The sequence below is a fragment of the Dipodomys merriami genome, unplaced genomic scaffold (assembly GCF_024711535.1).
Source record: "Dipodomys merriami isolate MVZ:Mamm:240054 unplaced genomic scaffold, mDipMer1.0.p SCAF_8, whole genome shotgun sequence".
Classification (NCBI taxonomy): Eukaryota; Metazoa; Chordata; class Mammalia; order Rodentia; family Heteromyidae; genus Dipodomys; species Dipodomys merriami.
In genome coordinates, this window is record NW_027206401.1 from 24,553,818 (window position 1) to 24,842,175 (window position 288,358).

The window sequence follows — 288,358 nt, forward strand, 5'->3', positions numbered from 1 at the left end:
ATACTACAGCAATCCAACTGTGAGGAAGAGAAACATAAACAAAGCAAATGGCCTAGAAGTAAATAAATTGATCATTTTTCTGATAGATTTAAAAAGCTGAGAGACAATATTCAATGCAACTAAGCAGAAGATAATGTGCAGAAAATGACAACTGGCATGATTACTTGAAAGAGGGTGAACTTGGAATCGAACTTTTAAACCTCAGGCATAAACTCTAAGAGTCTCACATGTCAGGGTGGGACACTTGCTTCTAAATGCCAAATAAGATACATGGTTAAAGACAGAAAAAGGAGATTTACTACATAGGAGCCATGAGAAGATATACTCCAATATATTTTTCAGCCATCTTCAGAGAATACAGACATTTCTTTTCCTAAACTTAAATAAGAAGAACTTGGGGCAAGGGGTAAGAAGGTCTCTATAATTAAAACAGTCCCAACTCACAGATATCTGCAGAGGTGGTCAGAGGTGGCCTCAGGTAGTCTGACAGTCTACTAGCCCAGGCTAGCTCAGGTGAAGCCTTGTTAGAACGAGAGTCATTGACAATTGACCTGTGGTCTAGGCTTTCTAGATTCCAATATGGATGCAATGTGACTGCAGGAGAGAATGACTCAGGACATAAGACTTACCTACAAAAATGGAGAAATCTGGGAAGCTCAGCCTTTATCCCGTCTCTGGGTAATGTATGGGCCAAGTGAGGAATCAGTATTTCTCAGGAAAAAACAAATCACAGAAAATCAAATCAATTTTAAGCACAACTTACAACCTAATTGTTTCCAAAGCAGTCCAGAATGAAGAGAACAAAAAAGTGGGAGAATGGAGTATGGGGCAAGTTTCAGGACCAAGTATGTGCTGGGAACTGGACCCTTTCCTCTGATCTTGCAGACATCTTCAGTAGACTCAACACTTACTCATCCATTTTAATGCTTTCATGATAGAAACCAAAGCAAGGGCTGAAAAGCACTACACACAAGAACAGCTGTGCACTGTGGCTGGAAAGGTCTTATGATTGTAAACACCTAAGAATTCTCAGAAATCTTAAGAAGGAGCTGGCTTTCACATACTGTTAGAATTTTAGTCACTTTATCTAGGACTTGAAAGGTTAGGGTAGGACTGGGAAGGTGGATCAGTGGTAGACTGCTTGCCTTGCATGAATGAGGACCTGGGTTCGATTCCTCAGCACCACATAAGCAGAAAAAGCTGGAAGTGGCGTTGTGGCTCAAGTCGTAGAGCACTAGCCTTGAGCTGAAAGAGCTGAGTGACAGTACCCAGGCCCAGAGTTCAGGGCCCATGACAGCCAAAAAAAAAAAAAAAAAAGATGAGGGTAATATTTATTTTATCTCTACGTACTATCATGGAAAGTAGATCAATAAAGAGAAGGGGTAAGGGAGAAAAACTGATAGAATTACATGGGAGGGTGTAAGTTAGAACAAGATAAAGGCATTGATCTCACACAGAGGAGCAAGTTAGAAAGATGGATCTTGATATATATTTGGAAGAGGTCATGGGAGCTACTATCTAAAGATGTCAGTGTTTTGGTTAAAATAAGTGGGGAAGTCATTTGCCAGGAGGATAGAGGGACACTGAGGGAGTACTGTTGGCAATTTGGAAGCTATAGGTGTGTGTGTGGTCATTAAAACTAGAGAGGTATGGATGGGGTCACCCAGAGATGAAAAGTTGTACATAAATATATTTATGTTTATCTGATATATTTATCTTTATCTAATATATTTATTTTATTTGTTTATATGTTTATTTATAGTTTTACATATATATTTTACTAATGGCCTGAACTATTTTATACTTACTACATTTATTCTTTTGGGGGCAAGAATATGAGCTCACCACTTTAAGAATGTTCATAGGCCTGTAATCTTTACACTCAGACAAAAGGAAGAGGATTGCACATTTCAGGTCAAGCTTGGCTATAGATTAACACTTTATCTTTTTAAAAAAAAAAAAAAGGAAGGAAAGAAAATGAGAAAAGAAAAATGTGATTCTTTTCTCTAAAGTTAATGGAAGCATTTATTATGAGATGCATGCTAGCTTGTATTACTACTCAAAAGATGATGTCATATATTACTGGATTTGAGACTGTCTCTATTTTTATACCTTAAAGTACTTAATGCTCTGATCATGTTTTGAGCAAATATGAGGTTGCCAGATTAGCTTAACAGCTTTAATTAGGTTTCTTGAATTTGATTAATGATGGTGATTAGTTTCTCATTTAGTAGTTTGTCTTACAAGATTCCTGACCTCAAGACTTCATTTTCTAGTTATTTTTAATACTATCTATGTGGTATAAACTTTCATTTCACTTTTCAGTAGACCATTCTCCATTTATAATTTGTTATTCTTGATATTCTCTAGTAAGACTTCCTGAATGCTAATGGGAAAGTATTAACAAACTATATCATATTCTGTTTTCTTGGTCATGGTCTATAGAAAACTTACTATTTGTTGATTTTGTTGTCATGCAGAAGAGTAGTAATGGCATTTATATGTAATCTCATTATACATTTAAAATGGTATTATAATTCATCCTTTGGGGAAATATTAACAAATTATATTAATAAGATATTACTACCAGGGTTTGCAGATTTATTATCTTTTCAAAATTTATTTTACCAAATATTTGGCATAAGCATTCTTTGATTTTTATTTGTGTACTGATATTTAAAACAGACATCTCGCTGGGCACCAGTGGCTCACGCCTGTAATCCGAGCTATTCAAGAGGCTGAGCTCTAAGCATCACAGTTCAAAGCCAGCCCAGGCAGGAAAGTCCGTGAGACTCTTATCTCCAATAAACCAATCACAAAACCAGAAGTGGTGCTGTAGCTCAAGTGGTAGAGCACTAGCCTTGAGCCGAAAAGCTGGGGGACAGCACCCAGGCCAAGAGTTCAAGCATCACAACCAACATAAATAAATAAATAAATAAATAAATAAATAAATAAATAAATAAATAAATAAATAAATAAATAAATAAACATCACACAGCTTTCACTGGGCAAACTAATCTCATTAGCATTCCAATTGGAATATAATTAACAATTATACTGTGAGTTGTCCTTTGACTATTGTAATTACTGTTGGCAATGGGGGTTTATGTCTGTAAGCCTAGGTATTCCGGAACCTGAGATTAAAGGTTGGTGGTTCAAAGCTAGTCTAACTAGAAAACTCCAAGGAACTTCATCTCTAAAATAACAGGCAGAAAGTGGGTCTGGAGTCATGGCTCAAGAGTTAGATTCCCAACTGAACAAGCAAGCTAAGTAAAAGTAGAGTTTCAGTTCAATCTCTCATACTAGGAGAAAAAGAAGAAATAAAAGGATAGAAAACAAAAGAAAGTATAAGAAATGGGAAAAAAAGTAGAAAATGTTTAAGAATAGAAGAGAGGATTTGGTGTGGTTTCTCACACATGCTTATATACAAAGGTAGATACAGAAGGATTAGGAATTGAAAAACAGCCTGGACTACAATAGCAAGATCTTGCCTCAAAAATGAAAGAGAAAGAAAGAGTGAAAGAAAGAAAGAAAGAAAGAAAGAAAGAAAGAAAGAAAGAAAGAAAGAAAGAAAGAAAGAAAGAAAGAAAGAAAGAAAGGAAGGAAGGAAGGAAGGAAGAAAGAAAGAAAGAAAGAGAGAGAGAGAAAGAAAGGAAGGAAGGAAAGAGAAAGAAAGAAAGAAAGAAAGAAAGAAAGAAAGAAAGAAAGAAAGGAAGGAAGGAAGGAAGGAAGGAAGGAAGGAAGAAAGAAAGGAAGGAAGGAAGGAGGGAAGGAAGGAAGGAGGGAAGGAGGGAGGGAGGGAGGGAGGGAGGAAGGGAGGGAGGAGAGAAAGAATGAGAGAGAAAGAGGAAGGAAGGGATAAAACGAGTAGTTCGAGAGATGAAATCAGAGAGTTGGAAGTTGACTCTATTCTTGTATAAAGGATTTCCTTAGAGATCGTCATCTGGAGATACTACCATCAGCCTTCTACATAAATGTGATATGTTTTTAATTAAAAAAAATCTTTCATTGAGTATTGATTCAATTATATAATGAAAGTCAAAATAATTACAATTAAACAAACGGCAAAAAATTCCCTTCAAAATTGGTATTAGCTAATGTCCTCAGTTGAAGTAGAGTTTATAAACATAATTTCTAGGTTTAAATAATATAATAATATTTATGTCTTTTTACTTGATATATTAGGTAGTTATTTTAAATAGGTATACATATAGCAGCACTGTATTTAACTATATTTTGTTGTATTAATGTACCATCATTTCTTCAACCAGTTCTCATGTTAATCAAATTTGAATTTTAGTTTTTTTTCAAATAGTCCCAAGTGTATGCCCAGGCTAGCTTCAAATTTATGCCTCCTGACAGTAACATACCACTGTGTCAGCTTTTTTTTTTTTTTTTTTTTTGGGTCCAGTCATGAGGCCTGAACTCTGGGCCTGAGTGCTGTCCCTCAGCTCTTCAGCTCAAGGCTAGCGCTCTACCACTTGAGCCACAGTGCCACTTCCGGCTTTTTTCTTTTTTCTTATGTGATGCTGAGGAATCGAACCCAGGGCCTCATGTATGCAAGGCAAGCGATCTACCACTGAGCCACCTTCCCAGCCCACTGTGTCAGCTTTTTATTGGTTGAAATGGAGTCTCTTTAACTCTTTCCTTTCGCACTCCCTGCTGGCCTGGAACCATGATCCTTCCTATATCCTTTTCCAGAGTAGTGAGGATTATAGGCATGAACCACCATACCCCACACTAAATCTTTATCATTTTAGTTAGGCTCAGCTTTCCAGTAGAATGTAATTATAAATAACCTTGGATATTTTTTCCTTTCTTTTCTATCATTTTTGAAGCACATATGAGAAGTAAATTTATAAAATTTATCCTTTATATTTTGGCTTCTACTTTAGGAACTATAAAATGCATGTGTTTCCAAAAACCTTTGTTACATTCGAATTATAATGAACTTGGAACTCTTTTATTGTTTACAGTCAGACCTTAAACCGTAAACAGTGCTAAAGTTTTTCTATCTGTCAAAAGTTTATCAAGTGCCCAATAAATTTCCAAAAGCTTGCTGGGTCTTATCAAGACATTATTGACCACAGGCACTACTATAGTAGCATAGTTAAGAGCATTACTTTGAAGCCATATTGCTACCTATGATAAGATCTTGAGACAGGGCACCCATAAAATTAGTTTCCTGCCAAATTTACTATGAATTCTCTATAAACGACCTCCAACAACTATTTTCTAGTCTTATAATATCTTCTTACTTTTATGTCTGCCTTGTATGCCCCCTTCATCTCATCTATTCAACTAAGTGGAAATATTCTCTGCTTTGAAACCATACTGTGCTTTACTTTTAACAATTTTTTCCAGGGTGTAAATAACACATTTAACCCACATTTATACATTAAGCCTCCTCTCATCTATGCTCTTATAAAAACAAGTGAAAACAAAAAATTAGGAAATTTCCACATAAATTAAAACATTTTTATAATTTAGCCTTATCAAACAAAAAATGTTTTTATATAATGCATCCAGTAAGGAATCTATAGATCCATTTACTGATAAATGGCATTAAAACTTTAAGAAGATTTTACCCAGAATGGCAGAAAACAGAATAGGATTGAAGACCAAAAGCACAGAGGGCTGGGCATGGTGCCACATTACATAATCCCAGCATTTGGGAGGGTGAGGCAGGAGAATGGAGAGTTAGAAGCCAGCCTAATCTACACAGTGAGTTCCAGGCCATCCTTCCTGGTCTATATAGGACAGCTGGTCTACATTGGGATACACTGGGATAGCTATAGTGGGATAAGAAAGCAAGGAAGAAAAGAAGGAAGGGAGGAAGAAAGAAAGGAAGGAAAGAAAGAACAAAGGAAGGAAGGAAGGAAGGAAGGAAGATAGGAAGGAATGAGAGAAGGAAGGAAGAAAAGAGGGAAAGAAAAAAAACAAATACTGGTGAATATGTGGAGAAATGAGAAAATTCAGAGTAGGCAAATCCACAGAAACAAGTAAGTATGAATACGGTGTTACTGCTAATGGTTATAGGGTTTGGGAATGACAAAAATATTCTAAACTTAAATTGTGACAATAGTTACACAACTACATAAATATACTAAAAAACTGAATTGTATATAAACTGGATGTATGAACTGTATAATATATTAATTCTATTTCAATAAGCTAATAAATAAAAATTATGCAGAATCAAAACAAATAACTTCCTAATTATTTTATACTATTACCTATGCTTGAGAGGTTATTTACTAAGAGATGACACTCAAACCCTCCCAGAATATAGGGTCAAATTCTGTACAATATTAAAGCAACAAAGACTGTTTTTCTCAACCAATATCTTATTTATATCTTTATATCAGACAGCCAGATGGCAGTGAACAATAATACTCTGCTCTAATCCTTTAGGCAGACTAGTTTGCTTGAGGTTTAGGTACAAACATAATGCTTTCCACTGCTTTAAGAAATATGATAACATGTATCAAAATAAATGTGTATAATTTGTATCAATCTTTAAAGAACAAGAAAAAACTAAAAAGGGCTTCATGATAGATAGATTGTAATGTGGTATGCAAAAGATTTAGTCATTCATCCATTCCATCAATAAAAATGTGTTGACTAAAGAAAAATGCAAAAATGAATCAGATCCTGTTCCTGCATGCACTTGTTTCAGTCAAGAAAATGAAAACCAATTTAAGGCTGTACTGAAAGAAATGGTTTCTATTTCTCTTCTACCTTCTAACTCAAGCATATGGCTTGAGCATAGGCAGAATCTTATCTGTATTTAGAACCTTTTCAGTAACTGACTATGGAAAATTCACTTCTTATTCATCCAAGCCCTAACATGAAAAAGAGAATATCAAAGAGAATGGAAATGGCATCGAGTGCCAACAAATCATATATTGAATCATTACCTCAAGAATAATCAGGTAAGATTCTAACATACAGTATGAGTTTGAGATTGTGTCTTGATGGAAAGCTATAGAAATGTAGCTTTCCCCACGTAACATCTTGGCATGTCTTCAGCCACGCAACTCCTGAGCTCTTTACCAAGTTGGCAGGCCCTGAAGTTTATTTATTGAGAGCTTATTTGCCACCCCATGTGTCTTCAGAAACATAGGAATATTTGCACATTGCCCTCACTTGGTCCAAGAGATATCACTATGACATCACCAAGGTTGTGGGCCAGTGTGAAATCCTATGGGAGACAAGACGAACAAAGTCCCTGTGAAGTAGATTAAGACAGAAAGCCAAAGCTGGAGAGTTGGCATAGCCCTGAAAAAGGACTGAGTATATTGTTCATGTTTCTTTAGGAAGTAAGGGCTCCTGGTGGTCTTAATAGTAGAACACGAATCAAAAACTAGAGCTTGCAGGCAGCTGTTTGTTTCTAAATAAAAATTTACTGGAACACAGGCAAGCCCATTCATGTATACATTGTGGCTGTTTTCACTCTAAAATAACATTGAAAATTTGGGCTAGAGACTGTTACAGATGAGCCAAAATACTTCCTTCAAAAGAAAGATAAATAGAAAGTCTTAAATTGACTTCCAAAATTTTTTTTAAATCCCTTTTTATAAAAAAAAAAAAGCACTAAAATATACATATGGTGGGGGAAACAATGACTTATTTTCTAAAATAATCAATACCGTTTTAATGAACTTTTCCCCTTGAATTTCACATTCTGGAGTGCCACAGCTGTTCTCTTAATGTCTGACCAAACATGCATGTGTTGGGATGATAAAATATATCATTACACCTGGATTACTCAGAACACTTTAGACAGCAAATGTGTGAGTTTTTTCCTTTACCAACACATTCTCCAGCTCTCCAGAAATAGAGTGGGTATCCTACCATTCAATTCAATTGCCACACTACCTACCTGGACTTAATGTCTGACCCCCCTGGTTAAAAAGCTCAATCCCACGAGATTGCCCTCACTTCAGATATCAGTCATAACTAGCAGGTTTGTAGATGTTCTTTCTGGCATACTGGCTGTTAATCAGAGGACATAGGAACCTGAATTACATTTAATAATTTGCTAGAATGCCTCACAGGAACTCAGGGAAGCTTTTGCTTACATTCATTGGTTTATTACTATAGAACCTCCAAATAAACAGAAGAACAAATATAGAGAGGGGTCTGTGTGTGCCCTGAGTGCAGGAGCTTCTGTTTCTATGGAGATGGGTTTTGCCAGCCTCCTGGTGCAGAAACACCAGACCTGTTATTTATGGGAATTCCATTGTGTAGGCATGACTAAGTCATTTGTCATTGGTGATCTAACTCCATTTCCAGACCTGTCCCCTTACCCAGATGTGCAGGGGTGGGCTGGAAGTTCTAACACTCTAGTCTTATGGTTGGTTGTCCTGGAAGCTCCATCCTGAAGCCATCTAGAGGTTTACCAAGAGCCACCATATTGCTACTCAGGAAATTCCAAGAGCTTAAAAAACTTTGTGCCAGAAATCGAGACAAAAGCAAAATGTGTATTTCTCTATGTGTTAAAGGTACTCAGATACAAAGTCCCACAAATCCTTTCAAGGACATACCTCAGTGACCCAGGACGGTCCCATTACGCCTTTAACACACAGGCCTCTGGGGGGCAGTCAAGATCCAAACTGTGGCACCTCCATAATGCTGTCTCTAAACACCCCCACTGGGAGGGGCTTAGGGCTTCAAGATATGTGGGACACAAACATTCTGCTCATGGAATATAGTATGATATTCGGCTTTCTCCTGGTCAAGGACTCTCTTCTTTTTATTGGAACGGTTATCCTGACCTCAGACAGGGACTACCAGTTTCCTTAAGTATTCTGATCCAAGTGTGGTGCTGGCAGCCATAATTAGTGAAATGAGCCCTTTAGTGATAACTTTGCAAAGTCTGAGAAATAGCATCATGGCTAGTTGTAGGTTAGCCATGCCAGTATTATTTGTATAACCGGAACTGAGAAAGAAGGTTCCTGTCGAGTTCGCCGAATGCTCTAGTAAGAGCTAATTTAGGCTTGTCTTACCGTTCCACCATGGATAGCAAGTGCCACGGGATTAAAGGTTCCCGATCCCCGCTGCACAATGGCATCAAGCAAGAAGACTTTTTAAACAAACCCATATCTAGTACACACCCAAATTCTGGTTGAGCTTTTCCATTCCCTCCCCCCGCCCCCCGCCCAAAATACTAGGGATCAAATCTAGGGACTTGCATAAGCCAAGCAAGTACTGTACCACTGAGATACATATTCAGATGATGGAGTTGTTCTGTGTAATGACTGAAACCTCCAGATTGATATTTCTATTTGTGGGCCTGTACAAAACTGGCCACTGCCCATTGTGTGTTTTCCTACTTGATTTATAGAGTTGTTATTTTTAATGACTTACCAAGTGCTCTTAAGCAGTGGTTTAATTTGAAGCTGAATTTGTGGAATCCAGGCAACAGTTAAATTTAAAAGCTTTTTGAGTCATTCAGGGAAAATAAAAACATATGTATATATATTATAGACATAGACATAGATGAAGACAATACTATATACTAATAATATTCATTAAAACATTTTCCACAACACCCAAAAAGTAGAAATAATTGCAGTTATCTGTTATTGTATAAAAGGACAGGCTAAATGTGATATATAAAAACGATGATGGCAACAATGCTTGAAAAGAAATGTACTCATTACCTTGCTCATGTAATTTTAACCCCTGTGTATGGAATTTCACAATAAAAACTTATTAATATAAAAATTGTTTAAATGATGATGGAATATTATTTAATCTTAAATTGGAATATTATTTAGTCTTAAATAGGAAGTTCTTCCACCTGTGACAATGAAGTTAAATTTTTGGAAACATTATTCTAATCCAGCCCCAAGGACAAATATTGTATGGTCCACTTACAGACGGTAAAGACAAATTCATCGTAACAGATGACCTTGTGATCCTAGCACTCAGTAGGCTCAGGTCATAGAATCTTAAGTTTGAGCCTAGGTTATTTAGAGAGATCCTATCTCAAAAACAGAAATGAAAACTAGATGACTAGAGCTGTTGGGTAATGGGATGTATAATGGGGAAGAGCTGGTAGGAGATAGGGAGCTGGTACTCATTAAGATGAGTACAGTTTCCAATAGGAGTTATGTGAAAGTTCTTGAGATGAATAGCACAATATTGCTATTGTATTTGATTGACTAAAATGGCAACCTTCATGTTATGTGTTATTTTACCACAGTAAAACAAAGAAGAAAAAATCCACACTCAGCTGGTATGATACTTCTGAATGAAGATTTAAGCTGTTCTGTGATTGAGAGGTTCCCAAACCACTGATAGTTAAAACAACAACAACAAAAAGTTAGCTGGCAACAACAAAAGAGAAAGTTCATTTCACATAGTTTTTTGTTTTGTTTTGTTTTGTTTTGTTTTTGGACATAGCAAACTCACTACAAAGTGGTGTGAATACTTTTAAATATTAGGGTATCAGTATGTTTATGCCTTTTCCCTTTTAGAGAAAAAAACTGTGCATTCTACTGTTTTTCTGCTTGGAATTAATTTTTCTCAATATTTTGAACTCAAAATAGATGTTTGAAAAGTGATGATGGTCTCATCTACTTAATCTGGTTTTCTTTTTTTTATTGTAAGGGTGATGTACAGCAGGGTTACAGTTGATTTAGTAAGGTAATGAGTACATTTCTTATAGAAGGAACATTGCTATGTCATCCTTCGTTTTCCCCACTTTTTTTTTTAATACAGTAAAGACATGTGGCCCTTAGCTTGAAGATGACCAGCCAGTGAGCCCTGAGTACAAATTTGGAGCAGGTGCTGGAAAAATGGAGATTTCCATGCTTTGGGATTGTCCGAAATTTATAGACTGCCATAAAGAGCAGAAGAAAATGAATTTGCTCAGGCCAACAAATTAGGTCTTTTGTGGCAGTAGGAAGAGTCTATTTAAGATAATTCTAGATAATTCAAGCCCTTCCTGTAGATTAACTGTCACTAACTTCCAGTTACCTGCCTGTCAATTTATGCAAAATTTATACTCTTCAAAATTTGGATGAAATCTCTCTTTATTTGCAATTAACCTAATTAATCACTTTCTTGTACCTCCATTTCTCTCTGTACTTCCTAGTTGCTCTTTTCCATAGTAACATATTCTGAGAAAATGTATGAATGGGATTAAAAAAAAAGAGTAGCTCATAATTTCAAAGTTTTCTCTACAAAAAGCCTTTCAGTCCCAGCCCAAATGTTTTGATTATAGAGTGTATGTAAACAGTTCTTATGGATAAGGAAACTGGAAAGGTCTTTTTTCAAATCATTTACTAACTTCTCCCTATAAATAAGATTTTATGCTGTAAAAAAATTTTTAGAGTTGAGGTTGGGCTTGGTGGTCCCTGCCTATAATCTCAGCTACTTGGCAGACACAGTTTTGGTCTCTATTGTTTTAGAAGGTACTGATGTCTCAGTTTGTCAAACTCTAGTAATGTTGGAATTAAAAATTGAGGAAAATAGAAGTTTAGATAAGTTTGGAAATTTGCTTAAAAGTTGCCTACTGTGTAGCAGGAGGAACTGAGGCTTCAACCCATACCTAGCTGGACAGAAACAAAGTTAAGTCATCATTCCTTGATAACATGCTTTTTAAATAAATGTAAAATCAATACTTTAGCTTTGTTAGCTACTTTAAAAAAAGCAGGAGTCATTGTAACCACACAAACAAGATGTAGGTACATGGAAAGATAGGAAGATAAATATATATGGGTATAATAAAATGTTTTCTTAACTGGCACTAGTGGCTCATGTCTGTAATCATAGTTACTCAGGAAGCTGAGAACTGAGGATCACGGTTTGAAGCCAGCCAGGCAGGAAAGTCTGTGACACTCTTATCTCCAATTAAATCACAGAAAAAGCTGGAAATAGTGCTGTAACTCAAGAGGCACTATGGCTACAATGCTAGCATTGAGCAAAAGGAGCTCAAAGACAGCACCTAGGCCCAGAGTTCAAGCCACAGGACTGGGAAAAAAAATGTTTTCTTTTATCTATCATCACTAATGAAACTAATGCCCAGTAGATAAAGTATGAATGACAGGTGCAGGAATAATTTCTTAAATGCAAAGTTGGCTGGGAGGTGACTATGACTAGGAAATATCTCCTTTGACCTATTTTCTCTAGTTTTTTTGTTGGTCTTTAAGGAGCTGTGCCCAATCTGAGTAGTAAACATTGTATTCTAAGGGTTTAAAGCATGAGTCACCTGCCTTTATTCACCCCATATCTTGTTCTCTGATAAATTTTCAACCTCTTTTCAATGTACCCTCCATTTCCAGCTCAGCTTGAGCCAATCCATTTGGCCGTGAGTGTTTGCACATCCTGGTCTTGGGCTTGCTCTGATTCTCAGCTATTGTTTGCTTCTTTTCCCTGCCACCTTACACTGCAGGGAATCAGTGAACCTTTCTCAGCCAAAACTGCTCTTGATCTATTTCTATGCCTGAAACAGGTCCTCCTTTCTCAGTTGTTGTGTTTAACAGCACCCACTCACCTTTGTCTTGGCTTCCTATACCCACTTCTAACTCAGTGACTTCAGACTTCATAGGCACTTTCCCACTAACACCAGACAAAACTGTTAGTAATTCAGGCACATCTATAAATCACAGTGATGGATTTTTTGAGTGACAAGAACATTATGTTTTATAATCAGGCACATGTGAGTAAGGTGAGGATACAAATAAAAGTTTATAAATCTAATGTATTTGCCATAGAAGACTACCTTTGTACAATTAATATACACTTTAAAATGGAGGGATATGAATGACAAGGGAGACTATGATGGGACATGGGACAATGGAGAGATTGAATGAAGGTGAATGTAGCCAAGGTAATTTAGATGCACATATGAAAATAGAATGATGAAATCTGTTGAAGCTGTTTTAAGAAGGGAAGGGGGAGGAGGGAGATCATCAGAGGGGTGAGAGTTTTGGATGGGATGCATTATGTATATTTATGAAAATGTCACAATGTACTCTGGCCTTGTACAACAAATATAGTTTAATAATACTTTTTAAAAACCCAGTGTATTATTATAGAACTTGGAGCAGGACCCAATAGATAAGAATTTTTTCCTTTATCTTTGACCTACTGCCAAACAAAATATATTCGCACAGACTTCCACTCTCATCCTTGAAATAAACACATAATCCTCTTGAGGATTGCTAGTGTTTGAAATGACTAGAAACAATGGGAAAATACCACATGTATAGGAAGATATCACAGAAGTTTATATGACATTCCCTTTAACCCTAAAGTGAGAAGCCTGACGCCTGTGACAAGAAGGCAAAATGGAGGAAGGAAGGAAGGAAGGAAGGAAGGAAGGAAGGAAAAAAAGGAGGAAAGGAGGGAGGGAGGGAAGGAGGAAAGGAAAGGAAAGGAAAGGAAAGGAAAGGAAAGGAAAGGAGAGGGAAGGAAAGGAAAGGAAAGGGAAGGGAAGGAAAGGAAAGGAAAGGAAGAAGGGAAGGAAGGAAGATTATTGAGCATATACTCAGTGCTAGGTACTTCCTAGTCATTACAGAAAATTGAAATTCTGAAATTGAATTGTTGAGTCTGGCACTTTTGGTGAAGCACACTTGTAATCCCAGCTACTTGGGAGACTGAGGCAGGAGGACAGAGAGCTTAAGTCCAGTTTGAGAAACTTAGAAAGATCATGTCTCAAAATCAATTTTAAAAAGGTGAGGGGGCCTCAGTACTTGCTTAGCATGTGAGAAGCCCTAGGTTCAACTCGAAAATCTGAAAACAACAACAAAAACTCATAAATTGCTCCAAAAGCCGAAAGCTTTTTAATGCAAACATGATGTCACAAATGGGAAGTTCCACATCTGACCTGCTGTAGGTGAGTTTCAGGAGCAATAAAAATAGTGTACGTAGTTATCTTTAGGAGATGCGCATACAAAACATAAATAAATTTCCTTTTAGACCTAGACTTCATCCCCCAAGGAATTTCATTATCCACACACAAATATTCCAAAGCTGAAAAGACAAGGGATTCTCAGCCTGTACCTTACCTCTAAATTTTGTATTGTAAGGGTAGCTCTAATACACACACACACACACACACACACACACACACACACACACACACACACACACACATCATGGTTCCAAGTTGAATCTTGCTCATCTAATTAGTTCCTGCAATTATGAAGTGGTGGATCTGAAATTTAAAGCTGACTTCTAAGACCATAATATCCTTTATGGCACTGGAGATCAAATCCAGGGCTTTGTACATGCAAAGCAAGTTGTACTGGAACAGTACTATTCTCCATCTCTACCTCCTGAGCAGCAAAGATTACAGGCATGGGCCACAATGTCCAACACCCATGGTTTTGTTGTTTTTAGTTTAATTTCTTTTAAAATATATATTTTCATTGTAAAGATACTGTACAAAGAGGTTACAGATACATGTGTAAGGTAATGAGTACACTTCCTATTGAGCATTATTACCCCTTCCTTTGTTTTTCCTCTACTATCCCTTCCCTCCCCACCTCCACAACATCTCCCTCCCCGCCCCAAAGCTGTAAAGTGTGTTTTCATCATAGTGTCTTGTACATCTCATTGTTACAAGGATACAACCTGTATCCTTGTTTCAGGATTTTGTTATTTCCCTTCCCCTCCCCAAATTAGAAAAATGTATATACAAGATGCAGGGCACCGGAATCAAATACAGTGAAAACCAGGGGTTATACCATGGGGGAAGAACATACAAAAGAAACAAAAAAAATCACACAGTACACTGTAAGTACATTAAAAATAATAGCAACAAAGACAAAACCTCTTCTGTCCCTATCTTGGGTTTCATTTTGCTTAGCATCAGCTTATCTGGTCATATGTACATAGCTTTTGACTCTTCTGCTTGTCCTAAGCATATACTAGTTAATGTAGATAAGGGAAACCATGGTGTAAGGTCGGCTCCTGGATGGCTAGCAGACTCCACCCTCCTCACAGCAAAGTCTCCACCCAGTACCTTCGTTACCTAGGCAACTGGGACACCTGGAAGAGGTCACATCTGAATTTGATGTGGCCACACCTTTCTCCGCCCATACCCTAGATAAGGCCTAGCCCAGGCCCAGGGGCCCTCTCTCGCAGCTCTTTTCTAGCTTTCTCTCAGCTCTCTGCTCTTTTCTAGCTCTTTTCTCTGTCTTTCCTCTCTGTCTTTCCTCTCTCTTTCCCAGCTCTTTCTCTTTCCCAGGCCTTTCCCAGCCACGTGGAGTGCCAACCTTGCCTGGTCCCAGCAGGTCTACCGAATAAACCTACCCCTTACCTGAATACCACGGGCGTGCTGCTGCTATTCTTACTCGGCTACCTCTTTTTAAAAACCTAACACATGGGACCTATGTGTCTTTGGGCCTGGTTTACTTCACTTAATGTAACTTTTTTTCTAAGACTTTCTATTTCCTAACAAATGGGGTGGTGTAATTCTCTCTGATGGAGGCATAGAATTCATATATATATATATATATATATATATATATATATATATATATATATAATTGTGTTTAGAAACTTCTAAAGTTATTGGAGTTTTTCGCTGATTAAATATATATATATATATATATGTATATATATCACATTTTCTTGATCCATTCATCTACTGAGGGCCATATGGGTTGGTTCCATATCTTAACTATGGTGAATAATGCTGTGATAAACACAGTTGTGTTACACCCTTGGTTTTTTGAGATAGGGTTTTGTTATGTTACTCAGCTGGCCTTGCACTGACAGTCCACCTGCCTCAGCTTTCCAGGGCTGGGATAATAAGCAGGTACCACTACTGCTGACTCATAAGTCCATAATATATTAATATATTTAGTATAAATAAAAATATAGAGTAGTACTTTACATTATTATTACAATTAGCATCTCAAGCTGCAAGTTCAAGGTAAGCCTGGGCTATATGGCAAGACTTTGTCTCAAAATAATTTTTCAAAGCATGCAAATTAGAAAGAACAACAACAAAGTAACCCAATAACAACAACAATATAAAACACCCCAGCACTTATTTGCACAATAGCTCATAATCTTAATTATCCATCTTACTCTCTCAAGAAGGACTAAGTCATTGTTCTCCTCAAGAGTAATTTTATATTCTAATTACAGTATGCCTAATTAGTATAAGGAATTTGATTAAAATAATCATGGAAATTTTGTTTTTCACAGAATTACTTTGTAAGGAATTTATCATAAAAATACCTTTCAGAACATAACTGTGGCATCACTTCCTTAGTTCTTTAATAGTTTCCAGATGTTTAGATAATTGTGTTTAGAAACTTCTAAAGTTATTGGAGTTTTTCGCTGATTAAAGAAGACTTAGAGCAAAGTAAGTCTTCTCTTCCCTGTTAGACCTTATGATGCTGACAACCTTTTGAAGTCAGAACTTCAAAGTAGTTTGCATGGTTATAGTCTCAGAATAAACACAGGATTAGAGACTTTTCTGTAAGATTATAAAGGAAATGAAAAAGAAATAATGACAAAATGATTTCCCATGTTCCTATCTCTTCTTCTCAGTGTTTACCAACTGGCTGGTAAACTTGATAACTGAAAAGTTTTATTGACATCAAAGGATATTTTCTTGAGCATGAAAGGTCAAGTGCAGTATCTTAACTGTCAACTCTCAGGTCTCTGGGAACAGAGTTTAACAGTTGACTTGGCATCTGCACAGTGGGACATAAACAGTCTAGGAATGTTTGTTAAAGGCACAGATAGTTAAGTGCTCTTTTGTAACAGTGAAAAGAGTAAAGGTGAGGAGAAATGTGGTATCAACTTTAAAGAGATGGAGATAACTGGGTGTGTAGCTCCATGGTAAAGAACTTACCACTGAGGAACTAGATTTGATTCCCAGAACCTCAAAAACAACTATGAATGGAGGATGGAAAAATATGAATGAGACACTTGGACAAAATGATTGCAGTCCAAATCCTGAGAACCTAAAGATCAGAGAATGAAAGCTGACTTTGAAAGACAAAACAGAGAAGCTTGTTCCTCAAGTCAACAGAAGACTTCTTAAAAGTTTTGTTTTGTCTAAAAAATGGAGAATGTCAAGGTTGCACAATGTGCCAAACAACAACAAAAATTGAAATCTTAGGCAAAAGTACAGCTTAGCGACAGAGCTCTTGCCTAGCGTGCACGATGAATGCCCTGGGTTCTCACACCAAAAAGGGTGGAAGGATAAACAGCTTGAACTTTCCATAAGTAATAACATGAGAAGTGTCATGCATAGGTAGCTACTGCTGTGTGTGTGTGTTGAGCTTACACTATTGCTACACTTTTGCATAAGGCTTTATTATACAACTTGTATCCTTGTTATTATCAGAACCATCCTTTCTATCTGAATTTGTGAGAGAGAGTATGAGTACAAACGTACTATTTGTGTGTGTGTGTGTGTGTGTGTGTGTGTGTGTGTGTGTGTGTGTGTGAGTTGTGGTTCTTGAACTCTGGGCCTGGGCGCTGTCCCTAAGCTCTTCTACCACTTGAGCCACAGTGCCACTTCGGGTTTTCAGGTTTTTAACTGGAGATAGAGTCTCACAGACGTTCCTGAACGTTCCTCTCTGGGCTGGCTTTGAACGGCCATCCTCAGATCTCAGCCTCCTGAGTAGCTAGGATTCAGGCATGAGCCACTGGCATCTCACTGTGTTGTCTAGGCTCACCCCAAACTCTTGGTTTCAAGCTGTCATCCTGCTTTAGCCTCCTCCTAGCTTGGGTCAGAGGGGTAACACTGACACACTTCTTTTACATGAGTTTTTACATGCACACACTTCTTTTATATAGGTTATAATAAGAACTGTTGACAATGAAAACTTCAGTCTTATCACACACTGGGGTTTAAAGTTTAAAGAAAAAATTTTAAAGTGCAGAAGATTATTGCAGTAGAAACTTCTACCTGCTTGGGATTAATCTCATTGTATTCTGAACACTTGGTTAAATACTTATTTAGAAGTGGTTTCCAGTTGCTTTTATTTCATTGTTTTTCTGGGTCTTATTTTTCATGCTTTTCTCTGGGAATTGTCTTCATTAGAATCCTTTTGTGAGCCAAATAAAGAGATCTCGTCACCAAACTGGAAAAGTAGTATTTACTTTTCTCAGCTTATTATTTTTTTTTGCTTGATCTAGGTATGTTTTCCACAGACCATAGCGTGTTTTTCTTTTCCTTTTTGTTTTGGTGTTTCTGAATATTTTGTCCCTTTAAAATGTATGTGTGATGATGAAGGATATTTTGTTCTACACATGCAAATTAGACAAGGTCTCCTTGTCTTACACTGTTCCTATGTCTCTTTTGCTCTCTTGCTCTGCCACTGATCGAAATGCAGGTATTCAATTGTCGTTTTGGTTCTTAGTAGGGGAGAGGGTAAACACCTCTCTTTAGCCACCTTGGAATTTCCTTTAAAATCTATTCCCCATGCTTTATTTTGTGTGTCTAATCACTTCTGTAATTGTAATCTTTAGTCTGATGTGGTAGCACATGCCTGTAATCACAGCACTTTAAGGTCAACCTTGGTTAGAAAGTGAGACCTTAGCCGGGCGCTGGTGGCTCACGCCTGTAATCCTAGCTACTCAGGAGGCTGAGATCTGAGGATCGCGGTTCAAAGCCAGCCCGGGCAGGAGAGACTGTGAGACTCCTATCTCCAATAAACCACCAGAAAAACCGGAAGTGGCGCTGTAGCTCAAGTGGTAGAGCGCTCGCCTTGAGCTGAAGAGCTGAGGGACAGCACCCAGGCCCAGAGTTCAAGCCCCGCGACCGACAAAAAAAAAAAAAAAAAAAAAAAGAAAGTGAGACCTTGCCTAAAAAATAAATAAATAAATAAATAAACGAGCCATCTTTGAAGTTTTGAATTGCTGAGTTTGCTGGTTCTAGCTTATTATAGCTTGTTTAAGCATTTGTCTGGTGATTTTTGATAATGGATCCATGGTTTTTAGAATTTTAACTGTAATAAATCTTAGTAAATTTGGGTCAAAGTAAATGACAGAAACTGTCGAATCGACAGTTGCTTCTGCCAGGTGCCAGATTTTCGTTTTGAGGTTTCTCAGGCTGCAAAACAACATGTATTCCAATGAAATTAGAGTGACAGACTTTCCATGGTAGGAATTCTCAAGGACTTTTTTTTTCTTTCCTCATTTCCCCCCAGAATTAATACAAAGAAGTAAGGTGAAGTCTTGCCAGAGAGGCTTTGTTTGCTTTTTTTTTTTCCCAATTGACTCATAATGGTATTGCTTTTCAGACTCTGCTACCTTCTGATAAGGTACTTTATGAACAACAAAGCTATAAAGACATCTAAAATATGCAGATTACCCCGGGTAGAAGACAGCTCACTGCTTTTGTTGATTTGCACATACAGTACAAATGGCACCTCCTAAAAGTGATCCATTTCAAAAAGGTATTCCCTCCTCTGAGTTGCTTCAAGCCTTGAGAATTGAATGCTGGCTTAATATTGCCAAACTTTTCACTTTGACTTGGTGTTCTTATGCAGTGTACAGTTCTAACAATGTATGAAGGAGCTCATGTTAGCTATAACATGTCTTATCTTTTGGGATTTGACTTTTCTCTAGATACTGGCCTCTTACAGTTACTTTCCCTTCTGTAGCAGGTTCAATTACATATTTTTAAATATTTTATCTAAAGCAAGGCACCACTGGCTCACATCTATAATCCTAGCTACCCAGGATGTTGAGATTTGAGAATTGTGGTTTGAAGCCAGCCTGGGTGGGAAAGTCCATGAGACTCTTATCTTCAATTAACCACTAAAAAATACAAACAACTGAAAGTGGGCCTGTCGCTCAAGTGTTAGTACTAGCCTTGAGCATATATATATATATATATATATATATATATATATACACATATATATATGTATATATAATTTTAAGTATTATATGCTGGAAATTTTCCTCTAAATACCAGATCCTGAATACTAGATCTATCTTAACTATAAGAAACAGAAATTGCCTCAGTCATTTTCAGTTTGGCCCATCCTTTTAGCCATTTGATTAATAGTTAAAGATGAAGGCTTATTTGAACACTGTATTTGAAACTACCATACAAAACAGACAAGTCCCTGCTTTCTTCTCAGTGATTATTCTTTCCAGAAAGCTTTTCCTTGGAGAGGGTGGAGTCATAGGCCCTAATAGCATAATATAACCTAAAATCTATTCTCGTGTTTTCCAATAAGTAGAACACACTTGTATGCCTTGTGAGGGGTGGGAGTGGGGCACATGAAATCAAACTGAATGATGATACTTTGCTAATTCCAACCTTCCAGCACACATCTGTCTTGAATAAACTGAGGACTGCCCTCTAGACTATGCATTTTCCACTGGAGGAATTTTTTGCTTAAAAACTGCCACATTCCAATTCCAATCCTTCTATCACCACTATTTCCAGGGACTATTTAACTATTTATCAATCAGATCTGGGCTATGCCAGTATCCAAATTTGGTCTATGCCAGTATCCCAGCAAACCTCTCTAAGTCAGGGGATTATGTTTCCAATTTTTCTCCTGATACTTTCATTCAACAGTATCTTCTATGACTACAATTACAACTCTGTGTGTGTGTGTGTGTGTGTGTGTGTGTGTGTGTGTGTGTGTGTTTTACAATCCCTTGCTAAGGCCATTCAAAAATTATCTATCAGCAGAGATCCTCACAATGGGTCCAAAGAATTTGGCCCACCTTATGATGTCATATCAGAGGTGGTCTATGGTATTATGGGAGCAGTTCAGTTTGTCCAGCAGAGCCCCTGTCTCCCCAATTCCCACATCTAATTAAGTACTAGAAGTACACTGTTCTATTTAGTCCACCAAAGCTCTCTTGGTCATTGAAAAAAGCTTAGTAACAGCAAGTCAACAGATGAGTTAACTGTAGGCTAGGGGTAAGGTAGAGTAAGGAGGTACAATGGGGACACCATATACCAGTCTTACTAAAGTTTTGTTTTTGTTCTTTAAAATTTCCCATAGTAGAACATATGTCCATTCCCTGTAAAATGCTCTCCTTGCCTTAGGTCCCATATGTCTGTGAATGAGCCTGGAACCTTTTCTTTTGACCTCACTAACTATTCCATTGTAGATAAGCCATATTTTAAGACTCTATAAACCTTCAGTACTTATGACTGAAATGAAATAAAACGTGATTTTTCTAAGCTTGTGTTGTGGTTATTTTCTGAATTTCATTAGTATGGAATGTGACTTATTGATGTCTATGTATTAAATATGAACAACTTGTTTTATCTTCATAGCTCATATATACTATAAGATGGCAGAGAATAAATTTCGGTTAGTGAAAACTATTTGAGGATAGATAATAGTAACTAGGAGTCCTGACTCCCTTTATTAGATTTATTTTCTACCACAGTGAGCTACAGGACAGGAATCAGCACTCATTTGTACTCATTTTGTACATGACATGAAGTTTAGTATAGAAAAGTACTTAGATTTTTAAAATAAAATAATACATCTATAAATATAGCTTCCCTAGACTTTTAATTTTTATTTACTTATTTTCAGTTTGGCAGTGTTGGAAAGTAAACCTAGAACCTTACCATATGTTAGGCAATTACTTTACTGCTACTTTATAGCCCCAGCCCCAGTTAATTCTAATTCTGTTTTTAGTTCTGGGGATCAATTGACCATAAGATGTATAGACCGCCAGTAACTATGAAGATGTGACTGTTGTTGAAGAGAATCAACCTGTCCATGCCTCTTCTAGCCATGGGCCTCGATGACAAAATTCCAATGACATTGAGAATACCACTGTTTGGTATGCTTAAGGTGCCTATTTCTGTTATTAGCCACAGTGGCTTTTCAAAAGGAGATTACCATCATTTACTTTAATGGAAAAGGGGATTTGTGATACTTTTGATGGAAAAACCTTTGGAGAACATGTACTGCAGATGGAGATGTGAACAATTCCTTAAGGGCAGGCTCCGCCACTAGACTAGAATACAAGCACAGTGTCTGTGGTAAATTGTTTACGAAGATGACATTCCTATCACCAAACACGCTTTTCACTTGTTTCAAGAGGTCAAGTCTATGATAATTTTTTTGTTTATTTTTTAATTGGGCTTGGTCCTTCTATTGGCTTTGACCAACAGAATAAGACATACAAGTTGTATGATGTCTGGGCTTAAGCTTTGCAGGTCCTATAAAATTTTGGGAACCAGGTGCCAAATAAAGAAGTCTGGGTATTCCTATGAGAGAGAGAGAGAAAGACAGAGACACAAAGAGAGAAATATACATATAGAGAGATCTATCTATCTATGTATCTATGTATCTATGTATCTATGTATTTATGTATCTATGTATCTATGTATCTATGTATCTATGTATCTATCTATCTATGTATCTATGTATCTATGTATCTATGTATCTATGTATCTATCTATCTATCTATCTATCTATCTATCTATCTATCGAGGAGAAAGACTCACCCACTACCACAAACACCATGAGGTTGAAGATGAGGTCCACATGGAACAGAAATTAATGGATTAATGAAATGAATAGCCTCAATGAAAAAGCAGCAGCACTGTAAGAGGATGTCAATGCAGTCATTTTAGGTCTTTTATCCACAGGTGAGCCTCCCAGCTGATTCCATAATGCAGAGATAAGTCCTACTAGGATTTCTGCTCCAGAGAAACATGGACAGTAAAATAGTTGTTTTGAAATTTTGTAGCCAAACTAAAACTGCACCAAAGATTGGTCAAATGACAGAGTGTCTTCTACTAAGGTATTTTTGGGTTGTTGTTGCTGGTGATGGTGGAATTGGGACTGCTTCCATTTAAGTAAATCCATGAAAATACCTTAAGCAGCCAAAATAAGAGAATGCACTGTCATTTCTTCCTGCTTAAGGTTCTCAATCCACAGCCACACTAATGTACCCACCTGGTTTAGGCTGGCATTCAAAGGCACAAAGGTAAAATAATAAATCCTAACATAATAGCGTGGAACATTCTCAGGTGCCGCATCTATGAGGACGGATTTGGATTTGTAAGTGAGGGCAGATCATGGGTACGCCTTTAGTCTACAGTGCCACACTGGTTTTGCTTGCAAATGGTGCCCAGGATAGAAGCTGTGATGGTAAACTTGGGATGTGGTGACTCTCAGGCCTAGTATCTAGATTCCTAGTATCAGTGCATCCTTGACATTATAGTGTGTGTGGTGGGAAGACACAACCTTTTTCTTACTCTTTTTTCCTGAGGATTAATGTTATGCCTGATAATCCTGCCAACAATTCAGTCTGCCTACATCTCTGAATATCACCTATTCAGGACTTTGGCTTCCTCTCTGTCCAAGCACCTCTTCTCTACTATACCTCCCTGCACTCTGGGCCACCACCTGTTATTTGCTAACATCACCAATGATACCATGTTTCACTGATTTTCTTTGTGTCTTTATAGTTCCTGGAACTTGAGTTCCTGCTAGGTTCTTACTGAATCTTCTTACTCCACTGAAATGATAAGACTATGTAAGTAAGTTCATGTTCAGAACAGAATCTAGTTCTTCTTTCGCAATAATCCTTTACATATTTGGTAATAACTTGTGGTTTTTACCTTTTCCAGTGCTGATAATTGCTAATAACCTTTTAATTATCTTCTAGAGCTAAATCTTTCTGGGTCCTACATTACCAACTCTACCAGTTTATGGACATAAATTAGCTTATCAATATTCTTTCAAAAGTTGCTTGTAGAAGTGATTCATGCACTTCCATAGAGAATATTTTAGGGATGGTATTTCCTATGATAATGCCATTATAGTTTATGTTTATATTATTAGTTTGCTTTAGTGTTGTAAAGAGTTTTGTCTGGGAAAAATTGAGATTTTACAGGTCCTAAAATTTATATGACTAAGCTGGGAACTGTGGTGCCCAGAGTCCACATACTTGTGAGGTTCAGGAAGGAAGATTATTTGAGTCCAGTAGTTTGCAACCACTCTACCAGCCTTAGCAATACATGAGACCTTGTCTCACAATAACAACAACAACAACAACAACAAAAACCCACAAGGGCTGGGAAGGTGGCTCAGTGGTAGAGTGCTTGCCTCGCATGCATGAGGCCCTGGATTTGATAACTCAGCACCACATAAACAGAAAAAGCCAGAAGTGGCGCTGTGGCTCAAGTGGTAGAGTGCTAGCCTTGAGTTGAAGAGCTGAGGGACAGCGCCCAGGCCCAGAGTTCAAGCTCCATGACTGACAAAAAACAAAACAAAACCAAAAAAACAAACAAAATGCCCCAACATCAAAATGACATGTAAAATTAAGTTATTCTCAAGGCCTAGGAAGATAAGGGATCTTTAATGTTGTTCCATTAATTTCTCTGCAAATCTGTCTCAAGGTTCATTTTGTTATTGTTTATATCTTAAGTGTCACTTAAAAAGTCCTGTGTTATAATTTGGTCCCCAGCTGATGGCGCTATTGGGTCTGGCAACTCCTGTTGAGGAGGTTAGGCCACCGAGGGGTGCCAGACTCAACTCCCCTTTCTTTTTTTTCAGCTTCCATGAGGTGATTAGATTTGTTCCCTGTCATAACATTCTGTGTTACTACTGGCCCTGGGCGGAAACATCTGAAATTTGGGGCAAAATTAAAATGTTCCTCCTTATAAGTTTGTCAGGCATTTTGTTACAGTAATGAACTAGCCCAAATTCCCAGTTCTTCTCAACTATGTGTAGTTAGGATTACACTTGTGTTAGCATACCTTATTAAATTTAACTTCTGTACTTAACCTATGGGACTGTGATTAAGTAATTAGCATATAAAGCACATAATAAATGTTTGTTATTTTTAGCTTTATTGTTCACTAAAAGATCTTAGTACATACAAGTCCTTATGTCGAAAACGAACTTTACAACTTTGGTGGGGGGAGAGGAGGATTGGGTGGGGGAGGGGGGGAGGGTAGGAAGGGATGGGAAGGGGAAACAAAGGAGGAGGCTACAATGCTTGTTAAGAATTGTACTCATTATCTTGGCCATGTAATTGTAACCCCTCTGTACAGTATTTTCACAATAAAAAAATCTTAGTACATAATTTCCCTTACCTTTTAAAAAAATCTAGCAGTATATTAATTGTACAAAGGACTGCTTTGTGACTAATTCTTTTCCTTTTGATGTAATGGAGATAACCCCTGCTCTATCTTTTACATAGGGTTATTGTGAGGGCCAACTGACAATATGTGAGTGTATTTGGTAAATCTTCACATGAAAGGTATTGTTACTGAGGTTTCTTTTCTTTTTTTTCTTTTGTGTGTGTGTGTGTGTGTGTATGTGTGTGTGTGTGTGTGTGTGTGCTACTGGAGTTTGAACTCAGGGCCATGCATTTAGTGGGCTGGGATTCTAAGACTTGAGCAATGCATCCCGTGCTTTTTTGCAGGCTATTCTGGAAATAGAATCTAGTAAACTTTCTACCCAGGTTGGCCTTAAATCCAGACCCAGCAGATCCAGATGTCAGCCTTCTGAGTAACTAGGATTACAGGCTTGAGTCACCAGCAAGGGACTGATACTGTTAATTTATACAAAAGGTTACACTCATGAAAGAAAAAGAGGGGCAGAATCACTGAAGATCTTAGTTGAGGTGTAGGAAAGCAAAGGACTTTGCACATAGGCAGATGCTGGAGCCAGTGAACACGGGTTGGATAAGAACATGTTCAGAAAAGCTGAAATAGCTGTATGCTGAAATCCTAGCTACTCAGGAGGCTGAGATCTGAGAATCATGGTTCAAAGCCGCGTGGGGGCAGGTAGGTCTGGCAGACTCTTATCTCCAATAAACTAGCAAAACGCCAGGGGAGCGATGGCTCAAATTATAGAGTGCCAGCCTTGAGGAAAAAATGCTCAGAGATAGAGTTCAAGCTCCAGTACTGAAACAAAACAACAAAAAGAAAAAGAAAAAAGAAAAGTACCAGGTAAGGTTCCCCATGTGTGTGTGCGTGTGTGTAGGCATGTGGGTGTGCGTGTGTGTGGGGATGTGTGCGTGTATGTGGGCATGTGTGCATGTGTGTGTGTTGGCATGTGTGCGTGTGTCTGTGTGTGCACGCGTGTATATGTGGGCATGTGTGTGGGGGGGCTTGTGTGCGTGTGTATGCGTGTGTGTGTGCATGTGTGTGCGGGCATGTGTGTATGTGTGCGTATGTGTGCGTGTCTCTGTGTGTGCGTGTGTGTGTGCGTGTCTCCTCTGTGTGTGTGCGCGCGTGTGTGGGCATGTATGTGTGCGTCTCTGTGTGTGTGTGTCTCTGTGTGTGTGCGCGTGTGTGTGGGCATGTGTGTGTGTGCGTGTCTGTGTGTGTGTGCGTGTCTCTGTGTGCGCGCGCGTGTGCGTGTGCTTGCGTCCTTCCACAGTCCGGCCTCAATGCCTTCTCTCTCCGTGCACAGGCACGGCGGGTAGGTCACACTCCGCGGTCCGGGGCCCCTCTCCCCTAGGCCCTCCCCCCCCCCGCCCACCCAGGGCCCTTCCGCTAGCTCTTCCCGTGACAGTGAAAATTCCCTTTCACTCGGGCTCCAGGGGCCCCCGTGCTCTGCATCTGCTCCCACAGAATGAGCCCCAGTGACAGCACTTTGAAGAAGGAACTTTCCCAAGTTGGAGGGCGTCTGAGGTCAGGACTCTCAGGGGAGAACGCCTCGCACACACGCTGTAGCTGTCATTACCTCCAGCGGCTGCGAGGGCGAAGCGCGTTCCCGCCGCACCGTACCCGGGACAGAGCCGTGCCAACCCCGCCAACCCCGCGGGAAGGCCTGGCTTCCCGGCCCCCCGCCCCGGACCTTCCCCCGGTGGCGCGGGGGCGTGGCCTGGAAGCCGGGGGCGTGGCCTGCCTGCGGGGGTTTCCGCGCCCGGGGCGCGCCGGGAGGGGGCGCGGGCGGAGCTTCCGCCGCGAGGGGGCGGGGCCGGCGTGCCCGGCGCTCTGACGGCCCCAGCCAGGGAATTTCAATTTGAAACCTAGCGGAGGGCGGAGGCAGGCGCGGCTCGCCGGCGGCGGGGACGGGACGCGGCCCGGGTCCTGGAGAGAGCGGGCGAGCGAGATCCTGAGGGGCGGCGTCGGGGTAAGGCGGAGTGCGGGGGCTACAGACTGGCGGGCGCGGGGTGCGGGTCGTGGCCGGTCCGGTCCAGTCTGGTGTGTGGAGCTGCAAGGGGGCGGCCCGGATCCCCCCCTTCCCGCGGTTGCACCCGGCTGACCCCCGGCAGGAAGCGGCGGCGGGACGGGCTCCGCCGAGGGAGAGGGGGAGGGAGGGGTTCTCCCCAGCTGCCCTCCCCTCCCTCCTCCGGCGCACCCGAGTCTCGCAGCTTGGGGTCGGGCCGGGGTCGGGTGTGTGTGTGTGTGGTGTGTTGCGTGGCTCCGAGCCAAGTCTGTGCTCGGTGGCGGCCGTCCGGCCCGCCCCTCCCCGCTTTCCCTGCAGAGAGCACGGGTGCGGGGTGAGGAGCGCGCCGGGGTCCGCTCCGCGGGGCGGGGGGCTCCGGCTCACGCGTGTGGGCTCCGCGGAGCCGCCGGGGAGGGAAGGAGGCCGGGAGAGGAGGAGGAGCCCGGCCGGGTCCTGGGGGGCGCGGGCCTGGGTGGAGGATGGCTTGCGGAGGGGGAGACGCGGGCCGGCGGCGCGTGGGCGCTGCGGGCGGCCGGGCGGGGGTGGGGGGGGCGGCGCGCCGGCCCCGTGCGTGGCGCAGGTCGGCGAGCGGGGGCCGGGGCGACGCGGCGACCCCGCCACCCGCGCTGTCGCTGTGCGGACCCCGATCGGCTCCTCTGGTCCCGTACCATGCCCCGGCCCGGGCCGCGTCGCCGCCGCGGGCTGCCGCTCTCCTCCGGCGGCGCGGGGCAGGGGCCTCGGGGCAGTTTTAGGTGAGCCGGAGGAGGAGGACGGGGAGGAGGAGGATGTAACGGGGCCCGTGGGTTGGGCATTGGCATCTCAGGGAGGGGGGCGGGGAGCCTCCATCCTCCACCGGAGACGTGGGCCCTGGGCCGCTGGGCCGTCTGCGGTCGGCATTAGGCTTCTCCAGATGTCAACCTCGGGTGAGGCCAAGGGTTTTTGGGTGGTGTTAGGGGGTGATCTCACTCACGAGGTGGTGTTATTTGGGGGAGCCTTTCCTACAGACCCAGGATATGCCTGCCTTAGAAGTTCCTGTCACCGTAACAGCTGCCCCGGAGCCCAAGGTGGGTGAGAGAAGGAATCTAGCGGAAGTGTAGACTATTTTCTCTTTCCTGACTCGTGCCTTTTCCTCAGTTTCCTGAACTCACGTGGGTGCACTTCTGACGTGTGAAATGTCTGGGGTGTCTTGTTCCTCGTGATGCTTTTTTTTCCCCTTTTGGTCTTTTTTTTTTTTTTTTAAAGAAAGACTCAGTGTTCACTTTATTTTCTTCAGTCTTTTTTTAAAATTCATTTATTTTCCTCCTGTTTTTGTTCTTTCAAGGGAATACGTTATTTCTGTATTCTCTATCCATTAATAGTTCTGCCAGTTAGCATTTTAGTCAGTGTCCTGTCACTTTTCTCCTTGAATTTGGTACCTGAAGGAAACCAAGTCTTGGCTGTGGCGGATGGAGTTTGGAATGTTCAATTCCTTGTACAGATTTTGCAGGGGAAGACTGGTGCTTAATGATCCTGGATTTCCATTTGCAGGCTCTTGATGTGAGAAATCACTGTGTTGCTGTTGCTGCCACTTATGGGCTGCATTGCAGTGCTGCCTTGAATTGTGTGATAAAGGCCAACTGAGTCCATCCATCAGGTTGTTAATCTAACACAACTTGTAAAAGAGCTGTGCTGCATCACCTGACAGAGCTGGCACAGTCATTTCTGCAGGTCATTTTGAGAAACTACCATCAAACCTTAGATATCCTATATCTGGTGTATGGAGGTTATTGGAGAGCTGTACAAGTGGTAATGGGAACAATGAGGTGGATTTAGGGCTCATTTAATCCTATCCTGTCCTTCTCACTTCTTGGGCAGAATTCCCACTGAAGTCAGTAGTGGTCTGTGTGCAGTCTGCTGAGAACAAGAGGCTGCTCATTAAGAGTAATAGTGGGGGACAGTTTCTTTCCTTTTAAAGCATCCCTTTTTCTGAAGACTTACGCATACCCATTCTTCAGTCTCATGTCTAATAGAAGTAGTTAGGTGGTATGTGCAGAAACCTTCCAGCCTTCCAGAAAATTCATGGATAAATCGAGTCATTAAACCTCCAACTTTAAATCTAAATTGGATGACAATTATTTGAAAAGGTAAAAAAATCTGATTTTTCAAATTAATTTTTTTTTTTTTTTTTTTTTTTTTTTACAACAGAGTCTTGTCATATAGCACAGGCTGGCCTGGTAACTCACTGTTTGTAGCTCAAGCTGGCCTCAAATTCTTTTTTTTTTTTTTTTTTTTTTGTCGGTTGTGGGGCCTGAACTCTGGGCCTGGGCACTGCCCCCTCAGCTTTTCGCTCAAGGCTAGCACCCTACCACTTGAGCCACAGCACCTCTTCCGGCTTTTTCTGTTTATGTGGTGCTGAGGAATCGAACCCAGGGCCTCATGCACATGAGGGCAAGCACTGGTCTCAAATTCTTGGCCCTCTTCTCTCACCCTCCTGCCTGCTGGGATTATAGGCTAGTGTGTGTACCGCCCTGCCATCTTTAACATCTGAAATTTAAGTCCAAGTGAGAAGAAGGAAATGGGAGATTTAGGAGAAGAATCTGATGGGAGGCACACCAAAAAAATTATTATAAGTAGACTCCAAGGAATCTCAGAAGCTCTGGTTCTATTTTAGTACACTTTGATCATGTATATCACACTTTCCTTAGAAATTAGTGACTAGCAGGACCCATCATTAGATTTGCAAGAACTATAAGCTTTACAGCTTAGCGTAACTGTGGTTACCCTGTCCAAATTACCAGTTCCAAAGAATTGAGTTTAGAAAACCTAACCAGTGACCAGAATGTAAAAATAGATATTTAAAAATCAGAACCATGTCTACGTGTACTACCCAACCACTTGCTTTCAACTAAAAATACTTGTAAAGATGACAAAGCATTCCTCAACCAAAATATTTATTGATAAAATTTCTCTGTAATTAGTAATATTGTATAGTTAGGTTTAACATCAGGTTCTTCTGTCAATCACTACTTTCATTACTGTGGCTTGTGACCTACAAATCTTGTATCTTTGCCATTTTATTTAGGAATGTGGGTTTTATATTTTATATAGCAGCTATCTAGCTGTTGGAGGTTGATTTTTTTCCCCCATTGTTTCTCTTTTTTACAGGAAAACATATTTTTCTTTCTTTTTTATGAACTGAGATAATCTGTTTAAAAGTTGTATGTGGACTTATTGAAAAATAAGAATTTATAGCTCTTTTTTAAAAAAATAAAGCAATAAACGTTTATAAGGTTCAATACCACCAAGTCACACTTTTTCATTTCTGAAATCTGTATTGTATACTTGCAGAAAACAAAGGAAATGTGCCTACCTCCTCCACCCACCTTTATTTAGAAACAGTTTCAGTGGCCTTGTTTGCTTTTTTTTTCAAATTCAGAATTACAGTACCTAACTACTATGTACCCTTAAACAGATTTAAAAGCCTCAAGTAAATGTTTATGCTGGCTTCAGTAGTTAGCAAATACTAGCCAAACCCTAATTTACTGCTCTTTTATAGAATCTTGGAATCTCAGGGCTGAACTGTTTTGCAGGCAGCAAATCTACTCTTAGCCTTGCCCCCTTTCCCTCAACAGAAACATTTTGCAGCCTCTTCAGAAGACCTGCCTTAAGTATGAGATTGTGTGTGATTCCCCCACATACTCGAGGGTCAGCACATCCTTTAGGAATACCATATTTTGGCATGTATCAGTTACTTGATAGTCATAAGATTTCTGTCATTCCTTTGTGCACAGTACCCCAGACTAAAATCTATAGTGGAATCAGTACCTGTTGTCATTAGCTGTGGGTGATGGCTTCTTTGTTAGCTGTTAATAATATGGCTTTTAGAAGTTATTACAAAGTCAGAAAGGAAAAGAAACTGTACTATTATCTAGAATTTTTTTGGTGTTTTTCTGTACATTGTATATTTCATATAAAGGAGGAGGGACTGTTTATTACATATATTTGCTAGTGATTACTTCAACATTGTACTAAATAAATATTTGAAGAATTCATTGAACCTTTTTTTTTTTTTTTTTTTTTGTCGGTCGTGGGGCTTGAACTCTGGGCCTGGGCGCTGTCCTTCAGCTCTTCAGCTCAAGGCGAGCGCTCTACCACTTGAGCTACAGCGCCACTTCTGGTTTTCTGGTGGTTTATTGGAGATAGGAGTCTCATGGTCTCTCCTGCCCGGGCTGGCTTTGAACCGCGATCCTCAGATCTCAGCCTCCTGAGTAGCTAGGATTACAGGCGTGAGCCACCAGCGCCCGGCTCATTGAACCTTTATATATTGATTTTTTAGTAAAGATGATTGGATTTTAATATTTGGCTATAGTTTTTATAGAAATATGGAGAAAATAGGAAGGGTTTTACTTTTGTTTTTAAACCTACTTTTTTTAAAACCTAGTTTTACAAATTCTTCCTTTTGTAGTTGGGTTGGCATCTGTATAGGATCTTTATTTGTTTGTTTGTTTGTTTATTGCCATCCTTTTGGGCCTGGGCATTGTTCCTGAGCTCCTTTTTTTTTTGTTCATTCATGGGCTTGAACTCTGGACCTGGCTCTTCAGCTCAGTCTACCACTTGAGCTATAGTGCCACTTCCAGTTTTCTGGAGATAAAAGTCTCATGGACTTTCCTGCCACAGCACCACTTCTGGCTTTTTCTGAGTAGTTTATTGGAGATAAAAATTTCATGGACTTCCCTTCCTCAGCTGGCTTTGAAGCACAGTCCTCAGATTTCAGTCTCCTGAGTAGCTAGGTGTGAGTCACTGGTGCCCAGTGGTGTGTGTGTGAGATTCTTACACATGTACGTTTTATGTCTCAAAGGGTAAATAATTATACATTATTTCCCTGGTTTGAGAAATAGAATTTATTTTGATTTAAATCTCAGGTTTTTTTTTCTGAATTTTCTTGTTTAAAATCTTTTACTTCCTGATATTATAATAGATGTCATATGGCCTGTCAATGCCTACATACTTCTGATTTTTTTAGGATAGAATTTAAGCTAATTTCATATTCTTAATTACTTTGAAAATGGAAATTCTTTTTCACATTACAGGTTCTCACTTTGATATTTTTATTTTAGCAAAATAGGGTCATAAGAGCTTCAACATGTATGGGTTGTCCCCAAATAATCACTATGCTAATATGGAGTATTATGATATCTAAAGGTGGATATCTAAGTTGATATATTTATTTGGTGCCATACTGATGGTTGATTTCAGGAACTGGGTACTGTCCCTTAGCTTTTTTACTCAAGGCTTGTGGTCTACCACTTGAGCCACAACTCTACTCCCAGCTTTTGCATATATAACGAAATCTAATGTCATCAGGATGCTTTAGTCTTTTCTAAGTGAAGAACTAGAAAGCATGAATGGGATTCTTATGAACATTTTTCCCCTGTTTATCTGTAGGAACTTATTGTGTAGGTCAGGTCAGGTAGGTAAGTTCATGATACACAAACTAAATTTAGATTTTCAGGTTTTCTCTTGAATTGCTTTGATATAGCCTGGCTGTCAACCAGAATGTCCTGAAAGAATTTTCACATACCTTTATCATCTTTCAGTTGCCTTTCTCCAGGATAATCGTGGTTTCAAAAACTTGTCATACAGGTCTGATTATCAGCTATCTAATCACTTTTTCCAAGCCCCGAGCTTAAGTTTACAAAACTTCTGATGAATTTCAGAGCTGAACCTTTCATCATTATGACAATAGGACTGAGTTTTATACCTGTTCTTTAGTTTCTTTTTTTTTTTTTTTTTTTGGGTCCGGTCGTGGGGCCTGAACTCTGGGCCTGGGCGCTGTCCCTCAGCTCTTCAGCTCAAGGCTAGAGCTCTACCACTTGAGCCACAGCGCCACTTCCAGCTTTTTTCTTTTTGCTTATGTGGTGCTGAGGAATCGAACCCAGGGCCTCAGGCATGCAAGGCAAGCGCTCTACCACTGAGCCACCTTCCCAGCCCTTCTTTAGTTTCTTAACATTCTGCTAACATATATAATATTAAGATGTAGTTTATCTGTAATCATTCTTTGGTTCTTTTTCCTCTGATTTAGAGAGTTTTTTTTTTGGTCAGTCGTGGGGCTTGAACTCTGGGCCTGAGCGCCATCCCTCAGCTCTTCAGCTCAAGGCCACTTGAGCTACAGAGCCACTTCTGGTTTTCTGGTGGTTTATTGGAGATAAGAGTTGCAGGACTTTACTGCACGGGCTGGCTTTGAACCGAGATCCATAGATCTCAGCTTCCTGAGTAGCTAGGATTATTGGCGTGAGCCACTAGTGCCCAGTGACTTTTTTTTAATTTTTATTTTATTAAAGTTTGTATTAATTTACCTCGTGGGTCAGAAGAGAGCTTGGAGATGATTTAATTCAGGAGTGAGACTAGTAAGAAAGTATTGCTCTCAGAGTGGGCCCTAGGGATTCCTAAACTGCCTGACACTAAGTCAAGTGGTGTATTTTTAGGCAAACAGTGTGCAAGAGAAAGTATGAGAGCTTGAGATATTTTTGGGCAGAAGGGTAGGAGAGAATGAATATGCGATAAATTTAGGAAATAAAAGTGGTTGTGATTTTTTAAATATATTTTTTATTGTAAACGTACTGTACAGAGGTTATAATTACATAAGCAAGGTAATGAGGCCATTTCCTATCGAGCATTATTACCCCCTCCGTGAATTGTTTTAAGAGGTATTCTTTCATTTTTTTTTCTTTTTCATGTTATTTCAGTGTACTTTCATTTATTTCCCACACCACCTGATTGTGCTTATTTCCATTCAGTTGAAATCTTCTTTGAGCCCCTTTACCCATTTATAGAGGTTAAACTGAAATCAGACATAATCTTGGTCATTTGTGTTCTTACTTATGAATTTAATGAAGTTTTTGTTTTTGTTTTTTGTTTTTAAATTTTGTTATGTGGTACTGAGGTCTGAAGTTAGGGTATTAAACTTGCTAGGCTAGGGGCTGGGAAGGTGGCTCAGTGGTGGAGTGTTTGTCTCACATGCATGAGGAGGCCCTAGGTTCGATTCCTCAGCACCACATAAGCAGAAAAAGCTGGAAGTAGCACTGTGGCTCAAGTGGTAGAGCACTAGCCTTGACCTGAAGAGCTGAGGAACAGTGCCCAGGCACTAGGCTAGGATAGGCTAAATCTATCCCTTGAGCCATACCTCCAGAAAAATTTTGATCTAACAAACTATATCCATCTTTTTTAGTCATATACATATGGTACATGTACACATATGGTATGTTATGTGTGTATATATTTATATGGTATATATGTATATGTGGATATCCACATATCCACAAATATATATTCACATACATATCCACAAATATATATGTGATATACATATATGATATATTTATATATATGGTAAAGATGTTGGGATCTATTAAGTAACAAGGAAAATGTAATTTTTTTATGTTGCTAGAGATGATTGCATGCATGCATATATGTGTGTGTGTATAGATGCCATATTACAAATTTCTTTCTGTATAACTATAGTAAGTTTGCCGAACTAATTCTAATAATGAGTTGAATTTTTATTGATAATATTTAAACTTTTATACTATTGAAAATATTAATGTTTAATTAAAATGTAACCTTTATAAATCCAGTATACCTATTGTATATAAAGTATACCTACAGACCTATTATCTCCAAGGATAGTGTTTTAACTTTACATTTTTTATTTGATTTTATTTTTACCTATTTTTCCAATTCTGGGGAAAATATTTATCTACTTTGCCAGTGCCTCACTCTTGCTTGCTCACAGCCTGTGCTCTACATTTGAGCCATGTCTCCAGCTTAACTTTTTGCTGATTAATTGGAGATGGAGACTCATGACCTTTTTTGCTCAGACTGGCTTTGAACCTCAGTCCGACAGTCTCAGCCTCCAATTTGAGCTGAGGGTGCCAACATTAATAAATCAGGAAGTTTTGCCTAAGTTTTTATTTTATGCTGGAAAATTTGGACAATTGTGACAATCTGTACCTAGACGCTTCAATTGGAAGTACTTCTAGCAAGTGTTTAGTAGTTGACACACCATCTTGGATTCATATTTTTCTTACATTGCTTCAGTTCTTCCTGTGTCCTTTCATTTTACCTCTATATTTTTTCAATCATTTGCATTAGACAGATGACTGTTTAGACTATTGAGTTGAAATCTTCTTTTTTCTTCTTCTTCTTCTCCTTCTTCTTCTTCTTTTTTTTTTTTTTTTTGCTGGTCTTAGGGCTTAAATTCAGGGCCTGGGCTCTATCCTTGAGCTTCTTGTGCTCAAGGCTAGTACTTTACCACTTGAGCTACAGCTACTTTAGGTTTTTTCTGAGTAGTCTCATGGACTTCCCTGTCCAGGCTGACTTTGAACTGTGACTCTAAGATCTCAGTTTCCTGAATAGCTAGGATTATAGGTATGAGCCACAGGCCTCTGGCTTGGTACCTTCTTTAGTAAATATCAGTTGAAAGATGCAAAAAGGCCTAGCTTTGTAGGACCTTAAAGGGGGTTTTGCTGGTAGTAGAGCTTTTCAAACTCTTGAGCCAGCAGGCATTTCCTATTTCTCCCTTTAGTGAAGAATAACTTTTGGGTCATGATTAGATTCAGGGTTTGTGGAACCCATTATTCAATGCCTATAATGTCCTAGTCCCTCAGTAATATCTGGAAGGAAAGTTTTTGTGATTTTCTGCTAAATTTTGTGACCTGCTGCTCTTAAACAAATTGTTCAGTTATCTGAACCCTAGTGTTATATTCCCTCAGCTCATAATTGTGCCCTATTTATATATTTACCTTTTAAAAGATTTTTTTTCATGTTGTTTAATCTTTTATTACACATCAGTCGATCAAAATGAGAAACTAAATAAACTTTATTTGGAGTGTTAGAAGTTGAAATTGGGAAACACAGGTTTAGTTAGCTCTGAATTGGTGAAGATAAGAAAAGAAGGTAAGAAAAGCAGTGCTGATTTAGTGGTAAATGTGAAAAAGAACAGGAGCTATGTGCCTGATAAGAGATAAAGAAAATAATACACACACTTACTACTAATGCACATAAAACAATAGGTAACCTCTTGATATGCATCTTGAGTCTTTGGTGGTTCTGGTCATTTTGGTCATATCAGATGCCTGCTGTCTAGTGATCAGAGTTCTCATTCCTAGACAGTACCTTGAGACGTATAAATCTTGGTTCCTTTAAGTTCTACTTTTTTTTTTTTTTGTGTGCTGGTCCTAGGGCTTGAACTCAGGGTCTCTGCACTGCTCTGAGCCTTTTGTATTCAAGACTAGTGCTCTATCATTTGAGTCAAAGTGCTACTTCCTGCTTTTTCTGAGTAGTTTATTGGAGATAAGAATCTCATGGATTTTCCTGCCTGGGTTTAAACTGTGATCTTCAGATCTCAGCCTAAGTTCTTCTTTTGAAAAGCTCATTCAATATTACTTTTATCATGGTTTTCATTTTCAGTTTCTACAAGATAAAAACTGTTTTGTAAGTATAATTGGAATACCATCATTGCACTTAAATTTCTTTAATATTAGATGTTTAGCTGTCAATGTATAAGTGTTCCTTCCTTCCTTCCTTTCTTCCTTGCTTGCTTGCTTGCTTGCTTGCTTCCTTCCTTCCTTCCTTCCTCCCTCCCTCCCTCCCTCCCTCCCTCCCTCCCTCCCTCCCTCCTTTCTTTTCTTTTTCATTTTTGGTTGGATGGTGTTTTGTTGGGCAGTCATATGTGTAATAAAGGCTGGCTTTGAACTTGATGATCTTCCTGTTTCAGCTTCCTGAGTCCTGGATTACAGGAGTCAGATACCATGCCTACTGGTTTTTGAAAAACTTTCTTTACCTTGTTTTTCATTTAATGTTTCCAGTATGAATTTTCTACATTAAAAAATACATGAGTGCGTAAGATGCATCACAATAAAATATGATTGTTTAGATCCTCCACCACTTTTTTCCATGTGTTTTTATGTTGTTTGCTATTTAATTTATAGTGTAGAGAGCATTTCCTACAGGACCTCTAAATGATTTAGAAAGTCAGGTAACACTTTGTAAATTATAAGGAATAGCAGCAGACTAATACCCTAAACTTTAATGACAGTTTTCTAGTATCCAGAGATAAATGCATTCAGTGACTTACTTATTTTCTAATTTTCTGGTATGTTTGGTTATTAAATTTTGTTCCATGATTTTCAGAGCTATCTAAACCTATATCCCCTGAAACTGTGAAATGACAAAATATTTTAATGCTTTGTTATTGGTTGAAAGCTTACATCTTTTCTAAGAGAGCAGGGAACATACTGGAAACCAAAAGTTTAGTTTCAGAAACATTTACTTATAAACCTAGGGCCTCCTTTGTCCTTAGCCGTGTGAAGGTATTACTGTTTATGGATAATTGTTTAAATGCTGTTCCTATGGGTGAACTAATACTGGAAAAGCATACTCCATCATCTATAAATGTAAGGTTTTCAGGGCTTCTCCAGTGATCAGCTTGTTTCTTGTAGTCTTCTACCAAAAGCACTCAGGGTCCAGCTTCCACTACTCTGCTAAGTCAATTATTTTGTACATCTGTTTTCCATCTCTGAAATTCTAATGGTATATTTTGTCTGGTGCCCTAACCTCCTGTTGTTTTCTTTTTTGTGGATTTACATTTTGTTTTTTAAAATTTCCTTGCTGTCATTTTTATCTGTGTTTTTGAAGTAGAAAGTAACTCATGTTCAATCCACTGGACTTACAGTTTTACTCTGATTATATATAAAACTCAAGCTGGATGCTGGTGGCTCATACCTATAATTCTAGCTACATAGGAAGCCTAGATCTGAGGCTCTTAATTTGAAGCCAGTCCCAGCAAGAATGTCCATGAGACACTTATCTGCAATTCATCATTAAGAAGCCAGAAGTAGAGCTGTGGCTCAAATAGTTGAGTTCAGGTCCTGAGTTCAGGCTCCAGGGATTGGCATGTGTGCGTGCACATACACAAAACCAAACAAAAACACAAAACTCAGCCAGTGCTGATGGCTCATGCCTATAATCCTAGCTACGTAGGAGGTTGAGATCTGGAGATTGAAGTTTGAAATCAGCTGGACAGGAAGGTCTGTGAGACTCCTATCTTTAGCTAAAACTCCAAAACCTGGAGTGGCTCTATGGCTCAAGTTGTAGAATGCCAAGTAAGAGTCTGTGTGCCCCTGTTCAAATTCTAGTACCAGCACCCCTCCCACCCACCACCCTCCCCAAATCATGAGATTACTGTGGTACTTAACACTTGGTAAGGATTATGGCAATAATGAAATTGTACTTCTTTTTTTCCCACACCATTTGCTGTGTTCAGTTATAGTAACAGGCCAGAAAAATAAGGTGATTTATCAGTATTTAGGTAGATAGGAGTGGATAATTGATAAGCCATTGAACACGACGATGTTGTTTCCTTGAAATAATCTGTTGTACAGTTTTTCCTGTCATGTTTCACAGTATAAAAATATTATACACTTGGTACATTTTAAAATATACAGTGAAACCAGATTTGGCAGTCTTATTTTAGAGTTTACAGAATGTCTTATTACTGAGTGTCTTAGCTTGTCAGTCTTTAAAGTGACATAGGGTTTCTATATATAAAACTATTGTTTAAATATGATTTGATTTTGATCAGTCTTTGAATTCATACAGGTTCTGATAAACACTTTGGGAGAAAATTTTCATTACTAGGTATAAATAAGGAGTGGGAATAACACTAATGTGAGGGTACATGTTTGGAATTTTTTGGGGCTTGCTGTCCCTGAGCTCTTCAGCTCAAGACGAGGGCTCTACCACTTCCTATTTTCTGGTGTTTTTTTTTTTTTTATTGGAGATGAGTTTCATAGACTTTCCTGCCTGGGCTGGCTTTGAATTTCGACCTTAGATCTCAGCCTCTTGAGTAGCTAGGATTACAGGAGTGAGCCACCTGCGCCTGGCCCATGTTTGGAATTTTTATGTATAGATTTCAGGGAAGAGAAACAGAATAGGAGATTCTGAATAGATAGTTAGTACTAGCTGTGTGGTCTGAGGAAACGCCAGGAAGATCTCTTGACCATGAATATATATCATTAATGTTAAGTTGCACAGTAGGTTTTAAGAATTTATAAATTAGCCAGGCGCTGGTGGCTCACGCCTGTAATCCTAGCTACTCAGGAGGCTGAGATCTGAAGATCATGGTTCAAAGCCAGCCCGGGCAGATGAGACCGTGAGACTCCTATCTCCAATAAACCACCAGAAAACCGGAAGTGGCGTTGTAGCTCAAGTGGTAGAGCGCTCGCCTTGAGCTGAAGAGCTGAGGGACAGCGCCCAGGCCCAGAGTTCAAGCCTCATGACTGACCAAAAAAAAAAAAAAAAAAAAAAGAATTTATAAATTAAGCTGGGTGCTGGTGGCTCATGCCTATAATCCTAACTACTCAGGAGGCTGAGATCTGAGGATCACAGTTCAAAGCCAGCTGGGGCACGAAAGTCCATGAGACTCTTATCTCCAATAAACCACCAGAAAACTGGAAGTGGTGCTGTGGCTCAAATGGTAGAGTGCTAGCCTTGAGCTGAAGAGCTGAGGGACAGTGCCCAGGCCTAGTGTTTAAGCTCCACATCTGCCAAAAAAAGAGAAAAAAAATGTATAAAAATTAAGATCCTTTATTCATTAATGGAGAATGTATTGTAGGGAATAGATAAAGGCAGTATTTCCCCAAAATGTGGAAGTAGGTTAACGAAGATGTTACATAGATAAATCTTTCACTATATATGTATGTCTGTATGCATGAATATATGTGTATATATATATATATATGTATGCATCTATGCAGTTATTTTGAAACACAGTTTGACTATGTATTCCAGTCTGATTTAGACTCGTCCTCCTGTTTCAGCTTCATGACTGCTGGGATTACAGATGTGTGCCACCATGAGTGCCTGAATCTTTTGATCCTTAAGGGTATATGTCAGTGTGCATCAGAAACAAGTACAAGTACCTCAGAACTCTATGAAGTATCAAAGTGAATACTTTTAAAGTGACAATTTAAAGTCAAGTACTAAATACTTAATATAGGCTTTGGCAAAAATGAAAAATAGGTTTGTGAATAGTTTGAAATATATTGGTTAGTTTCAATGTAGTTTCTGTAATTGTGTTTTTATTTTCTTAACAGTACAGAATGGTATGTTCTGATTGGGATAGACTTGTTTTCTTCCCTTTTAAAATGCTTTTTATTTGTTTATATAAAACAATTTTGTTTTCAACACAGGTTCTCAGAATTTTTTTGCCATTTGATTTTGAAAAGAACTTTGTAACTTAGGTCGGACAACTAAGACACAAACAAGTCAGGTAGAGGTTAAATGTACCTGAAGTCATTCAGCAGTTTAATAAAGGAGCTGCATACATAGCCAAGACCTCCTTGTGTCCACAGTTGCTCCTTCTACACAGTGCTGTTTGGCTGCTAATGGAGTAGCAATTGAAATTTTCTTGGAGAACTCGGGAAGCCTGCCAAATTGTGTAGCTAAAGGGATGTCCTGTATCTTTTATATATTTGCATCTTGAACTCTGAAGGTAGATTGAACTAAATCTTCCAAAAATAGTTCAATAAGTATGTCAACATTTTGAAATACTATTGAAAAAACAAGGAAGTGGTATTCCTGTGGGAGTCTTGGAAAATGATGCCAAATGCTTTCACAAGTATTTGAAAAGCAAATGTGGCAGTGGTTACATGCTAGACAATGAATGGTTCCGTCAGCCTTGTTTTTTGGAGCCCATTTTTAGTATGGTAATCTTTTATTTTTTTCCAGTACTCTTTTCTTCATTACTTCTAGACTAACAAAAAAGATGTGAAGTGAACATCTGTCTTGAAAAATATCCTTTATTCTCTTCAGGAAAAAATTGTTTTTTCTCTAATAAAGTGAAAAAAAGTTGGGTGTCAGAAAGTCAAAGTAATGACTTGTGTATGTCTAATAGGAGAGTTCAATCTCTTGTAATCAGATTGTTTTTGGATCTTGGCTGTTAAAATCAACATCAGTAAATCCTGAATCTTAATTTTCTTTAACTCAAAGATTCTTTTAAATTATGCACATAAAAGACTTTGAAAATACTCATCTTCCCTCCAAATTCCTCCTCCTAAAGACAGGAAGAAAATAAGAGAACACTGAAAATGCCCAGAAATGAAGAACTATAGATTAGGGTTTCATATGTAGTACGGATATAGTCTCTAAAATAAAATTCCCGTTTGTTATAATAATAATAATAATAATAATAATAATAATAATAATAATAATAATAATAATAATTTGCTAGTATTAGGGTTTAAATGCTAGACCTCCAGCTCTTGCTTTACTGTGTTGTTCAAGGATGATGTTCTACCACTTGAGTCACATTCCTCTTAAGGCATTTTGCTCGTTGACTGGAGATAAGAGTCTCTTCTATTTGTCTGCCTGGGCTGGCCTTGAACCTGAGCACTCAGCCTCCAAAATAGGTAAGATTATAGGCAGGAGCCATTGATTTTTTTTTTTTGGTAGTGACAGAAAATAGTTTATTTATTGCACTCAATTATCTTTTTTTTTTTTCTGGATGTGGGGCCTGAACTGTGGGCCAGGGTGCTGTCCCTCAGCTTTTCAGTTCAAGGCTAGCGCTCTACCACTTGAGCCACAGTGCCACTTCCAGCTTTTTCTGCTTATTTGGTGCTGAGGAATGGAACCCAGGGCCTTATGCATGCAAGGCAAGCGCTCTACCACTGAGCCACCTTCCCAGCCCATCATGTTTTTGAAATAAATAGCTAAATATTGTTTTGGTCACTGAAAAGTTTTGCCAAAATACAGTATTGTGGATATAGAGAATACTTTAGCCAGTCCTTAAAATAAAATTAAAAATACAATAATAGTAAGTACAAAAACAACATAACTACTAGCAATTTCTAAACCTGAATGGAGTTATCTTCCAATTTTAGTATGTCTCAAAGTAATATTGACATATATAATTTTTTTTTCTGTTACCTGTCTGTGTTTATACTCTATTTTCATTATTTCAGATTTCTTTTTTCCCAACCTTCCCAACCTTCCTTTTCCCTTGAGCCCTTATTTTGCATAGTGTGGTTCAGTGGCAGGATGTTAGAACCAGACCTGTTGTAACATGTGTACTTTTTCATTGACTGAATTTTAATGTGACTGCAGAGTTATAAAATCAAAGCAGATTTGATTCTGTATGATTCTGTCTGGTTAGTGTAGAGGGAAGGTACATGCCTTAAACACTGCTCATGTACTAGTTTAGAAATTATCTCAGTTTATTGTCACTTCATTGTTAAAAGTCTTTTAATAGGCAGGATTTTTATGTTAGAGATAGTTTAACATTTTAATTTGTGATTTTTAGTTACATGTAGTTATTCAATATAATTTCTTAGCAAAAACATGGTGAATTATAAAATATTGATAATGGATGCTATGTTTTTGATATTTACTATGTCAGACACTATTCTATAAGCACTTTACATGAATTTATTCATTTAAATCTCACAGGAACTCAGCAGGTAGATACTGTTGTTTTAGAAATTCTATAAGAAAACTGAGGTACTGTAAGTTTTAGTAACTTGGTCAGAGTCAACCAACTAATGGCAGAGCTGGGATTTGAGCCTAGTCTCTGGTTCTAGAACCTATAATTACAACTATTGCCCTGTCTTTTCCCTAAGATACATCAGCTTCTTCAAATGCAGTTTGTACTTGCATTCTTTCCTCTGAGGTAACTTGTCTCTGAGGTCACTTGACTCTAGTAACACTATTGAATTGGGGAATAATCTGGTTAAGGTGAGGGGTGTGGGTTGGGGGTAGGGAGGTACAGTAGTCAAGTTTCATTCCGAAACTTGAAAGCAGTTATGAGATTCCTGTTATTTGACTGCCTTAGTTATAAGGACGGAAGGGAAAATAGAAGCATGTAGAGAATAAGTTGGTACCTAGTCACATCTGTTTTTTTCTTCCACTTTTTTTTGTTGGGGTGGGGTGGGGTGTAGTACTTAACACTTGCTAGATAGGCCCTCTGCCCTAGAGCTGCTCTCCCACTCCTTTGGTTTTTGTCATTTTGGGAATAGGATCCTGTTCCCATGGCACAGGCACCATGACTAGTTTATTGATTGAAATGGAGTTTCAAACTTTTTTGCCCAGCTGTACTTGGCTCTTTCATTTTGTTTTTCTTTCTTTCTTTTTTTTGGTTGGTCATAGAGCTTGAACTCTGGGCCTGGGTGTTGTTCCTCAACTGTTCAGTTCAAGGTGAGCACTCTGCCACTTAAGCCACAGAACCACTTCTGGTTTCCTGGTTGTTTATTGGAGATTAGAGTCGCACGGACTTTCATGCTTGGGCTGGCTTTGAACTGTGATCCTCAGAACTCATCCTCCTGAGTAACTAGGATTACAGGCAAGAGTCACTGGTGCCATGCTGGCTCTTTCACTTTCAAAATGGAATGTTGAGTCCTAGAATGTTGATGAGTCATAAAGGAGTCACTGAAGCCAAACTTTGTGTCTCCAGTTGAGTACTTCTCACTGGCAGGTATATTATTGGAGAACTGTCCACCTTTGGTCAGTACTTGTAGACTTTCACAGGAGTAAATGACTGGAATTTTAACAAAACAGGCATATCAGATTCCATTCTTCCTCCTCCTCCTCACTTTTTTCTGAAAGGAGTAAAGAACAGAAAGTAAGTTGCTAGCCTCAAGTTCCAGTCTAGGCTTGCAGATTACTCCATGCTATTGGGTAAGAGATGTTTTTCCTGTCTGTTTTCTCTTTTGTGCTTTACATGCCCCAGAGTAGGGCCTAATTCATAGATGTTGTGCTGGGTCATTCCTTTAAAATGGCCTTCCTTCAGGAAGCATTTGATAACATTTTTAGGTTATCTTTAAAGTGCCTTTGGAAAGATAACAATGGTGGTGGGACTGAGATGATGTTTGTTATTGAAATTTTAACCTTTGTGTTTTATCCGTCACAATTTTACAGGTAACTTTTTAAAAAATTAAAATTTATTTTAATTTATTCTCAGATCCTGGTTAGACTAGAGTTTGAACTGAAGACCTTCAGTTTGCTTCCACATGAGCCCTTTACTCTTAAAATTAAAATTAATTTTTAACTAATACTGAAAACAAAAATTGTATTTGTGGGGTACTGTATTATATTTGATATATATGTACATTGTGTAATACTTGAAACATTTGAAATATTGAATGGAAATATTTAAAACATTTATCATTTCTTTCTGGTCAAAATATTCAGGTTCCTTTCTTCAAGCTTTGAGAAACATTGAGCACATTTTATTCTCAGTGTAGTAGTCACTCTACTGTGTAAAGGACACACTGGAATTTCTTACTGTTGTCTTAGTATATACTGATCAATGTCTTTCTAATCATTCTTTCCTTAGGCTCTAGTAACTATCATTTTACTTTGAACATCTGTGAAATCATTTTTATGTCCCCCTGTGAGTGAAATCATGTTAAACTTTTGGTGATAGCTTATTGCACACTCTTATCTCAGTTTCATCCATGTTATTAAAAATGATAGGGTTGGGGCTGGGGAGTTTAGCTCAGGGGAAGGGCGCCCGCCTGGCGAGCACAAGGCCCTGGGTTCGGTCCTCAGCTCTGGAAAAGAAAAAAAAAAAAGATAGGGTTTTATTCTTTTTTTTTTTTTTTTTTTTTTAAAGATTGAATAGTATTCTGTGGAGGAACTTATATAATCACATTTTCTTTATCACATGGTAGAAATTTAGTTTGTCTCCATTTCTTGGCTGTTACAAGTATTAATCGGAGTGCAGCTGTTTCTGACACATTGATTTTATATACTTCCTGTATGCAGACTTTACAGAGAACTGAAGGAAGACCTAATAAGCTGTAGATTGTCATGTTATTCACAAACTGAGCCAAAATAAGCATGAATTTGTCAAAAATGAGTTGCCAACATGATTAAAACTCTTAAAAAACCTCTGCGAAAAGACCCCAGTATACAGTTAAATTAGCATGAGATGATCTTTTCTTTTCTTTCTTCTTTTTTTCTTTTTTTTTTTTGGTGCCATGCTTTTATTCAAATGGTAGGGGAAAAACTACACTGTACCAGGAAATAGCAAATGTGACAGGATTCTGTAGCACAGCATCTTTTAGAAAACCTGTAAGCAATGCTTTGGGGTAGACAGGTAAGCATACCACACACTGTACACTGCCCAACGGTGGCCATGAGATCCCAACCCCTACTAAACAACAGGTGCTGCCTGCAAGCAGCCAAACCAACCCCAAACTGTAACAGTCATTCGGAAACAAAATTTTAACCAAGAAGAACGAAAAGCTTTCCAAGACTGTCCTTTCCTATGTGTCTGTGTGTGTGCATGTGCGTGTGTGTGCGTGTCCGTCCGTCCGTCCGTCCATCTGTCTTGGGTTTGAACCCAAGATCTCAGATTGACTCACTTTGCTTGCTAGTTGAGCCAATCACTCTACCACTTGAGTCACACCAGCCCTTGCTTTTTACATGTAATTTTGCAGATGGAGTGTAATGAAATTTTCTGCCTGGGTTAGCCTTGAGCTGAAATTGTTCAATTCTCAGCTTCCTCAATAGCTAGGATTACAGGCATGAGCTGCTAGTTCACAGCTACTATGAATGACATCTAAAAAGAGTCTGTATAGACTTTTCCTTCTCAATGTAAATGAAACTTTTAAAAGAAGTACTAGATTGTTTTATTTCTCAGCACAAGATAGGTTCTTGTGGTCTCAGTTTTCCACTACTAGAGTTGACCTTTTCCATGGAAATATTGATCATATTTTTCTTTGTATTACTTTTGACCTTGTTGATTAACCACCAGAGTTTTTGTTATTCTCTGCTGATATATTATTGATTCTTCTGTTTTTCTTTATGTACTTGGCAGACCTCTTCTGTTTTCTCCTTAGGTTTTTGCATTTCCTAGGGTTCTTTTTTCATCTTTGATTCTTAGCGTGGCTGATTTTGTATCATCTTTGACTACCTACTATCACAGGCTGTTAACCCAAATCTGAGTCCAGCAACTCTGACTCCTTCTGTGACTTGGTTTTTGCAGTATCTCAAAGAACAATTTTTTTTTCCTTTTTGTGCTGGTCCTGGGCTTGAACTCGGCCTGGATGTTATCCCGGAGATTCTTCATGCTCAGGGCTTGTGCTCTTCCACTTGAGCTACAGCTCCACTTATGGGTTTTTGGTAGTTTATTGAAGAAAATCTCATGGATTTTCCTGTCTGGGTTGGCTTTGAACCTAGATCCTCAGTTCTGAGGCTCCTGAATAGGTAGGAATATAGCTGTGAGCCATTAAAGAACAATTTTAAATGAACTTATAAAGTATTCTGTGCAGAAGATAATACTGTGTTGTCTTTTCTGAGTTGACCTGGAATATTTAGATTATGCATTTTAAAGGCTATCTAAACGTGTGTGTGTGTGTGTGTATGTGTGTGTGTGTGTGTGTGAGAGAGAGAGAGAGAGAGAGAGAGAGAGAGAGAGAGAGAGAGAGAGAGAGAAGAGAAGAGAGAAGAGAGAGATTCTCCAGGAGGGTAGGTGGAAGGGTACAGAACTCCGGGGCAAAAGGGTGAAAAAGTGCAACTAGAGCTCAGTGGACACTGATGAAAGTGAATTATTCAACTCGTGGGGTAGAGACAGGAAGGAGGGACTGGGAGAGAATGAGGGAAGAGAAGACACTGTATGAAAGGAAATGCACTCATTACCTGACTCATATAATTGTAATACCTCAGTACATCACCTTTAAAATAACAATAAATAAAAAATAAGTAAGTTTCTTAAATTAATTCTTAGTCTTACTGTGTATGCTGTGATTTTTCCTTTCTCATAATAGTGACAGTTGACAGTTCACTATCTTGATTTTGTAACTTACCCACATGGACTATGTATTTGTACCCCCCCCCCCCTTGAATAAAACTTCAATTTAGCTGGGCGTGAGTGTCTTACACTTGTTATCTTAGCTACTCAGGAGGCTGAGATCTGTAGATCAAGACTTGAATCCAGCCTCAGTAGACAAATCCTCAAGACTCATTTTCAGTTAACTGGGAAAAAGCTGGAAAAAAATGTAGCTTAAATGCTAGAGTAACAGCTGTAAGTGAAAAAGCTGAACAAGAACACAAGCTCCCAAGGCCATGCGCTCCCACACAGCCACACCCACACTCACACCCACAAACAACAATAGAACAAAAGCAAACACCTGAAAAATTTGGGCGAGTTTCCATTCTTACAGGAGGAGAGCTTTATTGTAGATGGAACGAAGCAAAGTGGTTGCTGCCTTAAGATAACGCTTTCCACTACTTTCGTAGTTTACAGGACTTGAGCCCTTGTGATCACCAATGTGCTTTCTAAATGCTGCGTAGTACGATTCTCATTTTGAGATTGAGTTCTTGCCTTTTGTCTGAAGCCTGGACATGATACTTTTAGTTTATACTTCATACAGTAGCTGGATGGCAGGTGTGTGCCACCAGGCCCAGATTTTTCTGTTGCAATGGGGATCTTGTGAACTTCATTGCCCTGGCTGTCTCTACCTCTTGAGTAGCTAGGATTACAGTAATTACTGGGGTCCAGCAGTAGTAAATTCTTAAAAAAATCATATATTCACTCAGTTTAAATTGCTCATTTTCATAGTTTTAGAGATAGGCTTACTATGTAGGTCAGGATGGATGGCCTAGATCTCAAGATTCTTCTGCTTATCTGTTGTAGTCCCTTGAGTGATAGGATTATAAGCATTTGCCACCAAACCTTGTTACGTTTTTTTTTTTTTTTTTTTTGTCGGTTGTGGGGCTTGAACTCTAGGTCTGAGCGCTTTCCCTGAGCTCTCCAGCTCAAGGCGAGTGCTCTACTGCTTGAGCCACAGCGCCTATTGCTTGAGCCACAGCACCACTTCCAGTTTTCTAGTGGTATATTGGAGATAAGAGTCTCAAAGAGTTCCCTGCCCTGGCTGGCTTTGAACCGTGATCCTCAGATCTCAGCTTCCTGAGTAGCTAGGATTACAGGCGTGAGCCACTGGCGAGTGGCACCTTATTACTTTTTATAGTATTGACTCAGGATCCAAATTAGGTCCATTATTATTAGTGTTAGGTCTGTTTAACTTCTTGAATCTGTGAGTTCCATCTCCCTTTTCTGTATTAAAATTTTTTTTTCAGTTGCTTCCTCTTGTAATTCTCAGAGTTTTTATTTTGCCAAGTTGATCTTTGTAGTATAATCTGTTCCCATGGTATAAATTGGTAGGTACGTGTAGAGGCTTTTTAAAAAAATCAGATTCAGGTTTATTTTTTCCCATTAGTTCTTTATTGCTTTTGTTATTTTATAAAACCACTCAAGGAATCTACTATATCTAATTGCAAGATATTTTGAACTTTTTCGTTTTCTGAAATGAGCTTAAACCAAATTCTTCATAAAAACATAGGATACCACTTAGAAATATGGGAGATAATAATCCTTTGCAGATACTACATCCAAATGCAGATTATATGAGAATTTCTGGTCCAGTTTAATGTACAAAAAAGGGAGAGCAAGCAACTGCCTTAGTAATTTATGGACCACAAACCAAGGTTTCAGGTAAAGTGAGTTACAGTTAAATAAGTCTCTTTTTCTAGAATGATCATGGAAACATTTTGGTTTTTCTGCTTAAATTTCCCACCCAGTGAGGATCCATAGGGATTACTTTTTCTTCTTTTCCATGCCAGTTGTAATCAAAATGAGAAGATTGCAAGTTAGATACATTGAAAATCACTGTGTTCTGCAGTGATCTTTAAAGGTATTTGTCATGTCCTTTTTGATGAAAATGTAGAAATAATATGGTGAAGGTACAGCCATCACCTGTTTCCTTTTTCTGAGAGACAGGGATCATGTTACAGTGAGATTCACTAGATTTTCTTTCCTTCGTTATCAAGTTTTTAGCTTTTAAACCTTGACTTTCTCTTTTCTTTACTACATCATCTAGTTTTTGTTTTTATTTTGGTTGGTGTTCTTTTTACTAGGAAGTAGGCAAAAAGATTCTGTAATTAATGTTCATTCACGGGCTTTTTGCTAGATTGATCCCTCCCTCCCTCCCTCCCTCCCTCCCTCTCTTCCTTCCTTCCTTCCTTCCTTCCTTCTTTCCTTCCTTCCTTCCTTCCTTCCTTCTTTCCTTCCTTCCTTCCTTCCTTCCTTCCTTCCTTCCTTCCTTCCTTCCTTCCTTCCTTCCTTCCTTCCTTCCTTCCTTCCTTCCTTCCTTCCTTCCTCAAGCCCCATGACCAACAACAATACCAGCATCTTCGTATTTATCTGGCACTTTACCAATTGAGTCATAGCTCCACTTCTGGCATTGATTAATCTGTGATAAGTCTCCTAGATTTGTCTGTTTCAGCTGGCTTCAAACTAAGATCCTCAGATCTCAGCTTCCTGAGTAGCTAGGATTAGAAGTTGAACATCAATACCAGACTACTGTATCTTGAATATCTTGATTACATAGTTTATTACTATTCTTTTTTTTTCCTTTAGTTTATTTGTTGATGAAAGTGTGTTTGTTCCATAGAAATTCTTGGATTCTCTATTTTGTCAGTTGTACTGTGCCTTGTTGGTATTTTAATATGTTTCCGTCTTATGTGTATAAGCAGCTGTGCTGATCTGAGGCTTAGTTATGATTTGGGTGAGTGGTATAGGGTATAGGAGGTTTAGAATTCTTCATAGTTGTTGATGTTTTTTAATTTTGCATCTCATGAAGAGGTTGTATGGTTGGTTCTCTTTTGGAATTGAAGACCGGTCAGGGCTTCAGCCAGATTGATCCTTGTATTATGAAATTTCCCAGCCAAGTTTTAGCTCTAATTTTTTTTTTAAAGCAGCTATTGATAATTGTTGTCTAAACCATTATTTTATTACTTTACCTTTTTTCTTTGTGTTTTTTTCTCCTGAAACACTTTAAATTATGGGACTCCTACCATTGGATTACAACCTTTGATTATATACTTGTAAAACAAAACAAAAATTTTCTATTTAACGGGAACACTTAGTAATCAGTTGTTAATGATAATGGAAAACTAGCCTAAGATAAAATAAACAGTTATTATCCCCACAGTGGCTTTCTAGTTTGTCAGATCAGGATTGCATTAGGTGTCTCTTACAATTCAAAATAGACTTCCCTTCCCATTGCTTTAGGTTTTGTTGACAGTGTCCTTTTGGAGAGATCTGATGTAGTTTAATGTCCTCTAAAATCTTTCTCTTCCTGGGTTGGTTTGATTGCTTCCATGTAGTTGTATTTAGTTCATTCTTCCATATTCTGTATTTCCATAAAATAATACTTAGATTTAAAGAATTGATTAAATTCAGATTGAACGTTTTGGTAACAGTAAAGAGCCAGTTTGCATACTGATATTACATTCCTGTATACAGGAATTACATAATGTTTTTATGTTATTTTTAGTGAAGTTGAGATAGATTAAGGTTGATTCAGAGTGATTTATCCCCTTTGATGATAGCATGTCATCTAAAAGGAGTGAGACTGGTACCATATCATTATCTATCTTTTACTTAATAATAGTATCCATTGCTGGTTTGACTAGAATGATTACCTTATGTGATGGAGAAAAATAGTGTGAGAGTAGAATTTATTTTTATTATTTATTTATTTCTTTTGGGTCCCGTCATGGGGCCTGAACTCTGGGCCTGGGCACTGTTTCTCAGTTCTTCAGCTCAAGGCTAGCACGCTACCACTTGAGCCATAGCACCACTGCCAGCTTTTTTTTTTTTTTTTTTTTTCTGTTTATGTGGTACTGAGGAATCGAACCCAGGGCCTCATGCATGTAAGGCAAGTGCTCTACCACTGAGCCACCTTCCCAGCCCCTGCTTATTTATTTTTTAATGCTGGTCCTGGGGCTTGAGCTTAGGGCCTGGGCACTGTCACTGAGCTTTTTTGCTCAAGCCTAGCACTCTACTACTTGAGCAACAACTTCCATTTCCTGCTTTTTTGGTGGTTAATTGGAGATAAGAGTCTTACAAACTTTTCTACTGTGGTTGATAACCACCATCCTTAGATCTCAGCCTCCTGAATAGGTAGGAATACAGGCATGAGATACAAGTGCCTAGCTGAAAATATGATTCTAAAGAAATGGTGGTAAAAAATACACACGTCAATGTGATTTTGATTACCAAGAAATATAGCTTTTTACTTGAAATGTAGGATTCGTGCTTACCTATAATAGTTACCTCAAACAATTTTTTTATGTGCAAAAAAATATGTCTTAATGCTCCCAAATGTCTATATTAAAGACTTGGTCTCTAGTCTGTTAGTAGCTGGTAAAACCTTTAGGAAGTGAGACCTAGTGAAAGGAAGTTAGTCATGGGCTGAATACTTTAGGGGATATGGAGATTCTGTCTTTTCTGTCTCCTTGCTTTCCTGACTGCCAGTAGTGACCAGTTTCACTCCACCCCTAAAACAGTGTGTCCAACTGACCACTGATGCAAACCTTTAGAACAGCTAAAACAACTAAAACGTTTCCTCATCACCCAGGTGTTCATCACAGCCACATAAATCTAACTAGCAGAGCATGTTTCTCTGTTTTGAGTATCTTTATGATTTTCTCTGTTCAATGTATTTTAATCAGTTACAAGCACAGTCTTTTTTGTTGTTGTTGTTGTTGATGGGGCTTCCTAAAACCCAGGCTGGCCTATCTTTCATAGATAGATAGGTAGATAATGGAAAGAAAAGAAGGAAGAAGGGAAGGAACAAAGGGAGGGAAAGCCGGAGGGGGCAGGGAAAAAGGAAATAGGATAGGTATCTCCCAGGTTAGTCTTAAACTTAGAATCCTCTTGTCTCACCTTCCAAGTACTAAGATTACAAGCATGAGCCATTACTGTATACCTGGCCAGTCATTCTTTTGATGTTCACATTTTCCCAGCTTTGGCCAGTACTCTTCACACAGGTACTTTTTCCTTTTAACCTGATTTATCAAGCCTTGAAAACAAGGAATATGTTTATTAAAGGCAGTAAGATTTCTTTTGGACAATAGCATCAAATCTCAATTAGCCACACCATAATATATATAGCCATACCATATATACTATTTATAGTATGTGTAAACATGAATACATAGAGCAGAGTAAAACTTTGACACTCAGGGTCCTAATTTATCAACAGATAGCAAAAACAGGGTGAAGAATGATTTCTAAAACCTCTTCTCATTTTATGGTTTCTCATTTGTTAGCACTAATAATGTGTTTTTTTTTTTCTATTTAGTTAATACTAGAACAGGATATCTCAGCAGTGTCAGATTTTTGTCTTTACTAACAGCATCTTTATAACTTTTTTCCTATTTAGATTGTCAGCTTCCTAGGCCTCAGATGAAAGAATTGTACATTTTGAAATAGTGGTGTTCCAGCATAGTCCAGAGTTAGAGAATGCATCCCCAAAGGAAATGAAGAGGAGTTTGCATCCTAACCTTTGCCTTTATTCCAGTGTGAAACAGAGCCACACATTCCTCATGGAAGAGGTCAACTTTGCAATGCTGGATTAGTAAGAAGCTGCCATGTTTCCTGCAGAAAGCTTTATTTCCTCTGATTTGAGTAAACAGATAAGCTTGTTTCAAGAGTTGAAATGTATAACTGAATTTATGAAGGAAACTGCACTGTAAAACCTCTGAGAAGTCAGTATCTGGCATTTTCAGACACATGTTGCTTTTGTAAATTGCCTTTTCTTTTCCCAGTAGAGTTTAATGAATGTAGATAACATTCATCCCATAGGCAATTGTTCTTTGCAGTTTTATGTTTTTTTTTTTTTTTCTGAGTAAGTATGACTTCATTTTGTCCTTGTGCTCACAATCTTGCTATCATGACTTTTGTTAAGAATTAAATATGACCTGCCAGTTTTTAAATGCTTGGAACACGTATTGAATTTGGGCAGTAATACAAATAGTACAGCTGCATACCATACGAAGAAAAACAAAATGTGTGCTTTGAAAACTCTTTCTTCTTCAAGAATAGAAAGAAGTAGAATTCAGAATTTATTTTCCAATAAGTTAATTATTAGGATAAATTAAATATTATACTGTATTTCACTTAGAAATAGTCCTTTATATGCAATTTAGGCCTGGTTGGTTTATAAAATCACTGTAAGCTTATTTTTGCAGCTGTATGAAGCTTGTAATTAACTTTTCAAAGAAGCAGCACTTACTATGTGAAACGGCTTGAACTACAGAAACTGTACTGTATTTCTTGTTAATAAAGTTATTTTGTGAATTTTCCAGATGGTGACAGTAATTTGAATAGTTTGATTCATTATTTCATTTGTGATATTAATGAATTGTGAATTAACATCATTTAAATTGTGCTGCATTGTTTCTTATAAGACACCAAAGAGATCTTGTTTTTTTATATGAAAAATGCCTGTGTGTTTTCTGCCTCTCTGTAAAGAAGATTTAAGGCATCTTACAGGTAATATAAATGATAAAATGGCTTATGTAAAAACAAATCAGGGATAAGTAAGATTAAAAATGTAAAGAAAGCATTTAAATGAATACTACACAAGGCGAAGTGGGAAATAGATGTATAGCTGTGGCTGCATAGCAAAACATTTTACTGATGTTGTTTATGTGTACTTTCATGTATATATGTATGTTTTGTCTTCATGTGTTTTTATTCAGGAAGACTTTTGAAGGATATAATACTTGATGAAACCATTGCTCTTCTTAAATATTTGCTGGAAATTGTTGACAATATCCCCTAAATATAATCTTAAAATGTTTTAGCTTTGTAAAATATGGTGAATAACATTTTTGAAAAAAACTGAAATCTTGAGAATTTTAACAGAATTTTCTGTTAAATGAGTTATATGCCCCAGAGCCAGTTCTTTCAAACCCGGATACCTGGGAATGTGACATTTAAGGTACAGCTCACACGTTAGCTTTTCTATGCAGTCTTTTCTAATTCCCACAAACTAGAATTAGTGCCTCAGTGTTCTTTTGTCTTTATAGAAGTTTAATGCCATTTACCAAGGTGGATTAAAAAAATCTTGGTGTCAGTTTCTAGCAACATATATTTTTTCCATGGCAGCAGCCTTATTTTATTGGTGTATTTCCAATACTTGATTCATGGTAAGGCATTCTGTAGATGTTTGTGGGAGGGTTGAAAATTAGTAATACTGAAATTTTAATGAACTAGATAGGACCCAGCTGGAGGAAGTAGGTCACTAATGGGTGTTTTTGAAGATTATACCTGGTCCCCAGGTCCCTTAAAGCTGCCCTGCCATGCCCTCTATCATACTGGACTGAAACCATGTGCCAGACTTTAATTTCCCTTGCTTATATGAGGTGTTTTTGTCACAGTGACAAAGTCTGACTAACAGAAAATCTCAAATACATAAGGAAGGTTTCATATTTTACTTGGATCTTACTCATACAAGGGAAAGGGTACATGATTTGTCAGTAACTTTCTGCTATCTGAGGAAGATACTGCACACCATTTGGTCAAGTCTTAACCATTTAGTCAATTGAGAAATAATTTTAGTAAAACCTGGCAGTACAGTGTTGGCTATTTCTGGATCACCTGCTTCAAGCAGTTCATTTGAAATACTTTAAAACCAACTGTGGGAGAGGCAGTTGTGAAAGCCAGACTTTCAGCAGAAAACAAACAAAAGCCTCTGAGCCCTTCAGGCTGTGAGAAAATGCCCTGCTATGTTTAAGGAATGGGTCAGGCAGGCCCACAGCCTTTGCTTCTTGCTTTTTCTCAGATGGTTGGTGTAAAATTAAAGCACACATTCTCAATAGATAGCAGCTTTTGTTAAAGCAGTTGAAGAACTGTAAAAAGTGATTCTAAATAGCTTCTAGTTTGTGGAACTCTTAAGTATATACATATTTGTGAATGGTTGCAATCCTCTTGTTACCCTCACTGAAGTCTATTTCTTGTGTGGGCTGAGAGTGCTCTATAGGAAAAACAACCAACCAACCAACCAAAAGTGCTTCATTCTTCAAGGACTACATTGTAGGATAAAATGTTCAGAATAATAAAATCTTACTTTAAACTTTTAAGTATTGTGTCACCAACAGCTGTCACCTATTAAAGATCAACTTTTCACTGTTTGGTAGCAGTTAAACATCACTGGAATGTTTAGGCAATTGCTTTGTAATTTGACAGGAATCCCAAGTAAATGCATAAAATCAAAGCCATTCTTTGGCATGTGACTCATATTCAGAATTCCATGGGGGAAAATGAACTTTTAATTAATGGAGTTAATTTTACAGTTTAAAACTAGAGCTGTATGTTTTAAAAACTTATTTCCTTTGATTGAAACTGAAAAATGTAAAGTTAGGCTTTTGGTTTTCTTTTTGTGCTGGTCCAGGGGTTGTCTCTGAACTCTTGCTCAACACTAGCAATCTACCACTTGACTCACAGCTCCACTTTTCTGGCTTCTTCTGGTTAGTTGGAGATGAGAGTCTCATGATTTTTCTGCCCTTGCTGGCTTTGAACTGCAACTCAGATTGCAGCTACCTGAGTAGTTAGGATTATAGGCGTAAGCTACCAGCTTCCTGCTTAAGTTATGATTATTTTTAATAACTAGTTTTTAAGTTTAAGTAGATGAGCAAAGGTGTTTCATTACAACATGTCACTTGGTGAGATAGTGCATCATAGTCACTGTCACATATTCATCATTCTCCCCATTTGTTGCGCCTCACCCTCCTCTCAAGTTACTTGGTTTCACACAAATTTAGTTTTTTGTTTGTTTTTTGTTGGTCATGGGCTTGAACTCAGGGCCTGGGCATTGTCCCTGAGCTTTTTCACTCAGAGCTCGCATTCTACTACAGTACCACTTCTGGTTTTCTGGAGGTTTATTGGAAATAAGGATAGACTTTCCTAGCTGAGCTGGCTTCAAACTGCAATCCTCAGATCTCAGTCTCCTGAGTCAATAGGATTATAGGGGTGAGCCACCAGCACCCTGCTCCTCTATACATTAAATTTAGGTTTTGGAAGGTCAATAATAAATGTACTACTTACCCAAGGATACTCTTTAGAAAAATTTGGTTAGTGGAATTTACTAATCCTTTTCACCAATGCTCAAGTGGAATGACGTGGTACATTATTTTCAGGTTTTTACAATATAAACACTAAATTGTTAATGCTTTTTGGTCCTAAGAAAAACTGAAAAGTCTTATTATACTTGATAGATGTTTGCCTGAATTATAGCCTATTGAAAAATTAAATGGAAGCCTCATACTTACTCACTAGGGTTTTGGAAGTAAAAACAAGCACAATGGGAGGAAAATACTCATGCAAATATGAAATGTTTTAGGGTCCCTCCCCCTATTTAGTATTATGGATGAGTGACATTTTGGAAGACTGGCAGGTTGAAATGTTTGCTATTGATAAATACAACTGATTGCTTAAAGAATTGTGATTGTTTGGAGTACTTCTTTACAGCCATCTCCAGCTGAATTGTGCTATGATTGTGGTGTATTCTCAGTAAAAACTAATCATTCAAATATGCAACAAGGCTTTTAAAGCATATGTGGGGAACTGAGGATGTAGAGAACAAACACAAATCTAGCAAGTTCAGATTATTTTGGAGGAACATTGTTTTGATTAATTGAAGTATTTAAGTCATTTGAATACTTAAATATGATTGGAAGTAAGTAATGAAAAGAAAAATAATATGTATTAATAGCAGGTAATGAGTACTGAAGGACTTCCATGAGCTTGGTTTAGATAATTAGGTTTATGATTTAGATATCATGACTTGTCTTCTTATGATCATGGAGACATAAGAACTTGTGTTTGTGGGCCTCCATTGAAGGATGTAGTGATCAAAGTGCTGAATTGTAGTTACTTCATTATACATTCATAATTATAACTTTCCCCTTTAAAATATTAAGCAAGTTAGAATTGATTAATACATATTTGTGTGCCTTGAGGATCAGACTTTGGTATATTATTATTTATTGCTTTTTCTCTACAGAGCAAATTTATCAAACTGAAGGATGACCCAATCCATTCATGATAAATAGCGTATGAGTAGTTAGTCTCAGAAGGGAGAAATTAGTTCTGGGCACAGAGCAACAAACTGCTTTGTGTCCCTTTAACTTGTTTGGTGTATTTTTTTTTTTTTTTCCTTTTTAGTGGACTTAGCAATTGCTTTGTCCCTTACAGTGACAATATTTGTAGACAGTGTCAGTAATTTTGATGTTAGTCTGTGATTTGCCATTATCTCTTTGGTTATAGAATAAAAGACAAACCTGCTTTGTGAAGCCTTTTATTTACTGTTATCTTTCTTGTTGTTAGATTTTGTGAAATTAAGTAACCTCTAAATAACTGTACTGTATCTTGGTTATGAGAATTTTACATAGGCACATACAAAAGTTAGGATATAGAATTTTTGTTTTCCTTAGAAATATTTTAAATCCTAGCAGCTTTAAATAAATATTTAAAATTGACTGTCAGCAGAAATTTGAAATTGCTTTTGGATATTGTATAGTTCTTGGAGAAGTGAATAATTTTTGCACAGTTTTTTGGGGGGAAGTCACACTCATTCGCTACTAATTAAATCTTGAATCTTTAGGAGCAGTGTACTTTAGATTGTGTGCGTGTGTGTGCACATGTGTTGGTACTAGAGCTTGAATTCAGGGCCTGGGTGCTGAAGCTGTTTTGCTCAATACTAGCATTCTACCACTTGTTTTTATTCTTGTTTTTATTTTTTGTGATAAATTTGTCTCATGGACTTTCCTGCCCAGGCTGGCTTGGAACCCTGATCAGTCTCCTTTTTATATAGCTAGGATTGTAGCAGGTATGAGCCACTGGTACCTAGGTCACAATGCACTTTGTTGAATGATTTCTCAATGAAGCCAAGTTTTACTTAATAAATGCAAATTTTCTCAATTTGGGGGCCAAATTAAGGCATTGTTCATTTTTAGCACATTTTTTAAGGAAATAAACACATACATTCATACATACATGCATACAAGCCCACAAATGCATACAATGCACAGAGTATTTGTAAGACATTATAAAGAAAAATGAAACCAATTGTTTCCTTACATGACACGGAACATTTTGATGCCCTGTAGGGCTTTAAAATAGAATAAGAATTAGGGGTCCTATATATCATCCTTCATTCTACAAAAAATGGTGAACAGGCAGCAGTCCTTGTTTTATGAACCCATTATGAAATAATGGGTTTAAAAACTTACAACCTTAAAAAAAAACTTACAATCATACAGGAATTTTATTTTCTGCTGATGTAATAATGTCCATATAAACGATTCAGTATGATGTCAGTTATATTACTGTGATGGTTTGCCTCATGTGGTCACTATTAATCATTCGCTGCATTCAAGGTTGGCCTTGTATCTTTTTGTCAAACATATGAAGTCTTTGCAGGTTTGTGAGGTATGGTTAATTGTTGGACTTCCTAGGTAACAGCCCACTGGGACCCCGTCTGTTATATTCCAGGTAGAGTTAAGCAGCTAAATTGGGACTCACCCTGAGGAAAGGAAGCTTATTTGCCTTATTGTCAGCTTTTGTTGGAGTAAAATACATGCTTGGATATGTTGATACACAGTTTGGTTCTAAATCATAGTCTTGCTGCTATGGCTAATTGTATTTCATATTTAAAGCAGTCAGTACTAATGGTTCTGTCTTGCACAACAGGAAAAAATAACCAACGAAACACTGCACACCCAATGCTGATATAAATGGAAAATTCAGTGCTTTACTATTTGATCACCATCAAGTAATTTTCTTTCCAATATAGTTTGTCTCCTCAGTTGCATTGTTTGTGTTTGGGATGAGGATACGTAAGTCATATAAATTCTTGGCCCTCAGCTGTTTAGTGAGTTAGACTAATGAGTCTAATAGATTAAAACAATGACAGTAATTTTAAGAGTATGTATTATATGTATTATTATGGTACCTAGAAATTTAAGCAAGTGAACTTGGGAAAACTCAGTGACTTCTTACTGAAAAAGGGAGTAGGCTGGGTACTGTTGGTTCATGCCTGCAATCTTAGCTGCTTAGGGTGCTGAGATTTAAGGATTGAAGCCATCCAGGGCAGAAAAGTTGATGAGACTCTTATCTACAATTAAGCACTAAAAAGCTAGAAGTGACGTTGCGGCTCAAGTGGTAAAGCACTGCTGTTGAGCAAAAAAGCTTAGGAACAGCTCCCAAGACCTGAGTTTAAGGCGCCCCCCCCCAAAAAAAAAACCCACCTAAAACCCCCCACAAAAATAGTAGGTGGGAAGAGAAGATGAAATGAGTGTAGTGTGTGTCAACACTTTTGCATTGTAGCTAGAAGAGTGATTGAGTAGTCAGGGCCCTCACACTAGAAAAATTAAATTTTTGTATCCCAAAGTCAGTAGGGATCCCGTTGTTTCTACTAAGTAGTGACAAAGTGCAAGTAGCATTTTAAGGAAGGAAAAGTAGAGAGTAATATAAGCAGGTCATATCTAGGCTTCCTGAGTAGTTAGGATTACAGGTGTAAGCCACCAGTTCTGGCTTATTTTTAAGATAAATTCTTGCTTCTTGCTAGGGTGTGTGCTAGGGTCTAGATGTGCCTTTTTAGAACTTTGCTATTACTGCTAAGATGACAGGCATATGTACCATTGTTCCCAGTTCTTCCTTGAAAATGGTCTTACCACCTTTTCTGTCTGGCTTTGAACCGAGATCCTCCTGAACTCAACTTCCTAAGTAATCGTTGGATTAGTTGTGAGCCATCAAGGCCAAACTAGGAAAATTCAAGTTAAGACATAGTTTTCCACTTACAATGTGAATGGAAAACACCAATCCTTGGGGAAGATTTATGGTACAATCATGTAGAGTACATGGGCAGCAAAAACATGGGTGCTGAGAGGGAGTTGAGTGGGCAGAGCCAGATTTGCTTTATGTTCAGTTCGTCACCAGCCCATGGAAGCTTAGGTGCATGATAAGGTGTGACCTTGACAGTGATTGGTTCCTCTTCCTCCCCTGCCATGCTACCTGCTCTTTTTTGACTTTAAAAAGGGCTGCTCTCTGTTAATAAACCAGTTTTCTTCCTGCTTGACTTGACTCCCCGCTGTGTCTGATTGTCTCCCTAGCTGAAGGAGGCTGGGGAACGGGCGAGCACCGCACTTACCTTTCCTTTCGTAGGTCTTTCGTGGGACAGACAAGACCCGACACATTGATTTACAAGAGTAAGTTAGTGCAACCATCTTGGAAAATAGTTTAGCAATATCAAGTAAAACTGACCATACCACCCTAGCAAGTACCCCCTACTTAGGAACCTATTCCAGAGATTCCTATACCATACATTGAAGAGTTATAAAAGGTAGTTATTGAGGCATTTATAATAGCAAGATGTTGGCAGGAACCTATTATTCAGGAAAAAATGAATATTTTGAATGGAGTACTATATAGGAATTAAAAAGAATGAATATTGAATTACATAGAGCTGAATATATGAACATAGGGAAAGTCTTTTTTAATTATCTTTAAGTAGTTGTACAAACGAGTTGCCATTTAACAAACCAGTTTATGAATACAGTATATCTGAACAGTGTCACTTGTTTCAACATTCTGACCTATCCCTCCTTTCCTGAAAGACCCAATCTTGAACTAAAACAAGACTGAGTATGGGGGGTCATATTTTCATAAAATATGAAAGCAACATCAAAATCATGTAAAATATGATAACCTGTAGCTGCTGAAAAATGTCTTAACTCTACTGATTGACACATTTTCTAGAATCCTAAAATTTCATTTTTAAGATATTGCCAATGTTAATTCAGTGCCTCTTTATTCCTGACACAGTCTTAATATCCTGGGGATATTAAAGTCATAGAGCCACTCCTAGTCTTGTTAAAATTTCAGTGCACCTTGTATAATACATTCATGTTTGATTTAGTCGTTATATTTACTTTTTAAGATACAGGATTTTTTTGTTATTTAAATTAAACAAGTGGCACTCTTTCTGGTTCTTAGTTTTTTTGGTAACTTTATAGTTTGTTTCACAACTCATAAGCTTTGCTTATGCAGCAGATTTATTTTTCAATAAGTTATAAGAAATTTTTTGAGTAAATGGTATTAGATGTAAATATAATGGCATTCTATTGAAGACATTGAGTCTTCTTATGAATAAATAATAAATGAATAATAGCTTATGGTAGATTGCCATGTTGCATTTTTGGGGTGACTATTGTTCTTCTTAAGCCTTGGTATGCATAAGAACCATGCTGTGAATTAATGTAAAACAGGTTCTCTGGCACTTTTATGTTTTTCTCCATTGAGAAGGAATTTTATTTTATTTTTCTCCTTTCTAAGAGCTGAATAAATACTTGCAAGATGATTTCAGGAGTACTTCACGGAAGAAAAATACCCTAATTAGTTATATATACTCTATATTATCGATAAATAGAGAACACTAGAAAGATTTAATGCTCAAGAGTTGCATATGACTGAAATTTTTTTAAGCATTATTTGTAAGCATGCTTTTAACTAGCAAGATTATTTATAAACATGGTTATAAAATTGCACTGAAGAATTTTACTAGCAAAAGCAAAAAGTACGAGTGAATGAAGAAAAAAGTGATACTATTTTACACAAGTACTACAGCCAAGCCTGGAAGTTATAGTTTTCTTCTCATGGAAGTTATTCTGTAGCCACAGCTACAGTGAATTGTTTACCGATTGGCAGCAATACAGAAAACTGCCCTTCTAACCCTTCCCAGCACACGAATGAAATAGCTAGATCCCATCTTTAAGAAAGCTGGCTTTATTGAAGCCAACTAGCTAGTATTTTTCATTTAAACACATGAAGGCCTGCAGTGCTTTTACTATAAGGTAACCCAGAGATCTTTCACAGAAACATCACAGAAGCATATATAACCCCTTTATCCTACTGTGTATCAGTACAGATGCAAACATAACTCATTTGCTAATAAGTACATCAGTCTTGCTCACTCTTGCTCCTAAGTGTTGTTGTACTTTTTTAATGTAGTAACTGATGATACATTTCAACTAAATGAAGAGTATAGGTGGGGTGTGAACTGACAAGTCAGTGACATGCCGTACATGTTTCACCACCTTTTTGCTGTTTAGGAAAATCGAATTTTGTTTTCAGACGGGTCTTTTTGGTGTGAGAGATTAGAAAGCCTGACAATAGTAGATTCCTCAATTGTACATTTAGCTCAGGCTTAACGTATAGCATTCCCAGGCTGACCATTTCCAACATGGGTCAGAATAACTGTGTATGTATAGTGAATGTGAGTACTTCATCTTATGCTAGACCTTCTGATAACCTTGGATCAGATTTTTTTTTTGTGGTTGTTTACCTACTCCAAAGGAACCTGCACAGAGTTAATTTAAATGTGTTTGTCTTTTTAGGTGATAATCTCACAGGCTTATTTGTGCTGGTCTTGAACAGCACAGAAAACTACTCCAGATCTACCAGAGTAAAGCTCCAGCACAGATTATTTTTTCCTTCTCTTTCCACAGACGCTTTTCTCATGAATATTAACAATTTGTTGATATACTTTGAAGATATTATCAACTGTCAAGTTGGTAAACAATGTTTACTCTCTTTGATATTCTGTTTTGTTTATGAAGATAAAAGATTGTCTTAGTAATATTTAGATAAGACAGTGAGTGGAAGCATGTTTATAATAGCCCTTGTTCCATGTAGTTTATGTGCTTTTAAACTGGAAAAATTACCTGAAATAACAAGGTGCTCCTTTATGTACCTAAATATAGGCATGCCTGGTCTTTTCACCTACTAGATGTATAAGCATTTTCTTTGAAATTTCTTGACTTGCTTTCTAGATTATTTTGTCATCTATAGGACTTACTTTTCTGGAATATTTCAAACTGTACTTTCTAAAAGTTTTGAGTCTAAACACATTTTAAATTAGTGTTTATATTAGACACTGAAAAATATTCTTTTGATTATCTTCTACTAAATCAGTATAACAGGTCTTATGTAATTGAACCAAAGTTCTTTTGCTTATCCTTTTTATGTGGACAGCTCCTGATATTGTACCCATTAGGCAAAGTTACTATCATTATTGGAACTTCTTTGCAGTTACAAGTCATCTTTGGAGACAGAATTGTTGCCTGGAAAATACCGGGCAGATTTGTTTTTTAAGTCTGTGAATTGGAAGCTTGATTCACAGATTGAATTTTGGCATTTGATTCTCAAAAGGACGTGGGAGTACCAGCTTTATTTTGTGAGTGACTGCAGATGCCCTCTTACCATATGAGCTTCTTTGTCCTTTTAATAAATGATCTGTCTGAAATTTTAAGCCACGTAGGATACAAAGGAATTCTTGGTTTCAAAGTTGGCTTTAATTTTGTATTGCAAAGGCAATTTTGTATTGGCTTTATGTTAACAGCTGTTGGGGAGTTTATCATCTCCTACGCTCACCTTCCCGTAAACAATTGAAGGAGAAAAAATGAGGCATTGATTTTTGTGTACCTAAAAATAAAAAGTTGAAGGGACCTCCAACTTCATGCTTGTGACTTACCCAGGTAACTCTATCTGATGGATAAGATGATAGTATGACTGCAGCTTCAATGAATGATGTAGTGTGGGCTGCCTGATTTTAACATTTTTTTCTTAAAGTACACTTATTTTAACTACATGAAAGATGGCAGGTTGAGAATGGTTGGAAGCCAAGGATAATTAAAAGCATCAGGATGGCTTCACATGTTGTCTATTTCATCTTAGACGATGTGGATAAAACAGAAACAGCTGTGATTCCAAATATGATATAAATTTCAAATGTTGGGGTAGTTTATTTTATGAGCTGATTCAATAAGGAACTCTGCACATATGTCTTTGGTGACTTGTTTTCAGTTTTCACAAAAATGCAAACTATTAATGGCTCTTTCATATTGCTAAGATAAAATGGTGTGCTTTTAGCTCCATGAAGCAAATAGCCTTGAGAGATGGGCTTGCCTAGAAATTGACTAAATTTTTTTGTGGGAGAATGGGTGAAAAGGGCAGTTTCCTGTATTGCTGCCAAAAGGTCTGGACAATTTGTAGTAGCTTGTGGCTAGAAAACAACTTCTGTGAGGCACACTTAGCAACTCCAAATTGGATCTGGGTATGCAGGAGAAAGTGCTCATTTTCCCTAGTTATTAGGCTTAATGGAAAATTTAGAAAGTGAATTTTTAATCTCAACCACTTGCAATTATGATTTTTGGATGTCTGGGGAAATGCATTCGAGTTAGCTCAAGTGGAAAATAATGTAGTAATTCAGAAGGTAGTATGTTATTATATAACCTTGCACTTCATGCCTTCAGAGTGAAGGTAAATCTTGCATGTTACGCCTTCCTTTGTTGCTCTCACACTATCCCTTCCCTCCCCCAGCTGTCTGCAATTTTTTCAAAGTTAAATGACTAGAAGTACTCCTCCCCCCAGGTTCATTTACAAAATGTGTTCCCTTTTAGGATTAGATGCATGCTTAAAAAGTATCTGTATACCTACCGTTAGTGGCCACTTATTAGAAATTCCACTTTGCCAGGCACGATGCTAATGTTCTTGCATTGGTATATCATTTACTTCTCTGGATAAGGGAAACAGATTACAAAGGGTGTTATATAATTACAAAGTAGGGAGAGCCAAGATTTGGACTGCATCCATATATTCCTTATTTTAAAGCAGTAACTATCCTGGATGTCCATTTTGTGGAATGAAAGTCTGTTAGAGGTTATTCTTGCAGGATGAACTTAGATATGTGAGTAAAAATATACTTGGTGGGGCTGTAAGTAGAGTGCTTGCCTTGCATGCAAGAGGCCCTGGATTCAATTCCTCAGCACCACATAAACAGAAAAAGCCAGAAGTGGCGCTGTGGCTCAAGTGGTAGAGCACTAGCCTTGAGCTGAAGAGCTCAGGGACAGTTCCCAGGCCCAGAGTTCAGGCCCCACAACTGACCAAAAAAAAAAAATGTATATGTACACACACACACACACACACACACACACACACACACACACACACACACACACACACACACACACACACACACACACACACACACACACACACACACACACACACACACACACACACACACACACACACACACACGGTTTTATTTAATGTTTTTACTAAGCTCTTGGGTACAACATGTATACTGATACACCGTTTATACTGGCAATAAAATATAGTGGCCTGAATTAGTGATTGCCTATAATCGCTTTATTTCTTAAATGCCCCAGATTTTGCTTTACTTAATAGGCCTTATTTTTTATACTTTTTTATTTAAGATTAGCTTTCCATTAAGATGTAGACAGTAGTTGATTAAAATGTGACCTTTTCTTGCTTTTTTCTTCATTGTATTTTTACTAAATAGCGTATGTTCATAATGTAGCACTGTGGTTCTCAACCCTGAGAAGGTGGCTGGATTTTCTAGGAGCAGTGGCTGGGGACTTTTGAATATGGTAATTTGAAGGCATGCCAGTGGTATTTAGTGTGCAGGGCCTAGCTTCCTACAATTCTCTGAACAGCTCATCACAACAAAATGTCAGAATTGTACTGGTAAAATAAAATCAGCTATAACCCCAGGCTACATCAGAGTTAGTCTCAGGCCATGACTATATGAAGTTTCTCATAACAAGAATTTAAAAATGTTCACATTTTTTTCCCCTTCTAGAGTGTTTATTTATACAACTCTAAGCTAAATGATAACATACTGACATTAAAATCTCCCTTTACCTATATCCTACCTTTACTGGCTACTTTTGACTTACAGACAATTACATCTTAAATTACTTACTACTTGTCTTACCTGTGGTTCTTTGACAACTTAAAGAGTGGTGAGTAAACTACTGTGGCATGGGGTGAGGAGAAGCCAAAGAATGAAAGGGATAGTATCTAAAGAGAAGCTTCAGTTAATGACGCTTTGGCTGGGAGGAAAGTCCTGGCATGTCTCGGAACATTGCAGTTGTAATTGATATACATAAGCCTGTAACTATCTGGTAACATGATTACATTATGAGTAAAAAAAAGACTGTATGAATGAGATATTTAGAAACTTCTGGTGTTTTTCTTTTTTTTTTTTGTCGGTCGTGGGGCTTGAACTCTGGGCCTGGGCGCTGTCCCTCAGCTCTTCAGCTCAAGGTGAGCGCTCTACCACTTGAGCTACAGCGCCACTTTAGAAACTTCTGAACCCAATATCTATTGTGTATCTGTCCTGTTTGAGTAGAGACTTTCTTTCATATTTTATTACTTTGTGAGTATTTGGGTCTAACATCTGTGATTTTGCTTAAATGTAAAAAGTTGAAAGGAACAATCTGTAGTGGTCTTTGAGACTTGATGTCTTTGTAAGTACTTGGGGATCTGTACCTTCTTTTCTTGCTCTCTTCCTCCTTCAGTTGTTCCAGTGTTAGCCTCCACCGTCTTCTATTCTTAGGCTTCTTGGTATATATCTTCACATAGTAGGTGGACTGTAATCATGGGCTTATGTTCTGAGTCCCATTCTGGGTTGTCATATCTAAGTTCTGGTACATATTATACTAGCCAGTAATTGAATGGCAGAGCAGAAGCAAATACCTTAATTGTCTTAACACTAAGTACTGGAAAATGATTGAAACTCATTGTGTTGGGGAAAGCCCTAAATAACTGAGGTACAGGAATCGTTAACATTATTAGTGTGACCATATTGGTTTTAGTATGCATATTCTTTTTGATGCTGGAGATCTAGAAGAGTGAGGCCAGCAGGATTATATTTTGGCAAAATCACCAATCCACAAGGTGTTGGTTTTCCACCTGAGCATTTGCCAAGTTAAGGTATCTTTTGAAGGAGCAGCCATTTTCATGTTCTTGAGTATGATCCTGCCTATTTCCTAGTGTATGGATTTAAATCTGTATTTCCCAACTCTCTCTCTCCCTCACTTCCCCACCCGTGTGTGTGTGTGTGTGTGTGTGTGTGTGTGTGTTAGTGTTATCTCTGTGAGGAAGAACTGGCCCCTGTGATTGAATTGCCTACAGTTGAGTTTTTGATGTAATGCCTTGAATTCTGGGTTAGGCTTGTTTCTTTGGGTAGGTATGTTGCCTTAGCCTTCACTTCTACTTACTTTTGAATTCAGATGGAGACAGTACTATTTTACTTCAGAGTTTATTCTCTGGTGTGTGTTATTCTCTTGTGTCATGGGTTAGAATAAATAGCAACTCTGTAATGTGTGTTACAATGTTTTTCTGTTGAATTACATGAAAGCATCTATTAGACACTTGGATTCAGTCTAGATGTAATTGTGAGAAGAATTCTTACAGTGAAAGCCTACTAGCAGGACACTGGTGCTTATCCTTTGTGGCCATGCCTTTGGACTTGACCCTTGCAAATTGAGCATGGCTGAATGCACAGGTGTTTGCATGGTTGAGCAAATTATGCTTAGACAATAAACTATTATGCCTGATTGTGATTAGAGAGGCAGGACATATTTACACATGGACTACTTTAGTCAGAGGGTTAGAATGAATATTGTTAAACATTTTACAAAAGGGGAAAACAAATACTTTTTGAGAGAGACTATTTTGTTTAGTGGTACATGCTCTTAAACTTATTAAAATTAAATTTATTATAATTCAGTCTTAACCTTGGCAGATTTTCTTCTTTTTCTTTTTTCTTCTTTTTCTGAATGACACCATTTTTTTTCTCCCTGCTTTGGGTAACAGAGTTTATTAAACAGAATATTAGATTTTTTTTCTTATTGGAAGACAGCTATACTACAATTATGGCTGAGAAGAAAAGGAACATCAGTTTCCAGTGTCAGATAATAGATCTGATGGGGTCTATAAATTTTTGCTTTATATACATGTGCAGTGTTGATGTCCGGGAGTGGGGAGATGTATGCTGACTAAGAAACATTGTAGGATTTCTGGGGATCATTACCCTCTAGCTATGATCTGAAATTGAGAAAAGTCACTTGAGTTGTTTCGTATGGCTGCTTGAGTGTAAGCTGAAGTAAAGTCAGGAAGATGTAACCATAATGCTGGGTACTGGAGAGGGACAAGTAGTAGAAGTAGTTAAGGTGCAGTGGTGGCTCATGGATCCCAGCTGCTTTAGAGAACAAGGAAGGCTGGGCAGTGGGAGGGTGGGAGGAGCAGTTGGGGCTCAACAGCATTTAACTGCAAGAGAGGAGATATTTAAAGGTTGAGGTATGTGAAATTGAGATAATGGTAAGGTTATAGGTCTAGGGCTGGGTTTTTCAATAAATTCCTTTAAAGGGTCATGGCTAGCATTTAAGAGGGAAACAGAATTAAACATCACGGGAATCAGAGTCAGGGCTTCTTCTAGTCTGTACGGAACTTCTGTGGAGTAAAGAAAGAAGCTTTCTCCTTTGGGAGAGAAGCAAAAAGAATGGCCTTTTCTGGTTGAGGTAGTCTGTTGGCAGTGATTTGTCTGTGGAAGGGGTCAGATTTAGCACCATGACTGCCAAAACTTAGGCTTTAGTCTTGATCAGTGGATCACACATGGTCATTTGGAAACTTTCCATTAAACTAGAGTGTTTACCATGTGATGTAAATATTTTACTCTAGGTCACAGTTAGAAAAATTTGGAAACTTGGAGTGTGACTGTGGGAATGGGAACTGAGATCTTGAGGAAGACAAGATCACTGGAGATTTGTATTTTAAAGTAGAAACACACATAAGTACACACAGTTCTCTAAGCCTTAGAGAAAGGAAGCAAGTTTGTAGGTTGTGAAGAAATGTATTTTGATTTGGAATGTATTACTTATGATGAAAATTTGGAGTTCAGGCTTTAACGGAGGTGGGGAAAGCCTTACTACAGGGTGGTGAAGGAAAATACAGTCCAGATATTGTTTAGGTTTCTGGCACAGAACTGATTGTCTCCAGCTTCACGGACTGAAAGACATCTCAATCCCGTGCATCTGCAGGAGCTCACTGTGAAGGGATACTTGATGTGCTTCAGGTCATAGGGAGAAAACTTGCTCGGACTTAGCTACCAGTTGTACATAAAACACATGATCAGCAATGGAAAGTTGAAAGTGAACTGATGGTTAGAGATTTTTGTGGGTAATTAACCCTGTTGTAAAAGATCAAATAGGCACAGTATTTGGAATTCCTTTGAGCAGATATGTTGCAGCTAGAACTCCTTACTGTGTTTTTCATAGAAGTAGAAGATTTACAGGTAAGTTTTTAGGTACTTTCAGGTACATTCAGATTTTTCCATGGGGGAAAATGAAAATAATAACTAACTAATATTTATTGAGTGTTTTATATGAGAAATCGTCATGGTCTTTGAACTATTCTATCAGTCTGGAGTCCAGGTACTGTATTTTCTTAGTTTCGTCTTACAACAAGGCCTGAGTCTGAAGGCCTGAGCCTCATATCTAGTTTCACTTTGGCTAGCTCCATCCACTCCCCACAGTGCCCCAAGCCTGAACTGCCTGGTGTTGGGAGTATGTATAATGATTTTTTTCCCCCAGGCTTTTGGAATATGACCTATCATGAGGCTCTGGGGGACTTCTTGTAGCTAGGAATGCAGAATTTGTCCTGCTCAGATCTGCCACATAGTAAATAAAGGTTTAGAGCTGTTAATCTCCCAAGGATGGTTCTGACAATATTTAATGCTGAAAAGTTATAAGTATAGGGCTTCCCAAACAGTGCAGCTGAGTGACTGGGAGGTTTGTAGGGTCAAGAGTATTTGTGTACTAAACAGCATTGGGTGGGCTGAAAGATTCAAACTGCAAGCTGCATCCCAGGAACAGTTGAGAGCCATGACCAACAATGACATCACGGTCATAGGTGCCAAATGATTCTCCTCTTTTTCCAATGAAGTCTGTCCATGCTTACAAGAAAGAAAGAAAGAAAAAAGCAATGGTGTTTGAAGCACTGCTATGAATTCTGTTGTGAAAATAAGTGTGAAATCCAATTCTGTGTGTGTGTGTGTGTGTGTGTGTGTGTGTGTGTGTGTGAGAGAGAGAGAGACAGAGAGAGAGAGAGAAAGAGAGAGAGAGAGAGAGAGGTAGGCAGATGATAATACAATGGTTTTTGAAAACCACTTAGTTCCAGAAATTCCAGTTTTAGGTTACTCAAGTTTAATCGCTCCCAAAAGGCTTCTGTGAGGAGGGGTTGGGGCAAGGGTAGGAATTTCAGATTAAATGAGAAAAATAGCTGTGGACAGTTGAAATTTGCCCTTCTCTTTCCTTCTCAACTAAGGTCTGGTTGTTTTTAAGGCAGTTCTTAATTTCTAGGGTAGATCCTAGAGGCTGAAGAATTCTGAATTAACATGTCAACTTTGGATTCAAGACTCTGGTTTAAAATTTACCATTAAATAATAAATTATAATGATAAACTTAATGTTTATTGAATAGAACTTGGAATACAAATAAAAGTTAAAAACAGCCAGATTTTTTTTTTTAAATCAGTCATGGGACTTGAACTCAGGGTCTGGACACTTTCCCTGAGCTTTTTCATACAAGACAAACACTATCACTTTGAGCCCCATTGCCACTTCCAGTTTTCTGGTGGCTAATGGTAGATAAGAGTCTCAGGGACTTTTTTGCCTGGGGTGGCAGTGAACCATAATCCTTAGATCTCAGCCTCCTGAGTAGCTAGGATTGTAGGTATGAGCCACCAGTACCTGACTTAGCTTCATTTGTATCTTCAGCTATATTAATATTACATTTTTATCATGGTACCCTACACTCATAGCTTTTGAATGAATATTAGGTAAGTACATATTTTTGTACACTTCACAGAGTAGGATGTTGACCTGTTTTTTAAAATTCATGTATATTAGCTGTATAAAGGGTTTTCAGTATGACATTTCCATAATGCAGACAGTGTACTTTGGTCACATTTGTCCCTTCTGTTACTCTTTCATATATCTGTTGGTTTTGGTGTCTTTTTTCACTAACATTTTTTTGTACAATTTGCCATGTAAGGGTTTCTTTTAATGGGGGGGGGGAGTTAATGCAAGGTCCAGGGCCTTCTGCTTATTAAGCAGGCTCTCTACCACTTGAGCAACACTCCTATCCTGTTTTGTTTACTTCTTTTTTTAGATAGGTTCTCTTTTGCTGCTTTTGCCTGCTGGCCTCAGACCACTATCCTGATATTTGCTTCCCAAGAATCTAGGATTACAGATGTTGAGCCACTGTGCTTGGCTTTTTTTTTTTTTAATCTATAATTTTAGAGCTAAGAGGAACTTAGTCCAAGTACTTGTTGGTGTTCACATGATTACCATGCTTGTTAAAAATGCCCATGTTTTGTAATTTGCGTTTGGGGCAAATTAAGAGAACATGGTTTCTTGTGAATTTGTAGTCATTCAGACACTGTGTTGTAAGGAGTACCCTGCAGGATCTGCTAGTCTGGTGTGATTTGCTGTTCTTCTGCTCAGCAGGTAGGTAGATATTCTTTGAGAGGCAGTTATCCTATCCAAGGTTCACCTTCACCTGTGTTTGACCTTAGTCTCCATCTAGGAGGAAAGTATTTGTAATGTTGAGGAGACTGTGGTGACATGTGGAAGAATGTCTGACAAATAAGTGGTTTTTTTTTTTCTGGAAAAATTCCTCCACATTGAATCTTTAGAATATTACATTCTGCAGCCTGAAAGGTTTATTACCAATTTTATCCATTTCTTGACTTATGTTATTTTGAGAGAATAATTACAGCAAGAGTGGGAGAAATGGAGAAGTTTGACATTAAAATTTAAGAAGCAGGGAGTATCGTAATTGCTAGGACCTATTTGTTAGTGAGGAAAGTAGGGAAGGAAGAAGGAATGGAAAAAGATTGAAGAACTAGGTGGGCAGTCAGCCAAATATTAGGGTGGAGACTGTATCTGAATGCTGTTTGGCAAAGTTGATTATACTTTTGATTCCTTTCCAGAAAGTTAAAGTGATTGGGTGGGTGGGGAAACTCCACTAGAGATGACAGCTTAAGTGTTGCAGAAATCTAACGGAAATTGGCATGAGTGGCTAGATAAAGTAGGAAGGAACAATTAAAAAGAATTTGTTCTTTCTCTGGCAGCACTCTGTGGTTCTTCTAATGCTAATACTTAAGTTCTCTCATTTTTATTCCATATAATATATGTAAAAAAAAAATCTCCCTTCAAACTGACTGCTGCTCCCTCTTCCTGCACTTCTGTTAGAAGCAAATTGTTCAGCAAGAAGTGTCAAGAGTTAAGATGGGACTGATTCCCGAAAAGCAGCCCAAGCTGCTTGTGTGATGTTTGTGCATTCATATGTGCATAATTATGATATACTTGTGCAAAGAGTTTCTTGTGTTGCTAGAATGTGAGCTCATTTTGAGTAGTCTTTGCCTAGCTTTTGGTATATTTAGGTAATAAAGGGTTTGTATACACTATCTCATTTGGAATCACATTTTTTTCTGGCAGTATAAACTATGAACTCAGGGTTGTATACCTCCTGGGCACTCTGTCACTTAAGCCACATTCCCCTGCTACGCATTTAATTCTGCTCTAGTAGTTTTTCAGATAGAGTCTTTTTTGTGCTTTTGCCCAAGCCAGTCTTGTACTTAAGTCTTTCTGCCTATGCCTCCTAGATAAATGAGATTATAGGTTTGTATCACCATGTATGGCTTTTTCTGTTGAGATGGGGGAAAATATCACTGATTTTTTAATTTTGGCCTGGGCTGGCTTCCAGTTGCAGTTTTTCTGATCTCTACCTTCAGAGTAGCGACCATACCCAGCTATAATTATTTTTCATCTCTTTGCCTTAGGAAAGCGAAGATAATTTGGGAATTAATTTTATTTATTATTTATTTATTTATTTTATTAATTTTATTTCCTAAAGATACTTGTGTTTACCTTTCTGTTCTAGTATCAGTTGAATTATTTCCTGACCCAGAGCTGGGCCACCTCTGACTTAAATACTAGGACTGAATTGTGTCAGCACTGCGACTTAAGGGATTTATCCTAATCCAGGCGTCCTTGGGTTGGGCCACTACCATCTAACAAGGTGGTAGCAGTGATCCCAGACCTGGGCTGAGGGGTGAGTTCTGAGGAGTTCTGTGAATACACAGTGACTCTGTTACTAAGAAATGATATTTTTCTTCGAAAGTTCAGTTTTGGTGGCATGAGGGTAGTGACATTTGTTTTTACAATGCCACTTTGTTGGAACAGATTGAGTATCTCATTCTGTCTCACAGGTGGCATTATTCTGAAAATGTAAAAAGGAGAAGATAGCTCTTTAGGAGCTAGCTATGGTGGTGGTTGATTTACTATGCGAATTTGGCTTGTAGTAGTTAGATTAACTTGTGGCCTAAAAAATACAAGCTGTTTTACTTAACAGTATCTCAAGGTTGTTACTATATTTGCTACTATATATTTCCAGAAGAATAAAATGATAGCAAATGTCTTATGGTTCAGTTGTTAGAGCCACAGGTGCCCTCACTTTTCTTGCTGTTCCTTGTTCCTCTTTTGTGCTCTGATTCAGTACCAACTTCGACAGTAAAAAGGAAGTTCATCCCTCCCCTGCTCTGATAAATATTTCCCATTAGAAATGTATTACCTGTAGTTTAAAAAAGTTCACATTACTGTATTTTTATTCTTTAATTTTTTTTACATTGAATAGTTGTACATGATCATGTTATGAGTATAGTGCCTCTTGATCAGTGTCATCTTTTCCATTGTTCTCCTTCATTGTTCCCTTCCATCTTTACCTTCAAGTTAGGAAGTTCAGTTTTTATATAATGTGTGCTGCATATAATGACTACATTTTCTCACTGTTTCTTCTTCTTTTGTATTTTTTTTTCTTGTTTTCCTGTGTCAGAAATTGGAAGCTGAACAGTGTGAGGGGTACTGGCAAAAAAGGGTACCAGGAAAGATGTGTGTTTGGAAAGAATAAGCTCCATTTGAGAAAACAGTAAGGAAAAATGAATTTAGCACCTAGTTGATTTAAGATGTTAACGCAAATGAAATATGCCTGAAATATGCCTGAAATATGACAGGAGGGGTGTTTCTGCCTTTTCTCGACGCACTTAAAAAAGGCCAATCTCTCAGTTGCTTAGATTCTCTAGTATTATAAAATAAAAGGTTTGCATTGTTACTCCTTTTTCGCCCTCCTAGATCTATAATTGATGATTCAGGATTGTATCCCTCAAAATATACTATTCTAGGACTTACTTTTAGGGCCATTTCTAGTTTCTTCTTACTTTTTTCTTTTTTAGAATTTAATATCTTTTTGAAGATAGGGATGGACTCTTAGGGCCAGTCTTAGCCACGAGAAGCAATCATGCAGGTCCATCCAAGATAGAAAATTGTATGCTTTTATTTTTGTAATGTGAGTCATAAAAGATGACATTTTTCATTACAAATGTGCCCAACATTTTTCCATTAAAGTGCTGTGTAATTTAATATTACGACTTTGTTGAATTGCTAAGGTGATTATCTTAGATAATAAAAAGTAGGATTATGATGCCCAGAGCATTTGAAAACATGAGTGTGTTGAAGTTTCTTTCCTTTTTTTTTTTTTTTTTTAAACTTCATTTCTTTTTATACTCCACCTTTGTTGGTTGCTTCACTGTGAAGGATTCAGACTTGTTTGGTGGGGTAGGTAGGGAGGATGTACAAGGCCTGTCCAGTAGACCGTTGCTGAGATTGGATTAAGATAAAGAGGCTGGTGGGGCTGAGAGGAAGGAAAGACTGGGCAGGATTGCATCCTGGCTACTAGTCTACCTCATGGTGGTAGTGATGAAGAATATTCTCAGCAGGCTGAAGAGAGACTTGTGGAGTAAGCTTGGAGACCAGATGGTTTGCTCTACCTTGAAAGGCAAGAGTCTATGTTGGGCAGGAAAGAAGACAGGAAAGAAGGATCAGGCCACGGCGTTCAGCACTGCCTTTCAGGTGGAAGAATTTTGATTTTTTTCCATCCAAGGGATCAGTGAAGTTTTGCAAACATATCCATGATGTGATCAGAACTAGAGTTTAGGGTTAATTGGGTAATAGTGTTCTAGAAGGATTCAAAGTAGAACCTCACTAATCATTTATGAGAAAGTCACTGAGAGAAAAATTTACCTGTTGGTAACTTACTTATATACTCTTAACTTAGTTGATCAGAGACTACTATTTCTAAATATGACTGAAGTTTTCTACCTCTGTAGTACATAAAGTCATCAGATTGGTTTTTAGGGAATTGCCTATTGAAGATAATTTAGTTCACAAACTTCAGATAAACAAGTAAATAATCAATTTCCTAATCATGATCTTTCTTCATTGAATATAGGTAGATGCTTACTTCATTTCACAATGAACGTCCTCTCTTGGCATTTCTTCTCTTGGTTTTAAGGCATTTTCTGGCTTAATTTTGTTTTTGTTTGATGGTACTGGGGGATGAAACTTGGGGCCTTACTTGCACTTGCTATACCACTGCGCTACTCCACATCACTCAAAGGCATTTCTTAAGCCCTTCTGTTAACAGTGTTTTAAAAATGTTATTTGCTTGATTTAGAGTTGAGTGTATCTTGACTTTTCCTTCACTCCCAATTCATTAAGGTTCTAATTCCAGTTCTGAAAATATACTATTTGATGTCAGTAGTCCTGAAATTCATAGTAAAAATGTCTTGGAAAGAAAAGTCAGTCTCTGGTGGTAAGCTAAAGAGTTGAAATTGAAACTTGGATTTCTCTGATGGTAAGGCAGATTCCTTATCTGTGAAATGAAAGCATTGATAACACATTTTTCATACTGTTTTCTTGGGTATTTCAGTAAAGTAAATGTTGCAGTAGTTTGCCTAGCCTAAGGTTGGCAGGGCTTGTTTACTATCTTTCAGGCAGGGAAAATTATGGAAATAAAGTGTTTATGGATCTTAAAGTTTAGTTCAGTTGAGAGAAATGCTTTAAATTTTTGTGTAAATTTCCTTGCAAATTTAATATTTGTAATTTGATTTTTAAAATAAAATTCAGGTCTTTTCCTTTTTTAAAGTGTCAGTTTCTTTTCCTTTTTTTCTCTACAGTTGCTCTACGGTTTTAGTTATGTTTTGTGTTCATTTTTACTGCTTTTTTTCTCTGAAATGCAATAACGCTGTAGTATTAGTGGAAACATTGTTCTCTTTGTTAGGTCTAAAAGAAGTGCCTTTGTCACTGCTTTGACACATTCTACCAATGCCATTTGCAGTACTGAAAAATATGTCTCTGTTCTTTTTGTACTATGTTAAATTGTGCATATATTGTGCTTGGTATTTTAATGAAGTTGTAGGAAAAACTTGACAGTTATACTTGTCGTATGATAACAAAGTGAAGACAGGCTCTTGATTTTATGTAGATTTATATGTGGTCTGAAAATAGATCCTTCCTGCAATTAGATTTAACCTTATGGTTGATGCTTTTGACTAACTTCATAGGAAAGTTTTAAGAAACAACTTCTGAGCAGGAGCTCTTAAGTGTTTTCTTGATACATACAGCTTTAAAAAAAATCTCATAATTTACATGTTCTTAATAGCATTTATATACTTTAGTAGCAAGTATACACTCTAATTTGCCAAGTGGTTTTAATCCTTATATTAAGAAATGAGGCATAAATCTGTTAGTGCCTTGATAAAATCCAGGAAATGCTTTTCATGCACATTAGCTCATGTTAACAGAATCTAAGGCAGGCAAGAATTTGTGGTCCTCATGTTAAAGGAATAACTAGAGTTACCATTTTGGTTTAGCATTTCTGCTCGTTTATCTGTGGTTAAAAACAGCAGCACAGCCTTTTTTTTTTTTTTAATTTTCCTTTAAAAATTCCATCTCCACTTTGGCAAAATAGGGTAAATGTACCTACACAGATTGTTTAAGAAGTAGAGCATACTTTTGGAAATGCTACTCGGTAGGGCATTTATTCAGTGGATGGTGTCCTTTGAAAATTCAGTCATCCTAAATGTGTACATTTATGGCCTACAGATAGATATAGCCAGATAGCGAAATGGTGGTAATTTTTGATGTTTTCCAGGATCATAAAAGTATAATAAGTGTAACAATAGCTAAGAAGTTTTTTAAATAAAGATTTGGTTATGTAAGCCCTCACTTCACCTGGAGAGCTGGCTCACTGATTTCTAATAAGAACTGATTCTCTTGTGACCCAGTTCTTATCATCTGAGAAGAGGTACGCAGGGGTTACAGTGTTGTTTCTGTCTAGAAATCAGAAGGACTAGTTCGATGATTTCAAGCTCTCTTTCATGGTAATGCCATCTGTTTCTTTTAAAGGTAAATATACAGTTGATTCAGGATAGATCTGGTTGCCATAAACTCGGTGACAAAACTCTTTCTTGATATAGATATTCTTATGTAACTAGGATTCTAAGGAAATACCCCAAGTGGATGAATGGATTCTTTTGCCACTACTCTGGGAGAGAGAAAAAAGTGCCTCAGAATTCCTTGTTTTACCCTGAGCTTCAGTATGAATAATATTTACATTTGATAGTACAAAAATAGAGCAGAAAAAAGTTTCTTATCTAGATTAAAACTATGCAGTGTTTGAAAAATAAATTCATCCAGCATTCATTGAATTGATATGATCTAATATGGTTAAGCTGAGATTTTAAAGGATAATAGAAGGAGAAAGAAAGGAATTACATAGGAGTAATATTAGATGGTTCCAAATTATGACTGAACCCAAACTGCTTGAATAGAGCTACTCAAAATCATTAGGCTAGGGTTGACAGTGGTGGGAAGAAAGGATTAGATAGATTGTTATAAAGGTGAAGCTAGAGCTGGGCGCTGGTGGCTCATGCTTATAATCCTAATTACTCAAGAGGCTGAGATCTAAGGATTCGGTTTAAAGCCAACCCAGGCAGGAAAGTCCATGAGACTCTTATCTCCAGTTAACCACCAAAAAATTGGAAGTAGAACTGTGGATCAGAGGGATAGAGTGCTAGTCTTGCACAAAAACAAGCTCAGAGACAGTGCCCAGGCCATGAGTTCAAAACCCAGGACTGAAAAAATAGGGGGGGGGGTGAAGCTAGAGTAGCATCTAGGTTAATTTGATATTTAGGAGTGCTACATTTCACCCCCTGGTCTAATATATATATATGTATGTACACATAGTTCTTTATGTGTAAGCATAATATGTAAATGTATCCTTGCATTGCATATTGTCATTAGATATCCTTTCCTGTATCTTGTAGTGCAGCGTCCATAGCTAAACCTGCAGACAATCTTTTCCTTACCCAAGGAGACCATGTAACACCTGTTGATCTCCTGCCTTTAATAGGTAGTGTCTTGTCTCATAGGACACAGTCTGCAGGTGAGCACTGTAAAGAAGTACTTTTGGCCGGGCGCTGGTGGCTCACGCCTGTAATCCTAGCTACTCAGGAGGCTGAGATCTGAGGATCGAGGTTCAAAGCCAGCCTGGGCAGGAGAGACCGTGAGACTCCTATCTCCAATAAACCACCAGAAAACCGGAAGTGGCGCTGTAGCTCAAGTGGTAGAGCGCTCGCCTTGAGCTGAAGAGCTGAGGGACAGCGTCCAGGCCCAGAGTTCAAGCCCCACGACCGACAAAAAAAAAAAAAAAAAAAAAAAAAAAGAAGTACTTTTGTTTCCATTTCTATCCAGCCAGAGTTAGTGGTGAACTTCAGGGTTAGGTGTCCCACTAGATTTACTCTGCCCTGTCTTGCCTCATGCTGTTGTATAGTCATATCACAGACCATAGGTCCTGAGTTTTGTGAATGCAGGGGTAGATGATTAGGTAAGGGAGAGTGGTGATTCTCCTGAACTTCAGCATGACTTTTGTCATTCCTGATTAAATCTTCCTTTCATCCATGGTCAGGCCCACTGGATTCTTCACCTATTTGAGTTATCTTAGAAATGGACTACATATCACATAGTTCATGTAATTTTAGTTCACTTTCTTGTCATGTTTATTCTGCTAGTGGATGACTGGGACCCTCTACCAGATTTGTTTTTTCATAGGCTTGTGATTTATTAGTCTGTGTAGCATAAACCCAAACTTGAGTTCCACTTAAGTCAAGCTTCACTCCATGGCTTAAAATTCAGTACCTATTTTTAAGTTTGGTAATATGTGCCTATTCTTAATTTATACCTGAAAGCATGAGTTTGATTTCCTTTCCTGTATAGAAATGGGAAGTGAACAGTCTAGATTTGAAATTGAAAGTTAGCATTAATAGATTTGTGTTGAAGAAACTGAGATGGATGGAATTGAAGGGATTAAAGTGGGAATGAGAAACAGAAGACAGGATAAGCTGGATTGGAGCTGTCCTATAGGAATATGCTAAGGAATTTGGTCCCTGTCCTATAAGCCCTGCAAAAACCATTGGATTAATATTTTGTTTTGTAATGCTGGTGATCAAACACAGGTTCTCACACACGTGGATAGGAATTCTATTGCTAAGCTATACTCCCTAGCCCTATTATTTTTGAAAGAAGAGAGAGAATTAAACTATCTGTATTTTAGAATATATGGTATTTTTAAAGGATTCCTTTGTTTTCTTGGCTCAAGAAAACTTTATCTCATATTTCTTTATGTAGTGGCTAGATGGCATTTCTACCAATCCCCCTACTCTTCTATAGATAACTATTTGTGAATTGCTTCACTTTATCATTGATTACTCTGTTTATTGCCCTCCTCCCTCAACTCTTATCTATTCAGTCACATGTTGTTTTAACTAGCAATATTTCTATAATTGAGCTACTTAATTCCACTGTCATCTTACTTATTCAAAGACTTTATCTTTTGAGCTCTGTAGTGGCCCAGTGTTAAATTCGGTAGCCAGTGAAGCACAAGTCCTGACAAAAACACAGAATTTTAAAATTTACTTTTGATCTCTTGAAAATCAAAAGAAGAGCATTGTAATAGCAACATTAAAAAAAAATCTCTTGAGCACTGCCATTTTTAATTCTTCCTGAGAGATGTATAGAGTGGTTCACATAAACTACTGCCTTTTCCTATAAGTGTTAGCAACTCAGTTTGAATCTCTTCTATGCTCTTTAACAACCCTTCTCTACAAAGACAATTTTATAATCAATTAAGCTTTAAGCTTTCAAAACTGAAATTTAAAAGGTACATTTCTCTTCGGTATATAGAGAGCAGAAGCTGAGCCTACCCATATTTGTAAATCTTTTGCTTTATTTTAAACATGATCCTATAATGGATCAGAGGAAAAAGGCAAGTAGAAAGTTAGTTGGGGAGAGAAGAATCCACACTTGGAATATCTGGCATAGTAAGTTATCACATTGGTGTTCACAATGGTCAGGCATTTAATGGACCTTCAGTAATTATTTGTTGAATGAATAATTGCTGAGTCAGCTGATACTGGTCTTCTCATTCTTCATTCTTAGCATTTATCTTGCCCTGTTGCTAGTTTGTAGTGTTCTTTTAGTGGATTAACCTTGCCCCTGATACCTGTAGGTGATTCTTTATCTGCTTGAGAAGATAGAGTCCATCTACTATGGCTTTTTCTTATAACTCCTGAGCTCTGTTTTTTTGATATGGAAATTTTGTCTAGTTCTAGCTCCTATGGATGCTACTATGCCAATAGTCCCTCTATCCACTTTAAAAGCTTTGGTTTTAATGTAATTTATCCTATTATATGATATTAAAACATTTAGGAATAGCCACTTTTTTGAAATAAGGTATGATAGTAATAGTAACAAAGAAAATATTTGGCCATTTCCACATTTGTGTTAATAGGCTTCTAAAGTATTGTCTCTATCCTTGATTGCCTTGCCAAGAACTTAGATGTTGTTACATCATCACTTCAGACTGAGTGACTAAAAGTTCTAGCATCTTGTAGTCTCTCCTAGTCTCCTAGGATTGAAACCTTGACATTAGTGTTTGAATATTTCTGTTCTGTACTATTTAGATATCAGGTCCTGTGGATTATTTTCTCTGAAATTATTTAAGTTCAGTCCCTGACTTGATGTGATTACAGTTGTGGGAGCCTATTCAGATCACTTTCCATTTGGACTCTTCTTGCACTCCACTGTCTGTTGTCAGTTAAAAGTTCCCAAAATATTTTATAGAGTGTTCAGTGGTCATCCTGCTTGGCCACAGATGCTTAGCCCAAGCATATAGTTGGTAGAAATGTAAAATAGTACAAGTATTTCCTCAAAAATTTAACACAGGCTTGTCATTTGATTTATTGTTTTGTGAGTGTATGTCCAAGGAAATGAAAACATTTTTACATAAAAAGCTGTACATGAATGATAATAGTAGCATCATTCATAATAGTGAAAGGTAAACACAACTCAAACTAATTGATGAGTAGATAAAATATGGTATGACAATATATTATTTGAACATACAAATGAAGGGAATTCTATATAAGTTTTAACATGAATGGACCTTGAAAACAGCCACGGAAAAGAAACCAGTACAGAAGGCCATATTGTCACGATTCCATTTATATAGAAATGTCCAGAATAGGAAAAAAAATCTATTAAGAGAAAGTAGACTTATGTTCAATAGGAATATTATGGGAGTACTAATGAGCATAAGTTTTCTTTTTAATGAGATAATATACATATAACATAAAACTCACTATTTCATCCATTTGTACCTCAGTGCTGTTTATTCAAAATGTTGAGCAGCTGTGATTACCTTTTAATGTGTTACAATATAAAATGTTTCTCAGAAGAAGCATTGTACTCTTAAGCAGTCCCCTGGCTCTGCTTCCCCTCACCCCCGAGCCTGCTGTAGCATTTTATGTGTTCAACAGCAGCGTACTATAATGACTTCTCCATATACTACTGATATTACTACTTTTCCTTTTTTTCTTAAAGTATTTACCCCAAGTGAGTATGAAGAGATATTTTTTTTAAAAATTATTTTTATTGAGATTAAATGATTACATAAATTTCACAAATTTCACCGTATTGTGGGATAGTGATACATAGTTAAAGTCATAAACACAAGGCAAATTGTCATTGTCATTGTCATGGTCTGTAAAGTCTGTGAATTCTATGAGCTTTGACAATACAACTGTTTCTTCCACATCGGGTGATATGTACATTTCTGAAGAGGTATCTTTAATGTAGGTTTTTTAAAAAAATTATTGTTGTTTTCTATTTATTCCAGTCTTGGGGCTTGACCCCCAGGGCCTGGGCACTATCTCTGAACTTTTATAATTTGCTCAAGACTAGAGCTGAACCACTTTGGCACAGCTTTTTGGTGGTTAATTGGAGATAAGAATCTCATAGGCTTTTTACTGCCCAGGCTGGCTTCAAACCGTGACCTTCCAGTCTCAGCTTCTTGAATAGCTAAGACCACAGGCATGAGCCACTAGCAACTCTGACCTTCATTTTCTTTTCTTTAAATTATGTTTAAATAGTTGCCATTCAGCCAAACAGTTTATGAATACCATGTATTTTGACCAATGTCACAGCTTTCATTCTCTTGATTCCCATTTTCTAATGATTGATGTTGAACATTTTTTAATGTCATGACTGGCCATTGGAATATCTTCTTTGAAGGAATGTTTCTTCAGTTCTTTTGCCCAGTTTTTGAGGTTAGTTGCACGATTTTTTAAAAATGTTGTGAATATTAGCCTTTTATCAGAAGATATATAGTTTGCAAGTGTTTTCTGCTATTTTGTTGTCTCTGCACTTTCCCGATAGTGTCCCTTACCTCACAGATACTTGTATACTTCTGCTGAAGTCCACATTGCCTATTATATTTTCTTTTATTATTTGGCTGTTGGTGTCATATTTAAAAATGTGTTGACTAATTTGAAAAAAAATCATGGTGTATTCCTAAATTTCCTTCTAAGAGTTTTATAGGTTATGCACTTGCATTTTGTATGGATTTTGTCTATAATCTAAGAAAGGAGTTCAAATTTATCCTTTTTGCATGTGGATATCTAGTTGTTTTTCAACAAAATTTGTTCCCTGTTGAGTAGATTTAGCATCTTTATTTCTAGACACTCTGTTTGATTCTACTTCTGGTGGGTTTGTTCTTATGATGGTAGTAAGAATGTGTTTTGTTGAAATGAGAATTAGAATTCAGGGCTTCATTGTCACTGGGCTTGCATGCCTCACTGGCTTTCTGCCACTTGAGCTATACCTCCAATCCAGCCTTTTGCTGGTTTAGGTCTCATCTTCTTAAGTAGCCAGAATTATAGGTATGCACTACCAACACCTGACTTTGATCATCTTTCATTATATATGTTTTAAAATTAATTCCGAAGTGTTAGTCTTCAAGCTTTGTTTAAGATTATTTTGGGTTTGGTTGGGGGTGGGCGTCTTTTGCAATTCCATGTGAAATTTAATATTACCTTTGCCATTTCTGCATATAAGCAGCTAGAATTTTGATAGGGATTACATTGAATCTAGGTTAATAAGGTTGGTATTGTCACATAACACTATTGTATCTTTATTTTTTTCTTATTGTGAAAATACTGTACAGAGGGGTTACAATTACATGGGCAAGATAATGAGTACATTTCTTATTAAGCATTGTAGCCTCCTCCTTTGTTTCCCCTTCCCATCCCTTCCGCATCCTCCTCCTGTCCCCCAACTCAATATTCCCCCGCCCAAAGTTGTAAAGTTCGTTTTCTACATAAGGACTTGTACATCTCATTGTTGCAATGGGTCCACCTGTATCCCTATTTAAACGATTTGTTTTTCCCCTTCCCCTCCACAAATTATACCGACATCAAATACAGTGAAAGCTGGGTGTATCTTTGAATCATGAGTATAAGATGTCTTTCTGCTTTCTTAAGTCATCTTTAAGTTTTTCAACAGTTTTTCCTAGTTTTTGTGTATAAACTTTATACTTTTTTTTTTCTCACTTTTTTTTTTTTTTTTTTTTTTTGGTCATGGGGCCTGAACTCAGCCTGGGCACTGTTCCGCTCAAGGCTAGTGCTCTACCACTGGAGCCACAGTGCCACTTCTCGCTTTTTCTGCTTATGTGGTGCTGAGGAATCGAACCCAGGGCCTCATGCATGCAAGGCAAGCACTCTACCACTGAGCTACCTTCCCAGGCCCTATACTTTTTTTTTTTTTTTGGGTCCAGTCGTGGGGCCTGAATTCTGGGCCTGGGCGCTGTCCCTCAGCTCTTCAGCTCAAGGCTTACATTCTACCACTTGAGCCACAGCGCCACTTCTGGCTTTTTTCTTTTTGCTTATGTGGTGCTGAGGAATTGAACCCAGGACCTCTGGCATGCAAGGCAAGCGCTCTACCACTGAGCCACCTCCCAGCCCCAACTTTATACTTTTTTATGTTTCTTTTTTATTGTCAAGGTGATGTACAGAGGGGTTTTAGTTACATAAGTAAGGTAATAAGTACCTTTCTTGTCAAACGTTTATTTTTATGTGTTTTATTCTTTTTGAGGCTATATAGAATTACTTTCAGGTTGTTCATTGTATAGAAATATTACTAGTTTTGCAATTGATCTTGCATCCATCCATTTTGTAAACTTCGTTGAACTAGATACCTTTTAAAAACATGTTAGGGTTTTTTTTTTAAACATAAGGTGATGTTATCTATTAAAAATGTCTTTCCTATTACATTTCTTTTTTTTTTTTTTTTTTTTTTTATCCTTTTTGTAGGTCCTGAGGCTTGAAATCAGGGCCTTTGCTCTGTCCCTTAGCTTTTTTGCTCAATATTAGTGCCTATACCACATGAGCCATAGCTCTACTTCTGGCTTTTTGGTGGTTGAGATAAGAATCTCACAGATTTTTCCTGTCTGGGTTGGCTTTGAACTTCAATCCTTAGATCTGAGTTTCTTGAGTGGCTAGGCTTACAGGGCATGAGCCATTGGCACTCAGCTACCCAACTTTTTGTTGTTGTTGTTTTTTTTTGGGTCGGGTTGTGGGGCCTGGACTCTGGGCCTAGGCGCTGTCCCTCAGCTCTTCAGCTCAAGGCTAGCGCTCTACCACTTGAGCCACAGCGCCACTTCCGACTTTTTTCTTTTTGCTTATGTGGTGCTGAGGAATCGAACCCAGGGCCTCATGCATGCAAGGCAAGTGCTCTACCACTGAGCCACCTTCCCAGCCCCTGCATGCCTTATTTTTTTAGTGTTTTCTTTCTCTAGGGTTGTAGGTAGTATTCCATGTTAGTCATTTGTTGCTAATTAGTTTATCTCCTTCTTTGTTGTTATTCTTAGTAAATTACTGCCAACTAAGTTATAGAATTATATTCCCTGTCATTAACTTCCCTTCTGGAGCAGTATAATATATGACACTTGTCATTACTGCAACTGGTACGTATTAAATTTGTGGAATGAAGTTTTGAAAGGTATATGTGTATGCTGGGACTTGGGCTCAAACTCAGGGTCTTGGCACTGTCCCTTAGTTTATTTTCTCAAGGCTGGGTTTCTACCACTTGAATCACTAGCTCTACTTCTGGCTTTTGGGTGGTAATTGGAGATAAGAACTCTCAGGGACTTACAGGATTAAAGATGTGAGAGCTACCAGCACCCTGGTGAAGATGTATTTTTTTGAGGTAGGGGAGGGAGGCATTTTTGAGAAGTGATAGTTGGTTTTAATCTTGGATTCAGATAAAATATTTGTATGAGTATTTGTGTTGCTATTGAAATGTATTTAAAATTGGAGTCTCAAAAGTATCACAGATAAAGCATTGACTGTTAAAGTTACTTGTAAATAATTTTCAGATGTCTTTGATTGTTTTTTAATGGTTATAAATATTCACATACTATAAGTGTAAATAAAGTTCAAAATGAATCAGCATTGTGATTATGAGTAGTAATCATCACAATTTTCTTTGATCATGACTCCTGACAACTTTGAAAAAATATTCTGCAGCTGTAGAGCAAAATTTCTCACTTTTGATACTGAATTATAACCAAATTTCCTTCTTTCCTTCCTTCCTTCTTTCCTTCCTTCCTTCCTTCCTTCCTTCCTTCCTTCCTTCCTTCCTTCCTTCCTTTCCTCCCTCCCTTCCTTTCCTCCCTCCCTCCCTTCCTCTTTTCCTCCTTTCCTTTCTTCCCTTCTCTCCCTCCCTTCTTTCCTTTCCTCCCCTTCCCCCTCACTATTCTTCTCCTTCTCTCTTCCTCTTCTCATACTGGTCCTGGGTGCTGTCCTCTACTGCTTGAGCTACAGCTCCACTTCCAGCTTTTTGGTGGTTAGTTGGAGAGAAGAGTCTCAAGGACTTTCCTACCAGGGCTGGCTTTGAATTTGATCCACAAATCTCAGCCTCTTGAGTAGTTTGGATTATGGGCATGAGCCTGGTTATATAGTTTATATGAAGTTATGTAGATTATAATTTTTAAAATACATATTTTATAATAGTTTGGGTTTATTTGAGGAAAATTTTCATAATGAGGTTCATGTAGAGGATTTGATTTTTATTATATTTTCAAATTAAAATTTATACACCATTTTAGCTTTTAAATACATTACAGTTTTGTCAGGAGAAAGTGGTTCTACTAAACATTTTGTAGGGGAAAATAACTCTGCCTTTGGCTTTTATAGACTCTCTCTCTAAAAGGAAGAGTTGTTATTGAATCAGTTACAACTTCAGGGGAAGATGTCTTGCAGCTGTGCCTTTTTGGTTTTGTTCCAGAGATAGTATTTGTGTGCACCGTCAGAATGTCTTAAAGGCCAGCTCTGGAAAGGATTCAACTTTATAAAAGGAGTTTTGTTTTATAACCTTTCACATATTCTTATAGGGTGCTGCTGCTGGTGGTGGTGGTCTTCATTGTCTAGTCTTTTAAACTGGTGTTTTATTGAGACATAGGCTTCACAGTTTAAGAATAAGAATTATAGTTGTAGTTTTTGTATCTCATAAAAGAAATTCAGTCAAGCCCTTGGCATGCACTGTGATGAAAACTTAACACCCTTTTTTTCAGTCTTACAGTTTGTGAATTAAGACTGATTTTAATTTCTTTTCTGCTTTTATCCTGACACGTGGATTTGTTCATATTTGATTATATTCTTCTGAGTAAGTAGAAAATGATTTACAAATCAAGTTAATATGTTAGAAGATTGAAGATTATTCAGGGAATCTCAAAGTTGGAAAAATTTAAAACATCAATGACTCCTTATGATGAAAGTTTTGAGCAATGTGTATATATAAATGATAAGAGAACTATTGTTGAATATGTTGTGGGAGATTATATTTTCTCTTAAAAATTTGCCATTTGTAAATGATACTTTTTCCAGCCTTTAAAGACTTCAAGTTATTTAACGTGGGCAACTGCTTCAGATCTACCTGTCTTTCTAGCTTTCTTAAACCCTCCTCTCTTCTAGTCCAAGATTAATTTTCCTTTGTGGTTTTGATCCATCTTCTCCACTTCTGAACTACTTGCCATGCATTTTCCTTTCTTTCGCATTTGTGTTTTGACACTCTTTTCTTTTTGTTTCTTACACCAAAAGCTTGCACTAAACAAAACAACCCAATCTTCTGTACATAAAGGTCTTCTCACCAATCAACTTTTTTTTTTTTTTTTTGTCTGTCTTGGGGGCTGGGTGCTGTCCCTCAGCTCTTCAACTCAAGGCTAGTGCCCTACCATTTGAACCACAGCGCCAACCACAGCATGCGAGGCAAGCGCTGTACCACTGAGCCAACTTCCCAGCCCCCTAATCAATTTTTAAGTAGTATTACTTGCCCTTTTCCTATTGCTTCTTTATTCCTAGACTTTAGTTGTTAAGTATACTTATTATTCTTTACCCTCTTAAATAAGAGCTTCATCTTTAATGTTACCAGCAATCTTTCTGACACTTTTTAAAACTTAACAGTATTGGAAGCAATCTGCCTGTGTCCCTATTGACTATACCTTCTAGCTTGAGTCTTTTCCTTGCCAAATAATTTTTGCTTTTTTTGCTTTTTGTTTTTTAAATGTTGGTTCTGAGGCTTGATCACAGGGCCTAATACTTTTGCTTGGATTCCTTTTTGCTCAAGGCTGTTGTTCTACCACTTGAACTGTGCCTTCTCTTCTGGCTTTTTGCTGGAGGTAATGGTGTCAGATTTGTGTGCCTAGGCTGGCTTCAGATTTTGATCCTTAGATCTTAGTCTCCTGAGAAGGTAGGATTATAGGTATGAGCTGACAGTACCCAGCTTGGGTTTGCTACTTTTATTCTCTCATGCAGATTCTTTTCTATAGCTTCCTTGCTCTATCTGCCTGGGATTTATTATAAGCAGTTTTCTTTGTTTTCCCTTGGGAATTCCATCCACTCCTGACAATATTGATTGACCAATTAATCCCAAATCTTAGTATAGAATTTCTCCCTCTTGTCATTTTGACACACCATCCCCAGGCTGGATGTGGATATCACATAAGTATTTTAGTCCATGTTCATCAAAGTAGAAGTTTCTGTTTCCTTTTTACTAAATTGTACTCCTTTTTAGAAATCCTGCTGTTGGTTAATGGCACTTCTGTATGGACCTTCAGCTTCCAGGAATGTGGGAACTTTGCTCTCCATTACTCCCACAGTTCAGTTCACTATTAAGTCCTGTCTATTTTTCCTATGCATTCTATCTCTTTACCTTATTGTTGCCTTTATTCTCCTAATTATATTGAACATCATCCTATCCAGTTTTCCTTCCTTGTATCTTTTTTTCTCCCCTCACATGGCTGCCGCCAAAGTAATCCTCCAGAAATAAAATAAATTGTTTTCCATTGTCTACAGGATGGCGTAAATACATGTGAGTTTAACCTACTGAATGTGCACTGTTTGGATGTTGCTTCCCTTTTGCCATCTCTTCAGTTTCCATCCTGTGTTCCAGGAAGATGAAATACTTATGTTTCTTCACAACACATTTATCTTTAATGGTTCTATTTGCTCTCCCAAGGTGAAGAGTATACTTCTACTCACTTTTATAATCTGCCCAGTGAGCTCTTATCCTTCAAGGTCAGCCTAAATATCTCCTGTGGAATTACTCTTCCCTCATCTAGTCAGTTACTGTTAAATTGTTTATGCATATATCTCATAATCTCTTTGCAGTTGTAATTTATGCAGATGCTCTTTCTCACACTGCTTGGCTCACATTTTACAGAGGTTATCTTCAGCAGCCATCAGTAGGCAAACAGGAATTACTATGGGGATGAATAGATATTAGTAAAACCTGAAAGTGTAGACTTAAAATCAAGATCTCATAGGTGAAAAGAATGGTGAATATTCTGGCCTGATGTTGGGTGTTGTATTTGTTGTTTTGGTTGGATGGGATTGAGGATTGAGAACATTTTAGCATTAGTGCTTAGGGGTTTTCCCATAATTTAGGTTTGGAGAGTAAAGTATTAGAAGTAAAGTACTACAAAAAGTGAGCAGAACTACAGTTTTAAATTTTGGGAGAACTAATGAAGCTGTGAAAGATGAGAATAGCACACTGGACTCTCAAACTAGGTAGGCCACTTGTGGATTTCATGTACAGATGGAAGGTGATGGTTATATAACTGAAAGGAAGAGGCCCAGGTGGTGGTGTATTTCCCTCCCCTATGGTGCCCTGGATTTGAAGCTGGCTACTGCTTTTTACAGATACCTTAGCATTTCTCCAGTTGCCCTGGTAGAAGAAATGCTCACCTTTATACAGAATGTTTTTTTGTAGTGAATCTTACGTTGATGTTTACATGTTCTTGTTGGAACAGTGATAGCTGTTTTTAAAAGTAAGAGAGAAAAGAATGAAGAAAAATTAGAAGAGGTGTGGGTGAAAGTGAGAAATTTTCTTTACCCCATGTTGAAGAAAAAAATGGACAAACTAATCAATAAGAGATATTTATGTCTTACTTTATATATATATGTCTGACTTATATAATGTCTGACATATGTTAATGTCTGACTTTTAGAAGTTAAATATAGTGATACATTCAGTATTTCAAGAAAAAAACCCTCCATGGAGTTTTTTACTGTTGAAATTCTATGCTTAATTTTGACTTGCATTCATTTAGTGTTTGCAGTTTACCAAGCAACTGTTAGAATAATTATCTGGTCTTTGATTCCTGCTACCATACTATTATTGACAGATTGCTGATATCTTTATTTAAAAGCATAGCTAAATGACAACATGAGAATATTGCTGTGTGAGTATAAATGTAATATTTCTTCACATTAGAAGGAATGAATAATTTTTTTTGACAATGATCCTTTTATTTTTGGAAAGGAGGAAGGTATAGGAGTTTTCTTAGGTTTAGGATGACAGGTTGGAGCAGAATTGGGGGTGTTTTAGTGTGCAGGATTTCCATGTCAGAGCTGTTTGTTTCTTGTCTGTTGGGAAGAAATAAGAGCCTCATTTCATTTTTCTCTTTTCACAGTTGTTTTCCATCTCTTTTCTCATCCAGGCAGGGCATTACTACTCAGAATCTAATCAATCTAGCCTCATCACTGATCACTATATATATAACTTGGCCTCACATTTCCCATCTATCAAAGGCAAAAAATATAAGTACGTCCATTTGGCTCTAACTTTTGATTCTATTAAAAAAAAGCCCAGGGCTGGGAAAGGTGGCTCAGTAGTAGAGCGCTTGCCTTGCATGCCTGAGGCCCTGGGTTTGATTCCTCAGCACCACATAAGCAAAAAGAAAAAACCCGGAAGTGGCGCTGTGGCTCAAGTGGTAGAGCGCTTGCCTTGAGCTGAAGAGCTGAGGGACAGTGCCCAGGCCCAGAGTTCAGGCCCCACGACCAGACCCCCGCCCCCCCCCCCCCAAAAAAAAGCCCATTTTGTTGTCTTCCATGTAAAATATTGTGCAGTTGTTAGCCAGGTCATTGTTTTACTGTGTTTCTAGTAGATTTTGTAATAGGTAGTTAATTTTTATTTCTTTAAATCTTAATACTGGGTGGGTATCATTGCTACCTATCAGAAACAAACTCATGCTCCCTTAGAGTATAAGAAACGGGAGCCTAAACAATGGAAACTTGTAATGCTTTCCTCGGCTTCCCAAGGGAGTTGATCAGTTCTCCATTGCCTTTTCAGTGACTCTCTCTTAGCCCTTATCATGTGTTGGGAGATGATTTGTTTGTGTTGTCTTCCCTGCTGGACTGTGAATTCCCTCCAGGCCATGTAGGGAAGGATTTTCACTAGGTCCTTAACACCTACCAAGAACAGTGTTTAATGCAAAGGAGGAACTCTGAAAATATTTCTTAGACATTTTCATTAGAATTTCTGGGGCACTATTGTCTGGACTACCCTCTTGGAACTAGTTTCCAACAAACCAGACCAAAACCACAAAGAAGCCGTGTAGGTGCCCAGTAATCGAATTGAATTCAGAAGAGGGCCAATTTTCAAAACCAAAACAAACAAAAAAGCCACAGAACCCCACAGTAGCTAATCAGTTTACCTAAACTGGCATACTACAAGAAAGGTGACTTTGAAAGGATCAGTCTATTTTCGTTTTTTTTTTAATTGTGAGAATACTGTACAGAGGTATTTTCGTGTTTTTATTGTTGTTCTGTTTCTACTTCCCTTAGCCCTTGTTTCTTTAAAGCCGACTTATTCTAATTAGCTCATTGGAACATTCATTCTATAGAATGAGGAAAAGCTTGAAATTGAATTTGTGGTAATTTTGTCTTTTGACAACCATAAAATAGAATTAAAATAAGACCCTATTATCTGTGGGATTACTGTATTAGTTTGGTTTTATAATTTAAAAAGTAATGGCTTTTTACTTTTATGGTTAATTTCTTTTAAAATGTCCTAATGACTTTGAGATCTGTTAAAAACTAACTCTGTTTGTATTTTACCCTGTTAGTCTTTTTTTTTTTTTTTTTTCTTTTCCTTAGTTGCTTACACTTTCTCTTGATATTCCTTATAAAATCTATGGTCATACATTATATTTCTTTCCCAGACTCCCATAGATCTGCACTATTTTCTAATACTACATTTACAAAATGTTCTTGTTTTAATGTAGTTGACCATGTCTGGGATAGAAAAAATTTTGGCGATAAATTACTGTGAATTTAGAGCCTGGGAGAAGTTAAACTGTACTGATATGTCGTCAGTAGGGAACTTATATACTGGAACCAAGGCATTAGTGGAAAAAAAAAAAGTTGCCCCCACTCTCTGCTTTCTTCTGACATCAGTTGTATCAATAGCACTGATCCCATGAAATGTAGAAAATTTTACAAGCCTTGTAAAATTCATCTGTTTGAAGATACAAAACATTGTTCAGTGAGTATAGTTTTTGATGATGCCTATAGGTGGGAAGATTGGATTTCCTTTAAATCAGTAGGAAGAAGGAGGAGGAAGAGGAGGAGGAGGAAGAGGAGGGAGGAGGAAGAGGAAAAGGAAGAAGAAGAAGAAGAAGAAAGAAGAGGAGGAAGAGGAAGAAAAAGGAGGAGGAGGAAGAAGAAAGAAGGAAGAAGAAAGAAGGAAGAGGAGGACGAGGAAGAGGAGGAGGAGGAAGGGAAGGAGGAGGAAGACGATGACAACGACGATGACCATGACAACAACATGGTGACAATTACTGAGAATGTTTTACTTGGTCTTAGAATTATGCCAGGAAATTGTGTTGTCTGCTTTCTTTCCTGGCAAGACAAATGATAACTTCTTTGGCAAAAGTTGGTGAGTAGGCATGGGACCACTCAAGGAAACTCTGTGTTATTCATAGTCTCTTCTGCAACACTGATAACTTTATTTTCTGGTCCGTTTGTGTTCCTTATGATTTTGGAGCTATGAGTTGTTGTTTGAAATAACTAGGTCTTCTACATTTTATTCAATTTCACTTTGATCTGTATGACATAGATCTGTATGACATTGATATAAAGCTCTGTATTGGGCCGTAGGTGTAGCTCAAGTGGTGGAACTACTCAAGTGCTGGGCCACTTGCCTACCCGGAGGGAGGCCCTGAGTTCAATCCCACCCCCCCCCCCAATGAAATTATACAAATTGATATACACAAATAAAGGAAAATATTCTGTACAGCTGTTTTTTTTTTATTGTGAAAGTACTGTACACAGAGAGGTTACAATTACATGGGCAAGATATGTACAGCTGATTTTTAAAAAATGATATTTTGAGGATACACTTTCAATTTCCAGTTATAAGATGGTACCAAAACAAAATGTGTGTGTGTGTGTGTGTGTGTGTGTGTGTGTGTGTGTGTGTGTGTGTGTGTGTGTGTCCGTCCATCCGTCCGTCCGTGTGTCCATGTCCCATCCTGGGGCATGAACTCAGGGCTTTGGACAATGTCCCTCAGCTTTTTTTTTTTTTTTTTTTGCTCAGAGCTAGTGCTCTATCACTCAGTCACAGAGCCCCTTGTGGGTTTTGGTAGTTAATTGGAAATATGAGTTTCACAGACTTTCCTAGGTGAGCAGGCTTTGAACTGTGATCCTTAGATCTCAGCCTGCTGAGTAGCTAGGATAACAGGTATGAGCCACTGGTACCAGCAATCAGTTTTCAAATAACACATTTGTATTTCTTCACTTGAATGTGTCTAAAAGGTTCCTAGAAATGTATAATTTAAATGGCAATGGGCCCTAGTTACATGTTTTTCTGCTAATAACTGAGTGAACAAACTTTTTCTAAGTTATTTGATCTCTCTGGGTTCAGTTTACTTATCTGGACAAGAGTGAATTTAAAATAGAGGTAAGTGGGATTTTAAAAAAAGAAAAAAAAGAAACTTCATTGCCTTGAAGCCAAATTGGTCTACCTTTTTGTTCAACTACTTACTAGGTATGTGAATTTAGGAACTCACTTAATTTTTTCAGGTTTGGTTTCTACATCATAGTGCTTTAAAACTCTCTGTATCTTTTCAACTCTGTCTCATGTCATGAGGGCTTTAGTTCCAACATTTGGGTCGATTCTAACAACTGCATGTAAACTTAGTTGCTTCCAAAGCTTGTATCTTGTGTTACATACTGTAAGATTATGTTCATCATAGTTTTAGGGAGGCACATTTCAGTCTTTAGCAGTAGAAGAGTAAGGAAAGAGGTTAGGAGGCAAGGGGTGATAAGAGATGTCTGACATAGAGCTGGGAGATATACTAATGTGCAATTCACTGGAGCTAGTAGTGGCTTTCAGATTTTCAGATTTTCAGACTTTTGGATTCCAGAGTGATGTGCTTCTGAAACATGATCGGAGCCAATAATTTTTTGAGTAAGTATAGTGTAATCAATTTGCAATCAATACTACCAGTGTTTACTAAAAATACATTTTTTTTTGGTTGGTTGTGGGGTTTGAACTCTGGGCTTGGGCACTGTCCCTTAGCTCTTCTGCTCAAGGCTAACACTCTACCACTTGAGCCACAGGTGGTTTATTGGAGATAGTCTCATGGACATTCCTGCTGGGGCTGGACTGCGATCCTCGGAGCTTAGCCTCCTGAGTAGCTAGAATTGTAGGTGTGAGCCACCCACACCCAGCAGAAATACATTTCTAATAAACAAGTGGGAATAACTTATTTTGAATAAATTATATTCCAAATTAAATAAAATTGATGTTACTCAAAAATGGTCCGATTGCCATTTTGTGATCCATTGAACTGTGATGAATGGTCATAGTTACTGTTACTGTATAGAATGACTTTTTAGAAAGTTTTTATTTGTATATTCTAACAGATCCTTTTGGAAGCTGGTACAGGAACTTAATTTCAGTAAGTCATAAGGAAAGATTAACCTTTTCTCTTATCAAGTGACATCTTGTTTACTTAAATATCAAGCTTTTTCATCATGATTGGGAAAGACCCTTCTTCCCTTTTTAAGATTTCTCACTCATTGCCAAGTAGGACCTGCCTAATAAGAGAGGAAATAGTAAAATCAGAGAGGAAAATAGTAAAAGTATACACATTTCAATCTGTCTCAGTTCTGAATTGTTAACATTAAATACTCATACTGGAAAAGAACTTCAGATGTGAATTGTGGAAACTATTGGAAGGTTGAGAAGATGATGTTTTTCTCAGATTGTTTTGTCCCATATTTTAGAATTGGCACATTTTTTTAGTGAGTTATGTATTTCCATGTGTGTGTGTGTGTGTGTGTGTGTGTGTGTGTGGTGTGTGTGTGTGTGTGTGTGTGTGTGTGTGTGTGTGTGTGTGTGTATAATATATTTGTATTCACTTCACCAGTGTAAGACTGTTTTACTTTCAGGCACTTCTCAGTTTAGAATAGACAATTTAGAATGATCAGATATATTATGCATGATATTATGTTAAATCAAGTATCTTTTTATATATGATGTCATTCTCACACAAAGGCATTTTATCACTATAGATTGAATATCTGTCTGCATGGTTTTTCTAGGTCTGAAAATATATTATTGACAGTTGTTAGTAGTTTATTATTAAAGTGAATTGACTGTTGGGTACATACTCTTTTAGCATATATTGTATGTAATCTACTCATAGAATGGATTAGAATGGTAAAAATAATTACAAAGTTTTAGATAGAGAAGCCAAGCCAAGCCAGTACTGTCAAATTTTTAAGTAGTGAAAATTATAAAAATTATAATTACAGTTTAGTCATAAAACTAGTCTTTATGCACAAGGACTCTTCATTTGGCTGTTATAACAGGCAGTAGGAGACTTTCTAGCTGTGGAATGAAGTGACTTGGAACCAAGCTGGGCCTTTCTCTAACAGGGTCTGGCCTGGGTGGGGTCAGTTTTGCTCATTAAGCTTTGGACTGGGTTTCCATGAGCTGTCTGTAGCTTCCAATGACAGGAAGCAGCAGAGGGAAAGCTTGATGTGTTTACAAGCTGTGGATGTATACTCTGGGGGAGACTTCGAACATTTCTGTTCTAGCCTTTGGGATTTGTGGAATATGATTGTTCCTACTCCTGAAGAAAATTTGCTGTTGCATATATGATTAAGTATGTGGGATACTGAAAAGATGTACTAATGTACAGACTAGATGGAATTCGGGTATTTATGTTGGCTAGCAAAGGAAAGAATATGTTTTGTTGTATTTGAACCAAGCCTTGGGAGAAACATTTTTAGGTGCTTAGAGTTTAGTTTTAAACAATTTAATTTGCACTTTTCTAGGCAGAGGTTGAATTTTGGTAGATTATCTTTCATATAATAACCATTTTAGGTTTGATCTTTCAGAATAATGAAGCTAGTTGGCTTATTTTATTTACTTGTCCTACTGTTCACGATTGATTTCTTTTTCATTGTTATGGAGTGATAAACTATATAAAAGGTACCTCCTAAAGCACTATGAATCCTATGTAAAATTAAATGTATAGTTACTTTAACATGGTAAAGGTTGCAAATTTTGCTAATGGTTTTCACTTTAATTTCTTTGATTAAAGGAAGTTGAAATATAGCTATCACATGTTTAAATTTGTAATTCAGTTATCAAGAACGGTACGTTGCTTAGATATTATCATACTCTACATAAATATTGCTAAGGATAAGTATCAACATCTTCTATTGTTGAATACTTAATTTTGTCATATTGAAGAAAATGTGAAAACTCACAATTTAACTAGAGTCTAACATTTACACTTGCAAAAAATTTTCCTTGTACTTTGTCTTTAATCTACCCATCATAGTCTTCCTTTAGGAAAACCCTGTGCCACTGCAAGTGGCAAATGATCTTTTTAATTCCTTCTTTACTGTTGACACTGTAGGGAATGCATTAAAGAACTTCATGGTATTTTGGGAAGAGGGTGGCTTAAATTTTCCATTTGTTGTCGCAACAAACAAGAATTGTCTCCAAATTATTGGCAACCTATATGTAGGACTGAATAAATGATAGCTGTTGATTTCATTCCTGATGATCTGGACAGTCAGTGGTCCCTTTCCTTTATAATATTTCTGTATTGATTATATTATATAGTGATGACCTGTAATTTAGCATGACCACCAAGAAAGTAAAGTTAGGAAAGTAAATTAAATTTTAACATTAGTTTTGTCCGAATTGTAAAGGCCTGGCATACTTTCCAGAAGAATCCTCTGCCAAATCACTTCTGTAGATGTTGAACTTCTAGAATGTTACATTCAAAAATATATTTAACTGAAGTAAAAACATGAAGCCACCACCACCTAACAATAGTTAGTTGAAATTTTTATTAAGGAAAGTAGTTTTGAACTAATCTAGTGTGCTCACAGTAGAAATACTTTTTTATTCTTTTTAAAAAAGGAAGGTTTTAAAGCATTCTAAATGGCATATCTGTCTTTAATTCCATTGTAGTTAACAGTTTTTCCTGCTGGGAGAAAACTGGCTTTGATCACTCCAGGTTTGGAAGGTCCATAATTCTAACATTCTGGTAGTCAGGTTGACCGATGGACTAGTTTTAACATTTGATCTCACTGTAACAAAAAAGATTCAACTTTAATTTAAAAAAATACATACTCTGAATTTATATTAATTACTTTCTGGCCGTGCTATAAATATTTAAAATGGCAAAAGAGCTAATCACCAAAATTTTAATACTTTTTTTTTTTTTTTGGATAAGGTTTAGGTATTTATGTCTGTCTGCTACAGCCTTCCTTTCCAAAGCTTACAGAGAAGAGGATTTAAAAGTATGAGCTCAGAATAGGCTCCAGCTTGGTGGACTTGTCACAATGTGGGGAGTTGATTGACTTTGACAAGCTTTTGTCTTGTGACCTATTAAAATGCAGCGTCTGCAGCCTGTGTGTTTATCCTGTGCAGTTAACCTTGGTGGATTTGTCATTAGCTTATTTGAAAAGAGCTTCCTAAACCTCTGCTATTATTTTGTAACTCACAGATTTAAAGTTTATACAGAAATGGTAGTAAACTGGTTGGAGATTTGATATAAGTAGGTATAATTTTATAATGAGGCCATGTGGTGATCTTTTGCATTGGATAGCTGAGATGATCTCATAAATGATATACTTCTTAGTATCTATTATGTCAAGGGAGATGGTTAGTACTGGCTCTGCTCTGAGCCTTGTCATCACTGGAAGAAAATGCTCATGAGTATGATGTCCTATAGGGCATTACGCGACTGTAGTTCAAATAAATGTGTCCAAAGACAGGGTACATCCCCAAAGCTGTTTATTGACTAGATTTCACTGGAACATACAATTACTCATCATACAAACATTTCATCCTCGTGTGGGGAGCATCATAGCAGATGTGGAGCTGGAAAGAGGTGTGGACAGGAAACGTGCTTATAAGCCCAGAGAGTGTTGTTTTTCTTTTTTCTGCTTTTTCCTATAAATGAAGGGGAAGCCACTGAAAGAGATTGGGAGTGTTGTTTATGTGTGACTACCTTACACACTTGGTAAGAATCTTACTATTTCATTTTGTTCTTTTAAAAAATGTCCTCAACTTGAAGCAGTTTCCAAGTTCCCATTTCTCTAGCAGAAATAGGAAAAACCTGTTTTGGTTTGCCTACATATGCATCAACATTATTCCTATTTTTGTTCAACTTCATACTGAGGTCAGAAGGATAAAATAACAAGATTTTTCAGGATCTTCTCCCTGCCCCCCCCAACCCCCCCCCCCCGCCCATCTCTCTCCTTTCAAACGAACAGCCAATAGTACTTTTTTAAAAATAACTGTTTTAAAAGTTTTAGGCATTGCACTTACATTACACAACAAAGCAATCTTCATGGGACCAGGTTGGTTTGTAAGGTATGTTGAATTGGAATCTATCAGAAATGAGTTCCTTTGAAGATATAGATGTAGATATAGATATCTACATAGATATATAGATGAAGATATAGATATAGATGTATATATAGATATATATAAGGAAAACAATTCTGTTAAAGACTGTCCTGTTTCTGCTGAGCTGGACTAGACTGCAAAGTTTCTGTGCTCATTCTGTTCACTTATGTGGCTAGAGCTATGTGATATGGCATGGTAACACTGATGTGACTTTGCTCATCACTTGAGGTACTTATATTGTCTGTCCATGATGATTTTCACTAATGCATATTGCACATTGTTCTCCTAATAAAGTACTTAAGTACATCTGCATCTCTGTACCTCATCTACCATTACCATGTAACAGTCTCTGTCAGTTTCTTTTTTGTATTTTCCCCGAGTTTCTTTCACATACACAGGAATATATGTGTGAACACATAATTATGCTTTTTACACACTTTCAACTAAAAGCATATCAGATACTCCGTATGATACAAATCATATCTACTTTCTGAATCTGGCTGTATTGACAATACTGTACCTTGAGTTATTTCCATAACTGGAGTTTAAATATTTCTTATTTTTATTTTCATAACTGTTAAAGTGTATTAATGTAGTATAAAGCCTCCTGTTGATAGATGCTGAAACTTTGCTGTAACATAGTGTACATAAAACAAGTACATAAAATAATTATGTGTACTATGTACATAAAGTACACATATACAGATGTGTATCTGTAGGATTCATTACCATGAGTCAAATTTGGCAAAGTGACTAGCAGTTTAGTTTCTAGAAGTGACTGTTCAGGAATGAACCTGCTCTTAGATTCTCATATACTTGCTCAGTAACAGGATTAAACTTGTGAATATTTAGTTGCATTTCTTTTACTTCAGATTCATTGAGTGTCCTTTTATGTTCCTTTCTCCCTTCTGTATCTTTGTCAACTCTGTGTTCACCCTTTAGTTATGTGAACAAATACCGTATACTTGTTTTGAATTTTTGATGTCTAGTCAGTATATAACCAGGCTTTTTATTTAGATTATTTGAATTCACCTAGATAACAATTGGGTTTTTGCCAAATGTAATTTCTTTCCTTCCTTCCTTCCTCCCACCCTCCCTCCTTCCCTTTTTCCCTCCTTCCTTTCGGCAGTACTAGAGTTTGAACTCAGAACTTGATGCTTGTTAAGCAGGTGCTCTTACCCTGAACCATGCCTCCAGTCCTAAATACTAAATATAATTGAGAATGCTTTTTAAAAAGCATGAAACTTTGTGTTTTTTGCGTGTTTAATCGTGTTCAGTAAATGAGTAGTATTGTATCATTTCCAAAAGAGTTGATAATGATAATTTTAAGAAAATAATGACTTATTTTAAAACTTTAGTGGTCATTTCTGAATTTAGATGACTAAAATTAACAAGTTGTCTGACTACATATTAATGCCAGTGTTGCTAGCTGTGACCTGAGAGAAGATTCTGTTGTCTGTATGTTTGTTGCATAATCTATAAAAGTACTCAAGGATTTGTTTTGAAAGAAGAAATAAGGTACTGACCCAACCTACATCCTGATAGTCAGTGAAATCTATAGGGCAAAGAGCGACTTAGAGCTCCCCCAATGTTATAATTATTACCTAGCATCATGCAAGATATTGATTACACAATAGTGAAGCCATTTTGCAGTTGGTTAATAGTATTGCATAAGTTTAGGAACTAGAAAGGATTTAAATCTTGGCTCTCACAGTTATACCTGATTATGTGACTTTATGTACTAATTTTACTTTCTTCATCTGTAACCTGGGAATTACTTTACTTCATACCTCAAAGATTGTGAAGAGTTTTAGAATTACTATGTACAGAGCTTTTAGAGCTCTGTTCAGCAAATAGCTAATATCATTGGTATTTTGATGTAACTATTTTTAATGAACAGCAGAAATATTGCCTTTGTTCATAGAATTCCTATCTGATGACAGTGGCTCATCGTGTATTATCAATTTATTGTGTGCCAGCCCTTTAATAATATAATTTAATCCTTAGAACTATCTATGTTATCTGTTTTTCTTATGAGGAAATTGGAACTTAGCAAGGTTAACTTGTCCATTTTTAACTTTTAAACCATTGTGCTATTTTGTCCAAATGTTAGAAAAATACTAACTTCTCAGAGAAAGAGTATCACTTCAGATCTGGCTATTAGATTTAGGACTGTACCTTAGAAAAGGAATTTGAATAAACGTAGGTCATCAATATTTCTGACCATAAAACTTCTATATAGATCCATGGAGAGCCAGTTGAGTTCTGGATATCTGTAGGATGTTTACCCGTTTGTGCTGTTGACTTACCTGGCAATCTAGTATTAGAAAGGTTATATATATAATGATTGTGAGAACAGTGATATTAAGATCCTTAATGACTGTCTTTGTGCTGTGTTTGCTTATGTAGTTCTTCAAGACTGGCACTCTGCTACCTGAGCCACATCTCCACTTTTGGCTTTTTGCTAGCAATTGGAGCTACAAATCTCATGAACTTTTCTCTCCAGGCTGAGTTTGAATAGTGAGTGATCCTTAGATCTCAGCCCCCTCAATATCTCAGATTACAGATGTGAGCCACCAGTACCCAGCTCGACAGGAATGTTACTCTGACTCTTGTGATTTTTTCTTTTTGCTTGGTTCTTATTAGCATTGTTAAAAAGTTAATGTTTTGTTTCAATATTATCTAAGATATTAAAATCAAGTATGTGGACATATCCTAAAACTTTGAAATTCATGATTTTTAGTTATGAAGGTAATTAAAAAGTAGTGGTGAATAATGATTACCTGAGATCTGTATGTGCTCCTAGTTTTTTAAGGCTTTCTATTAGGGTGCTTTTGGTTTCAAGTAGCTGAAATCTTGAACTCAAATGTTTAATCTAGTGTACTGTATGTCGTCTCATGTGTGGTGTGAATAGGAAGTGGACTTCTCTTCTGTGACTCCTGTCAGGGTGTTCTAGCTGTCTTTCTCAATGGATTCAGGACAGTGGTAGCATTTCTAGTTTTGCATATCAGAAATCAGAGGAAGCCCAGAGGTCTACTACTTCCTGTCTCTTTTGAGCGGGAGAGATCTTTCCCAGAAGTCTACCAGAAGACTTTCTATATATTTTCTTGGCAGTGAGTGGGAGACCCTGATTGCCATACACCACCAGGATCTATCCTTTTAATGTCTCTGGAGCCAGCTTTGGCTACACAACATGTGGAAGGGGGAGGGAAGCTGAATAAAACGTGTGTTCTGTTAAAAAGGAGAATGAGCAAAGGAAATACATGCTCTGAATGAAACCTGATCTTGCCCAGACTTAAACTAGCAAAGAGTTGCAAGTTCATATCTTTTGAATGTATAGGCTTAATTTCATCCAGATGTTAGTTAACATCTTTATAGAAAGTCTGTCTTTCTATTAGGTCCTTTATCTTTCTTTAAAAATAAATAAGTGTAACACATTAAAGTTAAGATGGGTAGCATTATGTTATTTAAAAAGTGATTCTTGTTTATCTCTAGCATATAGATAATACAAACTGACAAATAATTCCTTTTAATGTATTTTTACTTATTTAAATAGAGGTTATAGCATTCTCTAGACCTTCTGATACTTAAGAAAAAATAAACCTACAAGCGAAAGGACTTGAAGTTTGTCTTTTGTTTTCCCTCCTCCCTTTTCCTTCTCTTTTCCCTACTCCTTTTGCTTCCTTCCTGTTTCTCCTTGCCTTTTATCATGTTGAGATTGAAAACAAAAATGCTTAGCATGCTTTTCTGCCACTGAACTACATCCCTAGCTTTTGTAGTCTATTCTGTCTTCCTGTTTTTGTTATTTCATGTCTTTTTCTAGATATTGCCTCTCCCCACTCCTCCTTTAAAAAGTTTGCTAAATTTGAGAAGTATCATTCCATTATTTCCCACGTAGAGTTAAGTTGCTGCTGAATCACTCCTATACTTGGATTCCTCTCTTCATTTTTCTTACGTTTGATGTATTGGTGGAAGATAATGGAGGGATTTTGTTTTTATTTTTTATTTTTTCTTTTCGGGTCCGGTCGTGGGGCCTGAACTCTGGGCCTGGGTGCTGTCCCTCAGCTCTTCAGCTCAAGGCTAGCGCTCTACCACTTGAGCCACAGCGCCACTTCCGGCTTTTTTCTTTTTGCTTATGTGATGCTGAGGAATTGAACCCAGGGCCTCAGGCATGCAAGGCAAGTGCTCTACCACTGAGCCACCTTCCCAGCCCCTTTTTATTATTTCTTAAGGGCTGGTCCTGGTGCTTGAACTTTTAAGGGTCTGTCTTGAGCTGCTTTTGCTCAAGGCTAGTGCTCTACTACAAGAACCACAGCTCTATTTCTGGCTTGTTTTTGGTTGTTGATTAATTGGAGATAAGAGTGTCATGGACTTTCCTGCCCAGGCTGACTTCGAACTTTTATTCTAGATCTCAGCTCCCTCCTAAGTGGTTAAGATTACAGGAGTGAGCCACCAGTGCCCAGCAATATTGGATTTTGAACTTAGGCTGTAGAGTGTGAAAGTGAAGTGACTAGTGTCAGCAAGATGTTCTATATATTCTCTACTTACTCAAGACAATAGCAGATGGGAGATTAATTTTGTCAGGTCTGGAAAATAGCTAAATTAAAAGTGTCCTCACATTGTCAATATTGTTTAAGTTTCTGGTTGTAGTTATTTGTTGCAGAGCTTTGTTAACAAAAAGTTTGAACAAAAAACCTCCCTTTATCCTCTCACCACTGTTGTTAAAGTTTACAAATGCACATACGTCCCTATTTTTGTAAATCTTAGGCCCTTAAATAATGTCTTGAGTTCTGCTAAAATAAATCAAAGGCCTCATATTGCTCCTGAGCTCAGCAGAGGACAGAGGTTGCCTAACTGGCAGTCATGCCATCAACTTTCCCAAGGATTATCTGAACCAGAAGGACTTGCAGAGTAGCCCAAGTTCTTTAAAGAAACATCTGGACCTAATAATTAGGAAGAACTCCTTACTTGAAGCTCTTTGTGAGCATTTGGAGTTGTGTATTTGTCTGTTTTGCTTTGCTTGTTGTAGTATGTTAAGGGTCTGTGCTTCAAGCAATATATTATATGGTAAGTGCTTTAAGCTAACAATATAGACAGCACTGTGGAATTTACACCTCCGTTTTATTTTTTTCTTTAAGTCTAAGAAAATACAGAGTGATATTTTTTTCAGTACTGCAAGTCCTAAGCAGTACTGATCCTCTACTGATGATAGTTTTCTGCTTGGTTGCATGGTAAATGATGCATGCTTTTTCTCATGGAGCTGTCACAATAAGGAACACTTTTATCAACCCAGATGGAGCTTGCCAGCATGATAATTGTGTCAAAGCCACATGCTTGTCTAATGGGCTGGCTGTTCAACAGTGGTGTTCTTTTTTGCTTGATGATAAGTAAGAAGGTCTTTACTTAGTATGTTATATAACTATACTAATAATGGATTTAGGGTAATTGTAATTAAAGATTACTGCCGTGAACATTGTTACAGTTTGGAAACTTTAGTTTGGCTCTGCTTATTTAACTTTGTTAAATTAGGCAAATCTAGCTTCTGAGTCTGTTTCCTTGATAATAAAAGAAAATGAGGATACTGTACTAGATAATGCAATATTACTCATTCAGTAAATAATTACTGACCACCGTGTATGTTCCAATCTAGACAGTAGGAACTTAGTAGTCAATGAAAAAGATCCCAGCCCTCATAGAGGTTTTCTTTTGTTTTGTTTTTTCCCTACTGGTCCTGGGGCTTGAACTCAGGGCTCCTAGGCACTGTCCCTGAGCTGCTTTTACTCAAGGCTAATGCTCTACCACTTGAGCCACGATTCCATTTTTCTGGGTAATTTATTGGAGTTAGTGTTGCAGACTTTCCTGACCAGGTTGGCTTCAAACTGTGATCCTCAGATCTCAGCCTTTTGAGTAGCTAAGATTATAAGCATGAGCCATTGGTGACCAGCTTCACGAGGCTTTTATTTTAGTGGGAATTCTGCTGCACAGCAGTGTCCATTTTCCTGTGTGATAGCGCTTAAGGCATGTGTATAACTCAAATGCTGAGGGTCATATACATGGTAACTGGTACACTATCATTTTCTATATATGGTGGTAATTTGTTGAAGAAACCATTATCAAAAAATAAGGTAGTATTTGTTTTTAAGCTCTGCTTAGCTCTTGAAACTATTTTAAGAACATACCTATATATATATATATATATATATGTATATATATATACTTTTAATGGTTCATATTCACAATCTCAATTAGCTATTTCCATTGTTATCACTCTTGTACCTTTGAATTGAATGAGCAACATGAATCAACTCTGGAGTTCTTAAATACAGTGGAGGCTGAGCACTATTTTGTAAAGCTTCACTGTGGCTTATCAGTGCTCTCTCTGTTTTCACACTTTGTCTTTACCTTTGTCCATCAACCCAGTTTTGATTACATGGCCACATAATTTCACATGTAATTATTCTCTGTGATAGGGCTAATTTAGTAAGTAAGTTTTTTTGTTTGTTTTTTGTTTTTGTCTGTCATGGGGCCTGAACTCAGGGCCTGGACTCTGTCCCTGAGCTCTTTTGCTCAAGGCTAGCACTCTACCACATTGAGCTATGGCGCCACTTCCAGTTTTGTCACGGTTAATTGTAGATAAAAGTCTCATGGACTTTACTGCCTGGACTGGCTTTGAACTGTGATCCTCAGATCTCAGCCTCCTGAGTAGCTAGGATTACAGGTGTGAAATTGGCACCTAGCCATATTTCTTTTCAGAATGATAAAAATACTATACAATTTTTTGAATATACTCAAAACCAATAAAAGTATATTAGCAGGATGAATTTTTTAATATGTGATTTGTATCTCAAGTATGCCTTTAAGCAGTTGTTTTTTAGGTTGTCTTTTTAAGCACACTCATATTTGTGCCACTTTGGAAGACAGCTGTGGCATTACCCATTGGCTAGGATGCCAATACTCAGAAAACTTCTCTTCTTAGGGAAGAGAAACAGCAAGCACTTGAAAAGTCCCTCTTGTGTAAAATATAATTGTGACAGTATAAATCATTAGATGAATTTTCTAACCCTGTAAGCCCTGGGCCTCGTTTGCTTAAGGCTAGCACTCTACCACTTAAGCCACAGCACCGCTTCTGGTTTTTTCTGTTTATGTGGTATGGTACTGAGGAATCAAACTAAGGGCTTCATGCACTCTACCACTAAGCCACATTCCCAGCCCCTATAATACCTTTATGTAGTTTAGTCTTCAAGTCATGTATACAAACAAAAATGTGTTTCAGGTTGGGCCCACTGAAGATTTGGTTTTTGGTTATGGTTTGAATACCTTTTCCTGCATTTGAATAGTGATAATGAATTAGAGGATTTAATGTTGGAAGACAGGGCCTGGCATGGTAACTTATACATCCACTTAGAGGGCTGGGAAGGTAGCTCAGCGGTAGAGTTCATGCCTTGCAAGCATGAGGCCCTGGGTTTGATTCCTCAGCACCATATAAACAGAAAAAGCCGGAAGGGGTGCTGTGGCTCCAGTGGTAGAGCACTAGCCTTGAGCTGAAGAGCTGAGGGACAGAGCCCAGACCCAGAGATCAGGCCCCATGACCGGCAAAAAAACAAAAAACAAAAAACAAAAAATACATCCACTTAGAGATACTTGTGAGGTGGAAATCGGAAATATCACAGTTTAAGACCTGCCTAGGCAAAAAGTCAACTAATAAGCTAGGCGTGGTTTTGTACATTTGTGATCTCAGCTAGGCAAGAGGCATAGATAAGAAGACCCACAGTCTTGAGATTGGGGTCCAGTCTGAAAAGTGACTAACGCAAAAAAGAACTGGATTTGGGTCTGATACTATTAATAATTAGCTGAAGCCAAATAAAAGTAATTACTTCCTTGCTTGTTGGTCCCTTTAAATTCTTGCTGTGGAGAATCTGTTACTGCTATTGTGATGTTTCTTTTGGTTCTATGATTCTTAGAATTCTAAAAGTTAGCAGTCTCCATTTTCTCTTAGGTTTTTGAACCTTCCCTCTTAATGTGTGCCTTGTCTCTTCTGTCTTTGCCATACCTCTTCCCACCCTGCTTTTCCCTTGTCATCAAACTAAAATTGGAGAGTCTGTAAAATATTATTTTGTGATTTTGTTTTGTTACAGTATAAGCTGTAACCATGACTACCGAAGTTGGCTCTGCATCTGAAGTAAGAGACTCTGACCAATTGGGAGCAGATGCAATCAAGGAGAAAGCTAAAGAAGTAGCAGAAAATCAGAGAAATCTGTCATCTGAGCCCGAAGAGGAAAAACCATCTCCTACAGCTGAAAGCCAAAGTAGTCCACGCCGCCGTAAGAGAGAGAAAGATCCATCTGAGAGCAGGGGTATTTCTCGGTTCATTCCCCCGTGGCTTAAGAAACAGAAGTCATATAACTTAGTAGTGGCCAAAGATGGAGGAGATAAAAAAGAATCAACCCAAGCTGTTATGGAAGAACAAATCTTAGATAAAGAGGATTCCCTTCCGTTAGAAGAGAGACGGGCTAAGGGTGATGCTGAAGAAACGGTTCAGAGGAAGCATCAAGAGGTTAAGGTGGAGGTGAAGGAAGAAAAGCCTTCTGTGAGCAGTGCTGAGACACAGGTGTGTGAGAGGCTTGTTATTCAGAACCACATAGGGCAAAGGTCTTAAAAAAATACCATTTCTAGATGTCTTCTGTTGAGATCGTGCTTTAGCTCAATGAGACTGGAATATAGGTCTTGGATTGCTCTACTATAGACTTCCTGTCATTTCTTTAAAAAAACATTTCCAAAATAATAAAGCAAAACATTTACCATATTTATAAATATAAAACTATTAAGAAGTTCTTGTGGCTTCCTGTTCCTGACTCCTGTACGTTCTTTTAAACAGGATACTCTTTGATTTATTTAAGAATTCAGTGGGGTGTAAGTAAATTATATGTGTATATTTTGGTTATCTAATGGAGCCTAGCTTTTGCTATGGTATGAGATTTTATTCACTTCAAATTCTGTTATTTGAATGATACTTAACTTCTTGTTGTGGGATGCAGTTTCTTCTATTCATTTAATTCCCGAATTACCTGCCTGGTAAAAGTGGATAGAGGATAAAGAAAAATATCCTTTGTAGCATAAATTACAATTACTTTAAAACGTTAGGCTTGTAGTGGTTATAATCATAACTTAAAAATATTTTTGTGGTATTGTTTTGAATTTGTACTTGCTAGGCAGGTACAGTACTACTTGAAGTGTATGCCTTAGCCTCTTTTGTTTTAGCTTATTTTTTAGGTGGGAGTATTGTTTTGGCTTGGAATTGGTCTCAGACTATGATCCTCCTGTACCTATACCTTCCACATCCTCCTGTACCTATACCTTCCACATAGTTAGGACTACAAGTGTATACCACCTCCCCTGGTTTGTTTGATGAGATGAATGTCTAACCGTTTTTGTTTGGGTTGTCTTTGAGCCATAATTCTTTTAAGTAGCTGGGATTATAGGCATGAGCTACTGTGTCTGTCCCACAAGGTCCTACTCCCCCCAGGTTAGCTGTTTAATTTGAGTTTGCCTGGAATGTGTTGTGTAACTCAGGCTGGCCTCTTAAACTCATTATCCTCCTGCTGTAACCTCCCAAGCGCTGGGGATCCTAGATTAATGCTACTACTACATCTCGTATTCACAATTTTCCTTTTGGAAAATACCTAGCATGTATAAGGCTCTGGGTTTGATGCCTAGCATAGCAAAAAAACTCCAAAAGAGCTGGGTGCTTGTGACATCCCTATAATCCTAACTATTCTAGAGAATGAGATATGGAAATTGGGGTATCAGCTCTGGTAGAAAAGTCTTACCGTCTAATTAATCAGCAAAAGCTGGAAATAGAGGGGTGGCTTAAGTGGTAGAGCACCAGCCTTGAGTGAAAAAGCCAAGTGTGGAAGTGCATACCCTAAGTTCAAGTGCCAGTGCTGGCATAAAAACAAAAACAGCAAAAGAGATTTTCTTTTTGATTGTTAACTTGTTCAGTTTGGTTAACTTTTTCATGAACTTGATTTTTTTTTTTCCCTCGATAGCCTGCTGAAGAAGTAAAGGAGGAGAAAGAAGAGGAGAAGGTTAAGGAAATACCGATTGACAAATCTGAAGGAGAAGCAGCAAAAAGGGAGACCAAGGAAGTGCAGACCAATGAGCTGAAGGCGGAGAAGGCTTCCCTGAAAGCTACCAAGAAGACCAAAACTGTACAGTGTAAAGTGACTCTCCTAGATGGCAGTGAATACACTTGTGATCTGGAGGTGAGACAGGTTGCTGAATGGAGAGGAGAGCTCTCTGGATGTGTGGCATGAAAGTAATCTCTTCTTCTTTTTGGCACAGTACAGTGAATATAGTTCCTGGATACCAGTCTGTTGTAAATTTGCATTTAAACAGCAGCAATATAGTATCAGTCATTCAGGATAAGCATTGATGGTTTCTGCCAGTGTGTACTCACTGCTCATGTATACTGTGCTATGATTGTTCTGAATGGGCATTAAGCATTCAAATAGTATTTCTAGATATGGGGTCATTTACTTGAGAAATAAAATTCATTTTTTTTAAGCGCCATTGGATTTTAACTCAGGGACTTGTGCTTGCTTGGCTTGCTTCCTTGGCACTTGAACCATATCTCTAGCCAATTTTTTGCTGATTAATTGGAGATATGTACTTGCATACAATCCTATATATGTTTACTTGTACATTTATAAATTAGTTTTAGCTTATATATGAGAGAAATGTGTTCTTTGTCTCTCTGGGCCTTACTTACTTAAATATTTTTCTCCCTCAGGTCCATAGATTTTTTGCAAATGATGTAATATACTTTTTTCTAATGGAGGAGTAAAATTCCATTATGTATATATACCACATTTTCTTGATCCATTTGTCCACTGAGGGGCATCTGGGCTGTTTCTGTTCCTTGGCTGTGGTGAATAGTGTAGCAACGAACATGGTTGTGCACACGACTTTATTGTATTATGATTTGTAATCTTTTGGATAAATGCCCAAGAGTGTGGTATTGCTGGATCATAGGGTATGTTTAGATTTTTGAGGAATCTCCATACTGTTTTCCAGAGTGGTTAAACAAGTTTGCCTTCCTATGAACAGTGTAGTAGTAGGGTTCCTTTACCCCCCACATCCACAATGACATCTGTTGTTTATATTTTTGATGATGGCCATTTTGACCTGGGTGAGATGGAATTTCAATGTTCTTTTTAAATTCACATTTTCTTAATGGCCAAAGATGTTGAGCATTTCTTCATGTCTTTTGGTCCTATTTACTTCTGAGAAGACTATTTAGCTTGTTTACTCATTTGTTAATTGAGTTTTTGATTATTTCAGGGCTTAGTTTCTTCAGCTCTTTGCATATTCTGGATATGAGACCATTGTATGATGTGTAGCTTTTTAGCTTGTATGTATGTCCTTTGCTGTGAAGAAACTTCTTGAAGACTTTTTCATAAATTACTTTTCTCAATTACTTTTAGCTTATGTCTTAAAGTTGTTTCCCTCTTTCCTTCTGGAAAAGCCTGGATAGATTAGGGATTGTCTATTGTAGACTTTGCCTTTAAAAGCTGTCATTGTTTTTGTGAAGAAAAGACTGTGAGGAAAGACTGAGAGTTGGAAGTAGTTTTTTGTTGTTTGAATCATTGATTTGATTTCATTATACTTATCGTCCCCTTTTTTTTCTTGATTAAATTTTAGTCATTCACATTTTTGGTGTAAATAGTTTATTTTATCTAATTTGACAAGTTGATTTGCATGAAGCTTTTCCTAGTATTCTCATCTTAGGTATTCCGTTTTGATTTCTCTTAGTTTCTAGTGCTATTTACCTTTTCTTTTGATAACCAACAACTTGGTTTTGTTATTATTTCTTATATCTTTCCTATTTTGTAACATTATGTTTCCTTTTATTTTTCTTTTCAAGATTACCTGCTCTTGAGTTTAATATTTAAACAATTGTTTTTATGGTTCTAATTTTCCCTTCAAATACATTTTGTTGATTGCATTGATTTGAAATATAGTGCTTTTATTGCCTCTTAGTTCATATTACTTTTTTATTATAGTTTTTGCCCTTGGGAATTTTAGGTGCACAGCGCTTGCTTGTGTGTGTGTGTGTGTGTGTGTGTGTGTGTGTGTGTGTGTGTGTGTGTGTGTGTGTGTGTGTGTGTGTGTGCGTGTGCGTGTGCGTGTGCGTGTGTGCGTGTGTGTGTGTGTGTGTGTGTGTGTGTGTGTGTGCTTTTATTTTCTTTTTGTATTTAGGCTTAAATTCAGGGTCTTGAACTTGCTAGGTAAGTGCTCTACCATGAAAATGGAATTTGGAAACTTTATTTATGCTGCCCATGGCAGATACTTTTCGGCCAGACCCTTACCTGAATTCTAAGTAGGGATTCATATTTGAGCATCAGAAATAATCAGTATCCTTACAGTTGTTATAATAGTGTAAAAGTTCTAAATTGCATTCACTTTTGTGATGAGTGCTCCCTTTGTTTCCTTCCCAGTTTGGTTTTCTACTTGTTTAGTATCATTAGTTTGGATCTGCTACTCATCAGACCTGCTCTATTTCCCCTTCAGCAGTGTGGAGTCCAGAGGATAGCCATCATGTGACTCGGTGCTCTCCTGCTTCCCTGTTCTAGTGCTGGGCTTAGATAGATTGGGTGATGTGCTGAAGCTGCTTATCTGTTTCTGTTGCTCCACTCCGGAAATCAGTGTCTGAGTACTATTTGTGAAACTGTGTTGTGATAAACAGTAGCTATTAGTGAATTTGTGAGCTTTCAAGGAAGGCTAAGTGCGGTCTGAGAAATAAATACTTTGGTTTGGGAGAATAGATTTGTTTCAATTCATTTATTGCCACTAAAGATTTTTTTCTTGTCCCTTTTTATATGAGTGCTGGTACTTTTTTTCCCCAAATAAATAGTGTCTAATTTTTAATCAAAGATTATATGGCATGCTCACTGAAGGAGAACCTAATTATCTTCATTTATGACAATTACAACAATAGAGAAGAAGCCATAAGCAACATAACTTCTGCAGAAAGTTGTTGAAGATAGAATGGCCTGATTTATTATATAACTTTTGGAATAAGGATAGTCTAGAAAACCCCAAATGAAAATTTGAGATTAAAACTAATCTGTACAACAAAAATGGAACTGGAAGTATTGATCCAGAGGCTGTAAAGTTATTGGTATATAAGATCTAGTGAGGCCATGATGCTATTTGTATTCAGAATATGTTAAGTAGCTGTACAACTGTAGTAACTGATCAGGGACTTCTTAATTCACCACATTGGTTAAGCTACACGTGGGTATTTTTATAGACCAGAAAGCTTCAGGTTTATAGCCAGGCATCTGTGTCCTAAAGCCACTGTCTCAAATGAGAAAAGAAGAGGCAAACCACTGTTGTCTCCTAGTCTTATATTTGTTTTTTTTTTTTTTGTTGTTTTTTTTTTTTTGTCGGTCATGGGGTTTGAATTCTGGGTCTGGGCGCTGTCCCTCAGCTCTTCAGCTCAAGGCTAGCGCTCTACCACCTGAGCCACAGCGCCACTTCCGGTTTTCTGAGTAGTTTATTGGAGATATGAGTCTCATGGCCTTTCCTGCCCTTGAACCGAGATCTTCAGATTTCAGCCTCCTTAGTAGCTAGGATTTACAAACGTGAACCACCAGCGCCCAGCCGGATCTCAGACTTTTTTGAGAAACACTTTATTTTGAATGTTATGTATTTATTTTTGGTGCTGAGTTTTGAACTTGGACCTTTCACTTTCTAGGTAAACACTCCACTGCTTTAGCCAGGGCTGTAGTCCTCTTTGCTTTTATTATTTTTCAAATAATGTCCCAACTTTTACGCCTGGGCCAACTTGACCATAATCTTTATACTTGCTTTGTATACTTGTAGCTGGGATGACAGGCATAGAACACTATGCCTAACTTTTGTTGTTGAGATATGGAGTCTTATGAACTTTTTGTTTGGGCTCTCCTGAAACTGTAATCTTAAGATTCCTCCTGAGTAGGATTACAGGTGTGTTACTGCGCTCACCCAGAATTGTTTTATAATGTATAAAAATTTACATTTGTTATTTGACATTTTTTGAGTTATTAAGGATATGTGACAAGCTACATTGTTATCCAATTTTAAATTGTGAAGGATTTTAATTAATCTCCTGAATTCTGTATTCTGACAACCAGGAATTTAGGACTATTGGCAATATAGCTGTTGGAGGAATTTATGTCCTTGATGTATTAAACCAGTGGGACTTGCTTCTCTAAAGTATGGGAAGATTTAGCTGAAGCTAAGGATATAAAGTCAGGACATCTATGTTTACTTTTCTTTTGACTCTTTGTATGTCTTGGGAAAGTCACTTCCTGTCTTTTCTTCTATTCTCAGATTGCAAAGTAAGAATGAAAATATTTGCTTCCTCTATTCTAGGACTTAGCTAGTTTTATTACAACTGATAGGTGTGTATGTTTTAAGTCTGAAAATAAGCCTGAAAACTTCTGAGCTTCTGTAAGCGTAAGTGAATGTACATTGTAAGAGTCAGTCACATTTTTGTTTAGCATCTGAAATCTGTTCCTACATTTTTTTTTTGTCTGAGAATTGAGGGCATTGTTTTTGTCCACATAGGAATGTCAGATGTCAGAACCACCCCCCCTTTTTTTCTTAGTTGAATAAACCCATCATAATATCAGGTTTTCTTCATCAGTGTTCTGATGATTCAAGTATTAAACAGAAAGCAGAATGTATCAATTCTTCTGTTGTGTTCTGGGGTTGGAAATAAAATTTGATAGCTTCACCTTCTAGCGTGTTTTCTGTATTTGCCTGTTTTCTTTAATTTGCTCCCCCAAAATATGCTTTTCAAGCTGACCCACGTTTTCTCGTTAAATAATTTCAACTATATATTTATAGAGGATCTGGAAACTATAACTGTAAAATCTCATAAAACAGTGACAGATTTATATTATGATTTAAGAATTGGGAGTAATTTAACTGGCATATATTATCTGTAATTTAAAATTTAAGTGACAGAGGTACAGTTGGAATGTCTCTGCCACGCTGTCTATCCATCTATCCCTTTGGCTTAAAAAAAATTAAAAATTTAAAGTGGCAGCTCTGTCCAAGGAATTTTTAAATGAGGAAAGGTGCTATGTTTTGAGACTGGTATCTTAGTCTAGCCTGAAGAAAAGACATTCATAACAACAGAATTAGGCTTGGCCTCTCAGTGACATCATATTTTTGATAGGCATTCAGAGTGTTAGGAGTGTTAGGGCTCTCAGGTCTGGTTTAGAATACTGCTGACTTTGTGCATCTTCCTTTGCCAACCATTGGTGGTCTGGCCAAGCACATGCTGAATTGTCTTCCTTTAAAATTTCTGATTATATAATATGTCTTTGCCTTTACCAGTCCACATGATTCCAAAATGTCTCTTAATGTTCAACTCAGGATGCCCCCCCCCCCTCCAACTTGTTTGTGCCATTAGTTTGGTAATTAATCATGTACTGTCCTGTGAAAGAACTCTTGTATTATATTGTAGAATGACTAAGCTCTTGTATTGTTGCCTGGTTTTTCTCATGCTTATATTCTTTCCTCACTTGGATTGCTATTAGTTCCTTGACCCAAAGAACCTAATTCTTATTTCCTCCACAGGGAAAAAGCAATGTGCTTTGCTTAAATGACTTTTCACTGAAAACAATTTTTAGTCTTTCTTTCTCCTTTCTTGTGTATTTGTAAATTTCTTATTCTTCTATCTAAGATATACCACAGCATTTGCTTATTTATAATTTTAATTTTTCTCTCCAGTCAAAAAAATTACTAAATATATAGAGCTACCTTTCCCTTCAGATTACTCCTTCCTCCTATCATTTTCTTTCTTGTTAATGCTTAAAAATAAAGCTGGGCACCGGTGGCTCACACCTATAATCCTAGCTACTCAGGAGGCTGAGATCTGAGGATCGGGGTTCAAAGCCAGCCTGGGCAGGAAAGTCCATGAGACTCACTCTTATCTCCAATAAACCACTAGAAAACCGGAAGTGGTGCTGTGGCTCAAACAGTAGAGCTCTTGCCTTGAGCTGAAGAACGCAGGGACAGTGCCCAAGTCCCACGATGGCCAAAAAAAGAGGCTAACTTCTTTTGAGAAATACTTCAAGGCTGTAAATAAATGAAAATAAAGGGTTACATTTCTATGAAAGGAAGTGAAACCCTAGGTTGGATAGCAGTGTCAAAGCCAGTATGTTGGTCTTGACCCTTGAAGGCTGTCAAGAGGCTAGAGATGATGTGTGGTATAGGTTCCCTGAAGCAGAGTTCTTTTACTTTCTTTTGAGCGGCCCCAACATCCCATTCCATGTTCCTTATAGGGATGTGTTGGGTTGAGGAGAATGTAAGTAGTATCTTAATCCTTGTCCCATTTTCTCTAATAATGTTTACTCTTCTGTTGAGCCAATTGCAGAATGATGGAGTTTTTCATTTCTAAAGCAGTCATTTTTCTTGGTCCTTGAGCTTGACCTCGGCCCTGTCCCTGAGCTCTTTCACTCAAGGTTAGTGTTCCACCACTTTGAGCCCCAGCTACACTTCCGTTTTCTGATGGTTAGTTGGAGATAAAGAGTCTCACTGATTTTCTTACCTGGGCTGGCTTTGAACTGTGATCCTCAGGTCTCAGCCTCCTGAGTAGTTCTGGTTTCAAAATACAGGGGATTACCTTTTTTTTTTTTTAAATTTTTTTTTGTCAATGAATTGGTACTTGAAACAAACCTCACACTTAAAGGTTACTATTCTGATTAGCCATTGTGACATAAGTTTGAAGATAACCATCTCTTATTGGATTTTGTCACACATACTGTCATGTGTGCTAATTGTTTGGTGACTTGCCCCTTAATTAAGTTTTTACTTTAACCAAAGATTGGTAGTAGAATAGGATCAGATCTCTGTTTTGGAATGAAAAACTGCTTCAGGGTTGAAGTATATTAAAACCTGGAGGGAAAGGTTAGTTTCAGAATAAAATGTGTGCTTTAAAATCTTTTTGGGTACATTTTTTTCACCCTCTCAAATATGTTGACATTGTAAAAAATAGTTCCAAATTCTTGTCAAATGAAGGGGTGTGATATATTTAATCTGTCTTCCAACAAAACCAAAATATCTTTTGTTAGTCCACCAAATTCTAAATCTGCCTGTGGTCATTAGTGATTTATTTACTGTCTCCCTCATTATTGCTCTCTTTCTAAACACATTAAAGAAGTTGCTGACAATTTTTTAGCTTTTGTCAAGAAATTCTGCCATTTCTACTATGCTTTAATCCTTCCTCTTTCGGCTCACCTACCCTTGACATGCCAGAGGGCAAAGGACATGAGTATTGGGCCTGTGTGTGATGTTGGGTATATCTCAGAAAAGCTGCAGCAGGGCTGTGATTCTCTTCACTCAGTCTGTTCTCGAGAAGACACATATGGCCAGTGGCCCCAACGTTATCCATAGCATGTAGAGCGCTGAATCTTGTATACCAGCACTTGGAACTTACAGAAATTGAAAGCTCTTTTAGAATCTATTAAAAACATTGGACTAAAGCCAGGTGCCAGTGGCTCATGCCTGTAATCCTAGCTACTCAGGAGGCTGAGGTCTGCAAAGCCAGTCCGGGCAGGTGTGAGACTCTCATCTCCAATTAACCACCAGAAAACCGAAAGTGGCACTGTGGCTCAAGTGGTAGGGCGCTAGTCTTGAACTGAAGAGCTCAGGAACAGCACCCTAACCCAAGTTCAAGTTCAAGCCCTACCACTGACAAAAAAAAAAAAAAAAACAAACCCCATTGGCCCTCCCCCACAGTATAACCCCTGCTTTCACTGTATTTGATGTTGGTATAATTTGTGGAGGGGAAGGGGAAAAACAAGTCGTTTAAATAAGGAAACAGGTGGACCCATTGCAACAATGAGAAGTACAAGTTATCATGTTGAAAACGAACTTTACAACTTTGGTGGGGGGGGGTGGGGGGAGGATTGGGTGGGGGGATGGGGAGAAGGGATTGGAAGGGGAAACAAAGGAGGAGGCTACAATGCTTGATAAGAAATGTACTCATTATCTTGCCCATGTAATTGTAACCCCTCTGTACAGTTTTTTCACAATTAAAAAAAACCCATTAGATTATTAAAAAAAACACAAAACACCTTTTCTTCCTGCAAGGGGGTTACATGAATTAAAGCAGTGATAAATGGTCTATCCAATTGATACTTTACTATCTAATTAACCACATTCTGAAACAGTTATGTAAAAAGATGCCTCTTAATATTCTGAGGACACTAATATCAAGACAAAAATGTCTATTTTATCTTTAAATGATCTGTATTTCATCACAATGTTCCTCTTTCACAAATGTACCATCTCAGCCTGTTTTGAGGATGAGACTTAATTGTACAACCATCTAGTTATTCACACAGGAAGAAGCTTAATCTGTGTTTTAGCATGACCTGCTTGTTATATTCATTGATGTATTATTCTGTGTATCTGTCAGCCAGAATTTGTGAGTCAGATTTAATGTACATCAGATAGAAATGCTATAAAAAGCTGTCCTCTGTAGCACAGAAAGACTGTGTGACTTAAATGTCAAAATTGATTGTAGTAAATAGTTTTGGAATCTGCTAGCTAGCCTTGAAGTTTGTTTACTTACTGTTTGTGAAATAAGATCTAATGGAATGGTGCCTATCAATTTTTGTTTTCATACTAAGTTGAACTTGGGGCTTTGAGCTTGCTAGGCAGGTGTTGTACTACTTGAGTGACATTGCCAATCCTGCCTCCTTTCTTCTTTTGGTTATTTTTCAGACAGGGTCTCACATATTATTTTTGCCCAAGCTGGCCTAGACTGCATCTTCCTACCTAAATCTCCACCACAGCTGGAATTATAGCCATGAATCATCAAATCTGCCTGGTTCGTTGAGAGAGGGGGTTGAGATAGGGTTTTCCAATTTCTTTCTGTCGTCTCTCTTTCTCTCTTTTAATTACTCTCTCGTTTGTCAGTCAAGGGGCTTGAACTCAGAGCCTGTGTGCTGACCCTGATCTTTTTTGCTAAAGACTAGCACTTTACCACTTTGAGCTACAGCTTCACTTCTGTTCTTTTGATGGTTAACTGGAGATGAGTTTCATGGCAGCTGGGTACCAGTGGCTCATGACTATAATCCTAGCTACTGTGGAGGCTGATACCTCAGGATCAGGTTCCAAGCCAGCTCTGCAGGAAAGTCTGTCAGACTCTTATCTCCAGTAAAATCACAGAAAGAACTGGAATGGTGCTGTGGCTCAGGGACAGTGCCCAAGCCCAGTTCAAGCTCCAGGATGGGGGGGGGGAGAGGGGGCAAGATAATAGGGGAGAGGGGTAAGAGGAAAGAGAGAGCGCGAGAGCACAAGAGCACAAGAGTGCAATAACGCGCGCCTCATGGCCTTTCCTGCCAGGGCTGACTTTGAACTGTGATCCTCAGATCTCAGCCTCCTGAGTAGTTGGTATTACAAGCGCGAGCCAGCAGTACCCAGCACGTTCTCCAATTTCTTGAAGCTTTCCAACTTAGGTTTTCTTAGATTTGTGATATCCAATTACTCCTTTGTAATGCCTTAATGCTTCTTGTCTACATTTTTTCCTTTTCAAGTAAAAATTCTTGGTTTTTTAAACCTAGTAGGTAAGCAGCTAAATAATGAGAGTCAGCAATTTGAGTAACTTTCATGTGTGAACAATTACCTGTACTCCCTTCTAAGATATTTGCATTTTAAAAATAGACTTACTGACTTTCATAAGGAGTTTTCATGTCCTAAGCTGAAGAATTTCTCCAAAAATTTCAAGAAAAATGAAAAAAAATTAAGACAGTTGAGAGGAAGTGGATCAGTGGATTCTTACAAGTAAGGTAGCAGTTTGGGGAAGCAGGTCTCAGAAACTGCTTCTGCTCTGGAATCTCCATGTTTCTCTCTGATGTACAACAGTATATTGTGTGTGTGTGTGTGTGTGTGTGTGTGTGTGTGTGTGTGTGTGTGTTAAGAATGTGTGTGTGTGTGTGTGTGTTAAGAAAAACAAGTCCTTAAGGATTCATTCACCAGCTCATATTCCCCCAATGGTGAACAATGACCTCCTTATCATATTCTTTTTTGCTTTACTTTAATTTGTTAATCATCTACTGGGCATGAAAATCTTTTACTGGAAAAAAATGTCAAGCTGAATGGAAGCACTGTTGCCTCAGAGCAGTGTGTAAAAATGGAAATATCTTGAAATGCATTTTTCTAATCAAATTGCCCAGAATTTGCTTATTATTTAATGTGAGAGTCTGAAATTCAGTGGTGAGAGGTACAAGAAATGCGTAGCTGCTAAAAAAAAAAAAAGTTGTATCAAGACCCTTTAGTATCAGATTCTCCCTCCTCTGCTTCATAATCATCATAATTGTTTAAGTGACTTATTTTATTCTGTACTTCAACCTGACTTCCACGTTGGTATTTCTTTCTTTCTTTTTTTTTTGGGTCTGGTCATGAGGCCTGAACTCTGGGCCTGGGCGCTGTCTGTCCCTTGAGCTCTTCAGCTCAAGGCTAGCGCTCTACCACTTGAGCCACAACACCACTTCCAGCTTTTTTCTTTTTTGCTTATGTGGTGCTGAGGAATGGAACCCAGGGCCTTATGCATGCAAGGCAAGTGCTTTACCACTGAGCCACCTTCCTAGCCCAAACTTTGGTCATTTCTTAAAGAAATAGCTTCACCAGGCCTGGTTTGTGATGTTTCACAGTTGGGATTTACAGATGTCTTTCCATTAGATGACTTTTTCTTCCATTCTGTGTCTTTTTTCTTGAAGCAATCTCAAATGCAGTTGTTACTAAAGAGTATCAGATTAATTTTTCCAGGCTCTGTTAGGCACTTCAAAAATAATTCTAAATGTAAAGTTGAGCACTGAATATATTTCCTGATTACCTTGGTTTTGTATGATCTTTGGAAGGAATGGAAGCAAGTTGGAATGGAAGCATTGGATGTTGCTTCACCAGACACAAAAATGAGAGTGATGAATTTGAAAGGTGAGATTAGTCTGGGACAAGGATTCTGTCTGTTAAGCTTGGTATCAGCTGTGCTTCAGAGTCTTGGGGTTTTTTTCCTCTCTCTCTCTGTTATAGGGCTTGAACTCAGAGCCTGGGCGCTGTCCCTGAGCTCTTTTGCTCAAGTCTAGCACTTTACCACTTTGAGCCACAGTGCCACAGTCTTTGAGTGGTTAATGAAGAGTTTCATGGCCTTTCCTGACTGGGCTGGCTTTGAACTGCAATTCTCAGCCTCCTGATCTCAGCCTTCTGAATAGTTAGAACTAGGTATGAGCCATCAGCTTTGAGCCACCAGTGCCCAGCCTGGGTAAACTTTTTAAAGTTAAAGTAAGGGCAATAAGGCCAATCTATTACAGCATCACTGTCCTAGCTACTAGATATTTACCCAAATCCCCAGAATCTAAAACACCAAAAGGGAACTCTAATGTAAACTAGTTTTTCATTATGGGTTCATCTGCTGGCACAGATGTACCGCTTTGTGGTAAATGTTGCTCATGGGGAGGCAATGTATATAGGGCATTGAGTATATGAGAAATTCTATACAATTCTATACAATTTTTCTATGAACTTAAAACTGCTATTTTAAAATAGCCTAATTCACAAACAGACAAACAAAAACAAAACCCCCAAACAATAGGGTGAAAAGGAGTTTCCTTACATAGGAGAATAGGGACTTACCACTGTGGGACCTGGGTTCATTCCCTCAAGAGCTGTTTCTTTTTGTTTGTTTTTTGTTTTTGTTTTTGTTTTTGTTGGTTGTAGGGCCTGAACTCTAGGCCTGGGCGCTGTCCTTCAGCTCTTCAGCTCAAGGCTAGTGCTCTACCACTTGAACCACAGTGTCATTTCCGGCTTTTTCTGCTTATGTGGTGCTGAGGAATCAAACCCAGGGCCTCATTTGTGCAAGGCAAGAGCTCTACCACTGAGCCACCTTCCCAGCCAAGAGCTGTTTCTTTACTCTCACTTGGCAACTAAATAGTCTAGTGGTGATTTGTTTTGAGTAATGCCCATGATGAATGAAGTAAGGACTGGTAAGTATTAAGTAAAATCATTATTATGTGAATGATTTTTAATATTCCTGGAGAATATTTTGTGTGTGTGTGTATGTGTGTGTGTGTGTGTATATATATATATATATACACACACACACACAAACACACACACACATATATATATCTATATATACACATACGTGTGTGAGCCACATTTTTAGTCCTCTATTCCAGCATCTCTATGAAAATGCTCAAGTCTCCTGCTTTAGATAAATTCCTTACTTCCTTACATTTTGTCAGTTGATTTGGAAAGGCTCCAAATGTAAACATATACCACTTACATCTATACAGTTTATAATTTTTCTTAAATTGCATAGGCTCAAAAGTTAAACTTCTGTTAATACTTCCTAAAAGTAGGAACAGAAGTCAGAAGACTAAAAAATAATACACATCTTAAAATTTGAGTAAACCAATCAGAGTCTAAGAACTTAACCCCTATTAATGAGTCTGAATACAGACATTGTCCAAAACCAGTTGGATTACAAAAAAAGTAGAATGAGAGAGATGAGTCAATCTATTCTACTGTTAAACTCCAGAAATAAAAATATAGTCAGTTTTGCATATGGATTGGGTGTTCATTGCATGCTATTTGCTTAGAACAAATGCAGATTGAGGGGGTTCTTATATACTATTATAGTGTATTCCATTAAACTTTTATTACCAAAGTAATTGAAGGAATGTCTGTAAGATCATGTTTTATGAGTGACTGAGCAAGTGACATATTAGAACTAACAGTATTTATCATTTTAAGCAAAAAACTATAGAATTCCTTGTGTAAACTTCATATACAGATATTTATGTTTCATGAGTTAAGAGAAGTGGGAATTGGTTACAGGGATAGTCTCCTGTATATTAATTCTAGTATACTGAAGTTGATTCTATATCCTGAAATTTTTTGAAAGCCTTGGGATTGGAAAAAAGAAAAAGGACAACTACCTTAGAATATCAATATAGTTATAGATGAAAGATTAAAGGATTAAAAAAAAGAATATTAGCATCTATTTTTTAAAAAAAGTTTGTGGGGGCTGGGAAGGTGGCTCAGTGGTAGAGTGCTTGCCTTGCATGCATGATGCCCTGGGTTTGATTCCTCAGCACCATATAAGCAAAAAGAAAAAAGCCGGAAGTGGCACTACAGCTCAAGTGGTAGAGCGCTAGCCTTGAGCTGAAGAGCTGAGGGACAGCACCCAGGCCCAGAGTTCAGGCCCCACAACCAACAAAAACAAAACAAAACAAGTTTGTAGTTGATGGTATTTTGTTAGTAATGTTGTTTAACAGGGTTTTAGGTATATATTTTCAGTATTTTTAAAGAATCCTACACCTTTACATAAATGTCATCTGTCTCTAAACATAATGTGCATAGATGCGTCTAGTTAATGAAAATATACTTTGAAAAGGTTTTCAACAATTCAAAAAAGAAAGATACATCTCCGAATATATGCCTGTTTTATTTTATATGTATTTATATATCTGTGTATATTTGTTTTATATGTAATATATATGTATCTTTTGTTTGATCTGAGTTGGGACCTGAACAGGCACCTTTCCACCTGAGCCATATCTTCAACCCCATATGTATCTTTTTTGAATATGTGAAAATCCTCTTCAAGCTTAATTTTCATTAATGATGAAATTTGCTGTAAGTGATGCATTTATTTCTGGAGTTATTTTGTGAACATACCCAAAGAATCATTGACCCAGGGTTTTGGGTTTTTTGTTGTTTTGTTTTCCCCTATGGTTTGAACTTTGCAAGCAGGAATGTATTGCCAGTTTACTGGGATTGGTAGAAAAGGAATTAATCTGATAAATCATGGCTTTAGACTGACACTATTTTACCACTTACATATGGTTTTATTTGATTTCTTACAGCCTACTATAACAATATATCAGTTGTTGTGTTTGCTCTGTGCATACCTTTCTTCCCTTGGCCTTTTATATTTGCACAGTGTGGTTTAGTGCTGATGCAAAATGCGTAGCTCTCGGGCTGTAATGTATGGATTGCATTGTGTACTTCCCATCACTGGGTAGTTGGCACACAATAACTGCAGTGTGGAAGGAACTACATGGAGACAGTAATGGTGTTTTATACAACGCCAGTGGTGTGTGGCGGTCTTCTGCAATCTGCTGGGTAAGCAGCAGCACAAATTCCTCTAGCTTGAGAGGCCTCCAGAAATGTCATATTTTGGCCTCAGTAATGAATGCCACAAATAACAGCACAGGCATGGGGGACTTTGCTCAATGTCTCGGATTCCAGACTGCATTTCTTCAGCTTGATCTGTTGTAGATTCCTTTGCTTTTTTTTTTTTTCTGTATTAAAAGAAATTCCCCAAAGCTGATCTTCCAGTTCTTGAATAAAGCATTCATTAAATCTATCTAAATTATCTTGCTTTTGTTTCCTTTGTTTCTAATATATTAGCAATTTTCAAAAAAAAATCTGATAGGGCTGGGAAAGTGGCTCAGTGGTAGAGTGCTTGCCTTGCATGCATGAGGCCCTGGGTTCGATTCCTCAGCACCACATAAGCAAAAAGAAAAAAAGCTGGAAGTGGCACTGTGGCTCAAGTGGTAGAGCACTAGCTTTGAGCTGAAGAGCTAAGGGACAGCGCCCAGGCCCAGAGTTCAGGCCCCATGACCGGACCCAAAAAACAACAACAACAACAAAAAAATCTGATAACTGGAAAATGGACCAAAGGACTTTTTTCTTTTTCTCTCTTAAATATTTTTATCCCAAGCTCTTTGATTTCTATGTTGTGTTAGTAGAGTAAGTTGGTAGGGGGAGGAATATGGGAAAAATGTATTTGCAAGGCTCTTTCATTTATTATAGGAAGTAAGATTTCTCTTGGAAGGAAAAAGTTTATGAACAATTGTATGGGTTTTATTGTTAAATGAACAGATATTGACACAGCTTGTACTCTGTTAAGTTTCTAGAGTAGGAACCAGATAGAAAGCAAAGGCATGCTTCTATTATCAAGGAAAAAACAGTAAAACTGACGTCATAGTGGAGGAATGTGTAAAGACTGAAAACCTACTGCTCTTCTTTGACCTGCTCTTAGGATAAAGGACAGATAGGCTTTTTGCTTATGTCATTCCTTGAGTGCCCAAAAACTCTTTGGAAGTTTTCTTATTTGTTAAGGAGTTTGTGTAAAATGTAGAATTCTGAAAATAAAATATAGGTCTGTGGCTTACATCCCAGAATCTGACAGTATGTGTTTGGTTTAGTTCCTGGAATATCTGTGGGTTGGCAGTCACGAACTAGAATCTGGGACAGTGTATATGACTGACTGCTAGCCAGAAGGCTAGAATTCTAGACTCAACTCTGCCAACTTTTGGCTGACATTAATAATGAGTCATTTTGTCCCAACAGGTACCTTTTGGCCTACAGATGAGCTAGTTATTTGGTGAGGTTCTGTTGTAGGAGGCATCGAGATAAGTACAGTTAGTCTAAGAAAGTAATAAATATAAAAAGGAGTAGAGAAGCCAGACACTGGTGTATCTTACCTATAATACTAGCTACTTAGGAGACTGAAATCCAAGGATTTTGGTTCAAAGCCTGCCTGAACAGAAAAGCCTGTGAAACTTACCTCCAGTTAACCGGCAAAAGGCCAGAAGTGGAGGTATAGCTTAAAGTCGTAGAGCACCAGCCTTGAGCGAAAAAGCCAAGTGAGAACTTGAGGCTGTAAGTTGAAGCCCCAGTGTTGGCACTCACAAACGAAAGTGCAGATAAAAGTGAATTCTTGGGATATGAAATAAAATTAAAATGAAATACTAAATAGAATAGATTTTATAGGAAAGGAGAATTTTTGGAACTTGTTCTAAAAGCAGGGTTACAGTTTTGGTGCTTGAAAATAAATCAAGGTAAAGAAAGAGAGTTAGACTGTATCTCAGTAAGTTTGTAGTACTCTTGTTTTGTTTTGCTTTTGGTACCAATCCTGGGGTTTGAACTCAGGAACTGGACACTGTCTCTGAGCTTTTTTGCCCAAGGCTAGTACTCTACCACTTGAGCTACAAATTTACTTCTGGCATTTTGCTGATGAGTCTCACAGATTTGTCTGCATTCCTCAGCTCTCAGCTTTCCTGAGAGCTAGGATTGTAAATGTGAAACACTGGTGCTCAGCTTAGTACTCTTTTATCTGAGGCAATACCCCCAAATTGCTATCAATTAATGAAGCAGCCATGTGTGCTGGTGCAACTTACTTGTTGTAATTTCTAAAGCAAAATGTTCTATTTTACTTGATTAACAAATATATGCATATACATTTATGTATGTATGTGTGTATACATATGTGTGTGTAGTCTTTCAGAATAACCAAATTGAAGTTGTCTATAAGGAAATAAAGTGATGATGGGCTATTGTGGTGCACACTTTTGTAATCTTAGCATTTTGGACGCTGAGGCAGGAGGATCCTGAGGCCAGCCAAGGCTGCTGTACTGAGGCACTGGCTTTAAAGAGAACATAACATAAGAGAAAATTGCTTTTCTGCCAGGAGTAAAGAACACTAACAGATACCATAAAAAAGAATTTAATTCTTTAAACGGAATTTAGAACATCAGACTGGAAAATCAAATCAGTGAAGCTTCTCATTTGTTAAATAAGGAGATTGGATTAGATAACTCGGCAGCTTTTTAATCATGTTTAACACTAGTTATTTTTAGAACAGTTCACAAAGGTCCCATGATTTCAGCAGCCTTTTAATGAATCCATGAAATATGTCAAACATTCATTATAGTTTATTTAACTCCCTCATCACCATTTTAAGGTGGTAGAAGAATAGGCTACTTTTTTCTTCCTCTTTCTTTTCTATCTCTTCCAGTTGAATGTAATTTTCCTCAGATAATGTATGTCTTTATTCATAGTTTGCCCCATGGTCTTAACATAGGAACTGGCATCTATTATTGTCTGAACATCTGGAAGATACTTGGCAGTGTTAGAAAGATGCAGAAGCATCTGAGGCCAGTATACTGTTCATAACTACCAGTCCTATTGTATGGTTTGTTCATATGAATGCCTTCCTCTTTTTGTCTTAGTGTATCCTCCAGTCTCTTTTAATTAGAAATCGACTCTATCAGGCTTTGTAAACATCCAAAATGGAAAGTAATCTCTCTTAAATATCTGTGTTATCCACCTCAAAATAATTTCCTCCTCTAAGAGTTGCTGCAGATGTTATACTCTTAGTTTACCTGTGACTTTTGTTTGACAATGATCACTCATTCCCTTCTTGGTTTCCCATGCCATTTTTTACATACATATTTCACTATGTGCCTCATTGTTGCATTTTTGTTTTTGCTGCTAAGCTCTGAGTTCAGTGAGGATAAGGATGCTGAATGGAAGCTAGAGTGATGGCATCAGCAGTTAGGATCTCATCAGGAGCTCATTGTTCTTTAAAACAGTATTTATTGAAGGAGGAGGAAAAATGGTGAAAGCCTAAATGTCTGGAAGATACATCAGTTGTTAGATGTGCACTAGTGAAAGAACAATTGGAATCAGACTGTAGCTATTACAAATGTAGCACTTTGACAACCCCACACCTTACTGGCTTGGGGTGTTTTCACAGGGAAAGGTGAGGTAATTAAAACTAACTCCATTCTGCAGATAAAGAGACTTAACTGTTTTCCCCCTTTTTCACAATTGTCTTGCACAAAATGCATCTTAGAGGAAATGGATCTGAATCCAGTCCCTGTTCCTGGTGCCTGATGTACTGTCCAGCATATCAACACCAAATTGTGGGAATCAGCTTTTGTGTTTTTATTTTAGTCTTTTAGGTGAATTATGCCAAGGAAATCATAGTTCTGATTTTGAAATGGAAACTGGTAAGAAGATATGATTTAAGAGTAGTTGACTTTGTATACTAGCACTTGGAGCTTATAGAAATTGAATGCTCTTTTAGAATCCATTAAACACATTGGACTAAACCTAGGCACCAGTGGCTCATGGCTACTCAGGAGGCTGAGATCTGAGGATCACGGTTCAAAGCCAGTCTGGGCAGGAAAGTCCGTGAGACTCTTATCTCCAATAAACCACTAGACAACTGGAAGTGGTGCTGTTGCTCAGGCGGTAGAGTGCTCTCCTTGAGCTGCAGAGCACAGGGCAGCACCGATGCCCAGAGTTCAAGCCCCACCACTAACGAAAAAAAAAAAAAGAGTAGTTGACTTTGAGCTAATGTCAGATTGAATGTGTGTTCTGTATACTCCCTTTGAACTAATGTATTTATATTCAGTTAAGAATACCTTTTAAGCCTGGTGCCAGTGGCTCACACCTATAATCCTAGCTACTCAGGAGGCTGAGATCTGAGGATCTGGTTCAAAGCCAGCCCGGTCAGGAAAGTCCTTGAGACTCTTATCTCCAATAAACCACCAGAAAACTGGAAGTGGCGCTGTGGCTCAAGGGGTAGAGTGCTTGCCTTGAGCTGATAAGCAGAGGGACAGAACCCAAGCCCAGAGTTCAAACCTCACGACCGATCAAAAAACAAAGAATACCTTTTAAATACCCCTAATTTCAAATAGCATCAAACCATATGATGAGAACTTATTTGATACTTGCCACACAACTTGTGGTAGATTCTATTATTGCTATTTTATATCTGTTCAAAAAAACCCCCAAACTAAGGCAAACAGAAGTTACATGTCTTGCTGAGATCACATAGCTTTTAAGTAATAGAGATTCATTTAGAACTTTGGTACAAAGAATCCAGTACTCTCCTTGACTACATTCTATTTGTATATACTTTAAATATATAGGGACATACATGCCTATTTGAGAAATTTAACTAAATATTCAATACTGATTGTGAGTCCTTATGATGTGTATAGTGCATTGTTTATATACAGTAATCTGTGTGGCTTTTTCTGTTTTTAAAAGAAATATTATGATAAAAGGATTAATAGGACAAGCACCAGATTCTCCCTTCCTCCTTTTCAAGATACATACATAGTTGTATATCTTACATATATAACAAATACATATTTGTATATGACATATACATATGTGTACACACACGTATATAACATATATAACATATATATGTACACGTGTATATGTTATAAATGTGAGATATATGTAGTATAGTATCACATATAGAATTAATGTTCCATATACATAATGTTTTGTATATATGGAACATTAAGTTTTACATATGATTGAATGCATAAATACTTTGATATAGTGAAGGCTATTCATTTGGAGGATGAAAAAGCCTCACAGCCTTTTCACTATTGTTTTCACAATTAGCCCACTGGTGGCTTCTGTTAGTGCATCTGATTGGAATCATGTTTCTGACCTGACCTAGCAGTTAGGATACTCCATAAGTGTGCATCCTAATTGGAAATGAATCACCACTTTGATTATTTTGAACTGATCAGACATTGAGCTTTATTTCTATGGCTGTCAAAGGTTTTTACATGCGTGATGACAACAACTTTTTAAAAAAGCTATCCAAGACAAAAATAAGTGAAATCCTTAGAAACAGTTGACTGATTTGTCAGCTGCTTTATCTTAACTTAAAAATCTTGATCTTGAAGAGTGAATATACCATATCAGTCTACAGAAAAATTGTAAATAGAAACATAGCTTGTGTAAAGTTCTTTTTACATTTATATAATTTACATAGCTTAGCAATAAAGTGGTAGCCATTTGATCTTGCTTTTGTTTTAGAATTTAGGCTTTGCATGTGTGGGTGGGATGGTGGAGCTACTTTTAAAGTAAAATAGAAAACATTTTCTTATTGTATTACAAAATAAATGCCTTAATGTTAATCTCTAGTAAAATCTTGGAATTATCTCTGCTGCTTGAAAAGTAAAGATCCTTTGCTTTTTTTCCCTCTAGAAACGTGCTAAGGGTCAAATGTTATTTGACAAAGTGTGTGAACACCTCAATCTTCTGGAAAAGGACTACTTTGGACTTTTGTTTCAGGAAAATACTGAACAAAAAGTAAGTGATTGCAACTTTATATTTTTAAAACCAATTTAATCTCAGTATAAAATTTAGCTTTAAATAACACTTGTTCAGATTATACTTATATTCACCATGCAAATTTGGTGAATAAGAATTATCTTGTATGAGGAACCACTTACAACTTAGTGTGTGTGTGTGCACATGTGCACGTACACATACTTTCCATTTATGAACAGACAGAATGGTATGACTTCTGAATTGAGACAGAAAGAACTAATTTAAAAATTATATTAATTTTTTAGCTCTTATTCCTTATGGAGTCATTTTCAGTGATGAATTTGTATGTGTGTGAAGTACTTTAAAAATTCATAAAGGAAAGATTTTATTTTATTTTATTTTTGTTGGTCATGGGGCTTGAACTCTGGGCCTGGGCACTGTCTCTGAGCTCTTCAGCTCAAGGTGAGCACTCTACCATTTGAGCTATAGCACCACTTCCAGTTTTCTGGTGGTTTATTGGAGGTACGAGTCTCATGTACTTTCCTGCCCAGGCTAGATTTGAACCATGATCCTCAGATCTCAACCTCCTGAGTAGCTAGGATTACAGGCATGAGCCACCAGGCCCAGCTAGGAAAAGACTTTTAATTGTGGTGAAATTGATGTTCTGGAATAAAAACAAAAAACTTTAAAAGTGGTATTATATCAATCACATTCTCTCTATTCCTGGCTCTTTGTGCTAAATATAGAAGCTAATCAAGTCAGCTCATTTTGTTAGCATACACATATGCAGCACCTGTATATCAGTTATTGAGCATTCCTGAAAAGTAGAGAGGCATTGGAAGGAATGATAAGTGTAATAATACCTACCTATATTTGTTTAGAGGCTCAGGAGAATTTGTATTGCTGAAGACCAGAAGGGTGCTCTTGCTCTGTTGCTGATGAGAGCCACAGATGCTAGCTTTACTTATATGGTAGATTTTTCCACTAGTCAGATCTGCTTGGCATCAGGACTTTGGTTCAGATTGCAGCCTACAGAGGAAGTCCTTCTAACCCTGTTTGGGGCTGTGGATAGACAGACTCACTGTAATAATTCTGAGGATGCCCAGCACACTTGGTAACAGTGAAAGACATTACTATCCAATATCTAACATTCAATACCATCAGTAGAACAGAACAGTCATTACAGGAACTTAGTGTAAATTTTGTTATTTGCTTATGTGCCACCATTGTTTCTATTTACATGTCCAAGAATGAAAAAAGGAAGGCTAGGGTGATCATTATGTAAATTAATGAAGCTCTAGAGTTGCTCAGTTTTTTATATCTCTGATAATTTTGGTTTAATTATGTGTTTAGATTGAAGACAATTAAATTGCATGCCTGCCTACTGAACAGTGTATATTTTATCAGAACTGTTTAGAATACTCTTTACCAAAGTAGTAGTAACACATTAGATGAAATAAACTAGGTGCTATTTTAAGGCTATAAATTTTAAGTTACTTTTGATATAGTTTTCCATTTGTGCTCCTTCTGTTAGCCCTAAAAGGGTCCTGAGTAGAACAAAAAAGAATGTGGTGGGCATTTGGCTATTATTACCATATCATTATTTTTGAGAGTATATATTGATATATTGATAGAGGTATTTAATCTTTGTAAAATATATAGACAATTTATTATATTGTAAAATAACGTGTTCTAGTAGAAACAGAATAAGACACATTAAGAAATATTATATAGGGGAGGGAAAGTGGGAGAAAAATGAGGATGGGGTAACAGTGTTCAACAAGAAATGTATTCATTGCCTTACTTATGTAACGGTAACTCCTCTGTACATCATTTTTACAATTAAGTTAAATTAAAAAAAGAAATGGTATATCTAGAACATTGATTTCACATAAGAAAGAGTGATATTTAGATAGTAGAACTCTTTTTCTAAATTTAATTTGCAAAATACATGTCTTGTTTATATCTTAAACCTGAGTCTCAGACTCATACATACTTTAACTGTTTATTGGACACTATTGTACCTTCAGTTGCCTAAAAGCCAAGTAGTTATCTTCTCTGTAAACATCTGATTCCTGAAGGTTAGTTCTGAATTCCTTCTTCCTCTTTTCCTTTCTCTTGCTTTTCAGCATCCCTCTTTTCCACCTGCAAGGATTTTACTTTTGTTTAGGCCTTTGATATCTCTTGCTTTGATTATTTGTTAGTCCCTTAATTGGACTTTTATCTTCTGTTAACTGAACTAATTAAGTAAGCCCATATGATTCTATCTGATCTTGTTAAATGTCTTAGAATCATTTAATGGTTACAATCTAGCCTATGTAGTGTGGCTTATAAGACTCTTTATTTATGTGACTTCAGTCAAGTTGGGCTTCTCAGTAATCATTTCCAGTCCATTTTCAACATATTCCAAATTTCTCTTCCAAAAATGAGTCTTGTCAATACACTCTATGTCTGCTTGACATATTCCTTACACTGAGAATATTATTCCCATTGCTTTTCTATTTAAATGTCTACCTTTCCCTAAATATCTTCTGGATTTTTCCTACACTGCCTTCTGTCACTCTTCCTGTCTTCAATTCAGGGGAAGAGAGATGGCAGTTTGTACTTTCATCAACAAAGTTACCCTTTCTTCTCATTACCTATAACTACATCTGAAAATGGAGTTATGAACTGAAAACTGGAGAATTGTATTTTGACAAGACCCAGGTTTGGCAAGGAATACATACAATTGTTGATTTCAAAGAAAGATGAAGGTCATTAAAGACAGTATAAGATAAGAATAGGTTTGGGTAGGTTTGTGGTAATATTTTCATTGACAAAAAGATGCTAATACCAAATTAAGTGCTCACTTTATATTTAGGCTTTCACTCAAGAACATTGAGGTCATAAACAGTGGGGTATCCTTCCTGAGATGTTCACTTTCTAAGAAATGTATATTCCAATATAGTTATCGGTGTATTTCTGTCATTAGTGTGTTTTCATAGTTTTTATTTTATGTAAATTTTAATTCTTCCTATTATGTAGACAAATTCCAGTCCTCAATATTTTGGGGTAAACTAATTCTTTATTAAAACTTGCATGGCATCCTGTTTTGTTTTGATAATTAAAATTTTTGTATTATTCCTTAATCAGTTGTGCTTGGTTTGAAATCTGTACATTTTTAACAGTAGGATAGAGTAATGTAATTTTATTTCTTCATCTTCTTTTTTTGTGCCTGAGGACTGAACCTAGGATTTCGTGTATGTTAAGCATATGCTCTACTTTCCAACTATACCCCTAGTACATTTTTTCATGCCGAATATTATTTCTGTGTTTACAGAAGCTCCAGATACTTATTCCAGCCTCTTAAATAGTACAAGTGAGGCAAAGCCATGAATATTTTCTGTGAAATTTTTTCATAGAGGCAAAAGTCCAACTACTCTATCTCTCATGGTTGACATACTAATTTGGAAGCTTTTCAATTGATTCTGAATATGAAAGTGTGACATTGTTAGTGTTTGAACTTTTTAATGTGTGTTGAGAACACTTATGTAAACTTTGCTATGGAAAATGTTAAAATATGAGAAATCAAATAATGTGTTATATTCTTTTATAAACAGAATACTGTCTCTATGTAGTTCACATATTCATGTCCAAAGGAAACTGTCATTGGGAATTTTGGACTCTCTTTAAATGAAAAAACACTGTCATGATTTTTTATGTTAATAGAGTTTGGCATTTGGCCCACATATTATACTGTCATTTTGCTGTACTTGTTACAAGTGTAGTTAATACTTATGGCTGACTTTATGAAAATTAGTTAGAGCAGCTGTATGATAGCCAGACCGTTTTACTTCAGAAATAATACTAAGAACCCAAATATTATAGTTATGCACATATAAATATTTTAAAATAAAATTCCATAGTTAGTCTAGTTAAGTTTTATAATTCTACATTCTTCTGGCTTATATAGTAGATCTTTCAATGTGATAAAGAAAGCCTGTAACTTGTCTTCTGATACCAGCATTGTAGTAGACTCTGAGATTTAATTACACAAAGGTATATATTAAAGAAGATCTGTTGCAGTGCTATAAATTCCTGTGGGAAAATACAGAGTTAAGACAAAACTACTTTTGTGTTGTCAACATTTGTTAATACAGTGTGAGTTGGGTTGTATTTTTAATTTCTTTCCCTGGCTAAATTGAAGTTTTAACAAAAACGAGGAAGGCATATCTGAGCATTTGAAAAATCTCCTGTGGATTTTGAGTAGGTCTTACCTAAAATGAAATTAGGGGAGAGATAGAGGTTAAGAAAAATATATTCAAACATTTGTTAAAACATCAAGGCAGAATTTGTTCAGGACTCTTTAAAATAGTTATAGGTATCACTGTAATGGAGTTTTGCAGTAGGTTAAAACTTGGGCTCAACTCTGAATACAAAAAGGAAAAAGATACATATAGTTGAGAAGCCTAGGTTGTAGGTCAGGCAGGGCAGGCTCATGCCTGTAATCCTAGCTACTTAGGAGGCTGAGATCTGCAACTATCCAGTTGTATGGTTTGGACACTACTAAGGGCAATTAACTCCACTTTCCAACCGCTGATAGGGTGCTGCTGATTGATTATTGTGGTTATCTTATCTCTGTCACCTGTAATAAGTTAGCAAGTGGAATACAAAGGCTGTGGGTCTACACATTTTTGCTACAGCTGCTTGAATTTGAGTGTTTGAGAATGTGGGACCTGTGCTCTGTCAGAATCTGCAGAAAGCTGTCAGTATGTAGTAAGTTTATTCAGTGAAGTTTGGAGTCTAGCAGGGTAATGGTGGCTAGCTTCCTAGCTACTCAAGGAGGCTGAGATATGAGGATCACAGATCCAAGCCAGTCCAGGCAGGAAAGACAATGAGACTCTTACCTTCAATAAACTACTCATAAAAAGCTTGAAATGGTGCTGTGACTCAATTGGTAGAGCACTAGCCTTAAGAAAAAAGTAGTTCAGGGACAGAGCCCATGCCAAGTTCAAGACCCAAGTACTGATGAGTAAAAATAAAAGTTGGAGTCTACATGACAAACCAGCTAGCTAGAGGATTTAAAAATCACTATCCATTTTACTTTCAGAATATAAAAAGAAATCTAGAGCCACATTATTTTAAATGGCAGCCCAAAGATCAACTCCTTACAAGTAAGGAGTTCAGATCCTATCCCTACACTTGCTCAATTGGAAGCTTTATTTAGACTAAATGTTCAGGTGACTCCCATATGCCTTTAAAATGTGTTGAGATAAAATGATCCAGAGAATAATGTTCTCATGAGGTAGCAGAGAGAATGACAGGAGTTGGAAATCTCACACTGTAGGGAGGCCTACTAACTTTACCTAGAATTAGCCCTTGTCTTTTCTATGTGGAAAATGTGACTGCCTAATTCTGCAGTTCTTTCCAGTACTGGCATTCTGTGAATATAGACATTGCAGTGAACAATCAAGCTTGAAAGTTGTTCTAGAGATTTCTGTTGTTAGAGGATATTTGACTAATGTTTTAAATATTTTTTTTCTATTAAAACTGTTGTAGGGAATTGTCTGAAGAGTAGATGACAAGTCTGTTTATCCTCAAATTTGTTAAAAGGTAAAAAAAATTGGTAGGAGTTTTTCTAATTAACTGATAAGATTTTAGAGTAAAACCACACATGTGTCTATTCACTGGGTTGTTTAAAAAAATTAATAGCCTTGTATGTCTTCTGTGCTATGGATTTCTTTGGCAATCTAGTAAATTTCTGTGGGGCCATTATCATAATAGTGTTTTGTCAGTCGGAGCTGAACTCTGGGCCGGGGCGCTATCCCTCAGCTCTTTAACTCAAGGCTAGTGCCCTAACACTTGAGCCACAGTGTCACTTCTGTCTTTTATTAATTTCTTATTTTACCTGAGATATAGTCAGAAAAGAAATTTCTCTGTCATCTCTTTGATCTTGTACTAGGGCCCTTAAATCTAGAGTCATAGTATATGCGAAGCAAATGTTCTACCACTGGCCCCAAAAGTAATTTAGACTAGGAAGCAGTAAGTAGTTCATGCCTGTAATCCTGACTACTCAGGAGCTGATATTTGAAACCCACCATGAAGTCTGTGAGACTTCAATTAATCACAGAAAAAGCAAGTACTGTGGTTCAAGTGGTAGTGTGCTAACCTTTGAGCAAAAGGAGCTCAGGACAGCAACAAGGCCCAGACTAAAAAATATATATGTGGTAAGGAAAAGGAAAACCAACCTAAGTAGGTGACTGGAAGTCATTGGCTGTTGCTTGGTCATAGCAGGTAAACTTAGTTCACTAGTCTTTTGATAGTGATTTGAAAGAAGGAATAGACGTACCAATTTTCATTATATCTCAGCAGTGTTGTAAAAAGTGGCCTAAGGATGAAAAAAATCAAAATTTTGCATGGCTGACTTTAACCACTTACGAATTTGAGCATCTGTAGAGCTCTACATACTTTGACTATGCTCTGTAGAACTAAGATAATTCACACTAGGACTTGGTGCTTTAAGTGTGAATAGAATGTAACAGATGGCTAGGACATAGTGTTGGAGAAGATGATACTGCTTCCCCCAACCTCAGGAACAGACAGTTCTTTAGTGCTCTCCTGCAGCAGGCATCTGTGTCAACTCATAAAGAAACTAGTTTCTCTCTATTTTCTTCTTTCTATGTGTTAATAGTGTGAGAGATTTTTCTTTCCTTCTTGTCTCTGATTCAGTTTTTCTTGTGTGATTGTTAAACTTCTTGATTGAAAATGCCACACATTAACTCTACTTCACTTCTCACCAGCCTCTGTGCAGTCTGGGCTAGGAGCTGAATGACTTTTACTCAACCTTGTGGCTTCATCATAATTGCCAATTTGTGAACCAGCTGTTGTGTGGGGCAACAGCTGCAAGGCACAGAGACCAAGTGCCAGGCTCTTTTCTGAAGGAAGAAAGGAACTCTTCCTTAACATGGCACTGGAGGTACTACTACAGGCTCCCACTAGTCCTTCATATCAATGGTCTAGACAGCTGTGGGGACACCAGTAATATGAAACTAGGCCATGCTCTGATGGCTCTTTATTGAAAACTTTGCATATGACCAGTGTTAGAACAGAGCTTTGCATACCTTGTGTCCTTGCTGCCCAAAATGCAGGTCATGAATGGTGTAGTAATGCCCAAAGGGTCCATGCAGCTTTACTTTCAAAGCATGCTGTGTTACTATTTTTTAATAGTATAAAGTCATTATTTTTGTTGTCTTTCAATATTTTGTTAAGACAGTTATTGTCTCCTATGCAACAATGTTTTGTTTGCTTTATATCTTTGAACAAAATTCTGTTTAAGCACAAGTGTTCTACTATGTGGGATACTTAATAGAGTGTATCAAACTTCTTTATTGGAAAATCAATTTTGAATCAATTTATTGTATCTCAGAAATTGAATTGTTCTATATTAGTAATGTTAAGAAATTTTAGTATTGATTTGTGGGACTGGAAGAAATAATTGTTTTTAAATGAAATCCATTGTTTATAAGGATGATGTCTTTAGGTACCTTCAACCTAGTAGTTCATATTTGATATTTTTTGTTTGTCTTTTGAACATGTTTTCTTTTGTTTTGTTTTTTTTTTTAAAGAGAAGGAATTAGGGGCAAATGAAAGCTCCATCCAGGCACTGGTGGCTTAAGCCTATAATCATAGGTACTCAGGAGGTTAAGATCTGAGGATCCTGATTCAAAATCAGTCTGGGCAGGAAAGTCTGTGAGACTCTTATCCCCAATTAACCACCAGAAAACCAAAAAGTGGTACTGTGACTCAAAGTGGTAGAGCACTAGGTCTTGATCAAAAGAGCTCAGGGACAACACCCAGGCCCTGAGTTCAAGTCCCATGACACTCTCCACGCCTGAACAAAAAAAGTGAATTGCTTATTTGTGATTTTCAGTTTCAAAGATTTTTTTTTTTTGAGAATGAGTCTTATTATGTAGTCCATGTTGATTGAGAACTCTATGTAGCTCAACCTAGTCCTGAACTTGGAATCTCCTGACTCAGCCTGAGTGCTGGGATTACAGAAGTGCACCATCAAGCCCAGCAAGAAAGATATTTATTAAAGACCAGAAAGGAGCATATTCCCTCTGGCAGTATCTTTTCAGCATAGTGTATTGTAGCTTAGAGGCTAAAAGAGAAGGGAGAGTTGGTTGTAAAATTGAGAAAATTGTACTTGATTTGGCATTTATAATTTTAGTTAATGGTTTCTAGTTTATATTTATCTTTCTTGAATATAAGAACAATTGGTAAAAAAACCCTCATTTCATTGTCCAATGGTGTTTCTTGTCAATTGTTCAAAGATTTTATGTGCATATAGTATATATCATTATTTGGATGTTTGATTTTCATATATAAGAAAATTAGACACAGAGCTCACCTTAAACATACTTATTTAACACTACACAGAAAATGGTAACAGTGAATATTAACAGATGAAAATTGAAAATTGGTTTGAATTCAACTTTGTTAAAGTATATTTACATTTTCTGAGTGTTGGTATAATAATCCTAGCTATTCAGAAGTCTGAGATCTGAGAATCCTGATTCAAAGCTAGCCCACCTATACAGGGAAATAAGACTCTTACCTCCAATTAACCACCAAAAATTCAGAAGTGGATCTGTGGCTCCAGTGGTAGAGCATATCAGCCTTGAGTGAACAACCTAAGGAATAGGGTTCGGGCCCAATGTAAGTCGTAGTACTAGTGTGTGTGTGTGTGTGTGTGTGTGTGTGTGTGTGTGTGTGTGTGTGTGTGTGTGTGTGTGTGTGTGTGTGTGTGTGTGTGTGTGTGTGTGTGTGTGTGTGTGTGTGTGTGTGTGTGTGTGTGTCTGTGTGTGTGTGTGTCTGTGTGTGTCTGTGTGTGTCTGTGTGTCTGTGTCTGTTGTCTGTGTGTCTGTGTCTGTGTCTGTGTCAGAATATATGTAAGAAACTGTATTCTATTTTTATTTCCTTATAATAATTAGCCTTTATCCTCTCTCCTGCAGAACTGGCTAGATCCTGCAAAAGAAATAAAGAGACAACTTCGAAGTGAGTATTTAAATAATTATACTTGAAATTAAATCTTCACATCTGTTTATTTCCATCTTTAATAAAATAGACTAGACTAAAAATAAAGTAATAAAAATCATCAGTTTTGTTTGGCATATACACCATCTCAAGTCAATGATACTCATATATATGTGATCTATATCTATATATAGATCTATAGATCATATACACACACAAACATATGTGATATATTTATAGAAATGTGACTGTTTAGCCAGATGTGACCTATAGTCCCAATACTTAGGAAGCTCTGGGCTGAGGTTTTGAGTTCAAGGCTACAATTTTAAAAATTGTAAATGTTTATTTTGTTACCATTATTTATCACTTTCTCTTTGAGAAGGTTTACTCTAGGTAGACCTAATAAAGTATTTTTGTCTACTTTGTCTTGGAAGTATGGGTTTTAGTTGGTAAGCATATCTTAAGCCTCAGACATGTGATCCATTCTTCATAGTTGTACTAGAGTGGGACTTGAGGGGTGAAAGCAGAATAATCTTTTCAATTCTCTATGTCACCAACTTCTCTGCAGCCCATTTGTTCTTTGTCCAGGTCCACTTTACATGCTCTTTGAGTCTGGATTTTCTTATTAGGTTCTCTTATTCTTTTGTTCTCATTTCCCTATTTCTTCTCATTAAATTCCAACCTTGACATCATGTGCTCCTTTTAACCAGCCCCCGCCACCTTTATAGGATATGTCTTTGTAGATTGCCTTGCTGTGAAAACAGTGCAAAGAAATGTTATCAACTTAGTGAAATCTCTAATTTAGTCAGAGAAATCTCTTACAATAGTAGAGGACTGAAGCAGAGAAGGCAAGTGAGTCATGTGGGATAAAGTGTTTTCACTATAAAACAGAATTGGAAAGATGGTAAATTCCTAAGTAACTCCTTTGAGATTGTGGGCCTGAGAACTGTGCAGGGAGAAGCCATTTCTCTGAGAACTAACCTTCAAAATGCAGGACAGTTTGTAAGTCTGATTGTGTTTCTAATATCAAAACACCGAAACAAATCTATACATGCTTTTTTCATCCTTTTCATCTACATCTCATTTGAGGATCTTTTATTCATTCCTTTTTCTATCTCCAATTATTGATTTTAGTATTACTATCATTTCTTCACTATTTTAGTGTTTTATTTTGATCATACATTTTTCTCCCCTTTTCCTCTCTTACAGATGCATTCCCTACCTTAACCCCCATTTTATTAAATACCTTATTTGCTCAGAATGGAGGAGTTTCTTAGGATATGGCATTTTTAGTGCTAACACTGCAAGTGTCCCATGCAGCCTGGCATGGTTGTGGCATTATTAGCCACCCTATCTTTTACTGTTATTCTTGGCTTTCAAGCATCTGTTTTCTTTCTTTTTCTCTTCTCTTTTTATTAGCTTTACGTTTTATCCATTTATATCCATCATATTAAATCTATATTTATATTGTATATTTGTTTCATGATAAGAGAAGGGGTGGGTATAAGTAAATACAGGTACAACATGATGACATTATGTAAGAAACTGCATCAGAAATCTTTAGAACTTTTTCTTTTGTCCTCTCTGTAGTTGTTACATGCTAATAGTAAAGTGCATGCATTCAGGAAGATGAGGATGCTTGGTTCTAATACTTTCATGGAAACTAGACCTGCCAGGGGAATAATCATAGAACAGGACAATCTCCAAAATCTGATTGTTCCCATTGGTTTGGTTTTGGCTCTTGATTATGTATGTACACTTATTTTAACTCACAGCTCTTTTCTGTTGGATATCATCTTGGGGGTGGGAAGAAGCATTTAAAAAAGTTTAAAGACTTTTAAGAAAGCTACAGAGAAAGCCTTGGGAAAGCTCTTTGAAGGCAAAACTCTTGCTGATTATAAATCAGATTATGTTTTGATTAAAGTTTTTTCAGGACTTTTGCCCTTGTGGTTTGGCCAGAGAAATAACAGTAGCAAATAGAATCTGGCTTTTTAAACTGCTGGAGTTCATCATGAAAGGAGGCACAGGTAGAAAATGTAGTTTTAGTCCTTATGTTGACCCCTTTCTACTTGTGTTAAGATATATGAAAGAACTTTTCTTTCAACTCTTCTATGTTATTTCCTCAGTTTCTATTTATGATTTTTGTTACCCTAAAGCCAAAAGCAATTAGCAAAGATAAATAGTTGGCTTGAAATACTTTTAAAAAAAAACTACGTATACTAGACGGTATGTCTAACATTTGCATATGATTGGTATATAAATAATTCTAGCTAGTTTGTTTATACATAGCTAGGTAAAATTAGGCATAGTATGTAATTGAATTAGAAGTGTAGCTTGAAACTGCAAATTAAGGGTTTTTAGTACAAAAAAGTGAGGTAAATTAACTCAATTTAGCCATTTCACATGTAGTACATATTTCACACATATTACATATCATAAGTACATAAAATTTTGTCAAAATACCATTGGGGTTTAGAAATAATATTCTAAAATGTAAATGTTCTACTAGAAACGTGTTTGTAGCCATATCAAGGCAAGCATATGGTAGTGTTAATACCTAGGAAATAAACAAGAGTCCATTAAGAAACGATAATCCTGTGATGACTTTGCTTGATTATGGATTAGCAGTCACCTCAGAATGCTTGTGCATAGATAGTTAATGAAGTCAGCATGTATTATAGACCAAGAAATACCATATTTCTCCATTTTAGGAAGGTCTTATATCCCATTATTATGTCTTAAAGATAAAAAGCAAAACTGAAATGTGTTTCTAAAGTTGAGCAGGGTTGCCTTTATTAGTATAGCACAAATGTATTGAGCTAGAGTTCTGCTGGAAGTATGTTATGTACATAGTAGCTACCCACTAAGGATCTGTTGATTTTTGAGTGGGAGAAAAGGTAGTGTACCAATGGTGATGGACAGGAGGACACACCAAATGAGAAAATGAGATAGAAGAAATTTTCAGGTGTGTAAACTAATAATCTCATGAGGCCTAACATAAATAGTATAGGCCAACTTAAATGTGAGTATATACACATATGCACACACATACAAGTTTTTAATTAAAAATATTATTAGCAAAATTCTAAATTCAGGCTAGCAGAATTATTTAGGTTCTTTTTAGGAAAATGATCTCTCTCTTTCTTGGACTTTTTTTTCTTCTTTTAAACCAACCAAAATATGATATATGAATAGCTAGTGTATAAATAACAGTATTAGCATAGGTTGCTTGACATATTCAATGTCGCTGGCAAAGTATATGTTGTATTTGTATTCTATAAATAATGGGAAATGATTTTGTTTTCTTTAAATATTTTGAAGTTTTACCAAATACTCCTTTCCTTGGGATCCTTGTAATACCCATTAATCATTTCCTGAATAATTATTGTGATCACTTGGTCATTATTTCCCTTCTTGCAACAATATAGGACTCCTCCAAATTTTATTTTTAATTTATTTTTGTCATGCTGAGAATTAAACCCAGGGCCTTATACATGCTAGGTAAGTACTATATCTACTGTATCACTGAAGTATCCCCAGCTTCTAATTTGTTGAGACAGAATTTTGCTAAATACACTAAATCTTGAACTTGAGATCCTTTTTTTCTTCTCCAAAATGCCGAGATAACAGTCATGCATCACCAGGCCTGACTCTAATTTTTTTTAAATGAGTGAAGAATACTGGAAATTGGGCAAAGCAAATCTTAAATACAAATATTACATGGAAGATATATTAACTTTTTGTGTGTAATACATTATTAAGCAAAACACTCATTGATATATACCACTAAGTATTTTTTTCAAAAGTGATATTATTATTCACTTATTTATTGAGATAGATGTTACTGTGTAGTCCAGGCTAAGATCAAAGTCCTGGGTACAGAGGATATAGGTGTGCACCATCATGCCCCATCTCTTACTATTTAATAGTGGTTACTAATTTTTTGTTTCAATTTTGTTTTATTGTAATAATCATGTCCTCTAAGAAAACTCAAACTGGTTTACAGTGTGATAAGTGGTTGTTAAATCAATATAATTAGTTGTTTGGATAAATAAGCCGTTGTTTTGTAAATAACCATGATGTTTCATAATTATAGATCTTCCCTGGCTGTTCACTTTTAATGTGAAATTTTATCCTCCTGATCCTTCTCAACTTACTGAAGATATCACCAGGTAAGTATCTTAAATTTATATTTTGAAATTAATGTATTTTATTATTCTTTTATTTCTCTGGGTAATGTCGAGATTGAAAATCAAAGCGATTTTTAAATAAGTTTCTTTAGAAATGAGGTTCTCCCCAATAGTATTAAGTATTGCTAATTTCAAAAATTTTACTTTTCTTTAGTTTCTCTTTTTATTTTTGAGTAATAAAAAAAAAAAGATGAAACTGCTGGCAACTTTGCTGTACCTTCAAAAGGCACTGGTATTTTAGTGTTTGAGATTCTAATGCTAAGATGGCTTTTATTATATAACGTGTGTTATATACTGGCCTTGTATATACAATTGATATTTATATTTAACCTCATATTAGGTACATAAGTGAAATGAAATTTAAATGTCTATTACTTAGTAGTATTTTTCCCTTTAATTTACTGTTCTACCTCAAAAAACAATAAAACAATAACTCATAAAACTAACTGGGTAGAGTTTCTCATGGAAATTGAGTAGCTGTTTTATTTTTATTTCCTCTGAGATCATGTGGGCTATAAGATCATGTGTTGAAACTGCAAATAGAGGATTCAGTTTAGGAGCAAGAGAGCTTTTTCTGATCCTGAGTAGCTGTGTCTTTTGAGTGGTAATCAGAGAGCACTGTGAATCATCAAGTTCCTCGATCTTTTAACTCTAGTAGACTGAGGAAGTGATAGGACTTCTTGAAAGCTTTGTTAAAAGTGTAAATGGCACTTCTGTATTTAGAAGTTATTCATATGTCCAAGGAAGACTGTTGAGTATGTACTTTTAGGAAACAAGGGAGTCTCAGTGAAAGACTCTGCTTGTCTCTAGTTCCTGTGCCTTTGGTACTTCGATACACCAAATTATATAGTCAATTTAAGAAGTGTATAATATCCATGTGAGTTAAGACTGAAGGAAATTTCTTTCCAGGGTTGTAAAAATAAGATGCCTGTGTTTTTTCTTCCTTTGCCACTTGTTGCTGAATAGGAATGTGCCATGGTACTTTAAATTAATTGCTACTAATATACTAATTCTGCTCTAATTGAATTAGCTTTAGCTATTACATAGTAAACAGAAGCCTTTGTAACAGCACAGAGAGCTGCTTATAAACTCTCGACAGGTTGGCGTGTGGAAGATACCTTCATTTGAGGGAATGTGTGAACTGTGCATGGAATGGGGATTTGTGGCCCAATGCCCTTTCTGTACTTGCATTCTTCCTGTTAGTTACTTATTGGAGGGGTAATAGGATAGATAATCCTATGGTGACAACTACTATTTTGCATCCATAAATAGGGCTTGAGCAGGCTCTTGCTGTGGTACCAGGAGTTAGAGGTTGTTATGATTACTTAAAGGCCTCAGTGGTATAAGAGACCAGTCATCTGCCTATACTTGGGACTGGCAGCCTTAGTGACTGAGATTTCCACTGTAACTTGAATGAACATTTAGAAGATGGGACTAACTTTTGAAGAGGTCACTGGTTTCTGAAGAATGGAGCTGGGAAATTGAGAATGTGCTTGTCAGTTTTTGTTTGAAGTTTTTTAGGATTTGAGTAAGGGTTTGAAACAGGAAAGGACCAATGTGAGATGTAGAGACAATAATATGAAAACAATATAAAAAGAAACAATAGAAAGAAAGCATTTCAAAGTTTCAAAGTGCCATAAGACTTGGAGAACTAGCATTATTGTTCATCAAGGAATTTGAAGATACCCTGGAATTACAGTTTAAAATTTACTTTTCTAACATAAGTGTAATTGGGTTCACATTGTTCCTAGAGGTCAAGGAAGCAATACAGTGCTTGAGAAATACCCAGATTGTGGTACCAGTGAGAAGATTTTTATTTTCTCAAAAAAAAACCTGAGTTCTTCTCAGTACTGTGTCATGTCCTTTGGTTACTGTGAAACTATGAGATGATAAAAAGAGTCTGCTGATAGACTTAGTAGTAAAATAGAATAGACCTGAATTGAACTATAATGCTTTGGTGGGATTTCTCTGAGTCACAAGCAATGAGGCTCGCACCAGAGGCCACTTGATTCCATTGGTAGTGATCAAGGAAGAACAGGGAGCCCTCAAAATCCAGGCTATGCAAATATTTCCACAGGAAGAAGATGTCCTGTTGCCAGGAGGCATAATAGATTTTATAAAACACCTTAAAAATCAGGATGCTGCCATTTTATTTTAGGGAGGTTGGTGGAGACCTTAGCAAATGGTGATATTTGATATTAGAATCAGATTTTAAAATATCAAAAAAATGATTTGGTGATGGGGCTGAAAAAACAAACTCCCATACAACACAAATCTCATTATTTTGCATGTTAATTTAGTGGGAAGCAACCATTCATTTATGATAGGTATAATAGTACACTTGATCATGGACTGAGAAATAGATATTGTTGTTATAACTATCAGGTATTGATTCCCTGGTACCATACCATGTATTTTATGCTGTAGTATCAGCTGTAGACTTAAATATTGCCAGAATAGCAGTTCAGAATTTCTATTGATTCAGTTGGCGTTCTGGACTTAGTTTCAATTATAAGTAAACCACAAATCCAAGGAGAAAGATGAGCTTTCTTACTAGAGAAGACTGTATGGCTGTAGATACAAAGTATGTCAATAAGGTATATTTGTTTTCAATGGAATGTTAGAATTTAAGGAATTATAAGTGCTAGGATATTAATTGTTCTCATCAACCTTTTTCTTTCTCTGTTTCTCATAGATACTTCTTGTGCCTTCAGCTTCGGCAGGACATTGCCTCTGGCCGCCTGCCTTGTTCCTTTGTGACTCATGCTCTTTTGGGATCCTACACACTGCAGGCTGAACTTGGAGACTATGACTCAGAAGAGCATGGCAGTATTGACCTCAGTGATTTCCAGTTTGCCTCCAATCAGACTAAGGAGTTGGAAGAGAAAGTGGCTGAGCTGCATAAAACCCACAGGTGTGCTGACTTGATTGCTGGAGAGGCCGTCATCGCACAGTTAAATGATTGGAACACTTAATTGATGATGTGGCAGTTTGAGGGATCATGCAGTTTTTCTTTTTAGTGCCTCACTTAGTACTGATCAAGACTCACACAGCCCTTTTTATGTACCCTTTGAATTCTTTTATGTCTGTAATATAAGAAGCTGTATTCTTGAAACCAAATGCCTTCATATTTTGAAAAAAAATTTCTATATGATATGTTCTTATATCCCCAGTACCATCCATAAACACATACACAGTAAACACACACACCTACTTACCTATTTGGAATTTGCTTCATATTTTTTCCATCTTTTGGTTTTATTATTGTATTTGATAAGAAAGCCAGGAAGATGATAAGGCATATAGATTTGAACTGGAAATGTAGGTAGTCATGGATATAGGAATAATAACTGGAATGTTTAAGTGGTTCTATCTATAGAAGCTGAACCTTTGGTTTATGGTTTTTTGTTTTGTTTTGTTTTGTTTTTTGCTGGTCATGGGGCCTGAACTCTGGGTCTGGGCGCTGTCCCTCAGCTCTTCAGCTCAAGGCTAGTGCTCTACCACTGGAGCCACAGCTCCACTTTCTGCTTTTTCTGTTTATGTGGTGCTGAGGAATCAAACCCAGGGCCTCATGCTTGCAAGGCATGCACTCTACCACTGAGCTACCTTCCCAGCCCCAACCTTTGGTTTAATAATGATTACTCAGATTACTTTAGTACTATGTACACTTCCATTATTTTTATATCTACAAAAATTGATGTTTAATACAAGGTTATATAATTAGCCACAAAATTATAGTTTTATATTGCAAAAGTAGTATTCTAAAATATGGCAAATGATTTGAAAGGAACTTTCAGAAATTCAATTGTTAAATGGACCAAATACATTGACTTAAATTAAAAATGGTAATATTTTATTATTATTAATTGTAGTATTTTATTATTATTCATTTAAATTTTACTTTGTACTGTTGCTATATAATTTTAAGTTGAAATGTCAGGTACTGAAATTCCTTGATTAGTGTGATTGAGTAATGGGATATCTTCCTTACATAGATTTTATCTAGAAACTTGAACTCACTTTTTAAATTTTTTCTAGAAGCTTCAATCACTTTTTAAATTCTCAGTTAACTTTCTTCTATGCTGTACTCTACTGGAAATAAGACAAAGCAACATTTTCAGATAAGGATAATGGTTGAGGTCTGCCTCCTTGCAATGGACAGGTTAAGATGAAAAGATCTTGAGTTGGAAAGTTGAATGTTCTTGCTTATTGTCTGCTCTTCTGCAGACTTAACCTTGTTACTGTGTGTATTCCAATGTAAGAGCCCACATGACCCTCCTTCCATTCTGAGTATATTTGCTTTGCATCTACCCATAAGATAATTCTGTTTTTTTTTTTTGTTTATTCATTTTCAGGGGCTTATCTCCAGCACAAGCTGATTCTCAGTTCTTAGAAAATGCAAAGAGGCTTTCCATGTATGGTGTTGACCTACATCATGCCAAGGTATTGTCAGTGTAATGGAAACTAGCATCATTCCAATATATTGAGTGACATTTCAAGAAGGCTCCAGTTTCAGTAGCTTATTTTACCTTGAGAAACAAGCCATTTGCCTTGGCTTGATGATCTCTGTAATATTTCTTCAGTAACAATTATTACTATGATGTTAGATGTAGGGAGGGACCATTTGTTCCTCTTTTTTTTCTTCCTTTCCTAGTCTTTTAAAATTATTACCCTTTTGTAGGTTCTTATAAAACACTCTGTCAATTTATTTTATCCCTTTGTCTTTTGTTATTTCAGAAAAAGGTCTTGTGTTTATTTGGCATGGATCATGATCCTCCTATTTACTTCTCATATTGCTACCATGGCCAGCTTTTTATTGGTCAGGAGATATTGTGGGCCTTTTGCCTAGTCTGGCCTCTGATGGTGATCCTCCCTATTTTAGCCTTCCAAGTAGCTAGGATTACAGATATAGTCACTGTGCCCAGCTCTTGCTTTCCTAGAAAAAAAAAGAGCAACAAAAAACTGAGTCGATGATGATGCCTCTATAAAATAAGGCCATATTACAAGTTATTATTTTTGTTAGATTTCTTTTTAACTTGCAATTTTACTTGCATATTTTTATTCCAAGGTCAGAAACTAGTCTGTATGTAGACACACCAGTGACATCTAACCTAGATTATAATACAACTTTAATCTTTGAAAATACTTTGACATACCATCTTGTTTAACATTTTGAATATGTTTTATAACTACCTAAAACAGTGAAAAGGATAACCTCAATCTGATTAATCCTACTGGAAGGTCCAGTTGATCTTCCTAACCCTTGAGTATTTTTCAGCTCATTTTCTATGATGTAAGCACACAAGGCAAACAGTAAGGATGTAGCCACAAGGCAAACAGTAAGGAGAGCAATAGATCTGTGAACAGAGACTCCACACCCGGCCTGTCTCTGCTTCTTTAAGACCTGTTAATATTGCTGTGTGTAATTTTTTGGGGAGGTAGGAGTACTGAGGATTGGATTTGGGGCCTAAAACTTGCTAAGGATGTAATCTACCACTTGAGTTATACCCCAAGACCTTGTTCTTTCCTCTCTCTACTTTTGTGAGTCATTAGTTAGGAACTAATTTTTAGATGTCAGTACTACAGTTATGTGTTTTTTTAATTAAGTTTTTTTTATTGTGAAAATACTGTACAGAGGGGTTACAGTTACATGAGCAAGGTAATGAATACATTTCTTATCCAGCATTGTTGGCCTCCACTTCCTCAGCTACAGCCCCTCCCACTCCCCTTCCCCCCCCCCCCCCGCCCCTGCCTAAATTGTAAAGTTTGTTTTTTTGTTTGTTTGTTTTTCTCTTTTTTTCTTTTTTTGGGGGGGAGGGGGTTCCAATCGTGGGGCCTGAACTCTGGGCCTGGGTGCTGTCCCTCAGCTCTTCAGCTCAAGGGTAGCGTTCTACCACTTGAGCCACAGCGCCACTTGCGACTTTTTTCTTTTTGCTTATGTGGTGCTGAGGAATCGAACCCAGGGCCTCATGCATGCAAGGCAAGCGCTCTACCACTGAGCCACCTTCCCAGCCCTAAAGTTTGTTTTTTCACATAGCTTCTTGTACATCTCATACTACAAAGTTTTATAGTTCTTTTTTGTTACTGTTTTCTGGTTTACAAGAAAACAAAAAAAAATTGAAGGCTCCATTATAAGATGTCAGTTCTTACTGTGAAGTTACGAGCAGAACATTCTTTCTATTTATCATGTTAAACTCATTCGATAAGAAAGATATTTGTGGCTTATAAAACAGAATATGTATAGCAATTTAAAATAACTTTATGTAGTTTGTTTTATTTTTGTGTCTGTGTGTTTGAATGCTTATTTTTTTCAGATCAATTTTTGCCTTGTAGTCCAGGCTGGCCTTTGATAATTTGATTCTTACTCCTCTGCCTCCCAAATACTGGGATTATAAATATGTACCATCTTGCCCAGCTAGTTTTGTGCTTTCATCAAGAAAACCACTGGGAAGCAGTGGGCGTGTTGGCATCCTTACTGGGCAGCTTCCTTGAAGGATGGTGAAAAAGAAGACTGAGGGAAGGTGCATGAGGTCATTTCCCTGACTATTTGAACTCAGGCAAGATTAAGGGATGCTTTTTTTTTTTCTTTTAAATACCTTTTATCTGTAATTTCTGTTACCACAAATACTGATAACTCTAAGCACTTATGTGGAACAACCAAAAATAAACCAGTTTACTTTATGATTGATTTTTTTTTTTTTGGTCGGTCATAGGGCTTGAACTCTGGGCCTGGGTGCTGTCCCTCAGCTCTTCAGCTCAATGCTAGCGTTCTACCACTTGAGCCACAGCACCACTTCCGGTTTTCTGGTGGTTAATTAGAGATAAGAGTCTCATGGACTTTCCTGAATGGGCTGGCTTTGAATGAACCATGACCCTCAGATCTCAGCCTCCCGAGTAGCTAAGGATTACAGGCGTGAGCCACCAGCGCCCGGCCTGATGTTCATTTTTAAGTCAGGCAAAACAAGTTCCTTGTTCTGTGTAAAGATAGTTTCAGGCGATGGGTGGCTTTGTTCAGTGTTTCAAATGAGGTTTCTGTTCTCACTTGCAGTGAGAACTTGGTGTCTTGGGCCATCTCTTGCCATCCCTTTCTGGCCATGTGCAGAGATGATTTTGGCAAACACATTCTTTCCATTCCATGCCAAGTTTCTTAGGCACCTATGCATGATTCATTCTAGCTTTCCCTGCTGTTCCTAGAGAGATCTGGAGCTGCCAGGACACGAGTACTAAAGTTTGATAGGATATTTCTTCTTTTTTTTTTTAACCTGCTCAAGTTGGTGTAAGGTAATTTTGTGTACTTGTATATGAGTTATTCAAATATTACAGCAAAGAAAGAAATTGCTATCAATTGCCTGGTTTTGTACTGCTGTTTTAAAAAACTAACATAATTTGTATGAAATCATTCTTACTAATAGGTCAGTCAAATTAAGACCCAGTCTATAAAAATTGAATTAGGACTTAGACTAAATATGGTACTTAATCTTTTTCTAAGAAATTGTTTCATGTTGATGAATTCTAAAAATGTGAATACCTCCAAATTTTATTTTTCAATTTCACTTATTATGAAAGAGATCACCTCTTTGCTCAAAGATAAACATTTATTTTTGTATTTTGAATATTGTGTATTTTAAGTCTTCAGCACTATCTGAAATAAGAGGAGATAGTTTTTCATGCTTTTGTGTAAATTTCTTTGGTGTAAAAAAATCTTTCACACTTGTGATTGTTCTAGCTTGTCATATATTTTAAGTTAAGGTTCTGGAGAAAAAACTTAGTAACTTAAAAAAACGGTCTACAATCCTTTGAAATATGCGAGCCAGCAGAATGCTTAGTGAGAACTAGATGTCAGCACTTAAGTGACTGAAAAATTGCTTGAAAGAATTCAGAAATTTTAGCACTATCAGCATAGAAGAGAAATTTTCTGTGATGAATTGGTATGGTATAAAATATAGGGATAATTTTAGTAGCTGTCAGATAACATAATTGATCTTAAGATATATTTCCTTAAGGTAAAATGTCTGAATGTACCTTAGGGAAGGCCAAAAGACTACCTCTGAGTAGTGAAGTAGTCTCCAGAAAAACATTTAATTTTTTATCTCTTCAAGAAATCTAAATCTAATTGCTTTCTTTCTTCTTTGTTGGCTCTCAACAGAGTTTGAAAACCTATGAATCATGCCTTTTTAGGAATAGTTTTTCCTGTAGTCATGTTGCAAAATTTTGGCAAATCCAACTCTATTCTTGAAGACGAATATATTAGGATGTATGTGTCTTCTATTATTGGCATTAACGATATACTGTCACTAAAATTTAAATACAAGCATGTTAACGCACTCTTAACCGTTGTTTGTGGGGCTCTCTAATCTGTGTGACCTTCCCAGTTCTAACTGTGGCCAAATGTGCTTTGCCTGACAGGACTCAGAAGGTGTGGACATCAAGCTGGGCGTTTGTGCTAATGGCCTCCTCATTTACAAAGACAGACTGAGAATCAATCGTTTTGCTTGGCCGAAAATCCTGAAAATTTCCTATAAGCGCAGTAACTTCTACATTAAAGTTAGGCCTGCAGAGGTAAGAAATGTCCTTGGCATACTTAATCAGTTGTCAGTATTCTCCTTTACTGGCAGGAGAGTTTAATGAATTCTTTTTTCACTCTTCACTTTTCACTTTTTCACAACTATTGTGCATTTTATGACATGGAATGTGCAATTCTTGATGATAAGTGATGGTAAACAATAGAAAGGTGATGTAATGCATTTTGGTGGGAAGTGAAGAATAGTCTCTATATAAATAGGTAATACTTTCATATTAAACCTATGGAAAAATTGTTGTTTTTTTTTTTTTTTTTCATGGGGCTTGAACTCTGGGCTTGGGCACTGTCCCTGTGCTCTTCAGCTCAAGGCAAGCACTCCACCGCTTGAGCCACAGCTCCACTTCTGGTTTTCTAATGGTTTATTGGAGATGAGAGTCTCACGGACTTTCCTGCCCGGGCTGGCTTTGAACCAGGATCCTCAGATTTCAGCCTCCTGAGTAGCTAGGATTATAGGTGTGAGCCACTGGCGCCCGGCTGGAAAAATTGGTTTTGTCTGACTAGATTACACTAACACTTACTTTCCTGTGTAATTACTTCTTCCATAAACAAATGAATGCATGTTTATCAATAATCTCTAATCAGTGCTTAAGGATATATGCTGATTATTTTATGATTTATTCCAGCTGGAACAATTTGAGAGCACCATTGGATTCAAACTACCAAACCATCGGGCAGCGAAAAGGCTATGGAAAGTGTGTGTGGAGCATCATACTTTCTACAGGTAACATGGAATCTTGGAATTGCTCTTGGCTCCATCTGTGAATTAAGAGGTGGTAGAGGCCAGTATGGTAGATGCCTTAACCCCTTGCCTTAGGGTTCTTGGTACTCCTTGGTTCCATATCTTAACTGTAACTTGTGGTCCACTCCAAGTGTTCTGTTGTTGAGACTGAGCTATAATCAGTTTCTGCAGTTTCCCTACCTGCTACCATCATTCATCTTAGCTACAACTATTCTTAATTCCTCTTGACTCAGTTTCTTTCTCAAACCAATTTGAGACTTGTGATCTTGTTAGGCAGCTTTATAAAAGTGTTTAAACCTCAAGTCTCTACCCTCTTTGAACACCAACTTTCCCAGTCTTTTGATATTGTATTACTCTTACGTTCTCACCTCAGGCCTTACGTACTTTGCTGTCAAGTGCTACTTTAATCAGTACTCCATAGTGATATTTCTTCTTTATAACAGAAACATAGAACTACTCTGCACATCAGTGAAATTCCAGATAATTTCTAGCATTAGCAAGATCCTTAATGCATGTAGGCAAGCAAGCAGTCTTTTCACTTCCTTTGCCCTCTTTTTGAATCCCCCATCTACTTCCTCTCCTCAAGTGCTCTTCCATCGTGCAACGCATTCTAAAGACGAGCTGCGGGTCAAGAGTAGTCTACTGTTGATGCACCTTCTCTTCCCTTTTCGTGTTTAATTTAGTATCACTTCCCTTGCCATCGTTCTCTTTACTCATTTCCCTGTCTTAAGGAAGGGATACTTTTTTTTTCTTAATTCTTCATTTTGTGCCACTCAAAAGGACCCTGCTTGGCAAATTGTGTATTTTCTAGTAGATGCCTTTGCTTTCTGTGTTTTGCTTTTTTTTTTTTTAAATCAATTGTGGGACTTGAACTCTGGGCCTGGGCACTGTCCCTGAGTTCTTCAGCTCAAGGCAAATGCTCTACCACTTGAGCCACAGTGCCACTTCTGGTTTTCTGGTGGTGAATTGGAAATGAGTCTCATGGATTTTCCTGCCCCCAGTTGGCTTTGAACTGCAATCCTCAGATTGCTCAGATAGCTCAGATTACAGGCATGAGTCACTGGCACCAGGCTGCTTTTTTTTTGTTTGTTTTGTTTTTTTCAATGCCCTGATCATCTCCATTGAGCTCTAAGCTACTCACCCTTTGCTTCTGTCTTTTCTTCTTTCATACTTTTCTTAAAGAGTATATTTTTCAACAATAGTTTGATTATCATCATTTCTTTCATTTTATGTCACTGTAGTTGAAGAACTTTGATATAAAGCTTATTTTTAAGACTTCTGGACTGGTTCTAATGCTATTTTACGACATATTAGCTGTGTAATTATCATTAAGTTACTCACCCTGCTTCTCTGAGGATTTCTTACTTTATACTGTATGGTCTCTTTTGTCTATTATCCCAATGAAGGAAGCTGCTACCTGAAAGTAGGTGCCTGTGAAGGAGAATAACAACCAGGTACTCAAGCAGAGGTCGGAACCTGGCTTGGAACTCATATGCCCATAGGCCATCTGTCTTTTTACGCTTCTAGGCAGTTTCTGAGATGTGCTACATTGGGCCCTACATGCTTTTTACTAATAACCAGAGACTCCAGTTTGCTCCTGTCAACTTTTGTGGTAGTAGTTATCAATTTTTTTGGTAAACTTTATATAACATGTAATGATTCTAAAGCTATATAAAATAGTAGGGAAAGCAAAACCTGTCTCTACAGAATGAAGTTAGATGAGTGGATGCCTTTGTTTCAGTTTTTCACAAAAGGTACAAATGATTTCTTTAGAAAATTTTACCAGGCTTGAAGATTGTACCTATTAAAAAACAAACAGATCTTTGTATTCACTGATAATCAATCATCTAGCTTTATATTAGTGGAACAAGAATGTAATAATGAGGCTATTTCTTTGCTTGGTCATTTGCTGGAGGCTGCCATCATTCAAAGAGAGGTACAGAGATTTCTTTTAATTTTTCTTTATAATATAATTTAATGAGAAGATTGCTATTATCTACACTTTTCATATGGAGAAATAGAAGAATGAAGAAGTTAAGAAACATGGTAGATTGTAACCAATGGAGAATTCAAACCCATGTAATATGACACTCTTAAAACCTTATTCAGAGTGCCTGCAGTGCTGTATTGCCCAGTTATTACTGCAGTGAGTATGTCTTTTCCACCTGCTTTTTTAGGTAGTGAACAAGAGAGAAACATGAGGTTTTTCTAGGTGTATATTAAACTGCGACTTAAACTTGGCCTGATAGAGCCACAGTAATTTTAGGTATTAATGTTATCAGCTGTATCATAGAAAGCTATGGGGAACCTATGCACTAGTTATGATTCACTGTCGCTACCGCCTCAACCAGCAAGGAAGACGCGACACCGGACTCTTCTCTCTGCAGTTTATTCAGGACCTTTGAGTAATCTTCTGACCCCAACCCCGGGGAGAATTCCCCACAGCCTTAAGTACCCGCTGGGTAGCCAACCCTGATATGCCACGTGGGAACCACCAATAGGTTCAGGTGCGCGGAAGCAAGCCAGATTCTTTGCCTTAGCCATATCAGGAGTTGTTTACCACGAGAGCACTCGCCATCGGGAAGGCGGAGGGCGGAAGCCGGCGCCATCTTCCAGGTGCGGCCTCTCGCAGCTCTCTACAGTTCCCCCTTTTTTGTTTAAAGAACACAGATGAGAACAGAGGTCTGATCCCTGTTGTGTAATGCAAGGACTGCATACAAGCCTTCTCCCAGAGGGTACCTTCTCTAGGGATGACTCAGCCTGTCCATTGATTCCTTTTTCACAAGGACGGGAAAAGGCGAATCGAACCCGTGTGCAATCAAACATGCTCTCCTCGAGGGCAAAACTCATGCCTCTCGACTGCAGTACTTTGGCTTTGCAATCTGTGTTCATTGTTTTAGGGTGGCAAGCCACGCTTGGGGGGACTGACCTGCTCCAATGGCTGTAAAGGCTTGGATAATCATGGCTGCACTGCGACGCTGAGAACCTCTAATTTGGCAAATGCACCACAGACATACCAAGGAGGCCAACACCAGAAGGCCTGTCAGGGCTCCTAAACCCGCCCATTCCTTAAGATGATTCATAGCAGCGGAGATCCATGAAGATAACCCCTCCGCCAATCCGGCATCCACTCAGGTCGAGTTCACCATGACGATGGCAAGCCTGAGCTGTTCCATCAGGCTGTCGAACTCCCCAGTTCAATTACCTAAAAGATAACTAGACAACTGTTTAGACAAATTTGTAGCATTTTTTGAATAGGTTTTTTTCCTGGGCCTGAACTCTGGGTCTGGGCGCTGTCCCTCAGCTCTTCAGCTCAAGGCGAGCACTCTACCACTTGAGCTACAGCGCTACTTCTGGCTTTTTTCATTTCTTTTTGCTTATGTGGTGCTGAGGAATCGAACCCAGGGCCTCTAGCATGCAAGGCAAGCGCTCTACCACTGAGCCACCTTCCCAGCCCCTTTCTTCTGGGTTAATTGCACTACAGCAGCAGCTAATCCAGCATTAGTTAGTGGTCCGCCCAGCTCTCTGCAAACTTTCATCCATGCTTCTAGTCCCCTATTCTTATATGGGGTTATGGCTGCTCTGCATTCCTTAGTGCACTGCTCGTAAACAAGCTGTTTAATTAATGGCATGGCTGCGTCTGGGTCACCAAAAATTCTGCCAGCGGCCTCGACCATATGGGCAACAAAGTCCGAAAACGGCTCCATAGAGCCCTGCAGGATTTTGGTGAGATTGCCACTCACCTCGCCTTTATTTGGTAAGGCCTTCCATGCCTTTATGCCAATTTTATTGATTTGTTCATAAACTTGAACCGGGTAGCCTATCTGCTGATTGGCGAATCTCCCCTGTCCAAGCAGCATATCTCTGTCCCAAGCTGGGTTTCCCCCAGCCTGATTGGCCGCAGCCTCTTCACTAGCAAATTCAATCAAAAAGGCCTTCCAATCTAAATACTGACCTGGGCTCAAACAAGCTCATGCGAGCCCACTCCAATCACCGGGTGTCATGCAATGTCTGTTTAGGGCCTCCACCTGGGCTACAGTAAAGGAGGCTGTGATTCCGTATGTCCACACAGACTCAGCTAAAGATTTTATAACCTTAAAATCTAAGGGTTCATGATACCGCTGTCCCTGTGGATCCTGAAATATTGGACAGGCTAGATGTAACTCGGTTCTGACCGCTTTCCACACGCCTGGGCTGAAAGAACAGCCGGGGCTGCCACTTCCGGGGTCCTCCGCATAGAGCGGAGGGGCCGAAGGTGTGGGGCGGTGCACGGAGGGCGTGCATTCGTCTTTATCTGGGTCCTCTCTCTCCTTCCCTTTCCTCCTCTTTCTTATCTTTGTTTTTTCTATTTGTTCTATGAGTGATTGTAGTTCCTCTGAGTCTGTAGACTCAGAGGTCTCTAGTTCGGCAAAATTGGGGTATAACCCCCCCCCTGCTCTCCTCCTTTTCGCTGTCTGCCCTTTCCGATCTTTCTTCCTGCAGCATTTCTATGGCGGCCTGACCATTCTCTACCGCCTCACTGCAACGCTGGTCCTCGAGACAGCCTCTTATCAGTTTCCATATTGGTCTCACTCCGCTCTTAAGCGTTCCTTGTTCAGAGGCAAAATCTAGGTCCCTCCCTAGTTTCTCCCAAGAGGCCACCGTGAGGCTTCCGGAGACAGCGAACCACGGGGCAACGATGTCACATTCATTCAAAAATCTCTCTAAAGTACTCTTTTTTATTTTTAACTTTTTTGAGTGCAGTAGCTCATTGAGAGCCAAAAAAATTGGGTGCGAAGAAGAAGCGCCCATGTTTTAAACATTTAAAGCTGGTAAACAAACTTTTACTTTCACTTTTGGCTACTCTACTGACTAGCCCCGGGTTCTCGCTCTTTCCCTATCTACCGAGAAGAGCAAAAATCCTCCCCCCCCCTCTTGTCGCGGATTCCCCTTTTACCTGGGGACTTACCCCCGCTTTTGTCGCGGATTCCCCTTTTACCTGGGGACTTACCGGTGCACCACCCTGACCGCAGAGAGTTCTGAGTCCTTGTTGGGGTTATGGCTGAGTCCCCGTACGGGCCACCACGGGCTACCTCCTCGACCAGCAAGGAAGACGCGACACCGGACTCTTCTCTCTGCAGTTTATTCAGGACCTTTTTGTAATCTTCTGACCCCAACCCCGGGGAGAATTCCCCACAGCCTTAAGTACCCGCTGGGTAGCCAACCCTGATATGCCACGTGGGAACCACCAATAGGTTCAGGTGCGCGGAAGCAAGCCAGATTCTTTGCCTTAGCCATATCAGGAGTTGTTTACCACGAGAGCACTCGCCATCGGGAAGGCGGAGGGCGGAAGCCGGCGCCATCTTCCAGGTGCGGCCTCTCGCAGCTCTCTACAATTCACTTTAGTAATTTTTTTTTTGCTAGTCCTGGAGCTTGAACTCCGGGCCTGAGCACTGTCCTAGAGCCTCTCTGTGCTCAAGGCTAGCGTTCTACCTCTTGAGCCACAGCACCATTTCTGGCTTTTACTGTTTATGTGGTACTGAGGAATGGAAACCAGGGCTGCATGCATGCTAGGCAAGCACTCTACCACTAAGCCACATTCCCAGCCCCCAATTTAATAATTTATATGTAATTTTTCTCTTAAAATGGTCTTTATTTTCCATAGCCAACAATGATACATAATTTATTATGGTAGGATTGTATAAAATTGAAATGTTAACATAACTACTTAAGCAGCAGTATATGTGAAAGTTAAATTCCTTTTTGATACATCATTACTTAGATTATCTTGCTCAAGGCCTTTAATACCTAAAAAAGTTAGTACTCTTCTCATAGGTTTTGTCTTATCAAAAGTGAAATAATCAACGGCCTTGTAGTGGTTTTGAGTTACTCTTATGACTATAGGGTCTTCATTGCAAGACTGATGTGAAAGTAAAAGTGATTCAATAAGGAAATAATGAAGGGTTCTTGATGAGATAATGTAATATTTTATGGCTTGGCCAGAATTTCCTTAAAACATTTTATTTATATTACTTACGACTTAAATCACAAAAAATTCTTTTAAAGAAAGCTAATGTTTATTCAGTCCTTTTTGATATCTCCTGGTTATTTATTTCTATTTAAGTTGCAGCCTCTGATTGTCATGGAAAATAATCTATAAACTAGTACTTTGTATTTGTGCTCTTAAGTGTCAGTTAGATAAGAGACTATCCCAATTTGAAGTAAATAGAACAAAAATATACTTACTTTATGACTTTCCTTTTTTTTTTTTTGCATGGTCTATATAGTTGGCTTGAAAATATTTTCCTTCAGTTTATATCTCCCATAAACAGCATTTAGTGGGTAATCATTCTTATATGAGCTTAAATGGCTACCAAATTACATAATCATTACCTTCGTCAAAAAAAGCCAAGAAAAGGGGGGAGGGGGAGTATGATGGGTGGGGGGGGGAGGGGGGAGGCTGGGAAGGGAGGTGAAGGGTAAACAAAGGAGGAGGCTGCTATGCTTGGTAAGAAATGTATGCATTATCCTGCCCATGTAATTGTAACCCCTCTGTACAGTATGTTCTCAAATAAAATAAAATATAATTTTTAAAAAAGCCAAGAAATAAATATGGATATATGAATTTTTTCTTACATATTCCAGCTGATATAAATGAGAAATTAACTTCAGAGTTGTGGGGGAAACAACAAAAATCAGCAATTTTATTTTACAAAATGACTACATTATTACTTGCTTCATGCTTTATTAAATTAAAACTAGAAGTTCTTGTGATATGTCAGAAATCATAGGGTTGGCTGGTGGCTCAACTTTTCTCCTCTAAATTGCTGACATAAGAGAGCACAGCACTGAGACTATATGATAGAGGGAAACAAAACACTGAGTATTAGAGTATGTAGTGTGTGATTTTAGTTTTAGCTATTTGGGAGGGTCACTTGAGCATTTATGTACGTGAGACCAGCCTAAGCAATGTAATGAAACCCTTTCTTTTGCTCTGCCCCAAAGAAAATTCTGGAGGAAGGTATGTAGACATGTTTTAGACTCTCCTGATATTTTAGTTCAGGTGTACTCATATAGTTAAAATAACATTAGACAACAAGGTCTTCCTTTTTGTTTATTAACCACACAGTATGCATAGACCCTAGTACAGATCCAAAAGAAATGACATCAAATAAGCCTATAATTAGAAAGTTTGGAAAACAGTAATGGAAGTTTTCTTGATTTTCTTTAAGATTGTTTTCTAAAGCAGGAGAACTCTTTAAAATTCATTTTGTAAAAGGAGAATATTACAGCTTCAGAAAGATATAATCCTTTATATAAATATTGATTAATTATTTTTCATAATTCCAAAAGAACAGACATTCTATTTCTGCTTTTAAATTTTGTTTTGGAATTTTTTTTATTATTAGTTCATGTTTCTCCTCTGAAGTAAACATTTATCTTTTTTCCTCTAGTGATCATTTAACTACAGAGTATACTTCATGAACAGACAGCAAAGATGAATGTGATTTGGCTAACCTGCTTTTCAAAGCAAATAAGTATTCCTCAAATGCTCTATGGATGAGCTTCCGTTTTAATTGCTTCTTTCTTATAAGGCATGCTTAGATGCCTACATTAATAGGCAGGGAAATGGCAGTGTTCACTCCATAAGGAGATAGTGAAAGACAAATACATTTCTCATTCTGCCTATGTTACTCATGACATTTGAGGATCATGAATAGGTTAATTTTTAACCTTTGTGTCTTGTTCCTCAACTGTTAGAGAAAAGAGAGTGTGAAATGTCACTAAGGATCCTGATATGATCTATATAAGGATCCTTATACTATCTGGCATCCTAATTTGGGAGTATGTACCTTTATCCAAGTATAATTGGAGACTATACTTAATTGGCAATACGATCTCTATTTCCTTTAAAAATCTCCTCACAGAAAACAGAAGTTATATGAAATACTTCTGCTTTTTTATTTCAGTTTCTTTTTGTAAATCAGTTTAATTTTAGCATTCTGTTTATCTGGATGAATATGTTTTTAAAATTTAAATAATTGGGGCTGGGAAGGTGGCTCAGTGGTAGAGTGCTTGCCTTGTATGCATGAGGCTCTGGGTTTGATTCCTCAGCACCACATAAGCAAAAAGAAAAAAGCCGGAAGTGGCGCTGTGGCTCAAGTGGTAGAGCGCTAGCCTTGAGCTGAAGAGCTGAGGGACAGCGCCCAGGCCCAGAGTTCAGGCCCCACGACCGGACCCCCCCCAAAAAATTTAAATAATTGTGTAAAAGATTTGCCATACAACAAAACAGTTTATGAATTCAGTGCATCCTGGTTAGTGTTACCCTTTTTGAATACTTTTTGACTCCTGAGTTGGTTGAGGACTGCCTCTCATATTTACTACATGTAGCTTCACCATGACTAGAATCTGCTGTTTGTTGACTAAGCATATTTCTAAAATAGGATCTAGAAATTCTTGATACAACAAATGACTTTAAACATTGTAATTTTGCCGGACTCTGGTGGCTCACTCCTGTAATCCTAGCTACTCAGGAGGCTGAGATCTGAGGATCACGGTACAAAGTTAGCCCAGACAGGAAAGCGCCTGAGACTCTTACCTCCAATAAATCACCAGAAAACAGGAAGTGGTGCTGTGGCTCAAGTGGTAGAGTGCTGGCCTTGAGCTGAAGAGCTGATGGATAGCACCTAGCCCAGCGTTCAAGCCCCATGACGGACAAAAAAAAAAAAAAAAAAAAAAAAAAAAAAAATATATATATATATATATATATATATATATATATATAGTAAAGGTGATATACAGAGGGGTTACAGTTATATAAGTCAGATAATGAGTACATTTCTTTTTTTTGACAGTGTGTCACCTCTTCCCTCATTTTCTCCTAATTTTTTCCCTCCTGACCTTTGTCCCCTACAAATTGTATAGTTCATTTTCAATATAGTGTCTAGTGAGTGTCTCTTCCTTGGAAAATGATAGTAAAATTGTTTGAGTTTTCCACATTCTTGAATTGTCAGTTAAAATTTAACAAATTATTTAGCAACTCAGAGATGATCTTTTTCTGAAGACATTTTATTGATTCTTGATCAAATTATGAAAGCAAGATAGTTTAATCTGTATCCAAAAAGACTGGCTTGTTTAGCACAAACATGTTTTTGTATAAATCTGGAAGAGTTTGACATGAAGGAAGTTTGAATTCATTCATTGTGAACCCAGAGCTTACACAGTAGAATTATGCTGGCAAGAAACTGATTAGTTATCTCTAAAGATCTCCTGCTTAAGTTCTCTTCTTTGTGGGAAAGAATCAGTTGATAGAACAGATTCTTGAGTTAAGGTGTATTTTTTTCCCCCAGCAGAGAGAGGCATAAATATTAAGAATTGCTAACGGTAATGGATTTTTACTTGATTTTTAGCTAGAAGCAAGAATTCAGACATATGTGTTTATATAAATGATTTAAGCCAATACAAATAAATAACCCTGATACACATAGAGAACAGCTGCTCTTTTGCTCCGGTTGAGAAAAACATTCTGGGATGCACAAATACCTATTTGTCACTATCATAAAACTACAGATATAAAATAGTTTATAAATATTCTTTTTTCATTAGAAAAATAAAGTCCTAGTTTTGCTCTCTTTTCTTTTCTCTGCTAGGCTTGTGTCTCCAGAGCAGCCACCAAAGGCTAAGTTCCTGACCTTGGGATCTAAATTCCGCTACAGTGGCCGCACACAAGCACAGACTCGTCAAGCAAGCACCCTCATAGACAGACCTGCACCACACTTTGACCGCACCTCTAGTAAAAGAGTCTCCAGGAGTCTAGATGGAGGTAAATATGTTTACCGTAATTTTGGATTCCATTCATCTTTCTATAGTCAGTTTGGTCAGAAAATGATAATCTATTTAATAAGACTGGGAAATGTCCTGTAGGGCTACCCATTTTTTCTTCCATGTCACAAATCTGTACTCAGAATGAAATAATGTTGTTGTGTTTTGAAGCTGTTACTCTGAACATACATTTCTTTCTGTTGTCAAGACACACAAATATTGTTCAGGAGTTCTTGTTTCTGGCATGTTGAATGTGAACATGCTTTTTATTGATTATAGTTAACTGTGATAGATTTATGTAGTTTAATATCTTAAGCTTGTTCAAGAGCACTTTTGCATATGGGAATATGAGCCTTAAATCCTGTCAGATTTTGAGGTTCGCTTCTGTCTAATACTCACCAAACATTGCATAGTAAGAGAAGTAATTCTCAGCTTCAAGGAATTAATATTGTAATTTAATATCTTAACAAAAACAAAGGAAATATAATGTGTTCATTTGTTAAGAGGAGATATCTGTAAATGTGAACTTTTTCTATTGAAATTCTAATCAGCTGCATATTCGTAGTTTTATCCAAAGTATACATGGACATTAATTGGTGTTGCTTTTCTTCATTTTATCTGATGAATTTAGGATTCATAATAGCCTTCCTATAAAGAAGCTAAGGTGAACTTTCTTTTAGAATGCCTTATGAAAGATTTCATGTTTATTTTTGTATGATGGTTAATTTTCTATGAGAAGAATGCTAGCATTTTTGGCTATATGTAGTAGTGATGTTAAATTTCAAATGTATATGTTACTTCATAAATAAAAACATCTTTTGATTATTATCTGATATATTTCTTAAATATGAACTTGAACAACTTAACATTTTAAATAATTAGGTAAAACAACCAGAAATCTACTAGGAGGTATAAAAGCTCTCTCATTAGTGAAGGGTTGACACCTATTGTCTTGATCTACTTTTGCTAGAAAGAAATTTTGACTTATTTAAATGGACACACAGATATTCTGGATTTGTTGTTGGACATTTTGATATGTATAATGATTAAATCTTGATTAGAGAATTTTTCATGTAGTTTTATGAATCCATACAAACTACAGAAGATAGATCACGATTGTACTTTAAATGTCCACATTTACAGATCTTGTCACTTAAATTTGGTGAATTATTAATGTCCATTTCAGATTTTCCAAATCTGAAAAATGTGCCAACCCATGTGAATATTTCTCAAGCCTTGCTTCTTGGCACAGAGAATTTATACAAGGGCTGAATAAAGGCAGTCACTGTTGTTTAATGCCCTGAAAGAAATCATTGCTCTTTCTGGAATAATGTTTTCAGCCTTTGTTTTAAACTGTGCATTCTATAACTCTTACATTACCAGTTTTAGAGCTTAAAAGAACACAAAACCAGTGCATTTTCCTTGGGGTATATGAACTGCACTCAAGGAAACCTACCATCTTGTTTGAGCAGTTACTACAGAGGGTTTTAGGAGTCTGTATCTGAAAACAATGATTTTTTTTTTAACAAAGAAAAGCAACAAACATGGCACAGTAATCCATTATTTTTCTCTTTGTGTTCTGGACACTGTAATTCATCAGATGGGCAAGTCATCAAAAGGATTATTGTTATTGTAAAAAAATAAGAGGCTTTTCATGCCAAGACATGATTAGACACCAGTGAACTCTGGTTAGGGTTTATATTCTCCTTTTTTTGGGGGGGGGACCCAGTCGTGGGGCCTGAACTCTGGGCCTGGGCACTGTCCCTCAGCTTTTCAGCTCAAGGCAAGCGCTCTACCACTGGAGTGACAGCGCCACTTCTGGCTTTTTTCTTTTTGCTTATGTGATGCTGAGGAATTGAACCCAGGGCCTCAGGTATGCAAGGCAAGTGCTCTACCACTGAGCCAACTTCCCAGCCCCTCTCCTTTTTTTTTTTTTAAAATCCCATAAGTACAGAGTCTGTAACCTGGTACAGAGCTTTATTACTTCATTCTTCATAATTATTCTTTTTCAGTTGTTGTTAACATGTATAATGTTGCCTTTTTTTCTGTTCAGTTTTTATAAGTTAAACTAGAATAATTTGGATATATTTTAAAGTTTGGGAAATTAAATTCATTTGTGATTACAGAAAGAACAAATGAATGTGGTATCTAAAAGACCAAATGTGAAAATTTAAAAGGAGCCTAGAACAGCTATTTAAAACAGTGAGACTCCTCTGAGATTAGAACACCAAGAAGCAAATCAGTCATTTAAAAGATATAACAATCAAAACAGTCTTTGAGAGTGGGGAGGCAGTCATTTTCTGAGAGTCGACAATATAGAGTAGGCACACTGCTTAGAAAGGATCATCTAGCAAGGAAGGCCTACCTGAGGAAAAAGCACAGTTCTGTTGAGAATTGAAGGTGAGATGAGAGAAAAGTGGGATAGTAAGCTATGCAGGATGGGCTGAAGGTTGTAAAGTGAGGGAGAATGTAATAATTTAGGGATAGAAAAAAAGGCAGGTTTGATAAGAGTGTGGGCGAGGTAGGTTGTGAAGAATGGTTTGGGTTGTAGGAAGCTACTGTGCAATATGTGTGTTCACATATGATCATTGTGATTTTTTTGTTGAAAAAATAATTTTAGTGCAAAAGATCAATTAGAAAGTCAGCTGAGAAAGGAAAGCTGGTCAATAGGAATAGTCCAAGTGAGAGTGATGGTTGGTTTACCTCAACTAGCACTGGATCAGTTAGACGTTTTCTTTCACAGTCTGGGCTCATACCTGAGCCTGCAAGCCTCTCAGGGTGCAACCTGAAATTGATGCCCATTTTGTCAACTTCAGTTTGTAACTTATAATTTTGATATACTCATTCACATTTCAACATCATTATATTTGAAGCCAAACCTAGGTCAGCTTTTCTTTTCTTTTTTTTTTTTTTTTTTTTTTTTTCGGTCGTGGGGTCTGCACTCTACCACTTGAGCTACAGCACCACTTCTGGCCTTTTCTGCTTATGTGGTGCTGAGAAATTGAATCAGGGCCGCATAAATGTAAGGCAAGCACTCTACCACTGAGCCACTTTCCCAGCCCCATCAGCTTTTCTTACTGTGCAACAATTCCTATCATTACAGAGTGAGTGCTAAGAAGTCACAAGTTAGAGTTATGCACAGCTATCTATCTTCTATTAGTAAAATCTTTTCAAAAGTTAAACAACCCTAGAAAATAGGCACGTCTATTGTAAGATGTGACTTCATCTTAATGTTTAGTAATTTGGTGTGGGCTTTGAATAGTGTGAGTACTTCTGCGGCTTGTAAACTCTTAAAGGGTGAGGTGGCAGAAATAGAGACGGAAAGAATTCATCATGCTTGTAAATATATCCAAGGATCCTACCAGATTTGCTGGTGTTGAGGGAATGAGAGAAGAGTCCTAGGCGTTCAGGTTTCTGGATTAAGCAAATGGGACAAGTAAGAGGGTAGCATTCCATGGAAAGGCAAGATTGGGCAAAAAAGGACAAGTAGAGGTGTGGATCAAGAAATATCATGTGGGGAAGGGACATACAAAGCAACAAAGAAATCATCTTATAAATATGTTAGAAACAATTGCATGAAAATTGGTATAATTTGTGGAGGGGAAGGGAAAAAGCAAATAGTTTAAATAAGGATACAGGTGGACCCATTGCAACAATGAGATGTAAAGTTTGTTATGTCGAAAAATGAACTTTACAACTTTGGTGGTTGGGATGGTGGTTGGGAGGGGGAGGATCGGGTGAGGGGGTGGGGGTGGGGTATGGGAAGGGATGGGAAGGGGAAACGAAGGAGGAGGCAGCGATGCTTGATAAGAAACGTACTCATTATCTTGCCCATGTAATTGTAACCCCTCTGTGTATGGTATTTTCACAATTTAAAAAACAAAACAAAAAAAAAAGCAAAAGAAAAAAATATCATGTGATCTACCGACTGAAAGTACTTGATGGTTCAAAGACTATGCAGAAGTGTCTGGGAGATTCTGGGCTGGAGATATGGCGCAAGTAGTAGAGTGTCAGCTAAGCAATTACAAGGGTCTGAGTTCAAACTCTGATGCTGGCAAAAAAACAAAAAAGTTAAAGTTTATCAAATAAATCACTTACTAAAGTCTACTGATTTGTTTTGATGTTTAAAGGTTCCTTTAAGGAAGACTTCTTAAAATGTAGTAAAAGTTTTTTAACCATTAGATGATTTTTTTTTTTTTTTTGCATAGGATGATTGGGGGGGGGGGGGGGGAATCCAGAAAGATTAAAGAGGTTCCCAGAAAATTATTGGTTACATTGTAATTTTGACATTTAGCCATTTTAGCTGGTGTTAGAGCTCCTCCTGCTGGCACACTCTATAATCTGCATGTTTTTCAGATGTCTCTTTTGGGTTGTTAAAATTGAGATTGTTTGAGTTTTAAGACTAAATTTAGTTTGCATGTTAATATTTCCAGGCCTCAATCAGAGTTCTTTTTCCTGTTGTTTACATGCCACATATTTGTTTAAAGAGAGATAGGTTGTATAAAAGTGGGTCTTTCACACAGCACTTGTTTTCTTTCTCTCATATGTGGAAGCTAGATGTACAATACCAGGGCATAATAAATTATACAGGTCTCTAGGCATTCACACACAGTGAGACCCAAAGCAGGGTTCTCTTGGGAGAGGAATAGAAAAGCATAATGCCTATGAGCATCTGATCATGAAAATACTACTTACCAAAATGAACTCCAGAAAATGAAAACAAGAGTTTTTTTTCCTTTTTTTCTTTCTTCTATATTTATTTTCTTATTTTTTTGTTCTGTTTATTCATTTATATGTCTTTGGGAATGAAAGTGGAGGAACAGAAATAGAGGGACAAAGGGAGAACAAATGCAGCAGTGGTACTCACTGGATACCATATTGAAACTGAACTATACAACTTATGGATGGGAATGGGAGGGAACAACTGGGAGAGAGCAAGGGGAGGGGTGACTTTGTCCAAAAAGAAATGTATTCTTGACTTATATAACTGTAATCTTCTGTACCTCACTTTTATAATAACAACAAAACTATTAAAAATTAAAAAAACATGGCTTTTTACAAGTTCTGAAGTAATCCCACGTTATCTTTCTTCTAGCTCTGATTGGTTCTGTGGACCAAAGTTTTATGAAGGATTTTCCAGGTCCTGCTGGGGAAATTTCAGCATATGGCTCTGGAGTTGTCAGCACTGCCATGGTGGTACAAGATGGAGACGGCCGGAGGGATGTTCGAAGCGCAAGTAAAGGTTCACACGTGCAACTCATTGAAGGAAAGGTATGGCACACTCGTACTATGCAGGGCTTTCAACATATATTTAGACCAGAGATTACCTGCTGGATTTTCTACTTCAGAAGTTAAATATTTAAAATTTAACCTTTTTTTAAAATGTTGATGTATTTTCCCAATTTGCAAATATGGTTTGAATGGTTTAATGGTTTTAACAGTAATCTCTTACCTCGTTTTGACTGATGTTCAGGCAATATGTTTCAGTATAAAGTTACATTAATGAAAGTAAGTGGCTCATCATTATAATCTTTTTGTCATTGAATCACCGAACTACTACAGTGATGATTTGAAATTTATATTTGGTTTGGTACAAGTAAGTATTAAAGTGTAATGTGTTTATTATTTTAATTATGTTGATCTCTGTGTTTTTTATGAAAAAGTGATTTGTTTGAAAAGAATTTTATTTACTAATCTGTAACTGATGAAGAAATTTGTAAGTGATAAGTAGTTTTGTTAGAAATCAGTAAGAAATTCATGTGCTGTTTTGACTCTGCACCATATGAATAGAGAAGCACCCTACATATGTTCTCAAATTGCTCATCATTTTGTTGGGTAGTAAAGTCACTTTAGCATTGACTTGAAGAGTCTCTGTTTATAGCTACTTTATATCTACTTTCTTTATATCTACATAAAGCAGTTTATGTCATACAATATTGGAAATTAGCTTGTACACAGAGTCATCCTGTTGATTTATATTATTTTCTGAATTTTAACTTTGAAAAATTAAATAACAACAAAATGAAGTTATAAAGGAAGGCCCTGCTAAATGAAGTAGTTGCCTGTGCCTGTTACTAATGACATCTTACACCCAGCATGGAGGTGTGGTTGGACCAAGTTGGTCCAAGGATTATGAAGGTTTTCCTGGTCCTGATGGGGAGGTTTGCTTACTTTACTTACTCCAGAAGGACACATGCTTTCTTCAGGTAACAGCAGATCATTTGCATTCTGTTGTTAAGGAATTTGTGACTACTAGATTATAAATTGTGTCCAGCAAGATGTCAGTCAACTACTGAAAAATTTGTCAAATCTTAAAAAACAGCAATAAAGAAAACTGCTAACAAGGTCACCTGGGTTAGTGGCTGCTTACTTTTGACACAGAAGAGCATTGTATTTCACATACTTTCTGTTCCATTTTCCATATTTAGATGGATGTATGCAGTTATTAAAAACTTTTTTCAAGATAAATGTTTTTGTCTTTTGAATTCCAAAGGAATTCTTGCTTATTTTCAGCAAATGTCTGGTTATGCTGGCTAATGCTTTGAATGTCTTGTCAGCAGCCAGGTTTAAGGGCAAATAGAGCCCGTTGAGTTTTATAAAATTTATTTGCAACTGGTTTGACAATAACTGGTTGATCCTTATACATTTTGATGTAATGAAAGTAGTCCAGTTTTTCTTTCTAAAACTGACCACTTAATTTGTTTTCTGGTGACACTGTGTTAATATGAAATTTCCTTGAGAGTAAAGTTTTCACTAACTACCCATTTGTTCTTTTTTCCTCTTTCCCTCTGCATTTGTCTCTCCCTTGAATATATCTGTTGTGTAATGTCATATTCACTCATGGATTTGCCCTTGAGAATAGACTGTTTGCATGTGCCCACCTTCACCACTCATCCGTTGCACCTCATCTTTTTCCCCAAACCTGTTGCCAGTCCCTGAAGTGGACTTGCTGTCAGATATTTCAGAGGAAGACCCTTTTGGGGAGGCTGACCAGATCACACTAGACAGCTTAGAGCTCATTTCCACAGGTGAAACATCAGAGCAGGGAGACTCTGAGCTTACCACCTTGGACTCTGACTTGGAACCTGTTATAGTTCCTTCTCAGCCTGACTGTCCTTCTCTCATCCATGAGAAAACTCTTAAAGTGACTAGCCACAGGGATTCAGAGTTTGGTTACTTTTCTTTTAGCTTCTACAAATGTTTTCCCTCTGGCTTTCCCTCCTTTCTGGATGAAGATGGGTATCTTGCTTTCCCCAGCCTCCCCAAGCTCTGGGTCTCCTTCCTCCCTCCTGATGTTCAACACTACGTCCCTATCACATCTCCTTCCTTCATTCCTTCCCTTGTTCTCATCTTTGGGTTGCTTCTCTCGGCTTCTCAGTCTGTTCCTTTTTCTCTTACCTTTGCGCTTCCTCTGGCTTTAGCCCTCTGCTATCTGGAGGCTAAAGCCACCTCCTGTAATGTTTTTTGGGAGTATGACTGGAATGACAAAACAGAGGAGGAAGAAGTGATTGCCGGCAGTCCTCCATAAGCTGCATTTTATAAAGTCAGCCCAACTCCATTATATACCCTTCCTAATATACAGAGTGTAAACATGTGCATAATTTTCACTGCTTGCCCTCAATATCAGTTCACACTTTCGTATATGCAACACTTTAGTGCATGAGAGATAAGTATAGGTGCATATCCTGCATTGTTGTCCTTTGACCAGCTCCACACATTCTCAGTTGAGAACAAAATGATAGGATTCTTTTATAAAATCATCCCTTTTTTTATTTTTAAAGATACGCTAGCGGGGCTGGGAAGGTGGCTCAGTGGTAGAGCGCTTGCCTTGCATGCATGAGGCCCTGGGTTTGATTCCTCAGCACCACATAAGCAAAAAAGAAAAAAGCCAGAAGTGGCGCTGTGGCTCAAGTGGTAGAGCACCAACTTTGAGTTGAAGAGCTGAGGGATAGCACCCAGGCCCAGAGTTCAGGCCCCATGACCGGACCCCCCCCCAAAAAACAAAAAAACAAAAAAACAAAAAGATGTTCTAGAGAGGAGCTTATATTGTCTTTAACAATTCATATTGAGTCTGTTTTTCAGAGAAATGTAAGTACGTTCCTTTAAGATGGGAACTATTCCTTTTGGAATTAACTTAGAATTCAGTAGATATAATTGTATATTAGCAATGCTCCTTAGTCTTGTTATTTCTCTTGCTCAAAATCCAAATTTGTTTTTGCGTTCATGAGACTATATCTGTAACCTTTGCTTCTGACATTTGTAAGTCTGATCTCAGAAACTCTATAGTGTTTGGGGACCAGATAGATGAATTTTAACTGGTGTTTTCCCCCTACCCTAAATCATATTGTAAGACTCACTGTCAGGTATTTCATGAGGAGGATACTCTTCTCTTACCTTTAACAACATGTGAAAACGAAATGTGGCTTTTTGAAAGCTTATATTACATATGCTGAGGTCCTCTGAGTGCTCTTTCATTTAAAATTAGATGTCTGGTTTGAAGATTTTTTTTTTTACCCCTATAAAAGAAGGCAATTTTCTTTCTTTCTTTTTCTTAAAGTTTATCTCTGCACTACAAGAAGTAATGGTTCACATTGTTTTAATGTATCTGGTTAAACTAATGAAGTCTGTTTAGTTAGTGTCTCAATACATAGAGTAAATAAATATGCAAAATTCAGAGCAAACCTAAAGAAAAATCCGAAAAAATACAATAAGTATACATTGTAGAAAAAGTCCCCACAATTCTTCAGGTTTACTTGAGAAATACCAAAGATCAATATTTTAGGAGACTTGAGTGTTAACCAAGCAAATTCTTTCATAAATTGATCATATACCACTTTTCAGCTCTGATAAAACAATTGAGCTCCCTGCTTACAAAACTGCTATCGTAGTTAATCAGAAATAGCAAACAAATATGAGCATTTGATCTCTCAGATTCTGCAGTCTCTTCCCAGCAAAGAAAGGAAAGATACTACATATATGCATTAACCTGAGATTATTTTCCTCTCATATCAAAACCAGTACTTTCCTTTCAAAGCCTACTCTGTGTTTATGCTAGTTTTAAGCTTCTAATAATCAGTTTTTATATTATTGAAAATTGAGAAATTTCTAGCTGTGGAAAATTATTCTTGTTTAAAAACAGAATTTTATAAAGAAAAGGCAGCATTTCAAAGCTTATTTTTAGATGCCCATCATTTTAATATGATAGTAGCTAAATAAACTAATTTTACTTCCCCACAAAAAAAATCCTTATTTAAAAACTAGTGGTAGAGCAGTTTATAATAATGCAAAATTTGTAACCAACATAAAGCTATACATCACTATACTTGGTCTCATTACTAGTTGACATAGACTATGCCATATTTGCACTCTCCTATTTTCAATTCTGAGTTTAAAACATTGCGAAGCAAAGCATGATCTAGGGACTGAGAGAGAGAGAGCGAAGCCTCCATTCGCCATCCCACCTTTGCAAAGGATCATTTCCATCATTTGTACAACATTGTAGGTGAAGAAAGACCAAAGTGGCTATATACTCTGCATCGTCAGGGGCCAAACAAGAAAGGTTGGTAATGCTGCTTCATCATTTACGTCTAGTACAGCATCTACACTGATGGTAGAGTTATTGCTAATGCTTCACTTCCTTCCGGTGGTTGCTGGGTGATCTTGCAGGCAGAGATGGAAGAGGAGAAAACACAGCTGGAAGAGGTGGCTGTTTGTCCCCTGAAATCGAATTATCTGGTGGCTGCTGCCTGTCATTATCCTTGTTGAGGGTGGGGATGATAATGGAATATGCTTTTAGGGTTTATTTTGAGTTTTGTTGTTATGGCTTCAAATTTTTAAGATTTTGTGCCTCTTTTAAAGTCTGTCAGATGGGTTGTTTCTAGTGCTTGCTGTTTGATACATTTTTGTTTATTTGCCTTTTTCCCCTGTGTGTGATTTAATTTCACAGAAAAATTCCTTGAGAGTAGAAGGGGATAATATTTATGTCAGACATAGCAATTTAATGTTGGAGGTTTGTATGATCTAAGCAAACAACTCTGTCCTAATGGCTGCCAGGCTGCTGTGGATGGGAGGTCACTCACAGGCTGGCTGGCAATCTTCTTCAAGCACAGTGCATGTAATGCATGGGGAGATTGAACTTGGGGAGTGCATGGTACCAGTCCAACATGGTTCTTCTAAAATTGCATAGATAGGGATATCTATTGGAAGTTCTCAAAGTGACCACTGGGGAAAAATGTTCTTTTTAGTCAGATAAAGTATATCCATTTAGTCAGATAAAGTATATCCATAAGCCTGTTTTCCTATTGGGTTATCTGTAGGGTGAAGAAGCTGAAATAATATCATCCCACCTTTAAGATAGACTAAGGACAACAGATACTGCATTAAATACTTCGTTGATCCGTGTTCATATTTTTTCTAAATCCGTGTGATTAGAAACATGACCCCTTTAAAGTATTTTGTTTGAGAGTATACTGATTAATTGAATTGTTTTGATTAGGAAGAAAATAGAGAGGGGAGAAAGGAGGAGAGGGGAGAGCAGAAAGAAAGAGAGAGAAAGAGAGGAAGAAGAAGAAGAGAGGAGAGAGGGTAAAAAGAGAAAGCCTAGTTACCTAATTAGGAAGTTCAAAATATGTTCCCCATGTCACAAGAGAACAGGTTTTATTCTTCCTGTGCTAAGGTACAGTGTGGCTGTATATTCTGTAGAAAACTGCAACTCTATAATTTGACTAATCTGTTTGGTTGCTTTTGGCAGCTTTGATAACTGTTGAAAATTTGTATTTGCTTAACTTACTAAAATGCCGTAAGGTGTAATAAGTAACATTGCTTTGAACAAATGCAAGAAATGTGCCTGATCTCAAGCCACAAATCATTCCCCCTCATGCCATGCAAAGATTTTTAGGGTTAGAGTCTTTGCAAATGGCTATAGAAGCTCATAGATGAGCTACTATGCTTGTGCATGAATATAAAATTACCTAATTTTATCAGGTGCATGACCGGGGAGTGGGGTGAAAGCTTTAATATATAGGCGGCCCTGTGACTTTGGGAATGTAAGGAAACATTTAAAGGTCAGTTAAAACCGTTTCCTGAGTGCTAATTACTACACATACCATTATAAGAGCCAGTCTACAAAAAAAATCCTAGGACATCAGTTAGCAGAGCTTACTCCATTGAAAATAGACCTGGTAGTTTTTCTTGCATCTTTGTATAAGGACCATTGGCCTGTGAGGTGACTGAGACTCACTTTTGTGCTTGACATTTCATGAGACCAGCATGTGGTTAATTGTTTTGTGGAGAGACCAAACAGAGGCAGCTACTTGTACAGTTATACTTATTCCTTATGGATTGTTAAAAGCCACCACTGGAATTTCCTGACAAAAGTCAGCCTTTGGTTTTTCTTCACCTTTAGCTAATCCTGAATTGGCTTTCCCTTCAGGCCAACTGTGCTTCTGAAACTACTGTTCTGTTTTGTAGTTGATTTTCTGTGTCCACAGAATACAATTTTAGTAGTAACCCTTATCAGCAAGAAAAATTTATGAGAACAGAGTCACAGGCTGCAGTTCAAATTGGAGTGTAGAAAGAAGCATTGTCAGCCCCTTTGAAGATTAGTTCTATGGCTTCCTTCTAATAATATAATAATGATTCTTTAAAAAATTCAAACCAAAGAAACCAGAAACCTTTCAAATATAAATCATAAAATTGCACATTGGCTTTATTTTCAAATTTTGATGAATTTGTTAAGATTATTCTTGGGTGATAAATATGGCTTTTGAGACTTGGCATTTTTCTTGCTTTACTATGTTTTTTTTTTTTAATCATACGTTTACTTTGTCTTATTTTTTGGTTTTATTTTTGTTTTTATCCTACTGGGTTTTTTTTCCTTTTGGATTTCCCCCCTTGTTACGTTACATATTGCTAGGACCTGGATAAGGCCCAGGAAGACATACTGAGACATCAGGCTAGCATTAGTGAACTCAAGCGCAATTTTATGGAATCCACACCTGAGCCGCGCCCCAATGAATGGGAAAAACGACGTATCACACCTCTGTCCCTACAGACACAAGGGGTATGTCATTAGCTATTTGTTGGCTATATGTCTCATTCCCTTCGTTCAGTAAAACTATTTGTTGTGTGTTGATTTTCAGAAGTTACAGAATGTACCCACTTAATGGTGTTTGGAATTGCTAACATTTTTTTAAATACTAAATATTATTAACAATGTAGTACTTATCGGCCTAGTTATTAAAAAAATGGTATGAGTTTCAAAGTACTTCTGAGATATTTTCAGAGTTAAGTTCAGTTCTTTTTTCAGGTAAATTAGTCATAATGAATTATTATACAAGATAATTTAGAAACTAAGTATTGTATTGAATAAGCTTCTTAGATGCTGAGTTCTGAAAAAAGAAGTAAATATAGAATATAGAATGCTTTATAATCATTACTGTGAGGAGAATGAGATAAAATTTACCTTTAAAGAAGTATGAACCCTGTTGAAAGCTTGTAAAATGTTATATCATAATTAATATGGAAATATCCTAAAGCATAGTGGTTTAAAAACATTTTCAGCCATTATATCTTTTCATATTCATTCATTTTCCTTTCTGTGGTTTACTTCTTCCTTCCACTAATGTAAGTCTTTTAGAGTACTCTCTCAAAATATATTTCATTCATTCCTTTCTCTCTCTGGTCCTCTCTGGTGCTTCCAGATCCCTCTCTCCTGTTTCTGACTTAAAACCTTCCATAGGCGGCTCCTCCTTGAGGTGGCAGTGATCACACTATATTTAGTGTGAAGTTGTTAAAGTGCATCAAGAAGTTACATTTCATCTTTCTCCTTTCAGTGTCCAGTGAAATTTGAATGTACCATATTTTAGACATTTTGATGCTCTTTTATTCATCCTTTCTTCCTTAAGAAGCAAAGCTGTTCATAGTATTAAGTTTTTAAATTTGTGTTGAAAATAGTCCTTTAGGAAATAATTTCGGCACTGGGGGGAAAAACATGATAACAAGATTAAAACACCATGCATGGTAGGCCCTTAAAGTCTGATACCACTTTAATTCTTACAGTAAAGTCAATTTCAGCTATCTTCTAGAGTGTTTCTGGAAAAACATTGTGTGATGACATGATAAGCTCTGGCCTTTGTTTATGTGCTGCTTCATCTGGTTTGTTCCACAGACCCACAGGATTGTTTCATGTTTGTGCTGCTATAGGTGTAATGTATGTGTCTTATTTGTTGATTTATGTTGTTTAAAACAATAGAGAAAAGGAGACCATCTTTTCAAGGATATCTTATCCATGAAGGAGAAGTACCTGATGGCCAAAACATGGACTGTTGAAGAAAAAGCTCAGGAGGCAGACAAGGTGTTCACCTTGCATCCTTAGTCCTGCTCTTGCTTTTTTCCCCTTGCCATGTATTTCTGTCCACAGCCATAGAGAATTTTTTCCTATGTCAGTCTACAATATGTATAATCATTTTTGAGTGTCTAAACAGTTAAGCCCCTCTCCATAGCCTCGTAATGTCACTGGGTGAGACACAAGTGTTTGTATAAGTACTCTACTTGATCACTCAAAATGCAGATCCCTAACTTGGTGTAAGTGGCTGACAGTTAGAAAACTAATTCCACATGAAAATTCTCTGTACAACACTAATATGCTGGTAGAAAAACACAATCACATATCACTAATCACTAATCACATATCACCTTTGGAAATGTTATTTTTAAGGTGTGTTTAATGGCAGCCCTTATACCTTTCTTTGTGCCCCTGCGTTATGAAATGTCCAACATTAGTGAGGAAATTTGCTTTCATTGCACTTATATTCTTATTCTTCTACTGATTTTTCTTAGCCAGCTGGTCAGCCAAGGAGAGCTTAGAGTCTAGTGGAGGGGGTAACAAACATGTCCAATTAGATAGTTACAGTTACTGAGAAGTAAGTTCTAATAAGAATGTGAAATATAATACTGTGTTAGAAGGGAGTTGAGGAGCTTCAGGGGAACGTGGAATTGAGACATTAATGATAACAGAGGCAGACATAGGAAGAATAAGTACACAGCCAAAGGCCAAAATTATGTTCAGAAGCAAACTGACTTAGTGAACAAGGAGGAGCGCAAAGGAAGGCAAGGTCCAACAAGTCAGATTCCAGGTCACATGAGAGCATCAAAAATTAGGCTATATTGGGAGTTACAGGAAGGTATTGTAGATGTTTAAGGTGAGTAGTGATGTGAAGTATGTCCGGCAAAAATCCCTCTGGCACTGGGTAAGGAATGGATTATAAAGGAAGTGTGAATGCAAACAGTGACAGACTTTACTAATGAGAATGAAAATGCATGGGAGAGGGGGAGGAGCAGAATACATGGAAATTCCCTCAGAGACTTTGAGGTCTAGTTGAAATGAAATTGTTTCCAAATGAGAATGAGTAACATAATGTCATAGAAACTCAAGCAAATGGTTTATTCACTTTAAAGTTTAACCAGAAATCCAAAAACAGGTTGAATCATATGTATAATGATAATTTTAATATCACATACTTTAAGATATTTGTATATATACATATATTAAAATCTACCTGCTAGAAGCAAGTCATATGAGGTCATTTGATCAAATTTAAAGTGATGTGCTTGGACTTGTTACAATAGGAACTAGAATTTTGATTAAGATAATTAAAAATCAGTGTTTTTCTGGGTCACATGTTTAGAAATGTGCAGTGTAAAATATTTTGTAGAAGTTATAGTAATGTTAAAGGAAGTCAAAACCAGGAAAAGCTCCTAGATTTCTTATCCCCATTTGAAGTTTCTGTTCTTGCCTCTAACACATGCAGGAAAATATACTTGCTAGACATATATATGCATTGTTCTGATTACAACTTTTCATCCATTCACCCAGGAAATGCTTATTGACCCATGCATATATTATATATGTTTGTTATTACTTTATTTTCATATAGATATGTATTATTATATTTTTTCTCTTAAAACATCATGCCACTACTGTTAACTCATATGAGCAGTGGAGTCTATTGGAGTATTTTAAATTGGATAAAATACCTGTTTAGTTTAAAAAATTATAACTTCTTTTAGCTCTTGGATTTTTCAGTATTTCTTGTTTATCTTTGAGTCTTACCTCTGTTGAAGCACAAAATGAAAACTATTGTGTATTTGTCTAATAAAATTTCCAAGTTCCCATGGTATGGGTTTCATAGATTTTAAAAAAGTGTTATTTTATTGCCTAAAAAATAAATAAATCAAACTTTCAACGTAGACTTGACTTGGATGTAAATGATTTTGAGTATAGAACAGAAAATTGGAAACCAAGTTATTTTGCCTTCAATAAATAACTCATGCCTTCTTTTATATATTGTATTATGAAGAGAAGGTATTCTTTTATGAGTCTAATAAGAGATCATGTATACTGTAGTTTTGAGATACTTTTGTAGTTATTTATTGACTAATTGAATGCATAGCACTTACTTAAACTAGGAAGGACTCCCCATTCACCAAGGGAAAGATGTAATGATGGGATAATAACTGAGCCAAATTAGTCTAGAAACTTTTTTCTCCTATTCACTTTCCTCTCATCATCCCTCTTAGAACAACATCTTGCAGTTGCTATGCGTTTATTTTTCTTTAAACTTGTGACATGAGAGGAACCTTGTGGTAGCCCTGGTGGCCTTCCAGGCCCTGGTGGCCTTCCAGGCTTCTGAGGACAGTTCTTGGCTTTCCTTTTGTCCTCACTGACACATTTGGAATCATTGCCAGAAATATGAAAGTTAAAGTTACCACATGTGGTTTTTCAGAGACAAATGATTTTTACATTATTCATTTTACAGTTCTGGATTGGTCATTATTTTTCCTTGTTTCTCTTTGCCAACAAAGCAAATGAAAAATAACCACAACATTATTGCTCTGTGGCATGCTTAAATATCTGAGAGAATCACTTTGGGTTGCTGCTAAGAATATTTGTTATATAAAGTCATGTGCGGAAAGGAAGAGCTCATAAGAGCTGGAGTCGCTATGAAAGGCCTTCCACGGAACATGGACTTGCTAAGTGGGCCCCAGAGAGATGGCACAATATGAAGGGACAGAGTTCAATAAAAGGAGAAAGGCCAGAGTGCACCTGAGAAGAGGTGGGTGACCCAAGATTCAGGACAGGAAGAAGCATTTCAAGTGGAGAGGGCACTGAAGAGGCCATTCTGTACAAAAAGAAAACAAGGAACTACCTCAGGAATATGTGAGAATAGCTAAGTGGTTCTCAGTTTTTGATAAAGCGTCAGTAATAAACCTAGGAGTTTTAGTTGGTTTCTGTAGGTTACAGCTGTCAAAGGTTTTCAAACACAGTGGGAACGCTGGCATTCAGGCTAATAACCTCCACCTAAGTGCTACAAAATCTTCCTAATACTTATCTTCTCTCATTTTATGCTGTTCTGTTATTCATTCTTACATAACCTTCCCTTTCCTTCAATAGGTCATTGTTGTCCTGATGTATTGTTAATTCTTTGCTCTTCCTTTTCCGACCTGTCTAGAGCCTAGAAGAGGAGATAACATCTATTTTGTTTAGTGGAAAGGGCTTTTCTGATAGCATTACAGCCGCCTTCACCTCAGCCACCACTTGGACAGCAGAGGGCGCTGTTGTGAACACTAATGCACCTAAAGAAAAGCTTTGCTCCTCGCCCTTCTCACACTTGCCTAAGGTGCATTTTACTTGTTTCTCTTGTACTAATGACCGCCTAAGAGAGAAAATTTCAGTTTTTAAATATGAGGCCCTCCCTTAGTGTTGCCACTGGCAAAATTAACTGTCCTTCGGAAAAACATTGAAGAAACAATGGATTTGGATGTGAGGAAATGAAATTGGTCCAAAACATGAAAATCTGTCTAAATTCAGAGAACCATTTAGGCTGCTAAGGCCTAGAGTTCTAGCTAGCAAAGCTTTACATAAAATCTAAGTATGATTTGTAGAGGCTAAAGTTTTCCAAACCAAATTTCAGACATTCTCTTTACTTTTAAGAGGGAATGTAGTTTTTTTTTTTTTTTTTTTTTTGGGTCTGGTCGTGGGGCCTGAACTCTGGGCCTGGGCGCTGTCCCTCAGCTCTTCAGCTCAAGGCTAGCGCTCTACCACTTGAGCCACAGCACCACTTCCGGCTTTTTTCTTTTTGCTTATGTGGTGCTGAGGAATCAAACCCAGGGCCTCAAGCATGCAAGGCAAGTGCTCTACCGCTGAGCCACTTTCCCAGCCCCGGGAATGTAGTTTTTGAAAGGCCTTCACGGATTCCTTGAACTTGGCAGAATCTATTCCACAATTTGAGGTTAATAATAAGAAGAATAGTACACTTTTCTGGAATAATCCTAAAATGTCTGTTTTAGAAATATTCTTATCACTAAATTTCATCTTTTTTTAATAAGTAGCTACATGTTACCTGCTTATTAAAATAGACTCATGGTGTTTGGGTTGTTTTTGGTTGTTGCTCAGTTTACTTACTATTTGAAACCTCTTGGGTTTCAATAAAACTGGAAGGATGACTCTTGCTTTTCTGGTAACATGATTTACATGGCATTTTGAGTGACCCAAACATGCGTTTCCAGTACATTTAAGAGTAGCAGAACATCGGGCACTGGTGGCTCACACCTGTAATCCTAGCTACTCAGGAGGCTGAGATCTCAGGATCTCGGTTCAAAGCCAGCCCAGGCAAGAAAGTCCGTGAGACTCTTATCACCAATTAACCATGAGAAAACCGGAAGTGGCTCTGTGGCTCAAGAGGTAGATCACTTGCCTTGAACTGAAGAGCTCAGGGACAGCCCCCAGGCCCAGAGTTCAAACCCCACAACTAACGACAAAAAAAAAAAAAAAAAAAAAAAGAACCAGAGACAGAGACACTATATGTATGTTGATATATGCTACAAAGCAGTGTGTTTTTGAGGCACTTTTATCTCTGGGTGCCTTGAATTGGGGGTAAAATGAAGTGAAACCCTACCATTACAGGAGACAACTCAGTGTAATTAGTATATGTCTCTAAGGTTTCAGGACAGTAATGTCCAGAAACACAGTGCCCTTCTGCATCTAAATTGTGGGATGCAAAACACTCAGATTTTAAAAAGTTGCTATGCAGTACTTGTACCAATGTAGATTTTTTAATGTATCAGGAAATTTGAAGCTTTAAGTTAAACTCCTCTATAAATTGATTTCTACCTTATTTGATAATGCCATAGCATGATAATTTATATTAACAATGTATCCAATTAGCAATACTTACGAATATTTAAATTTTGTATTACTCAAGTAGAGTAAATTAATTTACTTCCAAGAAGTAGATATCTACATGGGGGATGGTAGGAATGAGTATTTTCAATATTAATTAGATGTAGTTCAGATTTCTATTTTGTTATTCAAAAAATGAAATTTAGGAAAATATTCTTTGCTACCATTGACATCTGCCCTAATATATCACATCCCTTCTGTTCTATGATACAAATAAGGAAAATAATAACCATCTGTAAAATAAACATTTTTATGATAATAGCTATCTAAGGCTCGGTACAGTTTTGCCATTCAAATTAATTTTTTAGTCACTTAGCAAAAGAAGAGATACAGTTGTCATCTTCTTAGTATTATATGTATTTAGGAATCAAGACTCCAAGCTAAAACTACTTGTGCGAGTAGGTTTAAAAAGTTTCTAACGTTATCCTTGAAGATGATCAGCAAGCTTTGGTATAATCCCTTTAAAAATTCACATAGGTGAGTGGAGCTTCTAGATAGAGCTGTAATATAAACATGTCTTTGAGAGGATGCGGGCTGTTTTTGTGCTTCTGCCTCTTTATGTATGCTTTTTGGCATTTGTCTCAGTTGTCCTCTATGTGACCTCAAGCAAAGGTTTTCCCAGATGTTGACTCTTGCTCTTGTGTCTTTGCAGTGTCAGATGTCTGTTTCGGTCGTTGTTGAGGTAAAATGTTATTGATTCTGTGTCCTTGGTTGCTTTTTGTTTCACAGACACGTGCTCCCGAGTCAGAAGGGCCTTGCACTGGAGCCAAAGATGCTGTTAAGGTTCTTCCTTCCCCTTCCATGTGAACACCATTGCTTGTCGTCTCTCATACCCCTCACGTTCGCCCCGCTTCCCTTTCAGTCAGCCATCATAATCATCTTTGTTTTCTCCATGACATGAATCTGCTATCAGTTAATTTTAGTTGCCGTTGTTTTGTGTATTCATACATTTTTGTTTTCCTTCATCCATCTTGTTTTTTTGTATAGAGTTCACATGAAACTCTGAATGTAGTGGAGGAGAAGAAGCGGGCAGAGGTTGGGAAAGACGAAAGAGTAATCCCAGAAGAAATGAATGGTAAAGAGATCTCACCTGGGAGTGGTCCTGGGGAGATTCGTAAGGTGGAGCATGTGGCACAAAAAGACTCCACCTCCCTGTCTTCTGAGAGCAGCAGCAGCAGTGAGAGCGAGGAGGAAGATGTGGGAGAGTACCAACCCCACCACCGTGTGACCGAGGGCATCATAAGGGAAGAGCAGGAAGAATATGAAGAAGAGATGGAGGAAGAGGCCGGCCAAGCAGCCCAGGTAGTAGAGAGGGAGGCAGCAGTGCCTGAAGCCAGCCCAGACAGACAAGCAGGTGCCAGTGTAATCACAGTAGAAACAGTGGCCCAGGAAAATGTAGTTGTCCAAAAGATACCTGCAGAGAAGAGTGTTCACGAAGGCACTGTTAAGCAAGACATAAGAGAAGACACAGAGGAAGAACAGCATACAGTTAACGGAGAGGTGTCTCATGTTGACATTGATGTTTTGCCACAAATTATTTGTTGTTCAGAGGTAAATGAGAGTCCCAAGTGGGAGCTGCACTATCGAGCTTGTTCCTCTGGTGGCCAGTGCCTGCCTCTCTCCTCTGCCTATCCTCCGGTTCTCCTCAGCTTTTTCAACAAGAAGTTGAGTTCTCTCTTTCATGGGAAGAAGAGGGAAAGCACGGCTTTGTAGATCTTCTGCCAGCTCCATTCCTGGTTTCTGGGTTCTTTACTTCAGCCAAATCACCTGTAGGGTAAACTTTCCTACAGTCACTACATTATTTTTTTTCTTCCCACTTCTCATTTAAATTTTTCTTTGCATGTTTTGGCTGCTTGCGATCATTTTGTCTTTATTTGCATGGCTTCCTCACACTAAATGCCTTTTTCATGGATTTAATTAGTTAAGTGCATATATACTATTGAAAAATTGGTCAGTGTGAGAATGTATACTCCAGTTGTCATGACTGAGTTTGACTTTTTGGTGCATTCTCCCTTTAATTAAAAATTTGTAGAACTGACAGCAGGCTCTGATTACTGTGATGCTCCAAAGGCGGCAATCTGGTATTGATGAGACATTTTTTCTTGAGTGCCATGTGATTTCTCTTTTTAAGCTTCCAGGGGTCATGTGAGCCTTTGACTTCCTTTCTAGGCAGTCAAAGCTAATGTTCGGTAGAGAGGTACTGTCCTTACATCAGTTTTGGATTATCGGCAGGTTGATTATATGTTTTGTGAGTTACCTACATTGGATAGGAGGAATCTTTTGTTTCTCTCCAAGAAAGAGAAAGTTCCAGACTCCCTTTAGATTAAGTCTTGATGGTTAGGTTCACTGTCTCTTATTTAGGAGTCGGTAGACTGAGGGATGGTTTACTATTCCAGAAATGTCTCTTGAGAGATTCATCCACATTGCTCTCATGGGTAGGGTAGAAAGTCTTGAAGTCATCTTGTTTTGGAATAATTAAATGAAATTTTACTCTTTTGTAATATTACTTCTCTGAATATAACTGAGAAAACGAGTATTTGAACACTTTGAGCTAATAATTTATGAATTTAGTATATAGCTATATATGGTAGTTCTTTTTTATATCTGTTGGAAATTTTCTCAAAGTACTGAATATTTTGGTAGTACTGCAGTCTAGTGTACTAAACATACAGGCTCAGTAAACTACAATGTTAACGAGGCAATTGAACCTTTCACGGTTTAAAACATTAATACAACAGCAATGGAGTAGTTTCAGATAAAACATTGTAGTTCTATAACACAAAAGAAATGCTGAATGTTTTAGATGAATATAATTGAAAACAATCACTGCAAATATTCTTTCTGAAGATGGTATCTTCTTGAAAGAACAACAAATCTTAGCCTACCCAACTCACAAGCTATTTAAAAACCATAAGCCTTCACACAACTATAGTTTGTTTTTTATTAAGTTGCACTAAAAATTAAGACAAGTCACTTTCTGCAGTTCTTTCTGTTTTCACTTCAATTTATGATACACTTGAAGTAAAATTTTTCTCCTATCTTTGTTTAGGTTATTGCTTTTACTCTTCTGTGCTTGAATGCGTGTTTGAATATGGGTTCTTAAAAATTGTTTTGAAGGTTCCTTTAAGCTCTTTTACTTTGTTACCATCACAATTTATTTTTCCCCTCCCTTTTCACCTCAGCCACCAGTGGTAAAAACAGAGATGGTAACAATTTCTGATGCCTCACAAAGGACAGAGATCTCTACCAAGGAAGTCCCCATTGTCCAAACTGAGACCAAAACCATCACATATGAATCTCCACAGGTACAAAAGCTGAAGATTGCAAGTGCTTGAGTTTCTGTTTTGTTTATAGTATGAATGTTTCTGTTCTTACCTTCTCCTTATGTGTTTATGTGTTTTGACATAGTAGTTTTTCACATATTTTTTAGAACTACTCCCACCACACCACTCACTAGCTTTGTTATCTTAGGCTCAGGTAGAGAGCTACAGTCAAATTGGTAGTCCAGTACTGTACATATTATTTAGGACAAACGATATAAATCTTGTTCTTATTTTGTAAGTTGTTTCTGACTTGATACATCAAAAAGTGTTTGTGCGTGGAAACATACCATCTTGCAAAATTTTCTGTGTATCATATGTTCTGTAGATGAGTAAGTAGTTCATAGATTCCTACTGAAACTGCATGAAAATAGATCAGGTCAACTCATAGCTTGCTACACATGCATACTTTTTAATGTTTTTCTTGACATGTAATTGTTCACATGTTTAAAGTCATGTGTGCTTCTGTTGTCATGACTGGATTTGACTTTTGTCTCACTCCCTCACTCTTCAATTAAAGATTTTTAGAATTGACAGCAGACTCTGATTACTGTGATGTTCTGAAGGCAGCATCTGATAGTGATTAGACATTTTTTTGTCTATATATCAGATTTGTATGCTTTAAATCTTGACAGGAAACTTTAAAAGAGCATTGAAACATCTACCTTAAGAGTAACACCAATGGGAAAGTGTTATTCATTTCAAACTGGATGTTAAAAATGTCATAAAATAAATAGTTTCCCCACTGAGAATTTTAATCTTCTGTGATGGGATGATACCATCTAGGAGAATGCATGTTATTTCCCTCTCGATATTTTTTTAAAGATGTAATGTGTGTCACATTTCTCAAAGTGAATTTAGTCATGCAATCCATGTGTGCTTAGATCCCGCATAAGCATATATAGGCGTCTTATGAATAGATATGAGAAGGCATTACTCTTGTGTTTATATTGTGTTATGTGCCTTAAAGAAGTACAGGTACATGACCAAGTCTGAGAGAATTTTCCACTGAACTGAAGCTGGTATCATCCAGTTAGTTCCATGCGTCAGTGTAAGGAATATATTTGGTGATTTGAGCTTGGTTAAATGGCTATTGTTTAATTATTTGTTGTAAACACTAGAATCTTCTGCCTCTTCCAGTGTCAAAGCAAACAAAATAAAAGCTGTCTTAATACATGCAATTTCTATGTGGTATGTAGAGAGTGTATGCATGCATATAATGTAAAATATTTGCACATATATATATATATATATATATATATATATACTCACAAACTATTATAAATAGGAACAATGGTGTTTAAAAAAATCTAGAGATAAGTGAATAACAGATTTCTGCAGATTCAGTGTATCCTAGTCAGGTCTGTTGCTTAGTAATCTGAGAAAATGCTTATCTATTTTTACCCACCTGTGCTTAAAAAAACAGAACAAACTCAGCACTTCTGGTCACTGTGGAAACTTCTCCTCCTGGCTCTCTGGTTTCTTTTTCTAGCTTCCACAAATGTTCCTCAGACAGATCTTCTTGATTTCCATGTAGCTTTCCAACTGTCTTCTACTTCCATTCTTATGCACGAGGTTTGCTTCTCTTTGTTCAGTCAGCTGTTTGCCTCTCTTCTGTTTTAAATGTCATCGACTCTTAGGCTCTTAAATTACTACTACTGACATACAGTACACTGGCAGATAGCAACTACTACCAACTACCTAAGTTTTAGAAGATGCATATTCGGTGGGATAGGGTCTTTTTTGACATGGAAGTTAAATATTACTTTGTATTTTTCCCCCAACTATCCAAAGATTGATGGCGGGGCTGGTGGTGATTCAGGCACGTTACTGACCGCACAAACCATCACATCTGAGTCCGTGTCAACAACGACAACCACACATATCACCAAGGTAAAGCAATCCAGGGGACTCCTAGGGTGAGGATGGTACATTGCAAACATAATCTATTCTGACTTGTTTCTTTGCTCCTGTGCAAACTTCCAAGTAGTACACAGACAGTGCTAGTGGAATAAAAATGCCTTTATTTGAAGTATCCAAGAAATTGGGCTCCATTAACAAATACATTTGTAAGCCAAATTGCAGTTTTGCAAAGTACAGGGGGGTAAAAATATGTTATGAATAGCTACACTTGAGGCAGCTACAAGAGCAGAGATTGAATAATACTGGTTAAAGTTTCCCTCGTTTGTATTTATTTTGGAACATTTTCCCAAACATTTTCTAAATGTTTGATACCACATAACCACATAACCAGTGTAAACCTGGCTGGGCAGCGTCAACCTCACCTAGGATTTGATACATAAACCATAGATTACTCCAGACCTACTTGGGATTGTTTAAAGAAGCTTCCAGGTGCTTTTGTTTCCTTCTGATGTCAACAAATTTCTAATTCCTCTTGTTTTCCAGTATTTTTCTTCCACTTTTTACAGTTGATTAGTGCTTAATAATATTAAATGCATCCTTTATCATCCCGTATTTCAGCAGCAATAACCAAACAAAACCAGAAGCAAACAAAACAAAAAAGACAGTAAGAAACTTTGTGAATTAAAAAAATCCACATAAACCAATGCTGCCATCAAGCTTATTTTAAAACCTAGCCAGTTGCTATAGCTAGTGATAAGCTTTCTTTTTTTTTTTGTATAAAGTGCCATCACTGTGACTTGGTGTATAACCTTATCAGCATTGTGGAGGTTAGATGGGTGTTTTCATTGAATTATGTGGTATCTACTCATTACTGTTTTGAAAGTCACAGGCAGAGGATCCTCCACTATGTTCCTGGTTAGTTTGCCAAAGACCTCCTTCCCCCAAGTGTCTTAACACAGCCTCTATGCCACTGTGTCTCCTGTCAACATGCACAACCCCTTGAGGAAATGGTAGATTGATCAAACATTGAATGAAAATCTCAACTGTCTTCTCTGCCTAAATAAAATGAATGAAATCTCCAAATCAGTTTGCATAGCTAGATTCAAGCAGTCTGTTTCCTAAACCTAGAATATATCTAGATTTTTAGAATTGCTTATAATTCTACAAACAGTGAATAACTATTTTTTTTCTTTTCAAAAATTTACCTACAGGGAGTGAAGAAACGCAGGAAAGTTTCTGATTATCTCAAAAGAACTTGGATTAAGTGGCAGTTGTCCCATATTAATTTCACTTGAATTTTGATACGTTAATTTTAGAGTTACTTTTGGTTGAGAAATACTTAGGGAGATGCTCTTTCTTTAACAATAGGATTTGCTGTTGAACTTAAAAATTCTGCAAAGAGAGTTTCTACAGTCTTCCATATGATGTGAACGGCCTTTCAGTTATGAGAAGTTTATATGGGTTTCATGTTTCTTTTCTTTGGTTGTATACATGCTTTCATGATCTGTTTTTTTTTTTTTTTTCCCCATGGCCATTAGACTGTAAAAGGCGGAATATCTGAAACAAGAATTGAGAAACGCATTGTGATTACAGGAGATGCAGATATTGATCATGACCAGGTAAAAACCTTAGATTCTAGTTGTGAAAATGGTTTTGTTTGCTTGACTTCACATCTCTCATGTGTCAGGTCACATCCCTATGTTAATCCTTCTCCCAATGTGTCCTAGAACTAAGTGTGGGTAATGACACTTCCTAAACTGTGTCTAATTGTAAGCTTTCCTAATTCTTTGTGGACTTGAAACATAGATTGCTATTTATTCCCACTGGCTACACGTGCAAAATATGAATACAATTAGGTATTCACATGAATCTGGTTTGAAGACAAGCCATAAAATATTTAAATATGAATGACAGTTTGACACTCATTTCCAAAAAGGAAGGTTAAAATGGCTATTTTAAAAAAGGAAGAAAAATGGCTATTTGCTGTTACACTTTTTCCCTATTTCTATTATTGGGGTAGAGAAGGAAGAAAGCCATAATCTAAAGCTTCTTTCAAAGTGAAAATTTACATTGACTCTGGTTTTTTTTTAATCATTAGAGCTGTGCTTCAATTTTAATGTTAAGTTTGACAGAATATATAGCTTTGAGTAATGAGTGGAACTGCAAGAGGTTTGTAGAGCAGCCTTAATTTTAGACTTCTGTTGTAAGTTATGATAAGAAGGTTTTGTTTTGTTTCTGAGTGATTTTAAAAAGAGACCGAACTATTTTCCTTCTGCTTGGAGAAATGAAATGTTTAGTGGACCACTTCTGCTGAGGAATAGTAACAAATGATAGGCACACAGCTTTGCATATAATACTGAGCTCAAAAAAGAGAATTTTTGAGAAAAGTTTACTTTGAAATAGTCTTTCTACATATGACCGTAGAAAAATAGAATTTCTTTGTAACTAAAAAGAAAATCAGTTTTCATTTTTTTACCTTTGAAAAGCATGATTTTATTAACATATTTAGTAATGAGTTTTAAAAATTCTTTAAGAGTTCTTAGAAGTTGGAGGTGTTCTAACTCTGAATTTTAACTTAGGTCTGGGGATTCTTTTAAAAAAATTTTTTTATTGTAAAGATGCTATACAGAGGGGTTACAGTTACATGAGTAAGGTATTGAGTACATTTCTTGTTGAGCATTTTTGCCCCCTCCTTTTTTTTTCTTGTACTATCCCTTGGATCTGGGGATTTTAGGAAGTGACTGGTAGGCTTATCTTGGAAAAAGAATTACCTATGTAGAAACAAAGCATTCAACTTCCCACAGAGAAGAATAATTCTGCTTCTGTGTACTAGGACGAGGTTTCTATAGTGTGCTAAACAGGAGCTCTCTTTCACTGGCATGGTGGAAGTACAACTCTCTCCACTGAACCCATGCCCTTTCAGGCTTTAGAATGCTGCTTTTCCAGCAAGATTTTTTTTTTTTTAACAGGTTTTATTGTATATGTTTTATTTGACTTTTTGACAGCTTTTACCTAGAAACTCAAATTTAGGTAGTATTGCCTGGGAAAAGCAAATACAAATAACAATCTGAAAAATAAAGATTAAGCTAATAATATCCCCAACTCATGAAAAAATCCATGATGCTGTTTTGCTGTTATAGAGCCTCACTGTTGATGTAAGGATTCATAATTGCTTTGTGTAATGTCCTTCAGTTCTTGAACAGCTCAGTTCAGGTATTTGCCTAAAGAGAGCACTTTTTCAGATGTAATTGTCAGATGGCTTCCCCTGTATGTGTAACCAGAAGCATAGAATGTAAGCTCAGAGACAGCGCCCAGGCCCCACAAATGATGTCAAGCCCCAAGACCCACAAAACAAAACTGATGTCAATTACGTGGTAACCCTAATGCCATTGACATCTTTTCACCCCCTAGCCTATATCCAAACACATCTTAATAAAACTTTCATCTGAGTGAGACCACAAAAGTGTTTCCACACATCAGAGAGGCTTAATAAATAAAGCCAGCCGGTTGGATGTGTAAGTGTCTTGCCTGCCTATTCCTTAGCTCATGCTGTTTTCTTTTCTGACCCTACTAGGCACTGGCTCAGGCAATCAGGGAGGCCAAAGAACAGCACCCTGACATGTCAGTCACAAGAGTGGTAGTGCACAAAGAAACAGAGTTGGCAGAGGAAGGGGAAGAATAAAGGTAAGAGAGCCTTTGTTACACCTTCCTGTGATCCTGTGACTATTTTCTATAGTGATACTTTTCTACAGTGATTCTTCCAAATGATTATTATCCCAAGGTACATCTGTTCAGGTCTATATAAGTAATTATAAACTCTATGGCCTATTCGGTATGTAATGTCAGTAGCTACACTCTATTTAGAGGCTGCTGATAAGACACTTACTCACTCTTACGCATATTACAGTATATTAATGTTCACAATGATCCTTTGAGGAAGGTACTCTCATGTGAGAGATTTTTTAGTAGCTGTTTTGATTATGTAAAAGCTGAAAACTTAAGGGAAAAAGAGAAAGGATAAAGGATAAAGCTTAATACATCTGGATAGGAATAGATCAGTTAATGTCATGAATATGTATTGAAAACTGAAAATGTATAATTAAGAAAATTTAGAGATTTTAGTTATAAAGGGGTAGAATTGAACAGTTAAAACGTGAAAACTATATAAAAACATAAATAAAACTAGTTTTATTATTACTCAAATCAATACAGAATAAAAATTCATGGACCAGTTTTCACCTGTAAATTTGGCAAAACTTCTATTTTTGATCAATGTTGGGAAAGTTATAGGAAAAAAGTATACTTACATACTGCTGCTATATAAGTTAATATTTCCTAGAAAAGTTTGACAAAACAAGTTTCAAAGCACTTATCTTAAAACATGTCTATATTTAAACTACTTTTAAGAATTTATCTTAGAGATATTCATAAAGATTAACTTACAGGATATTTGTCACATTTTTATAAATACTAGCAAGTTTTTGAAGCAATCTTAACAGTTAATAGTAGGGCATTAGTTAATATAATGCTTCCATGTGATGTCTAAAGAATAATAAAATCAAGAGTTTAAATCTTTATTGTCCCATAGGTTTTGAAAAGCCAGTCTTATCATGAAGGATATATAGTAAAATTACTTTTATAAAAGATTCAATATGGTGATGTGTAAACAAACTACAGTATTATCAGTTTATGGAAAAAGTCAGAGTTTGAAGACTAAGATCACCTCAGAGTCCCAAAGTCATTTTATTATGTCTACCCCTACACTAGCTACAGTCTCTCTTGAAAATTTTCTTTTGCAACCGTTAGAGCTAGGAAGATTATGTCTTATGTCTATGGCTTCCTTGCTAGGATCCCAAAGAGGCATCGGGTAAACCAAGGCAAAAAGCAGAACCAGGACAGTGTCTGAAAGTTAGAAAAGAATAGCTATTTACCATGTATTTGTTACTTTTGTTCTCAGGCAGGTAAAACTGCCCTCCTAACTTGACCTCACTCTTTGGAATAACCCTAAGCTTTTGGTCAAACATTGAAAGTGGAAGTAGAGAGGACAAAGATTGTTAGAGAACAATCTACGGAAGAAGAACCTCCCACATCTGCCTTTCTTAACTTTGAGGCTTGAGCTCTGTTGAAAACACTGTTAAAAAGAAACAAACACTTCACAGAAGCACTTCAGAAGCACTTCACTCAATCTTTGTGGCTTTTAAAAATATTCTTTCAAGACTATTTCCTCCCATCAGTTTATATCAAATACATTTTGATATATGAACATTTTGATATATATATATATATTTGATGTAAATACATTTATATCAAACATACTTGCCCCCATATGAGCACAAAACATTAGCAGCCTTACATTGCTTGCAGTGACGTTTTCACATTGCCCTAATAGGAAGAGTGGTGTACATGCTTTGGTGTGGTGTGTTCTGTGTGGTGTCAGAAAGAATGAGCCACAGCATAGGAGTGTGCTTATAACTCCACTTTAGTTGACATTGTGGGAGATCTAAACTTAGCTGAACTTCAGGTGGCCTCCCAACTTCTGTAGTAACCACTGATGCCCATGTAGAAGATGAACAGTCTACTTTTCATCTAGAACAGAGAGCAGCCAGACGTCAGCAGGATGAATGAAGGAGCAGCTACTTATCCATTCACTTGTCTTATCCATATTTGTTCATTATATAAGTATGCGTGGAATGCTTATTGGGTTCAACTACTGTTTTATCATAGAAATAACAAGGCTTTTTTTAAAAATCAAAAACAGTAAATTGATAGTAGCAGAATAGTTTTAGCTTTTGTACTATGCTCTGAATCTGGAGTGAAAACAAAAAGGAGAGATATATAAATTAGAATAGGATGTCAGAGATGATTTCTCATAGAGAACATTCATGGAAACCTTCATGAAGCTTCAAGATATGTAGGAGATAGTTCTGTTATAGTTCTAGGCAGGGTCAGGAACACTGAATCTAATAGTTTAGGATCAGTTATGGCTAAATCACAGGGCACTCTAGAGAGTAATGGGAATGGAAATAAAGGGAATAAGGAAGAATCACACATCACATCCAGGTTTCTGGCTTAAGCAAAGGAGTTCTTGATTACATCTGTTATTTGAATTATGAAATACAGGGGTTTCTTTTTTTCTGCTTAAGGAACAGTGATTTTTTTTCTATGAACTGTAGGAGGACTAAACTGCCATACAAATTCTGGAGAAAGCTTTTTTATTTTTAAGTGAATCTGTAAGAAATGCTTTGTCCATGTTTCTGTCTGTCTGGTGCGTGCATGCATGCACCGTGCATGCACACACGCACGCACGCGCGCACACACACACACACACACACACACACACACACACACACACACACACACACACACACACACACACACACACACACACACACACACACACACACACACACACACACACACACACACACACCTACCCCTGATTGGAAGTATAATAGCACATGGTTGAGGGAATGCAGCAGCATGAACTTGACTTCCTAGTTACGTGATCTGGGTGGATTATTTTTCTCTGCCTCAGTGTTGTCATCTGCAAGCTAGGGTTAGTAACAGAATTTACAGAAGAATTCATTTACAAGGCAAATTATAAGCTTTCTTCTAAGTTTCAGAGTTACATATAGCCCTTTGGTTGAAGAGTCAAGTCCTGCCTGAAAGTTGTTTGCCATATATTAGGTATCTTTTAAGTGGCAAAGTCCAGCTTCTATGCAGGAGTGAGGGGTCTGCAAGCTATGTGGATCCTACAGTCTGCAGGTGTTACTGGGATTGGCATAGAACTGAAGCCTGGGGAGCCAGAGGTAAGAGGGGAGCAGCAAAGATGATGGGTGAGAAAAGAAGGCCACAAAACCTGTGAGGAAAGACAGCTCCAGGAAATTATTCAAGTGTTTATTAACACCTTGTAGAGAATGAGGAATGAGCCTGATCTTTGGGATTGGTGAAGCAGTCTCCTTCAGGTGGTCAGGACTAAAGTGACTAAAGACAATGAGCTTACAGGCAGTTTTCAAGAATCCCCAAACAGTGAACCAAGCCTTTTGTTTTCTGTCAGTTCTGTGTCCATCTGAGAGTATGGAGAGAAGTAGGTTTTATGGAGCAGATAGAGGTAGTGGCAGTGTTATTAAAAATCTTGTAAACTGTCTACCTTAGTTGTCCCTAGAATCCTAGCCCCCAAACCCTAGTAGAAAACTCTAAATTAGAAACATTACTTTTTGTGTATTGTGCACAGGAACACTACCATTTCTAAACAAAATGGTACTGTGTTCAGACCAATGTTTCAAAGTCAAAGTTGTTCAGGGTTGAGAAATAGGAACTCAGAAGTCAAAAAAGAAATTAGCGTTAACTGTTTAGCCAACTTGATATGGTGGCTGAACTAATGTGCTGGCCCAAACTAATCACAAGCTGTTCATATACACATTGACCCTGGGGGACAGTACTCTTCCTTTATAGAGAAGCACATACCATTTGGTTTTCAAAGGAATCCTGCTTATCAGGAACCCTATGAAAGAGAATTCTCTGAACTTTCATGCAAAGTATTCAACCATTAAATGCCCTTGTATGGCATAGCACTAGACCTTTGATTAGATGCAATTTAGCCACATTGATCTATTCCCACATTGTCCCAAAGAAGACACATGCTAGGAGTAGGACTTTAGTGGCTAGATTGAGTGGCATTGTATAGTCCAGAATATTTTTGTTCATTTAGCCACAATTCTGGTCTATTATGTATAATCCATACTTAACAGTGTGACCTTGTGGAAACTCAAAGGGAGCCTTACAATGTTGTATGTGAAATGATATGTATGTGAAATGTTGTGTTATTGCTTATAATTCCTTCAGTTCATATTGACAAAGATGTCCAGACTTCTATTGTATGGGATAGAATTAAGGAAAAGGAAGGTCTCTTGAAATGTTTCTAGCACTTAACCTGAAAATCAGTGTGTGGTTGGGATATGTGATCAATTAATTGGATCCAAAACCTACCATAAAAAGGCTGCCAAATATTATAGATCCCAAAAAAGGACAGAAAAACTTAAAGCATCTTAATGTTCGTGTGTCAAAGACATGAGTAATCCTTCTATCTTTTTTCCTACCCAGTTTAAGAGCTATATGTTTAGTACTTTAAAACGGGTCTATGTTTTAATGCAAGAAGAATAAAAATACTATGTTATGTATAAATAACAAAACTTAATACAAGGGTGGTGTACACTTATAATCCTAGATACTTAGGAGGCAGAGAGAGAGATTGAATGTTTTGGTTTGTTAATTGAAAGGCAACAGACAAACAAGGTGCAGTAACATATGCTTGTAGTTCCAGCCTCTCAGGAGGTAGAGGTAGTACAATTGTGATCCTACTGGATCCAGAACTAGCCTTAGCAAACTGAAGCAGAAATGGCTGAGAGCAAAAAGGGCTAGAGGCATAGCTCAGTAGTGGATCACTTGCCCAGCAAGTCTAAGTCCCTGAATTAAAACCCCAGTACCACCAAGACAAAACAAAACATACAGCTTCATACAGTAAGTTACTCCTTATTTATCCAGAGCAATAAGAAGTCCACATATTCTGTTCTGATTCTTCACTAATTATGAATACAGCATACAGTTTACTTACTGATTTTTTTTAAATGAGAAACTAATACATTTATCCTTAAAATTAAAGTTATTTATTTGATTCTGAAAACTGCTTAGAATACTAAGGCACATCAAGTTATTATTTGTAATATTGTCAGAAAACAAGCATACTTTCTAGAATTTACTAGAGTTTACAGTGAATAAATGGATGCAATGAAATTTGAGTTTAAATGGGTAAATGTGTCTTTATATTTAGGTCATCAAATTTGAAGGTTTTTCTTTTTAGGTCAAGATCTACCTTTAATTTCTTGTGTGTTCCTTAGTTTCCTATAATAACTTAGAAACAAATAATTTTAGCTTTCCTTTACAAACTTATGACTCATTTCAAAGTTTATTTTTGATGTAAACAGATTTAAAGAAATAAAGTGACAGAGCCTAGAGAAATTGGAGAATAGAATCTTAAACCATGTTCTCTGGGCTTTCAGCTCATGGTCTTTATTTTGCTTTTATCTTAGTCACATATTTAATCTACTGTTTCCAAGCTATTATTTCAGTAGGTCAGGGTTCTATTTTTTTTTAATATAAGAAAGGCAAAATGCCAGGTTTGTTAAATATGTGGTACATATTCACTAAGAGCAAAACTACTAGTTCTTGAAGAACTAGGACCAGTAGCTGACTGAAGGTCTCAGATACTTCCTAATACTATTTGATTGGTGGCTTTGTCCATTTCCTCTCAACCCACCCCCACTCCCCTAAAATTTCTCTTCCTAATTGCTATCCTAAAAAATGGTTTGTTTTCTCTCCATTGATTTCCTTCTGCCTAGGATCAAGCAGAATTACTAATGAGTAATGAAATCGTCTAAGGCAGACAACAGGATTGGAAGCAATGAATCTGATTAATCAGTCTGTCCTGAATAATCACGATGCTGAATTATCTGTGATACATCTAAGTGATGGGGAAGATCTTTCTTCACCCCCTTTAAAAAATATGACCTATTTTATCTAGCCAAAAGACTGTACCCTCAAATTGACTCTGAGATCAATGTCTTTTGGATAGGACATTAATTACCACTCTCCACTGAACTCTGTAATTACTTAAAATTGTCAACTCTCTGAAATTCTTTTCTCTTACAGGAACAGCACACTGTTCTTCTATTTCACTCCTTTTTCTTGTCTATATGCCCTTGATTATGGGCTTCCCTTGATTATGGGCTTCCCTTGAAAGACTCTCTTCGATTTTTTTCTTATACTGTCATGAAATTTAGATTTCATTTTACTTAGATCTCTTTGTGCTCCCTCCAAATCTACACTGCAGTCCTAATGAGCCCATTGTTCTTTTTTTCTGATGTTGTAGAGTCTGAACTTCATTATCATCTCTGATACTCCTTTTTGATCACCATATGACAACTTCTCTACAGCTGTGCCTCTCAGCTGTCTCATATCTGTGGCAGCCACTCAAGCCTCGGTCCTTGAATTTAGTGATAACACCTGACGTTTGCTATTTCTTCATCCAGGCTCCTAACTAGGGTTTCTATCATTTACCACACTGCAGCCACAGCAATGTGTTAAAAATAAGAATCAGGACACAAAAAAAGACATCCTCAGAAGCCAGGGAGAAACGATTGCAATCACCTTTCCTGGGCTGTGCCCTATATGAACTGCCAAACCCATCGCCTAGCTCTGGCTCTTGCATTATAGAATGGATCACTACAGTAGACTGCTACCTATTTTTGTGTAGATGCTCTTTCAATTTAGTCAAAGAATAAATATAATATTTCTTGTATTACCATCTGTTGCTCACTTTACCCATACTTAACTATATAATAATACCTCTTTGATATTTTTTGTACCATTACTGGGGCTTAAACTAAGGGTCTTATTTTCACTTGGCTTAAAAAAAAAAAAATATCACCGGGCACTGGTGGCTCAACACCTGTAATCCAGGAGGCTGAGATCTGAGGATCGCGGTTGACAGCCAGCCCGGGCAGGAAAGTCCGTGAGACTCTTATCTCCAATAAACCACTAGAAAACTGGAAGTGGTGCTGTGGCTCAAGTGGTAGAGTGCTCGCCTTGAGCTGAAGAGTGCAGGAACAGCGCCCAAGCCCCGAGTTCAAGCCCCATTACTGACCAAAAAAAAACCAAAACATGGCTGGCATTCTACTACTTGAGCCAGGCCTCCACTTGGACCTTTTTGCTGGTTAGGTTGGTTTCGAACTTCATCCTCATATTTCATCATCCTGAGTAGCTAGGATTAGAGGTGTGAACCACCAGCACCACCACCAACTTCTTTCTATTTCTGTCTTAAATCCCCCCCCATGTAACATCTTTCCATTCATTTTAGTATCATAATACTGTATGCTTTTTACCTCCATCTCCCCCTTCCCCACAAAACACCCTTTTCTGATCATTGTAGTGAAGTAAAAATGCACTTTGGTTTTTCTCCCTGAGTTTATATTGTTGGTTGTCTTGCTTGCTTGCTTGCTTGCTTGCTTGCTTGCTTGCTTGCTTGCTTGCTTGCTATGCAGGCACTTTCCCTCTTGAGCCACACCCCCAGCCCTTGGCTTAGTTTTCTTATTGTAATCTCTCTTACCCAAGGTGAATATGTTCCAAGACTGAAGGATACTCTAAACTGGATACTACTGATCCTATATATAGTTTCCTCCCATTCATTTTTTATTTAGAAAAGCACTTCATAGCTTCTCTGTGGGATATCTGAATTGCCAGCATCAGAACTCTGTCTTGGGGGATATTACTAGGAAAACAAAGTTTCCTTGAAAGGGAGGTGCTGTACTACTGTGACAACTGACCTGGTAACTTGAGACAGCTTCAAGTGACCCGTGGGAAGACAGCATATGCAGCATGCATACACTGGACAGAGGATGATGCCGGCACTGGGTGGGATCGGGTGTGAGTTCATCATGGTACTCACAGAAGTCAATTTAAAACTTAACAGATGTTTATTTCTGGAATTTCCCATGTAATAGTTTTGGCCTAGGATTGTCTACAAATAACTGAAACTGCAGAAGCCAAAACTAGGTACTAAGGAGCACACATTACTGTATAAATTGTTTTGGATTTGTGTTAATTAAATCTTAGTGTACTTATTTGCTAGTTTCAATGTATTTGTCAATCCTCTGAAGTTTGGAATATTTTTTCTGTTCAATGTATTTGTCAATCCTCTGAAGTTTTTGGAATATCTTTTCTTTCTTGGTTTTTGGTAGTGCATTATTTACTGTAGACCTATGTGCACATAACTGTTGTTTAGTTCGAAACATTAATTTTTTTCAAACCCTTTTCTTCGAAATATTTAAACCTTGTCTCTTTTTTTCCTTTCCTAGAAAATCATTTTATAAACAACATTTAACTTGTTGGACCTGAAGAATTTTGACCATTCCAAGTCTTAATGCCACATCACTACTCGAGCAAATTTGTGCTACAACTGGTAACAATGACCAGGAGCCTGAAGAATTAAAATGCCAACACCAAACCTTACCTTAACAGCTCTGGTCTATACTATTCTTGTGCATTTTTAATATGTTATTTTGTTTTATAACCACTTAATATCCTTGTTTCTTACTTTTTTTTAAATTGAGGGATTTTGTTTTTGTTTCCTCTTTACCTTGTGTACAACCACCTGCTTTTTATGACTCATTTACCCCGATGACAGTGAACAAAGCCAGCCCAGGCTGGTGAGGTGCTGTTCACTTGAACAGGTGCTGTTATGCGGAAAGGAACCTCTGTGACTAATTAAAAGAGTGGTTTTCCTTGTTCCATCTTTTCCCATTGAATTCTTACAGTAAATATTTACAGAGTTTTCAGATTACAGCAAATATACTGTACAAGAAAATATTAATACCAATTAAAAGCATTTCTTACATCTTTAAATTTTTCTAATCTTTGAAAATTTCACTAGGGACATTTTTTATATTGAACCCTTTTGACTTTCCAGTCCTCTTGACTTTTTGCTTTCAGTAGAGAGTCAGAGAATCTTGACTGGAGAATTATGAAGCTTATGACCATGCACTGTGTTCAAGGACTTTATCAGACCACAGTGCCAGTACTCACACTCTCGTTCACAGCATTCCAGAATAGGAGGGAGGAAAGGAGAAACTGCCCTCCCTTCTACTAAAATGTTCCGGCAGCTTAAAACCTTAGTGCTTTCTTTCTTAACACTTCCGAATTTCAGTACTTTCCATTATTTGAACATTGGGTAGAAAACCTGCTTTGTATTAAGCCTTGTCTATATGTAAAACTGACCTCCTGTTACTGAGCAGGTCTATCTCTTTCAGATAGCTTGAAGGATCTACATGGTTTTGAGGATACTGAGGAGAGGAGAGGAATAGGGGGTTATGGTGGGATTTTTGTTAGTCTAAGAAAGTGATGCTGTTTAAAGCTGACACCAGAGACCTGATAGGAACTTACTATTAACTGTATTGAATTATTTTTCCCCTTGCTTTTGACCCTATGTATAGTTACAATGCCAGATTAGATTTATAGCCGCTTCAAGTTGTATTAAATGATATTTTGCTTTCTGTAATACTGTTATAAAATAAAGTTTGTTTATTCTCTAAATGTATCCCTTCTCTTTTTATAAATATAAACCAGTATAATATTTCCTGCGAGAAGTCCTAGAGTTGTAGAATGTTGGAATGTACACTGTAACATATTTAATTCCCTTTTTAGCTCTGTCATACAATTTGATGGTGCTGCCAGCATCACCTATTTAGACAATGAAAGCAGTGCTGAAAGTTTGTAATCTAAAGTTCTGTGTGCAAGGTTCCAAATCGCTGGTTAAATAATACATCCTAGCTTGTACAAGTTCTCCAAGGGATGTTTTAGCTTGTTTTCTTTGCATAGTTGTGTTTGGTTCTTAATGACTATTTTACCTCTCCCATCTGAATCGTGTTCCTCTGCTTCATATCCTGCTTTACTTTGTGTCCATTGTGACTTAAAGCTGAGGGCTGCATCAAGTGGAAAGAGCTGGCTTAATGCAAAGCTTTTACCAAAGCACATCTGATTTGTGCATGGAGTTCTGTTTTCTTTTAAACATTCTACAGCAAATGGCCAACAGGGTATATTTCTTTTGAAATGTTATATATTTCTTCCTGTAGATTTAAAAATGAGTGTAGTGAATATAATTGGCATAACTGTCATTGTTGGGATCTGTTCCCACTAAATTACATCTCAGCTTGTCAGAAGCCTTTCTCACTTTATAATTGTTGCTTCTATCGCAGCAAGCCAAGCCTTAGAGCTATTATGGAACCACTGTGATTCTGTAAATCCACGTCTCATTAGAATGTTTGCATGTGTAACATGCACATTTAGATCATAGCCTGATTTTCTCTGGGCCTTTAGCGAAAACATATTCTTCCATACATCAAATGACATTGATAGTGAAGACAACAGAGTTTCTTTCCAACCCCTTGGAGCTAGGCAATGCATTGTTCAGTTAAGAGTCCATTTTATTAAGCCTCCACAGCTTGATGCCTCAAGAACATCTTTGGGTCATAGTACCCAAAGAGCCATTTTGAACAATGTTGGCAAGTAACCATGGGTGATACAATCAACAAAGCACAAAGGATTTCTCAGGGTGTCATAATCTCACTGAGACATTGAGCTTCCAAATTCCTAATGAACAGGGAAGCAAATGAATGAATGAGATACTAAGATAAAATCTACTAGACAGTATGTGTGCAGATAGATACATTGATCTATATCTACATCTATCTAGTTCTCTGTTCGAAGTTCTAGCTTGAACTACGAGCATCACACTTGCTAGGCAGGCACTCTACTACTTGAGCTGCCCCCAGCCTTTTTTAAACTTGTTATTTCTCTGATGTGTTCTTTTGTTTTGTTTCAGGCTGGCTTTGGACTGAGACCCTCCTACCTGTGGCCTCCCATGTAGCTGGGATTATACACATATTGCCACCATTTTTGACTTATTTTTCTCACTTTACCTCTCTCACTAACTTTTCGCCCAGGCTGGCTTAGAACTGCAGTCCTCCTTATCACCACCTTCAAGTAGCTAGGATTACAGCCCAAAAACTTTTGAGTATATGTTTCCTGCTTTATTTGGTTTGTCATGCAAGGATCTGTGCCATTGCTTAAATTGGATGGGGAACATCTGGCCCATAGGACCTTATAGGCAGGCCTGCGGAATCATTGGAGAAGCAATAGTACAGACCTACTTGCTTATCATCGGCCTGTTCATTTTGTATGGCTTTTAATGATATTGTAAATATCCATATGGCCTTTGGCACTAAAACAGTTTCCCATTCTTGATAGTTTCTGGTAAACTTGGTAGCCATTAATTATAAAAGACAAAGTAAGAATCTCTTGAGCATGCTTTGGAAGTTTTTCCTTCTTAGGAAAAGTCAGAAAAATTGATCCACCAAGTATGCGTTAATTTTATGAATTCTGAAGATTAAGCATAAATTCTGGTTTTTCATATTTACTTTTGCCAAAGAACCTGTAAAAAACAAGGGGCAGGTTGGGGGCTACCGTATGACCCAGGAGCTTAGCCTGACTTTTCTCTGGTGCCTTCAAGCAGATGGCACTGTTCTCAGTGGAAACGAACATGTTAGTGTATTCCTATCTCTCTGAAAACATTCATAAACCTGTTTTGACTGAAGATTCCTTTTTCTCACCTTGCTCAACAGCAGAGGAGAAATAGGTCTTGCTTTAAACTATTTATGTTTATTGTAGAAAACATGGGTATTTATAGCTCATCTGCTACCAAATTGCTGAGTTGATGTACAGGCATCCACTAGGGTCCAATGTGCCTATATCTGGGAGAAAAAATGGAGTAAACTTTGATGAGTGAACCTCAAATTTGCCTAGCAGCTGCCTGAGATGGGAAAATGAGGTGTCCTTTCACACCTTCTGTTAAAGACAGCATTTTTTCCACAAGCTGATCCATCTGGGACTAAAAAGAGATCCCTTTCAGGACTGAAAGAATAGTGTTATTTTTTTCCCACATGGTATATGCACTCTTACAAATTACCTGAATCTGAAAGTCCCCAGCAGACACCATTTTAATTGAATACTATAAAATAGAGAAGCAAATGTCAGTTACTATGCAAGAAGTGCAAACAAACAGGATAGGCATGAGGGAATAAGGATAGGTTGGAGGGAAGAAGCAGCAAATCCTGAACTCGGCACACATTCTGTTGCCTGGCATGGTTATCCATATCACCTTTTTGTGTGACTGTGTCACCAAGCAAAACTCATACATTTCTTGCTAGTTTCTAGATTTCTTGCTTTATAAAATGAATCATCCTAACAGCCTGTTAAACTCGTATAAAGACTGCAATATAGCAGGTTTAGGAAATATAAAGTATGGTTTATTATCAGTAGCTAGAAAAAAATAACAATCATATATTCCAATTAGCACATTAAATGTTGACTTGTTTTTTTCAATTACTTATATTGGCTTTTTCAAAGTTCCATCAAAAGAGAAGAATGTTGCTAGTGAAATGTTGACTCCTTTCCCCTTGGTGTTTGGTTTTTCAGGAATTACATTATAGTTTCTTCCTTTTCCTAGTACCAAATTGTCAGTATATCCAATCAACATTATGTTGAAACTCCATTATTGTGTGCCTTAGTTGTCACATTGATAATTTGTGAAAGCAGTTGGAAAAGGAGAGATGCAGGTCAGAAAATGCAGACATGGGATCCAGAGGAAGCTGGCGGAGGAGAAGCTGGGGGCTAATCAAGCTATTGCATAGAAAGCAGTTTTAGTGTACAAGTGAAAAGTCCTAGGCTAGAGAGTCACACCAAATGTTAGCTATCATAGTACAGAGAGTTTGGACAGAGAGGAAAAATCCAGGCAGCTTGGTTAAGGAGATAGATCTGTGCACTTGCTAATGTCCATGGCAGCGGCTGTTGCTATGGCCACCATATCGACAGAGAAGAGCCCAGAACAAAGGCACCAGTGGCTGTGTGTGAGCAGATTCTACTTGCCACCAGCAAAAACTGACAAAAGAGCAGGAATTTTCACCAGGCTGACTACAGACAGTTGCAGACCATGGATGACCAGGAAACCAAGGGATAGGCGTGAGTAACCCAAGACATCCTCCTTCCTTCTCATGGAACAGCCGTGGTAAGGTAGCCCTTCCACCACCACCAGAACAGAGCTCCATCTTTGATACTGACAAAGACCCAGCCACAGCAGCTAGCACAACTCAGGCCTTGGAAGAAAATGATAGGAGCCATTCAACCTGTCACAGAAACCTGACCTGCCTGGCTCAGCTCCACCCAGGGGAAAGGTGCCCTTCCCAGGTGGAGGAAGCTCCACCCATGGAGGAGTGACTGTCTACACTGGGTTAACAGAGCCAGAGGCTGCCCCTCCCCACTGTGACCTAGGCAGCAGACCCAGCAGCAGGAGGGGTAAAAGGAAAACAGTTGAAACTCAGTAAACATAAAATGTCTCCAGGCTGGGCTCTCTCCAGGCTAGCTCTCTCAGGAGCTAGCACATCAGGGTAAAGCTACTGATTGCTGACAGGCCTCAACCTACCCACAACTTAGCCCCATCACAGCAACTCCAAGCTAGAGGAAACAGCCATCTCCCTCTTTTGTGATACTCAAAGTAGATCTCCCTCCCACTGAATTAGCCTGGGAGGAAGGTCATAAAGTTCCAGGTAAGGCAGAGCTGTATGCTCAAACTGACTTAAAGCAAGCCACAAGAAAACCAAACACCACAAGCAAACCAGAGACTCCACTGAGACCGGTTACAAACACAGGAGAGACACAAGATCCAACCCCCTCCCAAAAAAAATCAAAGAACTCTTTTTTTCTATCTAATTTTTAAAATAAAAAAAAAAAACTTGTTTCATCAGTTTTATTTGTGTGTGTGTGTGTGTGTGTGTGTGTGTGTGTGTGTGTGTGTGAAACTTTTTACTCTTTTCCCTTTTGATCTTTATTGGGTTATTTTTGCATGAATTGCTGTTTTGCTCATCCCCAGATATATACCCATCTTTGATTATTATTAGATTTCATCCTTCATTGTGAGCATACCTGATTTAGAAATTGATTACTCAATTAAAAAACTCTCAGCCTTAACTCCTTTAATAGTAGTATTTCCATATACTTATGAAATTTTAAGTGTTTCATTTTTAAATTTTTTTTTATTTTTCCTTGTTTATCTCCTTCATTCCTTATATCTGTATCCTCTCTCTGAATTTACACCTTGGTTTAATTCCCTCTCTCCTCTTTCTTCCTCACATTCTTCTAATCTTATTTTCTGCCCACAGTTCTCCCTTAACCTGTTAATTTCTGGTCTGCTGACTCCTACTTTGAAGTTTTTAGTCCATTAATCCATAGTTGTTTGTTGTTGAACTAGATTGTATCCATCAAACTAGATTGTATCTGTACTCAGTTTGACTGTGTCAAAAAATCTGTGCAACTACAGGGTTCTGGTTGCCTTAAAATAGTGTTCTACCATGAAATTGGTTTTGCTTTCATACCAAATGGGCAGAACAAGCTGGAGAAACAAGAAAAATGGCAAGTCCAGGTATCTCAACTCCCATTCCTGATAATCAGGCAACAGAGCAGTTAATGTATAATCCAGAGGAAAGTTCCCAAAATGCTCTAAAAACGCTACTGGTAAACATGCTGAATAAAAAGATTGAAAGCCTGGAAAGGATAGGGAAATGCATGAGTGGGATAGGGAAAAGCATGAGCTTGATGAGGCTAACCAAATCTTAATACAGGAATCTCGTGAGTGTGATGAGGTTAACCAAAGATTAATACAAGAATTTTGTGAGCATGATGAGGCTAACCAAAGATTAATGGAGGCATTTATGGAATCTACAAACAGCTGAAGGAATCCAAGGAGGCCACAAAGGGAATGCTGAATGGAGCCCATCAGAAGGAAAGGGAGTCCAATGAACCATAACCAATCAACTAAGGGATTTTAGAATGAGCACTGAAAACATACAAGATCTAAAACAAAGCTTCAACAAAGAATTTGAAGCCATCAAAGCTGACCAATTAGAAGGAAATGAAATAAAGTAAAAAGACTTGACAGTAGGTTAGACCATGCAGACGATTGAATCTCTAGGACTGAGGATTGAAGACAGCCTAGATATTATAAAGAAGGGACAACTATTCAAGACAAATCCAAGAACTATGATAGATCTATTCAACATTTAGAAGACAGCATCAGAAGGCCTAATCTAAGGATAATGGGTGTAGAGGAGCACCTAGAGACAGAAGTTAATGGTCTAGGAAGTTTATTTAACAGGATAATAGCAGAGAACTTCCCAAACATGCACAAAGATAGGCCTATTCAGATACAAAAAGCCTTTAGAACCCCAAATAGACCAGATCATAACAGGACATCCCACCATCACATTGTAATCTGCACAGGATCAATTCAGACCAAGGAAAGGATCTTTAAAGCTGTTAAGGAGAAAAGATCAATCACCTATAAAGGGAAACCAATCAGAGTAACTTCAGATTTCTCAGCAGAGGTAAAACAAGAAAAGCCTGGAATGATGTATGCCACGCCCTAAAGACAACTATCAACCAAGAATACTGTACCCAGCAAAACTCTCCTTCATAACTGAAAGTCAAATAAAAACCTTCCGTAGCAAAGAAAAACTAAAACAATATATCTCCACCAAACCAGCCCTACAGAAATACCTAAAGATGTTCTACACATAGAAAACCAACAAGGCACAATAAAGGCCAAGAAACAGCCCCCAAACAGAGAATACAAGAATCACAGGGAGAACCCAGTTTGTACAGCCCCCAAGAAGGTGGATAACATGGCAGGAACTACCAAACACCTCTCAGTCCTAACTCTCAATATTAATGGAATTAACTCACCAATTAAGTGACATAGACTGTCTAGTTGGATCAAAAAGCAAGATCCTTCTATTTGCTGCCTTCAAGAGACACACCTTGCCCACAAAAACAAACATTCTGAAAGGCTGGAATAAAATCTTCCAATCAAATGGCTCCCATAAACAGGTGGGAGTTGTAATCCTAATATCAGATACAATAGACTTCAAATTAAAATTAGCCAGAACAGATAAAAAAGATCATTACATACTAATTAAGGAATCTCTCCTTCAGGAGGATATTACAATTCTAAATATCTATTCGCCAATCAATGGAGCACCCAAATTTATCCAAGAAACACTACTTTCCCTCAAATCTCACATAGATCCAAAAACATTAATTGTTGGGGACTTTAACACACCACTATCCTCGCTGGATAGCTCAACCCTGCAAAAACTCAACAGAGAAACCTCAGATCTAAACAACTGCATAGATCCACTAGAATTAACATATCTATCTACTAAATATTTTACCCAACAGCATCGGAATACACATTATTCTTAGCAGCACATGGAGCATTCTCCAAAATAGACCAAATTCTAGGTCACAAAGCAAATTTGTCCTTTTAGAAACATTGAAGGGGGCTGGGAAGGTGGCTTAGTGGTAGAGCGCTTGCCTTGCATGCATGAGGCCCTGGGTTCGATTCCTCATCACCACATAAGCAAAAAGAAAAAAGCCATAAGTGGCGCTGTGGCTCAAGTAGTAGAGCACTAGCCTTGAGCTGAAGAGCTGAGGGACAGCGCCCAGGCCCAGAGTTCAGGCCCCATGACTGGACCCCCCCAAAAAAAATTCTTCCCTCCCCCACAGTATAACCTCTGCTTTCACTATATTTGATGTCAGTATAACTTGCGGAGGAGATGGGGAAAAACCAGTTGTTTAAGGATACAGGTGGACCTGTTGCAACAATGAGAAGTACAAGTTGTCATGTCCAAAACAAGCTTTACAACGTCGGTGCGGGGGAGGGGGAAGGGGGAAGGAGAAGGATTGGGATTGGGGGGGAGGGGGGAGGCTGGGAAGGGATGTGAAGGGTAAACCAAAGGAGGAGGCTGCAATGCTTGGTAAGAAATGTATGTATTATCCTGCCCATGTAATTGTAACCCCTCTGTACAGTATGTTCACAAATAAAATAAAATTAAATTAAAAAAAAAGAAACATTGAAATTATGGCCTGCACACTCTCAGACCACAAGGGAATAAAATTAGAAAACACCAAAAGCCACCAAAGAAAGTCGTGTAACACGTGGAGGCTAAACAACTCACTGTTGAACCACCAGTGGGTGATGGAAGAGATTAGAAAGGAAATTCAAGTGCTCATGATATTCAACAAAAATGAAAACACAAATTACCAGCTCCTCTGGGACAACAAAGGCAGTATTCAGAGGCAAATTTATAGCTCTGAATTCCTATATCAACAAATTGGAGAGATCTGAAACCAACAACTTAATGAGACACCTGGAGCTCCTTGAAAAAGAGCAACAAGCTAAACCCCAATACAGTAGATGGAAAGAAATAATTAAAATTAAACCAGGATTAAATGAATTAGAATCCAAAAAATCATAGAGAGAATCAACAAAACAAAGAGTTGGTTCTTTGAAAAAATTCACAAAATTGACAAACCCTTAGCAAATCTTATCAGAAAAAAAAGAGAACACACCCAAATAAACTCAGAGATGAGAATGGAAACATCACCACAGAAACAACCAAGATTCAGAACATTAAAAGGGAATACTTCTCAAACCTTTATGCTAATAAGTTTGGGAATCTGGAAGAAATGGACGATTTCCTAGAAAATATCGACATGCAGAAACTAAACTGAGTTAGTTAAACCAACTTAACAGATCTATATCAAGCATTGAAATAGAAACAGCAATGAGACCTCCCATCTAAGAAAAGCCCAGGACCAGATGGATTTACGGCAGAATTCTACAAGGCCTTCAAAGCAGAGCTCACACCAATACTCCTCCAACCCTTCAATGAAACTGAAAGAGAAAGTTCACTACCAAACTCTTTCTATGAAGCCATCGTAACCCTCATCCCAAAACCAGGCAGGGACTCATCAAAGAAAGAACTAAAGACCCATTTCTTTGATGAACATCGATGGGAAACTTCTGAACAAAATTTTGGCCAATCGACTTCAACAACTCATCAAAAAAATCATACACCACGATGAAACAGGTTTCTTTTCAGGGATGCAAAGCTGGTTCAATATACACAAATCAATTAATATAATTCGTCACATCAACAAGAGCTAGGATAAGAACTGCATGATTATCTCAATAGAGGCAGAAATAGCATTTGACAAGATCCAACACTCCTTTATGATGAAGGTGCTGGAAAAACTAGGAATCCATGGAACATCTTCAATATAATAAAGGCTGTGTATGACAAACCTATAGCCAACATTATAGTGGTGAAAAACTAAAGATATTTTCTCTAAACTCAGGAACAAGACAAGGATGTCCACTCTCTCCACTTTTCTTCAACTTAGTATTAGAATGCCTAGCTACAGCAATAAGAAAAGATGCAAATAGGGAAAGATGAAATAAATTTGCCCAAATAGGGAAAGATGAAATAAAACTCTCTCTCTTTGCAGATAACATGATCGTGTATTTAAAGAATTCCATGGACACCACTCCCAAATTATAGGAGCTGATTCGAAACTTTGGCAAAGTAGCAGGGTATAAAATTAACCCTCAAAAGTCAATGGTTTTTCTGTATACCAACAATGAGAAGAGCACAGCTGAAATAAGGAAAGCAACTCCTTTTGTAATAGCCCCACAAAAAATAAAATACGTAGGCGTTAACTAAAGAAGTGAAGGACCTCTACGATGAAAACTTGCTAAAAAAGCAAATTAAAGCAGAATTTAGGAAGTGGAAAACCCTCCCATGTTCCTGGATTGTGAGGATTAACATCGTGAAAATGGCAATACTGCCAAAGGCTATCTACAAATTCAATGTGATACCTATCAATATTCCAACCTCATTCTTCAATCCAAAAATTCATATGGAACAATAAAAGACCCTGAATAGCAAAAAACAATCCTTAGCAGAAAGGACAGTGCTGGAGGAACATCAATATCAAATTTCAAAGTCTAATACAAAGCCATAGTAATCAAAACAGCTTGGTACTGGCACAAGAACAGACCTCAGGACCAATGGAAATAGAATTGAAGATCCAGAAATGAACCCACAGAACTAAAGCCACCTAATCTTCGATATGGGAGCTAAAAAATAGAATGGAAGAAAGACAGCCTCTTCAGTAAATGATGCTGGAAAATTTGGTTAAACACCTGTAGAAAACTAAAGCTAGATCCTTTTATATCACCCTGTACCAGAATCAATTCCAAATGGCTCAAAGACCTCGAAGTCAAAGCAGACACACTGAAAACATTACAGGAAGGAGTAGGAGAAACTTTAGGGCTCCTTGGCACATGCTGAAATTTTTTTAATAGAGACCCAGAAACACAACAAATCAAAGAAAGGTTGGGTAAATGGGATTGCATAAAACTGTGGAGCTTCTGCATGGCAAAAGACAGCTAGCAAGTTCAATAGAAAGCCCATGGATTGGGAGAAGATCTTCACTAGCTATAAAATGGACAATGGTCTCATATCTAAAATATAGTTAGAACTCAAAAAACTGAATCCTCCAACAACAAATCCTCAAAGAAACAACTGCACAATAAATAAGTGGGCTAAAGATTTAAAGAGTGGCCAATAGACACATGAAGAAATGCTCAACTTCTCTAGCCACAAAAGAAATGCAAATCAGAACAGCATTGAGATTCCACCTCACCCCAGTTAGAATGGCTATAATCAAGAACTCTAATAACAACAGATGCTGGAGGGGATGTGGACAGAAGGGAATCCTATTCCATTGTTGGTGGGAATGTAAAGTTGTTCAGCCACTTTGGAAAGTAGTATGGAGGTACCTCAAAAGTCTCCACATACAGCTCCCCTATTATCTTTGGGTCATTTACCCAAACGATCACACACAAGGTATATTTATACCACGGAATTCTCTGCCTCCAGCAGAAAGAATGACATTGCCCCATTTGTAAGGAAATGGAAAGACTTGGGGAACATCATACTAAGTGAAGTAAGCCATGCCCAAAGAAACATACGTGCCATGGCTTGCCTTATTTGCAATAACTATATAAGTCTAGGACAAGCAGAAAAGGAGTCATAAGCTTTGTACATATGACCATATAAGATTCTGTTAAGTGCAATGAAGCTCAAGATAGGGACACAAGTGGTTTTTTCTTGCTTGCTTTTGTTTTTAACGTATTTAAAATGTACTATGTGATTTTTTTTGTTTCTCTTGTATGTTCTTCCCCTACAGTTTAACCCGTTTTCACTGTATTGGATGTCAGTGCCCTGCATCTTCTATATACATTTTTCTAATTTGGGGAAGGGAAGGGAAATACAAAATGCTGAAATGAGGATATAGATTGACCCATTGTAACAATGAAATGTACAAGATACTATGTTGAAGACGAACTTTACAGCTTGGGGGGGGGGGAGGTGGAGTTGGAGAAGTGGGGCTGGAAGGGATGGTAGGGGAAAAACAAAGGAGGAGGTAAACAATGCTTGATAGGAAATGTACTCATTACTCATGTAACTGTAACCCCTCTGTACAGTATTTTTACAATTAAAAAAACATTTAAAGAAACAAAACAACAAAAAAAAGAAAATGCAGACGTGGTTTCATCGAAGAATTGCCAGCCTGTAGGAGAGCAGGTAGGATGGATCTTGCATATATAGGTTGTCCACACATGCTCTTGCTATTGATTTGCCCTTTCCCAGATTTTGTTCCCCTGTAAAATCAGAATCAGGTGGGTTTCTATAGAATTATAGTGGGCTCTTGACATTGGGTATATATAGTTCCAAGAAAACTTTTTTCCATACTGAGGGTTCTTAGGATACATAGAGTTCAGTGCAGTACTACAGCTGCTTGATTCATTTTCCCCACAACACTGCTGAATTTCCCCTAAAGAAGGGTGATTATCTTTAATAAATCCCAATTTTTTATGTTGCTATTTAAATTGAGCACATTGGGCACTATTTGCTTTCTGGGAGGCCGATTTTCAGGAAATGAAAAGTAGAAAAACATTGGATTCCATGACAATTTGAATACAACTAACTGGTGCTCATGTGGGACTGAGAGCTTTGCATCAATAGAAGAAATGTGCACATGGGAATTAAAACGGTTTTTGGGTTTGTTTGGTTTTGGTTTTGGGTTTTTTTTTTTGCAATTTTCTTGATTATTTTTTGACTGTTCTTGGTCAGAACCCTGTATAATCTGTAAATAAGTCAGGCTTATTGTAGGCAATGATGTCTACAGATTTTTATTTTACAAAATACTTTTTTCAGAGTAAACATGGTAACAGTAAAAGTTAAAAAGTTATAAGATGTCCAGTTCATTGAGAATACCCAAGTAAACCTTTATGTTCTTTGTACTTGCAGAAGCATAGCTGTAGAAGCAGAGTCTCCCTGAGGTCCTCATGGGTCCTCGACATCACTTTTCAGTGTGGTTCTGAGGAGGCATCTTAATCTTTCTTTGCTGTGGTTCTAGTTTAGCAACCAACTTTGTAGCTAAATGGTTAACCATTGCTTAGTGATGAGTAGATATTCATTGTGCTTTAGCCTTTGATGGGTCCCAGCATTTGTGTTTGTTCCTTTCTCTGGTACAGGAAGAGCCATCCTTGTGTTTGTATTGGCAGTCAGCAATCTGCCACAGTTCTTCATTAACTGAAAAGAAAAATATCTATCTATTAGTGATTTGGAGACAATTGAGTGTTACTGATACCTTACAGTGTATAAGTGGCTACTGGCCAGCATTTCCAGCTGCGGTGGCCCTAGTGGTTTAACAGAAACCCAGGTTTTCAGAGCAAGTTCTGTTCTAGATACTCTTACCTCTTCAGCCACATATTGTGGACAAATGAATACTGTTGTAATTGTTACATGCTGAGAACAGCATATTTGGCAGATTGTGTTGATTAAGCCATGAGTGGAAGATATGGACATGAGTAAAATAGCAGCGCTACTGCTCCCTCCCCAAAATGTATTTGAGCACTTACAGTTTTTAGGCAAGCCAAATTAGTCTTACCCCTCTTACCTTTTGGCATCTTTTACTGATGACTAACTGCTTCAACTTTTTGCAAGCTATATATTACTTAATTCCCTATAATATTACCTCAAAGTAAAGCTACTAAAATATTAAAGAGTGTTAATTGACTTTTATTTTTGACCTATTGAAACATTTTCCCAATTCCCTTTCTCTGATTCTATTGTACATTGTCTTCTTGTGAATTCTTCCTATAGCTTCTTTAACTAGTGTCTCTGGCAGTAGCCAAATTTGATTCTCAGCTTTGATACCTGTTCTCAACATGTTTTCTTGACTTTCACCAACACCTATGGTTAGCTGATCATGCTTTTGCTTTCAAAAGTTTTGTTTTCAGAATACAATTAAGTCAGAAACTGAGCTTCTAACCCTCAATAAACACATTCTTAATTGGTTGTGTTTTGAGACATGGTCTCCATATGTAATTCAGACTGGCTCATGATGCTCTTGCCTCAGCCTCCTGAGTGCTGATATCACCCGCATACATCGCCATACCAATTTCAACATATTTATAGAACTTTCTGTCTTTCACATCAAGTCTATGCAATTTATTTCTGGTCTAGTACTTTATAAGACATCCACCCAAGAAACACATACTCTACATATTCTAGGCTTCCACAAATGCCTATCTTACTCAGGAGACAGTCCATATATTTAAGCCTGAAGATTTACTTGCCAGTATCTCTTGTGAACTTGCTGCTACCAGGCATACTGCAGAGCCCTTTCATTCTTGCCATGATGGTCCCAGTTGGACACCATTATTATTCTTTTTTTGGGGAGGGTCTGGTTGTGGGGCCTAAACTCTGGGCCTGGGCGCTGTCCCTCAGCTCTTCAGCTCAAGGCTAGCATACTACCACTTGAGCCACAGTTCCACTTCTGGTTTTTTTCTTTTTGCTTATGTGGTGCTGAGGAATCTAACCCAGGGCCTCAGGCATGCAAGGCAAGTGCCCTACCACTGAGCCACCTTCCCAGCCCACCATTATTATTCTTAACTTATTGATTAGTAGCCTGGGCAGATGGCTATCAAAATGAAGCAGTTTCCCCAACGCCAAAGAAACGCATGGATCCAGCATATGATCCCAGACAGTCTGACTTCAGTAACTGGGTCACATTGTCTTGCCATATAGGTGGTTTGCTATTCGGAAGATACTCCTTTAACATGGCCCCATTCTTAGAGTATAGACCCAGTGAAATAAGAGTGATTTCTTCAATGACACAGCTGATCCTTCAAGTGAGTGACCTGAGTACAAAGAGTAGAGGTGAACGTACGTAACTTGGATAATGAGTGAGTGAGGAAACTGAGTAGAGAACTAGAATAAAAGGAACAGGAAAACCCATCAATTAATAAATCCATCCTATCTAATAGTCAAAACTTCAGGGCTTAAGTCCAGTGTAGTACTTTTGAGGTGAATGGCTCAGGGTGCTTTACTGAATTATTCTGAGACTATTTTAATAACTATCATAATGACACAAATGCTTCCTTCCCGGGATATACAAGACAGAAGGATAATGGCAATTGTTGACATGGGCATTATTAAACACCTGTGTGTGCACCAATGCCATAGCTGTGCTCTACTGTTATTTTACGGGTGAGGAAGCTTCATCTTTATTAAAGAGCTGGAGTTCAAACCATAGATAATTTTACTTCAATGTCTCAGCTCTTAGCAATGACATTCTGCTACATTTCAAGTTATTCTGTTCTGTCCAAAGAATTCCTTTTTCCTTTTTTGATTGCTGATGACTAAAATGCACATATGACTTTCAGTGAAAGATGCCTAGCGACCTGGTGCAATCTCAGCACTCTAGTTGTCTGTTTTAGAGTACAAGTTGCTGAAACTCTGATCTTTTCTTTTCTTTTTTTGGTCGGTTATGGGGCTTGAAGTCTGGGCTTGGGTGCTGTCCCTCTACTATTCAGCTCAAGGTGAGCGCTCTACTGCTTGAGCCACAGTGCCACTTCTGGTTTTCTAGTGGTTTACTGGAGATAAGAGTCTCACGGACTTTCCTGCCCTGGATGGCTTTGAACCTCAATCCTCAGATCTCAGCCTTCTGAGTAGCTAGGATTACAGGTGTGAGCCACTAGTGCCTGGCTTGAAACCTTGATCTTGACTAATTATCTTCCCTTATTTTAGACCTACGGCTGTACAACTTCAAGGTGCTCCATAGAACCATTTTTTTGTTTGTTTTTATTGTTTTGTTTGATCCTAGGGCTTGAACTTGGGGCTTGAGTGCTATTCCCGAGCTCTTTTTTTTCCAAGGCTAGTCCTCTACCACATTGAGCCATTTCACTTCCCCAATTGTTTTTATTAACGATTATCAGTAATATTGTTAGTCCTTCTTTTGTTATTGTTGGTTGTGTGGCTTGAACTCTGGGCCTGGGAACTATCCCTCAGCTCCTCAGCTCAAGGTGAGCACTCTACCACTTGAGCCACAGCACCACTTCTGGTTTTCTGAGTGATTTTTATTGGAGATAAAAGTCTCATTGAATTTCCTTCCCGGGCTGGCTTTGAACCACAATCCTTAACTCTGAGCCTCCTGAGTAGCTAGGATTACAGGCATGAGCCACTGACGCCTGGTGCCATTGTTGCTCCTTTTAAAGAATGATTTGTTCTTGATCGGGGTGATGATAGGTTAGAGGCTAGGTAACACTAGAAATTTTTGAGTGTTGGGACTCACTTCCACTCTAGGAAATGTTAGAAGGAAGGTTTGGCTATGGAAAGTTCAAGAGTCAGACCTGGGCTACTTAGTAACACAAGGGACAGACTGTAGAGTACAGGATGTTAGGCAATTTTCTTTCTTCCTCTGTGAGAAAATGGATGTTCTCTACTTAACTAATTAAATTTACATGTACCATTACCTCCAGAAGCTTGAAGAACAGGGATTAATGTTGAATGATTACAGTACCTCCACTGCTCTCCTCACATCTTAAAATGGCCCCCTAGTCTGAAAGTCTAGCATGCATATAAGACAGGCAAACTAGTTTCTTGTTTTAGATTGGAGGGCTTGAGGTTCTGTGAGCAACCAGTTAATCTGTCAATGTCCTTCTCTTTATGTGAACAAAACAGGAATAGTTACACTTGCTGTAGCCCTGGTTGGAAGATGAAAGACATGACATTTGCCCATCTGTTTACACTTTTTAAGTGGCTGTTGCTAAATGGAGATACAAACTGGTGATATTTTATTTTGGGATTTCATTTGTCCTCACAAATGAGAGAGAGAGAGAATATTACTAATTATCCATGGGAAAATGTCTCCAGAAAGAACTATAATATTTAAACAGTAAGTTTCAGATGAGACTTGCATTGTTTTTAGTGGCTGATGAATAGTCATAACACTATTATGCTGCAGGAAATGGTGCCCACACTTCGTAATTCTTACTTGTAGAATGTAAGTTCCAGGCACAGTTAAGTGAGAGCCAGCCAGACCCAAGTAGATGACAATGGAAAAGGTGGCTCATCCCACTGCAGGGGTACCAGTTAGTAGCTGTTTAAAGGAATCTCTCTCTCTCTCTCTCTCTCTCTCTCTCTCTCTCTCTCTCTCTCTCTCTCTCTCTCTCTCTCTCTCTCTCTTTCTCTCTCTCTCTTTCTCTTTCTTTCTTTCTTCCCCCTCTCTCTTTCTCTCTCTCTCTTTCTCTCTCTCTCTCTCTTGGTTGTGGGGCTTGAACTTGGGGCCTGGGCTCTTTTGCTCAAGGCTAGTCCTCTACCACATTGAACCACAGCGCTAATTCCAGTTTTCTGGTAGTTAATTGTTAAAATCTCTTGTACTTTACTGAGTGGACTGGCTCTGAACTCTGGTCCTCAGATTTCAGCCTCCTGAGTAACTAAGGATTACAGGCATGAGACACAAGTGCCTGGTGAGGATCCTGTCTTCCCTCTGACATTTATTAAAAGACATAGTAGAAAGGACAGGTTTGACTAGACAGTAGTTTTGACTATATGTAGACTAAGACCAACATCAAAAATATTCATATTTCTAACACTAACTGCGGATGATGTTTGTTCAGTACCTTTTGTGGTTTCTGAAAGAGTCAGATGACTTTTTCTCCGTCTTGAAAGTCCATAGTTAAAGTCTGCTCTGGTGTCTAAGGTAATCCTCTGTTATTTGGTAGCTATGGTTTAGTTCTATACTGAAGCTTATGTAGAAACTCACTCCCCTTTGGAGAGGTATTAAGACCTCAGGACATTAAAATCCAGACAGGACCTCTAGGAAGTGATTGGGTCATGAGAACTCTGCTTCATGAGTGAGTGCATGGGTTAATGAGACCAGATCTGTTATAGAAAACAAGTCAGCCCTGCCTCTTAGAGGAGCTCCTCTTACCATGAGGTGCTTGGAAAATGGCATAGTCTTCACCAAAGGTCAGGGCTGACCAATGCTTTCTGTGCATTTTCTCCTGGACCTGCCTTCTAGGACATCAGACCACACTTCCAAATCCAACATGGCTTTTCCAGAGCACTTTGAAGGAATGTGTCTGACATGCTTATAATTTTAGTTATCTAGCTAGAATACTGTAAACTAATTCATGCCTACATATTATAGATGCTTTCCCAGAGATAAGGAAATCTCTACTTTGCAGTCTGTTCCAAATGCCAGCTGCGCCACAGGATTATCAGACCTATAATTACTGATGAGCAGAAGCCAGTAAAGCCTTTGAAAATTCTTGACCTGTTCTTCGCCTCATTTCGTGCTTGATACATTTTTTTGATCTGAAAATTTTGTCTTTCCAAAGAAGCAGCTAGAGATAAAGCCCAGAAACTGCATGAAACATTCAAGTTTCTAACTGTGACAGCCGCATTGTTTTATTTCTCCCTAGGGTACTTGGAGTCAATGGGAGCCTGGGATACATGTAGGTAAGAGTGGCCACTGCAAAAACTGTAAAAGCAAATGTGCTGGGTCTTAAGGTACATGGAAGGCTGAAGGGAAGGTATAGTTAAGATTCCACACCTTTCTCATTCCCTCTCTTTTTTGGGAAGCTTTTTGTAGGGGTTAGTAGGCATGCATGGCTGGATGGCAGCATGTCCAACAGACTGGTCTTGGGCAGTGAAGGATGAATTGAGTTAATTAAGGAAAGAATTTGTCACCTATGTCCTGCAGAGTGAGGCAGATTATAACTTGGATGCATGAAAAGAGAATGGTGGGTGAATATACCCATCTAACTATGTACAGACATGAAAACCAAACTAGCAAATTTGAGACGGGAGGCGATGGGATAAACTGAGGGAGTAATGCATTGCACACATAACTTGATGTTTAACTGAAACCCTTTGTACAAGTATTTGACAAAAGCAAAAAAAATATTAACAGCTAAAAAAATAACCACCCAACACCGAGAGCTGTGCATCAAAAAGAGACACACAAAATAAAAGGCGACGGAGTTTTTGAGTAAGGTATAATGGAGAACTTGTGATTCTGTAATTTATTCTATGTCCCCTAGGATATCTGTATGTTCTAATTCTCATCCTTATTGCTCTGTTGCTAGACTTTAGGTTACATATCATAGTATTAGTGATTGAAGATACCTAGCAATAGACACAAAGGCATCGCATAGACTTGGCTCATTTTTGTGGAAGAGGAGGGGGTTTTCAAGCTTTTAAGTCGTTTTAATATGACCTCTTCAAAATTTAAAAATACATTGATTTTTGTTGATATTGCTAAAATAGTTGTTAACATCTATGACATGGAGTATTTATTTGGTACAAGATTAACAGCTCATTTTTATGTTTTAATTTTACCAGAATAAAAATCTCAATTCCCTTCCCTCTCCTCCTTTCTCTTCCCCTCCTCTCCCTTTCTTTTCCCTCCACTTTAACACTATTCTCTCATCAGGAATCTATACCAAGATCGATCATCTGTCTTTTAGAGCTTTACATTTACCAAACAATGTGTGCAACACGTCCTGGCTAGAAGTCCAATGGCTGGGAAAGAAGTGTGTATGAATACACAACCATGGGTGTGTACACATGGAGAGAAACACATGGGTGCCTGTGCCAGACACGATTCATCTGTCAGAGAGAAGGTAGATCCTGAATATTTTAATGTTTGTGAATCTGTTCCCTTAAAGACAGGCAAGCAACCCCTTGCCCGAACTGCCAATTCACATTTTGTGAGGGACTTAGCAGACATTCACATCCTAGCACACAGTCTATGGAACTAAAAGGAACTTGCCCAGTGTCCCAAGAGAGGACTTAAGTTGTATTCCTCCAGACCTCCCCAGAACACAGCGGGTGCATTGGGTGTTCGTGAAGTGTGCTGTGGGAAAAGATATCTGAGCCTTTCCGTGTGTGGCCTTGCACTTACCCTCGATCAGTTTGATCCTAAAGTAGGCAATGAGAAGGAACAGCAGCAAAGCCACAGGCAGGAAGATCCCCAAGAACAGGAATGTACCAGGAAGCTCTCTCAAAAATTCTGAAAGCGCAGAGCTCATTGCTGGTGGCATAGACTGCTGGCACAGTAGGACTCACACCTGGGACTCAGCAGCCCTGCTCAGAGTCGGCACCTGTTTTCTTCTGGGGCTCTGGCCTCTGCATGTCAGGGGAACTTTCTGTGGACTTTGCTCTGTCTAAATAGCACCATGAATTCAGACAGGACTACCGGCAGGTTACACTGTAACTCAGTTTCAAAATGTAGAGGAATAGAAAGGCAAATCCCCCAAGCCTTTGTGGAGATGAGTATTTATCTAGGAGGAATAGGATGATCCCAGGAAGCTGACATTTCTTTGTATTCATTTACTGAGAAACACTTGACTTCAAGTAAACCTCATTACTGATTTGTCTTCTTCTTGTGTATTCCCAAATAGAAAAAAAAACAACTTCTTTTTTACATTTCCTACATTTGACAGTTAAAAATCACTTAATATTCCTGCTAATACCTCTAGAAAGATGTGAATTTTTACTTACACATTGCTGATCTAACAAGTACCAAAGAGGGATAAACAAGATTCTTTCCAGCTCTAAAAACTCTCTTCCCTGTGTACTATATTTGGAGTACTTTTCTGAATGGAGCATTGATTTATTCTTTCATTCTTTTTGAATTTTTATTCTTTTTTTCTACCCCTCCCCACCCCAGAATTAGGGCTTGAACTTGGAGCCTTGTGTTTTCTCTGGGGTTTCTTGCTCAGGGCTGGAGTTCTATTTAAGCCATGCCTGAAGTCCAGGTGTTTTGTTGATTAATTGGAGATGGAGTCTTGCAGACTTTTCTGCCTGGGCTGGCTTCAAACTGTGGTCTTCAGATTTCAGCCTCCTGAGTAGCTCGGATTACAGTGGATGCGCCACTCGCACCTAGCATGACTTATTCCTTTTTTAATGAACATTTAATTCTACCAGAATCCAACTTGTGGGCTAGATATATACAAAGAAAAGGTAAGTAAAATGGGGTCCCTTACAACAAAGAGAGTACAGCCCCAAGTGGCTTTGGTGGTGTGGATGGTGCCCTTGACACATCCATCTTTGCTTGCGGCCATAGCTCCCACTGTTATATCTGCTCTGTTCACACTTATTTGTGGAAGTGGTGTGAGTTTTGTAGAAAAAGAATAACAGACTGGTGGATGTTAAAAATGGACACTAACTTGTTGACTCTGCTGTTAACTTGGATTACGTGTGTAAAAACAAAAAAAAATTCCAGATATGCTAAGCTAGTAAACTTAATTTTCCACTCCAATGATCTCTTGGAGGTAAGTTTGAGGGCCCTGACACCCTTGCCCTACCTGTGCCCCTCTGGACAGCTGTTGGTGAGTGGCCAGCATAGCCCATCTCGGATGAGCTGTTGTCAGGACCTCCAAAGTTCTTCATTGGAGATGATGTGTAGCCAGGTAGTCAGTGCCTGAGCAAAGCCTGAAACCCCATTTACAAAACTATAAGACTGTAGGACTGACTGGTGGACTGTCTGAGCAGGAAATCATAAGCAGCTTTCCTCTTCGAAGACAGATATCTTCATTTCCAAATGAACACACTTGAGATTAAGTCTGCATTCATTGTACTTTGCTTGCCTTCGACTCCCCACCCCATGAATGATGGTGTTGCTCCCATTGTCCTCATATGCTTGCTGTTGAGATGGTTTTCTGAGGCTTTTTCAGCTTGAACAGAAAGCTAATTGGTAAAGTGTCTATCTTCAAAAAAACACTCCATGAGCAGGTGACATTACCAGGGAGATGTTAGACAGCTGTTAGACTGTTATGTTTTCTTTCCTGTTTCATTCCATTTTGCAAGGCTAAGTTGAATGCTTGCCCTGAAGTAAGTAAGGGAAAAAGGTAAACATGGAACTGACAATACTGCTAACTCCCAGATCAACATAAGAACAAAGTGCAAGAGAAACTCCGAAGAGAGATTAATTCCCTGTCAGGGAACTGGGCTGAGTTCATTAAGAAGATAACATCAGAGCCAAATCTGAGGGTTGGGAAGCAGACACAAGGTAATAGGCAAGCAGGATTAATGGAGGAAAAGGAATACTTGAAAGTAACTGAATCACAAAGGATTCAAGCCAGAATATCTTAAGAGTTGAAGCTGGGAGGGAAAAACTAGGAAAGACTGAGGGAAGGAAGAGGTGACACTATCCAAAAAGAAATGTACGATTTACCTTACCTATGCAACTGTAACCCTTCTGTACATCACCTTTATAATAACAATAAAACAAAAAAAGAAATGTGGTGGCATTTTACAGCTTATAGACTGTGAGATGCCTTGCTAAGAACTATGCTACTGACATGGCTTTGGGAAATGAAGCATTTAGGTACCACTTTCCTGAGTGGATTGAAGAAAGGACATCTAAGTAAGCCATGTGGAAATAATTAATACTGAAAATAAAATCTACATTGGGTAAAATGGGTAGACATTATATGAAAAAAAAAGTGCCCTGTGATTTTTTTGCTCCATTTTATTTCATTTAAAATTTTTTTATTGTGAAAATACCATATGGAGGGGTTACAATTACATGAGCAAGGTAATGAGTACATTTCTTATCGAGCATTGTTGTCTCCTCCTTTCCCCTTCCCATCCCTTCCCATCTCCTACCCCCCTCCCCCAACCCAACCCCCCCGCCTCCCCCTCCCCCCCGCCAAAGTTGTAGTTTGTTTTTTGACATAACGATTTAAGTAGATGAACAAAGAGATTTCAGCACATCAGTGTGTGAGTTCAGTGCAGCTTGCTCAGTGTCACCTCTTCCATTGTTCTCCCACATCTCTCCCAGCGCCACCCATCCCCTCAAATTCCCAAATTCCATTTTCATACATACACATTGAAATTATGATTGTGTCTGCCCCACCTGTTTTCTCTCCATCCTGTTGATTTCTTTAGTCTCTCCCACTGTTGATTTGCAAAAGATGGCATTTAGGAGAAAATTCCTGAGAAGCTATAGTCATACCATCTATTATACTGTATGCTTAGTGACAGCTGGCCCAAAGCCTACCATAGCTAACTGTGACCTACTGAAGCACATGCCAAACCCACCAGGCATCTGCATGTGTTTGATGGAGTCATTAAGAATGACTCATTGCAATGACTTACTGTAGAGCAATGGAAGTTCTGAAGTTCATCAGCAGAAGGTGCCAAAACACTGATATCAGCACTGATATCAGAAACACCTAACTACACACAACACAGAACAACAAAGCTACAATGCTCAAAAATATCAAACCTAGTTTGTTTTAATTATTTTCATAATGTTTTGTTGCAATGGAGCATTGCTGGCAGTGCAAATAGAGCACTGCCTATTAAAGAATGGCTTTTGAGAGGCTGTGTTTCTTTGGCACTTGTGACTTTGGCCCTTTGAACTTTGCCCATTAGCTATGTCAATTAAAGGAGTATCAGTTGGCAATAATCCTACAGCGCACACACCAAAAAACAGGAAATTGGAAGAAAGTATTATGAGTAATAAGATGAGCTTGGAGAACGGGCCCACAGTCCAGATTTATTTATTTATTTATTTGTTTATACATACACACTGGTTAATTGGAGTTGGAAACGATTATACTTTTCTGCTTGTGTTGGCTACCAACCTCAATTCTTGGATCTCAGCTTCCTAGTAGCTAGGATGACTAGCACCAGGCTGAAGAGTTAAATTCTGACCAGACTTGAATGAAGTAAAGAAATCAGCCAATATGTATTTGGAGGGACAGAGTGTTAGTCAGAAGGATCCTCAAGTGCTAACTTCCTGAGGGCTGCTTTGGGGCATGAAGATGAAGAGGGAGGTCAGCTGTGACTGGCACACACTGGTAATGGGGAAATGGTGATATAGAACCTCAACACTAACAAGGCCAAGGAAATGCACTCAAAATTTAGTCTGTGAATCTAATTCCTCCGCATCTTATGAGAGATTTCTTGGGGAAAAAAGTTAAATTACTGCAGAAAGTACTAGGACAAGTAGGTTTTTGATTTCAAGGTCCTTGGAGCCTTTAATTTGGTTAAGGTGCATGATAAATCCCCAAATGGAATATAGTCTGCAGCCTCTGCCAGAGTCACTAGACCACCAGATTGTTCTCAGAAGATTAATCTGCAGAACACTGTTCAGTATAGGACACTGCTACACAAGGAGAATTTTTTTTCTGAATACACAGCTTTAGTAGTCTTAAGAATACCATGCCTGGGTAGGGAGCTCACTTTAGTGAGAAATTATTGCTCTTATTTGTTTTGTTTTACTGGCTTTCATGTTTTTGTTTTGAAAATCTTGCCAGCAAGTCTGTCTCTAGCAATTCAGGAAATATTTACTTTGTCTCTTGAAAAGTTTCTGGTGTTTCCTCAGCCCACTTCAGCAAGCTGCTTTGTTCGTAAGTAGATGATCGTTAGGGCATGTTCATTGCACATAGATCTCTCATGAGCGCATTCTGTCTGCAAAGGGAGACAGAGAAGATGTTTCCAGTCTAACCAGTATGTGGTAACAGGAATGGAGGTTCTCTGAGAATTCTCAAATAAAGTGCAAGGACTACTCTGGTGCCTATGGGAAGATGAGCCACTCTGACACACCAAGAAATTATTTGTCCTTTGAACTGATTTGAAGCTTTCACTTGATTTAGGTTTTTCTCTTTCAACCCAGTAGATGTTACTCAATCAACATTTATGAAATAAGAACTCAGACTAGAGGTTGATTCACTGTGTAGTTAATAAATTTGAAATGTCAGCATCCCTGTTGCCTGGTCCTTTCTAAGACCCAAGAAACATGTGGCACAGAGGGTTGGAGCAGCCATGGACATTTTGTTTTTGGTTTTAGTGGTGGTGGTGGGGGGTTAAACTGAGGTTAAAATGTTTGCTAGGCAGGTGTTTGACCACATGAGCTATACCTCTAATCCAGCCATGAGACAGCATTGGTGGAAAGATGAGTTGGGGACATTTAGTTGAAACTAGTGGAGTATCTGCAGTCATTTTGTAAGATCATTAAGCTTTACTTAGCTGTCTTGGTGTAAAATGGCTTGTAGAAATAACCCTAGAACCCACCATGTTGACTACCCTAGTTGTAACGCAAAGGGATGAAAGGTCCTACTGCAACACGTGCATGTCCTTTGCATCGGACTTCAGAAGCATGAGGGAAATGGAAGAGGAATGAGGTTTGAAATGCATCGAGCCAGAAATTGCTTGGAAACATTACTCTCCAAATATCATATTTATAGAATACTAAATAGATTTGATTCTCATTGATACTCAGTGAAATTGCTGGTTATCCCCCATGGTGGAAGAGATTATAAACACAGTATATTGTTTTTGTATAAATGGCATATAATGTAATCTATCAGAATTCCTGACTCCAAGGGCAAAATCAGTAGCAATAGTACAATAATGTGTCTTTGATGTTATGTAGTGAAAAAATCTTGAACTATTTCACTTTTTAGCCTCTATGATCATTGCAACATCATATACTTTAGCATGTACGATGACACCTTGCTCATTCGTCCTGACAAAGTGTGGTGGTTCTGGAAAGGAAAGCATGAAGAACTTCGCTTGGCAGAATGGGGACTTAAAGAAACTAGTGTTCCAGAACAACCAGTGGCGGCACTTTAAGAGTCATTTAATTATGTGTTTTACAGTTCAACGCAACATATGGCAATTTACAGATAAATTTAATTCTTGTGAATATCTTCCTTTCAGATTAATTTTTTTCAAAATTATTGGTTACATCAACATTCTATGAAGAAAAAGAAATGTCCCAGTGGAATCCAAAAATAAGTACTGAAGGAATGTTTCAGAATAAGTCCGTCTGTCTATTTTATATATATATATATATATATATATATATATATATATGTATATATATATATGAAGATTTGTTAGCTTTTAAAAACACTGATTTGTAAATAACTATAATAGAGTTGTTTATCTTCTCTATCTTATGCACTTTTAGATAGAATTTTGGTTTTGCATTTATGTTTTCTTTAAAAAAATCCTGTTTTGTTTTTATATTTATGTTTTCTTTAAAAAAAAATCCTGCCCAAATACATAAGCTTCAAGTACCCTTAACCTACATGTGCTGCTTAGTAACGGTAAAAATTTTCCAGATGAATAAATCCCGAGAGATATATAAGAGAACCTTGTGGTTCATATTGTTATCAGTAAATCCTCTAATTTGTGCCTCCTGTTGTAATTTGGGAAGATGTGGATCTCCTCTATTTGGTCTCTTTGGCTATATAATAGGAGCCTGCCAGTGGGACACCCAGTAAGAGGACATATTCAAAACTAAAAGTAGTCCACTCATCTGAGGGGCATCAGGGCTGATTCCATATCTTGGCTAGGGTACGTTATACTACAGTGAACATGGTTGTGCTGGTAGCTTTAGTGTGGCCTTATTTGTGGTCTATTGGATAAATGCCCAGGAGTGGCATTGCTGTATGGCTAGCTTTTTGAGGAACCTCCATACTGCTTTCCACAGTGGTTGAAGGATTTTATATTCCTACCAACAATGTAATAGAGTTCATTTTTGGCCACATACCTGCCAGGATTTGATTTCTTGACACTGGCCATTTTCACTGTGATGAGGTGAAATCTCAGTGTTGTTTTGATTTGTATTTCCTTTATGGCAAGAGATGTTGAACATTTCTTCATGTGTTTGTTGCCATTTTTATTTCATCTTCTGAGAAGTCTTTCTTTAAGTCATTAGCCTATTTATTACTGGGGTGTTGTTTCTTTGAGAGAGTTATGCTAAGTTAAGTAAGCCTGACCCAGAGAAACAAAGGTTGCATGATTTCCCCCTTTTGTGGTGTCTGTAAGGTGCCTATAAATCTACAAGTAAATACACTGGGTGTTAAACAAGGGGTTACAAATGAATTAACTAAAGTATAATAGCCTCTAAGGACAATGCAGACAGTATAATTCTTTAAAAAGACTAAGTTACAGTGGAGTAGAGAAGAAGAGAATAATAAATCATTGCTTATTTAAGTTCTAAAAAAAGACAAGTTAAAACCCAACAAAATAAGTACCAGGAAATGGGTACTTCCAAGGGAGCAGGGTCAAGAAGAGAGGGGTAGAAGCATGAAGGGGGAAAGTGGGAAGAAGCAGGCAAAAAATTCATTGTATATACCACAGAGTTGAGAAAACATATGAGAGAAGGCGTGGGTTGAAGAGGGGTGTGTGAAGATGTTGAAGGGATGTCATGGATCAAGATGCATTATATATATCAACTGCTTGTTATAAATTCAATACATAAGCTACAATTAATTTAAGTAAGGGAAGGGGTGATCATTGATCCAGATGTACTATATTCATAAACTGCTTTGGTGAATGCCAATTCCTTTGTATAACTACTTAAAAATAATAAAACAATTAAAAAATAAAAGTGAGACAAAGTAGTGCCAGAGATTCAATGAAGTACACCAGAAAGAGCCACCACTGAAGAGAAATTAAATTTAATTTGGATATCATTAACTGATTCAATGATTTATTTTTTTAATTGAGGGACTTTTTACCAATTGTAATACTCAAAACCCCAAATTGTATTGTTTTGCTCTTTAGGAAAGAGATCCTTGCAACTTCTGCTGTATCTCAGCAGTAAATCCACAGTGCTCATTTAGGCCAGTGTTTGCTGGTGACTGACAGACCTGACTGTTGGTCTGCAAATGTCCTACTTTCTGTCTGAAGACTGAAGTTTAGAGATTGCTTGCTAAAACATAGGCATTTTTCTCTCATTAGCAGAGAAAGTAAAATGTGCATGTCTATGTTCATCTCTGGGAGTAAACTACCAGACCATGGCTAGAATATTTTGCCAGAGTAGTAACAGAGAAATAACAGCTGTTTGTATAAAGAAACCAGGAGCTTATTTGCATGGCTTCTAGAGGCAACTGGGAGATTAATACGTGTTGTCAGTTCTACAAGTTTAATTTGACTTGCACTAAAATAGCATCAATATACATCTCCTCTGCCATTCATTTCCCTTGAATACTGATTAATTTACTCTCATTCCACCCTGAATGATGCCAGGCAGTAATGAGTGGTAGCCATCTGGCAGTCCTATTTTATCTTCCCTGCTCCCCTAAAAAGCAGCAGAGGCAGGGGCATTTTTTTCCACGGGTGTCTCTGCAGCTGCTCAGAGTTCCTGGCCCTCCTCTTGGGGAATGCAGAGCAGATGTCTGCACAGACCATGGATTCCTGAGCTAGAGCAGAGCTTTTGTGGTTTCTCTGTTGTAGCTGATGAACAAACGACACCTCCATTTCACAGTGGAAGGGATGGTAACAGAGCCAGTGACAGGAGGAACACTCAAGTCACGGAAAACAATATTTGCAGAGTCCAACTACTGCTATAAAGTAGTAGTTTATGGACACATGATAATACAAAGTACACAGAGATAAAGCTCTTTATAGACATATAAAGCAATGCTGTTAATGTAGTCTTAAACTTTTTTTTGGCCTTAAAATCTTTACAGACTAGAAAACCCATCTTATTTTGGTCATTGCTGCCACATATTTTTCTTCAGAATAATTATATAATGTTAACTCATAATACAGATAAAATCATAATAAATGAACATCAAGCTGATTTATTTCAAGGTTTTCGAAAAATCAGCTTTACTGAGGTTAAGTATATAACACCAGAAAATATATTAACTTTGCTCTGTTTTTACCTTTGATACATTCATATGTTCATTTAATCACTATCATGATCAAGATATAGATTGCTAGAGATTATCATCCCCCATATTGTCTGAATGTCCAGGAAAAGGATTGGCCTTTCCAGTTAATCTTCCTTACCCAAGTACCAAGAAAACTGCAATATCCTGTCAGTGTGAACAAAATGGATCTATTCTGGAGTTCCATAGAAATGAGATCTTACTGTGTCAGCTTTTCTGTTTGATTTCTGCTTATCATAATCTACCATACTGTTGCATGGTTCAGCGATTAGTCTTTTTTGCTGAGTAGTATTTTGTTCCACATAGATTCTATCTCACTATATTTATCTATTCACTTGTTGATTGACACTTGGTTTCAGGCTACACTGTGGGTTCAGTGGTACATGCCTGTCATCCCAGCAGTGTGAGGAAGCACAAATAGGAACCTAGCAATCCAGGCTGGCCAGGCATAAAATAAGACCCTATCTCGAAAACAACCCAAAAAGGGACTGGTGGAGTAGCTCAAGAGCAAGTAGAGTGCTTGCCTAGAAAACACAGGGCCTCTATATGGAAAATATATTTCACGTAGCATATATATTATATAATATACATATATGTATATTTCATATATATATTAATATGCATACATGAAAAGCATCATTTATATACCTGATCGATCACAATATGAAACATCTTTTCACTGTCATTTACTTCTTTTGTAAAGTGTTCAGATCCCTTGCTAATTTTTTTTTTCCATTTGGTTACCTTCGTATTGAGGTGTTTTGTTTTCCATTTGTTTTGTGCTGGTACTGGGGCTAAACTCAGGGCCTGGGCACTGTCTGTTAGTTTCTTTTGTTTAAGGCTGCCATTCTACCACTTGAACCACAGCTGCACTTGCTGGCTTTTTTTTTTTTTTTTGGATGGTTAATTGAAGACAAGATTCTCAAGGACATTCCTGCACAAGATAATTTGAACCATAACCCTTAGATCTCAGCCTCCTTAGTAGCTAGGATTATAGGCATGAGCCACCACTAGCTGGCCATATTGAGTTTTAACTAATTAAATTCTTATATCAGGATACAAGTCTTTTGTCAGGGATTCATTTTGTAAATACTTTCCTCTGTTTGATAGTCTTTTCTCATTTTTTCTAATAATGCATTTTAAAGAACACAAGTTTTTTAGACATGATTAAATCCTATTTATCTTTTTAATGGTTCATTCTTTTTATTGTTTAACTAAGAAATCTTTGCCTAACCAAAGGGACTGAAGAATTTTCTCCTGTTTTTTTCCCCTAGAAGCTTAATATTTTAAAGATTGCATTTAGATCTATGATGTATTTTGTTATTTTTTTAATTGACTGTGGTAAAGGCTACCATTGATTTTTTTCCCCCAAGGAACATTTGATCAAACATTTTTTCTTTCCCTTAAACTCAAGTGACAGTTGAATTTTATTGTAAATCAACTAATACCACATGTGTGAATTCCTGAATTCTGTATTCTGTTTCAGCCTTTTAATGTCTACTTTTAATTATTATTATCTTTAAGTAGATGTATACAGTAGTTGCCATTTAACAAAGCAGTTTATGAATACAATGCTTCTTGATCAGTGTCACCCCTTTTAACATTCTCACCCATCCTCACACTTCCTTCCCTCTGCTTAATTTTGTAGGATATACATTGGATTCTTGCCTATTTTCCCTATCTTCTCCTCTTCATTCCTCTGCCCTTTTCCCCTGGACCCCACCTCATTCCTTTGAAGTACACTTTTCCTGGTGTTTTATTTTGCTGAACTTTGATTTTGTCTTTCTAAGGCATTTGAGATCTCCCTTGAACCTATTATATTTCAGTTCATACATTTATATATACTTGCATACCACCCATGTATTTACTTATGAGTCTGTAAGCTAAATCTAGCTTCCACATATAAAGGAAAACATGGATCCTTTGTGTCTTGGGGCCTCAGTTACTTCACTTAATTTTATTTTCAAGCCTTTCCATTCTTAACAAATGGTACAATATTTTTTCTGCTGGATGAGTAAAATTTTATTGTGTATATGTGCCACATTTTCTTGATCCATTCACACTGGGCTGATTCCAGACCTTGGCCATGGTGAAGAATACTGCAATAAACATAGTTGTGTTGGTGGCTTTGCTGTATCCTGGTTTGTAATCTTTTGGGTAAACGCTTAGGAGTGGAATTGCTGGATCATATAAGTCTATCATTTTGCCAATGCCTTGTTATCTTTATCACTATAGTTTTGTAGTGAGCATTAAAATCAAATAGTGTAAATCATCCTATTTTGAATTATTTTTTCTTTTTAGAGTAATTTTACAATCTGTGTTTATTTTAAAGCTTCCTAGGATTTTGTCTGTGAGAAACAAATGGCATTTGTGTTCTGTGTTGGGAGAACATTGAGCAGTAGAGACTCCTGTTGTTTCTTTCACCTTCAAGTTCAATTTAAATGCCACAAAGCCTTTCTTTGACTCCTTTGGGGTCATACTTTCCCTTCCTGTCCATCTCTATTGCATGACACATCTACCTCTGAAAAAGTAATACTAGAGTTTCTGCTTAAGATTTTAGTCCCTGGATAACAGAGTTTGGTTTCCTTAGTATCCATTTGTTCTTCCTATTATTGAGTTCTTTTCTTTTTCTTAATCAATATTTCAACTTAATGTTTATTAAATTTAGGTCAGTCATTTTGAACTTAATATTTGAAGTTGTTCTCTATGTAAAAATATTTCTTGTCCTATGGGAAATATATTCCTTTAGAGAAAGGTTTTATATTCTTCATAAATGAAGAGGAGGAATATACATCATATATATGGTACTGGGTTTTGAACTCATGACCTCATGCTTGCCAACAGATGCTTTACCTCTGAGTTATACCTCTAGCCCTTTTAGCATTGGCTAATTTGTGATAGAATCTTACTCCCCTGCCCCCCAATCATTACCTGGATCATAATTCTATGTTATTTCTCCTGGTGTATCTGAGATGGTAGGCATGTACCCCCATGCCCAGCTTTCCAGTGACATAGCATCTCTCATTTGTTTTTCGGCCTGGGGTGGCCCTGAATCACAATCTTCCTGATAAATGCCCCCAAATAGTACAAACCCAATGTCTTGTATTGCATTATTTATACCAATACTTGAAATAATTTCATGTGTTTTAACTTTTCTTCACATATAATTTTGTTCTTTAGAGAAAATAATTTGGTAGTGCCTAACTGTAACATTTATATTTCAGAAATAAAGTTATACTTGATTTTAATGAATTTTATTATGTTATAACATTAAGATCTTAAGTCCAGAGAATTTTATTAGGCTGTCCTATTTTCTCATAAAGTTAAAAATGGATAGAAAATAAATTTTAAAAGGATAATATGGAAGAATATACAAAATTTAATTTATACTATTATTAGCACAACAAATTTAACCACATAACACCAAACTTCATGTTTATTCAATTATTTTTAACATTAATATTAATATTGTTGCATTCAAATGGACTTACTAGACATATATGGGATATGATAGCAATATCATATTCCCATATGCATAAAGAACATTTTCCAGGATAGATTTAGAAAGGTTTGCACAATGAAAGCTACAAATCAGTTATGAAATAAATTGAAAAAGACAGTAAGACAGGAAAGAAGGATATTTGGGAAAGTTAGCCATGGCACTAGAAATACTTTGGCTGCTGATGCCCAGTAATGGCATATGTGGTTGGCTAAGACCCAAGGAAAACAGCACCTTTGCCAAGTGGATGAACTTGTATGTGCTCAGACTCAGCACAAACAAAAAGGCACAGAGGCTGTGGGCTTTGGTGAGAAAGACAAGGACAGTGCCAGAAAGTTCCATAGTAACAACAGAAAGGACCACACAGTGAGTCTCTTTGTGAACTAATTACTCTGAAACATTGAGTTGTTCACTAGCCATGAAATTCAATTTGGGTGAGATAAGTATATTGTTCATCCATTGACCACAGAATGTGATGACTCAAATTATATGCCAGGAAGGAAATGGAACAGTGTTATTTATTGAATAACCTAATTTGCTCTTTGGTGTGTTGTGTGCTATATTATTTCATTTAAAAAGATCACCAAATGCTTTCACTTGGTCTAAAGATGAGGATGTGTAGTGGAGAGAAAGGACAGGTTGATATTTCTGTTACTGATTTTGCTTATGGAAGGAGCAAATTTCACTTAGGTTTGACTAAGATTTTTCAAGTTGCTAATCACAGTGAATGAATATTGTCGATGAATGGCCTCATTCCTGTCCTTTCCACCTACTGGCATTCTTATTATCTTTCCCCTGCTGATGTATTCTTCTGCTTTGACCCTTCTTTTATTTTTGGCAAACGTCATGTGTAGAGGCCTGCTGCTTTCCCTAAGCCCTCAGACTTGACTTAACATATAGAACTCCCCTCCAGTCATGACCACAGCAGACATGCACACTCTGCCCTTTGGAATTGTGATTTAATGGACTACACTCAGGGACATTAAGAGAGATCCATTTTGCAACTTTGCATAGTTCTCAGTCATACTTATTTACAGAAAAATAAGATTCATTGTCTTAAATTATGTCTTGGTGAATTATTCTTATTAAGGCAGAGTGTTGTGGAAAGATTAATTTCAGGGGGGAGTGAGTGAAGAGTATAATGGAATAATAGATTCTTATTGAGATTGATTAAATCTGTATTTTTTATTTTTATTGAAAAGGTGATAATGGGGGGGTGTTAAAGTTACATAAGTAAGATAACGAATGCATTGTTTTTAGTCATTGCTACCCATCCCTCATTATCTCTCACTTACCTCTTCTTATTCCCCTCCCCCACAAGTTGTAATGTTCATATCCAACATAGGGTCAAGTGAGTATCAATGTTGCTTTGGTTCATCTTCAATCTGTATTAGAGATACAGAATAAATACAGGATGCCACCCAGTTTACACACATGGGATGGATAGTTTGGCTTATATACATACCAGTAGTCACTGCAGCTCCAGTGTTTACTGGGTCTTACAGCACAGAAGAGCATTGAACCTCCAATGGCCAAACTACAGCTCATATACAAATGTTTCCAGATGGAGAGTCATCACTTTAAAGATTGTAATATTCAAACCCCAGGGAGATTCAACATTCAGAGGTTATTTACAATCTTTTTTGTCAAGAATAATTTTCTTTCCTTTATTCACTTGCTTACATTTAGATTATTTTCTTTATACCACAAGGTGACAGCTGTACTCTTGAGAAGCACACAACTTAATTGCAAAGTAAGGTACAAGTAGTGAATCGGCAATAGGAAAAAAGATGTTGTGGATTTATTTTTTTCCGTAACTCTTAAGTTTTGATATCTAAGAGCTTTGATGACCCTGCAAAACTGCCCTTCCTAGCACTAGCCACACTTATGCACAGTGAGTGGCCTTCAGACTGTGACTTGCAGGTGCAAATTCACCAATCTAGCACCTAGAGTCTAGCCCCTCTCTATTGGGCTTTTACACTCAGTGCTAGCATTTTCTTGCTCTAGTTATCCTGGGGCTAGTACTAGACAACAAGCTCCCGTCCTTTTACTCCAGAGCTTGTGGACCCTAGTCCTGCTTGTTTTGCTTATTCTGCACTGACCACAGTAAAACTCTGACCCACATTATTGCCCTTGTTCTCTGTAGTACTGAGACATCATGTTACTGTGGGTAAACAGCTTATGTAAGGAAAGATGTATTTTAATCCAGACTCAGATTTCAGTCTCTAGTGTTCTACTCCATTGATTTAGGCTGGTGATGAGGAAGGAGCACGTGGCCCAGATGATATTTCACTCTAACTATGAGTGGAGATGGGGGGGGGAGATACAACCTTCAAGGACCCTCCCCAACCATTCCCTTCCTCCCCCTCCTCACTCCCCCCCAAGAATGTGATCCACTTTCTTCAGCCAGGATCCACATACCCCAGACTCCAGAATGTCTCAAAATAGTGCCACCAGCTGGGGACACGCCCCAAATACATGAGCAGTAATCAATAGCAACCTATTTGTATTCCAGCCCACTCACAGGCTCCCCATGTTCGCTACAGTTTACCTTCTTGTAGAACCTAGTTTCTTGTAACAAACGACCTGGTCCATGACAGCCATTTGAATAGTTAGGCTCACTATACCTAAATAACATAAAAGCTCACATTTTTAAACAATGGGATAGTTCGGCTTGAGTGTTTAGAGAACATGTTCTCTCTCACACCAAATTTAAGGTCTGTAAGGATCTTAAATGAAGTGACTGTGGTGTCACAATGGAGATGTGGAAGAGGGGAGATGAAGGATTCCAGGCAATGGAACTGGAAACTAGGAAAACAAATGTGCAGTGAATACAGGGACCCGTGAATGCACAGAACAGTGTGAGGATTGAAAGAGGTCCAAGATGGCAGATTAAGATGGGTTAGATTCCAAAGGTTTTGCTGGGCCTGCTGTGGAGTTTGAATTTACCTTGTTGGTTTGGGAAGGCAGCAGGCATTTTCATCATGGTAGCTGCATGAATAGGTACTTGTCATGGAAACATCCCTCTGGCATCCACATGCAGGAGGTCTATGGAGCAGAGAAGACTGGAAAAGAGGAGTCTAGGGTAAGGTTATCTTAAGAGTTCAATTGTAACTGCGAAAAACAGGAAAGTTCAAGGTCAGAAATTCCCTTAGGAATAGAATGAGCAATAGCATTTGGAGCTCGGTATTCTTCTATAGTTTGTCTGTTATCAGTGTCTTCCCAGCTTTGGTCAAGGATCCCCTGAAAGGGATAGGTGGGTCAAGGTCTTGAAAGGCTACTGTGCATTGCTTGATACTTCCTGTGTGTTCCTTGGCTGTAGCTGAGTTTGGAGGCCCATGGTAACCACCAAGACAAGTGCAGTGAATCAGAAAAGCCAGGGTATATTATAAATCAAGGAATAAAAATCTTTTTCATTTTCTATTATCTTAACTCTTATGGAAGACATCATTTTCTTCCCTTCTTTTTTCTTTTCTCACTACCCCTTTTGTCTTTCTCCTTCATCCTGAAAATATTGTACTCCATATTTGTTTGCTTTTGGAAGAGTTGTGATCCTTTTGAAGTAGAAACTACCTTATCTGTGAATATTTGATGAGTCTAATAATGCATTCTTTAAAGCTAAAGGCATTTCTCAGGCAACACGAAAGAGTTTTGACTGCCTTGATGACAGATCTTTAGAACAGTCTGCATAATGTACAGTGCCAGGTGACACAATTAGAAGAGGAAAGGCTGAGTGTAATAATCATAGTTTGTTGATAAGAAGGGAGAGTAACAACAGTCAATTTAATTCCTCACAATATCAATTTGTCTCAAGGGCTTATTAAGTGTGTGATAGTGCAGATAAAATGACATACTGGATTATTCACAGCAGAGCTAAAAATTGATTTTATTTCTTCTTCCTAAATTATAGACTAATGAGATCTGACTATTGTTACAACGGTAGCCATTTTCACTTAGCTGTGGAATGATCAGAGGTAGACCGTTGAAAAGGCAGGTGACAGAGTGTGTTCTTTAACATTATACACATTTTATTCTCTGCTCACTTTTGTCTTTACCTAGGTATAGTTTCTTTCTTAAACTGTTGCTCTAACACTGAGGCATGCCTCTAGCCAATTGCATTCTCTTTATCAGCAATATACCAAACAAGTAATGAGGGATTTTTCTCCTTTAGATTTTAAGTGGATTATTTGATGTTGATATACATATGTGGATGTACGAATGTTTTTTCCTTGAAAGATCAGGAAGAGCTAGTAACTTTGTGTTAAACTATGGTAATTTAGCATGCTACAGGCTACGCCTGTATTTTAGTATTGTGTAGTGTCTGTGACTTTTCCCATTCGCATGCAGAAATGTATGCCCCCTGCAGATGGCAGTGGTATAGGCTTTGGGGATGACACTTGGACCCCTTGTTCATTGCACCACACAGTCACCAGATCTCCAGCATGCTGGTTAACCTTAAATTTATGATTTGCATACCCAGTGCAAATGAAATATAGACTAGGTATAGTATCTTGCATGGGACTGATGGATAGTAAGCCCTAAAGAAATATTTGTCAAATGGAAATAAGTTTGAAACATGACACATAAAAATGGGAAAAGATCAACCTTTTGAGTCAGTGAAAAACATATTGAAGTGTCTGTGAATGTATTATTCTTGTAAAGCTTCAGGGAAAAAAAAATGAGACCAAACAGTTCATGTTCAAGTTTACACAGGAAATCAGTACAGCCTCACCCAAGAACAATGACTAAATGTGTATTTGAGAAGCACCACTGAGAACTTCCCCACACACTCGGAGCTGCTTTCTTCCAGAAGGGGCCAAGCCACCGACCACAATGGAGTGGATCCCCCCCTGACCCCCCCAACCCATTTCCTGGAGTCAGGGAGAGCGCAGAACTCCTGTTTGGAACTAAATCGACTTTAACAGAGGAGAAACAAATTAGCGGCAGAATCGGTAGCACTTTCACATTTTTTCAGACTTCAAAATTGACCTCTTTCAAGTACTTAGCAGCTGAAAGGGATTGAGCCATTTCATATGATCAGTTCCTTTAGTAAAATGATGTTTTTGTTTGAGACAAGATCTTCGGTTTAGAAGAGTTTATGTTTATGGGCATTGATGTAATGTTTATGATTCATATTTATAGAAGTTATAAATCAGAGGAACACACAGCACAGTTTCCCTTCCTCCCCCTTTCCCTCCATCCAATATCTAGTGACTTAGCCTTGACAGTGTAGTCATATTTCAAATGTGGACTATGCCAATGTCATATAAACGATTCTTGGTTCGGGATATGCAAGGCTGAGCCTCCGGAGGCTGCTGGCTTTATGTTCTCTTCTAACTGGGGGAGTTTTCTGCCTTGCAATTAAGTCATTATACAGAAGACAGAACTTTATTTTGCGTGAAGAAGGAAACTGCATGAACTGTGTCTGGTTTGTGGTGAGTATTTTGCATAAGAGAGTAGAAATCATTGGGCTGCTTTTGTCCCTCTGTTGTCACCCAACTAGTGACAGCGCCCCCTCTGTGTGAGCGGGCAGCCCTGTGTCTTGGAACTGTCCTGGGAAAAGCTCCATCAAAGCCAGTTGTCTTCCAGGTCACTTTGTTTCCTTGTCAGACAAGCTTTGCTTCGAAGCACTTTTTCAAAGCAAGAAGAAATTCTCCTGTTCTCTTCACATTGCAGCTTAATTTTTTTTTCTCATTGTTCTGTTGAAGTGACAGTTGTTCCCCGAGCCCTGTTTTTCCTTGTACGGATGCCAGGGAGGAAGGTGGAGACAGAACACAAAACTCCCATGTCACCCCACTCCTGTGTGCATTGGAAGGAAGATCATCTTCTCTCCCACTCTTCCCAGAGTGATGGTGGGCTGGGGGGCATGTTTAAATTAGCTTCCTCTGATTTATAAATGTGCTTCAGTTGTTCACCTTTAAGAAATGAACGAATGCCATGTTTCTGTCCGAGTTCTGGCAAGACCTCTGGAAGGGGGTCATAGTATGCTACCCTTCTTGGCACTATGAAAATCATAGGCGTATCACCATCTTCATATAGCCTTCTATTGTATCTGTGTTCTATTTCCTGTCTTCTTAGAGTGAACTGTTTTATCTTAAGATAAAACAGTTAAAACTTCATTCCATCTACAAAAAATGCTTCTTCTCATAAGGTCATAGTTAAAGACTACTGACAAATGTGTATTTTGGAGCTTCACTGTTCAACCACTCTAGGAAGCTTGACTATGTTAATTATTGCTGGACTCATAATGGGTAGAATGGCTTCTAAAAATATAGTGGCTTTCAAAAATATTTGGTGATGTAAGGATAAAAAGAACATAAAAAACAATATATGGAAGTGGTAGAGTGGCTCAAGTGGTAGAGCGCTAGCTTTGGGCTAAAGAGCTGAGGGACAGTACCCAAGCCCAGAGTTCAAGTCCCATGACCAACCTGCCTCCCCCCCCCACAAAAAAAGACAAAATGTATCTACACTTTCTGTCAAATGCCAAATAAAATAGCAGTGTAGTTATTCAAATTCATTAACATGGGGTTGAGCATCCTTTGGAGCATTTCCAAGGTCAAATGTTTTCAAACAAAAGTCAATTCAAAGCCAGGTACTAGTGGCTCACACATGTAATCCTAGCTACTTAGGAGGCTGAGATCTAAGGATCACGGTTCAAAGCCAGCCCAGACAGGAAAGTTCATAAGACTCTTATCTCCAACTACCCACCAGAAAACCAGAAATGGTGCTGTGGCTCAAGGTGGTTCAATGCTAACTTTGAGCTCGGGTGGTAGAGTGCCCATCTAGCAATTGTAAAGCCCTGAGTTCAAACTCCAGTGTCACTACCACCACCACCACCATCACCACACACATGTATATACACACACACACACACACACACACACACACACACACACACACACACACATCCACTTTTAATTAGGTAACACTGTTCAAAAAGAAATGTACTCATTACCTTATAACCCCTCTGTTCATCACCTTTACAATAAAATTGAAGAAAAAAAAAGGGAAAACTCTGGGACAGTGCCCAGGCCCTGACTTCAAGCCAATAACTGCCAAAAATAAAAAATAAAGGCAATTCAGTCTTTGAAATTTGAACCCCTTTAACTCCTGTCTTTCCTTCCTTTACTTCTCTGGTTTGGAGCTGAATGAAAACTGCCGCAGAAATCAAATACTAGTCAGGCGCCAATGATATATTGTTATAAGGATAAAGCTAATACTTGCATAGATTTCATGACATATAAAAGGAGCAAAGGGCAGTACATGAGACACTTGGAACCCTCTCTACAGCTGCCATTAATCTGTGCTTGGCTTTGCATTCAGCACAAGAAGTCATCAACATGTCATGCTGTTTCTCACCCATGTGACCACTTTTTCTTAAGACCAACACAGGCAAAATAACCTTGAATGCTGTTGGTATGCATGTAATTAAGTGCTTGTGTCATGGGACAGTGTCCACATTGCAGAATTTAGGGGAAAGATTGTAGTGGAGTGGTAATAATCAGAGAACTCAGGCTTAGTTGGCCCTGGAAGGATGGTTAAGATTCAGCCAAGGGAAGACTTTCTGCAGGATGGAAGTTGTTGAAGGAAACCACGAGGGGAAGGATGTAAATGCCTAGCTATAGGTCAGGAAGTAGGTCAGTCTAGAGGTAGTAGACATTTGGAGCATGTAATGGAAAATCAGGTTGATATGTGAGGTGAGGAGAAAAGACAGCACATTCATTTTCAAAATTTAGTTTTCTTTCTAGCTAAAGATGGCCACAACTCATTTTTATCTTGGTTTATTCCTTCACCCTGAATACGATGCTTCTGACAGCAAGCAGCTCCGAAAGAAAAGGACTGTCTTCACTTAAGCAGAGGAACTGGAGTATTTTGTCTTTGGCTAATGCCATGACCAAAGACCAATTCTCACCTGTGCACTTTTCCCTCTAAATCATATTGTAGATCACATTGTACTTTTATGAGGTTTTCCATCTCTCTTATGATGTGTTTCCCCCTCTCAATGTCTATTTTATTAAATGCATTCATGCAGCAGTTCCTGTTTCTTGTTGTATTAGATTTAGTTCCTTAAAAGTATTTGGCCACAATTCAATTCTCGTTCTGGAAAATTTTATAGGACTTCAGTGTTCTAGAAAATGGATTTTGCTATATAGCTTGTTGCTTTTCTCAGTAGCATCATATTCCAAGTGAATAAAAACTCTTCATTATATTCCTAGATCTGAAGACTCCATCGATGTGAATTTAATGATAACTTTTCATAGAATGCCTTGGAAGCTAAGTTTTTTTAACTGTCAATTAATTAAGCAGTAAAGTTGAAGAACCATTCAAAGGAATACTCTGAGCAAGTACCACACCTTTGAATTCGTTTGTTATTTTGGCTTCTTTAAAGTTTCAAAAGAGCCTGAGGCTCAAGTGCCATAAGAATTCTTAAACTAAGGGAAAATATAATAGAGAATTAAGAAAATGTCTGGGTGATAATTGTATATTGGATTTAGACTAAAAACAGGTTAAAAATCACATCCAAATGATAAACCAAAACAAAATATGGCAAAATTAAAGTATAAATCTAATGAGATAAAAGGGTAAAGATCATAAAGAGCACTCATTACTCAAGATAAGTGGACTTCTAGCTTAATGTTGACTTATTGTCTAAGTCAAATACCATTGAATGCTTTAAAAGATACATTAATGATTTGATAAAAGATACTAGAAATATGCTGGGGGACTGCTCACACCTATAACCCTAGCTACTCAGGAGGCTGATCTGAGGATCATGGTTTGAAGCCATCTGGGGCAGGAAGGTTCATGAGACTTTTATGTCCAATAAACTACTCAGAAAAGCTAGAAATGGCACTGTAGTTTAAGTGGTAGAGCACTAGCCTTGAGCAAAAGAAGCTCAGAGACAGCACCCAGGCCCAGAGTTCAAGCCCAAGACTGACCAAAAAAAAAGATGCAGAAATATTCTTCATTTGGTCATTTGTTATGTTACTGGTTACAACAAAAACCCACCAGGGACCTGATATTAAATTCTGTGTGGGGTGTTTTTATGTTAAGGGAGAATGGTCTAAAATTTAATGAAAGTTATAATGGATGGTATTAATTATTAATCGAATGCCATTTCTCCATGTTTATAAAATAACCCAATGCAATATGCCCAGTTGAAAAGTGGGATTTTCAGCTAGTTTTGCACATCTTGCACTAAAGTGTGAGTGTATGACTGAGTGCAGATTTATTGGCATGTGAGCAAAAGTTACTTCCCGGAAGATTCCTACAGGGAGAGATGAATCCTTTCTTGCTTGTGCTCAGCAGCGATTCTGCCTTTGAGGTGACGCTGAGAATTAAGGATAGAAGGAAATTGGTCCCAGAAGACTTCTGGAGTTGTGTCAGCCCTAAACTGCTGACTCTGGTCTTATTTCCTTAGGGAAATATACCCATGGGGTTGAGGAATAGTAGCTAAATCCCTTACTAATGGATACTCCCAAGTACTGACAATTGCTGGAATCTAAGCGTTAATTCTAAGTCATCTCAACTCCTCCCTGCATCAGATAGCATTGATTTTGAACATATGAGGACCTTGGAAAACCCACAAGAATACAAAGAAGATTTAGCTTTGGAACCAGAGTCAGGTCAGTATGAATTCAAACTCTCAATTTTTTTTTAATTTATTTTTTTTAATTTTTAATTTAATTTAATTTAATTTGTGAACATACTGTACAGAGGAGTTACAATTACATGGGCAGGATAATGTGTACATTTCTTACCAAGCATTGCAGCCTCCTCCTTTGTTTACCCTTCACATCCCTTCCCAGCCTCCCCCCTCCCCCCCATCCCAATCCTATTCCTTCCCCCCCTCCCCCCCCCCACCGCACCGACGTTGTAAAGCTCGTTTTGGACATGACAACTTGTGCTTCTCATTGTTGCAACAGGTCCACCTGTATCCTTAAACAACTGGTTTTTCCCCATCTCCTCCACTAGTTATACTGACATCAAATATAGTGAAAGCAGGGGTTATACTGTGGGGGAGGGACATACAAAGCAACAAAGAGATAATCTTATAAATGCGTTAGAAACACATGCATGAAAGAAAAAAACATTAAAATACACATCTAAGGGTTCATTTTCCTGACATCACATTATCTGACCTTTTCCGCTTGACTCATACATATACTAGATATTACAAATAAGGGAAACCATGGGACCTATGTTTCTTTGGGCCTGGCTTACTTCACTTAATATAATTTTTTCCAAGTTTTTCCATTTCTTAACAAATGGGGCAATGTCATTCTTTCTGATGGAGGCATAGAATTCCATTGTGTATATATACCACATTTTCTTGATCCATTCATCTACTGAGGGGCATCTGGGTTGGTTCCATATCTTAGCTATGGTAAATAATGCTGCAATAAACATAGTTGTGCTGGTAGCTTTAGTGTGGTCTTGTCAAACTCTCAAATTTTTGACCACATTTGTGATCTCACGTGAGAAGTTTACATGAGGACTGAGGCTAGCTCCCATGTCTCTTTTGTATTGTATTCTTTATTTCATTTTGTTTTGTTTGTATTCTTTATTTCATTTTGAATCTCAGTTGTCAAAGTGTTTGTTTCTATTAGTGCCAACAATAAGTCTGAAAAGAGCATTAACTTGGCTATAGTCAGATGTTAAAGATGGAAGATACAGTCCTTGGGCTCATACGTTGGGGGTGACAATCAAATGAGAACTCTTATGAAATGAGAGAAGGATGATAGCATTGCAAGTTTGCATATAGCACCCTGTTTATGCTTCCCAGCAAGCTGGGAAGACTATTCTGTTTTCCTAAGCAAAGTATTGTTTATACACATCCTTTCTCCTCTCTTCTGAGAGGTGATATGGCTGGGCAGGTTGCTTTATTAAAATGAAATGAAAAAGAATGGGTTATTGCTCAAAAGTTGACCAAAAGAGAACTGCTTTTGAAAGCCTGTGACTCCTAAAGGACTGGATATCAAATACCCTTCCTCTGTAATAACCAGAAGGATCAAAGCCTGCCTGGTGCTGAAGCCATTGCCCCACATGCCAGGCTGCCCCCAGGCTAGGAGCAGTTGGGGAGTGGGCAGTTAGCCATTGAAGTGGGGGCAGGGGCATAGCCTATATATAGGCTGATCTGAAGAGAGAGGTGGTGAAGACAGAAGAGGACACAAGAGAGATGTGGGCAAAGAGAGAAAAGTGGCAAGAGGCCTGAGGGAAGGAGAAAAGCCTTCGGAGATGCCTTTGGAGAGGCCTGCAGGAAGGTGAGAGGTCTGCGGAGAGGCATGAGGCCTTTGCGAAGGTAAGAGGCCTGGAAGGCCTGCACAGAGGGAGGAAGGAGGAAGGAGGAAGGAGGAATAAAGATCAAGTTTGCCCCTTTGGAGGTTTGGCAGTTTGCAGACCAACTAGTAGGAATTACAGACTGACTAATAAGAGGTTTTGCAGACTAATAAAGGTTGAGGTTGCCCTTTGGAGCATTGGACATTTGGAGGTCAAGCCTGCTCTTGGTTCTGGGTAGTTAGCCCAGGACAAGGTAGTCACAGGCCCCTTTCTAATGTAAATAAAATTCTTTTATCACCTTTAACTGTGCCTCCGTGGATTGTCTTGCTCCCAACTCATAATACCTCCGACCCAGCACAGTTCCCCTATGCTTCCCTCAGTGCAACTGTCCCTGTATGCTGGCCTCTAGCTAGGCCATGAGCACAACTGCACTGCAGTGATTGTTTCTAACACAAGTAAGAATCTGTTGCTTCCCTTCCTTACAAAATTTCTGGTAAATTTCTATCACCCACTAGTAAGAGTCCAAACTCCTTGTTTACTCATTTTGGTGGTCCATCATTTTCCAGTTTCTTCTCCAACATGATATGGTTCATCTTCTTATAGGGCTCATGCACCTTCCCATTCTAGAATACTCTTTCACACTCAGCCAATTTCAACTTAACCAATTCTGACAATTCTTTATCAGCACCAGGCTACTTTTGAACTTATATTGTAAGCTCTTTTATAATGTCTGTGTCCCACATCCAGAAAGTCTTACTTTTGCTGTAAAGGTGCCAAAGTCACTTCTATTTTCTCCTTTTCTCCCTTTCATTCTAGGCATTTTAACAGATTGCTATGGCTTATTATGGAGTAAGCTTATTTCTCTTGACATTGGATAATCTTTGCCATATAAGGGTATCACTGAACAACCTTGGGGCACTGCTCCTATTCATTTTTTCCCCAAGCTAAGTTGGCAGTACTTCTCTCATTAGTTTCTAAAGAATTGTGTTTCTGTTTATAGATAACATACATTTTCTTCGTTGTCAGCCTCTCAGCCTCATTTATTGCACCCTTATCAAAGTAAAAGAAGAAGTGAATTCATTAACTCTGTAATCCTAGTAATAAAACAAGCAAAGCCTGCTCTAAATTTAGGCTTTGTTGTGCTGATAAAAAGACATCAATTTTGAGGGCATTCAAGTATCCTGTCATTTGCCCAATGCCCTCTAATCCTGAAGAGCTTAATCTTTCTCTCCCTGTACATCACAGGCCTCTAGGGTCATTGTAAGTATTTGTGTAAAGAGAAGGAGCCCAGAAAACTCATCTTTTATTGCTTCTCTTTTTTTTTCTTTGTGGATACTTTCCAAATCTGTCAGTGATTTCTGTATCAAGCTCCAGATTCTTCTTTCTCTATCTTGGGCATCTTTATCAACATAGTCTTCTGGGACTTAAAATTTAATGTTCAAAAACAAAGTCTCAAGATCTACATCAGTAATAGGTCATTTTCTAGACTGGGGTAGATCTACTGATGGAACAATCTTGGCTGTAAATTACCCAGGCAACGTCAGCAGTCCCTTCCTCACTCAGATAGAATGAAGGCAATGGATATTAAACTCATGAATTTAATATTCAAAGCATTCCACAGGCTGACCTTGAAGACTCCTCAATTTTATGCTCTACTATCCTGCCCCCGACACTGATCTGATCCTTCACTGTAGTGGCATGCATTCATTACTACAGAGGAGATTTCTTTTCCAAATTTGTTTAACCAGTGTCCCTGCATAAATGTCCTCCTTTTTAGTATGCTTAGCCCCACTAGTCCACATAATTGTCCTGGTGCTTCAAACTGTTCCTTTATACTTTATATTTGAGTTTGAACATTATATATATATATATATATATATATATATATATATATATATATATATATATATATATATATATATATATAAACATTTTATATATATATGTGAATGATATGCTTGTGGTGCTCTGATCATGTAAGAGAGTCATATTAGAAAACTGTTGTGTTCTCAGAACTCCAATGATTTTGTGGAATTCTGTTTTCTTTCCTCTTCTGTTCCATTCCTTATTGAGGCCCTTGGCCCAGCCGGCCTGTTCACTCACTGAGAGTTAAAAGTGATTCAGTTAAAAGTGATTTAACACTCATTAAAAACTGACATCAAAATTGACTTTAACACTCATTGGTGACTATTACAGTCTAGAATTCCTAGATGGGGTAGTACTTGTTTTCCCTTAAGCCTTGGCAAATGTTGTTTTTTTGTTTGTTTATTGTCACTATAGAATATCTTACCATTAGAATCCTGGAGCCTAACCATATTGGTTTCTCTCACTTACTCATATGTACTTGTTTCTTCTGTCTTTTCATTCATAGCTCTTTCCAGTGTTGAATATTATTTTATTGTCTGGACCTTTACTCTTCCATTCACTTGCTGAAGGCCATTGTGGCTCCTTCCAAGTTTCTACTAATATGAATTCAGTAACTATAAACATCCCCATGTATATACCTTCTGCACACATATACTTCCAGTATATTTAGGCAAATGCTTAAAGAAGTGGATTTGCTGAACCTAATGATAAGAGTGCTTCATTTTGGAAACCGTGGAACTGTTTTCTAAAGGAGTTGTGCCATTTTGCATTTCTACCAGCAACAAATGAGAGTTTCTTCTGCCCCACATCCTTGCAGGCATTGGGTAGAGTCAGCCCTTGGTATTCTGTCCATTCTAATAGTTATGAAGTGATATCTTATCGATGTTTCAATTCACAGTTCTTTAATAACATGTGATACTGGAAATCTCTCCTTTTTCTTTCTTTCTTTTTTTTTTTTTATGGAGCTGGGGATCTGATGAATACCCTCCTTTAAAAAAATCAGTTGTTCTTTTTACCTTCTTGTGTGAGGTGACTGTTGGTGTTGTTTTTTGCTGTTGTTGTTGACTTTAAGGAGTTGTTTGTATATTTTGCAGTATAGCTCCTGATCAGGCATTACAATTTTTATTTAATATCATTTGCTTTATTGCTAATCTTGTTGCTAATCGGGGCTATAAATTGCGTTAATTGATTATGACTGAGCAATCACAGATCTGTTTTTGTCTGCTATGGTATAAAGGGAGGTAAAGATGGGTTTGCCAAATTTAAAAATGTTTTTTTTCAGAAGAGTGAGTGAGTGGGTGTATAAAATGGGAAAATGAAAAAGTTAGCCTTTTAAAAATGTCATGTTAAAATAGAATCGCCTCTCTAATGAAGCAAAGACACAGATGTTTCTGAGCATAACATTGGAAAACCATGGTTTCCGGTTTTCTGTTACCATTTAGACTGGGATCTTGTCAGTTCTTACTAGGGCATTCTCAAGGTGTTTTAACAAGGGTATCTTTGCTAAGTAAAAATTTGATCAACATGCAAGATTAGATTTGCCTGAGTCTAACTAGGTCATGAATTCTCCTTTCTTTCTCCGCAGAAGCAAACTTTATCCAAAGCTGAGACAGACCAAATGAGAGACATGTAATTTACAAAGGTGGGCTTGAGATGTTAACAAATGAATTTTACAATTCCAAATAGCTTTAAGTTGAAACACAAAAGTGATTTTGCACCTATGCTTCATTCAGATTCCTTTACACTATGATTCGTCCCTCTGCTGAACACCTGAGCTCCATGGAATCTGCAGTAAAAATTTGACAGCTACAATTAACTTATTTATTGGAGTAACATATTTTTGCCTTGTGCTGTTAATTTTCTAAGTTTTCTTATTTTATTTCTTGGACTGAAAAACAAGTTTGTATATTGCAGGGCTCTCCAGAGAAGCAGAACCAATAGGATATAGACACACTGAGACTTATTTCAAAGAGTTGGCTCATTCAGTTGTTGGAACTGGAGAGTTCAAAATCTGTAGGGCAGGCTGGGTGACTGGAAATCAAATTAAGAGTTCATATTACAGTATTGAGTTGAGATCTTCAGGGAAAACTGGTGGGCCGAAGACAAATTTTCTGTGCTGCATTTTTGAGGCAGAATTCCTTCAGCAGAATTCCTCAGCTGACTGTGTGAGGCTCACCCACATTATGAAGGTCCATATTAATGCTAGTCATGAAATACTACACAGCAACATCTAGGCTAGTGTTTGATCAAACAATCAGGCACAGTGACAAGCCCAAGTGACACATAAAGCTATGATCATATCAACTGTTTTTGTGTCCACTACCATGTTTACTGTTAACCGAATATGATGAGCAAGTTTATACTGTCTGAATATTGGAAGTAGACATTACATTTTAGTTTCTTTTGTAAAATTACCTCAATTTATCTCTTTATAAAAGTTCATACATAAGCAAATCAGTGGCATCCAAATATCAAATATCAAATATTTGGTACCAAATACCAAATATCAAAATATTGAGTGTACTCCATAGGCAGTACTGGTATTGATTCTGGAAGAATTAACTTCAAATATGTCTAATGGAAAGAAATAGCATTCTATGAGAAGAAAGCAGCATACACGATGAAAGAATACGAAGGGAGGTTGGTCTGAAGATCAGGGAGGAGGCCCTGCTGTGAGAAGGAGCTTCTGTGGGAGAATTTAAAGTAGAGCTGACTAGGTGGAGCATAGTGGTGTGTTGGAAACCACTGGAAACCAATGAAGGGTGGCTACTGGACAGTAATAGGATTGGGGTAGATTTTTTTAAGAATTTGAAACTGTTGATACTGTTTGGACCAGGGACAATGAAGTGTTATTATGTCTACTCACATGTTTTGAGAAGCAGATGCCAAGACAAGATTAGATATAGGAAAGGATTTTTTCTCTTTTCTCTCTTTTATTATTATATATTAATTGTGCAGAGGTTTTATGGTTATATTTCAATAAAGCATGCAAAGTACTTTGTTCATATTCATCTCTCTATTCCTCTTGCTTATCCTCCCTGCTTCTCCTTTTTAAACAAATTTGTATGGAGGAAATATAGTGGGTTGGAGAATGGATTTTAGCCTGAGGTAGGATAGATGGAAATAAATGTTTTATTTTTTATGGTGACAGTCTGGTTATGCATAGCTTGTAGTGATAAGAGAGCAAATAAATGATTGCCTGTGGACATGTGTAATCAAGAATCATTGATGAGAAGGCTCCAGTGGACTGGTATCACCACCAAAAAAGCAGTATAAAACTATGAAAATCTAAGGATGCCTGCTTCTGATAACACTGAATGGCATAAACAGAAAATAATAACTCCAAATTTGGCTAATTAGGAAGACTCTACAACCATGGGGAAAGAATTCAGTCAGTATCTTGTAAATGTCAGCACAAACTCAAACTTAGATTTTAATTCTGTCCTTGTTTATTTTTTTTGCTTATGTGGTGCTGAGGAATCGAACCCAGGGCCTCAGGCATGCAAGGCAAGCGCTTTACCACTGAGCCACCTTCCCAGCCCTATATTTTAATTCTAACAGGGACCAAATAATAGTAATTGAATAATGTTTTCACTGTGTCATTTCCATAGAACTAATGACACTGATCAGACAAAAGGAGACCCTGGGCAGTAGGATAAAGACTCAGCCATCAGAGTGGAGTTTCTGTTTCCTCAAAGAAACAATTTCCCCTCTCTGATCTGACAAGATAGTTCTTTTCATTCTGGAAGACTTAGCTCTCTTGCCTGAAGAAGTTATCTTGAAAGAAGAAATTTGTTCTCCATTTCCTCAGCTGTCTTATACTAGCTTTGCCTGCACTTAAATGACCAGAATTAAATTCTAACATGACCCAGTGATGTGAATGGGAATGTTTACAGTCATGAGAGTAACAAGGTTCTGTGAAGGGTTTAGGGAAAGAAAAAAAAAATGTCTGTGGAAATGACTTTGTGTTTGACCAGTAGAGAGAAACAAAATCCTTTATCCAGATGATTTTTTTTTAAATTCAGATAGTTTACAAGGTATTTCTCATGCAGAGCAAGCTAAGTGACTGTGTGGCTCTAGCAGTTTGAGTCAAGAATCTGGAGATGGAATAGGTTCATTCATCTCCTTGTGGTAATGGAGGTGGCCTGTGGCTTGGGCTGGTGCTGCTCTATGATCTGGGTTGAAATTGTTACCATCTAGCAGGAACACTTCATTACTTCTTATTTTCTAAACTAGGCCCTCCAGCCTTGCTTTTATTATTGAGCCTCTCAATCTTTCCATTAAATTACTTTTCTCTGCAAGATGGCTAGAGTTAGCAATCTGTGGCTTCAACCAAAACTGCAGTTATTTAAATCTGAACCATAATTTCAGTTCTTACACTTAAAATATCGTGGCTGAAAGTAACTCTCTGCCAAAGTTGGAAATGTCCATTTATTTTCTGCTAAGAGGTCTTCCAGTACTGTGGGGACTTGAGTTAACTGAACCCAGTCGGAATACCGATTTATATTTCTGTGCTTTTGTTCATGTTTCCAAATTCTACTCCCGCCACCACTATCCCAGTATCGTATCTCACTCATTTGAGTAGCAGAAATGCAGAACGTGACATTTCTCTGTTATCACACTGTTGACAAAATTCTTTCCCAGATGTATCAAAAGAGGAGAAGCCAACTATTCACGTTCAGCTCTGGAGGCTGAGTACATGACCTGATGGATTATTTGTCATTAATAACCTCAAGTCTAGTACTCAGCTACTCAGTTCAGATTGCTCCACTCATGATATAGAGAAGCTCATCGTTTACATTCTTATTCCAAATATATCCCTTATAATTAACATTTTAAATTGTAAAAGAATCCATAGTTATGCATATGAACTCAGTCTTCCTCTATTTCAGTGTTTTATACTATTGGACCAAAAATGATTGAGCTATTATTTTTGTAATTCATTTCAGGTGTTGTTTCTTTTTTAAAATCTGGGCTACATTTTCTCCCTTTATTTTAGGAATAACAAAGACTTTCCCCCCCTAAGTCTTATTACAGCATCTCGCCAAGAATAAAGCAATTGGGTTATATGGTATTTGGAAGAATGGTTCAATTTTTTGCTACCTTGCATGTTTTGGGGGCTTGGTCGGAAATCTAGGAACAAATAGTGTGTATTTATTTACTTTCTTTTTAGTATATCTTTTCCCTTCTCTCATTTTGTCTTTTTTTTTAAGTCTTAAAACCTTCTTCCTGTATGTATCAGCTTGAACTGGAGCATAGCTGTTGCACTCTGCCTAATTTCTTTGGTTTCTGGTTTCTCTGCCTCCCAAGTAACTGGGATGGCAGGTGTGAGCCACCAGGATGAGTATGGATGAACATTTTTGACAGATGCAATAGGAAATAGATGTGGCTTTTGGCATTCTGTGTTTAATGTGGAGTGCTTCAGAAAGCTTCAAGCCACCCCTAAAAATCCAGACATAACAAAAACAAAACTAAAACTTAGAATTGTTTTCCTTTGAATCTTTTCCAGCTTTTCAGTTTCTTAGAAGTTTCCAAGAACAAGGTATATGATTTCCATTTAAGCTTTCCACATAGTACTAATAAATTGTTGCATAAATACCTGAAATAATTAATGAATGACTTGATGATACGGGGATAACCTATTTGATTAGGAGCTTTTCAATATCAAGTTCCTGAAAAACCTAAGACAAATGTGACATTATTGGTTATTATGCCTAGAAGGCACAAGGGTGAGGCTGGATGCAGGAACATTCATTATGCTGTTAGCTGCTTGTTAATTGCCTTCATGTTCTCTCTAGCTCCTATACAGTCAGGTGGTGTGGCTGCCGTTACTCTAGACAGCTCTAGGGTTGCCTTCTTAGAACTTTTAATACAAAATATAAAGACTTTCATCACTTTCAGTCTGAACTTCCAGACAAGTCTTGCAGTCTCTTCCTGAGCTGCTATGAGCCACAAGCCCACTAATGCAGCCTGTGTAGGTGGCCATCCTGATAGACAGTCTCTCCACAACCCATCCCACAGAGCCCAGGAGACGCTCAGAGGGAGAGTAGAGGTGTGACTACTGAAGTAAGGAGGGAGGCAGTTCAGGCAGCAATTTGGAAAGAATTATTAATAAGAAAACATTTATAATAATTGCAGTATTACATGCAGGTACCAGGTTAGTCCTTGATTACCAGGTAAGTGCTCATCAACTCAACAGATATTCCAGTGGGCAGGTCTGAAGGACCATGGACAGTAAGTGACTGGACCTCAATCACAATAAATGGTAGATAGAAAGTGAAGAGGTTCATTCTTAATAAAATCCAATGCAAAGGCTTTAGACTTATACATGTCTTCTGACAGCAGATTTGCTTTCTTATTTTTATTTAATTTTTTTCAGAAAAAGGGATGAAGCTCCATGAGTAAAATTTAGGGCTACGTTGTTAACATAAATTTGAACTTGAAGGTTTAGGCCTTCTCTGTGACTCTGACAATCAAACATTCTAGCTTCCCAGGTGACTTACCTCTTTTCATGTTAAGATGAAATGTTTATGATATAAGCAAATAATTTAATTTCACTGCAATTTTTTTTCAGTTTGAATTCAGGGTCTTGCACTTGATAGGCAGACATTCTATCATTTGAGCTACACACCAGCCCTTTTTTGATTTAGTAAATTGTAGAGTAGGTTCTCACTTTTTGGCTGGGACCTTCCTAGGACTGTGATCCTCCTTCCTAAATCCTTCAGTGTGTCCCAGGTAATAGCTATGTACCACTTTGTCTGGCTTATTGATTGTGATAGAGTCTAACTCATTTTTTTGCCTGGGCTATATCCCCCAATCTCTGCACCAGGTAGTTGGGATAATAGGTGTGAGCCACTGTGGCTGGTTAATATTTGTAGTTTTTAAAAAACTATAACCAAATTGATTTTATTTTAGTAAACCTGAACTTAAAAAGTCACTTACCCAGGCACTTTGAGTTTGGTTATCATTAAGAATATGTCTTAAATTTTAAAAACTGTGATGATATAAGCCCAATCCTGGAAAAGTAGTTCATCACCACTCCATTTGTGAGTTTGAATTCAGGCTTTGAATGGTTATTTGCTTAGTAACCATGGGTAGATACTTCGAGCCTTAATTTATACTGAGAGGAGAAGAGTACCTCTCCTACAGGTTTCCTGTGTGAGTTACAATGTTTGAATCTGCTGAAGAGCTTGGTGTCTGGTTTGGTAGATGGGCCCTCTTAATTTGATTATTGTTCTCTTTGGGTTTGTTTAGGGACTTATTGAGGTTTCTTTAAAGTCCTTGTTTTGGTTGTGTGTGTATGTGAGGTGTGTGTGTGTGTTTTAATTTGTTGTATTTGTCTGTTTTAATTTAAATTACGGATCCACCCAGGAGAGGAAATATAGCTCCTGTCTTCTCTACAGTCTTGTTCACCCCTTGAGGCCCAGCTGCCATAGATAACATCGCAATCGTTCTGTGGGCATGGGCTGCTGAGGAACTGGGTGTCCACACAAACAGAAACTGTCAACTCTGTGGTCCATGGTGCCCAGCTCTTCAGCTGGGACTTGAGTTTGGAGAGACAAAGATGCAAAGGTGCCTTATGGCAAGGACACTGCAAGTCTGGGAGCAGGGAGGCCTCAGTGCTTACTGAGGCCAAAAGAAATGAGCAAATTGGCTACTGGTTCTGTTCAATGAAGAACCCAAGCCCAATATAAACTAGAATGGACTAAAAGGCATTCTGAAACCTACTACACATTTCAGAGGTAGGAGAATGAACTTCAACTTTGTATAGTTTGAGGTAAGCATGTGAGAAAATTGATGTCCAAATAATGAAAGCATATTAATCATTTGCATCTGTGTTTGCTTCAGTTACTTACTCAGAAGATAGAGACATTTTTTTCCCCTGCTCTCCTTTTCTATGTTACCTAAGAGTCCAATGGGATCAGAGATGCAAGAGATGAAACAATGGGTGATCCATATTTCTTCCCCTGTGTTGTTGATTTTCCCCTCTCTGTTGATTTTGAATAAAGATAGTCAACTCTATCCAGGTGTGCCTAGAAATCAGAAACCTAGAAACATTTTTGTTCCAACTGGCATTTGGGTATAAAGCTTATTCATCCACTGCTCTTAGGTTTCACAGGGTGATTTTTCTTTTCTTAGGATCCCAAGTCTTTGAAATGGAAATATGACCATCCTTTTGCTGCCTAATTTGAATATCATGTAAATTATGTTTTTATTCAATTTTGAGGAAGATATTTACTATTGGTATACAAAGGGCTACCTATCCATGGACAGAACAGCCAGGAGAAAGATGCATGTACATTTTTGAAAAGAAAAAAAAAGAGAATATCTTTTCCTTTGAATTTTTTGCCCTTGAAATGAATATTCATGTTTGATAAATATCCACTCAAGGCCTTTTTGTTACATGTGGGCTGTGTAAAGATTATGAAAAGACAGGCCCAATTTTTTTAATCTCCTCTATGAATTTCAGGCTTACTAACTAGAAATCTTCAAAGCATCAGCAGATACACCTTCCTTCTTTTCTTTTTTTTCATGCTTGTTTTGTGCTTTTTGACTTAGCCTTTGGCCTGGCCTCTGACACACTGCAGAGTGGCATTGTGGCATTCATTCAGTGTTCTAAAAGTTCCTGGTGCTGAACTCTGGCCTCAATGTGGGCAGAATGAAGAATAGAAAATTTTGGGTGTTTGTGGAGCTTAACTTCTAAAACAAAAAAAAAAGGGTCAGATTTGGAAGAAAGAACGCTGCTTGAAATTTAGTCAAAAGAATTTTTGAAGATTTAAAATTTTGAAGTTTGAAATTTTAAAAATTTATTTATTTATTTGCCGATTCTGGGATTTGAACTCAGGGCCTAGGCACTGTCCCTGAGCCTCTTTGTGCTCAAGGCTCTACCATTGGAGCCACAGCACCACTTCTGGCTTTTTCTGAGTAGTTTTTTTGGAGATAAGAGTCCCATAGAGGTTTCTGCTTGGGCTGGCTTTGAACCACGATCCTCAGATCTCAGTTTCTTGAGTAGCTAGGATTATAGGTGTGAGTCACTGGTGCCCAGCTCATTTATCTTATAATTATATAAAAAATATTTTCTTGTGCTGATCCTGGGGCTTGAATTCAGGGCCTGGGTGCTGTCTTTGAGATTGTCTTTTTCTTTCTTTCCTTCTTCCTTCCTTCTTTCCTTCCTTCCTTCCTTCCTTTCTTTCTTCTTTCTTTCTTTCTTTCTTTCTTTCTTTCTTTCTTTCTTTCTTTCTTTCTTTCTTTCTTTCTTTCTTTCTTTTCTTTCTTTTTCCTTCCTCCCTCCCTCCCTCCCTCCCTCCCTTCCTTCCTTCCTTCTTTCCTTCCTTCTTTCCTTCCTTCTTTCCTTCCTTCCTTCCTTCCTTCCTTCCTTCCTTCCTTCCTTCCTTCCTTCCTTCCTTCCTTCCTCCCTTCCTTCCCTCCCTCCCTTCTTTCTTTACTTTTCTTTTTCTTTGTTCATTTTTGGCTACAGAGTAGTACTCTACTGCTTGAGCTACAGCTCTATTTCCAGGTTTTTTGGTAGTTAATTAAAGAGTCCCAAGGAGTTTCCCACATGTACTGGTTTAGAATAATAATCCTCAGATCTTAACCTCCTGAGTAGCTTCGGTTACAAGCATGAGCCATTGGCACCTGTCATCAGAAAGGTTTTAATGAGAATACTTTAGAGTAAAATGTTGTTAATAAAGACATTGGATGGGGGGGGAGGATTTGGACTGGGGGAGGAGGAGGGAGGCTGGGAAGGGATGTGAAGGATAAACAAAGGAGGAGGCTGCAATGCTTGGTAAGAAATGTACACATTATCCTGCCCATGTAATTGTAACCCCTCTGTACAGTATGTTCACAAATAAAATAAAATAATAATAAAAAAAGACATTGGATCATATTTTATAAGTTTACAGGATTTATGTTTATAGTTGATTTTTTCACAGTACCATTTCACTTAGGGTTCTAATGGGTTAAAGAATATAGTCTAACATTCAGCTCTGAATTCCATTGCATGCTCTTATATGTATAATGCCACATCTGAACATGGGGAATTTGCATTTCTCTCCAAGGACTGCAAAAGAGCCCATTGTCAAGCTGCCCGAGTGGATTAACAAGATTTAAATTTGGCCACAATATCTATCAGAAATTCAAAAGTCTAGTAATTAAATCAGGCTTTGCTCTCTTGTGGCACATGTAGACAGATCAAACAGCTCTATTATGTCAACTCTTCACTTCTGGTTGTTTTCATGTTATCTATTTGAGCACCAGGTGGCTTATTCTGTAGAGTGACTGACAGTCTATTCTTGAATAACAGTACAACACAACCTATATTTTATGGCTTCGTAAGTATATGCACCTTAAAGTTATTCTGTACTCTTGAGTTCCATAAGAGTAATCTTCCCTGTAATTAAATAGTTTGTTGTCATTACAAGAAAATTTAATAACACACAAAAGGGAGAGAGACTTCCCATAATTTATTGTCTTTCAAGAATCATTAACATTCTTGGTATGTTTAGTGAGGTCTAGATATTTTGCTACCTTTCTGAAATAATTGTGATGATATGCCAAGTAAAGTTCCATCGTTTTATTAAAAACCAACCTTCTCTGATTACTGAAGTAATACAGTGACATTTGAAAACTAAGGATATTAAAAATAAAATCTAAAACCTTGTCCAGGGATAACCACTATTGCTATTCTTATCATTTTAAATTATAGCCCTTTTGCATTGCTTATTTTGGTATATTTAAGAAGAGTGAGTACTGTGTTTTGGGCCTAATGGGGGGGGGTAATAGAAAACTTTAGGAGAAGAACCTTTGCAGAGGGGTTTGTGACAGGTACTATTTTTATTGTTCAGACTTTGAGAAAGGCAATGATTCAGGTCATTAAAAATGAATTTTCCAGGTTGCTTGGCAATGACAATGCTTTCCACTTTTTCTCCAGGAAACAAGGATGATGTAGTGAGGGGAGAGGAGAGCGAATTTGGAGAGAAGAAACTTCTGCTTTAGTTGTTTCTCTCAATCCAGCATTATAATTCCATTAAGCTGCCATTAGCATGAGCTGGAACCCAATTTTCTCTAGTAGAAGCTATTTATTCATTTGTTTGTTTATTTATTTATTCTTGTTTTTCTGAAACAGAGCCTGAGTATGTAGCCCACACTGGCCTCTAACTTGAAATCTTTCTGTTTCAACTTCCTGAGTGCTGAGATTGCAGTATATAATCATGTGAAATATTGTGAGGGATTTCAACTGAATCCTGAGATACAGGATGGGACTTGAGAAACATTTCTTGGAATTATATGGAACAAAAAACAGAAGCTGAAAAGAAATGTTTGCCACAGTCTAACTCTATAAAGATTTGTTACTAAGCTTTTGAATACTCCTGATAATATACCCCAAGTAGCAGGATATAAAATTAACATACAAAAACCAGTAGTTTTTCTGTATACCAAAAATGAATATAATGGCACCAAAAATTAAATACCTAGGAATAAACTTACACTGGAAAATGAAAGGCCTCTACAATAAAACTAAAATCCTTGGAGAAATTGAAGGAGATAGCAGAAGAAGATGGAAAGAACTACTGGGTTAATAGATTGAAAGATTTAATGTTGTGAAAATTATTATATCAATAAAAGGAATCTATAGATGTAATATAATTTGCACCATAATCCCAATGCCATTCTTTGTGGAAATAGAAAAATCAGCACTAAAATTCACCTGAAAACATATTAGGACCTGAATAGCAAAAGTAATTCTGAACAAAAAGGGAAATACCAGACTTTCAATCATATTACAGAGTTATAGTAACAATTACAGCTTGCTACTGGAAAAGAAACAGACATGAAGATCAATGGAACAGAATATAAGGTGCAGAAACCATTCCCCATAGCTGCAACTATCTGACTTTTGACAAAATAGCTAGAATAATATGCTCAATAAAAGAACTCTTTAATGAATGATGCTGGGAAAACTGGTTTTCTGCAGAAAACAGAAACTAGACCTTCCTTCTGTCTCTGCCTCTTAAGAAGCTGTAATTATAGGTATACACCACTATGGTTGGCCTTACTTTCCTATACTTAAAAAAAACCCAAACCAGGTAAAACTCAGAATTGGTCTGCATTAAATTAATTAATCAAATTAATTAAATGGTCAGTGTACTTTTAAATTATTTAAATTATTAAAAGTCCTGATATGATTTTTTTCTATCATGAATTCATGACTTTACATTTGTTTACAATCCAGTTGTGCATGTATGTTCAGTTCATTTGGCATGTGCTTATGAACTAGAAGAAATTAGATGGTAATCTCCCTCTGCCCTCACCTCCGCTACCATCAACTCCAGGACATGTTACTCCTGTTACCCACTGGGTTGTAGATTTTCAGAATGGCTCTGGATGGATTCATTACCTCCAGAAGCTGGTTTGACTTACACCAGTAACTGTATGCTTATTCTCCATTCAAGCTGTATTGCAGCTTTTGCCTCCTAGCTATTGTGGTCTGTTTATATCTTTGGATTCCTGACTGTAATAGCTTTGCATATTATTTAAGTGTTGAAAAATTTAAAGATTTTCTTTTCCAGCAAGAATTTCCATTCTTTGAGGCCAGGGACAATATCTTATAAACTCTCTTTTTCCTTTATGTATACTAAGCACTTAGTACACATTTGAATTAGGTAGACCTGAATACATTTTATTTCATGTGAAAAATGTGCCTTTATGTTTGGATAATCAGCATATTCAAATTCATTTTATAGTTTGGCTTAATTAGTATAAGCCAAGAAATTATTTCATTTAAAGCCTCATTAAATTTCTTGATTTAGTAACATATATCTGAAGAGCTCTTAATGAAAGGAGAAAATATGCTTATGATGTCAGTCAGATGGAAGATTTTAACTAGTACAGGGAAAAAGAAACACCTATTGCTGAGAAATTACATGCTTTTACGCTTACATTTCCATTGGCCTTGCTGAACTTTTACTACTTCTAAGCCTCAGAACCTTTTATTGGAATAGGATTGTTTGGCTTAAGTGAATGTTTTCCCCTTCTGACATAGTCAATCTCTCCGCTTACCTTATGTAGAAACAGAAATTAATCTTGAGCTGTGAGCAGCTACCCAGGGCAGAACGAGCAGGGCTATAAGGGTATCACTTATTCAACACACAATTAAAGGATGCCTTTGTCTTCCCACACCAGAGGCAGTAGCTATTAAAACTTGAGAAAAGGAAAGATTACTGACAATTATGGATGATCTTAAATCACTGAGGCATCTAAAGTCTTGCATGGCCCCTGCAACATTCCCATCTTAGACACTTTTAAAACCTGTGTGTTCTTCACTCCATGAAATAATACATTGACTTAATACATTAAGCTAAACCCTCAAGATCCCCCAAAGTCCTCAATCCTTGGCCTAATCAGTGTATAAGTTCCTTGATAGATTCATCAATGGCATTATTGGAGGGTGTAGTTAGGAAGTAGTTAGGAAGAAGGCCTTCATTGGAGGATGTAGGTCCCTGGGAGTGTGCCCTAGAAAAATGAATCTTGTCCTTGGCCCTTCTTTCTCTCTCCACTTCCTGGCGGTCGCAGGGTTTGCAGCCTTCTCTGGTACACATTCCTGTTGTTATGGTGTTCTTTCACCTCAGGCCCAAAGCAATGGATCCAGCCAAACTTGAACTAGCAAAATAAATATTTCCTCTTTTAAAATTGTTTTTTCTCCAAAAAATATTTCTCCCAATGATGAAAAATGTGACTACCACAACTCCCCACCTCCCCATTCCTGCCTGCCAGATTGTGTTGACCTTCTGGTGTTTGAACATAGGTACCAAGGTGTAGGGAGCCGAGGCGAGACTCCGCCCACTCCCTTGCAGCTTTGAGGTAACCACCCCAGACGGTGCTTGGCGGGACGCCTGGGCTGTGCGCGTGCGCGAGCCAGGTAGAGTCCCCAGCCAATCCCATGACACCTGGTGACGGTGAAAGGCAGGCGACCAACAATAGAAAGACCCGTGTTCCTATTCCCTATATAAGTGGCCATGTTTTGGGTGCACGCTCTCTCGCGCCCAAGCTCTCCTACAACTAAAAGGCTCTCCAATAAAGCGTGATCTGAGAAGACTCCTGGTGTGGTGGTCGTTCTTTCTCGCTGGTCGAGTAGACGGTCGCTACAAGTGGTGCCGAGACCCGGGAACGAACCAGGGACGGGACCCGCGCGAGAGGCCGAACCGGAGCCAGAACTCAACACGCGGAGAGGGGACGTCAGTATATATCCCCCTGTATGCTGTTCACTGTTGATTTAGATATTTATTGGTTGCTTGCATTGCTTCTTCCCTTGTGGCTTGTCTTTTTGATGGTGCGCACTTGCCTCGAGGAGGGAGGGTTTGATTTAATCCAGGAAGGATGCAAAGTACTAACACGGCATCAGGATAGTCTATCAGAGTCAGCATCCAGTAAGGGGGAGGAAAATAGGCCTAAAAGAAAAAGGGAAAAAAGACAAAAGGATCCTAAAGAATTAAAGCAAGAGGGACTGCAGCCCTCACAAAAGAAGGGTTTTAGAGAGGAGGGGGTCTCAAGGAGACCCCCATGCCCTTCTTTAAAAGCAAACCGGTTCTCAGCCCTACATGTGGAAGGGCGGGACCAAGAATATAGTAATCTTGTGAGTGACTCAGAGGAAGAAATGTTAGAGGAGGAGGGAGAGCAGCTCGATCCAGCTGATAGTGAAGAGTTAGAAGAGGCTGCGGCGGAGCACGAGGCAGACAGATATGGAGGGTGGCGCCCCCTAGGGGTGGGAGTACCGCAGCAGCCAGGGAGAGGAAACGGAGCTGCCCCTCACCCGTCGGCCCCCCCGCCGTGCCCGCCGGCAGGGAAGAGTCACTTTATAAAAGAAAACACCTGGTCGCGATTAGCAGCCGCTTTCCCAGTCTTTGAGAATCCCATTACTAATGAAAGAATTTTTGAGCGGGTTTCCTACTCCCAGTTAAAAGATTTAGCTGAGGCAGTCAGGACTTATGGGGTGACGGCTAATTATACCACTGCCTTGCTTCGAAGGCTAACTATTAATGCTATGATTCTGTGGGAGCAAAAACTGTTCAATATTTTCCTGAATTAGTGGCTAAGCAGGCAATTTTGGGTATAAAGTATTGTTTGATGCACTTTGCAAAAATTCCAGATAAATTAATTATTCCATACACCCGTGAGCAAGTTGAAATTTTAGCAGCCACAGTGGATATGTGGGCAATTCTTGTTTGCTCATTTCCAAATGTAATTGATAATCATTATCCTAAGCATCCTCTGCTTGCCATAGTTAACAAAAATTTAGTGTATTTTCCTGTTGTCACTTCAAAGGAGCCCTTGGTTGATGCTCTGACCATCTTTACGGATGGATCAAAATCTGGACAAGGTGCCTTTTTTGTTCAAGGACACAAACAGCCGGTAGTCTTTAATTTTTGGCCAATGTCCCACAGGCTGTTGAATGTTTAATTGTGCTTGAAGTTTTTAAAAGATTTGATCAACCTTTTAACTTATTTTCTGATTCATTATATGTTGTAAATGCCGTTGCTTCTCTTGAAGTTGCTGCTTCAGTTAAGCAGGCCAGTACAATTTCTAATGTTTTGTTACAGATTCAATCCCTTATCTTAAACAGAAAACATCCTTTTTATATTGGACATATTCGTGCCCACTCTATGCTGCCGGGCCCGATGGCAAAGTGTAATGATTTGGTGGACCAGGCAACTCGGGCTGTGGCTCTGGTTGCTGCTGATCCTGTAGAATTGGCAAAAGACTTTCATAGATTGTATCATATACCTGCTAATACCCTTAGGAAAAGATATAATTTGTCCAGGCATGTGGCAAGAGATATTGTTAAAGCCTGTAAATCTTGTGTTACCTTTCTTCATCCTCCCCATGTGGGGGTAAACCCCAGGGGGTTGAGACCAAACGCCCTATGGCAAATGGATGTTACTCATCTGACGGAATTTGGTAAGTTGAAATATTTACATGTGTCTGTGGACACCTTTTCTGGTGTCATTCATGCCACACCTCTGGCAGGAGAAAAGGTGTCTCATGTCAGAATACACTGCTTAGAAGCTTGGGCAGCTTGGGGAAAGCCCCTTAGACTTAAGATGGATAATGGCCCTGCTTATACTTCCCATGGTTTTCGCGCCTTTTGCGCACAAATGCAGGTTGCCCACACCACCGGATTGCCCTACAATCCTCAAGGACAAGGTATAGTGGAAAGAGCTAATCGAAGCATAAAAGAAATGCTTCAAAAGCAAAAAGGGGGAATTGCTGAGTCCGCGTCCCCCAGGGAAAGACTTTCTCTTGCGCTCTTTACCCTTAATTTTTAAATTCTAAATGACAACGATCAGTCTGCCGCAGATCGGCATATGACAAGAGACTCCATGGATACTAAAGACATGGTTATGTGGAAGGATGTTATTAATAATAAATGGTATGGACCGGATCCGGTAATAACGAGATCCAGGGGAGCTGTTTGTGTTTTTCCACAGAGTCAAGAAGTACCTCACTGGGTGCCAACGAGACTGACCAGGCCGGTGGAGACGGCAGCAGAACCCCCTCTTGAAGATGCAGCTGATCTTCCTGCTGTTAGCAACAGTGCTAATAGCAATCCCTGTGATAGCTAAACCGATGATGCTGTGGGCTGTTACAATTTACTGACTGGATTGCCTCCGCGGTGTCCTTTTCCAAAGAGCGGGTGAGAGTCGGAATGTTTTTAGCCTGCTGCTTGGGAGGATGCGTGGTCTGCCTATGGTTGGTCTATCGCCTTCGAGCCCAAACCAGAAGGGACAAGGTTGTTATCTTGCAAGCATTAGCCGCTTTGGAGAGTGGATCCTCACCCCAGATTTGGCTGTCGGCCCTAAGAGGCAGTTAAGCCTTACCATCCTGCATAGCCTTAGCACCCCGAGGGATCAGGGGATCCCATTGCACCAGGACAGGTATGCAATTTGCAATTTGGGACAGGGTGCAAGGCAAGAGCACTGCACTTGAGGAGATGGTTCTCATCTCCTCAAGAAGAGCATGCTGGGTTGCAAGTGGGTTGATGCCCAAGATCCCACCTCTGCAAAAAAGGCATCGGACGGGCCTGGTCATCACTGGGGAAGGCGCGCCCCTCAGGCGAAGGCCAGTGCAAGGTCCTAATGTTTTAGACAGAGGCCCAACCTCTACTCTTACCTGTTGCCATAAAACAAAGAAGGGGGAACTGTAGGGAGCCGAGGCGAGACTCCGCCCACTCCCTTGCAGCTTTGAGGTAACCACCCCAGACGGTGCTTGGCGGGACGCCTGGGCTGTGTGCGTGCGCGAGCCAGGTAGAGTCCCCAGCCAATCCCATGACACCTGGTGACGGTGAAAGGCAGGCGACCAACAATAGAAAGACCCGTGTTCCTATTCCCTATATAAGTGGCCATGTTTTGGGTGCACGCTCTCTCGCGCCCAAGCTCTCCTACAACTAAAAGGCTTTCCAATAAAGCGTGATCTGAGAAGACTCCTGGTGTGGTGGTCGTTCTTTCTCGCTGGTCGAGTAGACGGTCGCTACACCAAGGTGGAATGGTGGCATTTATTTTTCACACACGTCACTTACCGCTCTTGTCTACTTCTTATCCCTTTCAGATCTGTAGCCTATCAGGCTTCCCCTGCTGCTCCAGGGCTGTGAAGATCATTTGTGAGGCAAATGATGTCCTACCTTCTAGGTACGTCCCTCGCCACACCTCTCTCTAACATCTGTGACCTAGAATACAGCTTAGCATCATTCAGATTCTCCAGACCATTGCTTTTCTCTTTGCCTCTCTGTATTTTCCCACCAAATCCATTGCTTGTACCCCACAAGGAAGCTGCCATTCTGAATATCCGTGGAAACGCTCTTTATTTCCTGAGGAATTAGCCAGGAGGTCTTAGAGACGTCTAATATTTCCCTTCAGCTTCCTAAATCTGTAAAGGAATGGAGGGCTGGCAAGTTATTTAACTGAAAGGAAAGAAGAAATACAAAAGAAGAATAAAAACAATATTTTTCTTTTACAAAAACATCACAAGAGAAATGCCAATGGATGTTTACATAATTGTATTGGGGTAGTTGGTGCTTCTCCTTTGCAGACGTAGAAGTTGATTTTCCTCCCGGTGAACAGGCAGCATCTGATGAAGGAACATGATGGAAGGGACAAAGTGTCACCAAGGTGAGGTGACATTGTAAAAGCACCATGTGTTCTCTCACTTTTGGGAAGCCGGCTGCCATGTTGTGATCTGAGCTACGTAGAGGCCGACTAAGCTCACCAGGCAGAAGCATAAGGGTGGCAGCCTCTGGCCAAGAACCAACCAGGAACTGAAGGCTCTCCACAACCAAGAGTCTGCAGGTGTTTGCTTCTGCTCCAGTCCACCTGAACTGCTTGCAGCCCAGTTCAATTGCAGTCTCGTGGGAGAGCACCTGGTTACAAAGACTTAATAGAAAGCAAGTTGCACCAGGATGTAGCAAAGTAATACTACAAGTTTTTAAAGGATAAATTAACACTAGAAACTATTTTATTATAAAAATATTAGAATAAATTTCTACCTCACTTATATGGAAGAGGTCTTTTCAATTTGTGGTACTGTAATTTGAGCTCAGGATCTTGGGCTTGTGAGGTAGGCATTAAAGTGTCTTGAGCCACTTGAGCCACATCCCTGTTTTTTGTTTGTTTGTTTTAGTTATCTTTCAGATAGAGTTTTGTGGTTTTTCCCCTCAGGGTTTTTGACCTTTATCATCTCATTTTCCTATGCATGTGGGATAAAAGGTGTGAATCAGTGCAGTAGCTGGGTTGGCAGGCATGAATGGCCATACTGAGCTATTGGTTGAGGTAACTTTTCACTCTGGCTGGCCTTAAATTACTATCCTTCTGATTTCAGCATCCTGAGTAGCTAGGTTATTTTCATGACAACAACTGAAACATCACAGTATGAAAATAAATTTAAGTGAGAGGAAAGAACAATATGCATAGTTTGCCAATAAATGGACCCCAAAATATTTAAATGAGATGCCTCCACTGGACTTGCTCAGAACCAGTAGCAATGTGTGTGTGGTGGGAACTTCCAGGCAGGACCCGCTGAGTGAAGTAACATCTGTCTGCTGGTGGTCTCACAATGTTGCTCTGGGGTTCTGAAATTTGCATTTCTCTTGATGCTGATGTTTATCATGGAAAACATAACTGCTATAACTTTGAAGCAACTTAAACAATTCTTGGTTCAAAAGAATTATCCTCAAAAATGTGACTCGCAAAAAAGCATCCTGGGCTAAGCGGTGATACAATTATCTCTGTTGCCTTAGTAACTTGCAATATGAGTTTAACCCAGGGAATTAAAGCAATCAGAAAATGTTGGCGATATTAGAATACAGAAAGACACATATACCACCACACTGCCATGCAGTAACCTCAAGAGGAAACTCATAATAAGCATTTCAAGAAGCCAAGTGCATACTGTTTTGTTTTGCAAATGTAGCACTGTAGCTTGATTCAAGAATGACTGAGAATTTAGAGTAAGGCCTATCTGTTTTCTGCCTTATCTAGAAGTTAAGAAAGAAGAGCCTCTCAAATGTTATGTTTCATGCCTTCACAGAAGGCACCCCCTCTCGCATCACGATACCAAAGGAGAGAGAATTATAGTGCCATTAAAGACCATGAGAGCTTAACTTTAACAAACAGAATAAAATTCAGAAGTGTTCTGCACTCGTGTTGTCTAAAATACCAATAGAATTTATGCTGTGAGTCTGTGGTTATATATACACATAATCACAAGACTCAGGACCTACAATGAGTCAGTCCTGGAGATGCCTATGCTTTCTCTGGTTCAGGATTTTACTAGCAAAATGCCATTTAGGAGCTCCCTCTAGTATCATGCTCCCAAAGCCTTAAAATAACAACAACAAAAAATATTATCCTCTTAAGACTCTTAGAATCCTTTTCGAGGAAGAGATGAAATATGACAGGGTAAGCCTGGACCAGGCATTTAAGTCTGAAAAGTTTTAATACTCTGTCTGATTTATATTGTTACAACAAAAGAAATTCAGGAAATCCTACTCAGGGTATGCTCCTCTGGCATAAGGATTATTTTGGACTGGAAACACTTAAAATGGTTGTAGAAAAGCTTTCTTGGAGCTTTCCTTATTTGACTAAAAGCAGAAACCCCTGGAAAAACTGCTATGATTTCTCTGTTCTGGGGTATTTTTAAAGCTATGAAGGTAATGAAATTAGCACTGAGGTGGACCTGCACAAACAAAGCTTGCTAGCAAGAAGACCAGGTTCTCTCCATGTGTTTACCTTCCCCTGTTCAGTTCCTACCAAGTCTCAAAACATTGCTCTTTTCCGTATGTCTCCATAATGTATCATTCTTTGTTTAAAATCGCTTATAAACCCCTGGGTCTGTCTGCTTCACTTCTTCACTAGGAAAGCTTCTGTGAAAACACCAAACCAAATTAAAAAAAAAAAAAATATGTCCCGGTAGTCTGTCTTGGATCAATCTAATTCACTAGAGGGCAGGGAGAAAAGAGTTCTTCTCCCTCAGTGATTGGTATTATACCAAAATTTTACTTTCTAGGATATCTGAGAGTGAAGACAGGAATAAAGGTCAGTTGGTATTGTATTTTTAAATCTGGAAGTTGGATTTTGGAGGGGAGATTTTGTGGGCACAACAAGGAAATGATAAGGAAAAAAACTGGGAGAAACAGAGTTCCACTCTTCTTCCTTACGCCTCCCTCTGCCCCTCCCCCCCACTTGCCTCTGGCCTTACCTAGAGGAACATAGAGGAGTCTGGTTCTGAGAGGTATTTCAATTTCTGAAATGCCAAAGAGAAATAGGCAATATCGAAGAGAGAATTCATAGGCAACTCTCTCCTGATGTTGAGTCTGATTCCCTTTCCCCAGGCCCTAGGGGAGGTGGTGCCTGAGGCAAACCTGGAAGGAAGGATTGGTAGGCATTTCCTGGATTCTCCTCTCCTCTTCCTTTCAAGAAAGACCTTAACCACACTGATTTTTTTCCCTCATTTATTTAGAATTCAAGCATAATCTGTCTTTCAGGTCTATCCAGAGCTTTCAGTGTGATCTACTTGTTAAACAAAACAAAACAAAAAAAACCTATGTGAGAGGCTGGGAAGGTGGCTCAGTGGTAGAGTGCTTGCCTTGTATGCATGAGGCCCTGAGTTCCATTCCTCAGCACCACATAAGCAGAAAAAGCCAGAAGTGGCTCGTGGTAGAGTGCTAACTTTGAGCTGAAGAGCTGAGGGACAGCGCCCAGGCCCAGAGTTCAGGCCCCACGACTGCCAAAAAACCAAAACAAAACAAAAGAAAAACTGATGTTAACAGCTTTTAGTGCCATTTACAGAGGACCAGTAGAGTGCCAAGCACCACCCCAGTATTTTCTTTTGCATTCTTATTTTTTGTATCTTTTAAATCTAGCATCCATATATTAGAGAAACTATGTAAGTGACCCTTATCTTTCTGAACCTGGATTACTTCATGTAATATAGTTTCTAGTTCATCCATTTCCCTATAAAGGATGTAATTTCATTCATTCTTATGGTTGAATAATACTCTATTGTTCATATATATGTATATATATATACATATATATGCACACATATGTATATACACACATACATATATATTATCTTTTTTTTGTCGGTCATGGGGCCTGAGCTCTGGGCCTGGGCACTGTCCCTCAGCTCTTCAGCTCAAGGCTAGTGCTGTACCACTTGAGCCATAGCACCACTTCCGGCTTCTTTCTGCTTATGTGGTGCTGAGGAGTCGAACCCAGGGCTTCATGCATGCAAGGTAAGCACTCTACAACTGAGCCACCTTCCCAGACCATATGTTGTCTTTTCCAGCAAGAAAAAGTTTACTTCTGTCACTGTGTTCATATTTTCTTGATCCATTCATCAACTGTAGGACATCTGGACTCTTTCCATAGGTTGGGTATTATGAATAGTGCTGTAATGAATATGGTTGTGCTTGGTGTGTGTCTTCTCAATTAGAGATTATGTATTGATCCAGGCTGTTGTTAGCTGGCACAGACAGAGCCCAGTACCTACATACAAGGCAGAGCAATGCTGTTTTCTCTGCCCCCACCTCTACCCCCCATTGAGCCATAAAAGCATTGCATTTGGAATATTGTAGGCTTCACCATGGGGCTCAGAGAGATGTGTTGTACAGCTGACTATATCCCTCTAGTTCCTACAGTAGAAAATCAATTCATCATAAGACATGCTACTTGGATTTCAGAGTAGACAGAGAGGTAAGAATGGTACAGTTTCTATCAAATTCACTTCCTCAGATCCATTCTTTACCATCAAATCTAAGGGCTCTCCCCCAGGGTTACAGTAACAACAATATGGTGGCTTAAAGGGAATTTGATGAAACACTAAAACTCATTTCTCTAGTGGGAGACAAAAGTGATTTATGAGCATTTCCCCCTTTATTCCTCCTGGCTCTTTATAGCTATAAGTAGAGTAGCCTGAAGGGTAGATGTGAAGCACATTTTTCTTTCCTACCATCTGTTTCTTTCTCCATTTTTCTCATGGCCTCTATACAGTAGGGAACTTAAAATTTTGCCAACTAAAAATCATTTGGTTTGACAGCACATCTGATTGATGGATAACTCTGTATCTTTCCCTAGTTAATTTAGAAATATCGTTTACCCCATCTATGTCATACAACCATTCTATATCTGACATTAATGCAAGAAATACAAGTTGAATGATGTCTCAATTGTAAGCTCACTCAAGAAATGCAAATTAAATGAATGAATGGTGCCAGTTAGTGTAATTAAATTGTTTTTCTTCCATTGTTTAGCTGAGATTCGGAGAATGCAATTTCAGTGTTCAATAGTGACAAATGTAGAAAGACTGGCAATTTGGTATGATGGGTAGGGGGATCTGAGGGCATCTAGGGGAAACATAAACTACAGTGGGTTGTAGGAGATGGTAAGGCTCTACTCTGAAAGAGAGACAAGCAGGGGAAAAGGAAGAGGAAGAAGGAGAAGAGTTGCTTGGCCACCACCCAAGTTGATTGCTGTGCTGCTGTCTTCCCATCTCTTCCAAGCCATGGGTGCGGCAGCATAAGTATGCTTTCAGAACCTGGAAGAGAGAGGGGATATTGGAATAGAGAGATGGAGGGTCCTTCACTGCAAAACATAATCAATGCTTAGGGCAGATGCTTGTCCTAGATATGCAGATGACCTGGGCTCTCGAGTGATACTTGGCTTGATCAGGTGCAACTTCAATCTCTAATAGCATCCAAACAAAACACAAATTAGAGAACAAGCAGGCTTCTTCCTTAGCAAGCAGGCATCACTTGGCAATGGAGGGAATCCTAAGGAAACAATTTTGTTGTTTGGTAGTAGAGAAGACATATTCTCTCATTTTAGATGAGGATGATGTAGTCTTGTCTGCATTTAGGACTGATTGGGCCTTCACACTTAAAAAATATAGAAATAAAAGTTGTAATTGATTTGTACAATGAGGATGCAAATAACAGTAACTTCTTTTTATGTTTCTTGAGCTTTTTCTGACTGGGCAAATACGTAACACTACAGATGTCAGTCTCCCCTTCAAAAACAAAACAAAGCACGTTTTAGCTCTATAAACTTAGGTTATATAGCTGTTTGGCAGTACAACCGTTACTAGAAGCTAAATGGCTGTCTTTCTCACCCCAGCTTCTTTCTTCTGATCTATAGTCCATGGACACAATAAGGAAGAAGACAAATAACACAGCTTTTTAAAAAGTCATCCAACAAGGGATGCCACAGATCAAGATGCACTGTATTCATAAGTTGAATTGAAACCATGTTGTACAATGATGTAAAGATAATACTAATAATAAAAGAATTCATCCAAGTTAAAAAAAATCATCAGAGAAAGACATTATTGTATCCTCAGACTAAGTATAAAGATAGGGTGAAGATAGCAAGAAAAAAAGCAATTATTTAAAGAAACCATGAATTCCAACATTTAACATTATATAAAATTTTTATTTATTTATTTTATTTATTTATTTAGGCCTGAACTCTGGGCCTGGGTGCTATCTCTCAGCTCTTCAGCTAGCGCTCTACCACTTGATCCACAGGGCCACTTCTGGCTTTTTCTGCTATGGTGGTGCTGAGGAATCGAACCCAGGGCCTCATGCATGCAAGGCAAGAACTCTACCACTAACACACCTTCCCAGCCCTATACAAAAAATTTTAAAAGGGTGAAATTCATAAGAAATCTTGACAAGATTACTCACTTTGATATCAGGGCACATTCATAATGAAGGGACTAGAAAAAGACCTTTGAAAAAACCATGGGTATAAAATTTAAAATTTTATTACATCTTGAAATAAAAGATTCCTCATATTCATTTTAAGGAAAATATTGGAGTAGATACTTCTACTAAAAGTATTTATTAAAACAAACAAACAAAAAAAAACAAATAAAAAGAAAGGTCATACCAGGGATTCCCAGTCAGCTTGGTATCTTCTTTTAGTAAGCACTAAAATTATAGTTTGGAATAAAATCCTAAAGGTTAAACATGCATTCACAATTATGAGTCTGCTTTCTGAATTGCTGCTTTAATACAGTGGACTTCTCCTAGAGAAATAATTGGCGATTTTCTTCTGTGCCTCACTAATAAATAATCTACGTATCATATTACCAAGTGTACTGTTCATGTTATATTCATAAAATCCAGCAGTGTAGATACTTGATTACTTTTGCTAAAATAATGGAACAGGAAGAGGTTTAACTGAAGCAGAGGCACCCTCCTGGACTCATATAAACAAACCGAAATCTAAGCTCTCAGAATGGAGTGGCTGGTCTCAAGTGGCCACCTAAGCATCAGATATAACATCAGGGACTTTCCACTCGATTAGTCCAAAAAAAGAGGTAACAGCTCAAACGTTAACCAATCAAATAACGACTTTGTTATTGCATTCACCCTTTAAAATTCATACTTTGAAATTTCTCCTGTGGAGCCCAAGCTAATAATGATTTTGTTGCATGAATCATTATGCACATAAACTTAAGAAGGTTAATGTACCTCCTTTGTCTTTTGATACTTCTCTCATTGGCGAGTTCAGCAGTCATGGACTGAGGACATGAGAGATGACCACATCATTTGCTGGGCTCAGAAAAAAAAAAAAAAGAAAATGTGGGAGGTGTCAGGTTGGACACATCCATTGGAGGATACCTGCATGGAGCAGGCAGTGAAAAGATGAGTTGGGAGAATGAGATGGCGATAGAAAGACGAGCCATCAGCATCCGTGAGTGTGAGGATGAGTCTAGTGAAGCAGTACAGCCTGCGAGGGGAGCCCACAAAGATTCTGGGAGGGAGAAACTGTGAGGTGTGAGTGGTACAGTTTGAGAAGTCAAAGAAGCTAGGAGGAAGTGCCCAACTTTGGCTTCCTGCTAGGAGGGTTAGCCAGGTGATCCTGAGCAAGGGTCCCTTGGATTTGGCAGCACTGACACTGTCATGGATCTTGACAAGTGGGTTTTCAACAAAGCAATGAGGCCTGAAGTTTTTTTGTTTTTTGTTTTTGAGGGTGGTGGTGGTGATGGGGCTTGAACTTGGCCTGGGCGCTGTCCCTCAGCTCTTCAGCTCAAGGCTAGTGCTCTACCACTTGAGCCACAGCCCCACTTCCGGTTTTCTGGTGGTTTATTGGAGATAAGAGTCTCATGGACTTTGCTTCCCAGGCTGGCATTGAACTGTGATTCTCATATCTCTGCCTCCTGAGTTGCTAGGATTACAGGCGTGAGCCACCAGTGCCTGGCTCGTGGGCTGAAGTTTGACTGAGAATGGATGAATTCTGAAAAACTAAGTTTTTCATATTAGTTTTCCATGTGTTGTAAAGTAAATTCAGTCAGCAAGACACAAAGAAGTCACATTTTGAGAGGTTGAATTGAGAGTCTTTATTAGAAAGTCAACAGCTACCTCTAGACTCCTGTCACAAAGACACCTCGAAGGGCTGGGATGTAGCTCAGTGGCAAAGCGCTTGCCTAGCAACTATAACGTCCTGGGTTCGATCCCCAGTGCCAAAAAAGAAAAGACAAAAAAAAATACAGTTAAAAAAAAAAGACACCTCGAATATACTTTTAACACTGTTAGAAAATTGGGTCATAAAAGCCAGAGAGGAAAGAAAGAGCAGAAAAACAATAACAACAAACCAGATCAGCTCCAGTGGAGAGCTGAAGTGGGACGCCATGTTGACTGGAGGAGAGCCAGGGGACAGGAGACAGGACAGGAACATGGAGACACGGGGCATGGCGTAGTGGCGCCTGAGCTGGTTTGGGCTCATATAGTGTCAGGGTCACAGGAAACTCGAGTCAAGTTCAAAGCACAGGACTGATGTGTCCAGTAACCTGTAGTCCAAATCCCTGCCCCTGCCTCTAGGAATTCAGGCCCATCCATCACCTGGGAGGTGGGATTTCCCCTTCCTCCACCATGAAGACAACATGGCGCCAGTTAGACCCAGCATCTGCACTTCACATTGCTGTGCAAAACTGGCTAGGATAAACAACTTATGAAGAAATGTGTGTTTTGGCTCATAGGCTCCAGAGTTTCAGTCCATGGTCTCTTGGCCTCATTATTTCTTAGCATTTAGTTAGGCAGAACATCATGGCAGGAAATGCAGGATGGAACAAAGCTACTCACTTCTCTTTTTGGGAAGCAGAAAAAGGAAGGAGTTGGGAGTAAAATATACCCTTCAAAAGCAGGCTCCCAAACGACCTCCTTCTGCTGAGGAGGTCCATCTCCCAAAGTTGCGACAATCTCCCTCCAGTCCATTAAGGTATTGAAAACCATAAATAGATTAACCAGTTCATAAAGCCAGAACTCTCATCATCCAATCATCTCTCAAAGGTTCCACCTCTGAACACTGCCTTGTTGGAGACCAAGCCTTCAACATAGAAGCTTTCAAGGGACATTTAGAATAGGTACTTAGAAAGCACTTTTGCTAAAAAGATCTGTCTCTTCCTTTGGGCCCACAAGGTAACTAAAAGGTGGATAAAGCTTGCATCTTTCTCTTCATTTTCTATCTGTCTGCTTTATTCTGGGCTAGATTCCTGTTTAACTTTGCACAAAGGTGTGTCATTCATTCAAGCAGTGACTAAGAACTAGTGATATCTAACCTATTTTATCCCCCTCCAGGTGGAAAGCACAAAGATAAGAGATTTTTTTTTTACCATGTCCTCTTTTGAACAATTGTGAATTCACCAGATGTCTGTCATTATTGTTCTAAACCTACAGTCATGATGGACGCTGGTTGGCAGACAGAGATATATCACCTCATGATAACATTATCCACACAGCACCCCCAAGCCACAGCTGTCACCTCATGGGAACCAGTTCATTCCCTCAAGTGACAAAGACTTCCTGAGCCATCCTGAAGAACTAGAATTGAGATAAGGACCACCGCTTGTGCTCACTGCCTAATTATGTATACCTCTCACCTCTGCCCTAATTCTTTCTCTACTTAAAGGTAAAGCTCCCATCTACCATTACCTTTTGCCACTAATCTGGGGGCGGGTAACTAGGCCTGATGTATTGGACTCTCCAGAGCGGAAACTCTGGCCTAAGACTCCAGTTATTATTTTAGATCCAAACTGTAACAGAAAGGTAGGAAAGAGGGTGCAGTTGGGAGGAGCTGAGGGAGCAGGGGAGGAGCCAGGGTCGACAGCAGTGTTACTAAGCAAGGGTCCTGGAGAGCTTTGATAGAAGTCCTCCACAAAATCTGTGGATAGAAGAAGAAAGATGATGGAGACTCTTGTTCTTAACCGGAAATTTGTAGGGCTTTGATTCTCCAACCCAAATCTACCTCTAACGTATAAATCTAACCATGTGACTCCTTCTTACACTCTTTTCACATTTCCTGTCATCCTCCATGTATATTCCCCTCTTTGTCTCTGCTCAGCTCTCCACTTTAGGTGAACAAGATACTCTTGGGTCTCCTCTGTTCTCTGGATTCCTAGTCCTCTTTCAGATCTCAACTTAAGTACCACTTCCTACTGGAGACCTACACTCTTTAACTTTAACCTGTAACTCATTCTACTTTAACTATTTGATTATTTACTTACTGTTTTCCTCTAGACTGTAAGTCCATAGCAGGTAAGTATTTATTTACCTTGGTAGGGTGTACTTCCAGAGTCAAGTGTACACAGCACCTTATAAAATTCTCCCTGCTCCTCTGCTCTCCAGGTTTTTATCTGCATTAGTGTGGTCAGACAGCCTTCTGCTTTCTCTGGGTGTCAGACTAGGGTGTAAATATAGACTCTGGAGCCAGATTTTCTGCCTTCAGTTGCTACCATACATTAAGTCTGTGAGCTTGGGCAATTTAGGCAATGATTCCATGCCATGCTTCCTTTCCCACAGAAGGAAAAATTATACCAGCTCTATCTCATATGGTGGTTATTGGAATTAAATGAGTTTTAAAAGGTATAAAACACTGGACCACCTATTTTCATTATTTTAAAGGCATTTCCCCATCAAAATAATCATTCATAGTGTTTGTTTTGAAAGGAGAAAATAATTTGACAACCTCCACCAATAACCTTCAGAAATGTCTTGTGGATTTATCAAGTTTTAGCGGGATAAGAAATACTTCTATAAGGAAAAAAATATGTGTCTAAAATACAAGGCAAAATTAGCTGTGTCATTATAAGCTTGTTATTCTATTTAAAGAATTGAGTGTTATTAGAAAAGCAATGATAGAGGGGTTACAGTTACATAATCTGGTAAAGAGTACATGTCTTTTTGGACAATGTCATCCCTTCCTCTGCTCTCTCCCAGATTTTCCCTCCCACCCTTACCCTCAAGTTATATGGTTCATTTTCAATGAAGTGTCTTTTGAGTACTACTGCTGCATTTGTGTTATTCTATTATTGATGTAATTACTATGGATTTTGAGTATGAAAAGCATGTTTACACAGAAAATTAGCTGGGAAGGATTTTTAAAATTAATTCTCTTTCATATTCACTCTCTCAAATTATGCCACAGCCCTCAGAGTAATGTTAGCTTGTCTCTTATCACACATTGAATTCATAGCACTTCAGGGGAAATTGGGAAAAGAAAACATTCAGCAATGATGAAAAAAAGTAGACAACCCGGTCACAATTTATTGTTAGCTGAAAAAGACCAATCTTACCAACTGCAACATAAAAATATACTATTCTGATTATTTCCTGGGTTTATATTTAGGATTTAAGTGATCTTTGCTTTTCAATGTCATCTTATCCATCTAAAACCTTCAAATATTTAATAGCATAAGAATCTGTGAATCCCTTTGTAAAAATGAAAATTCTAAGAAATGTAGTGGGTCTTTACAAATGGATGTTTTCCTGCTTAAGAAACTAGAAGTAAATATAGCTGGATTTTAGAAAGCACTTGGCAGAGACCCTGGCTCTTTGTGTTAGCATTACCAAGCCCTGGGTAGACTGAGCTTAGTGCATTTTGTGTCCTTAGTTCCTACCTCCTAATTATGTTGGTAGCTCCATTACTATTTCTTATATTGGGCTAACTCAAAACTTAATAGATGTGATATGATCATGTTGCCTGTTAAGGGAATTGTTTTTGGTAAAATGGAAAAATGGGTTGAAAACTACTTATGTATTAATTAGGAAATTGTCTGTACATGTAAAATTTTTACCTTTTAAGAAGTAAAAAGGAAAGAGAGTAATATGTTATATATGATAAGGTAAATGTTGGCTATCTATGTAATTAGTAACATTGAAATTCATTTATAATAATGACCTAGCATTGTGCTTGCATCTCTTGAATTGACTGGGCTTGGATGATCTTGCCTGGGCTTGCTCATGTGTCTGAGCTGCGTTTGGTTAAAGCCTCTTATTGTGTCTTTTTTTATTTCGTCTGTCTCTTCTACTGGAAGCACAGGAGGCTGTCAGCTATGACGACCTGATTTATAATTTTTCTGACCTTACAGTGATATGAAAGTAATATGTATTCCATAAAACCTACAGTTTTAGGGGCTGGGAAGATGGCTCAGTGGTAGAGCGCTTGCCTTGCATGCCTGAGGCCCTGGGTTCGATTCCTCAGCACCACATAAGCAAAATGAAAAAAGCCAGAAGTGGTGCTGTGGCTCAAGTGGTAGAGCGCTAGCCTTGAGCTGAAGAGCTGAGGGACAGTGCCCAGGCCCAGAGATCAGGCCCATGACCGGACCCCCCCCCCCCAAAAAAACCCTACAGTTTTAGATGTTGATTTCCCCCCCCCCCCAGGCTAGTGACACTCTCAAGATGCTGGGTGGTAGCAGTGAGCTACAGCCTCTAGTCAACCACAGGGTCCCAAGGAGGAGCAATGCAGGGCAACATATTGCTAACCCATAATATTCAAGTGGTCAGGTGTATGAGTTACCTTTTCTACCTTTGGTAGCTTCAATTCACATTGTAAGTGGGAAAGTATATAGCATAGCTCAGGTGTACTCTTTCATGGTGACAGCAACAGCTCTGGAGAAGAAGACATTTGCATAAGTTACTTACTGGCAAGTAAGTGTCTCTATTAAGAAAATTTTGGCCTGTGCCAAGGAGACCTAGGGTTTCTCCTATTCCTTCCTGTAATGTTTTCAGGCTGTTAACTTTGACTTCGAGGTCTTTGATCCATTTGGAGTTGATTCTGGTGCAGGGTGATATAAAAGGATCTAGCTTTAGTTTTCTACAGGTGTTTAACCAATTTTGCCAGCACCAATTACTGAAGAGGCTGTCTTTCTTCCATTCTATTTTTTAACTCCCTTATCGAAGATTAGATGGCTATAGGTCTGCGGGTTCATTTCTGGGTTTTCAGTTCTATTTCCATTGGCCTTCAGGTCTGTTTCTTATGCCAGTACCAAGCTGTTTTGATTACCATGGCTTTGTATTAGAGTTTGAAATTTGGTATTATATTCCTCCAGCACTGTTCTTTCAACTAAGTATTGTTTTTGCTATTCAGGGTCTTTTATTGTTCCATATGAATTTTTGGATTGCTGCTTCTATTTCCTTGAAGAATGACCTTGGGATATTGATAGTATCACATTGAATTTGTAGATAGCCTTTGGAAGTATTGCCATTTTCACAATGTTAATCCTCCCAATCCAGAGCATGAGAGTTTTCCCCACTTCCTTAGTTCTGCTTTAATTTCCTCTTTTAGATTTTTAAAGTTTTCATCATAGAGGTGCTTCACTTCTTTAGTTAACTCCTAGGTATTTTATTTTTTGTGGAGCTATTACAAAAGGAGTTGCTTTCCCGATTTCACCTGCACTCTTCTCATTATTGGCTTACAGAAAAGCCATTTTTTTAGTGCAAATTCTTTTCTTTTTAATTGTGAAAATACCGTATAGAGGGGTTACAATTACATGGGCAAAAATCAATAGAGAGTCTATGGATTGGGAGAAGATCTTCACTAGCCATACAACAGACAAGGGTCTCATATCTAAAATATACTTAGAACTCAAAAAATTAAATCCCCCAACAACAAATCCTCAAAGAAACAACTGCCCAATAAATAAGTGGGCTAAAGACTTAAAGAGAAACTTCTCTGAAGAGGAAAGAAGGATGGCCAATAGACACATGAAGAAATGCTCAACCTCCCTAGCCATAAAAGAAATGCAAATCAAAACAACATTGAGATACCACCTCACCCCAGTTAAAATGGCTATAATCAAGAATTCTAATAACAACAGACACTGGAGGGGATGTGGACAGAAGGGAACTTTACTGCATTGTTGGTGAGAGTGTAAACTTGTTCAACCATTTTGGAAAGTAGTTTGGAGGTTCCTCAAAAGACTCCACATAGAGCTCCCCTATGACCCAGCAATCCCACTTTTGGGCATTTACCCAAATGTTTACAAACAAGACCACACACACTAAAGCTACCAGCATGACTATGTTTATTGCAGCATTATTTACCATAGCTAAGATATGGAACCAACCCAGATGCCCCTCAGTAGATGAATGGATCAAGAAAATGTGATATATATATATATATATATATATATATATATATACATACATACACACACACACACACACACACACACACACACACACACACACACACACAATGGAATTCTATGCCTCCATCAGAAAGAATGACATTGCCCCATTTGTTAGGAAATGGAAAGACTTGGAAAAAATTATATTAAGTGAACTAAGCCAGGCCCGAAGAAACATAGGTCCCATGGTTTCCCTTATTTGCAATATCTAGTATATGTCTGAGTCAAGCAGAAAAGGTCAGATAAAATGAATTTTTTTTTATTGTGAAAATACTGTACAGAGGGGTTACAATTACATGGGCAAGATAATGAGTACATTTCTTATCAAGCATTGTAGCCTCCTCCTTTGTTTCCCCCTCCCATCCCTTCTCATCTCCCCTTTTCCTCCTGTTCCCCCGTTTACCCCCCCCACCTTCCCCCTCTCCTTCCTCCCCGCCAAAGTTGTAAAGTTCGTTTTTTGACATAACGATTTGTACATCTCATTGTTGCAATGGATCCACCTGTATCCCTATTTAAACGATTTTTTTCCCCTTCCCCTCCACAAATTATATCAACATCAAATACAGTGAAAGCAGGGGTTATACCGTGGGGGAGGGACATACAAAGCAACAAAGAAATCATCTTATAAATATGTTAGAAACAATCGCATGAAAGAAAAAACATTTGACTACTTATCTTGATGTTCATTTCACCTAACATCAACTTATCTGTCCTTTTCTGCTTGTCTCAGACATATACTAGTTATTGCAAATAAGGGAAACCATGGGACCTATGTTTCTTTGGGCCTGGCTTACTTCACTTCATATAATTTTTCCAAGTCTTTCCATTTCCTAACAAATGGGGCAATGTCATTCTTTCTGATGGAAGCATAGAATTCCATTGTGTATATATACCACTAGCCATACAATGGACAAGGGTCTCATATCTAAAATACACCTGGAACTCAAAAAATTAAATCCCCCAACAACAAATCCTCAAAGAAACACCTGCCTAATAAATAAGTGGGCTAAAGACTTAAAGAGAAACTTCTCTGAAGAGGAAAGAAGGATGGTCAATGGACACATGAAGAAATGCTCAACCTCCCTAGCCATAAAAGAAATGCAAATCAAAACAACATTGAGATACCACCTCACCCCAGTTAAAATGGCTATAATCAAGAACTCTAATAACAACAGATAATGGAGGGGATGTGGACAGAAGGGAACCTTACTGCATTGTTGGTGGAAGTGTAAACTTGTTCAACCACTTTGGAAAGCAGTATGGAGGTTCCTCAAAAGACTCCACATAGAGCTCCCCTATGACCCAGCAATCCCACTTTTGGGCATTTACCCAAATGATCACAAACAAGACCATACTAAAGCTACCAGCACAACTATGTTTATTGCAGCATTATTTACCATAGCTAAGATATGGAACCAACGCAGATGCCCCTCAGTAGATGAATGGATCAAGAAAATGTGTTATATATATGCCATTGATTTTTTTGAGGGTTAATTTTATACCCTGCTACTTTGCCAAAGTTTTGGATCAGCTTGAGTAACTTGGGAGTGGAGTCCATGAGATTCTTTAAATACAAGATCATGTCATCTGCAAAGAGGGAAAGTTTTACTTCATCATTCCCTATTTGGATCCCCTTTAGGTTTCATCTTGTCTTATCACTCTAGATAGGCATTCTGTTACTAAATTGAAGAGAAGTGGAGAAAGTGGACATCCTTGTCTCTTTCTGAATTTAGAGTAAATGACTTTAGCTTTTCGCCATTAAGTATAATGCTGGCTGTAGATTTGTCATACACAGCCGTTCTTATACTGAGGAATGTTCCATGGATTCCTAGTTTTTTCAGAGCTTTCAACATAAAGGAGTGTTGGATCTTGTCAAATGCTTTTTCTGCATCTATTGAGATAATCATGTAGTTTGTATCCTTGCTCTTGTTGATGTGATGAATTATATGAATTGATTTGTGTATATTGAATCAGCTTTGCATCCCTGAAATGAATCCTGTTTGATTGTGGTGTCTGAGTTTTTGATGAGTTGTTGGAGCTCCTGTTAGGGAGCTAGGTTGTGGGTAAGGCTGTGGCCTGTCAGCAGTCAGTAGCTTTACCCTGATGGGCTAGCTCCTGAGAGACTCAAGCAACCCAGCCTGGAGCCATTCTCAGGATTTATTTTTACTGAGTTCCCAACTGTTTTTCTTTTACCCTCCAGCAGCTGGAGTTGCTGTCAGGTGCTGCAGAGGGGTAGGGCAGCCTCTGGCTCTGTTTACCCACTGAGGATAGCACCCCACCCTTGTGGAGCTGCCTCTGCTGGAGAAGGGCAACTTTCCCTAGGGGTGGAGCTTGAGCCCCTCAGGTCAGGTTCCTTTGACCTGTTGAAAGGCTCCTGTTGTCTTCTTCCAAGGCCTAAGTTATGTGCCAGCTGCTCCTGCCTGGTCTTGGTCAGTATTAAAGATGGTATTCTCAGGTGTATGGTACTCATGTCTTTCCCTTGGTTTTGGTCTGCGACTATCTGTGGTCAGCAGGGTGAAGAGATCCCCTCCTTGTCAGTTCTTGCTGGCAGTGAGTAGAACCCGCTTGCACACCACCTCTGACACCTTTGTCCCGGGCACTCTTGGTTGATATGGTGGCCGTGGCAGCAGCCCCCCGCTGCCACCACAGACACTGGTGAATGCTTGAATCTGTCTCCATAACCAAGCTGCTGGAATTTTCCCTCCCTGGCCAAACTCTCTGTACTATGATGGCACACTTGGTGTGACTCTCTAGCCTTAGATTTTTCCACCGGAACATTAAAACTGGTTTCTATGTGAGAACTTGTTGAGCCCCCAGCTTCTCCTCCACCATCTTCCTCCAGACCCCCTTTTCACTTTTCTAGTAAACAAAGGAAGAAAAGTCGTTCAGAAGTCATCCTTGACATCTGCAGTAGAGATTAGGCTGTCCTTAGTTGTTAAAGTAGTAAATAACACAACAAACTGTTTATTATAAGTGGTGTTTTTTTATAAGCTTATACTGCTTCTCAACATTTACAGATTTCAATGCAGCAGCTAAGATAAAATAAAGATAGGTATCAGGCTTCCACTTGAAAACTAATATCTAACCCAGTGATGAATAGTTGTTTTTAACAGTTCACAGGGGGGAAAAAAGCCACTGATATACATTTGTAAAAAGATGTTTGTAAATGAAAAATTCAAGTCAGTTTGCAAGTATGTGGCATTGTTTTTCAACCAGATTATTTAATGTATAATAATATACAAGTTATCTCTGGGTGCAGCTTGATAGGGCACAGTCTATGGCTTTTGCATATGTCTTTTGAGATGAATGATAAATTTCAAGTAGGTGAGTATACAGAAATGGACATTCTAACTGAGTGAGGTGGAGGATCTTGCAATCAGTGGGGGCATCCTAGAGAATTAAGGGAAGTGTTTGCTCAGGTGATAGCATTCTTTTCCCTGAGCCTCCTTTTTTTATGTGAACTTTTTTCTGTCCTTTCCCATCTCCCACGTTATCATTTCCTTTTCTGCTTGAGTGCCTCATGCCTGCATGCTTGTTCCTTCTTGCTTCTTCTGAAACCAGTAACAATGTGGCTGCTGTGTCGAGCAACCATCTTAGCAACGAGACTTCAATTGTGGCCTTTTTCCATTTTCTGCTGTGTAAATTTTTCCAATGACAGGCAGATTTCAAGCTAGTCATGCGCTAACTTAGAATATAGGATCAGATACACACATATGTGAGCCTCTGAGCCAACTCCATGTTGGAGCCTCACCCACTTAAAATCTGGAAAAAATTAAGTGAAGTAAGTCAGGCTGACAGAGACAAAGGATGCATGTTTTCCCTCATATGTGGGAGTTAGGTCTAAATTAAAAACATATTTGTAAACATAAACAGTGTCAAATGCTCGCGCACACACACATACATACATACACACACACACACACATATTAACTGAAGCATGGTAAATACAGGGGAGGATTCCAGTGGCTTAACTTCTTTGAACAACAAACTTATAATTTTAACAAAATGAACACCAGGAAGCTGGAACATGTGTTGTGGGGGAGGAAGTGTAGAGGTCAAGGGAAAGACAAATAGAGAGAGGATGAGTGAGGCAAATGCAGTCCTAATATTCAGTGTACACATGTGAAAATAACACTAGATAAACTGAGAGGATGGTAGGGTTGAGAGAGATCAGGAAGACTCATGAAAGGGGTGATATCAAGATGCAGCATACTCCTAAACTGACATGATGAAATGAAATGCCTTTGTACCACATTTGAAGTTTAAAAGGTTTTCCTAGTAAAGGATATATGGCTTCCCTAATGAGTTAGTTATAAGGGCCTAACAAAAGACCAACAGACCTGAGTTAGGAGATAACTTGAGAGATGGTGTGCAGGTTGGGCTGTAGTCTGTTTTCTAGTAACCAAAAGTCAAAGCACAAATATACACCTATCCTCTCACCTTTGATGAGTATGTCTAATAAGATAGAGTTGCGATTGTAGCTTCTCTTGAGGGAGATCTGTGAATTAGGCAATTTCACTCTGAATCTCCAGAGTTGCAGTGTTCCCCTTTTTCCTGAAGTGACTCAATGGCATATGAATGATGATTCGCCTTTTTTATGACTCGCATAAAAATTGAAATCAGGTCGATGGAGCAAGGCCAGCCACCACACCGCTTCCCCCCAGCAAGGTGAACCATGAACTCCCAAGATGAATTGCAAATCTGGGGAACAGTGACAGGCTCACAGGGTACCTGAGCTCAGGTGAAGGCTGAAGGACATTCCAAGTCATATTTTAGCAGCTGCAAGGTGACTTTTCTTTAAATGGAAAGCAAAGTAATGCTGAAAATAGTAGGTAAGTCTGTAGCACTAGCACATGTACAATAAATTTATGCCTCTAGTTTCCATGGATTTGAGAAAATATCTCTCTTCTTTTTATCCATTTTTTTTTCTCTTGTGCAGTGCCTTTCACGTTTCCTGACAAGTCACTGCACAGGAAGTAGTCTGCTAATCCAGCTCTGTAATGAGCTGGGGGTGGGAGATGTCCTACTGGCTGTAGTTCTTTCTGCATGGATTTCATCCTTAAGACACCAGAACTTTGATTCACGAGCATTCCTGCCTCATAAAAACAGCGATGACAACATAATTTACTAAATTCCTATCCTGCTAGGCATTGTGTTACATTCTTTGAATGCATCAGCTGGTTTCATCAATCTTAGTAAGAAGAGATAAGTGGAGAAGAAATATGAGTCTTCAAAAGGACATCTAATTTATTTTCAAACAGATTTTTACCTTGGTAAGAGTAAGCTGTGATTTTGACTGGGACACAGAATCCTAGATACAATGAAGACAATTCCCATCAAGCCTATTAATCCAAAGAAGAATCTGCTATTCATTTCCTGTTCATCCCATGCACTTGATCTCTCATGTTCTGCACATGATGTAAAGGGGCTCTGCTTCAGCCCCTGGAGCAAGCTTCTGAGAAGTCACTGAACTATAAAGGCAGGAATTTGAAGATTTAGGGGACAGGGATCTGGAAAGTTTGCTCCGATTCAAAAGGAGCAAATAATAGGGATAGGGCCTCACTTGAGCATTCAGTAGGGTTTAAGACAGGATGTAGCTGAAAGTCAGGTGATATGAATCACTGTCCACAAGCCAGGTTCTACACCAGGCAGCTAGCTGTCTTTTTGTCAGGGCTGGGGCTTGAACTCAGAGTCTTATGCTTTCTAAGTAGGCATTGTGACCCTTGAGCTATTTTCTAGTCCTTTTTACTTTAGTTGTTCTTTAGATGGGGTTTAGGGCTTTTTGTCTAGGATCAACTGTCAGACCCAGAGTCCTTCCACCTAAGCCCCCCATGTAGCTCTAGACTCACAGGTGTGAATCACCATGCCTGACCGAAGCAAGCCTTTGTTGGATGTTTATTTAATACACCTGCATCAGAGATCCATCTCCTTCCCCGCCATCAGAATTCCCTGAGTTCGTTAGGTGAATGGGAAGAATTCTCCTCTCCAGTTCAGCATTATTTCTGCTGATATCCTTATCATCAAGGCCTTTTGTGGTCACCAAATAGTAGCTCTGGGTTTTGACAAACAGGCTTGGGGATCTTTTCTGGGGCTTCCGCCCAGGACTTCGTATTTGTAGATGTACCCTGTAGCATTTTCAAGTGCTTTACACTTTCAGGGGTGGTCTAAGGCTGGGTAGACGTGGGTTTCTGCTGGTTACAGAATCGTCTGTGCTTGACTCCTTCCCCACCCCCCTTTCTCTCGCATTCTTTCTTCTTCCTTCCCCTTTCCTTCCTCTTAGTCTTCCTCTTCTTGTTCTTCTTCCTTCTCTCTCCTCTCCCGTATCATCCTCCATTTCCTCTTCTCCATTTTGCCCTCATGCTTCATTTCACCTTTGCAGCCAGGACTCTTGGGAAGCATACTATTTTTATTACTGAGCTTTAAGAAAGCAGTACTTGCTTTTGCAAGTAATATCTGCTTTGCCTGTGATGTCAACCTGCCTCTTTGCCCTGAAAAGTGTTCCAAAGCAACATACAGTGAGAATGCCATACAATATGGTAAAAAAAACTACCCTGCCATGAACTTTACCAGGCTAGGCTACTAACAATGACTGTGGGCTCAAATCTTACTTTAAAAAAGAGACTTTTTTAGTCATCACAGGGGTCACTGAGCGGCTTCCTTCAGCTGACAGGGCATAGCAGGGCCTCCTGAAGACATAAGCTTCTCATTGGTTAGGAAAGTAGAGAGCTCTTTTCCAGCCATGGAAGCCAGACCTCTAGCAGTTCTCTAGCAGTCCCTCTAGCAGATGGCCATTGCTCATCGAATTATCTCCAAGAATCCTACGATTTGGGGACATTTGCCATTCCCAATCAACCCCAATTCCCAATCAACCCCTATATCTACCTCTTACCATAGCATGGCAGAAGGAAGCATCTAGTGGAAGGGGTGCCAGACACTGGGCTCTCTTCCTCCTTCGAATCTTTTCCCTTGATAGCAGCTAGAACAAGAAGGGAGGAAGGAGAAGGGGTATTGTGTATCACAGCACTGACTCCCACCTTATTTCAGAGACAGTGGTAACAGGAAGGACAGGGAGCAACTGCCATTCCCACCACTCCCCTTCCCTCAACTGGTAGCCAGCTTCCACCATTTGTTCTTCCACCCTGTCCTGCCCCCTGACACCATATTGGTTCCAAATCCAGCCACTCCCCTGGCCCCCATCAGTTTTTCACTTTCTCCTGACTTCTGTTCCACCCTAGCTCCTTGTAGCCTTTTCTGGAACCCTTAACCCCATAGCTGGCCCCTGTTTGCCATCATGTCCAAGCGTAGGTGTCACTGGGAATGATGGATGTGACAAGGTTTTCAAGAGTGAGGCAAGGTGCAAAGTCAAGATATGTCCCTCATCACTCCAGTGGGCAAGTCCTTAGAACACTGTCTTGCCTGGTGGTATTGTGCTGCTGAAGAGCAAACAGAAGTTAGGGAGCCAACCTGACTGTAAATCTTAAAGAAGATGGCATTAAAGTCCAAATCTTCCAGATGGGCTGGGAAAGCAAAAATGTTTTCAAAGTTGAGATTTCTAGGGTAGCTGGCATTTTGTCATTTAGCTATTGCTGTATAACAAGCCACACCAAAGCTCAGTGAATTTGAACAATAAATGTATACTCATGAATATGGTCAGGTTGGCCTAGATTTGGCTGAATTCTGTTATAATCTATTATAGGTCAGCTCAGGGCTGGCTGGCTCAGGAGGATCTAGCTTGTGTATCTGCCAGTTAGGTGATTGCATGGGGAACACTGAGTCACTTGCCTTATTCTCTAGCAAGGCAAGCTAGGATTGTTTATTATGGAAGTGATAGGTTTCCAAGAAATGTTGGAAGGACCACCAAGGACCACCAGAGGACAGACCACCATGTTACTTCAATCACAGTTTTTGGCCAAAACAGAATGAAAGACAACTCAGATCCAAGCAGTGAGGAAACAGACCAAACTTCTGAATTGTAGGAGGTAACAGCCGCATGATGAATGGAATGGATCCAGAGAGACCATTTAAGCTGGGCTATGAATGCTAGCATCTTCCATGAGAATAAAGCCATAATACTTGAAGAGGACAAGACTATGTCCAAGAAAGAAAAATGATTGAAACTAATCTTTGTTATCCTTCATTTTCCCTGTGATCCTCCTATTTTTTAATCTTTCAAGTGAACGACTAATTTATATATTATTCAGGACAGCCTAGCTCTGTAAAATCTGTTAAAATAGCTCCTAAGTTTCTCTTTCCAGGAACTGAGTGTTCCTAAAATCTGTAGTGATTGATTTTTTTAGATAGTCAAGTTACTAATAAGAAAATAAACTTAAAAAGATAGTTATTATTGTTTAGCTAGTGTAGGGTCCTGCGTTCAAACCTCAGTATCACACATATACCCAAAAGTAGCTACTATGGGGGCTGGGAAGGTGGCTCAATGGTGGCTCATGCATGCATGAGGCCCTGTGTTCGATTCCTCACTCCACATAAGCAGCAAAAGCTGAAAGTGGCACTGTGGCTCAAGTGGTAGAGCTCTAGCCTTGAGCTGAAGAGCTGAGGGACAGCGCCTAGGCCAAGAGTTCAGGTCCCATGACCACCACCACCACCAACAAAAAGTAGCTAATATGTTTTACAATTTTCAAATCACATTATCTATTTATGGACACAATGCTATTAGGTGTCATATTGAATTGATTATTATTTTTTAAAATCTCTTAACCACACCCAAAGAGATCCTACTAGGTGTTATACATCATCGGTCTCCTTTTGGTTTATTGTGTTATTACAGCAACAAAAAATAAAACAGGAACTAGCTTACATTGAGAAGAATGGATTTCACCAGAGTCTTTCCTGAAAGTCCAAGGGAGAACTATGACCAAACTTCAGAAGGGGTTGAAAGAGGTATTCTTTGATAATTCTTCCCACATCAGCTTCACTTGTTTTGCTCTGGAGCCATGATATGTGAGGCTGATTTCCAGGAGCTGGAAATCCAATAGTAAGCTAGGCAGACCAAACGCTACACTAGTAATGGAGAGATCACGGAACCAAAAGAATTAAGTCCACAGAGAATGCATTTCCCAGTAGAAAGAATGGCTATAGAGAAAAACAGCATAATTAAATGATGGAGAGTCATGAGAAACTGCATTTTGACAAAATGTGAAAGAATGTGTTAATGATTTTGCATGAGATGGAAGAGTGGGGGAAGAATGTTTTCCTCTCAGTGCTAGCCAAACACCCAAAGAAAGAATGTGGTCTGGCGCAGTTCAGATCTGTGCTCAGGACTGGGAGGAGGTTGTGAGGGAAATAAGGAGCAGAGGCTGGTGGTCTCAACATGGCTGTCCAGAGCCATGGGAGTAGAAACAAAGCCAGTTTACAGCAAAGGGAAGTACGTTGGTTTCCTCTTGCTACTATGACCAATGAAGCACAGCTTGGTGTCTTAAAGCAGAACAAATTTATTCTCACAGTTTGTGAAGCCAGAAGTTTAAAAGTAAGATGTCCACTGGGCCATGTTCCCTCCAAAGGCCTTAGTCCCCTTCCTTGTCTCTACTAGCTTCTGAGGGCGTCTGGTGTCATTACTTCACGGAAGCATGACTCTAATCTCTGCCTGTGTCTTCACATGAGCTGCTTTCCCGTGTCTGTCTTTTCTGTTTCTTGCATGGATATTGACCTTAGTTTTACTGTTTTCCCTAACTCTGTTGGTTGGTTCTCCTCTCTATCCTTACATTAATTGTACCTGTACAGACCCAATTTCAAAAGAAGGTCCTATTTTGAGGTTTAGGAAGCGCATGAATTCAGTCCACTCTAGAAGGGTGTTGGGTCTTCCTCTGTCTTTGGACCGACAGGGTCCGAGGAAAGGTAAGTGCGAAGTGCGAAGTGCAGCCGCTTGCCTGTTCCCCAGCCTCCCTCAGCCTCCCTTAGCCCGGGAGACAATCAGACGCAGCGGGGGAGTCAAGTCAAGCAGGAACTCGTTTATTAACAGGGAACATCCCCTTTTTAAAGCAAAAGACTGCGTGGGAGGAGAGGAAATGGGATCAACCAATCACTGAAAGGCCATACCTTATCATGCACCCAAGCTTCCATGAGTTGTTTACACACTGAACCTAAACAAATCCGGCTCTGCCCACTCAAGTTCCTCTCAGGGGCATCTTTGCTACCTGTTCCCCACAGATTTCCCCACAGAAGGGGATAGTGGCTATTGGTCCCAGGACTTGCAGAATAATTTCGAGAGTGTCTCTAAGTGTAAGCTGTACTGAGGATGAGGATAGAGGTTCCTTCTCTAAGAAGCTCAGAGTCTAGAGGTCAAGCCATGTTAATGACTGCTGTAGAACTCACAGAAGATTATGTATCACACTACAGAGACCTAGAAAAATGTATGATGTAATTCTTTTTATTTTTATTTTTTACCAGTCCTTATGCTTGAACTCAGGGCCAGGGCACTATCCCTGAGCTTCTTTTTGCTTAGGGCTAGCACTCTACCACTTGAGCCACAGCATTACTTCTGGCTTTTTTTTTCTTTCTGTGTATGTGGTACTGAAGAATTGAACCCAGGGCTTTATGCATGGTAAGCAAACACTTTACCACTGAGCCACCTTCCCAGCCCGTATGGTGTAGAGGTGTCAGAGGTCACCAGTGTGGGGGATGCTAAGTTGTCTTAAGCAAAGAGTAGAAGTAGTGGCAGACTCTGCGTTCAGAATTGAAGCCACCTTTAGGTAAAGGAAGCGGGTCTCTGTCTCTTACAAACTTGTTACTCCCATTTTCAAAAGTCTAGCTTCTAGAGTCTCGAATCAGCTTGCATACTGAAATGTATGCATGTAGGATCGGCACAGTCCTGCACATTGTCTGAGTTTAGACTGGTGGTTGTTTTCACGATGGTCCTCTCTTGCCTATTGCACCTTCTCTACTGCTCATTTAGTGCAGCTTCTGTACAGCGGATAGAAAAATGTATGAAGATTCTTATGTGTCATGCTAAGAGGCCTTTAACACTGTACGCATTAGTTATGTCCTTGATAGACCAGCATCGTTATCTCCTGATATAAGGGTAAAGAAGATTTCCTGACAGGTCTGTTTCTCATGGAAGGTGATGAAGTTCAAGAAAAACCAAGCCAGATTATTTTCTGCAGTTTAACAGAGTTTAATCCATTTGCCTGCAACCTGCAAAGGCCTCAGATTTTAAGAGAAATTAGAAACTTTCTGTGCATCTACAGTCCCAAACTGTTTAGTCCAGGGTTTCATTCGCTGTTAGAAGGAACAGGCTGCATAGTCATATTGTCAATAGGAGTGTCTGTGCATAGTATTTTCATTTATTCTTTGTCACAGTCTCTTAATAGGTTTTTCTTCATTCTTCCCTTAGCTTTGCCAACAGTAAACTTTGCCTGGAGAAATCTATTTCTTTGAGATATATGAGTTGATATAACACCACTTCAAAATAAAAGAAGGAAGAAATAATGTTATTTGCTTCAAGGCAATCAGTGAGATTGTCTATCTGAGAAAATAAAGGAAGAATTAGAACAATCACATTTAAGAAAATTGATGTAATTGTAAAGTACTTTCAGTGGGGAATCTAAACACAAACCGTTTATGTACTTGAGGTAAACAAGGTCAATGAGGAAATGAAATTAAAAAATCATTTCTTCTATACTTACTTTTCCCTGTTAGTCATGTTTGTGTAAGGGGTTGTTTTATTCATATCAAAAGCAGACAAACTCATTTTATCTTTGTTGGTTCAAAAAAGTATTCTAGGCCTTTCTGCTGTCCAAATGCACAGCAGGATTCCTGGCATTCTCCATTTTCCAGGCCCAAAGGTTAGATCCAGTTCAACATACCTGCCCACAATGTGCCAAAGAGAAGCCAGTCTGGTACAAGCCACAAGCTGGAACAACGAGAAGAAAATTACAGCATACATCTCAAAGGATTAGGAATATTTTAGCATAGCCCTCCTAATTTTTTCCAACAGCTGGTCAGTGTTAGAAATTAGTTCATTTAATGATGACACCCTGGAGCAGTAACACTCTCAGTAATCACCTGTGATTTAACTCTTAGGCTGATATCAGGGTCAGGGAACACTTTGCAGAATCAGGGAGATGGTTCGGATGTTTTGTGGAAACTCCTAGAAACCTGTGGAGAGGCCCTGTTTATTCCAATAGTATTTGGAGTGCAGGCTTTGGAGAGGCAGACCAGGGTTTAGCCTCTGGCTCTATGACTTCCAAGTTCTCTTCTTCTATACATCATTTCTCCATTCCAAGGGGACAGGCCACCTTGTTTCTCCACGATCACTAAATGCAATGTCAGAGCATCTGGCATGCCGCAGGCTCTGCATAAATGGAATAGCCTCCATTTTTTCCCCACTTTGCTTTAAGTAGCTGCCCACATACTTTTTGCTAAGCTAATTTCATACCTTACTATCACCTAATAGTTTTCTTTGTCTTACTTACTGTACCTTTCACAAGTGAAGATGATAGTTTCATTTTCCCCATCAGTGTGATACAGACACCCTTGTCACCTCCATTACTTTCATTCAGTCTAGCCACCAATGCTACTTTTCTGATCCTGACTCTCTCCTGGATTCTGGCTCTATGTTTGAGCTCTTGCCAGGATTTCCATGTGAGTGCTCGGCCATCTCATCAACACATCGTCTGTTCAGTCTTAAATGGAATTGGCCATCTCATTTTCTCTTCTATCATTGGAGTGTCAGTTCCATCCTTCTGGCTGCCCTGAAGGAAGCTATTAGAATTATCTTCAAACATCTTGAACCTTTTATATTAGACACTAAATGTTTTTCCCTCTCTCTAATGCTTTTTGTACCTGTTGTTTCTTTTTACCTGAATTGTTCATTTACCCACTAGATGCATTTTGTGTGCATCTTTTATATGCTGCTGTAGTATATCTAATTGGAGTCTTACCTAATTTCGCACATATAATAAGCTTGTCATCTTTTTTCCCCCTTTTTGAGACACATTCTCACTAGATAGCTCTGGATACCTTTGACTTCATGATTCTCCAGTCTCCATCTCCTGAGGGTGGTATTATAGGCACATCTCAACGAGTTTGGTTATAATCTTGTGGTTGATGATAGAACTTGATTCTAAAAGCAGCGGGTCTAGAATCAAATCCTAGTTCTAGAAATTTTTATTTGTAAGACTGAGAAAATTTCTTAGCCCATCTTAGCTACAGATTTCTCATGGATTAAGTGGTAGTTATGGTGATAGTTACTTCATGGGTTTTTAGAAGGTGAAGTGAGTTCTAACATTCTCAAAACTGTACCTGGCATATGATAAGCATGGCATAGGTCATAGATTTTAACCAACAATTTTACCTTTTTCTCTACATCCTATTTCTCTAGCGCCTCCTTAAAATCTGGCCTTTTGAATTTTCTTTAAACAAAGCTTTCATCAGATCAGTTTCTAGTTTTCTGAGAGTTCCACCCCAGCAGAAGATCAATTCCTTTGCTTGACATTCAAAAGGCTGCATATCTTTTGCCCTGACTTCACCTCCCACTATTCACAAACAAACCTTCTCCTCCTGATGGATGCTTGTGCTCACCACAAAAGCTGCTCCCCAGTCTGGCTGACTCTTCATCTTCCCTAGATGTGTATTCCTAGGTTTCTTGTCTCCTGTGACAGAGGGAAGGAAGAAGGAAGGAAGGCAGGAAGGATGTAAAGAAGGAAGGAATTCTAGAATGCCCTCTAGAATTCTAACCTTAGTAAGACATATCTCACTGTCATCCATCCATGAAATGGAGAGTGGCCAGTGGTATTGTCAAGTAGAAGCCCCACAGTTTCAACGTTTCTTTGAGCACTTTGTCTTCTAATCAGAACTGAATCAGAAATAATCAGAACTATCTTCAGTCAGAACTTAATTCCAGTCCATATCTCTATCCAAAAATAACTATCCTGCAGTATGGCAGGACTTCCATTAATCTGGACACTATTTCCCAGTACCTGGCCTCAACTTTCTTTTACTTTCTCTTTCTTATTCTTTTCCTCCATCCTATCTTTCTTTCAGTCTTTCTTTATTTTTGGAAATACTAGAGTTTTGAACTCAGGGACTGGTACTTGCTGGTACCACTTGATCCAAGCCACCATACCTTTTTGCATTCAGTATTTTTCAGATAGGGCCAGCTTTCTACTTCTGCCTCCCAGACAGCTGCAATTATAGGAATATACTACCCTTACCTGGCTTGTATGCTGAGAACGGTCTCTTTAGCTCTCAGGTATCTATTTCACATTATATGAAAAGAGGAGATATTGTGTGAGGCTTAAGTCAACTACAGAAAGTAATTCTTACATTTTGTAGTTCAATGAGCTAGATATGAAGCAGATTACATGACAAAAATGGGGGATGTGGTTTTAAGGGAGTCATTTTCTATTTAGGAGATCATAAATGGAGTGGTCACTAATATTTAACAAGAACATTTAGAGAGGAAAAATAATAAATCAGAATGGATTGTGGAAGCTTAGCATGTTTTGAGTATTATGCAAGTTTTCCTGTCCTATTTGTTGAAGTAATAAAGTGTGAAGAAATGGTAAATCTGATTAGCCACGCTTGTCTAGCATTCCTCTACAGTCTAAAAGGAAAGAAAAAAATCTTCACCTTCAATCTCTGGTTAATTATTTAAAAGAGAAATATTCCTCAGCAAATGGTGACATTCAGGCTATTGAAAAATCACCCAGGAACCAATGGGCCAGTGACAAGGCAAATGCATGTCTGGTTATTGTCAGAATCAGTTTTCTTCTCACAATGTAAGTTCAGATGTTTCTTGACTATTTGTGAGCCACCTGATATTCCAGGACCAATGCAGGAATGCAGAAAATGGTTTCCATGGAGATGTGACTTTCCTCCTGGCAACCACCTACTCCCCCACTACCACCTCCCATCTTTTTGCACTATTGGGAGTTTAGGTGGAATTTCTTTGAAGGGCAGGAATGGTGATACAGTAAGATTTGGGGCTTATTTTTCCTAGTGCATTTGCTGTTTGTCTATAAGCAATGGGCCACCTCTGCCCAAAGTGGAGAAGGTCAAATATCCATTAGAATCCAACAAAAATCTTCTCATGTTCAAAATATCCCCATGAATAGCATTTTACTTAAAGTCTCAGAGCATAAACAAATACAATATTATGTCAGGGATTAGCAGTCCAAAGACCAAGTATAG

At 38.1% G+C, this 288,358-nt stretch overlaps 3 protein-coding genes across 25 annotated transcripts; 1 reads left to right on the forward strand and 2 right to left on the reverse strand.

Moving 5' to 3' along the window:
* Positions 1 to 26,591: 26,591 nt before the first annotated feature.
* LOC138818983 (basic proline-rich protein-like) lies at positions 26,592 to 29,043 on the reverse strand. Its single transcript, XM_070010139.1, has 2 exons — positions 29,040 to 29,043; positions 26,592 to 27,880 (listed from the first exon to the last, which is right to left on the reverse strand). The coding sequence occupies exons 1-2, from the start codon at positions 29,041 to 29,043 to the stop codon at positions 26,592 to 26,594; spliced, it is 1,293 nt and encodes a 430-aa protein (XP_069866240.1).
* On the forward strand, positions 26,917 to 197,184 carry Epb41l2 (erythrocyte membrane protein band 4.1 like 2). 23 transcript variants are annotated; one of them, XM_070010185.1, is made up of 23 exons: positions 26,919 to 27,026; positions 106,474 to 106,946; positions 108,385 to 108,600; positions 128,219 to 128,323; positions 137,278 to 137,320; positions 141,396 to 141,471; positions 144,185 to 144,403; positions 145,845 to 145,932; positions 149,896 to 150,048; positions 150,694 to 150,791; positions 160,439 to 160,611; positions 165,706 to 165,881; positions 170,557 to 170,619; positions 172,525 to 172,671; positions 173,863 to 173,964; positions 177,122 to 177,289; positions 179,581 to 179,634; positions 179,839 to 180,402; positions 182,034 to 182,156; positions 183,966 to 184,064; positions 185,573 to 185,653; positions 187,609 to 187,718; positions 195,947 to 197,184. In XM_070010185.1, exons 2-22 carry the CDS (start codon positions 106,488 to 106,490, stop codon positions 187,714 to 187,716), a joined length of 3,315 nt encoding a protein of 1,104 aa, XP_069866286.1. In that variant the 5' UTR covers positions 26,919 to 27,026; positions 106,474 to 106,487; the 3' UTR covers positions 187,717 to 187,718; positions 195,947 to 197,184. The 23 variants fall into 23 exon arrangements, with proteins under 23 accessions (XP_069866292.1, XP_069866286.1, XP_069866296.1 ...); XM_070010195.1 differs by having other exon boundaries at positions 179,839 to 180,153; XM_070010189.1 differs by lacking the exon at positions 26,919 to 27,026 and adding an exon at positions 27,711 to 27,814.
* An 11,597-nt stretch (positions 197,185 to 208,781) lies between these two features.
* Positions 208,782 to 216,064, reverse strand: Smlr1 (small leucine rich protein 1). The gene is made up of 2 exons (XM_070010520.1): positions 215,865 to 216,064; positions 208,782 to 209,200 (listed from the first exon to the last, which is right to left on the reverse strand). Exons 1-2 carry the CDS (start codon positions 216,001 to 216,003, stop codon positions 209,082 to 209,084), a joined length of 258 nt encoding a protein of 85 aa, XP_069866621.1. The 5' UTR covers positions 216,004 to 216,064; the 3' UTR covers positions 208,782 to 209,081.
* Between the last annotated feature and the right edge of the window lie 72,294 nt (positions 216,065 to 288,358).

What these genes read in the sequence shown, in the direction of transcription:
- Epb41l2 (XM_070010185.1), top strand. Translation starts at nt 106,488, where the DNA reads ATGACTACCGAAGTTGGCTCTGCATCTGAAGTAAGAGACTCTGACCAA. An exon ending in TGAGCAGTGCTGAGACACAG is followed by an intron (nt 106,947 to 108,384) that starts GTGTGTGAGAGG and finishes TTCCCTCGATAG; the next exon opens with CCTGCTGAAGAAGTAAAGGA. An exon ending in TGCAACTCATTGAAGGAAAG is followed by an intron (nt 165,882 to 170,556) that starts GTATGGCACACT and finishes TTAATTTCACAG; the next exon opens with AAAAATTCCTTGAGAGTAGA.
- Smlr1 (XM_070010520.1), bottom strand. Translation starts at nt 216,003, where the DNA reads ATGCCACCAGCAATGAGCTCTGCGCTTTCAGAATTTTTGAGAGAGCTT. An exon ending in TAGGATCAAACTGATCGAGG is followed by an intron (nt 209,201 to 215,864) that starts GTAAGTGCAAGG and finishes TTTTCTTTTCAG; the next exon opens with TTAATGAAGAACTGTGGCAG.